Source organism: Sarcophilus harrisii, chromosome 1, assembly GCF_902635505.1.
Source record: "Sarcophilus harrisii chromosome 1, mSarHar1.11, whole genome shotgun sequence".
Lineage (NCBI taxonomy): Eukaryota > Metazoa > Chordata > Mammalia > Dasyuromorphia > Dasyuridae > Sarcophilus > Sarcophilus harrisii.
In genome coordinates this window covers 267,930,960-268,219,317 of record NC_045426.1, presented here as the reverse complement: position 1 = coordinate 268,219,317, position 288,358 = coordinate 267,930,960, and the positions used below count along the sequence as shown (strand labels likewise).

Genomic DNA, 288,358 nt, shown 5'->3' with positions numbered 1-288,358 from the left:
GAGGTTTTAAGATAAAAAAGAATAATATATTCTCTCCCTCTCCTCTCCCTCTCCCTCTCCCTCTTTCTCTCTTCCTACCTCTCTTTCCCTCTCTCCCTCTCTCTGTCTCTGTCTCTTTGTCTCTCTGTCTGTGTGTCTCTCTGTTTCTCTCCTGTCTGTCTCTCTCTCCTCCTCTGTCTTTCTCTCTTTTCCTCCCTCTCTCTTTCCTTTCCTTTCCTCCCCCCGCCTCTCCTCTCTGTCTTGCTGTCTCTTTCCTCTCTCTCTGTCTCTCTCTCTCCTTTCGCTCTTCTTTTTCCTGTCTCTGTCTCTGTCCCTCTCCCTCTTTCTCTTCCTCCCTCCCTTCTTCCTTCCTTTCCTCCCTTCCTTCCTCTCTTTCTTTCCCTCCCTCCCTCCTTCCTTCTCTCTGTCTCTCTCCTGTCTCTCTCTCTCTCCTCCTCTGTCTTTCTCTCTTTTTCTTCCTCTCTCTTTCTTTCCTTCTCTTCCTCTCTCCCTTCCTCTCCCTCCCTCTCCCCCCTCTCTCTCTGTCTGTCTCTGTCTCTCTGTCTCTTTCCTCTCTCTCTGTCTCTCTCTTTCTTTCTCCTATCTCTATCTCTTCTTTTTCCTGTCTCTGTCTCTCTTTCTCTCTTCTTTCAAGTTTTCTAATTATAGATTGTCAAGACAGTATAATTACTTCCACTCTTCACTCCACTTTGACAACTAGAGAGATGACCTAAGAGAGCCCAGGGCTGGATAAATGTTGTGGAAAGCTGTTCTGAAGACAAAATCTATCCCAGTGTTTGCCTTTGTGTGGCATCTGTGTATGTCCTTTCCTGACCCCAATTTCATTCTACTGAAACTGGGTTTTGGTCAGTCCTTTGAGTATATAGCACAAAGCAAGGAAGAGGTGAGCATGACAGATTCTGACACCTGCTTATGCCAGGGAAAGAAATAGGACAGGGCATTTTGCTGCCGGCACTTTCTTTCCAAGGCCCAATCTTAACACTGACCTCCTTAATGAGTTTTCCCTGCAGACTCTCCTGTCCCTTCTCTACCTCTATCTCTACTCTCTCAGAGGGTCAGCAAACAGCGTCCTTGGACTAGTGAAAAACGAACAAACAAATAAATCTATCTGGGGCTGGAGAAAAGTTGGAGGGTGGAGGAGAGCAGGTCAGCCCCTGAGGATCCATATTCAAATGGCCGGTGGAGGGGAAAAAATCACTGCAGAGGCAATTACATCAAAAAATTTAATATTAGCTTTCTATTACATTTTTTTAATTTAATTGCCTCTGTGGTGATTTTGTGTGTGTGACTATGGATTAATCACTTAATCTTCACTTACCCTTAGTTTCTTTATTTGTAAAACTGGGATAATAACTATCAGCCTCACACAGAGTTGTTTTGAGGACTGAATGATGACAAGAATAAAACTACTCTGGAAAGTTAACTGGAAAGTACTTCATGAATATTAAGCATTATTGCTAAGGTTTCTTATTTTGGTCTGTCTTAAAATTGAAGAGAACTTATAAATGTGATAAAAGAGGAGTGTTGGATTTGGGGGTCCTCAGATCTAGGTTCAGACCACAAGTTGCTACTTACTAGCTCTACCTGGTTTCTGAGTAACTAAGTGGCACATTGGATAGAGTGCTGGGCTTGGAATCAGGAAGACTCATCTCTTTGATTTCAAATCTAGCCTCAGACACTTATGACTGTGGGGAAGTCACTTCACTTGCCTCAGTTTCCTCATCTGTAAAAAAGATCTTGGGAAGGAAATAGCAATCCATTCCAGTATCTGCCAAGACATAACTGGTCCATAGACTTCCAAGGGATTTTGTGGATAGATTTCATGAGGCCTATGAACTTGGATGGGAAGGAAAAAACCACAACTAAATCTTTATTTCAATATAGTTGATTTTTTTTTTGTATCTAATTTCATGCACTTAATTTCAAGAAGGTTCGTCCATGGCTTTACCATATTGACAAAGGAATTCAGGACACAAAATGGGTTAGGAAATAGTGTTCTAAGCAGGTCCCCTGGAATCACCATTCCCTCATTTATAAAAGGGAGGAGAGGGGAGATTAATGTCAAAGCATTTTATGCATATTAACTCACTTATTCTTCACAAGAAACCTGCAGTGAAGGGTTTGTCAATATTATATAAATTGACAAGGAAGTTGAGGATAAGAATCAAGTCATAGTCAAGCAACCTATAACTGGTCCAACTGTTTTCCCCAGTTAGAAAGTGAAAAAATAAAGATATCCCAAACTTTTCTTGCAGAGGAATCTGGGAGAGAAGTGTAACTTACCCTTCCTTAATGCCGGTTTTCCATCCTAAATCATTGTGCTTGGGAGGTGGGAACCAAAGTGATGGAGTAAAGGCAGGGACTCAACTAAACTATTCCCCAAAGTCCCCCAAACAGTTTAAAATAATGACTCACAAATCGTTGCCTTTTGCTTCCCAAAACAATTCTTTTGTATATAAAATGCTAATAATAATCTCTATTCTTCCTTCTTCACTGGATTCTTAAGAAGATCAAACCAAAAACATAAAAGAACTTTAGGGTTTTATTTATTTAATAAATAAGGGTTTTTTTTTTTTAATTCAGATCTCAATTTTTTGAGATTCCCAGCATTCCCATATACAAAGGAGATCAAAAAAAAGGATATTATACATGGAACCATAGATCCATGTTTTTTTTTTTTTTAATTTACACGTTTTTTTTTTTTAATTATATAACATTCACATGTTAGTTCTAAAGTTGTCCTGCTTGTCTGTGTCTCGAGACCTACTGCTCCATTCTGGGCACTTTTATAAATGCTTCATTAATGTTCTTATTCTTTTTTTTTTTTAACTAACATCATGTTTCCTCTTTTCACTAATTTTGTTCCAATCCACCTTCCCCTCAAAATGTAGAAACCTCCTTTGTAACCAATGAGCATAGTGAAGCCAAAAAAATCTACATATTGATAATGGCAAAAAAAAAAAAAAAAATTAGGTTTCATTCTTCCTTCTGGTTCACCAAAATCTCTGTCAAGATGTGAGAGGTGTATTTCATGATCAGTTTTTTAAATTCTTGCATTAGAGTTCATAAATCTTGAAAAGTCCTTTTGATGCGGGAAAGATTCCAATCTTTGATTCCCAAACCCCCCTCCCCCCCCCAGTTAATGTAAATTACCCTTTGACTCACAAATCCTGGTCCCTTTGAATTCCAATAGAAGATTCGGACCTGTCCCAGTCCCCACCCAGATCTGAGCTAACTTTGGGGCTACACCCAAAAGCCCCTTGAGCTAAGTCTCCTACTACAAATGGGCCACGCTGGGAACCCCTCTTTGCAGAGATTCCAAACATGCCAGCCATGTGAGGACCCTCTGTCCACTGGACCCTCTGTCCAGTGCCCTCCTTATCTCTACCTTCACCAACTGATAAGGTTATGGTACCTTGCTGTTTCCAGTCTGGTTATGTGTAATCACTATATCCTAAATACTTGAGCAAATAAGTATTTAGTCTGGTCATCTATTGGTTACCAGATATTGTGTCTGGACATTCAAGTTCTTTTTAAGGTTTTTAACTAATGAGAGGCCACATCTTGTAGCAGTCCTTGTGGACCAGTCTTTCTATCTCAGACTGTTCTAACTTTTCTTTGTTAGATTTGTTTTTATTTCTAGAATTGGTCAAATTGCAGATATATTGACTTGCTTCTGGGACTTAGATCAAACCTTTGTTTGTCAGCTCGCCACACTACAGATCCATCCCCCTCGCGGACCAAGCATCGTCCCTATTCAGCTTGGAAGAAGCAAATGACAGCCATCACCCACTTTTCCTGATGTAATTTGGACTGATGGGGGGGGAGTGGGAAAGTGGTTGACTTGTCAAAATTTTCACTGTATTACTGTGCTGTGTTTAAGACTTGGAATGGAAATTGGTAAACTTGTATAACTATTGCTGTTATGTTTGAGGGACTTTTAGTCTGTTATGTATATGCGTATGTGGGATGGTCATTTGATAATTCCTTTCCAAAAAAAAAAAGGGGGGGGAGGAGAAGAAATGGGAAATTGGGAAAACTAGTACATTGCTAGTTCAGATTTAATTGGAAGTTGGGAAAACTGGTATCTTGCTAGTTCAGATTTAATTGGAAGTCCTTTACTCCTTGCTTAAATTTACTAGACTACGATTTGCTGGTTGTGCTTTCACTTGGAAACCCCTTATTCTGTTGGAATTGCCCTGGCAGACTCAGTTTTGGGGATTATTTTTTAGAAACATCCAGAAATTGGATATCTGTCTTGGAACTGGCAGTCTCTCTGAGCTGTTTCTCCACTCCTGTTACCCCAGGTCCTTAATTAGTATTTCAGCGTACTTAAAAGGACCTTGTTGATATCAAGGCCTCTAAAAAGTTTGGGGCTTGCCTGCCTTGGTCTAACTGCATAATCTGCTCAGAAATCTGTATTCTAGTGGCAGCCCTGTTTGTTCCTCTGGGTGGGACAGGTGGGGCTACTCCAAGCTTTTCCCTTCTCTCCTGGAGCCGGCTGCCCCTCTGAATAGGCAACACAACTGCCTTGAGCGGCTGCTCTTCATAAGCAGAGGCCGAGTCATACACAAATGACCACAGCTGTCCATATGCTCCCCAACTGCAGAGGATCTGACAATTGATTGTCAGAAATAATTGAATTAAGGAACTTTGTATTGCTGCTTAATTCTGGGGTTATCAGGGAGAGACTTGCCCTTGCATTGGTCTAGCTTTATTTTGATTTACTTCATTTAGGGTTGTTCAAATTATAGTGCTAAGGCCTTCTAGAGGAAGGTAATTCAAAGATTTGAATAGTTCCAAGAGAAAAAGGAGGGAATGTAATGCCAAAGGTCACTTTTAATGGGGTGACCAGTTCCTCCATTTGTCCTATTTCGTATTCTGCCTTAAGGTTGTGACCGTTCCCTTTTAATGGTTGAGATAAAGGTGTTATAGACATTCCTTAATATCATTAGAATATCAGTAACCTCCATCTACGAGGCTATCCCCACCTAGATCTCTGCATTATGTCATTGTTCTTATTATTCCATAAAAGGCTTGCTGTCCCCATACTCTGGGCTAGACGCTTTGAGATGATACTCTTGTCTAGCCCTGGGATCCATTGGTCCCAGCATTTCTCTCCATTCAACAAACTATTGAATTGGTCTCTAATCTCTGTCTTGCTCAGTTTCTTTTGACATTACATAAACTCAATAATAAACCTCTTTTATCAATCTAGCTCTCAGGCTAATAAATGCTTTTATTGGGGACTCGTGCCGCTACTAGACCTCATTTACCACTGTATCCTTGCGCCGAATCCAAGGGGGTTGCAGGGGAGCTCTGTTTGACTCCCTGTACCCCAAACCTGCCACTAGACCTTAACTAAATCCTAATTTCATTTAGGTACCCCAAATCTATACCTCAACATTCGATCTACACCTCAACACTTTTTCCTTTATATTACTATAGTCATTGTTTAATTTTTTCCTTCTATGTCTGCTTCCTTCTGTATCAGTTCATGCAATTCCTCCTTGGAATGGTAAAGGCTGGAAGCACTTCATAACTGAATGTACAATGTAAGAAATAGGATGCTGGCTGTGATGATGACTGATGATAATGACATTGATATTGATTATGATGACAACAATTATGGTAGCAAGAATAATGATGATAATTATCAACTATCAAGCTTAAGAATCTAGTGTTCTTATTGGAGATACAAATATAAAAATGAAATAGTTGTCACAGGAATTTACATTTTATTAAGGGAATAAAATAAGTTATAGGTTAAGTAAATGCAAGATATATATCAAAGCATTGTTGGTGGAGTTGTGAACGAATCCAACCATTTTGGAGAGTAGTTTGGAACTATGCTCAAAAAGTTATCAAACTGTGCATACCCTTTGATCCAGCAGTGTTACTACTGGGGCTTATATCCCAAAGAGATACTAAAGAAGGTAAAAGGACCTGTATGTGCACGAATGTTTGTGGCAGCCCTCTTTGTAGTGGCTAGAAACTGGAAACTGAGTGGATGCCCATTAGTTGGAGAATGGCTGAATAAATTGTGGTATATGAATATTATGGAATATTACTTTTCTGTAAGAAATGACCAACAGGATGATTTCAGAAAGGCCTGGAGAGACTTACACGAACTGATGCTGAGTGAAATGAGCAGGACCAGGAGATCATTATATACTTCAACAACAATACTATATGATGACCAGTTCTGATGGACCTGGCCATCCTCAGCAATGAGATCAACCAAATCATTTCCAATGGAGCAGTAATGAACTGAACCAGCTATGCCCAGAAAAAGAACTCTGGGAGATGACTAAAAACCATTACATTGAATTCCCAAATCCCTATATTTATGCCCACCTGCATTTTTGATTTCCTTCACAAGCTAATTGTACAATATTTCAGAGTCTGATTCTTTTTGTACAGCAAAATAACGTTTTGGTCATGTATACTTATTGTGTATCTAATTTATATTTTAATATATTTAACATCTACTGGTCATCCTACCATCTGGGGGAGGGGGTGGGGGGTAAGAGGTGAAAAATTGGAACAAGAGGTTTGGCAATTGTTAATGCTGTAAAGTTACCCATGCATATAACCTGTAAATAAAAGGCTATTAAATTAAAAAAAAAAAAAAAAAAAAGAGATATGTCAAAACAAAATAAAACATTATGATGGGATCTGGGGGTGTAGGGTAGCTATTGAAAGAATTGGGGAAACCCTTTTGGCTCCTGAGCTAAACTTTAGAGGGTTCTCCTCTAAGAGTTCCATTATCTTTGTTATGATAAATTGGGTCATCTTTTGTCTCAATTCTTCCTTAGCCCAAAGTCATTGAACTGGGTAGACTGAACCCTGGAAAAGACCTTAATTTAAAAAGGCCAAGGTTACCCATTGATCTTGGGCCATTGCCAGTCTTCTTGATCTTTGTCTTGCCACTGGACTTTTTCAATGACTCGGGAGGAGAGAATGAGGCTAACCCAGTTTCACTTAAATTCAATTTACATTCAAGATAAGACATCACCTTTGAGATGTCATTGGTTCTCTTCAAGAATGAAGGACAAACAATAACCACAAGAGGAGGAGATAATCTATGTCAGTATTCTCCCTCTCAGGACCCTATTCAACTCTACCTTTCAATTCCATTGTATCAGGACTTTTCAGGATGATTACATAGAACTCTTCTTTCATGGATCCAACTAACTAGACTTCTTGCTGTTCCTTGTATAAAATATTCTATCTCTTAGTTCCATACTTTCTATAGGCTCTCTTCTATATTGTGAATACTCTTTAGATAGCAATGAGTGAGCAATTCTGACTAGGGAAGAAAATTTTGGTATAGGTTGCACTTTTTGACTCAGAATCACAGATGATAATTTGCCAGTTAGATAATCCTGGGCAAATCACTTTTCCTCTCTCAGCCTCACTTTCCTCATTTATATAAAAGAATGGGTTAGAACTGATTGGTCTTTAAGGACTTTTCCAGCTATACATATATGATCGTTCTCCAGATGATTCCTTGCCATTTTATAGCCTTATTTTGTTTTTTCAAATAAATTTCCCTTTTGGGAAAAGTAGTCATTAACCAACTAACATGAATGTTAGAACAACTGGCAGTAGTCATTCTTATTTTAATTTAACAAATGATTTTTTTTTTTTGAAACAAGGTAGACCAACAGAGTTTCACTAGTGAGATTCAAGTTTCCCAGGATCAGATCCCTTAGATAAACTGACCACTGAGATTCTAAGACCAGCAGAGATGAAATAATCCATTCTGAACTGAACAAGGGCCTAGAAGCCAGTGAAAAGACATGCATAGTAAAGCCATTGATGGTATAGACTGGCCCAGCCATTCTGGAAAGCAGTTTGGAATAATGCTAAGAAAGTGAAAACTTCCATATACCTTTGATTCAGATTTCCTATTTCTAGATCTATACCACAAGAAGTGATAAAAGTAAAGGTCCCACATATACCAGAAAAATTATGCAACCTATTTTTTGGTAAATAAAATAGATTTCCCCAAAAGGGAATGACAAAACAAATTATAGTGCGTGAATGTAATAGAATTAGACTGTGCCTTAAGAAACAATGAATATAAAAAACCACTAAGAAGCATGAGAAGACATATGAATTGATGCAAAGTGAAGTAAACAGAAAGGAGAAGATGGAACTACATAATAACTGCAGCAATGTCAATTGAAAGAACAATCACAGCAACAAAAATGAAACTAAGTATTATTAAATTACAATGATCTAAGATTGTCTTGGAAGACAAGATGAGAATATGCTTATCTCCCTTTTTATTTTTATTTTTTGCAGAAGGACTATAGGGATGAAACGTTGCATATACTGTCTGTCAGACTCTGATGCTGTCCTGTTTAGATTATTGGACTACATTTTTTTCTCCTTTTTTTCATTCCTTGTTATAAAAGATCGGGAAGCAGAGGAATAGGAAGGGATATGTGTGGAACTGCATGTTTGTTTCGTCTTTCTATTAAGTCTTAAGGGGCAGAGCAGGTATGAGGCTGAGAAATCAAAGACAGGACAGACTTTAGGGAATCATTCAGGGAAGTAGGAGCAGAAACTGGGGTCAGAGAGACAAAGTGGGCCATATTGAAAAATGTGGGCTGAGAATCACAAGAAAAATGTGAATTGCTCCCAGGAGTTTTAGGAGTGTCACCCTGATGCAATGACATTTATAAAACACTTTACTTTGTATATTAAACCTCATAATGATCTTTAAAGGGAAATACTACAGGTTTTATCCCTATTTTACAAAATGGGAAACTAAAGTTAAGAGACAAGAAACTAAAGAGTGATAGGTCAGTGATTAAAACTCCTTCCCTCTTCTGATTTTCCAGGATTTCCATTGATATCACTCAGCTTTGGAACTCCCACTCCTTCAAGCTGAGTTGCTTGTAAGAGACTAGCTGTGGAAGACTAATCTAGTTGAGAGAAAAGTCTATTGCATTAAATTTCAGTTGCATTTATTTTCAAGTCCACATAGTAAATTAAATTAGACTATTTCACAAGTGGAACTTTAGAGAGTTCCTCAGGTCATGGGCTTCAGAGAATCAATGAGAAGATAAGACAGTTTGACTTAATGGATGGAGATCTGGCATTTAAGTCAGGAAGGTCTGAGTTCAAATCAGACCTTTGAAACAAAAGGACAATATTTGGCAGGGATAGATATATACCTTCCTGAAGCCTGAGAGGAAAGATCTAGAGAATGAGCAAATTACTTGACTCTCAGTACCCATTATAAGTCTCTAAGACTAGGACTTCTAGAATAGTTGACAATTTTCATTGATAAAAGGAATTTCCTTTTTAATAGAAAGAATAGGGCAGCTAGGTAGTGACATAGTGCACAGAGTGCCAGAGTTGGAGTATTGAAGCCTCAAATTCCTAAATTCAAATCTGACCTCAGATACTTTATCAGCTGTATGACCCCTGGGCAAGTCACTTCACTCTGTTTGCCTCAGTTTCCTCATCTGTAAAATGAGCTGGAGAAGGAAATGGCAAACCACTCCATTATCTTTGCCAAGAAAACCCTGAATGGAATCATGAAGAGTCAGAAAGAACTAGAAAAGCAACTGACAACAGCAACGATAAAGAAAGAGTAGTGGTTCTGTCTCTTCATTCCCCTTCATCTGTTCTAGGATAAATTCATCACTAGAAATTTCATCAACATGGAAATTGGAGTTTTGGTACTTTCTCCTCCTCAATTACTCCTTTTTGCCTCTTCCTAAGACTAGAAGACTTGAGCAAAAAAAAAAAAAAAAAAAAAGCCTCCCTTCTGGCTAAGAATTTCCAACCATCTCTTCATTTCTCCCAGCTAATAAGATTAGTTTTGACTCCATAAAGATCATGGGCTTCAATTCCAGTCCCTGTCACATACTGGCCTGGAGCTTTGTTTTGGTGTCTATTCCTTAGGGGAATGAGCTGTCTTTTTCTTACTTGTATCCCAGAGTTAACTCAAGGCCTGGCACATAGTTGTTGTTGCTGTTCAATCATTTTTTCAGTCAGTCCAGTTCTTTGTGATCCTTTTTGGGGGATTTTCTTGGCAAAAATGTTAGAGTATTTGCCACTCCCCAGTTCATTATATGTATTTTTCCATTTTAAAATTTTTATTTTCTCTAGTTACATGTAAAACAACATATTTCCATACAAATCATATTGGAAGAGAAAAATCAGAACAAAAGGGAGAAAAAGGAAAAAAGTGAACATAACATGTGTTGATTTTTATTTAGTCTCCATAGTTCTCTCTCTGGATGTAGATGGGATTTTCATTGAACCTCTGAGAAGAACCAAGTATGTCATAGTTAATCATAACACATTCTTGCTATTATTGTGTACAACATATTCCTGGCTCTACTTATTTTGCTCAGCATCAGTTCATGTAAATTTTTTCAGGCCTTTCTAAAATCAGCCTGCTCATTATTTTCTATAGAATAATATTCCATTACTTTCATATACCATAACATATTCAGTTATCAATTGCCCAGTTGATAGACATCTACTCATTTTCCAATTTTTTGCCACCATAAAAAGATCCAATTCATTTTATAGATGAGAAAACTGAGGCAAATGGGTTAACTGACTTACTCAGGATCACACAGCTTGTTAATTGAGGCCAGATTTAAAGTCAAGATTCCCTGATTCCATCTAGCGGCCCCAAATAGCCATACACTGTAAGCACTTGATAATTGTTTATTGATTAATAGAAGATCTGGGTTCAAATCCTAACTCTCCCACTTAATTTTTATGTTAACTCAAGCAAATGTGAATCAATACTTTGTATTTTCATCTTTGAGAGAGAGAGAGAGACAGGGAGAGACAGAAATAGAGACAGACACAAAAATAGAGACAAAGAGATAGAGAGACAGAAACAGAAAGAGAGAGACACATACAGAGAGAGAAAGACAGAGATAGAGAGACAGATAGACAGACAGAGATTTCCTAATCCCACATGCTCCTTGGAAAAAGACTATCATCTGATCAATTCTGATGGACCTGGTAATCTTCAACAATGAGATGAACAAATCAGTTCCAATAGAACCGTAATGAATTGAACCAACTACACCCAGGGAAAGAACTCTGGGAGATGACTAAGAACCACTACATAGAATTCTCAATCCCTCTATTTTGTCTGACTGCATTTTTTATTTCCTTTACAGGCTAATTGTACACTATTTCACAGTCCAATTCTTTTTGTACAGCAAAATAACTGTTTGGACATGTATATTTATTTTGTATTTAATTTATACTTTAACATATTTAACATGTATTGGTCAACCTGCCATCTGAGGGAGGGGGTGGGGGGAAGGAGAGGAAAAATTAGAACAAAAGGTTTGACAATTGTCAATGCTGTAAAATTACCCATGCATATAACTTGTAAATAAAAAGCTATAATAAAAAAGAGAAAAAGAAAAAGACTATCATCTACTTAGAAAGCAAAATCAATGAATTACTCAGAGTAGGTCCAACAAAAAGATTGGTTTTCCATCAACTCCCTTCCCAGTCGGTTTACCCTACACTACAGAGTGAAACTATGAATATGGTGCCATGGGAAAGATAGATTTCATCAGAATATCAGGATGTTGCTCTTATAGCAAACCCAAGGTCAATTATTTTGGGTAAGGGTTTTCTGTTGTTTAATCATTTTCAGTGGTAGCCACTGGTAGCTATGGACCCATCTGGGGTTTTCTTGGCCGAGATACCGGAGTAGTTTGCCATTTTCTTCTCCAACTCATTTTGCAAAGTTGAAACTGAGGCAAACAGGGTGAAGTGACTTGCTCAGAGTCACACAGCTAGCAAGTGTCTGAACCCAGATTTGAACTCAGGAAAATGTCTTCCTGATTCCAGGCCTGGCACCATCTACTGAACCCTAGTTCCCTTTGGGTAAGGTTAACAGGGTATTATTTAAGTTACTTCTGTGTTTTTGTATCAGTTCATGGGTTCCAGAGTGATCCATTGTGGTTTTTAAAAAATATTTTTTAAATGACATGAATGCTCTTACATACCTGGTGTCTCTATTACAATTTAAGTGTAAAATCAGGAACAGGAGACTTTTTCTAAACCCCATTAGGGGAAACCAAGACATGAATTATACTATGACATTTTCCTGTTTCAACTCCAGGCAGCAATAATTAGACAAAAAGAGAAAATTATGCTATTAGGGTCAACCTTCAGGAGCAAATAGTCTGGAAATCCTGAGTCTTTGGGAGGGCCTAAGTCACAGATTTCATATATTTGATTGATTGATTGCCAGTTTTTTGTAGTTTAAGATAATAAGATCACAGTTCTATAGCTGGAAGGCACCTCAAAAGCCAATACCCTTATCCAATCCCCAATACTATAACCTAATATTTTAATTTTACAGATGGAAAAACAGAAGCTCAGAGAGGAGAAAGTGACAGAATAAATGTGTTGTCCTGAAGGTCCCTTCTAGCTCTCAGATTCAGTGCTTCAGCTAGAGGTCTTGAAAATGGCTTGTCCATGAGTAGTTTATAAACTACTTCTAAAATCTTTTCTCTGCTATTAATTTGCCAAGAAAACCTTTTCTTCATAAGTTGTTTCAAGGTGACTTTAAGTCCAGCTCTAATTGTCATAAGTTCTGATTTATGAATATATTTTCATATAAAAAATATGATATATTTTCCAGTCGAGGCAATCAGATGAAGATAATGATGATGGTGATGGTGATGATGATCTTAATGATGATGATGGTGATAAGGATGTTGATGATGATGATGATATTGATAAAAATAATAATGAAGACAATCTTGACACAGAGTTAAAAGACGTGTGAAATGTGGCAGCATTTGAGTAAAGAGTTCATCATGAACAATTAGCACTCAATACTAAAGCTCTGTCAGGTAGTGTGATGTTGGTAAGTAAGGCTTAGTAAATTCTTGAATAGTTAAGTGATGCAGTAGATAGCTAGAACAGTGGGAAAGGCTCATCTTCTTGAGTTCAAATCTGTCCTCAAATATTTACTAGCTGTGTGATCCTGAGCAATAAACCCTGTTTGCCTCAGGATTATGAGTGGGATAAGGAAATGGCAAACCAATCCAGTATTTTTGCCAAGAAAACCCCAAATGGGGTCATGAAGAATCAGACACAACTAAACAATAACAAAAAGTAAATGTTGACTCAATGGGACTGATCTTTGTATCAACTGGATTAGAAACTAACTCTTATCTTTGGGAAGGTTTATAAAAGACTTTCTTTGTGAAAGGATTTTTATTTACAAGAATGTATGGATTGCTATTCCTGACCAACTCTTCTTTCTTTCATTGGTAATGGAAGCATGATACCTAGAGGGGAAATCAGCATGTTGTAGAGACTGTATTTGCTGTTTCTATGATGCCCCAATTGACTTAAACTCTAAATTTTGAATGTTCTAGCATGAAAGCAAAAATGCAAACTTGCATAAAGATTGTAAGGAAAAGTGTTTTAGAAGCTGTCTTTGTCATAAATATTCATCCATCAAAATTTCTTTTCATATCTCACTCAGAGCTTTGAAGCCCAGGAAATGGCTGCCCATAAATTCCTCTGTCAACATATTTCTTCACTTTCTGACACTGTGTTATGTCAATTCAGCCTCATGGTTTCCCACCAACACAATCTTACCCTTTGCTTTACCATCCTGCAGGTCTGTAGTCCATCTTGCTTCTAACTATGATTACTAGTGAGCCCCTGTTTAGGTTCACATTATTTTGAGTCCAGAGGCTATATTAAACCCAGGAGATGAAAGTGTCACAAGCAAGCAAAGAGATTCATAGTGCCTCTGGGAAATAGTATTTAGATGGGAACAAGGTCAGAGTTCACCCATTTCTGTATGGAAAGTATAGCAAAGCTAGGACTCTGTTCAAATATTGAGGGGAATTAATTCAAAATGGAAAATTGAAAATCCAAGGAAAGAAGAATTGAACCTTTTTCTTATTTTATTCTGAACTTAAGCACACACAAAAAAATTTCCATATAGAGAGAACATAAACAGGATTCTATATGAAATGATGCATCATCATTTCAAACAACTTGCTTTTAAAAAAAAAAAAAAGGTACCCAGTATTTTCAAAGAATTATTTTCAGAGAGTTTTTGTACCCCCCTTTCCCATTATTCCAATTTTTTTTTTCTTTTTTGAGGCATTCTTAACCTCATTAGCCTTTTGTACTTCCTTTTGCATCACTCTCATTTCTCTTCCCAATTTTTCCTCTATCTCTCTTAATTGACTTTCAAGATCTCTTTTGAGTTCTTCCATAATATCTTTCTTAGAGGCTTTGGATGTAAAGAAAAGGTATATAATAAATGTACGTATCACTTTCAAAACTGTCCTGCTTGTCTGTGCTTCTGTTTGGATTATTCATTTTTTTAAAATGTTTCAAGTCCTCTTTTTTTGTATATTAACTTCCCCTTCCCCAACATGTTTTTACAATTAAAAACTGAAAAAAGAAAAAAAAACCTGAACAAATACTTGTAGTCAAACAAAAATGAACATACACAGTGACTGTCCAAAAATGCCTGCTTCTTTTTGCACCTTGAATCTATCACCTCTAAAAAATTATTTATTCTTAAAAGCAAGAACAAAATCTTTGAGTACTATAAAAAAGTAGAGCGAGCATTCTTAATTCTGCTTATGGACATCAGGTTGCATAATTTTCTACTCACCTATAACTTTATTATACTCATTTTATCTATTCATCAGACAAGCCACTTTTTAAGTAATGGGTAATGGCTCTTTATTAAAATGTCCTTTCAGTGACAAATGCATTAGGTTTTTATGATCTTTCACATATCTGCTTTCAAAATGGCAGTACCGACTCCACATTACTTTAGTAGACAAAGGTTACAAAGTGAGGCAATGAGAAATAAATTCAAAGGCCTTGCTGAAACTTTCCTTGGAGAGGAGACATATATGACTTTTTCTTACATGGTCCCGACAAAATTTTGGTTGACCTGATGAATTCTGTCATTTTCACATTTGTAGAATTTTAGCCAAAATTTTCCATCCAAGGAAGCAGCCAGATGGCTCTCATTGAGCACCAACACCAAGAATTCCCAACTGCCCTGTCCTTCAGCACAGCACAGTATATTGAATGTTATTTTTGGAAACTAGTCTCTCGGTGAAGCCAAAAGATCCAGGACAAAAGTGTTACCTGGAGTTACTTCGATAGGTGACATTTTGGAGGGAAGGGAAGAATTGAGGGCTAGGAATATTTGAATTTATGCAGATTACCTGGGAGGGAAGAGAAAGGAAAATATTACAATGGACTAAACAGTAAAGGGGAGGGAGCAGAAGGAGAAGATAATTGCAAATCTGGTAAAAACTTATAATAATTATTCTTTCCTAACTGAATTTTTCTGTACACACAGTCATCCTTTACTTATTATAAGGATTATGAAGTGAGGGGTGCATGCCTATGATTTCAGCAATTTATGGAACTTTGGGTTTGGAAACTTACTGGACTAATGGGTATGAGAGACTCATCAATTGCTTATAATCTTTAGTGAGTTTCCTCGGAGTGCTAAAATGCAGAAATGATTTGCCATTTTATAAAGCTGATATATATATATATGTTAAAAAAAGAAAGAAAGAAAGAAAGAAAAGTCAGAAACAAGAACTTGAACTCAAGTCCTAAATACAAAGAAAATTCTATCTTCTATTCCTGCATATTAGAATTATCTAAAATTATCCTTGATTCTATTATCTATTTTTTTGCTTCAGTGTAGGATGATCTCTTTAAAACAAACCAGAAACATTCTCAGCATGTTAAAACACTTAGCAGTTTCTAGGGACTGCTCAGAGCCTCCAAATTTCCTCACCTCTTCACTACCACCCCAATTCCCTCAAATCCATTCACAGAAAATGCTATTTAACTCCATAGACTGTTGGACACACGACTGCATGCCCTCTATAATGGAGAAAGAGCTAGTTTTGGTGTCAACAGACAAATTCAAGTCCTTACTCTCTTATGTTAGACAAGTCACTCAATCTCTCTGGATCTACAGTTGAGTTTCCTCAATTGTAAAATCAAAAAGTTATATTAGATGGTCTCTAAGATCTCTTCATCTCTAAGTCTATGATTTATAAAGTTGTTCTTGATATTTACCTATTTGGAGGATAGAAGGACTGATGTGTTTATTCCAAATATGAGTAGATAAAATATTTGTTTCAACTTGACCATTCCACTTTTCATATTGCCTATTTATTGATCCCACTATTTTTGAAGGAGTTGACTGAATTTAATTTGGCACACTACAAAAAGGATATAAAAATGTACCTTAATCTTGATTTATGTTTCATGCCACCATCTTGAAATAAAATGATGGCCATTGTTTCAAATAAGCATATTCATTGCAGTTTTTTCAAGGATTTAGAAGCAATTTGATATCTGAGTGGCAGCTGCACAAATTTGTAACTGTACTATGTGAAAACTATGATCTCATTAAAGACTAGTTAAATTCTCAAAGAGGCTTAGATGATACACCCTTGCTCAACAACTTCCAGACTTTGCCCCAGTCTTTTGGGATAAAGTCCAAATTTCTTATCTTGCCATTTAAGACCATCACCTCACCGCCCCAACAGCCCATAATTTAACTATATCCTACTATACAACTTTATTTGCCACTGCTCCCCAGTATCTGAGCTCTATTTCAGCCAGTCTGGTCCCTTAACTGAGCTTTCTTAACCTCCCTTCCACCAAACGCACCATGATCATTTCCCTGTTCAAATTTTTTTGCATCTGCTTAATCCAATGCAAGGCTCAAATCAAATCCCATCTCCTCTTTCCAATAATCAATCCAATTTTCAATCTTCATGCATTCTTAAAGACATTATTATCAGCACCATTCATTTTGGCACCTAAAACTCATGCTTTTTGGCATGATTCCTGGAAGGTTTCATGTGTAGCTTTCTCAACTTATCAACTAGATTATAAATCAAGGACCATGTCTTTTAGTTCTGCAGAAAAAAGAGGTAGAGATGGAGGATCCCCAGATAAATAGGAAACTCCTGGCTTTATCAACCAGAAGAGATAAGCCTAATAAGAAAGGAGCCAAAGAATTCTTTACCAAAAAAAAACAAAAACAAAACAAGTAGTTTTGAAAGCACGTTTGATTGATATGTGCTGACAGGAGAGTATTCATTTTCCCATAATGTCAAGAGCCCCAAGGTACCTGTATATGAAAGAAAAGGAGCAGGGGTCACTGGTAAAAAATAATAATAATAATAGAAGTGGACAGAGTAGCTTTCAGAAGGTGACTGGCAGTGAAGGTCAGCCGACTGAAGCAGCAGAGACCATGGCTGAAAGATAAATAACTCAGAGATACCCAAGAGAGGTCAGGGACTACAGGACACATGACTCCAGTGGCAGCATTGAACAGGAGGCATTTTAATCTGATTGGAATTCAAGAGTTTTTTAGGTTATTTTTGGGATCTGTGGACATCATCTGATACCTCTGGCAATGATGAGTTAGTGACTTATCCAGGCTCACACAACTAGTATGTTTTAGAGGCTAGATTTAAATTCATATCTTCCTAATTCTAAGATCAATTCTCTAATCATTATGCCCATCTTGCTCTCTGCTTGCAGGAAAATAGAGCTAAAAACAAGCCAGACTCCCAAAGAAACTTCTGAATAAAAGCAAATGAGCCATAAAAAAGTATTAATAATTGAGAAGTCTTTAAGGTTGAACCCAGGGCCATGTAACTCCCAAATTTCAGAACTAGAGGAATGAGTATCACATCTCTTTTATTCTTATAGAATGCACACCATGTTGCACCACTCAAAAATGCTCAATAAAAACTTAAGGAATAATAACTCATTGCTTTTTCTTTCTCATGGTTTTTTTCTCTATTTTGATTTTTCTTGCATAATATAAAAATATGGAAATATGTTTAAAAGGAGTGAACATGTTTAACTTATATCAGATTGCTTGATATCATAGGGAAAGAGGAGGTAAGGGGGAGTGAAAAAAAGTTGGAACACAGTCTTACAAAAACGAATGTTGAAACCTATCTTCATACTTGTGGGAAAAATGAAATAATATTTTAAAAATCTAAGGAGTTATAACAGATTATTTCTTTAAAAGGTCAAGAAAATTTTAGTTCTAGATCTAAGATTTTATGATCTTATAAACTCACTAAATGTTGTATGTAGGTATATAGAAACATGAGTTCCCTTCCACCCACAGAATGTGAATTCTCCCTCTTACTCTACTAACATTTTTTTACTCTTCTTGTGGCAATTAGTATATTCTGTCTTGTTCAACACTTATTTTTGTTTTGGTCTTATTGACCCTCTTAGATTTAAAGTTTCCTAAGGGCAAGGATTGTGTCATTTGGCTTTGACATCTACTTACAAGGACTAGTCCAGTGTAATCCCCATAGAAGGTACTCATGAATTGAACTGAGCTGAATTAGATGGATTTCCTTTCTTTCAGTAGATACTCAAAAAAAGATTGACTTGAATTAACTTGGAAGAAACAGGTGGAGAAAGTGCAGAAAATGCCATTGATTCTGAATACTTAACCCAGCCCTGTCTGTCATCCCAGTGGTTCCTTTTAATGAATGCTGTCCAGTGGGATCCAATACTGAAAGGCCAAAGCTTTTCATTCATTTGAGAACCAAACTCCATTTGACTTTCAAGTGAATTTCCACATTCAGTGAAAGATAAAAGGTTTAAAAGAAAAGGACAGAGGTGATTATCTTCTCATCTCTAGAAGAGACAGTCCTGGAACTTTTGAAAATAACACAAGTTCCTTAAAAGAGGACCTTTTTCGACTTCAACAACAGTTTAATGCATCCTTCCTTTGGGGTGAATTTCTTCTTTTTCCTCCCCAGCATCTCTACATCCAAAGTAAGCTTGACAATTCTCAAAAAACTGATGAGTTGTCTCATTCCTTGTTTAAAAGTCTCATATTTCTTTCATTTCAAAAATAAAAATCTTCCACCGGCCTCACATCTCTAACTCTACATTCTCAGCATGTGATAGAGGCCCTTTATAATTTATCAAAAAGGCCACATATAATGAGATCAGTTTTTACTATACAGTTGGATCTTGCTGCTATAGCCTTGAGGAAGGAAAACACGCCAGAGAAACTGAAAGACTTCTAGATATTGTCATAGTTTCCAACTTGATGAATCGTGTTGTTAAAAGCAGTGAATCATACGTGTGTGATATGTCAGAGGCTCAGTGTATTCATCACCGCCGCCGCCACCACTCCCACCCTCAAAAGAGTATTTTTGGTTTTAAGCAGAGCTAAGGCACAACTCTGAACCTGCTGCTAAGGGCTCAAAGTTGTAACTAATGTTCTCAAACTCACGGAGATACGTGCTGCTGCTGGCCTCCCCCAGAATCTGCCAGGAAATGTGTTATTTTGTCCTTTCCTATTCTGTAAGTAGGGCAGAACTGGGTTGGATTTAAGCATCAGCCTGGACCTCAAGCAATAAAAATTATAACCTTTCTCTGGTGGGCCATGCACTTATTTCGGGGAGGAGATAAAAGAAATATAAGAAATGGTCCTGGCTTTGCCTTAATCCAGGATACGCTGGAACCAATTCAAACCAACTAGAGGACTAATTATAAAATTTTCAGTATGAGGATTTACACCTCTGAAATGGGAAAACACTACAAATAAAGGCTGGATGTTTTGTTTTATTGACTGTCTAGACTTAAGAAAGTGGTAGAGAAAATGTTAATGAAGCAGACTAAATTTTAAAATGTAACTTGTAAGCTACATTATTTTTAAAGAACCAGTTGTTAAATTTTTACTAGCATATCCTTTCTTACAATCCACATTCTATCTCAACCCCCCTTGTTAATATATCTTTTCAAAAGCAGAACTATAAAGGACCCCAAAAAACCCTGAACTCCTGTCCCAGTTTCCTTATCACTGTGCTCTAACTCCTGACTTCTTTAACCGTTTTGTGACATCATGTGAGATGTCATAACTGAATGTGGGAATCATGAAATTATGATTTATCATCAGTGAACGTTTGACTTGTATACATATATTATGTGCATTTACTCTCTTCCCCTGTAAGGAAGAAGTCCATCTGGCTATTGTTGGGTTGTTATTGTTTGTCTTTCATTCTTGAAAAGGACTTTGACATTGGGGAAGTTTTGCCATGACATGCAAGGGGCGGCTGGGCAAGGTCACCTGCCCCACTTTCCCCTTCAGAGCTATCAGGGTCCGGTGGCCAGACATAGATCAGGACAACTGGAGATGGCCCTAGATGCTGTGGGAGACCTTGGTCTTTTTAAGCTAAGGTCTCTGGTTGACTGAAGCTGCACCCATTCAGTGATTAAGATTAGGTAGCAACTGAGGCAAAGAATCTCCTTTTTCACCTAATCCAAAAAAATCTAAATAAATAAGTAAATGAATGAATGAATCTGGGAGGGGAAAACCCTCAGGGTTTCTGGTCAAAGCAGAAATGACTGCTATTTACATTCAGTTCATTTTGTGGTGTCCCCCCCACCCCCGTGGACTTTTCCACACTTCTCTCCCTTAAAAAGAAGCTTGTGGAATCCATCAAGGCCAAGCCAACATCACTGGCTTGATGCTTTCAAGCCTGGAGTTTTCTAGAATTTATGCTGGTTCCCAATGTCTTCAATGGAACTCCTCAGCATTTCTGGCATGAAAGGTAGGCTAATCCTGCTGGGCTCCCTCAGAAGCCACAAACCTCTGACCTGATGCTCTGGCAACAACCTGACACCTAAATCCAAAATTCCCTGGCCTCTCACTTCCTGGTTTCTAATTTCCTAAGGCCTCTGGTCCTAGACCAGAATGGGAATCAAATCAAATCAATCAAATAAAAATGAGGTTAGAGACCATGCAGAGGATAGAGAAGTACTCAGATGCTACCTCCTGACCTCCTTGATTTGTCCCCAGAACCTAGTCCAGTAGAAGCTTAATCAATGTTTGTTAAATTAAATTATTACTCATAGTTCTTTAGCTCTTTAAGATTTACATTCCTTCAAAACAATTCTGTCATGTAAATATTATTATCATCATTTTACATATCTAAGGCTCAGAGAGAGCTTAAGTAAGTTGCCTTTGATCAAAATATAAAAGGGATATTCAAACTCAGGTCTCTTCCTCCAGTTACAATATTTTTTCTACTATATCATGCAACCTGTCAGTATTCCCTACTGTGACTAATGAAGTTTTAAACAAATAATAATAATTATTAGCACCTATAAAGCACTGCTTTATAAAAAAAAGCACTTCATTGATATCTGCTTTGATCTTTACAATCACCTGTGAAATACCTATTTTACGGATGAAGAAACTGAGACTGAGAGGAGTTAAGGGACTTACTTAGGGTCACACTGCTAATAATCATCTGAGGTAGTATTCAGACTCAGGTTTTGTTTTTGTTTTTAATTTACCCAATATATTACTTGGACTTTAATAGAAGTGAACTGAACAGAACTGAATAAATTACCTTTAGTATACAAAGTCTCCAGCTTCCTTACTCCCCCAAACACACCTTAAAACCAAGCAAATAAAAGAGAGAAGAGGAATGAGGAGAGATGAAGACAGGAAGAAAAGCAGAGACAGAGAGACTAAGACTAAGAGAGAAAGAGAAACAGATGCAGAGAAATATATAGAGGCAAAAGGGTGAGGAAGAAATGATAGAGAGATGAGAAATAGATAATAGATGGATAGATAGATAGAATAATCATTTATTGTTTGCTACTCATCAGGCACTGTGCTAACTGCTGGAGATACAAATGCAAGAAAACCATATGGTTTTTATTCTTTAGATAGCTTACATTCCAATGTGGAAGAAAATATATAAAGCAAAGGCTGAGGGGGAAGTCAATATGAAAGTGGAACAAGCTGAAGAATAAGCTGAGAGGTTCGTTAAGAAGAAGAGATAAAGGAAGATAAGAAAAAAAACAGAAGAGAAGGAATTGGGGAGAACATATTTCATGTCCTTTTGTCTAAAAGGTCAGTTTTGGACATGAAGCGTATGTGATGCCAGTGGGATATCCCCTAATAAACATTTCCTGAAGGGCCAGGGCCTGTTCTACTTTGCTTTTGCCTGCCCATCTCTTCACACAGAGCTTGGAACAAAGTAAATGCTTAATAATTGTTTGTAGAATTGAATAGTATTAGTAACAATAACAATTTTTTCAATCAGTCCTGCAATTTGATTGGCATAGAAGAACTTTCAGTGAGAAAAGTGTTTTTACCAATGCATATATGAAACTCTGAAGCTTCTATTCTTAAAAATTAGCCTGAGGTACTGAGAAGGTATGTGATTTGTAGTCAATTATACATCAATTATACAGCCAGCATATGTCGGAGACAATATTTTAATGCAGGGCTTCCTAATTCCAAGGCCAGATCAATATCTTCTAGGCCACACTCTGTGATTATCATTTTTATTGTTATTTGCATTTTTGCAGCCTTTTTGGTTACAAAGGTCAATATCTTTATATCAGGGTTTTTTAAAGATTTGCTAAACTATACCTCTAGCATACATATTAAAAAACTCAATGATTATATTAATGATAATGATAATAGTGAATATTGAATAATTATTATTGTTACTAATTAATAACTATTGCTATTAATAATTTTATACTCTTTACTTTTATAAATTCCTTTATATTCATTGTGTCAACCTATAAAGTAGGTTGTTTCAGAATTATCATATGGATAATTTTTGGTTCACATATCTAACTTTTCATGACCCCCATTTGGAGTTTTTTGGGGGGGTAAAGATAAGAAGTGCTTTGCCATTTCCTTCTCCAGTTCTTTTCACAGATGAGGAATCAAGGGCAAATAGGGTTAAGTGACTTGCCTTAGAGTCACATAACCAGTAAGTATCTGAGGTTATATTTGAACTCAGGAAAGTAAATCTTCCTCATTCCAGGCCTGGCATTTTTATCCACCGCACCACTTAATATAGAGGAGTATGAATATATGTTTTACCCTTAAAGTGAAATTTCTTTGAGAAAAATTTCTTTGAGCACTTCTTAAAGTACAGTTCAAGTATCCCTGGGGGGTCCTGAAATCCCTTCAGAGGTTTGTGAGGTCAAAACCATTTTCATAAAAAAAATAAGATTTGTCTATTAAATTATCTCTCCCTAAAGACTACATGTCTATGTAAGGCCAAATTATCTTTATATAATTCAACTAAAACAACATATCATTACAGATTGAATTCAGAAGATAAGACAATCTAGTTGTTTTCTAATAAGCCAAATATTAAAGAGAATTTGCAAAAATTGTTTAAACAATGGCATTCTCACTTATTTTTTTAATTTGGAAAATAAAGTGATTTTTTCATTAAAAAAAACCTTTTGTTAACACAGAGTGAATTTAATATTGTTATTTGAATGAATAAAAAGGTTTTATATTTGCTTTAATTTCTGATTCAGTAAATGTCAATAGATATAATCCACATAACAAAAGTTTTTTAGGGTCCTGTTAAGGACCACGCCTAAGTGTGAAAGAGCAGTATGATTCTCCAAAAACCCCCTGTGAGTCACAGCTGTGAATCATAACATACTTGAAGGAATTGCAAAGCAGCCTTTACTGCCACAGATGTTGCTTGTGAATTGGGAATGAAATAAATCAGAGGCAGGAGGGAAGAAAACAGAGGTCAGAGAATGCAACTGCCTCTCAGTCTCCTTGTATTGTTATCATCCTCTCACATCTATTTTGCTGGTCAGAATTAGATCCCCAGCAGCCACTAGCAGGTTGTGCACTGAGTGCTTTATAATTTTCAAGTGTATAAAGCAATCTAGAGACTAAAAAATTTGAGAATGCTGTATAGGAGAAAAAATTGACTAAGTCAGGAGATCTGAGTTCCAATCCTGTTTCTACAATTAACTCACTGAATGATTTTGGGCAGGCCTCTTTTCTTTGGACTTCAGTTTTCTTATCTAGAAATTAAGAAGTAGACTCTGAGATTCCTATAACTTTCATAATATGAAACATTCTATGGATTTTCCCAAGGTCACATAGCTAATAACCAGTAAAGTTAAAATTTTGGATTTATAATTCCAAATGCAATATTTATGTTTAATCTGAATAAGTGTTTAAGTGTGATGATTTTTTTTAAAAAATTGATTTGGAAACACTCTATTCTGGTAAAAAAAAAATTCTCCTGAATATCTAATGTTAATATTAAGAGAGAGAATAGAGAATATGGTACATTAAATAAAAAATTGGCCCCAGCAAGGAACTGGAAATTGACTATCAATTGAAAATGGCTGAATAAGTTATGTTATATGTTATAGTATACGTATACTCTATAATATATTGTATTGTTTTATAAGAAATGATGAGCAGGCTGATTTCAGAAAAACCTGGAAATTCTTACATGAATTGATGCTGAGTGAAATGAGCAGAACCAAGAGAATATTGTAAACAGTGATAACAAGATTAGATTATATGATGATCAATGTAATGGATGTGAAAAAAAAATGTAATGGATGTGAAAAAAAATGTAATGGATGTGGTTCTTTTCAACAATGAGTTGATTCAAGACAATTCCAATAGATTTGGAATAGAAAATGCCATCTGCATCCAGAAAGAGAACTATAGAGGCTATATGTGGACATAAGCATATTATTTTCACCTTTTTGTGTGTGTTGTTTGTTTATTGTTTTTTTCTTTCTCCTGGTTTTTCACCCTTTTGATCTGATTTTTCTTGCACAGCATGATGAATATGAAAATTTGCTTAGAAGAATTACACACATTTAACCTATTTGACTTATTCATTGTCTTGGAAGGGATGGGAATAGAGAGAGAAAAATTTAGAACACAATGTTTTGCAAATGTGAATGTTGAAAACTATCTTTGCATGTATTTAAAAAAATAAAATACTATTAAAAATAATTTAAAAAATTAAAAAATAGTTGTGGATAGAAAGACAGGACTTTTCAATATCCAGACACTCTCTAAGACCCTACAAAACAGGTATTCAGATGCATTGGTAAAAGGGAGGCTTCCTCTTCCACTGAAATTACAGAACCTGTTTTTAGAAAATAAAAATCTTATTAAGCTTTTTTCCTTTAAACTACTCCAGTAGGATATGCATGAGCTATTGTGAACAAGAACACACACAGGGTCTGAAGTCAGAGTATTGCTTTCCCCCCTTTTTTTTCTTTTCATTGCTTTACCTTATTTCAATGAAATACAGTTAAACCTACTTGAGTTTAAAACTTGGGAAATGTGTATAAGCTATGTCATTCACTTCTATGAGAAATTTTGACTGCAGCTTTGGAGGTCATTGAGGCATTCTTATATGATTACATGAATATGCTTGTGTGTGTGTGTGTGTGTGTGTGTGTGTGTGTGTTTGTATGGCACTCTACATCTAAGTCATCAGGAAGCCAAAAAAATACTTAGGGGACATTCTAATCTTTGATCTTGCTAGGTAGACAAAAGGTTAATCTATTCACAGAAAGTTCTCAAAATTAAAAAAAAAAAATCTCAGAAAATGTCTGGTTCAACATATACCTGAACTGTAATTCTTTCATTTCTACATTAGGTGATTATCCAACCTTTGATGAAAGATATATGGTGAAAGGCAAGGGTATGCTTTGAAGTGTTTAACAATCCAGCTCCCTGGAGGGAGAGGGAGAAAGGTACACAGACATGTTTAAATATTTTAGAGAAACATGGATAGATGTGTACAAAATAATGGAGAGTGAAAGAAACAGAATCAAAGAACACTGTATACAGTTAACAACAACATTGTTTTAAGAGTAACTTTGAGAGAATAAGTCATTTTGGCTATCATCAATACCCAAATTAATTACAAATTCCTATGAAGGAAGCTATCTGTAACAAAAAAAAAAAAAAAAAAAAAACTGAAAAAGAAAAAGAACTGTAAAATAGAAGTATGTACATGATAATTTCATAGACATATTTGTATCTATGGTAGCCATCTCTATGCTAGCCATCTCCTAACTTGAATGTGAATCAGATTTAAGTGAGGCAGGGCTATACAAAATCATCAGCCTCATTCTCTCTTCCTGAGTCAACAAAGTTCAGTGTCAGGACAAAAGTCAAGACTATTGGATGATCCAAGAGACAGTGGATGATCGTGGCACTTAAAATATCTGATCAAGCACCCTATAGCATCAGCTCCAAACACCTTTACGTACATTGGAACGAATTGTTCTTATCTGCTCATTTCACCAGGGGAAATCTTTAAATATTTGGGATAAGCAACCCCTTAGCTCATCAAGTTACCCTCAACCTGGTTCAGGTCATCAAACCAGGGTTGCATATGCTACAGCTTCTTGGAGCCACAGGTGAGAGAGTTGAGTGAATCAGGTGGATGGTCAAGATGTATGAGCAAGCTCTCATACTAGAGGTACTAGTTTTCTGAATACCCTATACACTCCATATCTAAAAGTAAGATATGAATGACTGCTAATTGCTTAAATATCGATATATTTTTGTAATACTTAAAAATTTTCAATAGCAGAAAAGTTTTAATTTAAAGGAATGAATAAGGTGACATATAGACATAGACATTTTAGGAGGAAGAAAACGGTATCACTCACAATGACTAAGTTAAGTACTTATTTATAATGTCAGTCATTGTGAGTGATGTAAGAATAATGAGACCCCAGAGTATCAAACTTGACTTGGAGTTTATTGAGTTCACTAGCAAGGGAGCCCCACCTACATGGGCAAAGATTCCCCAAAGCGTATTTACTGTTAGAATACAAAGGAGAAGGAAAGCTTCAGGCAAAAGGAGATTGGGAGAGGAATATTACATGAGCTGGTTGATTAGATAAGATACCTTGAGTTGATTGGCTAAGCTGATTCCTGGCTGGGAATTTTTGAAGTTTAAAGGGCATCTTGTGGAGGAATTATTGGGATAGGAAATCTGGCAAGTATGTTCTTCATTGGTGGAGCTAAAGCTTAATACAAAATGGAGAGGTTGTGCTCAGTTCACCAAGATAGAAGGAGTTGCTCAGTTTGCTCAGTTTGCAATCCATACCAAACTAGAATAGCACCATTTCTAAAGCCCTGGAAATGCAGTAGAGGAAGTTTTACTGGGGGAAATAGAAATGGTCCATGGAGTGGTGCTATATAGTGGGAGATGAAAGATGAAATAAGGGATAGGTAGGTATCATGTCTAGACCACAAATGACAAAAGAACATGGAAGTAAGTTAGGTCACCAGAACCAGGATCTTTTGCTGCCATATTAAAAAAAGATCTATGCCTCAAATCCCTTAATACCACCAAGAGAAAATCAAACATACCTGGAATAGCAACAATGAACTAAGAATGAGAAATGGCAATGAATCACAAAGTTATTGATTGCTGCTTTTTTAGATGGATGCTCTTTTACACAGATCAGATTGGTTCAAAAGTTAAAGCAACAGATGCTCATCATAGAGTTCCTAGTTGGTCTCTTGATAAAAATGAAAGGTCAGCATGGAAAGGAACAGATTTGGGGCAGATCTTACAATACACACAAAAAGGAATGTCAAAACTCCACCCATAGTTTAGAGGGTTATGCTATTGATTAGGTGGACAATAAGACTTGGAGAGAATCCTCTTGGAATGAGAGAAGTCATCAATACAAGGGAATAGATTGCTATCTGAGATCTAGCTAGAGTTCATAGTCAAAGAAGGAGATAGGAAGAGAAATACATAGCCATGATTTAATGTTGGGGAAGGCAAACTGAGTAGCCAAGGACTTCTGCTAAGGAAAGCTTGTCAAACCCAGAGAAGAGCCAGGGTAACATGAAAAAGCTGTTTTCAAGTCTTTGAAGAGCTGTCATATGAAAGAAGGATCAGACTTGTTTGGCCTCAGAGTTCAAAATCAGGAGTAATAAGTATAAGTTACAAAGAGACAAATTTAGGACAGATATCAGGGGAAAAAACTTCTAGTAAGAAAAAAAATTTGTGGAATTTCTAGTTGTGCAAAAGTGAAATAGGCTATATGGAGAGGTAGTGAATTGCCCTTCCTTGAGAGGTTTGTATGCAGATGCTGGGTGGCCACTTGGTGGGTGTGTTGTATGAGGAATTCTTTTGAGTATAGGTTGTACTAGATGGTAGCTTAAGTTCTTTCCATCCCAGATTCTATGATTCTATGATCCTATAAATTATAGGATGGTGATAATATACACACAGAGAGTGGGAGATAATCTACACACAAACAAATAAAAGGAGAACTCCATACAAATTATTCTGGAAAAGTGAGAGGAGGCAGAGAATATTTTTACCTGAAGTGAGAGTGGAGAATACATATTGATTCAAAAGATTTATTAACTCACTGACTTGGAAAAAAAATCAAGAGCTTCCTTTGAACTCTTCAATAGTGGATGAGTAAGTTAGTGAATGCACATTAGCTTTGTTGAGAGAGAAAGTGAAAGAAATGGGCCAGACTCAGGGAATATCTCAGGTCATACCACTCTGCAAAATGGGGGGGGTGGGGGTAGGGTTGAAATAGAATCTCAAAAACAGGGAGGGAATACTAATTTTTTGAGTGTATGTCTTAGAGCTGTAATTGTGTATATGAAGATATAAATGAGGAAAAAAGTGTTCATTTCCCCCATCACACACCCCAAAAATAAACAAACAAATGGAAGTACTTCTAAGGAGTTTATAGTGATGGGTTTCAGGGTCATCTCAAAATTAATTCAAAGATACCAAAAAATCTAGAATGTTATATGATTTCTGTGACATTATGGCTGCACTATCATAAAATATAGGTTGAAAAGGCCATTAACCTTGAGATTTGTTTCTTTTTTCTTTTTTTGAAGAGGAATGGAGGGAGGAGAAGGTTTGGGATTTTTTTCTTTCTTTTTTTTTTTTGAAGAGGAATGGAGGGAAAAGTAACTTCAGAGAACCTAAGAGGGAATAAAACCATTGTTCCTTGTTTCAATGAAATATCAAGTTGACCTTTTTTATGCTAGCATTCTATTTCTCCCTGCCATTTAATGTTGGCAGCCAGCCCAAGCAAACACAGTAAGAAGAAATAAGCAGAGAGAGTTGTACCCTTGCTCTGAAAGAACTTATGCTTAGTACATACTCGTTTCATAGCTTACACTACCGCAAAGGCTCTGGCGTCTTCCAGTGTCACAGGAGACGCTGTTGCCTTGGATGAGCATTGCTTGCAGTCCTGTGCTAGCTAGCTCCATCTGTTAATAGTTTCCCTAATTGAAATAGGTTAGGAAACAATGTATTCCTCTTCAAGGTAACCTTTTATAAATGTGTACATATGAGCCTCCAGCTTTCCAAGTCTCATGAACACTCATTGGCTGCTGCGGGAATGAAGGCAACAGCCTGCCTGCTGACTGAATGTGTAAATAAACATGTTCCCTCATCTTTCCACTGTGGAGGTAGGAAATTCGAGGGAGGTTCCTCGGCCTTGCTTTTTTGAAAGTGAGGGGGCTGTCTAAAAGGCAAACTGGAAAAGGATCTAGAAATAAATGAGAGCATTGCTGAGTGTCCCTTCCCTTCTGAAAAAGACCTCCACGTATGTAGGAAGGTGAAGTTTGGGCGTGTATGTGTGTGGTTATTCCTGTAAAGCAGTGATGAAATTAATTTGATCATCAGGTTCTAAAAGCAAATATGTTTAAGGAGGAATATTATTAGGTACTCAGAGTAGAGGGCAATTGTGAAACTTCTAGACGTCTCTGTTTGGAGCCTCCACTTCATCACTAGACACTAATTCCTTAACACTTTTCAATCTGGCTTCCATCCTTACTTCTCTATGGATATAGATTTCATCATTCACCTCTTTACAGTTAGGTAGCTAGGTGGTCCAAAGGATGGAATACAAGGCCTGAAATCAAGGAAATATAAGTTCAAATCGGTTCTATTATATTTAACAGTTTTGTGACCCTGAACAAGTCTTTTACTTCAGTTTCCTCATCTGTAAAATGGGAATAATAATAACAGCACCTACCTCCCAGGGTTGTTGTGAAGATAAAATGAGATAATAATCATAAAGTGTTTGGCACAGGGTAAATGTATGTAAAATTCAGCTATTATTATTGCTAAATGTTCTGTGGGCACCTCCACTCAATTATATCAGAAAATTAACTCTTCATTTCCCCTCAAAAATCTATCCCTAAGCATTTCCAATAGATTTGGGATGAAAAATGTCAATCATATCCAGAAAGAAAATTATAGTTACTGAATATGAATCAAAAGATAGTATATTCATTTTTTTTATTTGTTTGCTCTTTCTCATGTTTTTTTCCCCCTTTTGGTCTGATTTTTCTTGTACTATATGACAAAATTGGAAATGTTTAAAAGGACTGCACATGTTTAACCTATATCACATTACTTGCTGTCTTGGAAAAAGGGGAGGTAAGAGGGAGGGAGAAAATCTGGAATATAATTTTACAAAAATTAATGTTGAAAACTATCCTTACATGTATTTGGAAATAAAATACTACTGAAGAGGTGTTTGTTTTTTGTTTTTTTTTTTTAACTCTTCCTTAACTCTTAATTTCTTTGTTTCTGTTGGTAACACCACCTCCAATAATCTGGGCTCATAAACTCAAAGTTATCTTTGTTTCCTTCCTGTGGAACCAATCAATCACCAACTTTTTGGAGTATATTTGCACAAGAACGAGTTTTTTCTGTCTTCATTTTTCTTGACTTAACTGAAAGTTCTAGATCTCGGGATTACCCCATCCTTCTTTATTTTTACCAGAAGGTTGCCCTCCAGACTTTTCGGTTATGTCTCAGTAACATCTTCTATCCTAAAAGATTACTTCAGACCTGGAAGTCACATCTTGGAAATGCCTTCTACCCTGAAACCCCTCCCTCTGATTAAATGATAATATATCCTAGAATCCTTTTTTAAGAAGGGGGTTTACACTATCTCTTCATTTCCCTTTATGTTGCACTCTTTAAGACTTCATCAAACCCCTATGTCAGCTACCTTCTTGGGTTTAACCTTAGCCCCTTCTCATCATTCTTTATGTGTTGTCCTCTCTATTAGATCATAAAGTCCTAGAGAGAAAATTTCTTTTGTCCTTGTATTGTATTCCCAGTGCCAGGCAAAGTACCCTAGCACATACTGAGGACTTTTTCTTAAATGATATTATTTTTAAGCTTCCTTTTTGGACTTTAAATGGTTTAGGAGTAAGCTTGGGCAATGGAATATATCTGATAAGTCTAACATTAAAACGCCAAACCATGAAATCATTTTTCCCTCAAACTTCGATCAGCACCCCAAATGGCAGGATGACCAGTAGAGTAAAGTAAAATACCAATTAATAATTAGTATTTTGCTGAATATCCATCTATTCCTGCTACAAAAAATCACTTTATTAATTCTTAAGTATTGTTTTAATCAAATTTTCAAACCGAACATTAATGGCTGGAGCTTAAGTAAGGTTCTATATTACAGGAATGGACTTACTACGAAGTAAAACTGGTTTCTTCTCAAATCCATTAGAAATGATGGTTGATCAGCTTTTTATACTTGATGGCTCTGTCCTGGATTATAATTAGTTATCTTGTTAGTACTCAGGTTGTCTCCAGCCTTGACCATTCAGGGAGGTATTCTAAATTTACTAAACTCCAGGCTTTTGATTAATTATCTTAAATCAATTTAAGAAACAAGAAAATATTATAATTATCATATACAAACTTATCAAATATTCCAATTTCAGAATCAGAACATTACAGTTTACAAAGCATACAATAGTTGTAAATATTTACAAAATCATCATACAGGTCCTTTCTAAAGGCATAATTGGTAACCAGTAGTAGAAACTGGATCAGGCGGAGAATTGATTCAAATTCTGAACGTTCAAACTACTTCGAACACCCAGTGATAGTAACTTAACCCACCACAATCAAGACAGACTTCACACACACCTACACACACACATACACACAAGAATTGTTCTGTTTTATATTATCTGCAGGTGAGCTCACAATGTACCTGTCTACTAATTTATTTTAAATTTCTTGAATGACTTGGAGCATTTAAATATAATAGGAGAATGTTGAAAAGTCTTACTAGATTGTTTTATGATTTGACATTTTTCAATTGGAGAATGGCTTGATTTTTTTATAAATTAGAGTTAATTCTCTATATATTTTGGAAATGAGGCCTTTATCAGAACCTTTGACTGTAAAAATATTTTCCCAGTTTATTGCTTCCTTCTAATCTTGTCTGCATTAGTTTTGTTTGTACAAAAACTTTTCAGTTTGGTATAATCGAAATTTTCTATTTTGTGATCAGTAATGATCTCTAGTTCTGCTTTTGTCATAAAAACCTTCCTCTTCCACAGGTCTGAGAGGTAAACTATCCTATGTTCCTCTAATTTATTAATTATTTCATTCTTTATGCCTAGGTCATGAACCCATTTTGACCTTATCTTGGTGTACGTGCTAAGTATGGATCAATGCCTAGTTTCTGCCATATTAGTTTCCAATTTTCCCAGCAATTTTTATCAAACAGTAAGTTCTTATCCCAAAAGCTGGGATCTTTGGGTTTGTCAAAGACTAGGTTGCTATATTTGTTGACTGTTTTATCCCTTGAACCTAATCTATTCCACTGATCAACTAATCTATTCCTTAGCCAATACCAAATAGTTTTGGTAACTGCTGCTCTATAGTATAGTTTTAGATCTGGTACAGCTAAGCCACCATCATTTGATTTTTTTTCATTAATTCCCTTGAAATTCTTGACCTTTTGTTTTTCCATATGAACTTTGTTGTTATTTTTTCTAGGTCATTAAAATAGTTTTTTGGGAGTCTGATTGGTATAGCGCTAAATAAATAGATTAGTTTAGGTAATATTGTCATCTTTATTATATTTGCTCGCCCTATCCAAGAGCATTTAATATTTTTCCAATTGGTTAGATCAGACTTAATTTGTGTGAAAAGTGGTCTGTAATTTTGCTCATAAATTCTTAAATGATATTAAAGCTCCCTTGAGGACTTAAATGGTTTAGGGGAGTAAGGCTTGGGCAACTGACATATAGTCCTGATAGTCTAAGCATTAAAAAAAGCCAGAGCATAAAGAAATCATTGGCTACTCCCTCAAACTTCTGATCAGCAACCAGCATGACCATCGAAGAGGCAGAGGAAGTACACCCAATTGAATCAATGTTGTATTCTTGCTGAATATCCTTTCCCTGTCACTGCTAAATAAATATTCCTTTTTTCAATTCTTAAGTGTATTGTTTTATTCAATTTTCAAACCTGAACAGTTAATCTAGCCTAAGTAAGGTCTGACCTATATTACATTGGGAATGGACTCTACCTACTACCCAGTAAAACTGGTTTTTCTTTTCTCAAATTTCTTATATGGGGTTGTCTAGGCTTTTTATATACTTATCTTACTTTCCCTTGTATTATAATTGTTGGGTACTTGTCTGTACTCCAGGGTTGTACTGAAGCCAGCTTTGACCAGTTCAGGAGAGGTGATTGCTAAATTTACAAATCAAGACTTGATTGATTGTTTTGTTTAACATCTAGATTTAAGAAAACAATGAAGAAAATGTTAATAATGCATATTAAACTTTAAAATATACCATGTTTTTCCAGAATGAGAACTTAGAATTGACAAAAGGAATGTTTATTTGTAAATATTTAACAATAAGTGCATCATTACAGCTTTTTAGGAGAAAGGCACTAAGGTGGTGCAGTGGCTAGAATACTGACTCTGGACTCAGGAGAATCTGAGTTCAAATCTAACCTCAGCTATGTGACCCCAGGCAAGTAACTTAATCCTGATTGCCTCCAGACAGAGACAGACACACACACACACACACACACATACACACACACACACAGAAGTATGTGTTGAATTTATATTTGTATCTCTAAAGCTCCACAATGTACCTTTCACATAATTAATATTTAGTAAAAATTTCTTGAATTGGACTGAATTAAAAATATAATAGGAGAATGGCTGAATAAGTTATAGTATATGAATGTTATGGGATATTATTGTTCTATAAGAAACAATCAGCACGATGATTTCAGAAAGGCCTGGAGATATTTACATAAATTGATACTAAGTGAAATGAGCAGAATCAGGAGATCATTGTACACTACGACAAGAAGATTATATGATGATCAATTCTGATGGACATAGCTCTTTTCAACAGCTAACAGATTCAGGCCAGTTCTAATGGTCTTGTGGTAGAGAGAGCCATCCACACCCAGAGAGAGGATTGTGAGGATTGTGAGGATTAAGTGTGGATTACAACATAGTATTTTTATTTTTTTTGTTGCTGTTTGCTTGCATTTTGTTTTCTTTCTCATTTTTTCCCTTTTTGATCTGATTTTCTTGTGCAGCATGATAATTGTGGAATTATCTATAGAAGAACTGCACATATTTAACATATATTGGATTACTTGCCTTCTAGGGGAGGGGGTGGGAGAAGAGAGGGATAAAACAATGGAATACAAGGTTTGGCAAGGTTGAATGTTGAAAACTCTCTATGCATGTGTTTTGAAAATAAAAAGCTTAAAAAAGGAAAAGAAAACAGCAAATAGAAAAAAAATATATATATATAGGAATAGGTATAGACTTTGAGGAGGTGGTAAAATCTCTAATCTGGTGGAAGTAACTAGGATAGGAACACCCACAAAAAAAAGATATTTAATTTTCAACATCTGTTTTCCCCCTGCTAGTTCCATATATAAGTGAGTGACAATTGACCTCTGTCTAGGACTAGCAAGGGATGTGGATAGAGAATGGACTCAAGACTTTTATTCTTCAAGGAAATTGACAAGGAATTCCTGAGTAAGAAACTTTCTTTGATCTCACAGATTTATAGTTGTAGAGCAGCAGTTCTCAAAGTGTGGTCCAAGAACTTCTGGGGATCTCCATGATCCTTCAAGAAAGCTGCAAGATCAAAATGATTTTCATAATAATGCCAAAATTATTTAATATTTAAATCTAGTAAATATCAGTAGATACCACTCATATATAATGACAAAAGCTTTTTGAAGAACTCGTTAACTTTTTTTAAAAAGAGTAATATTATTTAGCATGTATAGGACTATCTGCCATCTAGGGGAGAGGAGGTAGAGGGAAGGAGGGCAAAAGTAGCAACAGAAGTTTTTGCAAGGGTGAATGTTGAAAAATTACCTATGCATATGTTTTGTCAATAAAAAGCTATAATAAAAAAGAGTAATAAATGCCAGCTAATAATAAGGGAAAAAAGAGTAATATTGTCTTAAGATCAAGACTAGAAATAGAACAGCCCTTGGACTAAAAAGTTTGAGAATCAAAGCATGTATGTGTCTAAGATGTTCCTGCCTCCTACTTAAGAGCTCCCTTCCTTACACTGTCCCGCCTTTCTAGAATCTGAATACATATACAAATACTCAAATGAATCTTTTATCTCAAAGATGCACAACTCATCTCTTCCTTCCCATCTCGTGCCACTCTTGTTCATGTCCTCCAATACAGGCTCTATCTAATATATTGGGGGCCTTCCTCGATTCTTCCTGATATCAGCTGGTCCTTGGAGCACATGGGGCATACACTAATCATTCCTTTCTCCCTCTTTTTCCTGCTGGAGTTCTTTATTGCTTATAGGGTTAAAATCTATTTACACATTTCCAAATACCGTATGAATATTGGAGAACCAAGATCACTTTTTTTTTGGTAATTCTTGATTATTGCCGTCTTTAGCTCTTCTTAGTAATAGCATGACATGGCTTCAGCCGTCACCATCTCAAAGGCTGTGGGTGGAGGGGGAAGAGGCATCTTGAATCATTCAAGAACTGATCACTGCCAGGGAATTGCTCATCTTCTGTGCCTCAGGAAAATTCTTTTTTCAAAATACATTTCACTAGTCAGCTCCCTCTTTAGATGGTCTCTTTTATCTGCAAGATTTTAATGCTACTCCCTCATCTTCCTGATGCTTTGAAAAGCATGTGAATCCATTCCTGGTAAAAAGAAGAAATTCTTCCTGCTGCACTCACTCCCCCACACTATCCCCTGTGTCTGACCCCCATAGGCTATAGAACACCAATATTGTCCATGGGACTTTCTTGGCAAAGATATTGGAGTGTTTTTCCATTTCCTTCTCCAGTAAATTAAGGCAAACAAAGGTAAAGGATCAAACAGCTAGTAAGTATCTGAGCCAAATTTGAACTCAGTTCTTCCTGACACTAGGGCTCTATCCACTCAGTCACCTATCTGCCTCATCACCCCACACAAACATAATAGGTAGCATTATATTGCCCCTTATGCTTTACATAGTGCTTCAAAAATATATATGATTCTCACTCTGCTAGGAGCTACTATATTATTACCCCCATTTTTATAGATGAAGAAATTGAGGCAAACAGATTACAGAAATTGCCCAGAATCAAACAGCTAGCAAATATCTGTGGCCAGATTAAAACTCAGTTCTTTCAAACTCCAGCTCAACACTCTGTCCATTATATAACTTGGCTGCCTTAATATATAAGAGAGCAGAGTGAGCTGTCAACAAATCTATGAATTCCATTTTCTTTCCTTATTACCTTCCTGTTCTTGTCTTCTCTCCCCCTCCCATCCCATTAATGTGGTAGAGTGGAAAAAGTACCTGTTTTGCAATCAGAAGATATGAGGTCAAATCCTGATTCTACCAATTACTAAATGAGTGAGCTTGGACAGGTCAGTTCTCTCTAGGCTTCAGCTTTCTCAACGGTAAAATGAAAGGATTGGACTTAATGATCATCAAGGTCCCTTCCAGCTATTATTCTAATATGTTAGCTACCTTTTCCTCTCCCTACCCCATTTAGTTCTCATCTACCCACTGCCTGCATAAAAGAAATGAGCTAATTTATATTGGCTATAGGTAACATTTTTCCAAAGAATCCTTACAACAGCTATACCATATAAGTATAGCCAATATTATTATCCTCATTTTCAGATGAGAAAACAGAATTTCACACATATTTTGTCACCCCTAAATCACACAGATATGAAAGCATAGCATTTCCTGACTCATAGATCAGGGCTTTCTTCATTACTTTCCACTATTGCGGTAAAGGGGTGGGAGATGGGGAGATATTAATGGTAGATAGATCAGAAGGTAGAGGTAGAAGGATCAGGAATCAGAAAGATTTGGAATCAAATCATTCCTTAAACATTTACTACCAGTATCACTCTGGGCAAATCACTTGGTCTATCTGAATCTCAGTTTTTTCATTTTATAAAATAAGAGGGAAAGGAGCAATTGTATTCAGTGGCCTCTAAAGTTCATTCTGGCAATGAATCTATAATGATATGATATCTCTCCTAAGGGAAGAAAATGATCTAAGAATCTCATTAGTACCAAGGACTGAAAATATTTTGCCTATCAGAGATATTTCCATTTTGAGTGAGGATCTCAAGGAAGTGGCTTGTTTAATCCAAGAAAGTTAATTTAGAGTGGTACAAATTCACATGCTGTTGTGTTCAGGATTGTAGACTTATTTCTGGGTAAGGGATACTTCTGCTCTTTGAAGAGTTATCAGCTTAAGAACATGACTGATATGTAGAATTATTGTAAGTAGCATGACTAGTACTGCTCACCAAATCAGATAATAAAGCCTAAATAGTTGTCCTGGGGTCTCCATACTTCTATTAATCAGACTGATTCCCTTTCTTTCCTCCAAGCATGACTACCCAAAAAAACTCTTACCAGGCCAATTCCTGGATTCGGCTGTCTCATTCATGTTTCTAAAGAGGCACAGTGAATAGAGTGCCAGGTCTAGAGTTAGAAACCTGACTTCAAATGCACCTCGGACAATTACTAGCTATGTGATCCTGAACAAGTCACTTCACCCTGTGTGCCTCAGTTTCCTCATCTGTAAAATGAGCTGAAGAAGGAAATGGCAAACCACTCTTCAGTATCTTTGCCAGGAAAACCCCAAATGGAGTCATGAAAAGTCATACATGACTGAAACACCTGAACAACATATACATAAATATTTGAGAAGAGAAAAAGCATTGATATCTAAGGAGATTGGGATAAGTTTCCCACCAGTTGAGCCTTGAAAGAAAGCTAGGGATTATAAAAGGCTGAGGTGAAGAAAGAATGCATTCCAGAAATAAAGGGCAATTTATGCAAAAAAAAATTGGAGGCAGAAGATGGAATTCAAGTTCTGGGGTCCAGCAAGACCAACTCTATCATAAAGTATATGTTAGGAGAGTAATATGAAAAAAGCCTAGAAGCATTGGCTAAAGCCAGATGGCAAAAGTCTTTAAATGTCAAGCAGAGGGTTTTATTTTTTTATCCCAGAGTCAGAAAAGCCACTGATGGGCTCAGTCAAGTTACAGCAGCTTCTGGAGGTGGAGATAAGGAGATAAAGACCGAGCAGAGGGAAACATGGTTATATAGAGAGTGTAAAGGGTGACCTCTGGGCAACGACCCTATTTTCCTTTCCACTCTTTGCTTCCAATGAACAAAGACTTTTGGCATTTCACCACTGAAAGATTGCCAGTCCCTGGACTTCATATAATGCTGGCCCTGCAGGAGAGCCTCAGAGTTCATGACTCCATCGGTCTCCAGCCAAAGCACACAGGTGGTGCTGAGCCGCGGAGGGTCCAAAGCAAGCTTTCACTTTGGCTGTTGAAACAAGGAGCTCTTTAATTTCCCATCAGGATATCACACTTTCCTGATGGGTGAGTCTTGGCTCAAAGTGTCCAGTGTAGCTTTAACTACAGGAGAGGACTGTTTACTTGACTTGGGAAGGGCAGGAAGAAAAAGGTTGACAGGAAAAACAAAAAGAAGCTTAAAACCATAGCTACTGACCCTCCTCCTGACTAATACGGGCTGGAGAATTCAAGAGGGCTACATCAGAGAGTCCTATCCTTTGTTGGAAATAAGGCCCTTGAGGGAGTAGAGGGTTAGGAAGGGAGAAAAATTTGGAACACAAAGTTTTGCAAAGGTGAATATTGAAAACTGTGCATATATTTGGAAAAATAAAGGGCTATTAAAAAGAAAATGTAGAAAATGAAGACCCTTCTTTAACAGCCAAAATGTCATAGATCCTCACATAATAGGAGTTATACTATATTAATAGGAGGATTATACTATCTCTGTTGATTGAGAAAATACCCACTGACAGAAAGCTACTATAAATTCTGTAATTTTGTTTTTAAGTGAATTTGCATTTTACTAATAACCACATCTGCATACATTTGAAAAAAGTTTTACATATATGTGTGAGACATATAATTTATGCAGTCTGCAAAAGCCATGCTTATTTTTATTTATTATCCTGAGTCACACTGCATATTTTATTGAAGCTAAATAGATAAAAATGACAGTGCTCAGTGCATACATGGACTTTAAGACCATTTGAATCACCTCTCAGGGGTCGTCCAGCTCATAAGTTGGCAACAATAGTGCTATAGCAAGTAATGCCAGTTGCTAATCAGAGTTGTAACTAAGGCAAGGCACATAGGGCTTTGTCCTGGGCATTAAAAGTTATAGGATATAAAAATTTTAAATAAAGGTTTGGGGACTCTACCATTTTAAAATGTATTACATTTTATTTTGACAGAACTTACACTTGTTCAACAGTGTAGATGTAACTGAGTTTAGCACCTAGTTAGCAAGAATAATTAGTTAAAATAGGAAACTAAGATATGGTATGATTTTTCTTACCCCATCACTGAATTTCAGATAAGCTCTTCTACTTGCCAGTCTGACTACAAGATTCCTTGCAAAATATAGCAGCCTTGTGATATCCTAGTCTCTTTCTTGTCCTTCATGGAGTAATAAACTGAGGTCTCAGCCCATAGGAGTTCTCTCATTCCCACCATCCCTAGCTAAATTTGTCTCAATTATTTCTTGTATAATTTTCATATTATTTACTACAAAGTTGATTTGAGGATAGGCCTATGCTACTTGTCCTGAGCACCAGAATTTCTAGTTATAGTTCTGTTATTAAGGAAGTAAAACTAGCAAACTTCATCCAAAGTCAATAGAAGTTTCATCAAAAGTCAAATTAGGAACCAATACTGAATGAAACAAGCAGAACCAGGAATACATTGTACACAGTAACATTGTGTAACAATCAACCATGAAAGACTTGGTTCTTCTCAATGGTTCAGTGAACCAAAGCAATCCCAATAAACTTTAAACAGAAAACACCATCTGCATCCAGAAAGAAAACAATTGGGATTGAATGTAAATCAACATATGATATGTTCACTTTTTTTTTCTTTTTTTCCCCTTCTGTCATGGTTTTCCCCTTTGTTTTTATTTTTCTCTCTCAACAGGATTCATAAAGAAATATGTATTTAAAAAGTTAGTATACATGTAAAAAAATAAAATAAAATACATATGTGTGGGAAAAAATCACTTAAGTTTCATCCCTATGACAGTTGGTCAGTTAGTCGCACTCTCTTCGTACCATATTTTTGAACCTAATTAGCTCTCTCTCTCTCTTTCAGACTTGTGCTCACTGTTTGCATGGGAGATGGGTTGAGAAAAGGAGGGTACTTGAAATGAATCATCTCTATATACTAAAAACAAACAAACAAACAAAAAAAAAAACCCTTCAAAACTCTTATCTTTTACATTAAGGAAAGAAGGAAGCCTAGATAGAAGTCTGGCTCTATTACTAATCATAATCATTGACTTGAAGCAAATACTTAACTTTTCTACCTTCAAGTTTTTTCCAATCTGTTAATGTTCCAGAAGCTAGTGTTCCTGCCTCTCTTCAGGTTGCTGCAGAAATAAATCCAATTCATTCCTTTCAAATGAATATTTATCCAGTGCTTCCTGCATACCAGAAGCTATGTTGGGTTTTGAGGACACTGAGGGAAAAAAGTATGAAATTCTAGACAAAGTGTTCCAGAACGGTTAAAAGAAGTGAAGATGTTTCTCCTAGGAAAGAGAAGACACATTAGCTGTCTTTGTCTTTACAGAATTGTCACATGGAAGAGAGATTATACTTTCTCTGCTCCACTCTAGAGGCAGAACCAAGTACAACAGGTGGACAACATGACAGCATCAAACACTTGAAAGGTACTGAATTTAGCATCAAAAGACTTGGGTTCAAATCCTCATTCTACTGCATTTAACCTCTCTGTGACAAAGTTTCTTCATTGTCTAGAGGTTTTTTGTTTTGTTTTTTGTTTGTTTGTTTGTTTCTTATTTATTTATTTTTAAAGAATAGCTTTTTTATTTTCAAAATACACGCAAAGGTAGTTTTCAATATTCACCCTTGCAAAACCTTATGTTCCAAATTTTTTCTCCCTCCTTTCCCCCACTCCCTCTCCTAGACAGCAAGTAATCTAATATAGGTTAAAGTTGTACATAAACTTTATATGAGTTTCCAAAATTATCATGCTGAATAAGAAAAATCAGATCAAAAAGGGAAAAAAATGAGAAAGAAAATAAAAAGCAAGCAAACAACAAAAAAAGGTGAAAATACTATGCTGTGATCCACATTCAGTTCCCATCGTCCTCTTTCTGGATGCAGGTGGCTCTCTCCATCACAACTCTATTGGAACTGGCCTGAATCTCCTCACAGTTGGAAAGAGTCATGTCCATCAAAAGTGATTAAAGTATAATCTTATTGTTGCTGTGAACAATGTTTAGAGGCTTTTTCTAACTCTAAATTTATGATAATTAATCATAGAAGAGCAGATTTCAGAACTATGTAAAGGAAGAAATAGTTGACAATTTAAATTGTCTAAAAATAAAGTTAATTATTTTGAAAAATAAAAATAATAAAAATTTAAAAAAGCAGGTCTTCATTCAGAGAGTGGATGACTATTGGGAATACTGGAGAAGGGGGCTCTTATTCAGAATTAGACTGGGGGAGTTTGCCTTTGAGGTAACTTGCAACTTTAATCTTTGGTGGAATTTTAAGAGGAAGTGATCATAGCATGTTCACAGGGCATTGAACTTGAAATCAGGAAGATCTGAGTTTGTATCCTGCCGCTGACACTTTCTAGTTGTGTAACTCTGGGCGAGTCATTTAAAATTTCTGTGCCTCAATTTTCTCATTTGTAAAATGAAAAGAATGGACTTCATGGTTTCTAAGGTCTATATCTATGATCCTATTGATCCTGTAGAGATTTCTGGAGAAGGTACCTGAAGTGAGCTCTTTAAAAAGTAATAGATATGATAGGACTTTGAACAGCTAAAAGCCCTGTACCCAGGTAAGAAGTTATTCACTGAAAGATAACAAGAGGCAAGAGCCTCCTGAGCCCAGAGTAGAGGGAGGGAGAGGACTAGGCCAGAGAAGGACATTTTGTTTGTTTTGTTTGTTGAGTCCAAAGGGAATCAGAGCATTTGAGACTGCTTGGCAGCTGTCCAAGAGCCTGAGGTTCTTAAAGAAAATGCATTCTGAATGTTAGCCTTCAAGCTGGCCTGTCCATAATGTGAGAGAAAGGAGAAGCTGTCAGGAATCTGACTCACTGATTCACTGTGGAATATCCTGGACCCCAAGCTCAGAGGCCAGCAGGTTAACTCTTGATGGGAATCACAGAACCATAGAATGTCAAAAGGAGCCCAGAGATGATCTAATTCCAATTTCTCCTTTTGCAAATGAGGAAACTGAGACCCTAAGAAGGGAAGTCATATATTTAAGGTCACACATTGTATTAACAGCAGTCAGTATTCAAACAAGATTTCCTGTCTCCTAATCCTCTGTTCTTTCCACTAATTTACTCCTCCTGTTTTGATGCTTAAATCATGGATTATGGATTCATCTGACAGCTTGGCCACATTGATGTAAACTGGTATAAGCTAGTAAAAATATTTGCAAAGATGGTGATATTTTTTCAACCCTGTTTTGAAGGGCAGTGTAAATAGAGGTGAAACAAGAAATTTCCATGTCATGAATGACCTTTAAAATTTATACCCAGGGTTGACCCTTAAGAGAGTTGTGCTGTTTGTCTACTATTAACCTCCAGTCTCTCTTTTCTGTTACCCTCTTTCCCCCCTCCCATCTGCACATGCTTTCTCCACTATCTCAGTCATCCATTGCTTTTAAACTGACCCAATGATTACCCGCTTGATGTGCTAAGCCAAATATCCTATTATCTTTTTCTCTTCTTTCCTTTCAAAAGCTGAACTCTGTGTCCCTTTGCATAAGATGCAAACTGATTTATACTAAACTGTCAGTGATTGAACAGAGAATAGTTTAACCCAGAGGAATACATTTCAGATAGCCATACTGCAAACACCTGGGGAGATATTTGGGAGACAGAAAGACCCGTCCCTAAATTCCACTCTTGGCAGCCACCTATTCTAGCTACAAAGTAGATCCCAAACTCTGCAGCTTCATGCCCTGAATACCTCGTATCTGTTTTATATATACTTGCATAATAACATCTCTACAGCCAGATCAAATATAAGCTCCTAGGGCTGGTGATTTTGAATCACTAGTGCCAATTTATATTGGCTTGTGCCAGTAAATCTTCCCTCACTACCTTTGCCTCCTCTTCCCAGAAATGAAACACAGGGTGAGTAAAAACATTGCTCCCATCACTTCAGAAATCAGGATAACTACCTGAGCACAGAAATCATTCCTAAAGTTCAGAAGACACAACCCTTTTCTTGACAAGATGGGGCATGGCTAAGAAAAACACGGAGCTTCCTGAGATTTTATCCTGTTATGACCACAGTAACAGTGCCTGCTTGTTTGTGCCACAAGATACTTTTTTTATCCTAGAAGAATCACTTTCAACAATCCTTTCCCTTGCCCACTCCTGCCCCCTCCAGCTCTTATTTCTAATTGCCACAGCATTTCTTTCATTTGGTTTTTCCTGGAGTCCAATTTTTCTATAATGATAAAGATTATGGATTATTTGTAAGAAGCTTTTTCATGAACTGAGGGGAGGGGGGAATATCATTAATGAGATGCAGAAAGAGCTGTAGGACTTTTTGAACAAAAGAACTCATTGAATAAGCAATGGACATTATCTGCATCTATTTTTAAAGATCTGCTGTTCTTAGAGAAGGAAAAAAAATCAGGTAGGAAAATCTTCTGAAGGTCATTAAACACTGATGGAAAAAAATGTGAAGTTAGCCTTTAGAACAAGGTGCAAAGTTTTATAGCCCTGGGTCCTGCTGGTACCAATTCAGATGTCATAGACATTTAGCATTTATCAATTCTATGTGTCACTCCGTTCTCCCAGGGTGCCTTTAATAGAAAGGGTCTCCCTACTGAGACCCCAGTTTTCCTCTTCCTGACTTGATTAGTAAAGGCAAGGATCTGATTTAATAATAGATTCATACCTTATTATTACCAAAGTTAAGATCCTTTTCAGTAAACTCCAACTGATGTCCCTTTGGTGAGTAATTATAGACTTTCATATTTCATTAACTCTGTCTCACCTTTACCCTAGCCTAGGGAGCTGTTCTACCATAATTTCTATTGCCCTGCCAGTGGACAGCTTCCATAAAGAAGGGCAAGGAGGAGAGAATGAAGCAGAGGTTTTGATGAGGTATAGAATTTTCCCCATAATCACCGTCCATTTAATAATGGCTTGCTAGTTCCTTATTTTCAGGCTCCAAAAGCAATAGATCTGTTAATGACATATTCAAAGTTAGCCATAATATGTGTTCTGAGGTTATAGTTGTTCTATCTACTTAAAGGAATTATAGAAAGAGCACTAGACTCCATTCTTTCATCCATAAAATGGGGATATAATAATAATAATAGCATTTTTATAGCACTTTAAATTTAGTAAAGTGATTTACATGTTATTCAAATGCGGAAGACAAGTATTATTATCCTCATTTTATAAATGTGGAAACTAAAGCAGATATAAGTTGTGATGCTACAATTAACTAAGAATTTGAAGCAAAGTTCAAAAAATAGTAGATAAAAGAGCCAACCTTCTGATCACAAAAATGTGGGGTCAAATATTGCCTCTGATACCTACTTGCTTGATAACTCTAAGCAAATCACTTAATCTCTCAGTGCCCCAGGACTCTGGGGCTATAAACTACAGAATGTTTGTTGGTCTGCTTTGCTATAGGGGGTCCCCCTTAGTTGAAATTTAAATACTCAGTGAATTTTTAAAATTAATTTAAATTGAATTCCCAGTGAAATTTAAGAATAAATGCCTGCTACAAAGTATTATTGCATAATACATTGTGGATTTGAAAGTGCTATACTTTCTTCCTATCTCTGAGTGTAGAGAGCATGATAGAGTGAGAACATTGGATTTAGAGTAAGGACATTTTACTAAGCTGGAGTCCCAGTTCTGACACTTATTAGTTATGTGATTCTGGATAAGTAACTTAACCTCTCTGAGACTGACTCAGGTTTTTTGTTTCCAGTCATGTCTGACTCTATGTGACACCATTTAAAGTTCTCTTGGCAAAGAGAAAATTGTAATGATTTGCTATTTCCTTCTCCAGCTCATTTTACAAATGAGGAAATTGAGGCAATCAGGGTTAAGTGACTTGCCCAGGGTCACACAACTAGTAAGTGTGGTTACATTTGAGCTCAAGATAAGTCTTTCTGACTTCAGGCCTTGCCCTTTATCCACTACATCAACTAAATGACCCTCATTTAGTTTGCTGGTCTATAAAATGGGATTATTGAAGCAAAACAATCCATAATTTTTTTTTTCTGCAGCTTCCTAGAGTACAAAGAGATTAAGTAATTTGCCTAGAGCCATAAAGCAAGTATGTGTGGGAGACAAAACTCAAACCCTACCTTGATGCTCCCCAGAATGACTTCTCTATCTATCACACTACACATTGCCTAGAAAAATAATCTTATTTTAGCACAGAAGCAATGAGATAGCACCGTGGATAGAGAGTTGGAATTAGAGCCAGGAATACTTGACTTTAAATCCAGACTCGGATTCTTACATAAATCTATTTATCCTACCTGTGCCATATATATGATCATTCACAGTACAGCAGCAGGAGCACCACATTGTAAGAGGACCAAGGTTTAAATCTCAGTTTCCACATACAAGCTAACCCTAAACCTGACCCTGTCTGTTGTCTCCATAGGCAGATAATGGTGCAGCTTAAAACACTTTTTAAGCAGTAAAGGTGCAGAGGGTATTGAAAGGAGAAGAGGAGAGAAGATCGAAAGTTGTTATGGTGCTAGAGCCAAAAGCTGGGGGGAAAAAAACCATCTGGAAGTTCAGCCCTTGAGTAACTTGTTTTCTGAGGTATAAACAGTGTTTCTAGGAAAATGTACTTCAGCTTATAGACCTGTACTTCCACAAAACCTTTCTCTAATGTTGATCATGACTTGGAGGTGATCCTGAGTTCTCACCAGTTATACCAGAAAGGTGTAAACTGTCATAGACTTTAGCATATTGGGAAGGTTTTGAATGTGACTCCTATATAGATTGAGCGTCTTTCCTAAGAACTAATCTGAATAAATATAGAGAGGCACATCACCAGTAGGTTGGCCATCTAGAAACATATTTTTTTCTGGCCTTGGCAAACCATAAAACAATGAAAAATAAAAATTGCCTTCAGTCCTGTATGGTCTCATCCTACTTCTACAGTAATGGAAGTAGAGAGATGGGAAAGGGCAAAATGGATATTAAGAATGACATAGTTTTTAGACAATCATCAAACTTTGATCATTGCTACTCTGAATGAATGTCCACTAATCAACAAACATACTTAATACTTAATTTTTAATTAATTAATGACATTAATTAAGAATTAATTCTTAATGATAAGAAGGGAATGAATCATATCAATCTTGACATTTTTGCTATGAATGAAACCAGAAAGGGAGGAGGGGGAGGAAAGTGAGCAAACAATAAAAACAAAACAACAGACAAAGAATCTTACCATAGAAAATTACTATGGTGACAGGGAAGATCAAAATACCGACTCAGAAAAAGACAAAAAAATCAAAATTGTGACCATGGGCAAGTCATTTAACCCCAATAGCCTCAGCAAAAAAAAAAAATAAATAAAAAAATAAAAAAAAATAGGTCAAATGGAAAAAGATGCAAAAGTTCACTGAAGAAAATAACTACTTAGAAATTAGAATTGGGCAAGCAGAAGCTAATGACTCCATGAGACATCAAGAAAAAAAAAAAAAATCCAGAACATAGAAATAAATATGAAATAACTCATGGGGAAAATAAATGAACAACTGGCCAGAAAATAGAGATGATTTAAGAATTACTATACTTGGGATAGCTAGGTAGCACAGTGGGTAGAGCACCAGCCATGAAATCAGGAGGACCCGAGTTCAAATCTGGTCTCAGACACTTAACACTTCCTAGCTATGTGACCCTGGGCAAGTCACTTAGCCCCGATTGCCACAGGAGAAAAAAAAGAATTACTGTACTTCCTGAAAGCCATGATCAAAAAAAAAAAAAAATCCTAAACATCATCTTTCTAGAAGTTATCAAGGAAAATTGCCCTGATATCCTAGAACCAGAGGGTTCTACCCCTGGGTAAAACCAGAGGGTTCTACCCCTGGGTAAAACCAGAGGGTTTTACCAGAGGGTAAAATAAAATTTGAAAGAGTCCACTGATCATATCCCAAAATGAAAACTCCCAGTAATATTGTGATCAAATTCCAAAGCTCCAAGATCAAGAAGAAAATATTACAAACAACCAGAAAGAAATAATTCAAATTTGGGGGAGCCACAATCAGAATCACACAAGAACTAGCAGCTTCTACATTAAAGGATTGGAAGCCTTGGAATATGCTATTCCAGAAAGCAAAGAAGCTAGTATTTGGAATCAAGACTCATTCACTCAACAAAGCTGAGCATAATCTTTCAGGGACAAATGAATATTTAATAAAATAGAGGACTTTCAAACATTCCTGATGAAAAAAGCAGAACTGAACAAAGAATGTTACTTTCAAATACAACAATCAACAAAAGCTTTAAAAAAAGGTAAGCAGGAAAGACAAATTGTAAAGTTAAACAGTTTACATTCCTACATAGGAAGATGATACTTGTAATTCCCAAGAACTTTTTCATTATTAGGATAATTAGGAAAATATGTAAACCAAATGCATGGGGGTGAGTTGATTATGATGGAATGATATCCTAAAAATAAGATTAAAGGGTGAGAAAGAGGGATGTACTAGGAGAAGAGAAAAGGGAGAGGTAGAATGAAGTAAATTACCTCACATAAAAGAGGTACAAAGGACTTCTTATAGTGAAGGAGAAGATGGGATGGTAGTAGGCAATGCTTGCTTGGACCTTAATTAGTCATTAGAAGTGGTTCAAGGACAGAATAATACACATTCTCAGTTGAATATAAAAATCTATTTTACCTTTTAAGGAAGTAAGAGGCAAAAGGAATTAAGAGAAGGGGAGAGGTGACAGGAGGGAAAGCAGATTGGGTGAGAGGGTAGTCAGAAGCAAGGCACTTTTGAGGAGAGATAGTATGAAAGAAGAAAAAGAGAAGAATAAATGGGGGGAAAGAGATGAAGGGAAATGTACAATAATAATAAAAGTAAAAAATAACTTATAGCAAGTTATCTCTGGTAAAGACCTCATTTCTCAGCTATATAAAGAACTAAGCCAAATTTAGTAGATTCCAAGTCATTCTCCCTATTGATTAATGGTCAAAGGATATAAACAGGCAGTTTTCTGAAGAAGAAATCAAAGCTATCTACAATCTTATGAAAAAAAAATTATCTAAATCACCATTGATTAGAAAAATGCAAATTAAAACAACTGAGATATCATGTCACTGACTATCATATTGACTAATATGACAGAAAAGGAAACTAACAAATATAGGAGAGGATATGGGAAAATAAACTGTTGGTGGAAAACCAAAGCAGCCAAGATTAGAAGGGAAGCAGAAAACTTGGGGAAAAAACTCTTACAGCCAGTGTTTTAATAAAGGTTTCATTTCTAAAATATATAAAGAACTGAGTCAAATTTATAAGAATACATGTCATTCCCCAATTGATAAATGGTCAAAGGATATGAATAGACAATTTTCAGATGAAGAAATTGAAGCTATATATAGTCATATGAAAAAGTGCTCTAAATTAAAGAAATGCAAATTAAAACAATTCTGAAATACGACCTCACACCTATTAGGCTGACTGAGATGATAGGAAAAGAAAATGATGAATGTTGGAGGGGATGTGGGAAAACTGAGACACTGATACATTATTGGTTGGGCTATGAACTGATCCAACCATTCTGGAGAGCAATTTGGATTGATGCCCAAAGGGCTATAAAATGTGCATACTCTTTGATCCAGCAGTATCAAAAGATATCCCAAAATGATCATAAAAGAGGGGAAAGGACCCACATTTGCAAAAATATTTATAGCAGCTCTTTTTGTGGTGGCAAAGAACTGGAAATTGAATAGATGTTCAAAAATTGGGGAATGGCTGAATAAGTTATGGTATATGAATGTAATGGAATATTATTGTTGTATAAGAAATTATTAGCAGGCTAATTTCAGAGAAGTCTGAATTTACATGAACTAATGCTGAGTAAAATGAGTAGAATTAGGAGAATATTGTATACAGTAACAGTAAGATTATGTGATAATCAACTACGATAGACTTAACTTTGCTCAGAACTCTGGGAGGAAGCCCACAAGCCAAGAGAGATTCATTGCATCTTCCACCTTGGTGCTGGCTGGAGGCTGAAGGACAAACCTTTGGATTTGGAGACATGTGGAGGGAGCTCTTGGAACCAAGCAGAGAGATAGGCCTCTAAGAAAACTAACCGGGCTATTTTGGAGGAAGCAATAAAATATCTGAACTTTTAACACCTGGCTGCATTTGGGTGATTATTTACTTTTAACTGAAACTAAGGCTGCCTCCAGAAAACTTCCCCAAGAAACCTGCATCCAGAAAGAACCATTATATTTTAAAGAATAAAAACACCAACATGTTGGCGCCCTAAACGTGGGGCTGACAGACCCCTCAGTGGATTTCAGTGGAAAAGCCTCCAATCCTGATTTCAGTGGAAAAGCCTCTGATCCTGAATCCAATGGAAAAGTCTCCTCAATTCAGAAATTAGGGTGAGTTCAACAAAGAAATTTTGTTAAAAGAGTTAAAGTAGGATTTTCAGACCAGATGATAAGGAGAAATCCTCAAAACAATTCCAATAGATGTGGGATGGTAAATGTGATCTGCATCTAGAGAAAGAATTGTGGAACTGAATACAAATCAAAGCAGACTATTTTCACCTTTTTTTCATTTGCTGCTTCTTTCTTGTGATTTTTTTCCCCTTTGCTCTGATTTTTCTTTCACAACATGACTAATATAGAAATATTATTTAAATAAATAATTATACATGTTAAAAATAACTGCTTAATAAAATACATTATATCTCAAAAAATAAAAAAAGTAAACTGTTGGTGGAATTGTGAACTGATCCAACCATTTTGGAGAGTAATTTGGAATTATGACCAAAAGATGAAACTATGAAATTATCTGCTCTTCGACCTAGCAATATCACTCCTAGTTCTATATCCCAAAGAGATTTTTTTTTAATGAAATGAACCTATATATATATGTATATATATATATATATGTATATATATATATATATATATATTTCTAGTGCTTCATTTTGTAATGATAAAATATTAAAAATTGAAGGAATGCACATCAATTGGGGAATAGCTAAACAAGTTATAGTATATGATTATGATGGAATATATTGTACTATAAGAAATGATAAGCAGGATACTTTTTTAAAAATCTGGAAAGACTTAAAGTGATGCAAATGAAGTCAGCAGAACCAGAAGAACATTTATACTATAATAGCAGTATTGTATGATGATCAACTATGAATGACTTAACTATATTCATCAACATAATGATCTAAGCTGATTCCTAAGGACTTATGATGAAAAATGTTATCCTCTGCTGGAGAAAGGGCTGATGGAGTCTGAATACAAATAGAAGCAAACTTTATTTTACTTTCCATATTTTTCTCATTTGTTTTTATTTTGGTTTTTGGTCTATGTTTTCTTTTACAATGTGACTAATATGAACATATGTTTTGCATGACTATGTTTCTACATTTGTAAAATGGAAAAAGAATAATAACATTTTTGTGAGGTCTAAATGAGATATTTGTAAAGTCCTTAACAGTATCTAACACAGAGATTTAAAAAAAAATTAAAATTTGTATTTTATTCATTTAATATTTTTCCCAGTTACATTCAAAACAAATTATTTTACATGTGTTTTTTAAGATTTTTGAGTTCTCGGTTTTCTCCCTTATCCCCATTCACAATTAAGAAACCATACGTGGCACATAGATATTAATAAATATTTATTTCCTTATTATTCAGATGCCTCCATACTTGGAAGTGACCCTAAGTCCTCAAAGGCTATGTCTGGCTCTGTCAGGTCCTACCAAGGAAATTTTTGAGTACAGAGACAGCATGGAGTAGAACAGTGATTTTAATTTACGTAGAAGAACCCTAGCTGGTGCATATTGAGTTAGTTTTTAAATGGAATATTATCTAAATTTTTTTTTATTTTGTTAAATGTTTTCCAATTATATTTTTATCTGGTTTGGGCCGTTCTCAGGAGTGTTGCCTCATGGCTGTGTGTTAGACACAATAGGTGTAGGGCCACCTGTCCCTAGACTCAGGAAGACCTGCTTTTGAATCTTGCCTCAAACACTTTCTAGTTGTATGATCCTGAGTAAGTCATTTAATCCCTCTGAGCCTCATTATCACCATCTCTAAAATAGAGGTGCTCATCACATCCACTTCCCACAGGGTTAGTGTGAGAACCAAATGAGATAATGGGTGTGGAGTGCTTTGTAAACCATAAAGCAATATGTAAATGTGAACTATTCCTATTATAAGGGCAGTAACTTATTGCAGGGCTATTGTCCAGGGACCAGCCCAGCTGAATTCAAAGAGGAAACTTGTTAGGAAAAGTCAGGTGATGAACTGCCCCCACATACTCTAGGAACTTATTTACTATAATGCCAGAGGTTATAATCTGAACAGGTTAAAGAGAAAACCAACATTTATGAAATACTGAAAATATTAAGAGATTATTGTTTTCCTTAATGATAATCCCATAGACACATTATTTACCCTTCCTTTCTTTCTCTTTTCTCTCTTCTTTCCTTTTTCTTCCTTTCTACTTTTCCTTCTTCCTTCCTTTTCCCTTCCTTCCTTCCATTCATCCTTCCTTCTTTTTTCTTTCTTTTTCTTTTTTCTTCTTTTTTCTTTCTACTTTTCCTCTTTCCTTCCTTCCTCTTTTTTTTCTCCCTCTTCTTTCTTTTCTCTTCCTTTCTACCTTTCTTCCTTCCTTCTTTCCTTTTTCCTTCCATCCTTTTTTCCTTCTTCCTTCCTTTCTTCTTTCTTTTCTTGTCAAAAGAAATGAATTAAAATTCTCATCCTTTCTCTTCTCACCTTGAAGATATTCCCAGTAGAGTCACTTCTATTAATCTTTCTTCATATCAACTATTTTTGCTGATAGCAAGTTATGGGTTGTTTTTTTTTTTAAATTTATTTATAAAAATGCAAACAACACTTTTTAAAATTTGTTTCATTACTTTGAAATTTTCCCTAGGAGGTTTCCCATCAAATTCCATCAGAAGTGGATGTTATTTTTTAAACTCCTTGCTCTGGTTCTCTTCTGACTCCACATGTTTCATTCAGGCTAAGATCATGAAATCCATATGGCCCAGCCACTCATTCATCCAATCATTTTCATCAGAACTCTCAACTTTTACAAGTTTCCCATCCATCCACCAAGACTCTTTGAAAGTGAAGCTGAACTACTGGACTTATACCCCAAAGACATACTAAAGAAGGGAAAGGGACCTGTATGTGCCAAAATGTTTGTGGCAGCCGTTTGTAGTGGCCAAACCTGGAAAATGAATGGATGCCCATCAATTGGAAAATGGTTGGGTAAATTGTGGTATATGAATGTTATGGAAATTATTACTCTGTAAGAAATGACCAGCAGGATGAATACAGAGAGGCTTGGAGAGACTTACATGAACTGATGCTGAGTGAAATGAACAGAACCAGGAGATCATTATATACTTCAACAACAATACTGTATGAGGATGTATTCTGGTGGAAGTGGATTTCTTCAACAAAGAGAAGATCTAACTCAATTTCAATTGATCATTGATGGACAGAAGCAGCTACACCCAAAGAAAGAACACTGGGAAATGAATGTAAACTGTTTGCATATTTGTTTTTCTTCCCGAGTTATTTTTACCTTCTGAATCCAATTCTCCTGTGCAACAAGAGAACTGTTCGGTTCTGCACACATATATTGTATCTAGGATATATTGTGACATATTTAACATATATAGGACTGCTTGGCATCTGGGGGAGGAGATGGAGGAAGGGAGGGGAAAAGTCGGAACAGAAGTGAGTGCAAGGGATAATGTTGTAAAAAATTACCCTGGCATGGGTTCTGTCAATAAAAAATTATAATTATTTAAAAAAAGAAAGAAAGAAAGAAAGAAAGAAAGAAAGAAAGAAAGAAAGAAAGAAAGAAAGAAAGAAAGAAAGAAAGAAAGAGAAAGCTGAATTATTGAAAACAAAATAAAGATGTGCTCAATGTTTTCCAGGATTTGAGTACTTAGATTTTGGAGATTATTTCTCATGAAAATGACTCTCCTGTGCAGAAGCCTTGTGATTTCATTAAAACTTTTGTGCCTTAATTATATGTCTCCCCCTCACACAATCTCCCATCTATTCTGTCCTTCTTATTATTTTTCACCAACAATATCTTATCTCTCATTTCTGTAACTTTGCAAAAGTTCTATGCCTGGTCATCAAGATGACTGGACTTTTTGAATTGTTGAAAGTGGTCAAGAGCAAAAATCTAGAAAAGAAGTATCTCTTCCTCCTTCATCTTCTACTGCTCCCTTCCTTGCATTTCTCTCTATTGCTTTATCAGTCATTAATTCCTGCAATATGGACTTGTTCTTTAAAAGGGTGAGGAGGTTGTTTAACTCTTGACAGATGGAAGTATAGAGGCTTAGCCTAGTAGATAATGGCATTCCAGGTTATTCTCGACCCCCAACTGCCTGCAATGCATCAGAGCCAATACAGACTCTGGTTCATGGAGAATCTTAGATTTAGACTGAGATAGCCTAGTGCTACCACATATTGTCTACATGATCTTGGGCAAACCACTTAACCTCACAACTCTGTTTCCTCATCAGTGAGAGAGATAACTGGATCTCATCACTTTTTATATGAATTTTAACAAGAACTTTCAAATAGAACATTTCCTTTCTAGCTCTGAAACTGTGCTTTTTCAGGTTGGCCCATATATTATCATCTGAGGGATCATTGCAAAAATCACAAAATGGATTTGGATTCAGATGATCTATCTTTTAGAGGCAGCTAATTGACCCAGTGAATAGTGTTGAACCTGAAGCATCAGGAAGATCTGCATCAAATCTGTTCTCAGCTACTTACTAGCAATAGGATCCTGAGCAAGTTTTTCAATCTTTCTCTGCCTCAGTTTTTCTTTCTATAAAATGGGGATAATAATAGCATCCACCTCCCATATTTGTTGAGGCAGCAGTGGATAGAATGATGAGCCTAGAGTCAGGGAGACTCTCATCTCCCTGACTCCAAATCTGGCCTCAGGTACTTACTTAGTTGGTATGACCCTGGACAATTCACTTAACCATTTCTGCTTTAGTTTCCTCAGCTGTAAAATGAACTGAAGAAAATAGCAAACCACTCCAATATCTTTGCCAAGAAATCCCCAAATGGGGTCCCAAACAGTTCAAAATTACTGAAAACACACCCATGGTTGTTGTAAAGATAAGCTCTTATTTGTAAGAGCTTGGCATTTACTTGGCAAATTTTGTACAAAATTTGTAATTTGCTTGGCAAAATTTTAAATATTGCATACATGTTAGTTATTGATATTATTACTTACTACTTGTGTGACCTTGAGTAAGTCACTTTATTATTAATTGTGTGCATATATATGTATGTATATATATATATATATATAATACATACTATATACTTTCTGCATTTTGTATTTTATGTACATGATCTCAGTGGTCATGTTTTCTCATCTGCAGAATTAAGAGGTTGAATAAAATGATCTCTAAAGTTTTCAATACTACATCTTATAAGTCCATAGCTGAGAAGCATTTATCATATAAACTTCTCTCCTTTATGGAGATAATCTGGGCTTTCTGTATCTGCCTATTGGGGAAAAAAGGCATTGGCAAACACAACAAAGTGACTTATGTTTACCACTGTTTTTTAAGAAGTCATTCTCTTCAGAATTGTGTGCTGAGAGCCTATTAGGCTGAGTGAATTATACTGGTCAGACAATGAGTTAGTATTCTTTAGAATATGAGAAAACAAATCAATCTAGACTCACTTCCTGTTCTTTCTGGAAGAAAGAAAAAACAAGATTATCCAGATGCATTCTCTATTAAATTATCTAACTATTGCTTAGAAGAGTAGGTATTTGTAATGACACATCTGGGGGGAAAGGACATTAATAGGCTAGGTTGAGAATTATACAAGTCTTTTGGGAAAATTCAGGCACCCTAGGATACGTATGGGTTATGCAGTGATATTATACTAGTATAAATCACATATAAATATATATATGATGAGGTTTAGACTTGAGAAACCCAAATAAAATTAGGGTTTCTGGTGGTCAGGGAATTAACTAAGATCTAGTGGCAGGTTCGGGGTTCAGGGAATCAAATAGAGGTGTTTGTCTCCCCTGCAACCCCTTGGGAATCAGTGTAAGCATAGGTTCCCTGTAAAGGAATTTACAGACCCAAAAACCTAGATTGATAAAAGACGTTTATTATGGGGATTGGAAGTAAGGTTAAAATATGGTTAAGGAAATAAGTGAGGGTAAAGAGAAGATAGCACTGGAAACAGTATTCCAGGGGGCAGAGGCCATTGGTGTGCCAAGCATAGCACAGCATGCCATGTTTGGAACCTCTGCAAAGAGAGAATTTTAGTTTGGCTCTTTTTATAATGAGAGATTTAGCCAAAGGAGCCTGTGGGTGGAGTCTCAAGTTGGCTCCTCACTGGGTTTCCCTGAGGGCTAGAATTTGCTTGGTGGGGGTTGGGAAACCCAAGCAGATCATCAGCAGATGGCCCAAGTTGTCTCAGGCCCAGTGGGGGCTGGAACAAGCCCAGATCTCCTATTGGAATTCAAAGGGGTGCTTTTGACCAGGATTTGTGAATAAAAGGTGCCAGGCTTCCTGAACTGATAATGCATCAGCCAGGAGGGGCTGGGAGTAATCTGAAAGGAATCACAAATCAATCTGAAAGGAATACCAAATGTAGTTTCTTAAAAGGACCACAACCCACTTCCACACACACCAGTATATAAAACACATGCATAAATTCATCTAGATGCACAAAAACACATACAATATACAAACATAAAAATATACAAAATAAGTTGCCTATAAACACATGTATTTATACACAAAACTATGGTTGGTAAAACTTGTAATTTTAATGGTAATTAAAATAATTGACATTTCCATAGTACTTTTAATTATACAAAACTTTATCATAGTTACAACCTTGTGAAGTAGGTAGCACAAATATTATTGCCTTCACTTATAGATAAGGAAAGTAAGGTACAGAGAACAGTCCCTTATATTTACACTCTATATGCATTTTACATTTTTCAAAATGTTTTCATATATCTAACTTAATTGAATCTTACCACACTTTTCAGATATATATAGCAAGTAATTTTTCCATTTTACTTCTATATATCAATAAATGGATGATTTCATTGATGTGGCTACACCCTCTAATAGTGTAAGTCACAGCTCATCCATGTGATTATGTGATTCTTGTCCCCATCCTTCCAGAAATCCTCCATAGGGGAAGATTTCTTCTACCCTAGTGCTGGGGGACCTTCCACTTGCACTGTGTGAAGACCAATATATCATGGTTTCATGGACTAACCTTCTGTTATCTATTTTTCTGTAATGTGGTTGTTCTACTTCATTTTTCATTATTCTAGCCCAGTCTGTTTCAGTCTGTTTTGATGGTTTGATTTTGGGATTAGAATGAAATGAGACTCATAACATTTCATGAAAAAGAAGTTTACTTAATTGTTGTTTAGTTTTTCAGTTATATCTAACTTTTTGTGACCCTTTTGGGAATTTCTTGGCAAAGATACCGGTGTGGTTTATTATTTCCTTCTCTAGCTCATTTGCAGATGAGGAAACTGAGACAGACAAGATTAAGTGAGCCAGATTTGAAAGAGGAAAATGAGTCTTACTGACTCCAGGCCCAGGACTACGTCCACTGTGTCACCTAATAACATGGAAACAATATTTAACAAGGATACAGCATTGGTTTACATGAATGCAGCTCAATAAGGAGATATTATGGGGAAGACGTGTTTACTTACAGGGCAGAAAAAAATCTTGCAGGCCAATTTTTTGTGCCTTTGGTTTTCAATCTTGGCCAATCAGGAAGTTATTAATTCTAATCTTATTCCCCTGCATTATTTGTCTTGAAGACAGTTTCATTGCTTTCTTTTTTTTAAGGGAAAAACTAGACTATTGGAGATTTTAGAATCTTGATGTACAAAATTAGCTTAGTTTACATGGCAAAAGTTTAATAAATGTCACTTCCCATGTAGATCACGATGATATTTTTATGTGATTTTTACACACAATTTGTCATTAGTGACATGCTCTAGCAAACCTACACCTACCATAGTATGTCTATACCTGTTCTGTGTTTCTCTGTTTGCCTTTGGGTGACCTGAAATTTTGATTTCTCAAAGATTGAGAGACATCACATAATTAGAAACTATATAGCATCACTGAAAATACTATCAATATTATTTAAAATATAAGGCTTTTTTTTTAGGAAGAAGTAGGTGTAATTGAAAGCATGGCATAGTTTCCTATTTCCTTACTCCCATTCCATTCCAGGTCCAGTTCACGCATCATTTTTAGTGCTATTCTAGATGCATCTACCGTTAGATCAGTTCTATGAGTTTTCATGCAATTGCTCAATTGCATTAGAACAATGATCTCTAATTTTTTTATAAGATATTCCTACCTATTAAAATATTTTTGAGCATCAACTCCTATATATATTTATCAATTAAAAAATATTCTATCAATTCTGATGGATGTGGCCCTCTTCAACAATGAGACGAACAAATCAGTTCCAATAGAACTGTAATGAATTGAACCAGCTACACCCAGCAAAAGAACTCAAGGAAATGAGTGTGAACCACTACACAGAATTCCCAATCCCTCTATTTTTGTCCACCTGCATTTTTGATTTCCTTCACAGGTTAATTGTACACTATTTCAAAGTCTGATTCTTCTTGTGCAGCAAAATAACTGTATGGACATGTATGCATAGTTGTATTTAACATATACTTTAATATATTTAACATGTATTGGTCTACCTGTCATCTAGGGTAGGGCATGGGGTGAAGGAGGGGGAAAATTGGAACAAAAGGTTTAGCAACTGTCAATGCTGAAAAATTGCATATATATTGTAAATAAAAAGCTATTAAAAAAAGAAAAAAAAATTCTAATAGATCTTGGATAGCTTTTTTAGCACAATGGATAGAGCACCAGGCCCTGAGTCAGAGAGATTCATCTTCCTGAATTCAAATCCAGTTAATTTGGCAACTGATTGGTATTTAATTGTAGATAGCCAAATAGGTGATTTTTTTTAGATTGTTTAAATTAAAAGATATACAATATAACAATTCAATAATAGGTCATAACAATCAATGACTGTATTAACTTTTTGCCATGAGTTATATTTCTCTTACTAGCTATTAATTCACTTCCCCTTGTTTATCTCAGATTCTTATCTGTAAAATGAAGTGGAGGAGGAAATGGCAAAAAACTCTAGTATATCTGCCAAGAAAACCCCACATGAGGTCACAAACAATAAGATAGAATTGAACTACAGCAACAATATATGATATACTTTGTAAAAATATCCCAAAATAAACATTTAAAATGATGAGCTAAAGAGAAAATCTTTAATTTTTTTTTTATTAATAGCACAAAAACATCAACTCAGAGTGCAAGGTGACTGAATGTTTCCTCATTTTTAAAAATAGCTATGTATGGTTATCAATTAATTATCTAGCTAATTTGGTACTTGAAGATAGCCAAGTAGGCAAATTTCCTCTTTTTTTAGATTTTTTTAATTAAAAGACATACAATACAACAAATAATAAGTCATAACAATCAGTGACTATAATAACTCCTTGCCAGGAGTAATATTTCTCTATGTGTAAATATTCATTGACTATGATACAAAAGCAACAATTAAAAGTAAAGTATCTCTGATTGCACTGCAGCAGGATATTTTCAGTACAAAGCTATTTCTCTTGTTTTACATGTTTCTACCTAGTGTATGGTTTCATACCTTAATTTTCATATTTCATTATTCATATTTCATATTTAGATATTCATATTCATAATATTTCATATTTAGATAACAGTTGTATAATTGTGAGGCCAATTTGACTATATTGTAGAGTATAAAAATTGATCAATTTTACATGAGTTTGTGTTTTTATTATTATTATTATTCTACAGTGTGAAAATGCTTGTTTCATTCCATAAATTAAAAATAAAATAAAAAAATAAAGAAATTGACCAATCAACATTTACTAATCTACATATAATTAGTATATATCACTCCAGACAGTTTGAAAGGCAGATTGTAACTGAGTTGTGAAGGTCTTTAAATGATAGAGAAACTTACCTTTGGTCTTAAAGTCAATAGAAGCCACTGACATTTATTGAGTAGGATGGTAACACAATCAAGTCTGTACTTTAGGAAAATCACTTTGGCAAATCGGTGGCAGAAAAAGTGAAGAGGAAAGAGATTTAAAACAAGAAGATTAAATAGGAGACTATTGCAATGGTACAGATGAGAATGGTGGCTAAGCAAGAGAAGGGAAAGGGACAGATATAAAAAAATATTGTGGAGATAGAAACAAGATTAACATCTGCTAAATTGTAAAGTTACACACTGATGTTGCAAACCTGTTAGACTAGAAGGTTGGTGACACTTTCCAAAGAAATAGAATCATTGAGAAGAGTGGTAGATTTGGGAAGAAAGAAATGCAATGAAATCTGGGATATAAACCACAACCCATCCATTTCTATTCATCCTGAGTGACTGATTCTATCCAACTCAAAAGGAAAAAGGTGGGGTCAATTCCTATCAGGTTCTGCTCTGGAATACAAAAGCTTCCCACTTCTTCCCAAGAGGCTCCTGATATAGACATGAAGTGGAGGAGGGGACAGGAGGCAGGGATTTTTCCAATGGCATTTGCACACTTGACACAGAAGTGATAAAATCGAAGATTTACACAGAAACAAAAGTAGGGAATTCTATGGAATATGGGTGGAAGTTTTGGTGTTTGTTTTAGACTTCAGCTATCAAAGAAAGTTTGGTGCTTCATTGAAGACCTCACTTTGGACACCATCCATCTAGAAAATAGGCATTCTTCATTCATTCAGTTTTTCCTATGGGTATAGTGAGGCTAAACTTTTTTGAATGATGAGAGATTTCACTTAGGAAACTTAATTTGATTGGTAGAATAGAGTGACATCAGTAAAAATAAATATCTGAAGGGCATCATCAATTTCTTTTTAGACCCTGAGCTAATGATTGTCCACACTCAAATGCTTATGGAGACTCTTCTTCACTTCTGTTAAGGGCTCTTTTATGATATTAATATATTGCTTATTGATACACTGGAATACTTATGATGCTAATTCAATATTTATTTAATTATTTTAATATCACTTTTTTATTCATTAGTTAAAATAAGGCAAAGATTGGAAGAGCAGACAGATCTGAATAAGTACGTTCAAAAGATGTCTGTGATGAAAGTAGGATAATTATGAAGGCACTGAGGATTATATACTAAGATGTCTAACAAATACCAAATGAAAGGAAAAACTAATGGACTTTTTAAAATTATTTAAAGAATTTATCAAGCAAATATCAATTACTACCAATCATGTTATAGCTTCCATATGATTAATTCATATATAACATATACTTCTATATATTTAAATATGCTTGTGTTATTTAATTATTTTTAAAGCATATATAATATATACATCTGGCATCCTTAAATAAAATATGATAATGATGCTTAATGATTAGAGTACCTAAAATAAATTATGTTTCTGCTTACAATGGAATATTGTTTCACCATTAAAAATGAATGAAAAGTATAAAGAAATATGGAAGATTTATGAAGGTAAAGTTTTTCTTATTAAGCAGCTTATTGAGAAGTCCAGGAATTTTGAAATCAACGCATTCCTTCCAATGCAAAAGTGAAAAAAGGCAGCTGTCTTTCTTATCCCTGCAGTGCACAAAGTCAGATCTTTTCTGGGAAAAAAAAAAAAAAACAAAAAACACTGATACAATTTTTCACTTATATGACATGGATCTTAGTTTATTCTATCACTAATGAATCAATTACTAGTCATCAAACAAGTACTTTTCAGCTCACTATGTGACTAGAAAGATGTAATCCACCATTAAAAATTACTTATAAAAGCCATCCTGGTTCCTTCTCAGATGTTTGTTTTTTTTTCCTTTGAAATTTAGAATAAGGAATCCAATAACAAAATGACTTTTGTAAGCAATTAAGCAAAACAAAATAAAGACTGTGAATAGTTGTGCAAATGTACACTGTGATTTATCCTTTCATAAAAGAAACAAAGACTAAATGTGAATTAATTTTAATGAGGGATCACCAGTGCTTTCTAGTGCATTTTCCATTAACTTCACTGCTGTCAGATGTTATTATCCTTTACTAAGATGAAGTGAATGTTCATTTCCTTTTGGTTATACTCTTTACTCTGCATCACTTCATAAGTATTTCCATATTTCTATGTGTCCTTCATATGCATAATTCCTTACAGTCTAGTAATATTCCATTATATTAATAAAGAATAATTTATTTCATAATCTGCTAATCATTAAATACTCTGTAATGATGCCTTATGTTTTAATCAATAATTAGTCCAAAAGTATCGATTAAGTTTGTACTATGTATCAGATACTGTGCTAAGCCTGAAAATGGAAAGAAAAGCAAATCGTTCCTACAGTCTAAATGTGTAAATAAGCTTAAGTGTTCAGTGGCTGAAGCAGCTTCTAGGCATTTTTCTTCAATTAATTTTCCATAGAAAATAGTGACAGTCTGTGTCAATGTCTATTCCTTTATCATTTCTTCTCTTGTATGCCTTGTAACCCCAAGTTGCAACTTAGCTATTTTTAATGAAGTAAAATATCTTTTTTTAAATATTAAAATCTTTGGGGTTTACATCATCTTCATTTATAAACATATCTCTCCACTTAACTCAAAGAGACATCCCTCATTAACAAAGAGGAGAAGAGAAGGGGGAAGAAATTCACTCAAATATAACCACCAGTTCTGAAAGCTTATGTAGTATTCCTCTAATCTTTTCAAATGTTTAAATACAGCAAGCCAGCATTGTCTTAATTGCAGGCCATATCTCCTCACCTTTTTTCTTTCTTATAATTTGACATTCATTGATTTTACTCTTTGATTTAACAAATCAGATCTTGTTCATGACCAGTTGATTTGGAATGATCTCCAACACTAATAACTGTTTCCAATATAATCAGCTTTCATTTTTCATAATATATAGATGTGAGACTTCAATGTACAAACCCCGAAGGGTATAACTTTGTAAATCTTTTTATTCTTAATATATTTTACAACTTTTTTCACTGAATATCAAAATAATGACAATTTGGAGGGTCTTAATGAGGTAGCATGACCTAGTAGAACAAACACATGCTTTATAATCACTAGATGTGGGTTTGCATCAAGGCTCTACACGTAGGTGAACCTAGCTAAGATCTCTCTGGAACTCAGGTTTCTATCTATAAAATAAGAGGGAAAGACTGAGAAGAAAGCTGATCTGAAATGTTAACGGCTGGAGGCAACTAGATGGATAGTGGATAGAGCATTGACCCTGAAGTCAGGAGAACCTGAGTTCAAATCCAGCCTTGGACACTTAATACTTCCTCGCTGTGTGACCTTGGGCAAGTCACTTAACCCCAACTGCCTTGCCAAAAATTAAAAAAGAAAAAGAAAAAAAATCAAATGTTAATAGCTGATAGTATAGAGCTTTATGTTTTACAAAAATGCTTTACATATATTATCTCCTTTGATCCTAACAATAGTACTGTTCAGTAAGTAATTCAAATATTATCATCACTCCTTTTTTTATAGATGAAGAAACTGATAACTCAGGAAGTATAAGTGACTGGTCACCCAGGTGGAATGTGGCAGAGGCAGGATTCAAATCCAGATTTCCCCAACCTCAACTCCAGTCTTCTTTCTAACATTTGACCTTGCTTCTCTAAGATATTGTCTGGCTCTGAAACTATGATCCTTTGACCTATACTCCTATGAATAGTTCATTTTTCAATCGTGTCTAACTCTTCATGGCCATTTGAGGTTTTCTGGGCAAAGATACTAAAGTGGTTTTCCATTTCCTTCTCCATCTTATTTTTGCAGATGAGGAAACTGAGGCAAACAGTTTAAGTGACTTGTCTAGGGTCACAGAGCTTACATCTGAAGCCAGGTTTAAATTCACAAAGACGAGTCTTCCTGACTCCAGACCCAGCACTCTATCCACTGTGCCACCTAGCTGCTCAAATTAACAAAACCCTTCTTTATCCCCTGAAACAGATCTTAGCACTTAAACTACAAATGATATCATTGATGTCATTTTTTTTTTTATGCTTATACTTATAAGCCCCTTAAGGGAAGATGACCAAGTATCTCATGAAAAAAAAAAGTGCCTTTGGAAACCCAGTGAAAACAAAAGGGAGTGAGTTATCCTATTTAGCTTTATGTCTTCTGATTTTTGTTTGTAGTGGAAATGTTCATATTGACCCGATTTAGTTCCTTTAGATGTATGTCTACTGGATAAAGATAGCACACTTGGAATATCAGAGGTTAGAGCAATGTTTAGAGATAGTCTAAAAATTATGTGATTTTTTTTTAATCAACCTTTGCTTTCTTTTCTGCTCCTTTTCTGCACAGAACAGAACCATGGGACGTTTTTTGTATTTTTCTTTTTGCAGTGGCCAAAGAATCCATCCCCTAATAGGAATGAGCCTGCTTGTACTTGGCTAGACTTATCTTCGGAGAGCAGGCAAGGTCTAGGGCCAGGACCACATTTGCAGCCTATATCTGACATAGGAGAACCTGCCAGAGCTTGAAAAAGCCACTGAAGCCCCAGGATCATTTTCCCACTAAAACAAGGCAAGAGAATGGAATTTTTGTGGAAGTTCTATTTAAAAGTGGAATAAAATAGAGCACAGAGAGATTAATGTTAGCATGATATGCTGAAAAGCACAATGATCTTGGAGTCAGCAGACTTGAACTTTCATCTCAGAGCTGCTACATCCTGACTATGTGACCCTGACTATGTGAACCTGTTTTCCCTTAGTTTCCTTATCTACAAAATAAGAATGATAACAGCACCTACCTCCTAGGGGTGCTGTAAGGAGGAACTGAAATAATAATTATAAAGCTTTTAGCACAGTCCCTAGCATATTGTCAATTCTATTAAAATGTTAACTATCATCATCATCTTCCTCACCACCAATGTTATCATATTTTGGGGAATCTAATTGTTGAAGAGAGAAAGCAAAATGAAATATATGCAAATGTTATTTCTTTTATTGTGTGATATTATATATTAATATATGATCGTGTGCATTATTAGGAGGAATTGTGGCAGACACAAAGCTAGGACCTCAAAGGCTAAGTGTTTCTTAGTAAAAACTATCACTATGCTACTGTATATTGCCATTTCAAAAGAGACTACTCAGCAGAAAAAAAGAAGGGACATAAGAGAGACACGGCATCATAAAACTCCAGCGAGGTGATTTCTTAGCCTTGGTGATGTGCCTTCTGCGGGCTTCAGCTTCCTAACTGCATAGGGAGCCTAAGGTTGTAGACTCACAGTGTGGGAGCCGGAAGGGATAACGATGTTTGCTGTAAGCACCAGGTTGCTATGTGTCCAGACAGTAAAGCGGGGAGATCTCCTGTTGACAAAATATCGCATGTCCTTCTGGGAGAAGGCGGAAAGGAAAACCTACAAATCACCAGAGGTGACCTTGCTAGCTCAGGCAGGAGCACGGATCAGATCGGATGCACAGAGATGCTGCAAGGGCACAGGACCATTTCTAGGAAAGGGGAGCCATCTGCTGGGTCGGCAATAAATTACAGGGACCATGTTGCAGAAGGACCATACGATTAACTAGAGCCTGAGTTTCAGCTTCTGCCTATTACATCACTTGACGCTGTGAGAGTATCTATTATTATTACTGTCCTTATTAAGAGTAGAAGGTTTGAGCCTAGAACCTTAGAGGCGGCAGTCAGAGGAACAGAAATCAATCCTCCCTCTGGTAAGAGAGGAAATTAAGGAAGGTTCCTATTTTTTTTTTTCATTCTTTGTTTCTCAGGCTTTGCAACTTAACTATCTTTTAATGAAACAAAATATCTTTTTTTAATTATTAAAATATTTGGGGTTTATATCATCTTCATTTATCAACATACCTCTCCACTCAACTCGGAGACATCCCTCATTAACAAAGGGGAGAAGAGAAGGGGGAAGCAATTCAACCAAATATCCGCCAATTCTGAAAGCTTATATGGTATTCCTCCAAGCTTTTCAAATAAGGGGTGGAGTTAAATTTTTCTCATCTTTTCCCTGAGATATCCCATCCTTGTTCATAATCTTGGACTCAAAAGATATAAACACATTTTTAGCATAATTCTAAATTACGTTCTAGATAGGTTGTCATTTTAAAGCTCCAACAATAATAAATTTAGTATGCTCAGGGTCTAATTAACTTTATGATCAATCTGGAACAAGTGTACTGCTCTTCGCATAGCCTGTTCAACCTGATTATTTTCATTTTGTGCTATCTTTACTAACTTGTTAAATGTAACCTCAGGGTTTCTTATTATTAACAATTTAGATCAATATTGTCTATGGTCGGCAATAACTAGGAACAATTTACTCATGTACTTTGATCACTTATCCACTGGGGAATGCCTATCTAGATTTTTACTTTTGTAGTTTGCTTAATATAGCCCAAACCTTCACTTTTAGAGCTCTCTGCAAATAATTGGCCCAAGTTTTCGGTATTCTCTTTAGAGAATTTCCCTTTAAAGAATCCTACTGAAATTGGTTCTTAGTGGTAGGAAATAGTCCTTCACTTTTTTCTCGTTGGAGTTTAGCAGTTAAATTTATGCCACAGAGCATCTTCAGAGCCTAACTACACTTCCATAGGTCCATTGGGCAGACTATTAAGACTTCTAAAGATATCTGGAAAGTACAGTTTTGTTCCACTCCTTTCTCTCTCACCTTCCATGGGGAAAAAAATGTACGTGTTATTCTCATGGGCTATGAAGCCTGCATCTAAGTGGCTTCTGGGTTAATAATATCCTGATGACAGAAACCATATTAAACACCATGATCATTTGTAGATTTTAAAAAATGTTAGTGCCATTTGTCAGATATTTGTAATCATTTCACACTTTGAAACTGGTCAGTTGGTGGAAGCAGAGGAAATTTCCCATTTCTATTTAAAACTGATTTTGGTTCTTCTAATGAAGATTCTGAACCTGTGGGTAGCAAGAGTTAGAAAATCTAGATTCTATCTCAGCTCTAACACTTAGTAGCTTACACTGATTACACTAGTAACAGTTCCTTAATTTTTCTGGATTTGTTTATTCCTCTAAAATGAGAGTATTGAATGCCTTTGTAAGTTAGATGGCACAGTGGTTAGAGTACCAGACCTGCAGTCAGGAAAGCTCATCTTCCCGAATTCAAATTTGGCCTCAGACACTTACTACTGTGTGACCCTGGACAAATATTTAACCCTATCTACTTTAGTTCTGTATCTGTAAAATGAGGGAGAGAAGGAAATGGCAAATCACTACAGTATCTTTTCCAAGAAATGAGGTCACAAAGAGTTGGACAGTATTGAACAATAACAGCATTGCCACAAAAGAGATTCATTACTTTATATGATTTTATCAGGGGTTACTTTTACAATTTATAATTGTCCTACACCAATGAGACCCATAATACTCCCAAGTGTATGTCTGGGAGACAGATGGGAACTACATTAAAATATAATTGAGAAATATTTTACAAAATAAATAAAAATATAATTGTAATCCCAGTCCTAAAGCCCAAAGATGAGACTGTCTCCTTATTGGTCAATGTCTTGAATGTGTGGAAGGGGAGGAGGAAAGAGTTGGCAAGAAATAGAGAGCTTCAGTCTTTTTGTTTTTCAAGAGTTATTCAAGTTTTCATTGTGCTAAGTTATTCTGGGTGGCTTCCCAATTTTGAGAGGGAAGATGGAGGTCAGCCCCACTTCAGACTGCTGAAAGAAAAGACTCTAGGAAGACATCAGTGAAACCTGAAGTCTCCATCATGTCTCTTCCCCCAGCTTGCTACACTAGTGACTTTGGGCAGTTTCCTCTTTGGCGAGATCTGGTACTCTCTTTTGATTGATCTGAGTTACCTCATTCATAATGGGAGAGCTCCTTCACTCTGTATTGTATGGTATATATTCTCTTATGTTCTAGATGAATTGAGTCATTTTAAAGCTCCAACCATAATAAATTTAATGTGCTCAGGGTCTAATCAATTTTATGATCACGTTCTCTGATTTCTATTTTGCTATTTGAATAAATGGGTTTTTTTTTCACTATTTACTATGTGTATTCATTATGGAATTAGTATTTGGTGGGAAAGGGGTCAAATCTTGGATAGAGACCATGGAGAAAAGTAGTATTGAATCTGAAGCATCCCCTAGACAAATAATATCTAAAGGGACAGGTAGATATAATCCTAGACCCATATTCTTTCTCTCTAAGGAGTGCAAAGTGATGGTCTCTGATCCCTACCTTGTGCTTATCCTCCTGGAAACAAAGTCTGTTTGGAGAAAGATGGGGAGAGGAACTAGAGATGTCTATTCTACGTTCCTTTAATCTACACAAAGAAATTCTTATGCCACGTGTGGAGGACAGCCCTTGCTACACATGAAGGTCTCATTATACAATAAAACATAGATAATTTTAATATGTAGTTTTTTAAGTCAACATAAGCCTGTAGGGATCCTTATGTATAATTTAGTGATCCCCATTTCTTTTTGAGTTTAACAACATTGCCCTGCACCACAGTGGATTCTTTAACAAGTTATTGTTACAGAAAAAAAAAATGATCATTGCTGAGATCATTCAGCTCTCTTATGATAAGATTTAGCTATGCTTTTGTGCAAATAAGAGACCCTTACTGGGCCTGAATTCACCACAGTGAATCCTATCAAAACATGTATTCTCTCAATATGACAGCATTCAAGAATCTAGGATCTTCACACCACAGTTCAATTTTGGGGTTGTGGCTGGTCCTTAATTTTCCAAGAGGACCAATAACAACACAAGGGTGATAGCTTGACTTGCCCATGACTTGAAATGGCCAAGAGTTGCACAAAGTCATCAGCTTCACTTTCTCTTCCAGAGTGATCAAAGTCAAGTGGCAAGACAAAAGTCAAAATGATTGGGGATAGTCTGGGATGCACTGGATGACCGAGGTATCTCCATATCTGACCAAGCTCTAAGCACTCCATAGCATCTGCTTCATGGTCATTCCACCGAGAAAAGTCTTTATATACTTGGAGTAAACATCCCTTAAGTCATCAAAGGGTTTGAAGTCAATCAGTTACCCTCATCCGGGGTTAGCCAAGGCTGTTTCACTGATATGTGGCTACTGTTCATGCTATAGTTTATTTTTAAAATATGAATGGTGCCCTGCACAAAGAAATACATAGGGGATAAGACAAATAAGGTGAGCTCAAGTAACAGTAATCCAATTGGGCTGGAATGTGGAGCACATAAAAGGGTATCCTGTGAAAGAAGACTAAAAAGATAGGTTGGGACCAGAAAGTCTTAAGTGAAAGCAAAAGGAATTTTTTATCTTATCCTTTCCAGAAATAGGGAGCCATACCAATTTTTTTGAGCAGGGGAATAACATAATGTATTCATTGGAGTTTTTTTTTTCTTACAACTACATGAAGACTGCCAAAGAAAGAACCTGAATATAGAAAGATAATACAGAAACCTTCTTCAATAGTTCTAGCTTGAACCAGAATGGTGACCTCTTCACCCAACTTTTTAGGGGATGTTCTCTATCTACTCTCAATAGTAGGTAGTAGAAAACAGTATTTCAGAATGCTCCCATACTTTCATTTTTGCTAACTGGGAATCATAAGTTTTGAGGGATTTGTGGACCTTGTAGACCTTGGAGAAGGTAATAAATGATCAAATTGAAGTTGGTTGAATGAAGAATGCATGAAGGTTGTAAATTCAAATGCCACATTTGCCACTTAAAATTCCTGTGACTTTAGGTAAGCCAGAACCTACCTGGATCTTTGTTTTCCCACTTGTAAAATGAAGGTCTGGATGACATATAAGGTCCTTTCTTGCTTTATATTTATGATGCTTTGATCCTTGAACCAGTGAAATTAGATGCAAGCTGGATTTCACAGAAATGCTTTTATTATTCTCATAACTTCAAGAATTAAACACCATATTTCTTAAATCTGCTCCCTCCAAGACATTTTTCCCCAGTGAGGCAGACATTTAATAGCTGGTCAAGTCACTTAGCCTCTGTTTGCCTCAGTTTCCCTATGTGAAAAATAGGGATAATAGTAGCACTTACCTCCAAGGTTGTACTCAAAATAAAATGAGATAATATTTGTAAAGCACTTTATACCTTAAAGTGTTATATATATATATATATATATATATATATATATATATATATATATACTAGCTATTATTACTGTGGAATCATAAGAAAGGCATTTTATCTTCTCAATTCTTCAGGTAATTCTAAGACTAAATTGCTAATATGCATAAGTAATTTTAGGGAATTTTAGGAGTCTCCCATGACCATGAATTCACAGGTTAAGATTAAAAAAAAAAAAAAAAGCCATAACAAAAAAAAAATCTACTTCAAATGCCTGACAATCCATGACTGCCTAAGACCTTGTCAATTATCAAAGGTATTAACAATAGCTTTTAAACCCTAAAACTGTCTCTATACCAATAAAGTAAGTTGAACGGCTAAGACAAGGTTTGATAGAAATAGGGATAAGAACTAGAAGTCTGATTTCATGTATATGGGAAACTCCCAGATGAAGTAACCCAATCCATCAATGTAAGGTGACACCTTTTCTGGAACATATAATCTTGGACAACTTCTCTCATTCCTCCCACCACAAGTCTTTTGGAGAAGTGAGGACCCAACTTTTTAAAATGTATTGTTTGATTTTGATGATTTTTTTTAATAAGAGATAACCGTTTGTCAAAGGGCTATCAAACTGCACATACCCTTTGATCCAGCAGTGTTTCTACTGGGCCTATATCCCAACAAAAGCATTAAAAAGGGGAAAGGATCCACATGTACAAAAATGTTTATGCAGCTCTTGTTGTAGTGGCAAGGAACTGGAAACCAAGTGGATCCATCAGTTGGAGAATGGCTGAATAAGTTATGGTATATGAATGTTGTGGAATATTATTGTTCTGTAAAAACCAATCAGCAGGATAATTTCAGAGAGGCCTGGAGAGATTTAAATGAACTGCTAAGTGAAATGAGCAGAATCAGGAGATCATTGGACAAGACAATAGCAATATTATGTGATGATCAATTCTGATGGACATAGCACTCTTCAACAATGAGATGATTCAGGCCAGTTCCAGTGATCTTGTGATGAAGAGAGCCATCCACACCCAGAGAAAGGACAGTGGGGACTCAGTGTGAATCACAACATAGTATTTTCACTCTTTTTGTTGTTGTTTGCTTGCATTTTGTTTTTTCTCATTTTTTTTCCTTTTTGATTTGATTTTTCTTGTGCAGCATGATAATTGTGGAAATACGTATAGAAGAATTGTACATGTTTAGTATATATTGGATTACTTACCATCTAAGGGAGAGGATGGGGGAAGGAAGGGGAAAAAATTCGGACACAAGGTTTTGCAAGGGTGAATGCTGAAAATGATCTGTACATAAGTTTTGAAAAATAAAAAGCTTTAATAATTAAAAAAAGGAAAAAAAGAGATAACCCTTTGGTAGGAGAGAAGGGAAAGACACACAAAGAAGGGAAACCTAGGTAATTACAAATATTCCATATTTCTAAAAAAATTTTCTAGTCTTAAAGAGTTTCCTAGGACAATTCCCAATGCATCAGATGTGAGAATTGCTTGCTATTTTTAGGGAGAAAAAGAAAAGATTTTTATAGTAGATTATTTATAATGACTAAATCTAGTGGGTAACTTCTCAACTAGCAAAAATAATAATAATGAAAATAATAGCTAAAATTTACATAATACTTTAAGGTTTGCAAAGCACTTCATAAAAAAGAAAGGAGGTAAGCATTTGTTAAGCATCTACTATGTGCCAGACAATGCGCTAAGAGCTTTACAAATATTATCTCAGTTTACCCTAAGAGGTAAGTGCTATTATTATTTCCATTTTACAGATTTAGGAAACTGAGGCAAGAGTGGTCAAGTGGCTTGCCCAGAGTCACATAGTTATTAAGTATTTGAGGCTAGATTTGAACTCAGATCTTCCTAACTCCAGACCCTAGGTTTCTATCTACTGTGCCACTAATAACTTTTGCCGAAATATTCAGTGAAATTAATTGTATACTTCCACTCAGAGAGCAGAACCTGATTCACAACCTTTGAATAATAATGAGTAAATGTAAAAGCAAGGCACAAGATTAGGGGGGAAAAAAGCATGTTTTATACACCTAGCTATACTCAGATTCTATGAGTTTATTTTGGCAGTAGTACCAGTATTTCTTAATAATGAACCGCGTGACAGTATTAACGCCACTTTGCCGACGTCTGGTAGGATGCAATTATAACAGCAATATCTCCCAGTAATGTCTCCCAGTCCCTCATCTCATTCTCCCAACATTTGGCTTGCTTGGCTGCTCCAATGACTTATGTACTTGTACCGTGATCAGAAGCAGCACTTAATTGCTTTCTCCTTGTGGCTTTGAATCAGTGAATGCACCACCCTGCTGTACATTCCTTTTCCAGATCACTGACCTGCAAAGAAAAAAGAACAGGGTCTCCTGCCAACACATTTCATTTTACTAGACTCAGGACTCTATCCTAAGCCATTTTCACTTCCCTTTGTCTGAAAAAGGGAAGGCATGTCTGTCATGCCTTCTTCCACAACTCTGAGTCACTGAGGCAAATGGTAAAGGTGTAGATTTTTCTGAAGGAGGGATTGTTTCCATCTGGATTTTGGCTTTTGCAGTATTGAAAGGCATTTTGTTCAGAATGAAATTCAAGATGGCCAAAGTCACAGCTGGGAGAGCAGCACAAATGGCTCTGATTTTCCACCTCCAGGGACCTGTGACCTAGACCTTGGCTCTCATTTTCTAGGAAACAGCATCCCTAACCCCCCCAACTCCCGTGAATGGGAGAGCTTAAGTAAAGAAGGTACTAAAACTTGTTTGCTGCTACTAATTCTTTCTGAACAATGCAGATAGATATCTCTGGCATGGCAGGAAATTTTCTGGAAATAGGTTAGTTCAGAAGCAACATGATGCAAGGCAGGGAGCATTGAGAAGGAGAAGTCAGGTGAGTGAGCCTCTTATGCGATGGTAAAGTCTGACTTCTTTCCATTTAATTCTAATACAAACCAGGATTAGATTAGCCACTAATATGCCTTCTAAGGCAATTATATGAGAAGCAGCTTGGCAAGATGAATAGAGAGCTGCTCTTGATGCAGGAACATCCAGTTTCAAGTCTCACGTCCGAAGTGACCCACAGCAAGTCACTTAATTTCTCACTGCTCAAGGTAGTTCTCTGAGATTGTAAATTACAGAGAAGGTGCTGACCTGAATGGGTAGAAGGAGTTTTCTCTTCTGGGAATTCCCTGTACCCGTGACCATGGGTTCATATTTGCCCCTCAAGAATCTACAAGTGAACTGCCACAGGGGGAACACATTAGAAGAAGGTGCATTGTTTTTTAAATAGTCTTATTCTTTAGCTTTTTTTTTTTTTTAACAGTCAGTAATAAGTCAGTCCCTGGTGAATAAATTCCAAACAAATTAGATAGGTAAACATGCACCTAGAGAGCCCCAGAGACAAAAGGTCCAGCACATCTTGAAACTGTGGCACACCCATCTGAGAGAATATCAAAAATTCAAGGCAATCAGACATATTTTCAGTTCCTATGGCATAGGACAATAAAGGATAGTTCTAGGTTACTGGACTGCATCAAGTTTTTTGATTTCAGATTGCTCTGCAAAAATAAACCAGCAGACGCTCTGAACTCTATCCAAGGCTTGAAGTCGGCAGACGCTTAAAACTTAAATGTTCCAGCTAGGTTTATTGTTCACACTGAATAGCTTTTGACTGGTTTATAGAAAGGATGCAGCAGCCAGTAAGACTCACTGATGGTCTTCTGATGACGTGAAGATGGGCAAAGGAAGCACATGCTCATACAGCATCTTTCAGGCTTTGGACCAGATGGGCTCTTGTCAGACATAGGGGAGAAGTCGAAATCGGCCACCTACGTGGATAAACCATAAAAAGTCAATATAACAGCCCAACTCTCCCAGGCCAATCTCTTCTCTCTTTCCTTCTATCCCCACACTCAGCAAACCAACTAATTTTGCCAGATTAGTTGCATTCATTTGTGATTTAGCCAACCAGAAGACTAGCTGGGAAATAAAGAACAAATGGAAGGATCTCTGACACTTGTTAGGAACAGAAAACATAACCAGTTATCTGGGGGGGAGGAAAAGGGGGAGGGAACCAAACACTAGTTATCCAGAAAACTTCCAATTATCCAGAGATGGATTAATTATTCAGTCTTCATGCATAGACTTATAGCATAAATGTCAAAATTGGAAGGGACTTGAGAAACCCCATCCTTGATCAGGAGCACTCTCTACAACATTCCTGAAAAGTTCTCATCCAGTTTCTGTTCAAATTCAACAAACATTTGTTAAACATCTACTAGGCCTGGGTATACCGAAATAAATACAAAATAGACCATCTTTGCAGAGTTTACATTCGACTGAAATATCTTTGCTAATAAAGAACTCACTACCTCTGATGTAGGGGTTCTTAACCTGAAGTTCACAAATGTATTTGTTTTTCAATATTTGATAATATTTTTCAATGTCATTAATTTCCTTGGTAATCCTGTGCCTTTATTTGGTGCCTTTATAAACATTATTGTGAGAGCAGTAATTAATTGAACCAGCTACACCCAGTGAAAGAACTCTGGGAGATAACTATGAACCATTACATAGAATTCCCAATCCCTCTATTTTTTTCCGCCTGCATTTTTGATTTCCTTCACAGGCTAATAGTACACTATTTCAAAGTCTGATTCTTTTTGTACAGCAAAATAACTGTTTGGACATGTATACTTATATTGTATTTAATTTATACTTTAACATATTTAACATGTATTGGTCAACCTGCCATCTGGGGGAGGGGATGGGGGGAAGGAGGGGAAAAATTGGAACAAAAGATTTGACAATTGTCAATGCTGTAAAATTACCCAGGCATATAACTTGTAAATAAAAAGCTATAATAAAGAATAAATAAATAAACATTACATGGCAAAAAAACCAAAACAAAACAAAACAAAAACCATTATTGTGAGAAGGGAGCCATAGACTTCACCAGTCTGCCAAAGGGGTTCACAAAAATTTTAAGAACCCCAATCTAGAAGCAATTCATTCCTTTTTTTTAAACAATTGTGATTATTAGAAAATGTTTTCTGCTTAGCAATACAGTGATGCAAGACAATTTCAATAGACTTGAAATGGAAAATGCCATCTGCATCCAAAGAAAGAACTATGGAGACTAAATGTGGGATAGAAACATCTTGTTTTCACCTTTGTTTGTTTGTTTCTCATGGCTTTTCCCTTTTGTTTTGATTTTTCTTTCACAACATGACAAAAATGGTAATATGGTTAAAATTCTCATACACATATAAACCATATCAGATTGCTTTCTTTCTGTCTTAGGGAGGAAGAAGGGAGAAGAAGATCTTGCAAAAATAAATGTTGAAAACTATCTTTGCATGTATTTGGAAAAAAATAAAATCCTATGAAGGGGGAAAGAAAATCCCAAATATGCCCATAAATAACTTAGTAGTAGTCTTCTCAGAAAAAGCAGAATAATTCTAATCCCTCTTGTAAATGGAATCTTTCAAATATTTTTAGACTGTTTTCCTTTCCTTTTATCCCTGCCCACCATCTTTCCTTCTCCTGGTTAAACATTCCCATTCCAATCAACTAATCTTTGTAAATAATGGCTTTAAGTCCCGTCATAATCAGGGTTGCCTTCCTTCACTCATGTTTCAATTGTTTATTTAGAGTTCTTTCTAATATGTGGGACCTGTAAACTCTAGTGATAGTTTGGACAAGACAGAGTAAAAGAATGGGACTTGAATGTCCTCTGGGAATTTTCCTTGTTTACTTTGAGTCTTCCTTTTATGGTCTTTTGTTTTGTCCCTTAGCTTCTACATCAATAAGAAAGGAAGAAGAAGGAAACTAAAAGAAACCAGTTTGGTTGTTTTCTAATAGCTCTCACTGAATGCCAAGAATTGTCTAAAATGAGGACTTTAGTCTATGAATTTCATTTATTCATATTGAATGACTGAATTTACTTCCTTTCATTTTCCAGGAGAAATGAATAGTATTTCCCCTATCCTGTCAAAAATTATCTATAAATATGGAAATATGTTTAGAAGACTTTACAGGTTTAACCTATATTGGATTACTTGCTGTCTAGGGGATGGGGGGAGAAGAGGAGAGAGAAAGAAAAATTTGGAATGCCAGGTTTTGCAAGGGTGAATGTTGAAAACTTTTTTTGCATGTATTTTGCATGAAAAATAAAAAGCTATTTTTTAAAAAAGGAATCTACAAATACAAGAAGATTCTCCTTTGACTAAAATTCTGAAATGGAAAGTTCTTTTTTATGTGTTCTGTGATTATATTTAGTACAAAGCAGTGCTGTCAAGAGAAATGGTGAGCACTAAACTATATGTAAGGATCCCTGTGGGCTGCATGTTAACTTAGAAAACTATACAAGCTTGCATATTTTTATTAATATGTAAAGGCATTAAAATCAGATAGCAACATTAATTAAATCTGGTCCTAGCCATACTTAGGAGTGTTGTGGACTTTGTGTTTGACATCTCTGGTATTGAGAACTCTGGGGAAGTTCCTATCAATGCAAGTTGGGACCTGTTCTACAACTTCTGGTCATGAAGAGAGCATTGGAAAGTTAAATCCTTTAGTATAAGTCAGAGTATAAAGTCAAATAGTATGTGTCAAAGGCAGGACCTAAAATCCTTCTCTTTCTGTCTCTGAGACCAGGTCTCTGCCCATCTCATGCTTCCTTTTTTTAAAATGAGAATTAGAACTCTAAAAAAGGATCTTTGAAATATATAGATGTGTCTAGGGACAGATCATATATGAAGCACAAGCAACAACTGTCCTCCTCCCTGTTTTCTCTTTCTTCCACTTCAGCAGGTACTGCAGTTCCACCTCCAGACTTGCAGACTTATTCTAGCCACGTCTGAGAACTGGTTCCTAGTTATATCAGGAGGTACAAAAAAGTGACCAGGATGGCCGAATCAAAGGCTTGACTTAGCATCAAGGGCTTTCTTGCTACTATTGACTTGGGTCTATTGCCAGAATCCCATGGTTCTGATTCCTATTACCTAGACTGTTTGCCTGGCTTCTGAACCTATTATGTCTCCTACCATTATATAGCCATCTAATCCCTCAGCCTGCCTAGTGATCTGGACTTCAGATCTAGTGTTTGATCTGACTCCTGCCCTGACTTTGGCTAGCCAATATGGTTTTAAAGAGAGATTCTTTTTCTGACCTTCAATGCTTGAATATTCTTCACATTGATCACCTAGCTTCAGATACCCAGGTTCCTCTTCAATCACCAGGCCATTCCCTAGAGCTGATTTACTCCTATATTTATTCCTAACCCTGCGTTCTGTTCTTTTGATCCTCATCTTTGTATTTACAATCTGCTGCCACTTATAAAGGAGGCAGGGACAAACTATGGTAACTATTTGGAAGTCACTAAGCTAAAAATTTTAAATTATTTGCAAACCCCAAATAGAAATAGTTTTCTAGTTGACCTTGATAAGGTAGCTAACAACTGGGAAAACCTCTTGCCCTTTTATATATTGGCTACTGCCCTGTTACCTGTCTCCCCTCTACCACTTGACCCCCCCCCCAAAGGAAACCTTATAAATGATAATAAGGATCACCCAATACCTCTACCAAGTCCTTCTGCTGAGTGCTATTCCGGTAGGTCACATATATGATGAAATTCAACATTCCTGAGATGAGTAAGACACAGGGCAAAACAAAGATTGCTGGGTGGATCCCTGGGGAAAGATAACACAGCAAATTTGTTGAAAATGAGGTTCAGATATTGACTTGCAAACATAGCTCAGGATGAGGAATAAACAGTAAACTTATTTTCTACCTTGTTTATGTGCTAAACTCATATTAGTATTTTTATTTTCATAAAAATGCATAACCTTCATTTTATGTAACACCAATAAATGGAACTCTGGATTTAATAAAAGATTACTTGGGGGGGGAGAGCTGATTACTCACTTTAGTACAAGACTCACAGTGGGATTCTCAAGCTCATCTATTATAGAGATATGACTCCACCCCCACTTTATGTAACACCAACAAATGAAAATCCAGTTTTAATAAAAGATTATGGAGGGATGATTATTCACTTTAATAAAGAATTCACAGTGGAATTCATAAGCTCATCCATTAAAGAGATTTGATTTATAATAGTTCTTCACACCAGGAACTTGAACCAAACTAAGAACAGGAATTAGCTAAACCAAATGAAATACACACACACACACACACACACACACACACACACACATTTTTCATGAAATGGCTAAATCAAATCTGTGTTTATTTTTATTTTATTTTGAGACTAAGTCACTCAAGCAGGAAGTAGAGTGGCCACTCACAAGCCTGATCTAACTGCTAATTAGCACCCAATCTTTAATTTCTACTTCTTTTCTGATCTGGTCCAATTTGTCCCTTCTTAAGCAGCCTGGTTGCCCCCTGCTCTGATGGGCTCACCATATTGGTGTCAGATTAAGTGCTGATCCTGATTTGCTTAGCTCCCTGAAACTTAGAATTCCCAAACTCAAGCAATTCGACTGCCCCAGTCTCCCCATAGCAAAGATGTGCCACATGTTTAGGCTGTTAAGAAGCATGTTATAATACATATTTTGAATTAAAACAGAATCTATGTTTCCTACAACCCATTGACCTAGAGTAAAATCAGACTATCAATGTATTCTATGAGCAAACCTGATCCAAACCAATATTTTATTTGGCTCAAATTCAAGACTTGTACCTAGTTTTTCACAAATGTAACTATTGTATTGTCTGACAAAGTGAAGTATACTGGTTTAATCATGCAAAGTGGATTCTGGTGTTTAAAGAACACATCCCAGTCTGCTTAGGTTATTTCTCCCTTGGGTACACCTTAGTATACAGCACAAGAAGGAAAATCTAGTCATCTGTGGTGGGAGCTTTATAACCCAAGTTCTACATTAATCCAGTGAATTATTCAGAATCATTTAAAAGGCCCAAAGGAGATATCACTAGGGAATGAGCCCAGGGAATGAATGATCTGAACTAGATTTCTAAACTATTATAAGTTCGCCAGATGCTTCCTTTATCTTTGGTTTTTTTTTTTATATATAGTTATTTTTATATAGTTTTATATAGTTATTATATAGAAAACAAAATGCAAACAATAAAAAGAGTTAGAATGTCATGTTGTGGTCCACATTCAGTTCCCATAATCCTTTCTCTGGTTATAAATGGCTCTCTTCATCACAAGATCATTGGCATCAAATATCTCATTATTGGAAAGAGTCATGTCTATCAGAATCAATAATTGTATAATATTGATGTTACAGTGTACAGTAATCTCCTGGTTCTGCTCACTTCACTTAGCATCAGTTCATGTAAGTCTCTCCAGGCCTCTCTGTATTTATCCTGCTGGTGATTTCTTATAGAATAATAATATTCCATAATGTTCATATGCCACAATTTATTCAGCCATTCTCCAACTGATGGGCATCCATTCAGTTTCCAGTTTCTGGCCACTACAAAGAGGGCTGCCACAAACATTTTTGCACACATAGTTCCCTTTCCCTCCTTTAAGATCTCTTTGGGATACAGAGTCAATAGAAACACTGCTGGGTCAAAGGGTATGCACAGTGTGATAACTTTTTGAGCATAGTTCCCTATTGCTCTCCAGAATGGCTGGATCCGTTCACAGTTCCACCAACATTATATCAGTGTCCCAGTTTTCCCACATCCCCTTCAACATTTGTAATTATCTTTTCCTGTCATCTTAGCCCATCTGACAGGTATGTAGTGATATCTTAGAGTAGTCTTAATTTGCATATCTCTGATCAATAGTGGTTTAGAATACCTTTTCATATGATAAGAAATGGTTTTAATTTCTTCATCTGAAAATTGTCTATTCATATCCTTTGGCCATTTATCAACTGGAGAATGGCTTGAATTTTTTATAATTTGAGTTAATTCTCTGTATATTTTAGAAATTATCTCTTCATCAGAATCTTAAATGTAAAAACATTTTCCCAATTTATTGCTTCCCTTCTAGATCTTGTCTGCATTAGTTTTGTTTTTACAAAAACTTTTTAGCTTAATATAATCAAAATTATCTATTTGGTGTTCAATTATGAGTTCCAGTTTTTCTTTGCACACAAATTTCTTCCTTCTCCACACATCTGAGAGGTAAACAATTTTATGTTCTTCTAATTTGCTTATAATATCACTCTTTATGTCTAAATCATGAACCCATTTTGACCTTATTTTGGTATGTGGTATTAGGTGTGAGTCAATGCCTAGTTTCTTCCATACTAATTTCCAATTTTCCCAGCAGTTTTTGTCAAATAGTGAATCTTATCCCAAAAGCTGGGGTCTTTGGGTTTGTCAAACACTAGATTGCTATAGTTAGTGACTATTTTGTCCTGTAATCATAACCTGTTCCACTGATTCTGTTTTTTAGCCAGTACCAAATGGTTTTGATGACTGCTGCTTTATAATATAGTTTTAGGTCTGGCAAAGCTAGGTTATCTTCATTAGCATTTTTTTCCATTAATTCCCTTGAAATTCTTGACCTTTCTTGACCTTTCTTCTTCCAGATGAACTTTGTTATTATTTTTTCTAGGTCTGTAAAATAATTTCTTGGGAGTTTGATTGGTATGCCACTAAATAAGTAGATTAATTTAGGTAGTGCTGTCATTTTTATTATATTCACTCAGCCTACACAGGAGCACTTGATATTTTTCCACTTACTTAGATCTGACTTTATTTGTGTGGAAAGTGTTTCATAGTTTTGCTCATATAGTTCCTGATTTTCCCTTGGCAGATAAATTCCCAAATATTTTATACTATCGACAGTTATTTTGAATGGACTTCCTTTATCTTTGCCTGGAAAGTCTTACCTGACATAAGATGGTAGCATGTTACATAATAAAATGGCAATGACATTCAATTTAAGGAAGGTATATGATTTTAAGTGGGTAGCTAAGTAGCTCAGGGATAGAGTGCTGGTCCTGAAGTCAAAAGGAATTATCTTTGTGAATTTAAATCTGCTTCAGCATTTGTTTGAAAGCATTATTTAAAGTCTTTTGGAGAGGTTTTGGGGTGAGCTTAGGAGAAGCCCTGTCTTTTCTCCACCATCTTGGCTCTACTTTTCCTTCCCTCCCACCACAGGTCAATTCTGGCATGTGTGTGTGATCCTGGGCAAGTCACTTAACTCTGTTTGCCTAAGTTCTTTAAATGAGCTAGAAAAAGGAATCTCTACCAAAAAAAAAAAAAAATAAGGTCGTAGAGAATTAGGCATGACTAAAATACAACTTAACAACAACAATAAATAAGCTAAGGGCATGCTAGAGCCAGCTCATACCAAAGAGCTAATTGTTAAATTTTCAGTGGCAGCATCTACACCTCAGAAATAAAAAAGTACTATAAATCAAGACTTGATTTCTTGTTTTGTTGATTGTCTTGACTTTAGAAAGTGATGGAGAAAATATTAATAATACAGATTAAATGTAAATGTTTAGCATTTTTTTTTACCAGCATCCCCTTAAATACAGTTGACCTTGAGTGGTCAGATAACGATCTCTACAATCTATAGAGAAAAGAGTGGTTTATAATCCCAATCAATCTGGGAAGATACTCTGCAGGGAAAGGAAGGAGGAGACCATCTAATTTAGAATAAGTACTGATGCATAGGTAAGCAATGAAAGGAGGATTTCATAAATGTTTAACAACAATTTGGGGGGGGGGACAGGGAAGGGTAGACACACAAAACTTTTAAATTTACTCTGCATTATTAACATTTGATCCATCACTTTTTAAAGTCTAGTTGATCAGCATACAATAAAATCAAGCCCTGATTTGTGGCATTTGTCAGTTTCCAACGTGTAAATGCTCACATTGAAAATTTAATGTCTCATCTAGTTTGTTAGAACAAGCTCCAGAGTACCCCTGAATTCATTTCCATGTAAATGAGGAAATTAGCTGAAAAACATAAATAAGGGACTTAGGTCATGAGTCATGAATATATTAATAAAAGTATTCTTAGTATGACATTCACTTAAAAGCACTTCTACATACATTAATTCATTTGAACCTCACAATAGTTCTCGTTTTGTTACAATTATTCAATCAATTTTTGGCCATGTCAGACTCTTCAGGTCCTCATTTAGGGTTTTCTTGATAAAGATACTAAAATAGCTTACCATTTTCTTCTCCAACTCACTTTACAGATGAGGAAACTGAGGCAAACACTGTTAAGTGACTAGCATAGGGTCATACAGCTACTAAGTGCCTGAGTAAATAAATAGGATAAACTGAGTGAAAACTTCTAAGAATGTGACTTTGAACTATGCCCTAATTGTGACTTGAGACTTTGCAATAACGTGTTGATCTATAGCTAAAAGCTGCAAGTGTTCAATTATCTTAGATAAACAAACATTTCCCTCCTGTCTCCCCCAAAAAACAAGCATCTTTTCATTAGCACTTAAGTACCTAATATGGTAAAGTATGTTTCTGAGAGTCCATATTTAGCCTCTGGGTAAATTAGAACTTGCCAGCCAGTGGGAGAAAAGGTCAGAAGCAGGGGGGCTTCTTTGTTAGGGTCTATATAATCCTGTGTGTACAGCCTGTCCTGTGTACCCCTTTACTGAAGTTGCCCTTTCCTGCCAGATTCTAATAAATCCTTTTTTATGCTTTTTACCTTGAGAATCTCTGGTTTTAATCTGGCTAAATTATGCTGTCCCATACACTGAGGAAGGATTTAAACTTAGGAAAAACCTTCCTGATACCTACTACCAACACCTAGTTACGCTAGTAGGTAGACTTTATTATTATCACCATTTTAATAGATAAGGAAACTGAAACTGAGAGGAGCTTAGTGACTTATCCAGAATTTCTCCCTTAATAAGTATCTGAAATAAGATTGAACTCAGGCTTTTCTGGCTTCAGGTTAAACACTCTATCCATTGCACACCTAGTTGCCTGTTGAGCTAAAAGATATGAGGCAGTATTGGAACCCAGCTTTCCTTAAGCCCAGCACTAATTCCACCACACTGCTGAATTTTACTTCTACTGTTTATTTTTGTTGGGTATTTACTTCTATTTATTCTATTGTATGTAATCTTTCACTTTGATCCTCCCCACTACAAGATCCTTTCCCTTTGTTTGGCCACAACCTGACAGAGGGTGAGATATCCCATTCTTGGCCCCTCCATTTCAAATGTAATATCCTCCACATTCTCTCCTCTCAGGGCCTCCTTTCCCCGCTACACCTGCCAGAGGCAAAAAACAAAACATAACAACAACAGAAACCCATTGTTTATTCCTCACTTTATATATATTGTCAGGCCTCTTACTCTCAGTCTTTTACCCTTTTCCTTTCCTCCCTTCTTCAGACTCCTAAAAGAGAGTTTCACTCTTCCTTCAATGCATAATATGCCCTAGTATTGACATATTTTCACAAAAGCCCCATTTATATTTTCCAGAACTCCCAGGCTCTGTGGAACAGTTAAGAAAGCTGTAATTTTGTCAAAGAATGATTTGGCAGAATGAGCACTGGATTGTGAATCACAGAAATTGATTCTGGTCCCAGCTCTGCGACTTACTAACTCTATAACCTTTTGTCACTTAATGCCCCTCTGCTTTGATTTCCTCCTCTGCTAAATGAGTAGGTTGGACCAAATGGCCTCTGAGCATCCTTCTAGATTGAAATCTGTGGTCCTTTGGTTTAGTCCAATCACTTTGTTTTATACACAGTTTAACTGAGATATAAAGTGACTTGCCCAAATAAAGGTTTTTCTGTTATTCTTACTCAAAAGGTTAACCTTACAGGAAGTAGAATAGGAAATCATAGATCTTCTATAATAGAAAATGAATTCTTTATCCCTCCCTCTTATAGTATATGAAAATTATTCTTAAGCATAATTATTAGATTATGCATTCAATTACCAATTTATTCATTGATGCACAATGGTATTCTAATTAAAGATGGAAGCTGTCTGGTAAAATGTAAAACCTCCTGGATAATATATTATCTGTCTCACTATCCATTTCTCTATACATCCATCTAGACTAACAATAACAAAACCTCATTATTAGGTCCAAGAAACTTGTTACTACCTAGATGAGTGACCTTGGACTAGTCAAGTCCTACAGGTTTTAGTAGCTTTCTTGTTTCTAAAATTATATGGTTGGACTAGATGATCTCTAAAAGCTAAAAATTCTGCATATGATTTTTCAAATTGCTCTGGGATTTGAATACTTTTAACATTCCAAGAGCTCCTCATTAAACTGCAGCTGTGCTCAGAGCATAACAGCTATTATCTATCTGCCAACACTTTAGCTGAATCCATATGATGCCTGAGGGCAAGTTTCCATGGGGAGAAAACCCCTAAAAGTGTAAGATAAGGAGGAAAAAAAGGTGACTGGACACCCAGGACAAATTTCACCTCCTTCTCTTTTTTGATTTGAGTCCAATCACTTACCAGTAGCCCGCACTTTAATAAGGTGATAGTGATGCAGATGGTTGATGCCATTCTGGACTCGAAGACTGAAACAGTATTCTCCTGGATCCTTGAAGGTGTGGTTCAAGTTGTAGGAGGTGCCATTTACCACCACCAGGTGGCATTCATTCCCTTCTAGTTGGATACAGTCTGGCTTGATGAGCCAGCATAAAGTCAGTGGAAAACTGAAAAAAGACAAAAATGAGAAGGAAAAAAAAAGACAAATAGCTTTTAAGGAATGACTTTTAATATACAATCACATTGGGAAATGGCTGAACAAGTTGTGGTATATGATTGTGATGGAATACTATTGTGCTGTAAGAAATGATAAGTTCAATGATCTTTAGAAAAACATGGAAAGATTCCAACAAAATAATAAAGAGTAAGATGAACAGAATCAAGAGAATGATGTATACAGTGACAGCAATAATATTTTAAGAATAACTTAGAGTGAATAAATCATTCTATTATAAAAATCTAAATTAATTATAAAGGATATATGAAGAGAGATGCTGTCTTCCAAAGAAAGAACTAATAGAAATATATAGAAAATAATTTTACATATATGTGTGTGTATATCTAAATGTGTTATGTGTGTATAGATGTATTTGTGCCTAATGATAGCCATCTCTAAGATGAGAGGGAGGGAAGAAAAAAAAGAAATTTATATGATAATTTTGTTGAATATTGAAAAGAATAGCAAGTTGTGTATAGCAGTTTTATGTACATCTTTTTTATTGGGCTATGTTATAGAGAGCTTGTTTTATTCCATAAATTAAAAATAAAATAAATATAAATATATAGAATCACAGCCACACAGAATTGGAAGGGAATCTCAGAGCAGAGATTATCCAGTCTAATACATAACTGAACAGGTATATCCTTTCTTGTATAGGGTCTACAAGAAAATTGGAAAATGGTCATGAGAGAAGACTAGAACTAAACTAAAAAACAAGAACAACAAAAACTTATACATCACCTAGTCCAAGATTGTTGAAGGGCTTTTTTTTTTTAGGGGGGGGGGCAAGGAGGGCAGGTCATTTTGTTTTGTTTGTTTTGGATTTGGGGAGTGTCTGGGATTTTTTTTGTTTTCTGTGGAGGGTGAGGTTTGCTTTGTTTTTGTCATAGATTAAGGAATGCCTGCTTGAAATGTCTGAGAAAAAAAATAATTGTTAAATTTTCAGTGTGAGCATTTACACTTTGGAAATCGATAGATGTTACAAATCAGGCTTTGATTTATTGTTTTACTGGTTGTCTCTAGAAAGAGAAGAGAAAATACTAATGCAGATTAAATTTAAAAGGCTATAATAGGTACAGTTTCTCCCAGGAAGATAGCTATTTTACATTTAACAACACACACCTGCATGGATCTGAGGAAAAACCTATGGACCTCCCTTTGGAGAATATTGATTTTAAATGCACAAAATAAAATTTTTAGAATTATAAAGAAAACCAATGACATTGACTCCTTTTGCGTAAAGGTATTATACTGGCTTCCTTTATAGTTGACTATAATTGTATTTTATTTAATAGTTAGCAAAATATTTTTCTGTGTACTTCATATTACATGATCCTGATCTAGTCCAACCCTTTGATTTTCTACAGTACAAATTGAATCTAGCATGTGGCAGAATTTGGACTAGGATCCTTTATTAAGCTTACTTTTATTAGGCTAGTGCTTGTCAAGCCTTTGTGCAATTCTTTGAAATTAATTATAAAGGAGAGATGTGACCTGGCAACCTACGTGTATTACCTATGACAGCAAATCGGTTGTCCTTTCAGGGATCTTAAGAAAAATTATAACAACAACAGCAACTAAAAAATTAAAAAGAAAGAAAAAGTGCAAAGTAGGGGAGGCCTATCTTATGGAGCACTCCCATATCTCTTACCACAATTCTTTCTTTATTGGCAGGTGCCTAATTATTGCTTTCTAAGATTTGTAACTTAACATTTTGCCTCTAGAAAGTTATCTCAAAGGGCTAAACCTAAGGATGTGGTAAGTAAGAAAAAAAATTTAGGGGAGCCTTTCTTGACACTTGCATCATTCTTGGAGACAAGTTCTTTCCAAAAATAAGTTTCATATACATTTAACAACAAATGTTTATTTAATGTCACTAGGTGCTATATGTACAAAGAAAGATGAAAATCCCCCTAGTCCCAGACCTCAGGAAGTTTACAATCTGATTAGGCACATAATTTAATTTACATTTGCAAATGTGCACATTAGAAAGTTCAATAATAATGGTATTCTCAAGCGAAAAAAATGATTGTGGGAACTGGCTAGCTGAGAGAGTATCTTGTACATAAGATATTAAATAAAAACTGGTTAAACAAGCACTTCCTTGCAAATTGAGTCTTCAGTTTTGAAAAAAAATCTAAGTGGTTTTTGAAGAGGTTTGGCTCCCCTCGATTCTCGGTTGGGGAGCCAAATGATGAGATTTGGCACAGGGAGTTGTGGGAACCCCTTCTGGCAGCACAGAAATCCCTCGAAAAGGAATTTACGAACCCGAAAAGCTAGACTGGCAAAAAGAAGTTTATTATTGGCATTGGGAAGTCAGCCTTTGCTATGCATGAATAGAAAGACTGAATTCCTTGGTAGCAAGGTCCTGATAGAGGGATATAAAATTTCTAGTGGAGGAATCCTGGCAGAGAGCGTTTCTAGTAGAGAAATCCTGTAGCAGAAAAAGTGAATAAGGTCTTGTTAGGGAAATAAATAAAAATAAAGAGGGAGTAACACTGACAGAGAACATCATTTCAGCGGGCAGGTTTGTAGCTTATGCCAAGGGGAGAGAGAGGTTCCTTGCCATGGTATGGCTTGTTAGGTCCTCTGCAAGAAGTGAGGACCAAGTTGCCTCTTTTTATAATTGAAACCTTGGCTAGAAGCTGGGGGCAGCTCTTGGTCGGGGCTGAGAGCAATTTGAGCTGGAATCAGAATAGAAAATCTTGAAATTGAATGAGTGTCTCTGGGCTAATTTCCAACTCAATAGGGTTAGGAATGGTCCTGGACCCCACCAGTCCCACTTAGATAACAGAATACTTGATTCCCTGGGACAGGTCTCTCAGGGGAGTGCTTAGGCTTTTCCCCCAAAGTCAGAGAGAGAGAGAGAAAGAAGAAGAGTTTCGGGGCTCCCCTCGTCAGTTTTCAGGTGACCCACCAAATTTTCACCAATTCATCTTTCTTTTTTTTTTTTCATGATTCATAATCTTATTTCTTTTTAAACTTCCAATTCATCTCTTTCTTAGCACCCAAAGTTGTAGCTGTGTGGGACAGTAGTGACCCCAAAACAATTAGAGACTGTCAGAGAAAGAAAATGCAAAAAGGGATTTATTATGATCTCCAGAGAAAGGGCAATTCTCATCTGACAAAGTGTTTGTCAGGAAAAGATTGCAAAGCATAAACTGCAAAACACAAGATTAAATAGAACAGAATCCCCCATTCCTTCCTCCAGGGACCTTTTCTCCCATTGTTTGGAGGGTCCAGGCTTTTACTTCAAACAGGAAATCTATCCCAGAAACAAAAAAATAAATTGCCTTTAAAAGAAGTATTTAAATGCTAATTAAGAGTTGGGGCAAACAGGAGGAGAATGTTTATTCAAGACAATCGAACACCTGCAGCTTTTTAAGTATAGCTCACCTTGTTTTTGCAAAAGTCTCAAGTCCTACTTAGGGAACACTTTAAGGCCATATTCTCATGAGAGAATCTTCACTCAGTTCATATCACACAATCCCTCCTCTTCATTTGATTATCCCTTGAAGACCTCTCTCACCATTCTTGATACATTTCCTCAAACATCTTGTTCTCAGCCTCCAGTCCCTCTGGACCTGGTTTGTCCTCTTTCTCTATGGGGTCCATCCTTGTCTAACTGGACTTCCCTCTCCAGGGTGCTCAATCTTTATTCTGTGGAAATCCCAGTCATGTCCCTAAGGTTAAATTTTCCCTATAAAATCTACTTGTGGGATATCCCATGACTGCTGCCTCCCTTTGGATCAGCCCACTACAGCATCCTGTCTTTTCCCTTCTCCATACCACGAGGTATGTCTCCTAACCCCACCATGCTTTCAGACCCCACTTCTCCCTACAGCCAACCAACTCTTTTAGAGTACTAAGTTCTTTTCAGGATTTAGCCTGCCTTTGAAGGGCATACCCCAAACTCATGAGGTTCCCTTTCTATTGGAAATTGTGAATTCTACCAAGAAACTTATAAAAGCCCTTTTCTTGCTAATTGTTCTCTCTCAAATCTATAGCAAATCCAGTGCCTTTGTTGTCTGGTTAGTAATTATTTTGACCATGGCCTGGAGTCTGATAAATCTATTTAGCACACAAACTGGGGTTCTGTAGCCCCAACTCCCATTTGGGGCCATCTATCAGTTTATCCAATTGTGTCCCTAGTAATTAGAGTAGGTAACCTTTCACAAATAAAAATGCCTATCAGCAACAATAAAAATACTAAACTAAACTAAATTAAAACTAAAAACTATTCTCAGCTTCCAGACTGTAGTTTCATCTATAACATCTGGTAAGATCCTTCCACTTTGCTTCTTCTAGGACTTAGGAAGCATCCATTCTCCTGCAAACTGCAAATTCCAAAAGCATTGTCTGGACCAGCAATCCTGGTTTCCTAAAAGCTAAAAAGGGATGAGGACACAACTAGGATATAATTTCTTTAAAATGTATCCTTTGTTACAAAGGAAGATATTTCTTTCTCCTCCCAAACAAAAGTAAACCAAATAGCATCTTCTATGGGGAAAGTCCCAGGTCACTTCTGGGAACACTTCTAATTTATTAAAAATAAAGCAATAGGAAAACATTTGGTCCAAGGCAATTTCAATTTAGTAATTTTTTTCTAAAGAATCTGATTCATTCTTTCTATCTTTCCTGATGAGGGCAGATGCCCAGGTGTATGGAATTGCTACTCAATCTATAATTCCTCCTCATTATTTCTTGTAAAACCTTAGAAGTAAAATATGTTCCATTATCAGAATAGTCTCCACTAATCCATACTTAGCTACAATTTGTTCCAATGTTATTATACTAATCCTTCTTAAAGTGGAAGAGCTCAGGAGAAAGCTTCCACCTATCCCCTATAGCTGTTTCCCTGTTAAGGGATAGGTCAATTCTCTGAGAGGCTCCACAACTGTGGATCATAACATCTGAAGGAGTTGCAGGGCAGCCTTTGCTGACACAGGTGTTCCAGACTGGGAATGAGATAATTTGGAGGCAGAGGGAAGAGGAGAGAGGTCAGACGACACAATGGCCTCTCAGTCAGGTCAGAGAATAGCAATGGCTTCTCAGCCTCCTTGTATCATCCTCTTACAAGAGGAGATCCATTCTGGGTTAGACCTCCAAGCAGCCACTGTAAGGTGGTTCCCATATATTTCAGCAGCTCTCCCGTGTATTCCAACATTTCCCCACTGGTATCATTTCATTAAAACCTGATCTAAATATTTTGGAGCCAGGAAAGGACACTTCCTCAATACTTTCTTATTTATCTTTAGACATATTACACACTTTTCAGATATAATTTGTTCTGCAATTACATGTATCCCTGTATGCCAAATTTTCTTGCTTTTAATTCTTCATTAAAGGGAGAAAGCAAGACAAACATTAAGATTCAGAATATGGGTAATATTTAAATAACTTTGGACCAAATTTCACAATATTTATACCAGATATCCAGCTGGGCTGACAAAATGTTAAAGCATAATTCATACAATTTTTACAAATTGCCCAATATATAATTTAGAAAGCAACATAGTAGCTTAAATATATTTCTTCTAATTAGGAGACACAAACATGTGACCTCTTTAGGGAATTTTTAACTTAAAATCAAATCAAATACAGATTTAAATTTCTAGTAACAATACTTCAATATCAATGCACACCTATTCCTAAAATCTTATACCATATTATGTGCTATAATTTTAGTACACACTAGTTAATCGTAATCTTATATAATTTCAGAATCAGAATTCCAATTTAAACACACACACACAGCCCCAAAATTTAAGGTAGCAAAAAACTGTCCTTTCAAGTCTGTCTACAAGGCGTTAAAGAATTGATGGATTTTAGGACTCTGGGGAAGAAGCCCAGAGAAATTTGGATCCAGATGTCCATTATAGATCTGTGATTCAGTGATTAGCCGACCCTCCATGCCGGAAATGGGAGGGAAGAACATGACAAAGATCTGGGGAGAGGGGGCACTAGTACCACAAACCAAAAAAGAATTCAAGCCAGCCAGGGATACCTCCTTAGCCAGGATAGTCTACAAACCTAAGAAACTTGGAAAATCCCAAAGAAGGGTTTTTTCCCCCCCTTCTGCAGTTTTTTTTTTTTTTTTTTTTTTGTAAGCCTCAAGTTTTGGCCCTTAGAAGGCTTTTAATCATATAAATAAGGTCTAATTAAAAATACAATAGATCAACTCAACTTAGCTGATAGACAGTTCCAAGCAACTTAAAACAGTCTCAAAAACCCCAGAATCTGCTAAAAGTTGCTAAAGTTACAGTTCCATAACTTTAATTATTTCTGCAGGTCCAAATTGGCCAGTTTTAGATCCACAGAAACGTCCAGCTTTTTTCTTTTTGATATGGCAGTTAAAAATATTAAATGGCTCTCTTCAATATTGAGATGATTCAAACCAGTTCCACTCGTGCAGTGACAAAGAGAGCTATCTACACCTAGAGAGAGAACAGAGTGTGGAACACAACATAGCATTCTCACTCTCTCTGTTGTTATTTGATTGCATTTTGTTTTCTTTCTCAGTTTCTTTTTCTTCTAAATCTGATTTTTCTTGCGCAACAAGATAACTGTATAAATATGTATACATATATTGGATCTAACATGTATTTCAACGTGTTTAACATGTATTGGACTACCTGTCACCTAGGAAGAGGGTGGGGGGAAAGAGGGGAAAATTTGCAACAAAAGGTTATGCAAGGGGTCAGTGTTAGAAAAATTACCCATGCATATGCTTTGTAAATAAAAAGCTTCAATTAAAAAAAAATTCCTTATTTCAGAACTAGTCCTTCCTCTCTCTAGTTAAAAGCTATTTGCATAAATCTAATTATGGACAAAACAAGCACATTTAAAATCCCAAATAGCCAGATTTTTTTCCTTTGTAATTCAGCTGACTGTAACACAAAAGACGACAAACAAACACACACACACACACACACACACACACACACACACTGCTATTCTAAATCTATCAAGGTCCTATTCTCAGCCCCTCTTTGGAGTTGAAGCAAGGAGAGGAGTTCTGAAGCCGAAACCTTAGGAGCCGACCAGCCTGGCATTGAAAGCTTTTTTGAATTTACACCCAGCTTTGGGTGATGGACAGTTTCTCTGAGTAATCAGGCACCTGCCCAAACAAATCAACAGTATTCAATCCCTATACATTTTTGGAACTTCATCCCAATTCTTCCTAAAGAGCTATCTTCCTGGGACAGTTTAAAGCCATTTATCTTCTTTTTTCCCAAGGTTCACAGTTTCTTATCTTCTTTAGGGAGTACTCATCTGATGTTACCAAAAGAAAATGGGAGAATACCTACCAACTGGAAATGCCTAGAATTTTCCCAATATCAAAGGGAAATGGGGGCCTTTTATGGACTTTAATGGCCTAAATTCTCCCAATCCCAATCCCAGTCACCAGTTGTTTGGCAGAGAAAAGTCCTCTTACAGATAAAGTTCCCACACCCACGCACAGATTTTTGCTTATCTGGGCTGTACTGCACTTGTAACTGACTGATTTCAAACTTTTCTCAGTTAATTTATCCCCTGGGCTGGATTAATCCTCTATCTTTGCTAGCCTACTTCCATTTTTGCTTTTTCCAAGTGTTTCTCTTCAGTTTACCCAATTAGAGTGGGAGTTCCCAAGTTGAGTCCAAGGACCACTAGAAAACTCTCTGAAAAGCACCTACCCAAGGATTCAGTACAGAAAAGATTCCTCACAAACAAGAAATATCCCAGACGAGCCCCCAAATTGTGTGGGACAGTAGCAGCCACAAAAACAATCAGGAACTTTCAGAATAAGAAAAATCAAAAAAGGGGTTTATTATGATCTCCCAAGAAAAAGCATCTCCCATCTGACAAGATGTTTGTCACTAAAGAAGTACAAAGCAAAACCCAAGATTATATTGACCAGAAGTCCCCCAACTTTGACCTTTTCTCCCATTGTTTGGGGGAGTCCAGATTTTTACTTTAAATCTGGAATCTATCCCAGAAACAAAAGAATAAATTGCCTTTAAAAGAAGTACTTAAATGCTAATTATGAGTAGGTGAAAAACAGGAGAGGAATGTTCCTTCAAAACAATTGAATACCTTCAGCTTTTTAGCTAAAGCTCAACTTGTTATTGCAAAAGTTTCGTCATAATTAAGGAATAGTTTAAGGCCATATTCCCATGAGAGGGTCTTCATTCAGTTCATCCCATACATAGCCTATTAACCCCATAATGTTAAAAGTCTCAAGCAATGCTCTATACAGAAATGGACCACAATAAAAGAAGTTCTCCATGGTGCCTTCTATGCACACTCCAGTTTTTAAGTTATCTTGTCACAGAATTTCAGTGGCAGAATTATCACTTAAGCAACCTATTCCCCAACAGGAATTCCCTCCAAAACATCTTTTCTACAATGAATAGTCATCTAGTTCTTAAGAAGAGATCCTTAAGGATCATTGCATCATGATCTGAAAGGGACTTTAGAGGTCATCTAGTTCAAAGGTATTAAACTCATGGTCTGAGTCCATGTGGAAAACTAAATTAAAATGTAATTAAGAAATGTGTAATAAAATAAATAAAAATACACACAATATGGACAATGTAAATTTGTAATTTCCTAAGTCAATAAGTTGCCAGCAAAGAGTCTTTCTGCTTGACTTTGACAATACTGATCTAGTTCAATTCTTCATTTTTCAGAAGAGGAAAATAAGACTAAAGAGGTTGTAACTTGCACCAGAGGGCATGACAGATACTAAGGAGAAAAACCAAGATTTGAACACAGGTCCTTTGATTTTACATTCAGATTCTCTTTGTCATATCACACTGGAAGACAGATGCCTAGCAAATGCTAAATTCCTTCATTTTTAAGTTTCTGCCATGTATTTTGCTTTATTCCAAATTTTAAGGGTTGTCATATAGAAAATATACATCCTTTTTGGTCTCAGGGACAGAACTAGAAATGATGAGTAAAAGCAAAATAGAGACAAATTTAGTTTTGATAGATTTCCTAAAAACTAGAGTAGAATGAGTTAGTGTGTTGGTTTATTTTATGGGAAATACACAGGGCAAGCACTCACAAAATGGTCAGAAAAAGTGATATAAGGACACCCTCAAGGTTTCTCTTGAGAACTTTAGAATTGCTTGTATGACACTGGCACAGGACCACTCAGCAGGGCATGCCCTTATCAGAGGAGGAACTGTGCTTTATGAGCAAAGCAGAACTGAATTAGCTCAAAAGAAAACCAAGATGTGCAAAGTTAGACAAGCCGCCCTAAATGTTCATAGAGATTATTTGCATCTGACCTGTGGCAGAGCATTCCGAGCTCATATTAGTCTGATCAGCCACTGTAACTCAGACTCACTGAAACTTGACTCTAACATGGTGATATCATTTTGGTCCTCTTCAAGAATGAAGGATAATGATCAATCAATTAATGTACCAATGATGTGCTGGTAAATGTTTAACAACATTCTCTAAAACAACAATAAAAACATGCACTACAAAAACAATAAAGCAAACCAGTAAGCCCAATACACCTTAAAGTTTAATCTGCAAAATTTTCTCCATCACTTTTCTGTGTTTAGACAATCAACAAAACAACTAATCAGGGCAGGTAGGTGGCACAATGAATAGTGCACCAGCCCTAAAGTCAGGAGGACCTGAGTCTGGCTTCAGACACTTAACACTTTCTAGCTGTGTGACCCTGGGCAAGTCATGTAACCCCAATTGCTTGGGCAAAAAACAAACAAACAAAACTAATCAACCCTTGATTTGCTTGTTTTCTGATTTCCAAGATAAAAATGTTCACATTAAAAATTTAACAATTGGCACTTCTAGTTTGAGTTGGTTCCAGGAGAGCCCTGCCTTCTGTAGAGATCTTCAAGCTGATGCTGGTGACTACTTCTTAATATGGAGTTTCCTTTTTAAGTATTGATTGGGAGTATCTGTTATTGTAATTATGTGGGATAAAGAAAAATTAGATTGAGATTAGAAAACAGAAGCTGCTCTGTATGCACTTAACAGTGTAGTCGAAGAGACAACACAGACACACACACAATAAATAAAAACCTAAACTAAGTCTATCTTAAGACAAAATTATCTGGCATATGTAAGCAGAAAGCTAATATTAATAATAACTCCATTTTCTATAGTACTTTATAGCATTTCTCAAAGAGCTACAATATACTTTTCTCACAACTCTTCTGTGAGATAGATACTACAAATATTATTCCCTGTTTTACAGATTAGGAGATTTAACTCCAGAGATGCTGTAATGGCTTGTCCAATGTCACTTAATTACTTCAAACAAATCATCTTTCCACTATATCAGGAAAGGTATGATCAGAGTGGGATGAGGTTAATTAGAAGAAGTTGGGCTGTAAGACAGATGACAGGTTAATAGGTAGATAAGATAGGCAGATAGGCAAACAGACAGATAGATGATAGATCATTTATTAAATGTTTACTATGTGCCAGACAGTGTAAAAGAAAATCCTTCTGATGAGACTTCATCTCACCCCCCCCCCCCAAATCTTGATTGCTCACTTAGACTCTACTCAGAGTTAAAAATAAACATTTTCAAAAAATTTTTAAATAAAAATTAAAAAAAAAAAATTGCAGATAGTAGCCACAAACAACTATTCTCTTTCCTCTAAAGACAATTTCTAGGTACAACCTATAAAGGGGACAACAGGTGGATAAGAGAAGGGAATACATATGCAGGCACTTTGATGAGATGACATTTTCAAATACAACTAGATCAATGAGATTAGTAGTCCAGAATCCCTAGCTATCAAGCCACTTCCTACAAGAATCAAACTTGGGGGTTATGAACCTTTTTGTTTGTTTAATATTGTTGTGCCACAGTTCTCTTTTAATGTCCTGACCCAGTTTCCCTAATTGCCCTATTTAGTTACTCTGCCTAGGGTTATAACTTTTCCCTCTTAATGTTTGATGGGATAAAGGTCTTTATCCATTTTAGACATCATTAGAATATCAGGAGCCTCTCCAGTACCTCCCATTATGTCATCCTAGGTGGCTCTCCCATTAGGTCATCCCCATCCAGGCACCTCTCCCATTGTTCTTGTTATCCCATAAAAGAATCTTGTATCTGACATTGGCTGCTGGATTCTTTGAGACAATAGTCTCATTCAGCCCTGGGACCAGACCATGGATCCATTTGGTCCCAGTAAATCTCTCCATTAAATTAATTATTAAATTGTTCTCTAATCTCTATCTTGCTCAGTTTCTCTGGCATTACAATATGTTTATAATTATTGCAATATTATTGGTTTCCTTTGTAATTATATGTATTTTATTTTATGGACTAAAAAGTCAGTCTGAGGAAGGAATCATAGGTTTTTACCAGTCTGCCAAAGGAGACCATGACCCAAAAAAAGGATAAAAACCACCTCTAAAGACAGTTAATTTCTGAAAGAAAAACTGTCCTCAAATGGTCATAGGATCATAATTTAAAACTAAATGTGATCTTAGAGGTCATCTATCCTTTCATTTTACAGATAAGAAAACTGAGATCCAGGGAAATGAAATGATTTGTCTAAGGTCATGTAAATAAGAAGTGCCAGAAGACTGATGATCAATAGGCATTTGTTAAGCTCCTACCATACACCAGACATAAAGCTTAAGTACTGAGTCATCTGACTCCAAACCAGGGGTCTTTTCCACTGTACCCTCTCCTGAGTGACAAAGAAGGTTGATAATCAGAAATCCAGATCAAAGTTAAATCCCTATATGAACAAAAAGATTACACCTTCTACCCCTGCTAGGTAGCTTACAAATATGATATTTTGATTACCTTGAAACAGAGAGAGGAAGGTAAGAGAAGGAAGAGAGGAGAAAGAGGACCATCTTTTGAACCAATCAATATTATAGCCAGCAAAAACTAATCTTACTTTCATTAACCCCAATTAGAACAGGGTCTCTGGGACTGAGGAGCACCTACTGCAGAGCCTGGGACATAATAGGTATGTAATAAAGGCTTTTTGATTGATTGGTTAATGATTGATCAAGAGGTTTTCTCTTCTACATGGCTCTAGAGATTCCAGATATAGGTGCTCTTGCTGGAACTGAGAGGAAGAAAAAACAGGGTGAAAAAACAAAGATCTTATTAAAAATCTGTTAGAAAACAGTAGCATTCTTATTTCTTACCTCCCAGTGACATGCAGAGAGAAGGTCACACTTTGCATCACTTGTGTCTCATTCAGTCCAAAAACTTGGACACTTCTAATAGCATCTGAAACATAAAATTTAACAATTTATTACAAACAAGTAGATTATATTAGCCACAGTTGACCATGTTGTAAGGTGAACTGAAAAAACAAAAATCTTAATCTGATCCATTAGGATTGACCTGAGGGGCAGGGCAGCCTGAAAAATAGATTTATAATCTGAAATTGTACTGACATACAATGACCCTAAAAGTTTCCTAGTTTACACAGACTATTCAGAGATAGGATAAAATAGAATGAAAGGCTTAATCAGTGTTGGATAAGTTGTAAAAAGATAATCACACTAATGAATTGTTGATGGAGTTTTTGTTTTTTTTTTAATAACTTTTATTGACAGAACCCATGCCAGGGTAATTTTTTACATTATCCCTTGCACTCACTTCTGTCCCGATTTTTCCCCTCCCTCCCTCCACCCCCTCCCCCAGATGGCAAGCAGTCCTATATATGTTAAATTGGTTACAGTATATCCTAGATACAATATATGTGTGCAGAACCGAACAGTTCTCTTGCTGCTCAGGGAGAATTGGATTCAGAAGGTAAAAATAACCCGGGAAGAAAAACAAAAACACAAACAGTGTACATTCATTTCCCAGTGTTCTTTCTTTGGGTGTAGCTGCTTCTGTCCATCCTTGATCAATTGAAACTAAGATCTTCTCTTTGTTGAAGAAATCCACTTCCATCAGAATACATCCTCATACAGTGTTGATGAAGTTGTGAACTGGTATTACTATATTCTGAAAACCAATTTGAAATTCTTAAAGTAACTAAACTTTGCATATGTTTTGAGTCAATGATACTATTACTAAGAATATAATCCCAGGAAAGTCAAAACTATATTAATAATAATAAATGTGATGTGATATAATAACATTGTAATATAATAAAATAGATAACATTTATATTGTACTTTAAGGTCTGAAAAGCACTTTATCAATATCTCATTTTATCCTCCCAATAACCTTGGGAGATAGTTATGTATGTATGTATGTATGTATGTGTGTTTTATTATTCCCATTTTACAGATAAGGAAACTGAAAAAGAAGCTGGATTTGTAGAATTTTGCACATCAAAGCTATCCTTTGTTTATAACCTTTGTTTTTTCATTTCATTGCTGCATTGGTTCTTGTAACAAATATACTTTGGTTTTTTTTATTTCTGATTTGTTTTATTTTTGCTTGGTTTCATTGTCTAGTTTTCCTAACCAAGTGCAATGTAGTTAAGCTATCCAGCCCTGCAAGTGAGTAATTGCTTCTAGCAGCAATACTTCCTCTAGATGCTATTTCTGTGTTCTTTGTTTTCAGAAAGGACCAACGACATCACTGGTAATTTATGATGTGTACATAGATTGAATTTAAATGAGGCAGAGATGCTCAAGACCTCAGGATTCCTCTCTTCCTGAGTCACTGAAGTTGAATAACAGGACAAAAGTCAAGGTGATTGGCAATAGCCCCGGATGCAAAAGATGCCCTTGATGTCTTTGATGTCTGACCAAGCTCTAAGCCTTTCACAATATCTGCCTCAGTTGTCTTCATAGCTGTTGGAACAAATTGTTCTCACCTGCCCATTCTGCTGGGAAGTTCTTCCCATCTCCCTAACTCACTGCCAAATATCAGTCCTATTGGTTATCTTCCACCTGCCAAAAGTTTCCCAGGGTATGGCTGGGCACATACTACAGTTTCTTAGCGCCACAACCGAAAGCTGGGTGAAAGTGGACACCAAACGTGGCTGAGCAGTCCTGAAAAGGGCCTGGCAAATCCTTATACCAAAGGTGTTTGTCCTCCCTGAACTTCCCCTGCACCCTTATTTCTATGTCCCTTTGTAACCAATATAGGAACTTTTCCTCCTTATCTTAGCAGTGAGAGGGAACCAATGGAGTTTAATTAGCAGGACAATAACATAATCAGACCTGGGCTTTAAGAATTTCATTTTTGAGGACTGCTTGCCATCTGGGGGAGGGGGTGGAGAGAGAGAGGGGAAAAGTCACAACAGAAGTGAGTGCAAGAGATAATGTTGTAAAAAATTACCCTGGCATGGGTTCTATCAATAAAAAGTTATAATTATTTTTAAAAAATTTTCAACCCTTAGTGTAACCTTAAATAAATATTTATTGTCAAGACAACAACAACAACAAAATTTCGTTTTTGCAACTATGTTGAGGATGGGTTGGAGATGTTCAAGCAGAGAATCCAATTGGAAGACATCGAGTCTGAGCCAAAGGCTAAGATCCTATACTAAGATGGTGGGTTCATCCACATGCAACCTACCCTACTTGTCTAAGATTATACAGTGACTCTCAGAACAGTTGGGGTTTAAACCTAATCCTAATTTCTAGGCCAAGGTTCTTTCCACTAAAAACAAGTTTAATTCAGTGTCTGATTTGTACTGTGTATTCTGTGAATGTGCTAGTCCTGTTTCTGCCAATAATTCATTGCACAATACTATTTTTATCATTGTATGATAATCCCTACTTGACAAAAAGGATAAAAAAATTCCATTTTTGTTCACTGGTTGATCATATATGCTTATTTTTCTATGTACCCAACAACTGACTTGGTCAGATACATTTAGGAATAGGAATGGAAGGTCAATAGATTATCAATTTAGCAAATGTCATCTAATCCAGATGTGTATGGTTAGCAAACTTTATCAACCACAAGGACACTGTGATTAGTAAAGGAGGTAACAGTCCAGTTATCTTCACCCCAAACCTCCTCTTCCTTCTCAATTCTTGTGACTGCCCAGCAACCACAAGGAGAGGGACCAGGGAGATCTGGGCTCTCACTTGGAGTACCAGCCCACTGTAGCCCAAACCACTGTCATCATTGTGTTTCTGAAGACTAATACTTCAATGTCTGTGAGTATTCAACTGTCTGATGCATGATCCTTTGAAGGACTTATGTATCTTCATATCCTTTCACTCACAAATAATCTTCAGAGTGGAAGCTAGAGGAGGTTGTTGGAAAAGGGGTTCTTGCATGGCCTCTCAGAGCTCTTAAATGATATTTGACACAAAGTTCACCAGGCATTACCTAAGTGCAGCCTTATATACCTTCAACTCACTTGGTTTGATTAATGCAGATGTCAACTTGCATGAAAAGAGCAATGTCAAATATTCATGTAGCTATCTAAGCATTGCAAAGCACTTTATGTGATTTTTTTTTTCCTGTCGGAAAAGGATACTGGGTCTTCTCACTCAGGCTGAAGGTACAACAGTCACTGTTTTGTCATTTTCATCTGTGCTCACCTCTTAAGGCCATTTCTTTTTCCAACTCAGTTTACAGATAAGAAAACCGAGGCAAATTGGATTAAACAACTTACCCAGGAGTCACACAGCTGTTAAGTATCTGTAGATAAACTGAACTCAGATCTTTCTAATTAATTCCAGATTCAGTGCTCTAACCACTGTAGCACCTGGCTATCCATTCATGGATTTAATCCCAATACTGATCATCATGGAAGCTTTAACAACTCTTCTTATTTTCTGACATGGGTTAGTTTGTCCCTCTTTAAGCAACCTGGTCCAAGTGGCTCATCAGAAAATTGTAATTTGGAATGTAAAATAGAAGGGCCCCTATTAACTGGTTATTTAACCAATTAAGCCAGATAATATAAGTGATTAAAAAATGGAAATGAAAATGATGAGGTCCTGAATAGTGGGTATGGTGGGCAGAGAGAAACTGAAGTATTGATAAAAATGTTCCCTGAGGCCAGCAGGAAGATTTGATAATCACAGTCCCACCCTCTGTGGAGGTAATCCAATCAGACATCTGAGGTCCTTTTCAGCTCTAAATCTCCTATGATCTGAAAGCTGTACTGCCTTAGTCTTAAGTGGAGCAAGATTTCTGATTCACAGTCTATTAAAGAGTTAGAAAGTCAGAAAAAAAAGTGTTGTCTTTTTCTTTTTTTCTTTCTCTCTAGCAATCACCTTAGTTAATATTCTCTTTTCATTTTTCTCTCTCTCTTTTAGAAACCACCTTTTCCAAAACCTTCAATTTTACAGAAGAGAAAAAAAAATTCCAGGATTGGTATCAGGACAGAGGCTAAAATTTAAGATTCTACACTACAAGTCTGGTTATTTTAGTCTTGTTAAAATGTGGCTTTCTGAATTATGGTGATTGATGCCCCGAATCTTCTAATTCAGCATAAGCAAATGAAAAGTAAATTTCAAATTTTACTATGAATCCAAGCTCAATAGCTCCAAGGTAGGAAGCATAACAGCTTACTCCAAAAAGTATGTATTCAGAACAAATTGTGTGGACTTATGCCCTCCAATGGTTGAGTGAGAGGGGCAGGACGAACACAAATAACATATTACATTTCCCACCTTGATGTTTTTGTGAGGTAATCCCCCGAATTTGGAATGCTCTGTTTTTCTCATCTCTGTAGCTTCCTTCAAATCTCTAGCTTCCTTCAAAGTTCAGCTCAAATGTTGCTTCCTACTTGAGGAAGTCCTCATTCCTCAGTTCTTAATGTTCTCTCCAAACTCCTTATAACTTTCATGAAATGATCCTACTTCCTTTCTCTGGAGTGACCCAGAACAAGTTCCTTAGTTTCAAGAATAAATCCAATAAGTGTCATTCTCAATCCCGAGTGGAATTGCATTCTGAATACATATCTAGGAAAACTTATTCTTGGCCACTCAGTCAATAGGCATTTAAGTACCATGTTTCAGACACTGTTAAACTGTGAGGATTTGAAGAAAAGCAAAAGATTTTCTTTGACCGGGAAAGCTCACAATCTAATGGGGGAGTCAACATGCAAACAAAAATGTATGAACGAGATGGATAAACATCAAACTCAATACTTTTAAGTGAATAAAATAATTGACAAAGGATGATACCCTGTAGGACAAAATGTAGACTCATTTAAACTTATCAATGAATTACATAATCTAGGTAAGAAGGACTTATTAAACAAATACTACTATGGGAATGGATAGGTAAGGGATGTCATAATGCAGAGTGCTAATCCTAGAATTAGAAGACTCAGTTTCCTGAGTTCAAATCCAGCCTCAGACACGTATTAGCTGTGCCACCCTGGGCAAAATGCTTAACTCTATTTGTCTCAATTTCCTCATCTATAAAATCAAACAGGCTAAGGAATTGGCAAATTATTCCAATATTCTTGCCAAGAAAACCCCAAATGGGATACAAAGATTTGGGCATGATTAAAACAACTGAACAATAACAACAAATATTCTTTTATAGGATAATGAAATATCTCAGTTTAAAAAAATGACAATTTGGCTTATTTCGTAGACATTAACAGTTTCCTAGAAAGGGGAAAGAAAAAAGGAGATTAGAAAGGAGGAAGAGACATTTCAAATTTGCTTATGATTTGGATTTAATAGAGGTACAGTTATACAAAGTCATTTTACAGATGAGGAAACTGAGGCAAGAGACTTAAGTGACTTGCTCGAGATCACACAGGAAGTGTCCAAGGCTGGATTTGAATTCAAGTTTACCAAATTACAGACCTTGCATTCTATTCACTACACCACCTATCAGACTGTACTTTAAATTTATCTTTACACAAACTTTGAAATAGCTCTCCCCCCCCCCAAAAAAAAAAAATAATGTGTCAGCTTGTAGTGGACTTGGAAGAGATTATAGGATAGGAAGTGGAAATACCAAGTATAGACAGCTTTCTAATGGAGCTTAATCCTTGGAGTCAGTCAATCAATATATATTTATTAAGTGCCTACTATGTATTAGGCAAAAGAATCCCTGCCCTCAAAGGAACAACAATCTAATTGAAAGGATCACACAAATATGTATATATACATACATATGATATATATATATATATATATATATACATATGTATATATATATATAAGATCAAATGAGATTTTGCTTTTTCAAGGAAGGGGAAGATATGGGTATGTTTGTATGTCTAAAGGAAGGAACTAGAGGACTGGAGAGAATAGAGAGAGTCAGAGAGAGACAGAGAATGATAGTAGAGATAATTTTCTGAGAAGACAAGAGGTAATATATGATCAAGGGTGTGTGTAAAGGTAATGAGAAGAGACCTCTTCATTTGAGACTGATTTGTCTGGTGCTGTATTATCATGTATGTAAATTCAATATAGCTTTCTTATAACTGGTATTAGACTGGAATCGTAGACTATCTGTATGCCATTTCAATAGCTAGTCAATTCATTTATTATCTTTCCCCTTAATCTAGCTATCCTCCAGATAACTATTTCTCTCAATGATGCCATCATTCTATCACCCACCCAGTCTCACAACCTTAAAGTCATTTGTGTTTCTTCCCATCTCTTCTACCATCTATCTATATCTAATCAGTCACCAAATTTTTGTAAATTCTACATATCTTTCACATATTTCCTCTTCTTTTCATTTCTCTTCTACTATTTCCATCTTTATTTCTTTCTCTCTCAGTTGGTATACCTACTCTTATTCATGCTGAAGGAAATCCCTTTCAGGGGAATGGAGTTATGAGCAGTGACTAATAATAATGATTATTATAAATAATTATTATGTTTATATATTATTATTATAAATAATGATTCTTATAAAACCCCTTGATATAGGTGCTATTATTATCCTCATATGCTTTCTAAATTCCAAGTACATGGAGAGGATAATTGAGGATAAGAATACCTTCTGTTCCAACTTTTCCCCTACTCCTTACCCCTAGATGGCAGGTAGTCCAATACATGTTTATGATATACATTTGAGAGAAAATTTTTTATACCAGTTATGTCATCACATTAAATGCCCTTTTATAAAAACTAAATCTGACTGGCATCAATTGATAATAATGGGAGAAAATGCATTAATTGGGGCTCATGAACCATAACATTAGAAAATACTTCCATATCTTCCTAGAATTAATACCAGAGTCCCGAGGAAACAGTAGCTGAATGGCATGTGGACCACTATCTGTTCCCTAAAATCTATATATAGTCACATTTATATGCGTTGACATAAACTTCTCTTATACTCCTGAAACATATACCCTCTTCACTTCTGCCTAAGAATCCTTGTTTTCCTCCTATAGAAGCACATCTTCATCTATTCCTTTAGTTGTGTTATTTCGTTCCCACATTTCCCTACAGCACTTTCCCTTTCTTTGTTCAGCTCCTCCCCTAATTTACTCTACTATAGTAAAGATCTATAAATCTGTTGTATTTTGTCTCTCGGAGTAAAGACATTAAGCTTTTTATAGCTCTTTTTAAAAAGCATTAATCCTCTCACAGATACCTACAAATTTTCCAAGAGGTGTCTTCCACGTTTGTTTGTTTTTACTATTAAGAAATGATCAGTCTGTCTTTCTTTAGAACTGGGGCAGAGAACCTTTTTTCCTGCTAAGGACCATTTAGATATTTAGGACATTTTTAGGGGCCATACAAAATTATCAACTTATAGAACTTAAGCTGTGGGAAGTTGTTCTACTTAGTTTTCAATTCATCTGATTTCTCCAGCCAGAGATTCCCCCATCCCTGTTTTAGAGTCTCAGCTATTGATGCAAACCCTAACTAAATTAGCTTACTCCCAGGAATTGCTAAAACTTAACTCATCCCATTCCTTTATCTCAAAGATGAGAGGTCTCAATGCTGTGTCATCCAAACTCTCAATCAGCTCATTCTCTCTGAAACGGCCTTGATTAGCATATCTTCAGACAATTCGGAGACTTGATCTGCCAAGTGTCCTCCTAGATCCCGTCCTGGCACAGTCCTGCTTTCTCCTGTTACTCCCCAGATCCTGCCTCCGCTCCCCTGAGACTTTACAAATTGTGAATCCACCAAATTAAGGCGCTCATTCGTTTATGGCTGTGTTGTATTTGCTTGACCCCTGTGAAGCTATTCACATAATCAATAGCAAAATTGTGTAACCAGTGAAGGATGCCTATGACATGATTTTTGTGTGTGTGTCAATTGAACTATCATGTTCTCCCAAATTATTTTATCACTCCTGGTATCTTTTTTTGCTATTTTATAATGATGTCAAAACATGTATGGCATCTATCACAGAAGCGGAACAAAGGAAATGCATGGTCACCCCAATATTCTCCCTTTTTTGGTCCTACTTTTCAACTTCAGCGGGGTGTCCCAGAAAACCCAGATATTTTGAAACACACTTGTGATCAAATAGCACTGGGTAGCTTTTTGACAGGAACTAAAGTTGGGGGATGCAGGGACAAAGTCCTTTTCTGAGGACTTTGCATGTAATTTATGTGCCTCACTTCTTTACAAGACCAGTGGTTACAGCCGCTGAGGATAGGATACTTTGCTTTTAGGGGTGCTTGTGCTCCCCAATATAAGAAAAAGACTGATTCCATTTAAAACGTGCCCTTTTTCTCTTCCCTGTGTCCCTCCATCTAGAATTTAAAACATGCCCCTTTCTTTTTATGTTATCTGTGTTCCTGAGTTTGTCCGTTTTCTTTCTCTGGGTCGACTTTCTGTTTGTGTTTTGTGCTAACCTACATTTTCTTGGAAAGTTACAATAAAAAATATTTGAGCTCCAGCCTTCTGCAAAAGAGGCTTGTGGGATGTGTTGCCCAATTCAAACTCCCCCAGCTTGATCATTTCAAGCCTAAATTTTATGCGGCTTGTACCCCAACATTTTTGATGGAAATCCCCAGCATTTCTGGAGCCTCTTCAATGTGAACGTAGGCTCCCTCGGTTCCCACCCTGATTTTGGACAGCAATAACGAAAATTTCCGTTTGGGGGCACCAAGCTCCTGGCTCTGAGCTTCTGCACACTGCCCCACAACTTCTCTCCAGACTGGGACTCCCTGCGTACCCGTCCTCTCTACGGGACTCTACCTGTATAAAGGGTGTGGCTTAAGGAAGCTCCACCACTGCCCTTAGCCAGTGCTACCTAGTAGTGGTCCCTGGCACTCAGCCCCACACCTATCAGCTAGTTCCCTCTAGCCTAGCTTAAAGGAGATCAGAGTGCTGCTACCAGGAGCCATCCAGAAAATCAACCAACCTGTCTTTCTCAACTCCCAGGCATTATCTTGTGTGTTCCCTGAAAACAGAAAAACATTTCATTGCTACTTTAAAGAACTTTTGAGACTCAGAAAATAGGTTGAAAAATAGTCAGATAGTTTTGAAACAAAAAATTTGGCACATTAACATCTTTTCTGATTCACAAAAGAAGAAAGAATTTCTTCCTAAAAGGTAACTTTAAATTGATATGCATTTAATTTGGAAATCTGACTCTAAACTGTATGAGGTTCCTTAACTTTGAAATCACTTTTAATTGGTCTGTGCTAAAATTGTGAACTCAATTGATTTTTTATGGGAATAAGACTTTAGAAATATGTGTGCATTAATTTATGGATAATTTGTAATGTTGAAATATTATTATTAGAAATTATAAATCTGTATTTTATTTGACTTTAAGTCAAAATCTGGATTTTAAATAAAGTTCTCTATGGTAAATTACTCAACCTTACAAGACCACAAGTTTGTATCTCCTTTATTTAAATGTAATTTATTTAAACTGTTAGGTTTCTTTCTTTCTTTTCTTTTTCTTTTCTTTTCTTTTCTTTTTTTTTTTTTTGCTGAGGCAATTGAGGTTAAGTGACTCGCCAGGTGTGTGACCACAGCCAGGAAGTGTTAAGCTGCCCCAGCTGATATGTTTTTTCCTAAATAATTTATAAAATTGTATGAGCTATGTGATAGAATTTTGTCAGCCTTGAGAAACACAAGCTCTATAATAGGAAGTTTTGTGAAGTTATACCCAAATTATTTAGCTATCAACCTATGTTCTGAATTTTAAGTATTGTTTTGTTTGCTCCCTAAAACAAAGAAATGTATTTAAAGGGACAGAAAGGAAAATCCAAAGCTACAATTAAGACAATTTGGATATCTGTTATGGGCCAGAACTCTTGTACTTTAAACAAGGATCCTTAGAAGGTGCTACCTCAGTGGAATTAATCAGACAATGGTTATCTAGTTTAGCATGGTGCTTAATAGTCTCTAGTTCAGTACATGTACTTAGTACTTAATATAGTTCTACAAGATTCACACCTATGATGATGCAATTATAAGAGAGTATATAACAGCCAGCAAGGAGACTCAGAGACAGATTCATTCCATTTCCCACCTTTGTAGTGGTTGGAGGCTGAAGCACAAGCCCTGGGACTCAGAGATTTATTCAGTCTTCTTTAGCCTTGTGATGGCTGGCCTGTCCTTCTGCACTTCCCCTACCACGGAGACCAAAGCTGATCTGAAAGGCTCTCCAGAAAGCTAGCCTGGGCCCCAGGCAAGGAAACTAGATTGTGAAGGACATAATAAAGGATTTGGACTTTAACACCTGGCTATTCTCCTGGTGATTACTGAAACGAAGGCTGCTCCAGAGACCTCAAGAAAACCACCAAGAACATTACAGATATCATTTCTGAAAATTCTTGATAGGATTTTAGGAAGTTACCTGAAACTGGTGACTGAAAACTATACTAGTTATTTACATAATTTCTTGGTTTTATTTTTAAATCACTTCATCTTGGGATCTGAGGACATAACCCATCCTTCCCCCTTACTTGCTTTGAAGGGACATAATGACTGTATTCAGCAGATTGTTTTTGTTGTTGTTCTTTCAGGTAGCTAGTACTCTTACACTTAAGTTTTTCTTAACAGCTACTTCAGGGGCAGTCACTTAACCTCTGTCTGTTTTCTTTTTTTCTCTCTTTTCTTTTCTTTTTTTTTTTTTTTTTGGAGGCAATTGGGATTAAGTGACTTGTCCAGGGTCACCCAGCTAGGATGTGTTAAGTGTCTGAGACCAGATTTGAACTCAGGTTCTCCTGACTTCAGGGCAAGTGCTCTACTCACTGAGCCACCTAGCTGCCCCTGCCTCAGTTTTCTTAACAGTAAAACAGGGATGATAATAGCATCTAGCTTCCAAAGTTATTTAGGAGCAGGACTTCTTAAACTTTTTCCACTCACAACTCCTTTTTGCCCAAGAAATTTTTACTCAAACCCAAGTATATAAATCAAACATTTATTGATAATAAATAATTTCATGACTCCCCACATTCAGTTACAATACCTTATATAGGTTTCTGTTTTAGAGTTTTGTTTTAGAGGATCAAATTAGATAATATGTACAAAACACCTAGCATAGTGCCTGGCACATAGTAGGTACTTAATACTTGTTCTCTACTTTCTAATCACTGGACTTGGGTCTCTCTGTGAGAGACTTTCTAATAGTTTACGGTGTTTATTCTATATACCTCCTGATGTTAGTCTCCAGAAGTTAGACTACATCTGGTAATAACATACCTAAGGTATTCTTTCAACAAACTACTGGGACTTAAGAGCTCAAGGTCTCCCAGAAACTAGAAGCAAAGCTCTATAGCTGATGATTCAAAGGGGCCATGCTTGGCAGTAGCTGTTAGAGGTCTGACAGAGATAGCAGATTTAAGAGCACAGCAGGTGGAGGATGCAATATATCCAGTAGACCAATGTCTAATAGGGACAGCAAATCCAGAAAGGTCAATGAGACTAGAGAAGAACAGGAACGGTTTGACAGTATGACAAGAAGATAATTGCAAGCCTGCAGAATTACACGTGTAAGCTGAGCATCAAAGATATATCCTACCTAGTTACATGTATTCCCCTATCCTTCTCCCATAGATAAAATAGATGTAGTTGTGAAAGATGTTCTAGGTTTAAGGGAGAGATATCGTTTTGCTACTTATTGTTCCATTTCATTAAATATTTTTGCTTTGAGCTAATTTATTCCTGTGGCTAATTTTTAATAAAAGTAAATACATCAAAGGGGAAAGATGAGTTAGGGTTTTGAGTGTTACATGGAGCCACAGAGAATCTGGATCAGCTTTGTCTTGGGGATTTGATCTGTGATCTGCATATACAGACAGGCTGAAGACAAAGTTTAAAAGGCTTTAAGTGAAAAAAGAGGGAGTTAACATTATTATACTTCCCAAATCTCTCCAGAGGACATGGATACATTATGCTCAAAGTTCTTTCCGTAGTATTCCAAATTATATCCCCAAGGACTACAAGATTTATTTGTTCTTGCAGATAGATTACAAAGATCTACCATTTTACAAACATATTTTGTATACTAGCCAGGTGAATATCCTCCATTTGATTCAACAAGCAGATATTAATCACAGCCTATGTGCCAAGTATTGTACTAGGCTCTTAGGAGAGATAAAGATAAAAATTAAATAGTTTTTGTTCTTAAGGACTTTATATGCTATAGGGCAAAAACAAAACCAAAAACATACACACATAAATATATAAGGAAAGATAGCATATATGTTTTAATATAAATATATTTAAATATAACATGATAATATATATATATAATACCCAAATAATTTAAATATACATATTTATTTGGTATATGTATTGCCTTGGGGATAAGAAAGAAGACTAACAATATTGAGGAGTGGTCAGGAAAAGCCTTTTATAGGAGGTGATACTTCTACTAAGCTTTGAAAGGAACTAGGGATTTCAAAAGATGGAAAGGGATAGCATTCCAGGCAGGGGATAAACCTTAGCAAGGGCTATGAGAGACAATATCGTGCCCAAGGAACAAGTAGGACAGTTCAGCTTATATATATAAGGGGAAAATAATATGAAATCTATATATATAGATAAATTGGAGATAAATTGTAAAAGACTTTCAGTACTTTAAAAAAAAAAAAAAAAAAAAAAAAGGAGTTTTATTTGATCCTAGAGGTAATGAACTTAGCTTCTTGGACAGGAATGGGCCTGGGGCACAGATTGCAGTTTAGGAATATCAACTTGGAAGCTATGTGGAGAATGATTAGAGAAGGGAGAAGTTGGAGAAGAGCCTAATTATTGCTATATCCAAATGATACAATAAAGATGGTTGTGATATAACACGGTATACTAGAAGCCTATCCAAAATAAGCAGAGCCATGGACTAAATTAAAGTTTAGTTCAGATTCTTTATATTATATTATATTATATTTATACCTGACTGTCTGTGTCTTGTTTCTCCATCCAAGTTTGGTGAGATAGAACTCTGGGAAAGTGTTGGAATCCTAGTGTCAACTCAACTTGAAACAAGGTAAAAACTCAAGGGTGATGTCAGAATCCTAGTGTTAACTCAGTGCTTATTGGTTCACACCTTAGAGAGAATCCTTACAAGGTGATAAGTTGCTAATACTGATGGAAACAATGCTTGTGTTCATACCTTTAGAGAGCTCATAAGTATCTAAGTACTCAATGGAGTTCACATGTTCAGGGCTAGTATGAGATCTGAATTCACACCTCCCTTAGGGCCAGAGAGCACTCTAGGAGATAACCCAGAATCCCTCTCCCTCCAGAAGGCAGAGTTAACCTTTGGGAGATCACATATATAGAGGGAGCTCTTGGAGCTTGAGGGAGTTTCTTCTTGTGGGACTTAGGAGACAGGACACTCTGGAAGAAAGCCTACAAGCCCTATCTTCGAGGCTTCGAGATTCATCGAGATTCATATCGAGATTCATCATATCTTCTACCTTGGTGCTGGCTGGAGGCTGAAGAAATCAGAGGCACCAGCTACTACAAGTGGTATACGAGCAACGTTGACTCCTACAGATTTAGTGCCCCGTCTGCCTCAACCACCTCAGAATCCTACAAATATTCAAAATTTTCAACTACTTCCAGACTTTGGCACAGATGCAGGCACAGGCCCATGCTCAGTCCCAGCCTCAGAATACCATGGCACCACGCCCTGCAACTACCACAAGTGCCCCTCCTGTTCAGATATTAACTGTGCAGGCTCCTGGAACGCCAATTATTGCATGGCAAGGGACACCAACTACCATAATTAAGCAAGTGTCTCAGGCACAGATAACGGTACAGCCAACTACAACATTACAGCGTTCTCCTGTAGTCCAGCCTCAGATTGTTTTGGGTAGTTCTCCACAGACAGCTGCATTAGGAACAACCTCTGCTGTACAGCCTGCAACTCCTCAAAGGACTGTACAAGGAACCACAGCAACTTCTGCTGCCGCCACAGAAACTATGGAAAATGTGAAGAAATGTAAGAATTTTCTATCTACATTAATAAAACTGGCTTCATCTGGTAAACAGTCTACAGAGACAGCAGCAAATATCAAAGAACTAGTACAGAACTTGCTGGATGGGAAAATTGAAGCAGAAAATTTTACCAGTAGGTTATATCGAGAACTTAATTCTTCACCTCAACCTTACCTCGTGCCTTTCCTTAAGAGGAGTTTACCTGCCTTGAGACAATTAACACCAGATTCGGCAGCTTTTATCCAGCAAAGTCAGCAACAACAGCCCACTACACAAGCAACAACTGCCCTGACAGCAGTGGTGTTGAGCAGCTCCGTTCAGCGCACAGCAGGGAAGACTGCTGCTACCGTCATTTTCTACCTTGGTGCTGGATGGAGGCTGAAGAAAGCAGAGGCAGAAGCCAAGGACAAAGCTGCAAGATCTCTTGGAGCTCAAGCAGAGAGATAGGTCTCTGAACTAACTGGGCTAATTTAGAAGGAGAAATAAATATTTTCATTTTTACCAACTGGCTGCAATTTTGGAGTAATTATTTATTTCAACTGAAACTAAGGCTGCCTCCAGAAAACCTTCACAGGAAAGAAATCAGAAAATGAGTTCTAAATACAGCTTTGTCATGGGACTTTATCTAAGTGATTCCATTTAGCTTTAGCTAGGTCCCTTCTTGTGTGGCTTTATGGATTTTCTTGGTTAAGATAAGAACTGGCTAGTCCTTGGGAAAAGGTGGAACAAACAGGGATAGAATTCAGATGTTAACAAAAAGGAAGTTGGAGTTGTAACAAGTAATTAACGTGATGACCAGCTGTTTAAAGGAGTGAGTGACTTAGAAATGAGAAAGCATGTGGGAAAATCTTTAACCACTGTGACAAATTTCTCAGCTGGGAGGAGGTCCAGCAAGAGTGATATATCCTGGAGTCAGTGAGAAGGGCAATGTGGCAATTGCCTTCCATAATTGGGTTGGTAAGCATGGTGACTTCACCCTTAGGGGCTAACTGGGTCATCTCTCTTCATAGATCACAGTGGTCTGAGAAACCAGAAAGCAGATAGTACATAATTTGTCCTGCTATCTAAAGTAAAATTCAAATTAAAAAAAATACTGTGTTACTGTAGCCTAAGAGAGGTGGTCATTTTAGGTTAGAGTAAGTGATAGCCAAAGTATGAAATATAAAGAACAACAAAAATTCCCCAAATTTCTTTTTTAGACAACTTTCCACAGTCACTGTAATTCCCACTGTGCCAAATTCCTCTAAGAAGATCGCTGGAGTGGGGACCCAAGCAGCTTATGTTGGGGAGACCTCCAGGAGGCCTGAAATCATCATGATCTTTGATATTTGGTGGTTGCACAGGTAAACAAGGAAACCAAGATAAGGTTGGAGTCCTTCTGGCATGTCTGAAATCATTATGTTTTCTGGTCCCTGTTAAGGGCAGTTCAGGACTTCAGCAGAGGACGAGCCAACTTCTGGTGGAAGAATACAAGACAGAACTGAGGTAAGTATCTGGGTTAGGCCATCAGAAGTCAGAGGCAGAAAACAGGGCGGTAGAAGGTGGACCTAACATCTTGTCCCAGGAGGGAAATCAGGATCAATTCAAAATGACAGCAGCATGCAGATTGCAGAGTGGATAGGATCAGGCAGGGCCTGCCCACTCTATCTAAGAGTGTGGGAGGGAAGTACCTGGCAGTGTAATTCCAGAATAGAATAAAGAAAACTTTAAATGAGAGAGGATTCTGAGAAGATAGCAAAGTAGGTCAGAAAATTCTAAACTCTCCAAATGTTCTGCACAAACAAGACAAAATTGTACCTCCAGGTAGAATGATTAAAAAAAAAAAAATTGGGACATTCTTCTTGGACAGGTCAGAAGAAAGATATCAGAATGGTGAAATGTAAACACCTCCAGGCTAGTTTCACTGAAATAACCAGGGAGCCCTGGGGTTAGCTGGGTTGAGATGGAGCCTCCACCCAGTCATAGGAATTTTTACATCCCAGATTGTACGGAAAATCAGGCAACTGAGTTGGATAAGATTGAAAGAACTTTTGCTGATAAGAAATGCCAGGACCAGCTCTGCTGCCAAAATGTGGCCCTGGCCAAGAAAGAACCAGCAGAGACTGTCCAAGTGAATGCAGAAGCAATGGCTATAGGAGTTTAATGAAAGATGGAGTTCTCAGTTTGGAGTTCCAGACCAGAGGGGAAAAGTGAAAGAGAACCTGGAGCTAGAGGCATCATAGCCCATACCTTAGTACTAGAAGTGATTATAACAATCTCCTACAAAAAGAACAGGCAAAGACCAAAGAACCCAGCTATAGGAAAAGGGAAGATTGGGATTCATCTTCAGAGGAGGATATTGAAATAAACAAAGCTTCTCCTACACCAAAGAGTAACATCACATGTTCACCTGTCCAGAAAGAATTCATATAAGAACTCAAAAAAGACTTGAAAAGTCAAATGAAAGCGACTGAGGAAAAACTAAAATAAATAAATAAAAACAATCTAAGAAAAACAAGATTTTGTAAAGAAAAATCAATCAACTAGAAAAGGAGATCCAGAATCTTAAAGAAAAGAAAGATTACTTGAAAACTATAATTGGGCAAGGGAAAACCAGTGAAGTTATAAAAGACCAAGAAATAAAATGAAATATTAAAAAATGAAAAAAAAATAGAAGAGAATGTGAGCCATCTCACAAGAAAAATAATTGATCTGGAGAACAGATCAAAAAATATAAGAATAATTGGACTACTAAAAGTTATGCCCCCACCTCAAAAAAAAAAAAAGAATCTTGATATAATAATATAAGAAATAAGCAAACTGTCCCGATGGGTTAGAACAAATGGGAAAGTAGAAACAGAAAAAAAAAAATCCACTGATCATCATCTGAAAGATCCTATAAAGAAAACCTACAGGACCATCATAACTAAATTCCAAAAACCACAGCTCAAGGAGAAAATATTACAAATGACAAGAAAAAAAAAATCAAATATGATGAAGCCAAGTAGCTACATTAAAAGACTTCAAGTCTTGGAATGCTATATCAAAGACCAAAAGAACTAGAATCATGGCTGAAAATATAATACCCAGCACAGTTAAGCATAATCCTGAATAATAATTAAAAAAAAAAAAAAAGACATTCCATGAATTGTCAGACTTTCAGAATTTTTGTTTCAAAAAGACTTGAACTTAATAGAAAATTTGACATAATAAAGGGGAAAAAAGAATAAAGCAAAAAATGCACAGGATCAAAAGAAAATCTATAAGAAAACAAAAATGGAGAGTTATAAATAAAATCTGTGGCATTTATTAATACACTTTTTTGAAATGGAAATTTGTTGTCATATTTTGAATCCTTTATTAATATTTTGCTGTACACAGGACAATTTTTTTTCTTTTTTCTATTTTTGTATTTTAAGCTTTAAATAAGTAAATACATTTTAAAATAAATTAACATGAAGAAAAAAGGGGAGGGGGAGAAGATAGCTAAGTTGCACAGTGGATAGAGTATCAGCCCTCAAATCAGAGCATCTGTTCAAATCCATCCTCAGAAACTTGTAAATTGTATGTCTATTCTCTTCCATTGCTCAACCTTTCTAGATCTTAACCAGTACCAGATAGTTTTAATATTGACTGCCCTATGATGTAGATCTGGTACTACTAAGCCTCCTTCCTTTACAATTTTTTTTTCATTATTTCCTTTGACATTCTTGACTTTTCATTCTTCCAAATGAATGCTGTCATTTTTTTTTTTTTTTTCTAATTCAGTAAAATACTTTTTGGCAAATTAGTTGGGATGGCATTAAATATCTATATTAATTTGGATAAAATTGTCCTTTTTAATATATTGGCCTTGCCTACCCATGATTAATTAATATTTCTCCAATTTAAATCTGATAATTTGTATAAAAAGTTTTTTAAAAATAATTTTGTTTATATACTTACTGAGTTTGTTTTGGCAGATGCACTCTCAGGTATTTTATATAATCTAAAATTGTTTTAAATGGGGTATCTTTTACTATCTCTTCATGTAGAGTTTTTTTTTGGGGGGGGAGGGATATATAGGAATGGTGATGATGTATGTGGATTTATTTTATATATTGCTACTTTGCTAAAAATATTAATTGTTTCAACTAACTTTTTAGTTGAATCTTTGGGATTTTATTTTAATATCATCTGCAGAAAGAGATGATTTTATTCATCATTCTTTATTCTGATTCTTTCTATTTCTTTTTCTTTTATCACTATTGATAGGATTTCCAATACAATATTAAATATTACTGATGACAGTGGGTATCAGTGTTTCATATCTGATCTTTTGGGAAAGCTTCCAGTTTATCTCCATTTTAAACAATGCTTGGTGATGGTTTTGGATAAATGCTTTTCTAAAAAAATCAATTTAAGCAAAAATCTATTTATACCAATACTTTCAAGTGTTTTTAATATAAATGAGTAGTGAATTTTATCAAAAGATTTTTCTGCATCTGTTGATATAATCATGGTTTAAATTTTTTTTTATTCTTGATATAGTCAGTAACTGTAGAGGGCTGAAACTATTGAATTCAATGCACTGAGGTCAGGACTGCTGAGTGCTTGAAGCTAACTTCTAATTGGACAATCTCTATGGACATATGCTTGGAAAATGGTCCTTTCCACTATCCATACTGGCTCAATGATTGGTGTATAGAGGATTGTAGAAGGGACGACGGGGGTGGAGAAAAGCCAGCCAGGGACACGAGGAGGGAGAGAGGAGAAGGCGGTTGTGGAGATGCTGCTTCCGTCCTGTTCAATCCTGAGTCTAAGACCAAGAATAAAGATTGAGGACTTTTGCTTAGGCTGACTCTGGATGATTCTGGGGTGTCCTGGATACTAGCGTGGTCATTACAAGTAATGTTTATAGTTTTTATTATGTTAAGCCATCCTTGAATTCCTAGTATAAATCCCATTTAATCATAATGTATAACCTTTGTAATATATTGTTGAATTCTTTTAGGTAGTATTTTATTTAGGATGTTTGCATCCATATTTATTCATGAAATTTGTTGATAATTTTTTTTCTTTGTTTTTAATTCTTCTTGGTTTAGGTATCAATAGCATATTTGTTTCATAATAAGACTTTGATAGGATGCCTTTTTTAATCTATTATGCTAAATAATTTTTTTTAAAATATTGGAATTGGTTGATTTTTAAATTTTTGGTAGAATTCATTTGTAAATCCATCTGGTTCTGGTGCTTTTATCTTAAGAAGCTATTTCTTTTTATAAAAGCTATTTCTTTTTTATAAAAAATCTTTTTATATTTAGTTATTCTAATTTCTCTTCTGCTAATCTAGGCAATTTATTTTTTTATAGTAATAGCTTTTTATTTTTCAAAATACATGCAAAGATAGTTTTCAACATTCACCCTTGCAAAACCTTGTGTGCCAAATTTTTCTACCTCTCTCTCCTCCTCTCCCCTTCCCTAGATAGCAATAATCCAATACAGGTTAAACATGTGCAATTCTTCTAAACATATTTCCATATTTATCATGTTGCCCAAGAAAAATCAGATCAAAAGGGGGAAATACGAGAAAAGAAAAAAAAGCAAACAAACAACAACAAAATGAAAATACTATGCTGTGACTCACATTCAGCCTCTGGATACAGATGGCTTTCTCCATCTCAAGTCCATTGGAACTGGCCTAAATCACTTCAATGTTGAAAAGAGTCCATTACAGTTGATTGTTATGGGCCAGAAACAAGGATTCTTACAAGGTGCTAACTCAGTGGAACTGATAAAACAATGGTAATCTAGTTTAGCATGGTGATTAATAGTTCTCTAGTTGAGTACATGTACTTAGTATTTAAGTATCCATCACACCTATGATGATGTAACTAAAAATAGAGCATATAAAGCTGGGACACACCCAGCCAGAGGCATTCCATCTTTATCAGCCTTGTGGTGGCTTTCCTAGGGGTCAAGAGGCTCGGAGATAGACTCAGGGAAGACAAGAGTACTGGAGGCAGGAGTTCTCCTAGCCAAGGAGAGATATTCATTCCACCTTTATCAGCCTCCTGGTGGCTGGCCTGTCCTCCTGCTCCCTCCACTGAGACCAAAGCCTGCCTGAAGGGCCTCAAGAAAGCTAATAATTTCTTATAATTGTTTTAATTTCATCTTGGCTGGTGATATATTCACCCTCTTCATATCTGATACTAGTGATATGGTTTTCTTCTTTCTTTAAAAAAATCAAATTAACCAATTGTTTATGTATTTTATTTGTTTTCACCCATTTTATTTATCTATTTATATCAATCTGTCAATATCAAACATTTTTACTCTCAGTTTTTATTAAACTCACCTTTAATTTTTAACTTAATGTTTAACTGGGGATTTTAAATTTGTTCTTTTTTCTATTTTTTTTAATTTGTATGCTAATTTATTAATCTGCATTTTGTGTACTTTATTAAGGAAGCATTTAGGGATACATTTTCCTCTAATCTCTACTTTTTCTGAATCCCAGAGGTGCTGATACATTGTCTCATTATTGTCATTCTCTTTAATGAAAGTATTGATTGTTTCTATGACTTGTTCTTTCACCCACTTATTTAAAATAGACTGTTTAATCTCTAATTAAGTTTTTATCTGTTTCTGTAGTCCTTTAATAAATATAATTTTAATTGCATTCTGATCTGAAAAGAATACTTTTAATATTTCTGCTTTTAACTATAACATTTTAATGTACTAATATATGGTCAGTTTTGTAAAGGTAATATGAAGTGCTAAAAAAAATGTATCTCCTTCTAGTCTCTCCAGATATTTGTCATATCTAATGTATCTAAAATTCGATTAGTTTCCTTAACTTCTTTCTTTTTCCATTTTGTTTTTAGTTAAATTTATCTTGTTCTGAGAGAGGAAAATTAAAGTCCCCTTCTATTATAGTACTACTATTTATCTTCACCTGTTATTCACGTAACTCTTCTTTTAAAGATTTAGATGCTATAGTTGCATATTGTTTCAGTACCGATATTGCTTCATTGTCTATGGTACCTTTTATCAAAATGTAAATAACTTGTTTATTTCCCTTTCCTAAATCTATTTTAGTCATAACTTTGTCTGAGATCACAAAGCATTTTTTAAAATTTATTTATTTAAAAAATAATTTAAGAAATGCAAAACAAAATAAAACAAAACAAAACAGAACATTGTCATGTGTCCAATAGAACATCAAGGAGGATTCAAAATATATAACAATGAATTATCAGTTTAAGAAAAGATATATAATAGTAAAAGAAATTATATACATGAGTGTCCATTTTATTTCCTTGTAGGTTGTTCTTTTGTTCTCTGCCACGCACTTGTTTTTACTTTATTCTTTTTTTACCCTTTCAGTAACTCCCCCAAAAAGGTTATAGTTACACAAGGATATATTTATATTTACATATATAGATATATACATGCATGCACACACACACACACGTTTCCTATCTTTGCTAACTCTTCTTCTGCACCTCATTGTATAATATGCTGTGATCCACATTCAGTCTCCATAGTTCTCTCTCTAGGTGCTGATGGCTCTCTTCATCACAAGTCTATTGGAAAGGCCTTGATTCACCTCGCTGTTAAAAAGAGCCATGCGCATAAGAATTGATTATCACATAATCTTATTGTTGCTGTGTATAATGATCTCCTGATTCTGCTCACTTCATTTAGCATCAGTTCATGTAAGTCTCTCCAGGCCTCTCTGAGATCATTCTGCTGATCATTTCTTACAGAACAATAATATTCCATAACATTCATATACCATAACTTATTCAGCCATTCTCCAGTTGATGGGCATCCACTCAGTTTCCAGTTTCTTGCTGCCACAAACATTTTTGCACATGTGGGTCTCTCTCCCGTCTTTAAAATTTCTTGGGGATATAAGCCCAATAGAAACACTGCTGGGTCAAAGGGTATGCACAGTTTGATAGACTTTTGGGCATAGTTCCAAATTGCTTTCCAGAATTGTTATGGGCCAGGCCTCTGAACTTGAAATAAGGATGCTTACAAGGTTCTAAGTAAGTGGAATTGATGAGACAATGGTTATCTGGTTTAGCATGGTTCAGTATGACTGATTTAATCTTACAACAAACAATAGTTTGATTTAATCTTACAACAAATAAAGATTGAGACAGATTCATTCCATTTTCCACCTTTGTGGTGGATGGAGGCTGAAGCACAAACCCTTGGACTCGGAGAGATTCATTCACTTCCATTAGCACTGTGGCTGGCCTGGCCTCCGTAGTTTCTCCACTGAAACCAAGACTCGGGAAAGTCTCTAAGAAAGCTGCCCAGTCCCAGACAAGGAGACAATAAAAGATTTGGACTTTAACACCTGGTTGTTCTTGTGGTGATTACTGAACTGAAAAGAAGGCTGCTCCCAGAGACCCCAGGAAAATCGAATCAAAGAACACTACACAGAATGATTGGATTATTAGTTCACAACCTCATCAACAATGTATTATCCCATATCCCTTCCAACATTTATCATTATCTTTTCCTGTAATCTTAGCCAATCTGAGAGGTGTGAAAAGGTACCTCAGGGTTGTTTTAATTTGCATTTCACTAATTAGTAGGGATTTAGATCATTTTTTCATATCTCATGTGATTTTAAAATTCTTTTTTGAGTTCTATAAATTCTCCCTGCCTAGAGAGGGGCATTAGTCCTTCTGTCTTCACTTTATCTCTTTCCTCAAACTAAGAGTCCCAAACTAAGAGTCGCACCCTTCTGCAAGTGTCCATGGCCAACAGTGTCCTTGCCCCACTGTTTCTGAGTTTACCAGGTGCTGGTTCCTTCTCATCCAGGTCTGTCTCTACAGCACAGCTGGGCTTGGTGTTCCTAATCAGCCAAGGTTCTCTCGGGGTTTTCGGGCTCAGACCCCCAGATCCACATAGTCTGGGAGGTGAAAGTTTCTGAGGTTCCTGCTGAGACTCCAGCCAAACCCAGTTAGCCTCAGTTATCCCTAACTTGGTGTTCCCCAGAACTGTCTGGAGGTGTTTGCACTTCACACAGGTTAATCCCCAGCCTGGGGACTTTCTTTAGATCTTCTTGGGTTATACAGAAGAATATCTGTTCTGTACCAAATCTTGATTTTTCACCAGTCTATGTTCAGTCTAAGGTGCAAAATTGTTCTTCTGTTTGTGGGGGAAATCTGGAGAGCTTAAAATTTAGTTGACCATCTTCCCAAAAATCCTTCTGAGTATATGACTATACTATATATGACTAAAGATCACTTTGACTTCTGAAAACTGCCTGTTTATATCCTTTGATCATTAATGAATTGGGGGAATGGCTCTTATTTCTGTAAATTTAATTCAGATTTTATTTTATCCTCTGGTTCTAGAATATCATAGCAGGTTTTTTTTGGTTTTTTTTTTTTTTGATAATTTCTTTTAATATGATGTCTAGCCTCTTTTTTCCCCTGTAAAAGTAAGTCTGAAATAATTAGTATTTTTTTTCTTCTAAGTTTATGTTTTGATCTTCCCCTCTATGTAGTAACTTTTTATGGTTATGTCTTTTTTATTTGTTTTGTTTTCTCATTTTCCAGGCCTCTTTCTTTACTTTGAATTTTATGTTAGAGCTGGGCTGTGCCCCCAGTATTTGGGTAGGCACAGTGTCCAGTTTCAGGTTTTTTCATGCTGCTGTTTTCAGAACTAGTTCTGAAGGTTTTGGTGTCTATAAGGTTGTGTAATCTGAGGAAGGTGTGACACACTGCTTTCCTGGTCTATGCTCTAGTCTTTACCCAGGAAGGGCTCCTGCCCCTCTATGGTCACAAGCTCTAGCATCCCTTTTGACCCTGGAACTGGGACCAAAACCTTCTCCCTTCTAGCCTATCACAAGCACTCCTCTCCATCTTGAATTGTGATCCAGGACCGTTGATTGGCAAGAGTTGCCAATCAGTGATAGTGACCCTTTGCTAGCAAATATCTCTTTCTGACCAGTTGTCTGAGCCTCTTACCAACTCTAGGGTAAGAGCTCCTAAAACTGTTGCTACTGTTATCATGACCGTCTCTAAAACGGTCACTGCTGGTGTTACTGCCATGCTTCAGACCTGTGCCCCCTTCAGTATTATGGATATTTCCTTTAGACTGCCAAAATTTTCTTAGGTTGGAAAAATATCTCCTGATCTTTTGTTGGCTTTGCTTCTTTAAAATGAGAGCTAAGGAGTTAATAAAAGCTGTTTGGAGGAGAATGTTGGAAGAATTCAGCTGGATCCTATACTGTATTTTATGTCTTTACTCTTTCCACTTAGATGCTTATTTTCCCATTATTTCTTGTAAGTAGACAATGTTTTATTCATTGTCTTTGTATTCTTATGCCTATCACAATGCCTGGCATATGAAGGCACTTCATAATGCTTTCTGATGATTCTCTCTCTACCCTCATACTCTGTGACATAAGTACACACAATTCATTAATTTTCTCAATTTTATGGTCTATATATCTTTTCTACTTCAGGTACCCATAGGAATAGTTACATCTCAGATTTTAATATAACTCATAATTGTGCCAAATCCCAAATCTTAGTTCTCTCTTTCAACTACCTTCATTTTTGCATTCCTTCTTTAGGACTTTGGAATTCTATTTTGCTTACTAGAGCTACTTAAGTTTTTTATTATCTAACTCCAATTTGACCTTCATTTTTTTTGTCAGTTTCTTTTAAAAAACTGTTCCCTTAGATAATACAAATTTAACTAATATTGGATTACTTGCTATCTAGGGGACACAGGAGGAGGAAGGGAGGAAGAAAAATTTGGAACACAAGGTTTTGCAAAAGTGAATGTTGAAAAATATCTTTACATGTATTTGGAAAAATAAAATACTATTTAAGAAAATAAAAATAAAAAATCCTTTTGTCCTCATTCCAACACCAGAATTTGTTGCATAATTCCCTAAAAATCTTTTTAAAAGTTTTAAAAATTCATTTTAAACTTAAATACATAAAGGCAAAAAAAGAACATTTCCATGTATCAACACAACATAAAAAGAAGATTCAATATAAAACTATGAATTTCCATTTCACATTGTTTACTTATAATAACTATGTAGTAAATGCTAAACATCATTTTCAAAACTACTCTGTTTTTCTGTGCCTCTTTCTAAATTTTCTATTGTTCTCTATTGTGTATTTTTTTTCCTCCTCCCCACTCTGCCCATTAGATACGTGTGTGTGTGTGTGTAAAACCATAGTATAGGGACAAAAATCTATCTTAACCTGCAGGAAAATAGGGAATGGAATATGGAAAGTGAGACTGGGGAGAGAAGTGTGTGATAAAAGAAAGGGTATGTTGGGGGAGGAATAAAAGGAGGAGAGAATAAATGGGAGAGAGAAATACAATTAGCGATAGTAAAAAGAATTTTCAAGCAAGTTTTTCTGGGGAACTGAGTCAAATTTATCCAAAAAAAAAAGTCATACTCCAATTGATAAATGATCAAAAGATACGATCTATGGCCAAAGGATTATAAATTCAATCATAAATTTGATCTAACAATATCATTACTAGCATGAATACCAAAAAGGATTTTTTTTAAAAGGAAAAAAAAACCCTACTTTACAAATATCTATATAGATTAGAAGAGGAAAAAAAAAACACACTATACATGTTTCTTAGTTACCAATTCTTTCTTTGGAGGTGGAAAGCATCTTTTCATAGGTACTTTATAATTGATTTGAGGAATTATAACATTCAGAATGACTTAGTCATTTAAAGTTATTCTTAGATAATATTGTTATAATTTAATACTTCCTATTATTCTATTTCTTAGCCAGGACCAGATAGTTTGGATAATTAATGTCTTATGATATATTTTAGGATCTTGTATTGCTAAACTGCATTCCTTTACATTCTCTCCCCCTGCCCCAATTCCTCTGATATTCTTGACCTTTTGTTCTTCCAAATTAATTTTGTAATTTTTTTCTAGTCCAGTAAAGTAATTTTTTTGGTAATTTAATTGAGATGACTTTAAATAAACATTATAATTTAGGTCATATGGTCATTTTTATTATATTGTCTCTGTCTATCCATAAATAATATTTCTCCAATTATTTAAATCTGATTTTATTTATATAAAAGATATTTTACAATTATGTTCATGTTTGCTTTGATAGATATACTATCAGATATTTTATACAGTTTGCCTTTATTTTAAATGGTATATTTCTTACTATCTATCTCTTCTTGCAGGGTTTTGGTTTTTTTTTTGTTTTGTTTTGTTTTTGGTGACATATAAAATAGCTGGCGATTTACATGGGTTTTATTTTATAACCAATGACTTTGCTAAGATACTTTTAAAAATTACTTTTTAGTTGAATCTTTAGGATTTTCCAAGTATTTTTTCAGTCATATCATCTATAAAAAGATAGTTTTATTACCTCATTGACCATGCTGATTCCTTCAATTTCTTTTTCTTTTCTTATTACCATTGCTAGCGTTTCTGATACAATACTGAATAATATTGGTCACAATGGGCATTCTTGTTTTACTCTTGATTTTTCTGATAAGACTTCTAGCTTATGCCTGCTACAAATAATGCTTGTTGCTAACTTTAGGTAGATGCTCCTTATCATGTTCAGGAAAAATCCATTTTAACTATGTTTCTGCATATTTTAAAAATAAGGAGTATTGTATTTTGTAAAAAAAAAAAAATTTCAACCTATTGATATAATCGTGATTTTGTTACTAAGTCTTATTGATCAATTAAGCTAATATTTTCCTTAGGTCAAACCATCCCTGTATTCCTCGTATAAATCCCACTTGATCACAATGTAAAATCTTTGTAATATGTTGTTGTAAACCCCCAAAAGTCTAAAACACAATTTCAGGCATACTTTTAGATTCTAGTTTTTTGCCAACAGTCTACATGTTATTTTGAATATTGATACCCCATGGTTCATCTCAAAATCAACATGTACAAAATAAAATTTCCTATCTTCCCTTCTAAACTCATCTTTCCTCCAAATTTCCTTTTTGCTAAAAAGGGCACCTTCCATTCTTCAGCCAGTTTTGCTCTTTGAAACTCATCTTGATTTCTTTCTTTCTTTCATTCTTCATATACAAATATTTGACATCTCTTGTCAGTTCTACCTCCTGTAACATATTTCATTCTCTTCTCTGCACTCCCTCTGCCACATTTCCTCATTTTCTCATTACCTCTCTCCCGACTATTTTATTCAACACCCTTTTCTTTTTCTAGTATTTCCTTTCTTCCAATCTATTCTCCATTCTGCTATTAAATCAATATTGCTCAGAGGTCTTTGTCATATTTCTGCTCAAAAATCAAGGGTTTCCTATTTTCTTTTGAGTAAAATAATAATAGTTGGAATCAACATAATGCTGTAAAGTTTGTAAAGTCCTTTTGTCCTCATTTGATCTTCACAGTAGTACTGGAATAGCACATGCTATTATGATTTCTCTTTTATAGATTAGGAAGCTGAGATATAGCTAGCAAATGCCGGAACCCTTCCATTCTCCCTTTTTTAAACTCCGGACTCTTTACTCTAGATCCATTGTTTCATTATGTCATTGGTGACAGAAATACAAACTCCTTAGCTTGACAATTATGATGCCTTTGTGTGTGTGTGTGTGTGTGTGTGTGTGGTAAGTGACTTGCTCAGAGTCACATAGCTAGGAAACTGTTAACTGTCTGAGGCTGGATTTTAATCCAGGTCTTCCTGACTCCAAAGCTGGTGCTCTGACCACTGTACCATCTAGCTGCCCCTAAGCAATTAAAGGCCTCCAAAATACAGCCCCCATCTATCTTTCCAGATTTATTTCATATGATTTCCCTTCATGAATTTTACTAAACTGTCCTGACAACTTAACTTTTAACTGAGCTTTTTTCTCTGTCTGCATAGATTATGCCTCATGCCTAGAATAAACTTGTTCACTCTTCTCACTTTCTAGAACCCTAACTCCTTTTAAAGATTAGTTCCACTATGCCCAAAGGACTATCAAACTGTGCATACCCTTTGATCCAGCAGTATTACTACTGGGCTTATATCCCAAAAGAGATCTTAAAGAAGGGAAAGGGAACCACATGTGCAAAAATGTTTGTGGCAGCCCTTTTGTAGTGACAAGAAATTGAAATCTGAGTGGATGCCCATCAATTGGAGAATGGCTGAATAAATTGTGGTATATGAATGTTGGTATATGAATGAAATATTATTGTTCTGTAAGAAATAATCAATAGGATGATTTCAGAAAGGCCTGGAGAGACTTACATAAACTGATGCTGAGTGAAATGAGCAGAACCAGGAGGTCATTGTATACGGCAACAAGACTATATGATGATCAATTTTGATGGATATGGTTCTCTTCAACAATAAGATAATTGAGGCCAATTCCAAAGATCTTGTGATGGAGAGAGCCATCTACACCCAGAAAGAAGATTATGGGAACTGAGTATGGATCACAACATAGTATTTTCACTCTTTTTGTTGTTTGCTTGTATTTCATTTTCTTTCTCATTTTTTTAAATTTGATTTTTCTTGTGTAGCAAGATAATTGTATAATTATGTAAGCGTATATTGGATTTAACATATTTTTTTTTTAACCATGTTTAACACATATTGCCATCCAGGGGAGAGGGGAGGATTGAAACACAAGGTTTTCCAAGGGTTAATATTGAAAAATTACCCATGCATATATTATGAAAATTAAAAAGCTTTAATAAAAAATTAATCAATTTTTTTTAAAAAGAAAAAAGATTAATTCCATTCTCCTGTCAGAAACCTTTTCTGATCCACTTAATGCACTTTTCCTTTAGAAATTATTTTGTGTTTATTTATCTATACAAATGTTATATGTCCAAATGGAGGTTTATGGGAAGTTTAATGGAAATGGTATTCCCATTACCTAGCATAGTGCTTGACAGAGAGTAAATGCTCAGCAAAGAATTGAATTAAACTAGAAATTCTTTGTCAAAATATACAACTCCTTAGCTTGACAATTATGATGCCTTTGTGTGTGTGTGTGTGTGTGTGTGTGTGTGTGTGTGCATGTGGTAAATGACTTGCTCAGAGTCTGTTATCTGGGAGCAGTCATATCTTAAGATATGAGTGACCATCAACACCTGTAATTAGATATTAGGTTATTTAGTTAGATAAACCAACAAAGAAAGCAGCATTCTTAAAAAGTTGGAAACAAAACAAAAGAGTTTTTATTGAGATGAAGGAGATGAAGGAATTAAGGAAATTAGTAGGCTACAACTCATACTCATGTAATTAACCTTTTTAGTTTTTCAGGTTCAAAAAAAAGAGGGAAAAAAAAGAGGGCCCAGAGAGTGACTTTCCTAAGGTTATAATACTTGTTAGTCACAGAGCTAAGACTAAGATTCCTGACCCCAAAAGTCAGTATTCTTTGCATTCCTTTCCTTTGCACAGTTACTCAAAATAGGGTGGTTTTGCATGATGCTGGGAGCAAAATCTGATAAGCAGGGACAAAAGTGTATTTTTACTAAGATGTACCTTTCCAAAGTTATTTCCAATTTGCTTGCTTGTATACCCATAAATATCTTGATCATTTGTAAAGTGACATAGTCTATCAGCACCACCATCAACCACCAAAGGAAATCCTGAGGACAACAGAACTTGTTCTGGGCCTCTGAAGGCTGAATATTATGCCAAGAAGGCCCTCAGTATCCTCTAAGGAAAATTCCATTCCTGCAAGAGGCTTGCTTCAACTGGCCAAAATTAGACCAGTAATTGCTGGCCCAGACTATATGCAATGGACTACTTCAATTGCCTCTTAAATGATCTTTCTGCACATGTGCAAATTCTTCAGGTCATAAATATGCTGGCAAGTGATCACAAGGAGATACAAAGGTCATTCTGGATTGTTTTTTTCCTTCTCTCTTTTGAAATTCAATTCAAGAAAGTAGTTCCTAAATCGATTCCCCGCCTCCACCCTCCTTTTCTACTCTATAGTTTGTTTTTTTTTAAGAAACTAAGGCAAAGAGCACAGCCCCCCCCCAAAAAAAGGATGCTTTCCCCCGAGTATAGATTGAGCCATCTACCTGCTTGCAGAAAACTGCTTTATAATTAGAATTGAGTATAAGAATGAAAGAAAGCAAAGCAAGCTAAGAGACAATCCTGTGGGAAAGCAGTATGTGATTGAAAGTTATGGAGAAGATTCCATTTTGGGGGAAACATTCTCTGATACTAAACAACATGAAGTCACCTTCAGCCAAAGCCAAAATTAGGATGAGGTCAAGAATCTTGTCCAAAATCACAGAGATAGCAAGTAGTAGAGTAAGGATTTTAATTTCTGCACTCTGATTTCTAATCTAGCAATTTCCCATGTTTTAATGAATCTCCATTCATATTTATTGAGATGTTTTAGTTAATAGTTTTGGGAGGAACATGAAACTAGAGGAATACATAACAGAATACAGAACTAGAATTGCTACATTTTCTTATTTCCATCATCACATAACAGTAAACCCCCCAAAGCCACAGTGGGAAAAGTGGTGTTCTTTTTCATAAAAATATACCATAATATTACTATCTGATAGTAATAGTTCTGATAGCTCCCAATTACATAGCACTTCACATTTCATTGAGCATTTTCTATATAAAATTTAATTTGATAATGAAGCACAGCATTGTGGGTAGAGAGCCAACCTTAGGATCAGGAAAACCTGAGTCATAATCTCTGACAGAGTAGCTGTGTGTGATTGAGCAAGTCACAATTTCTTAACACTAATTTGAAATCAGGAAATTCTGAGTTCAGGTCTTAGCCTCTGACACATACTAGATGCATATGCCTGGAAAAGTCACTTAACTTCTTAGTGTTTGGGGTAATTTTCTTAACTTAAACAACTGCATACCTGCTTTAGAAGAATTTTACTATAGCAATGACATCAAAGATCCAGGATAGGAAAAAAAACAAAACAAAAACTAATCTGATTACAAACAAAACCTAAGCCAGTGTAATAGGTAATGCAGGTATACATATCCCCATTTTACAAATATGGAAAAAGAAGTTCCCAGAGATAAAGGGACCTTCCCAGCATCAATTTAGTGCCAACGCTAGAATCAATCAAACCTACCATGTTCCTGGCCTATGGGTTAGACATTGTGCTCAGCCTTGGAGATACAAAGACAAAAAGGATACAATCACTTCTATGAAGGAGTTTACAGACTAGCCCAATGGGAGAGCACATGCATATATACAGATCTGTAGAGAATAGCTCTTCTAACTCCCACCCTCCCACTCTTTGCCTTAGTGTGGAAAGTAGAAGAATCTAATTACAGAAAGTAAAAGTGTAAAGTAACCCTAAAATCAACCAATTGTTAAGCATTTATTAATTGCCTACTATATGCCAGGCACTATGCTAATCACTAAGATAAAAAAAAAAAGAGGCAAAAGACAGTCTCTGCCCTCAAAGAGTTTACAATCTAAATAAGGAGGTGTTGATTGTACAAATTTGGCAGAGTGATTGCTTTATGAAGTTCCAACAAGCTTCTTAAGGGCATAAGGGACCAGCTCCCCCACAAATACAAACATACATACATACATATATGTATAAATAAATACATATATATGTATATAAAGTTGATTTTTAAGAAGACACTAGTAAACTGGGGAAAATCAGGAAAATATTTCATATAAAAAGTAGTGATTGATTTTCTGATGAAATATTTTGGGTTTTTTGGTAGACTCCAAACCAAATCACTATTAATAATTTTATTTCTTTTTTTTTTTTTTTTTTTTTTAATTTAATAGCCTTTTATTTACAGGATATATGCATGGGTAACTTTACAGTATTAACAATTGCCAAACCTCTTGTTCCAATTTTTCACCTCTTACCCCCCCCCCCCTCCCCTAGTTGGCAGGATGACCAGTAGATGTTAAATATATTAAAATATAAATTAGATACACAATAAGTATACATGACCAAAACGAATAACTTTATTTCTAAGAGAAAATAGGCATTCCAAGTTGAAAATACTCCATTTACAAACTTTAAAAATATAACTTTCTAAATTGGGAGTTATTTATAATTTTTGAGAAACATCTGATAAGAAAAAAAATTCCATTTCTGTATGAATTACCAAGTGAAATGAACTCAGACTTCTCAGGGAGATAAGGTTCTAGACTTTGGGCCTCAAAAGAAGCTTTCTTTTAGGGATATGTGCCTTATTTTACAGGTTTTCAAAAATTTAGATCAAGACCCTTAATTTCTTTTATTTCTCTTCTTTTCTTTCCTTCTTCTTCTTCTTCTTTTTTTTTTTTTTTTTTTTTTTTGGGGGGGGGGCTGAGGAAATTGGGTCTAAGTGATTTGCCCAGGGTCACACAGCTAGGAAGTGTTAAGTATCTGAGGCCAGATTTGAACTCAGGTCTTCTGGACTTCAGGGCTGGTGCTTTATTCACTACAACTAGCTACCTCAAGACTTAATTTCTTTAAGAAGAAAAAAAAAAGCTAAAGATCTGAGGACTTTAATTAATTTAAATTTATATATATATATATATATAATGCACATATATATGTTATGTATGTATATATACAAAATGCATATATGTATATATATGAAGTTATAAATATACAATATGTGTGTGTGTGTATGTGTGTGTTATGTAAATATGTTGTTCAGCTGTATGACTCTATGGGGTTTCTAGGCAAAGATACTAGAGGGGTTTGCCATTTCTTTCTCCAGCTCATTTTACAGATGAGGAAATTGAGGTAAGCAGGCTTATGTAACTTGCCCAAGGTTACACAGCTAGTAAATGTCTAAGTCCTGATTTGAACTCAGAAAGGTGAGTCTGGCATTCTACCCACTGTGCCACCTAAGTATTATTTAGCCATACCTTGTAAGGCACTCTGTGGGTTTCCTAATGTCTCTTCTCTCCTCTCTCTCTCTCTCTCTCTCTTTTTTTTGAGTCTCAGTTTCCCCATCTGAAATTGAGATTTTACTTCCATTAGGAGTGTTATTGGGTTGATGCCAAGAAAGTACTTTGCAAATCATAAAGAATTATGTACATTAGATGAAGAGAAACTAAATAGCATAGTAGATAGCTAAATTCAAGTTATGTATATAAAGGTTCAAATTCATTCTTTGACACATATTAGCAGTTTGACTACTATGTTTTGGCAATTTTAGAGCAATAAATAACCCCTCAGTGCTCCAGGATACCCTCAAAGACTATAAATAACCAGAGCAATTGCTGAATAGCACTGGTAGAAGGAATTTCTCATTTGGAATTTTCTACACCAGTGACATCACAGGTCTCACCAAAACAAACAAACAAATAAATAAATAAAGCATCATAGAAGTGTGAACTCTTAGCTTTGGATTTGAGACTTGGAGGCTCAAGTCTGAGTTTTGACTGTGAATTTGATCCTATGACTTTGGGTACAAAGAATAGGCTGCCTCAAGAGGTGGTAGATTTTCCCTGACTGTAGTTCTTCTTTCCCTTTAATTTCTGTTTACAGTACAAAATGTGGTTTAAAAAGAAGTGTTCTATTTGTGGGAGAAAAGAAAAAAATTATGGCACTGATAAATTTTGTTTAAAAATTTCATGATCTATGGAGACTGGCAGACAGGGGTCATCTAGAGCTGACCTAAGACTCTGGGAAATCAAGTTATAATAGCTCAGGGAACCGTTTATTACAAGGTGCCAAACATGGAACATAAGAGTGGGAAGATATACTTTTCTCAAGCTATCAATGATCTGAGGGTAATCTTAGTGCTGGCCTGACTATAATGAACCTAGAATTCTAATCATGAGTGTGGTTAAGATTTGAAAACAAAATGGATCCATTTTGGTAATTTTTCTTTCAGTTTGGGCTGTCTATGGTAATAGACATTCAATTATTAAGGACCCAGATCAGAAGAGTATTGTTCTTGAATATCTAATTTATGAAGGCTAGTTCCAAGGAAGGAAAAGTAGCTCCATACCAAGTAGTAATCGATACTGGACTAATTAATCAATTAACAAACATTTATTAAGCACCTACTCTGTGCCAGGTTCTATGTCAAGTAAAGCATTAGGAATACAAACACAAAATGGCGTAGTTGCTGCCCTCAAGAAACTTTCATTCTACTGGGGGCAAGGCATAATAAACAATAAAAATAGTAATCATTGTAAAGTATTTAACAGTGCCCAGCACAAAGTAAATATATAAAAAACTATATGTAAATATATGTAACTATAAGTGTTAATTATCATCATTACAATTATTATGCTCACATATAAGTAAGTGTAGGACATGTACAATTATGGGATGGAAAATAGGAAAAGCCTCTTGAAGCACTTGAGCTGATCTTTGAAGGAAACCAGGGATTCTCAAGAGGCATGGGTGAGAGAAGAAGAACACTGCAATCATAAGAAACAGGCAAGATGACCAGAAATGGCCAAGGGGCATAAGATGATCAAAGATCTCTGAAATAGACAATCCTACCCACAAAGGACTTGCCCTTTGCCATAAATTCCCCAAACAGTAACAAGGGAGCGGGAATGGAGATGGGAGCAAAGGTGCAAGTATTCTAACTCTTGATTAGGACCTCACAAAATGCACAGAGCTCTTTTACTGTGATTTTTGTGAAACTTCTGAAAAATGAGAAAAACCAAAATAGCACTCCCTCATTTCCAGTCCTTCGCTGAGTGGGGCTACAATAGTCTTCCCAACAGAGGGAGCATATTTCCAGAAGGTTTGTTCAGTTTACTAACCTCCCTTCCAAGCTGTCCGAGTCCTGGGGATCGCCCGCCCCGCTTTTCCCTTAATATTCATCAAAGGGCATCTAGCTTATTAAAGAAAGAAGAGAAGGAAGAGGGGGATGGGAAGAGAAGGGAAGATAAAGAATGCAGAATGAAGATAGTTCTGGACTCCTGAGAGGGAAGGGAATGTGTCAAACGCTCAGAAATAACCATAAATAATGACATGACCTCCCAATCACACTCCGAGAGGGGTTGAGGGGCATCAGTGTCACGAAGGAGACTGTGGGCATTTAAACGCCCACAACATTTCCTGCCCAGCGATCCAGAAGAATGACACACATTTTAACCGGCACAACTCTGTGGACTTCACGGAGGTAGGAACCAAACTTACCTGCTGATGTTCTGGCTTCCGACACAAGAAGGAAGCTAGCAACCATAAGGATTCTGCTCAAGGTGACCAGCGCTGCTACAGCCATCTGCATTCCGTACTGTGGTCAGCTGCAGGACCTGACAGTGCAAACCTGCCTCCTCTGCTGCCCTTTCAGCTCGGAGAGCCAAGCTTGATCACCTCCTCCTCCTCCTCCTCCTCCTGCTGCTGCTGCTGCTGCTTCTGTTGCTGCTTCTGTTACTGCTGCTGCTGCTGCTGCTGCTGCTGCTGCTGCCACCTATAGCCCACCTGAGGGCACTAAATGCTTCCAGCTCTCCACCAGCATTCCACTTGTCCTACTTTAGTGGGAATCTCCCCTCCTCCACCAGCCTTTTCTAATTGCGGGTAAAAGGAAGAGGGAGGGATGATCTAAAGATTAGAAATCTCGGCAAGTCGTCACTTCTGAGGATTTAAAGTTGGGAGGGACCTTAGAGGTTGTCTAATTTAAGGAGTTCTTAACCTGAGATCCGCAGACTGAACTTCGATGGGGAAAATGACATCATTTTCATTTTTAATAATCTCTAATCGAAATTTAGCTTTTCCTTTCATTATGAATGTAGGCAACAAATCACAGTTGTATTGGCCGTTCTTGTGACTGCCTGTACCAAAATCACATTTATTTTCACATCACATAGTTGCCCCGGCTATTGCAAAATATGGACTATACCTATCACTACTTAGAAATTACTATAGTTATTAGAACTACTGCTAGATTAAGCATGATTGAAGTTTTCCTGTTTATATTTTAATATAATTGGTTCCCTTTGTAATCCAGAGTTAGGAAGACCTGAGTTCAGTTTTGACCTCAAATGTTAGTTGTGTGATCCTGGGCAAGTCATTCTCTGTGCTTGGGTTTCTTTACCTATAAAATGAGTCGTTGTGAGAATCAAATAATGTAAAATACTTAGCACAATGTATGATACGTAGTAAGTACTATAAAAGTATTAGCTACTATTATTATTTTATTTTATGCATTTAAACCATGTCTGATAAACTATACCAGATTGCCAAAAGGCTCTATGACTACTGCTAGACTGAACTTGATTGAACTCTATCTGTATTGAAATATAATTTGATTTCATTTGTAATTCTACGTATTATAAACACTTTAAAATTTTTTGAGAAGGGATCCATCAGTTTCACCAAATTGCCAAAGGGGTTGAAGACATTTGAAAAACACACACACACACACAAACCCATGGCAGCTAGATGGTGCAGTCGATAAAGCACAGGTCTGAAGTCAGGAGGACCTCAGTTCCAATTCATGATCTAGTTCAATTACTTTATATTAAGAAAGAAAAATGAAGGTCAGAGAAGTAGTTATTTGACCAATGTCACAAAGATAGGGAAAGGTAACAGTAGGTAGAAAGAATAAAATTATTTTTAAAATCTCAAAAAGTACCATGCTGATAATTCAGAAAGAAGCAGGGAGGGAGGGAGGGAGAGAGGCGGGGGAGAGAGAGAGAGAAGAGAGAGAAGAGAGAGAAGAGAAGAGAAGAGAGGAGAGAGAGAAGAGAAGAGAAGAGAAGAGAAGAGAAGAGAAGAGAAGAGAAGAGAAGAGAAGAGAAGAGAAGAGAAGAGAAGAGAAGAGAAGAGAAAAGAGAGAGACAGAGACAGAGAGACAGGGACAGAGAGATAGAGAGAGAGAGACAGACAGACAGACAGACAGATCAGTTCATAATGATTAGTATTGATCTTTATACTCTGAGAAAGGTGGCATGAGTTGCTGTAATCACACAGTTATTAGTCAAAGTCACGATTTGACTACATCTTCCTGTCTCTGCCATTGTTCTGATTCAAGATTCTACATTACTTTGTATATGTAATTCACTCATTACATAGTCATAAAATAAAAACTAACATGCCTCTAAATTGCTAGACCAGTTAGGTTTTGGTTAAGTTTTCTGGTTAACCATATTAAGGAAGGTAGTCAATGTTCTTGAATCCTTTTTGAAAAACCTAAAATGGAAGGAAACAAGCATTTATTAAGCACCTGTATGTGCGAGGAACTATGATAATATTATTTTATTTGATCCTCACAGCAACTTGGGAGGTAGGTGCTATTATTATTCCTATTTTATAATTGAGGAAACAGTCAAAAAGATTATGTGACTTGCTATTCAATGCCTAAGACTAGATTTGAGCTGAAGTCATTGCAAGGACTTTAGTGTTGAGAAAGACTGAATGGCAAAAGGAAAAGAGGGTGGCAGAGGGTAAAATGGATAGTGTCATGGAAACAACGAACATGAACCTGGACAGATTCTGAGAGATAGTAGAAAATAAAATGACTTGTCAAGCAATGGTCCGTGGAGCCATGAAGAGTCAGACATGACTAACAACAAAATTTCCTGAATCCAGGTCCAGTACTATCTCCACCAAATCATATAGCAGACATATGAGAAGACACATATGAACTAAGGAGCGAACAAAGGAGAACCAGGAAAACAATGTACCTAATGGCTGCAACAATGTAAACAGAATGAACAACAAAAATAAATTCAACAACATATAATACCCTATATTAGCTCAGGAGAACTGAGAAACTACCTCTCTTCAATTAAGAAGTGGTGGCCATAAATATCTCTACAAGATAGTAGAGTTGATTAGTTTGGTTGAACTGCTTTTAAAACATTTTAAAAAACATTTTAAAACCTTATATTCTGAGGTTCAGGGAAATTCCTCTTCCAGAATCAGGTTCAGTTATGGGGAAACCTGATCCCAAACCTTGATCTCTGACTCACCCCACCCCATAGATCTGTGGAAAATCTTTTAAACAAAGCTTAGCTATGGTTCAAGGAACTATTAGGGTCCTTTCTAGATAGGGTACTCGATGCAAAAAGTAGTAAAAATTAAGAAAAAAGAATCAGAGGAATCAGATGATGATCTGTTTTTTTTTTTTTAACTTTCTCTTGTAATATAGCAAATAAATAGCTGAACTCTAAATATATATATATATATATATATATATATATATATATATTCCCAATTATATGTAAAGATACATCTCAACATTTTTTTCTTTTTCTTTTTTTAAATTAAAGCTTTTTAATTTTCAAAAGATATGCATAGATAATTTTTCAAAATTAACCCTTGCAAAATCTAGTGCTACAATTTTCCCCTTCCTTTCCCCCCTCCTATGTAGCAAGTAATCCAATACACGTTAAACATGGCAAAAATATATTTAACATTTATTTTTAAAAATTGCATTCCAAATTTTCTCCCTTTCTCAATTCCCCCACCCTAAGAATGTAAACAATTTGATATAGGTTATATATGTTCAATTATTTGTAGAACATGATTCCATATAAGTCATGTTGTAAAAGAAGAAACAGAATAAAAGGGAAAAAAATGTGAGAAAAAAAGTATGTGTTAATCTGCACTTAGATTTCATCAGTTCTTTCTCTAGCTTTGGATAGCATTTTTCATCACGAATACTTTGGAATTTTCTTGGAGCACTGTATTGCTGAGAATAGCTATGACATTTCCAATCGATCATCATAAAGCATTGCTATTACTGTGTACAATATTTTCCTGGTTTTGCTCACTTCCTTTTGTATCTGTTCTTGCAAGTCTTTCCATGTTTTCCTGAAATCAGCAAACATCATTTCTTATAGTATGAAACTATTACATAACAATCATATATCACAATTTGTTGAAACATTCCCCATTTTATGGATATCTCCTTAATTGTTAAATCTTTGCCACCATAAAAAGAACTATAAATATTTTTGAATACATTGATCCTCCACTTGTTCCCCAAAACCCTTTTAATAAATCTCTTTGGGATATAGAATTAATTGTTGTGGTGATGTGCACAATTTAGTTGCTCTTTGGATCTAGTTCCAAATTGCTCTTCAGAATGACTGATTCACTTCACAACTTCAACAATGCATTAGTGTCCTAAACCTTTTTAATACAATCAGATTATCTAATTTACATCTCATAATCCTTTTTGTCTCTTGTTTGATCATACTTTTTTCTCTATAGATCTGACAGATCTATCCCTTGTTCTCCTAATTTGCTTATATTATCCTTTATGTCTAATTCATATACCCATTTTGACCTTATCTTGGTTATGTTTTTCCAGTTGCTTAATTATGACTTTATTTGTGTGATAAGTGTTTTGTAATTATGTTCATATATTTCGTGGGTTTGTCTTGGCAGGTAGACTTTCAAATATCTTATATTGCCTTATTTTAAGTGGAATTTCTCCTTTTAACACTTGCTATTAAGTTTTGTGGGTAATATATAGAAATGCTGAAAATTTATATGGGTTTATTTTCTATTCTACAACTTTGCTGAAGTCACTAATTATTTCAATTAGTTCATTAATTGATTCTCTCTGGGATTTTCTAATGTACCATCATATCATTTGCAAGGAGTGATATTGTTTCCTTAGTGACTATTCTAATGCCTTTGATTTCTTTTTCTTTTGTTATTGCCATAGCTAACATTTCTAGTACAATATTGTATTATAATGGTGATAATGGGAATCCTTATTTCATGCTTCATCTTATTGAAAATTCTTCTAGCTCATCTCCATTACACATAATGCTTACTGTTGATTTTAGATAGATACCACTTATTATTTTAAGGAATGCTCCATTTATTCCTATGTTCTCTGGTGTTTTTTAATAGGAAGGAGTGTTGTATTTTGTCAAAAGCTTTTTTTACATACATTGAGATAATCATATGGTTTCTGCTAGTTTTGTTATTGACATGGTCAATTGTGCTGATAGTTTTCCTAATATTGAACCATTCTGCATTCCTGGTATAAACCTTACTTGGTCATAGTATATGATTCTTGTGATATATTGTTGTAATCTCCTTGCTAGTATTTTATTTAATAATTTACATCAATATTCATAAGGGAAATTGATCTCTATATTTTTTTTCTTCATTTTTGCTCTTCCTGGTTTAGGTGTCAGTGCTATATTTCTGTCAGAAAAGGAATTTGATAGGAATTTTTCTTTGCCATTTCCCCAGTTTACGTAGCATTGGAATTAATTGTTCTTTAAATATGTGATAGAATTCACTTGTCAATCTATTTGGTCCTGGGAATTTTTTCTTAGAAAGTTCATTGATGATTTATTCAATTTATTTTTCCTAATTCAATTTCTTTTTTCTTAAATATTCCATTTCCTCTTCTCTTATTCTGATCAATTTATATTTTTGTAAATATTCTTCTATTTTGCTTAGATTTTCAAATTTTTTAGCACACAATTGGGGATTTCTAGGCTTAAATCAACCTAATTATTGTAAAGGGTGTCAGAATAGACTTGATAAAAAATCCTTAAATAATTTAGTTTTGGGTTGATTTTTAAATACTTTTGCAATTTCAAAATGCAATGGAAACAAATTAAGATGTATGTATATTTGGGGCAGCTAGGTAGTGCTGTAGATTAAGCACCAACTGTGAAGTAAGGAGGAATTGAGTTCAAATCAGACCTCAGACACTTAACATTGTCCTAGTTGTGTGACCCTGGGCAAGTCACTTAACTCCGATTGCCTCAGCAAAAAAAAAAAAAAAATACACACACGTCTAAAATTGGGAAAAGAGGCAATTTGACATTTGGTTGGATTTCTTAACCCAAATCCTCTCCTGGACCACTGTCTTTTCATGGGGGAATGATTTGTGTAACTCAATGAAACTATGAACTATGCTGTGCTGGGTTACCAAGATGGACAGGTCATAGTGAAAATTTCTGACAAAATGTAATTCACTGGAGGAGGAAACGGCAAACCACTCCAATATCTTTGCCAAGAAAACCCCATGGACAATAGATTAACCTCTTTGGTTGAAAGGTATCTAATATGCTACTAGGGAAGAATAGATGATAACTACAAGCAGCTCCAGTACTAATGAAGTATTTGAGCCAAAGCTGAAAGGAAATTTAGCCGTGGATGTGTCTGGTGATGAAATGAAAATCTGATTTTTAGATCAATATTGCAAAGAAACCTGGAATATGAGATCTATGAACCAAGATAAGTGGTGATAAAAAAGGAGAAGAAAGATTAAATATCAACATCTTGAGTGTTAGTGAACTTAAATTGATGGGAATGAGTGAATTTAATTCAAATGATCACTACATATAATATTGGAGGCAAGAATTTGATTGAAGAAATAGAGGAAATTTTATTGTAAATAAAAGGATGAAAAAAGTAGTATTTGAAATATAACCTCAAAAATAACTGAATGCTATTTGTTTGAATCCAAGGCAAACCATTCAACACCACAGCAATACAATAGTGATGCCGGAGAGGTCAATGTTGATCAGTTCTATGACGGTCTATAATATCATCTGGAAATAATACACCAAAAAAGATGTCACATTCTTCACAAGGGATTTGGAATAAAAGATAATTGGAGAACAGACACTAATAAAGAGTTTTGTTAAAATAATTCATTGGTCATAACAAACACCTTTTTTTTTTTTTTTTTTTTAACAAAAGGTGACTTTACACATGAACGGCAATGTCAAAATCAAATTCATTATGTACTTTGTAGCCAAAGATGGAAAAGCTCTAACCAGTCAGTTAAAATTACATAGGGAACTGACTCTGGACCAAATTATGAGTTTCTTATTGCAAAATTCAGACAAATTCAAGAAAGCAGGGAAAACCATTAGATAGTATAGGTATAACCTAATATGAATATGAATATGAAGTGAAAGTGATGAACAGAATTAGATCTGGTAGATAGACTGCACGAAGAATTATGGACAAAGTTTCTCAGACTTGTACAAAAAGCAGCAACAAAAATATCCCAAAGTAAAAGGCAGAACAAGAAAGCAAAATGACTGTCTGATGAAGTTTACAAATATCTGAGGGAAAAAAGGAAGGCAAAAACTAAAGCAGAAAGGAAAAAATACACCAAACTGAAAACAAAATTCTAATGAATAGCAAGGAGAAATAGTTTTCTTTTAAATGAGCAAAGCAAAGAAATATATATATATATATATATATATAACAATAGAATGTAAGACAGGAGATCTCTTCAAGAAAATTCAAGATATCAAAGGAAAGTTTTATGCAAAAAATGGGCATGATTTGTAATTTCATATACCTATATACCTGGAGTCCTATAAAAGTTTCTTGGGTGAAAAGGAGTCACAAGTGGAAAAAGTTTAAGAAGTCCTGGACTATATTACACTTTGACTCTGTAGATCACAATAAAATGTGGTAAGGTCTCAAAGTGATGGGAGTACTAGATCACCTTACTTTCTTCTGAGGAACCTGTATGCAATCCAAGAAACAAGAGTTAGAGCCTAACATGGAATAATTGATTGGTTTAAGATTGGAAAAGGAAAATGACAAAGCTTCATATTGCCACTTTATTTATTTAACTTATATGTAGAATACATTATACAAAATGCCAGACTGGGAGAATTAAAAACTGAAATTAAGATTACCCAGAGAAATATCAATTATCTCTGATATGCAGATCATACCACTCTGATGGCAGAAAGTAAATAAGAAGTCTCTTGATGAAGGTGAAAGAGGAGAGTGTAAAAGTTTCCTTGAAACTTAACATCAAAAAAACCAAGATGATGGCAACTGATTCCATCATTTCCTGGCAAATGGAAGGAAAAAAAATGGAAGTGGTTTGAAATATGATATTTTTGGGCTTAAGAGTACTGCAGACAAAGCCATGTCTGTAGGCATGAAAATAAGACATATTTGGATAGGGAAGTCACTCTATACATAGTAAACCCCCACGTGCCCTCACACTCCCCCAGGTTCTTAAGGGTGACTTATACCCACAATCCACAGGAAGTCTAGTATTTTGTCATGGCACCATGCTACTGCTCTTGCTGGTCTCCACTGGATTTATAGTTTTTACCTGACACTGCTCTATGGATTCTCTACCTCAATTCTTATCTGATCTTAATCACTGAATAGGTGCTGCTTCAGTCAGATTCAGGACCTATTAAAGAACTTTAAAAAAGCCAAAATCTCCTACTGTATCCAGTGCCATCTCCAAGTCATCCTGATCTACATTTTGTCATTGGATCCAGATGATTCTGGAAGAAAAAGTGAGGCTAACTTTGAAGGCTGCTCTTATTTAAATTCAACTCATACATGTCATGGGGCATCACTTCCCTAATTTCATGATTCTCTTTGAGAATGAAGGACAAACAGCCTTTGTGAGTAGAGTGGGAACTCAATCAGAATGGGTTGAGCAATATAGTTTTCTTTCTTTCTTTCTTCTCTCTCTCTCTGTCCCTCTCTCTCTCTCTCTCCTCTTCCTCTCTCTCCCTTTCTCCTTCCCTCCCTCCCTGCCTCTTTCCTTCCTCTCTTCTTCCCTTCCTTCCTTTTTTTAAAAAATAAATTTTCAATAGTATTTTATTTTTCCAAGTACGGGTAAAGAAAATTTTCAACATTCATTTTTGTAAGACTTTGTGTTCCAAATTTTTGTCCCTCCCTGACCTCCCCTCTCCCCAAGACAATAAGTAATTTGATATAGGCTAAATATGTGCAATTGTTTTAAATATATTTCCATATTTGTCAATTGTGCAAGAAAAATCAGACCAAAAGGTGAAAAAAACCATGAAAAATTAAAAAAAAAAACCTCTCCTCCCTCCTTCCCCTTTCTTCCTTCCCTCCTCATTTGGCCTCTCATTGGTTAGCCAATAGTAGGTCCCACCCCAAGCCAAGCCCCAATTAGTCTTTGTTGAGTCCTGATTGAGTCTTGATGAACATAAATAGCAATTGTTTTTGTTTTAGCCACAAACTCAGAGGATCTTACCCTCCCAGATTGATTTTTTTTTTTTAGATAAGAGAGGCCATTCTGTCTCATTTCTTACCTAGCTTTAATCATTGATTGGGCCTTGCCTCAGTCAAACTGAGACCTATTTTAAGACCTTAGTTTAAAAAGGCCATGCTCTCACAATGCATCCAGGGCCATCTCTAGTGTCCTGATCTATATTTTGCTACTGGGCCCAGATGGTTTGGCTCAGCCCCCCCCCCCCCCCCCCCCCCCCCCCCCCCCCCCCCCCCCCCCCCCCCCCCCCCCCCCCCCCCCCCCCCTTAAATCCAATTCACTTGCATATCATGGCATTACCTCCCTGATGTCATGGTCCTCTTTCAGAACGAAGGACAAATAAGAATGACAAACTTGGAAAGCATACTAAAAAGTGGAGACATCATGTTGCCAAGAGAAACTTGTATAGTCAAAGCTCTACAGAAAAATGTAGATGGGAAAGAGCTGGACCAAAAGGAAAACTGAGCGCCGTGGAACAAAATCTTTAGAATTGTGGTAATGCAGAAGAAGACTGATTTTGGGAAAGATTGAAGGCAAAAAGAAGGGAAGGACAGAGGATAAGATGGATAGAGTCCTGGAAATAATGAACGTGGTCAGACCTGGGGAGACAGTGGAGCATAGAAGGAATAGGTATGCTATGGTCGATAAGTTTACTGAGAGCCAGACAGTATTTAAAAGCAATTAACTTAATACAATGTTAATAGATGTTTCATGCTTCCCACGTTTCCCTGACTTTGCAACAAGGAGTCTTCAGCCCCTTGCACATGCTTTGGGTTTTATTACCATCTCTTCCTACAAGGAGCCAGGAAGATTTAGAAGATAAAGTGAAATCTACACCTAATTAAATATTAGCTCAGTTTTGTTCTTGAAGGGGAAACAAACAGCTAACCAGATACTTAGTACTTGTGTGCAGGACACAATTGCTAGAATATTGCAATGATTACTTTTAGTCTGGATTCTACAGTCCTGCGTGCTTAGTACTTTAGAGGGATGGGGGAAAGCTACATTTAAACTTTTAGATCTAACCCTTTCACTCCTTCAGCGAGAGGTCTCCTGAGGGTAATTTCCCCCTCAGCTTCGGGCCAGGCCGCACCCCAGTACCCCGTAAGTGACACCTGACTGGTGCTGCGGCTGGGCATCAATTTTTTGATTGGCTGCCTGGCGAGCGGAGAGCAGCCCAGGGATAGAGCCTGTCGCTTTAAGCGGGGGCGGGGACTCCGCAGGGCGGCAGCTTTGCTCCGGGAGCCATGGGCCTCGCTGCAGGAAGAGCAGCCGCCTCTCAGGGTGCGTGAGCTAACATTCCACCCGAATCTTCCCCTGCGGGGTTGCGGGGGGAGGGAGTGCGCTCCCTGGGGCGGGGGAGGGGGGCTTTCTGCCGCCGCCGGGGTTCCTGAGCGCGTGCGCAGGCGAGGCTGTCCGGAGCCCGGGTGCACGGGAGCCAGGAGGCCTTTCTAGCCCCGGACGTACTTGAGGGTGATGCTGGAGCAGAAGAGTCCTGGGGCACCGCACGAGAGCCCCTTTCCTCTCTTCCTTACCCACTTTCGGCCGAGACCGGGCTAGGGCTTTCATTCCGAAGCTTCCTACTACTATATTTACTGCTAGGTAGGGTAAGGGGGAGAGTGGAACGAGGGAAGGCCGAGGCGTCTTTTGGAATTGACCCTCAGCGGGCACCGTAGCACCGGCCCGGGCAACGGCGATTCTTCCAGTACTGCAACAAAGCAGAGCACCGGAGGAGCGTTTGGGGTTGGGGTTAGGGCCGGGAAGAAGTGACACCCCGCTTCCCCACCTCCAACAGTGTGGAAGGGGCCGGTGTGTGTGTGTGTGTGTATGTGGTATATCTGATTTCAGTTCTCGCCTCCCGGCGTGAAACTGATCTCTTAACCTGCGGTCTAGAGAGAGAGAGAGCGAGAGCGAGAAGGTTAGCGACGGCAGCGCCACCACTCGGCGCGGAGGCGGTTTCGCTGGCGAGTTAGGACAGGGAGGGGGGGGGAGGAGTAGGGGGGGGTGTCTAGGCGAGGGGCTTCCTTGGGGCCTGGGAAGTGTGTTGGAGGATATTGGGAGGTTTTCCGGGAGGGGATTGGTTGGGGGGAGGGGAGAGGAGGGCAGTGTTACCCGGAAGTGGGTACCCGTAGACCTGCCTCCCGATCCCTCCCTTCTCTTAGAATTCGCCTGATTCCCCCTCCCCTAGTCTGGGAGGCGAAGTGGGGAAGGGCAGAAAGAGTAGTCTATAGGAAGAAGAGGAGCGAAACCCACATCTCATTCTCGGCTTGACCCGCCTTATTTATTAAGATTGCAAGCCCTGGGGATACATCCCTACCTTGGAGCCTTTGATATCACCTCGCTTTGGGGGGAGCTTTTAAAAGTAACTTTGCTGTGCTCAAGGCTTGGAGTTGTCCCCAATATGTCTGAGTGCCTTTTGGGGTTACGAAGGAGGATGGGTCAGGAACCTCTCTTCACTTTTCTCTGTACTTGTACATGGATCCTGAATGAAAAGAAGAGAGGGACCTGAAGATTAACTAATTTTTGTGAATGAGTTTTGTAGCTTAAAAAAAAATGCTTTTCTAAAGTTTTGCCCTTCATTTAAAGTTTAAGTATCGATATTGAAGAAAAGAGCTGCATATGTTTAAAAGGTAGCACAAAAAGCGAATTTAGATTAAAAAAGTTTAAAAAATTAATGGATTCATGTATCAGAGTTTATGTGCAGAATTTTCTGATATAAATAATAAGCATGTTCAGAATGGAGTTTTATCTCGCTTATAGGACTGAGATCTGTACCTTTTTGTAAAAATAGGTTGGTCTTGATTCCACTCTTCTAAGAAACACTAACTCAAAAGAAAAATGGCATTTGTTGCAACACCCGGGGCTACAGTGGTTGATCAAACCACTCTGATGAAAAAATATCTTCAGTTTGTGGCTGCTCTTACAGATGTAAATACACGTAAGTTGATTCTTTCCTTTCTCTTTGCCATTTCAGGAAATATAATAACTTACTTGCTTTATTATTAAAATGATGTGCTCAGTGATATACAGTGACATTTAAGCTCACTTTATATTTCCTTTCGACTTTTTGTAGGGAAGCAAAATGATGAATATTATTGGTTGGAGCCCTTAAAAGGCAAATGTTTGTGTCTGTATATGAATGTATGTGCGCGCACTTGTGCTTGGATGTATGATTGACTGTGAATGGTGATAGGGACTTAGTTATATGCCTTTTTATAGAGGGCCATGATATTCAAACTGATAAGATCTGATTGCTTCTCTTTCCTAGTAAATCTAGTAGTTGTAGAATTTTTAAAAAGTCAGCAACGAGTATTTTTCACTTTTTACAGCGGATGAAACAAAACTGAAAATGATGCAAGAAGTTAGTGAAAATTTTGAGGTATGTTTTAAAACTTCAAATTGGGCCAGTATCAAAGTTCTCTTTAGTATTCCTTTTAAGTTTATTTAGAAGTATTTATTTTCAGGACCATACCATCATTCCATTCATCCCTGGTCCCAATATTGGAATTATCCATGCCTCTTGTCCTCATTCCCTATATCCACTTTTTTGTCAAGTTACTTTTATAATGTTTTACATCTTTTCCCTTTTCTCCATTCATATACTGCCTTTAGTTGTATTCATTAATTTTTGCCTAGACTACTGTAGTAGCCTCCTAATTGATCTCCTTGCTGTCAGTCCCCTGCTCTCCAATGCTTCATCCACACTGCCAAATTTATATTTCTAAAATTTGACCATGTCATCTTTCTACTCAAAAGTCTTGGGTGGCTCTCATTTATCTCTAGGATATTTAAAGAAATTCTCAGTTTTGAATTTAAAGCTTTCCTCAGTATGACTTATGTACTTTTCTATTCTTGGTTTATGTTACTCTTTTTCGTATATTCTGTGTGCCAACAAAACTGGCCTACTAATTGTTCTCTATAACTGAAATTTCATCTCTTGATTTTGAGCAATGCACTTCTGTCTCTTTAGAATTTCTAGTTTCCTTCAAAGTCCCCCGTAGGTGTCACTTTCCATACAAAGCTTCTTCCTGTTCTCTTTTTTTGAAATTAATTTTGAAACATAATTGGTATTTCTCCACAATAATTGATAATAGCAGTATCAGCATTCATGATAGCTTCATTTAAATAGTGTTTTAAGATTTCAAAGATCTCATTTTATCCTCGAAACAGTTTTGGGTGGTAAATCTTGTTATTATCCCCATTTTATAGGTGGTAAAAATGAGACAGAGAATTTAAGTGATTTGACTAGAGCCACAAACTAGCAATTTTCCTGCAAAATTTGATCTCAAGTCTTTCTGAGCCTAGGTCTAGCAACTTACCTTTGCTACCTAGCTTCTTTTAAGTATTTATATACCTATGTATATACTGTTGTGGAATATAATCTTGAATTTGAGTTTGTTTTCCTTTTGTTGTATTTTTAGTGTTTATCATAGTGCTTGACATGTAGTAGATGCTTCATAATTGTTGAGTTGTAATGAATGTAGATTTTATTTTACTTTTTATAACGTGATATGTTGTTTTCAAATAGAAATGGAAAAAAATTATGATTTTCTGATTGTCTTAAGTTCTTGCTTAGGATCTATACTCTAAAATCATCTTTTTACTTATTGTTCCCATTAATATATTGAAGGGCTGTAATGTGGTACATTGGAAAGAGTGCTGTAATGGAGCACCTGAGCTTGAGAAAATCTTATATTCTTTTTTGTATCTCACTTTATTCATCTGTAAAATTAGGGATTGTACCAGATATTTTTATTTGCAGCTCTAAATCTTGAATTCTATGATGCTCTCATTTTTAAATGAGTTAGATTATTTTATTTTAAATAGATATTACCATTAGGATTCTTTTTAAAGCCTCTTATGTTTATAATACTGCCCTTTTGCAATTGGTTTCTGCTTATGTTTCAATGATTATTTCTATTTTGTATGGGAATGGAGAAAATCCTAGATTAGAGTTTTGTAAATCAGCAAGAATTCTTAGTAGCTTGTTAGCTTCAGTTGACCTGGAAAACCCTCATGATACTTATTCATAATTTTTATAAATATAGTTAGAAATTTATGTTTCTAGATTTTAGCTATTTCTATTTTTTCCTCCCAAATTACTTTTCAGAATCCATCTTCATGCTACTCTTCTCTGGAACTCTGTCTCCCTACTGATATTTTCTTCTATTGCCTTCAGTGTCTGATGATTGACCCTTCTCTTGGCTTTAGCCAGTTTACTCAGGCTCTTAATCCTATTCTCCCTTGTCTTCTGCAGGAGCTTGTACTTCATTTTTTTCCTTCACTTTTTCTCATCTGTCTCTCTTCCTTTTTGTTCCTTCCCTGTTGCCTACAAATGCAACCATTTCTTTTATTCATCCTGAAAACTTTTGCTTGACTGCTATGTTAAGTTTTTGGCCTCTATCTCTTCTGTTTCACAACCAAACTACTACTAAGATTTGTCTACATTCATTGCCTCCATTTCCCTTTTCTTCATTACACTTTGACTTGGGGCTTCATCATTTAACTGATGTTGAAAAGTTACTAGTAATGTTAACTGTTAATGTCACTTAGTCATTCAATAAGCAATCTAGTGGCCTTTATTCAGTTTTTGAGCCTGATACAGTTTTTTCTGCCTGATACAGTTTTTGAGACTGCTGAGCATTCTTTCCTTCCTTGACTTCTTGAATGCTGTTATCTTTTGATTCTTTGCTGGATCTTCAATTCTCTGTTTTCTGGTCATTATTCTTATCTGGTACAGTGGATCATTCGGAATGTAATAGATAGCCGTTGTACTATAATGCACTTTACTCGGGTAAAAACAATTTAGGAAGTTAAAAACAAATCAAAATCACAGGTACGAAAGTGAAAAGCTGTATGGGAGGTGGGATCTCAAGCATTCCCTCCCCAAATCCTTTTTTGATTTTGATTTTCTTTTTGCCCAAAGGTCAGCTGGGGCCAATATTGGTTCACTTGGGAACAAAGTTAACTGACATAAATTCAACACTGTACCACAGATTCCTTGCTTGCAACAGCCCTTCTGATGCTGTAGGAATATGGGGGTTTAACTCAAATCTTTCCACTTCTACCAGTCTCCTGCCTCGTAGTATGCCTAAGCACTTGAGGGTATCCATTCATGGCTCTGTATTGCCTGTATCTTCATTTCTCTACACTATCTCCCTTGGGGATCTCAGTAGCATTCTTGGGTTCAATTATTGTCCCTGTGCAGACCCCCAAACATTTATGTAGCTTTTCTCTGTCTCCTGAATGTCAGTCCTAATTGTATTCTATTTCTTTATTATTTCCCAGCCATATCAAATTCACCTTGTCCATAAATACTGATAACTATTCAAAACTAATCCTTCATCACACATTCCCATTTTTGATGTCATCTCTAATCCTTTCAGTTACTCAGTTTTATATAATCTTGGTTTTTGATTATTTTCTCTTGTTTCTAATATGTAATCATTTACTGTCTTGTTGATTCTGCCTCCAAAATGTTGTTTTCATCCTTCTCTCTAATCGTATTGCAGTCATCCCAATTCAGAGCCTTAATTTCATCTGGACTGTTGCAGAACTCTCCAAAGTATTCTCGTTGTCTTTAGTTTCTCTGCTCTATTGCAGCCATATAGCCATCAAACTGATGTGATCTGATCATGTAACAATCTTCTATTCTTCAAAGAGAAATCTTTAATGACTTCTTATCACCTCTAGATAAGGATAAAATGTAAATAAACTCCTAATAGAGCACTTCATAATATGGCTTTCACCTACTCTTCTATATTATTTTCTTTACTAGTACTTTCTATATTACTATATATATATTGTTTACACTACTTCCTTTTGCACTTCCTAGTCATATCAGCTTGCTAGATAGCTATTCCCTGTACCCGATATTCCAGCCTTCATATGAGTGGGCTTCAAATTTTATCCCTACCTTCTTGTAGTGGAATCCCAAAATTCTTTCAAAGCCCAGATCAGATGTCTTGTATATAAGTTATAATAAATAATTGGTCCTCAGTTAATAACATTCTTCTTCTTGGCATTGTTATATTACCTAGTATTTTCTTATTCATGTACATGCTGTATTATCCTCAGAATAATTAATAATAATAATAACAGAATTTAAGCTCCTTGAGGTCAGTGCCTAGCATAATACATAAGTAGTTAACAAATATTTGTTAAAGTTTCTAATTTGTGGCTGAAGTGTCAAATAGATAAATGTTTGTTATAGCAAGAAGTCTGGAATTTTGCAAAATAATACTGTTGAATTATCCAAGACCCATAATAACAGGTTTTTAAGCAGGTTCATGAAAATAACTTTACAAAAGAATCAAGAAGTTAGAAAGACTTAGTGAAGGGTTTATTTTTTAGAACAATGGTTTCTTGATCTCAACAAGGTGGCCGCATCAATTCAGTAGTATAAATTTTGTTCTGTATGCTTTCTTATCTTGGTGGTTTGTCCATATTATCCCATAAACTTCTGGATCTCTTAATTAACCATTCCAGTACTTATGTGTCTGCCTATTATCTTTGCTTTTAGTCCCTGGCCTATTTATCACTTCTTCCTTCAGAAAATGTGATATAATAGATGTTCTGTACAATAGTAATCTCCACTCCTAGAAGAAAGAACACATTGTCATGAAGTTAAAGCAGGAAAGGATTTTTTTGTATGAGATCATTGTTTTAAAATTTGGATGGGTTATAATTTTTTAATTATAGCTTTTTATTTATAAGACATAGGCATAGGTAATCTTTCAGCATTGACAGTTGCAAATCTTTTTGTTCCAACTTTTTCCCTCCTTCCCCCCATCCCCTTCCCCAGATGGCAGGTTGACCAATACATGTTAATATGTTAAAGTATAAGTTAAATACAATATATGTGTATATGTCCAAACAGTTAATTTGCTCTATAAAAAGAGTCGGACTTTGAAATATAGTGTACAATTAGCCTGTGAAGGAAATAAAAAATGCAGGCAGACAAAAATAGAGGGATTGGGAATTCTATGTAGTGGTTCATAGTCATCTCCCAGAGTTCTTTCCCTGAGTGTAGCTGGTTCAGTTCATTACTGCTCTATTGGAACTGATTTGGTTCATCTTCATTGTTGAAGAGGGCCACGTGGATAGGGTATAATTTAGAAAGAAGAACTCAAATTTTAGTATGTTTGAAGTTAACTGAATTAACTTTTGATTATCATTTTATTGTATTTAAAATTGTTTTGTCACCTCTATATAAATTATTTCTTTAATCACAAATCAGTGCTTAATTCCTTAGTTTTTCTTTGTCATCTCTTGGATCTCATACTCAAGTCTTATGAACTCATTCTCTTCTTTCCCCCAATCCTAAACTTGCATACTCCTCCCAAATTTTTTTTATTAATGGCACTATTCTTCTTTAGGTCACCCAAGTTCCTAAACCTCAGAGGAGTCTCTGATTCTTCCATTTCCTTCATTTTCCCATGTCTAATCAGGGGCTAAATCCATTTAATTCTACTGTAATCTTAATTCCCTGTAGGTTCCACAACATGCCTGCCCTTTCCCTTCTTTGCTATTCATAGTACCATCATCTCTAATTCAAATCCTTACTTCCTCTTGTACAGACTGTTGTAGTAGTTGAATGAATGCCTCCATTCTAATAATTTCCTTACCTTCAGGCTCTCCAATCCATTATCCATGTGGATCATAGTACTTGGATGGGACTGAAGCATCGCTTGCTTAAAAACTTTAATGGTTCCCTATTACCTAGAGCATGAAATATAGACTCCTTAGCCAGCGTTTTAAGATCATCCCACAATCTTGTTCTAAACTTTCTAATATTGTTAGGGCCTTATTCCAGTTTTATTAACCTCTCCCTACATTTTCTTAGCGTTTTCCTCTCCACTCATTTACTTTTATCATATTATGTCTGTTATGTTTATTTGTCTATGTGTTTTAGTCTCCTTTTCTCTTCTTATTTCCTTCCTTCCCCAAGGAGATACTTGAGTCAGGGAGTGTCATTTTTCATATTTGTATCTATAGTGTCTAGTACAATGCCTTCAGTACTGTAGTTTGATAAATATGTGTTTTAGTTGTTATTCAAGCTATTTTAAGCAGATTAGATGTTTAGAATTGCTTCGGAAAATAGCTTATAAATTAGTTACACTATGTAATAGCATAAAGTAACATATAAATGATTATTTCTGTAAATTTTAAAATAGAAATAACTGTTAAAAATGTATTTTTTTTTTTTGAAAATAGAATGTAACATCATCCCCTCAGTATTCTACATTCCTAGAGCATATAATTCCTCGATTTCTTACATTTCTACAAGATGGAGAAGTTCAGTTTCTGCAAGAGAAACCAGCACAGGTAATTTCTTTAAAATATCAGTTATCCTACTAAAAAAGAAAGAAAGAACTCATTTCTTAAAAAGACTACACAAATAGAAAGTTCATGATATAGCTTAAAAATCAGTGAGAATTTTTTGTTGAAGATAACAACATTACTATACTTGATAGAATTTTCTTATATAATTTGCCCATGTGCTTTGGTGAATGCATGTTGTCTTCTTTTTTTCCTCTCTCCCTTTTTCTCTCTCTCTCTTTTTTTTTTCATTTTAATTATTCACTAAATTATTATTGTGACTTTACCTAGATTATCAATGGCAATTTAAATTGGTTGGTTGTACTTTTAATCTCTCCTCTATGCATTGCCTAGGCATTGTTGCCAGATTCATCTTCATGCGCAGTTTTGATCAAATAATTGCCCTTTTTAGATATCATTTGTGGTTTTCCTTTGCCTGCCTGAAAAAAACCCAAGTTCCTTAGCTTGGGATTCAAAATCTTCCACATTTTGGCTCCAGCCCAGTTTTCAGGCTTGTTATCATGCTTTTCTCCTTTACTTCAGCCACACTGGGACTATTAGCCATTCCCCAAACCTTAGTATTTCTTACTTCCATGGCTTTGCTCATGCTGTTCCCATGCCATAAAAGACTCATTTTCTTGTTTTAAAATGCAGATGCCAAAGATGTTTCCATTTACTAACAAAAACCTGTCAGCAATCTTGAAATTAACTCAAATCCATAAAACATTTTTCTATTGACCCTGGACCATTTCTTGTAGGGAAACTAACCCATTTGCCTGTTTTCTTTCTTTGAGATTAGCAATCTATCATGCTGTATTAGTGAAACAAGTGAAACAAAGTAGAGACAGAGTAGCTAAGAGGGGCAGTGGGAGCTCTTCCTTCTTGCCTCTGCTGGTCTGGGATCTCTGGTATTTCAGGACCTCTTCAGGAACAGGCTGCCCATCTATAAAACTGGGTTTTATGCTAGAAAGAATAAAGTGAATAGTTTGTACTAAAAAAAAAAAAGTGCCCTTTCCTGCTCCACTAAGTTTTGAGATAGAAGTGATCACTTTTAGTTGTTAACACTAGACCAATGTAGTGCCTTGCATATAGTAGCTACTCTGTCAATGTTCTTTGAATAGGTTGATAAATGACTGGTCATTGATTAAAGATATACACTTAGGTTATTTCAAGTATGAATCATCACATAGTAAAAATTTTATTTATTGAAACAGTTCAAGTACTGTGCTCTGGATGAAAACAATTATATTGATATACTTTTAAATTTTGGGATGCCCCAAACTTTTGATCTTAGATGGCTTTGAAAGCATGAAATTTATAGTTCCTGAAATGCCTCAACACTGAATACATTCTTATTCTTTCAATATTAATATAATTTTTTGTGCCTCTGATCAGTTATTTGAAGGATTGGGAACAGGAGGAGGAAGTGTGTCAGATGCTAAATGTAGACATCATCTCTACTCTTCTACTTCCCTGTCCAATTATTCTAAATCAAGAATTACAAATTCATGATCCTAGAATATCAGTGAGACATTGATTTAGAAATTGAGGTCCAAACCAGAGAAGTATCATGCTCATAGATGCTCAGTGGGAGCTGAGACAAAAAGCCAAAATTCTTTGCCTCCTTGTGTAATAGTTTTTTTGTTTTTTTTTTTTTTTTACTCTACCACACTTTCCATATTTTGTCCTGTTTGAACTGCTGATGGGTTGTGAAATTTTACTTAGTGAAAAAATTTTTTAGTAAAGAGAAATTGTAGCTTTGTTAATTTATTTTTAGAGATTAAAGAATAGAAATACTTCAGGTGGGGATTTTATAATTCATGTCTTTAGATTCTATAGAAAATGATTCATAAATCCTGCTATAATCACATCCATTTTAAAGAAATAAGACTGACAGGTGTAAATATATAGATTTTGCCACAATGGGTCTTCCAGAATAGCTGTTTCTTCAGGGAATGTGAGGTTTCACTCTTAATTATTATCAAAAAATTTTTTCCAAGTGTTCATTTTTTTCCCTTTCTCTCTAGCAATTGCGGAAACTAGTTCTTGAGATAATTCATAGAATACCAACAAATGAACATCTTCGTCCTCATACCAAAAATGTTTTGTCTGTGATGTTTCGATTCTTGGAGGTAACTGCGTGAAAAAGAATTCTGTTTGCTTAATCATGTTTAATAAAGACTTTAAGATTTTCTTCTTTTTAAAGAAGGGAGAGATGAGTGTAATTGATATGGGAAGTTAAGATCTATATAATCTTTTAGGAAAAAAATATAACTGACAGGAATACTGAAAGAACTTTCAAAAACTTCCAAGATCTTATTTCTTTAGTCTGTAGAACTTTATGGTTATAATGGCTTACTTTGAAGAAATGATGATTGAGAAACAGAGGATATGCACTTTCTCCTTTGATTTTCATTTTTATCTGTCATTTAGAGTAACTCTATTTACTAGCTTTTGTAAAACATTGTGTTCTATAGTCTTGAATTGTTTCACATGGAATTTAAATTTAATTTTGTGGGTACCATTTTCAGGATCTTTTCCATTGAGTTTTAAAAAGTGTTGGCTTTTCTTAAGTCTTAGTCTCTGAATTTTTTTTTTCAGTTAAAAGTTAATATATTTACTCTGACAATATATGATTAGTCTTTATTTGAATCAGGGCAACCACTCAATGCTCTGGACTTTATAAGTCTTGTTCTATCAATTAAACATTTTTTGGTTAAGTCAGATGTTTTTGGAATGGAATTGTTGGTAAATAGTTTTTATAGTCTCTAGATTTGAAATGGAGTAAAACTTATGTAAAGTAAATTTCATTTTAAAAACCTTTTATTTTTAGACTGAAAATGAAGAAAATGTGCTTATTTGTCTAAGGATAATTATTGAGTTGCACAAACAGTTCCGTCCAACAATCACACAAGAAGTAAGTTTTTATTTTGTGAGTATTTGTGGGTTAATTTCAATGTGCTCTGATTTGGGTAATCTCATATATATGTTTTCCTGCTTATTTGAGAGAAATGTTTCTTTTAAGTGAAAATTTTGTAAATATAGGGTAGAAAATTTCAGTGGATTTTTGGCAGAGGATTTGTTTTGAGCATTGTGTGAAATAACTTAATAAATTCTAATATATTAGTTTTAGAACAGTTAAATTAATGAAACTACAGAGAGGTATTTTTTAAAATTATTAAATGTGTCAATTTACATTACATATTAAAAATCTTTTTATTATGAATGCTTTTAGATTCATCATTTTTTGGACTTTGTGAAACAGATATACAAGGAGCTTCCAAAAGTAGTGGTATGTGTAGAATTCATATTTTTACATAGTTTTGGGAGGGGAGGAAGCATTGCTGCATGGTTTATCACAGTCTTGGTATTCTTGTTAAAGCACCTACAAGTTCTAAATTATGTCATTTACGAAGTCTTTCATAGTGTGTTATAGTTACTCTTAAACTTGTTATATTTAGTTTGAAATACAAATTAGATTGCTCTCATTCCTTAATGGATTAAAAATTGACTTTTATTTTTTTCCCTCTTATTCTCTTCTTTAACTTGTCTTGATATTACTTAACCTCTTCCCATCCATTATTCCCTTTCTGTCTTTCCCCACCTTTTGCTTTCCCCTTTGCCCATCTCTTCCCCTTTATTTCTTTATAGATTTTGGAGGGTAGTAGATAATTCATGATATATAGGTATTGTTTCCTATTTAACCCATTCCCTATGTGGGTAGATTTTCCAAGAACTATAAGCCATTCTCTAACTCTGAGTAGGTGCACTGGAATCAGACAGTGGAGCACTTAAGGTTAATTACTGCTTGGATAATACTCTATTAGCATATGCTAGGAAAATGACCCTTCCCACTATTCTGTGCTGGCTTGATCTTTTGGTGTATGCAGAGAATTTTGGGAAGGATTAGGGGGTGGAGAAAGACAAGCCAGAGTCACTTTGGTGGTAGATAAGGAGAAGGGAGGTCTTGGAGATCCTGTGTCCATCCAATTCACTTCTACTCCTAAAAACCAAGAATAAAGACCAAGGACTTTTGCTTATCCTGACTCTGGCTGATTCTAAGGTATCCAGGGTGCTAACTTGTTCTTCACACTCCTCCTCCCTCTAATGATTTTGTATATATTCTTCCTTTGCACCTCATTTGTATAACATTACAATTTTTACTTTAACTCTGCCTCAGTCTTTCTTTTCAGCTACCTTATTGCAGATGTCAATCTTAAACATATGGTATACATTTCCAAATAAAAAGCATAAACAATTTGTTCATGTTGTTCCTTGAAATTGATCTTTGATATTGGCTCTTACATATTAAATTTTCTATAGAATTTGGGTTTGGGTGATAAAAAATCCTGAAAATCTGCAAGTTAAATGAATGTTCTTTTTTTTTTTTTTTTTCCCTCATTTGATATTATGGATAATTTTGCAGGATATGATTTTTTTGGCCACAGGCCTAGGTTTTTTTTTTTTTTTTTTTTTTTATTGCTGGTATATATGATTCTAGGACCTGTGGTCTTTTACTGGGGCTGCTAATAAGTCCTATAAAATTCTAATTGTAGCTGCTGCATATCTGAATTTTTTTTTTCTTGCAACATTTTCTCTTTGATCTGGGGATTTCAAAATTTGGCAATAATATTCCGATGTGTTTTCCACAAAGGATCTCTTTGAGGTGGTGATTGGTAGTGGATTTTTTCTGTCTACTTTTCTCTCATGTTCTATCACTCCAGGACAATTTTTTTTGGGATTATTGTATCAAGGTTCTGTTTTGGTCATAGCTTTCAGGTAGTTCAATTATTCTTAAATTTTCTTTTCTTGATCTGTTCTCCATACCTGTTGTTTTTCTTGTAAGATGTTTCACATTATGTTCTATATCTTCATTCTTTATATTCTCTCTTGTTATTTTTTGGTCTCTTATGCCTTCACTGATTTCCCCTTGCCCAATTCTAATTTTCAAAGAGTTATTTTTATGTTTAAGACTCTGTATCTCCTTTTCTAGTTGGTTAACTTTTTTTTCCCCACATAATATTGTTTTTCTTGGACTTTTTTTCCTATTCTCCTTTTAAAATAAAAATCTTTTACTATAGTTACCACTTAAGGCCTATTTTGATAAAGAGAGTGGAAATATTTGGTAGTACCATATTTTGGATGCCTCTAACCATAGGGTAAATTTTTTGGGTTCTAACAAAATGTAAAACTGCTACTATAATCTTGGATTCTTTTTATGCAGATAGTTTACATTGTAGTTTATTATTAACTAGGAAATATTCAGGAAGTTTACATGGCTTTGTATTCTGTCTTTATATTCTCAATTATCTTATGACCTAAGATCTCATTTATAGAGCAAAATGTAATATAGTCCAATTTGGGCTACCATTCTTTATTGTAGAGAATTCAAAAATATCACACTTATTTAATCCATAAGCATTCTTGTAATAAGTAACTTAAAAATATGTAGATTTTGATTATTTTTCAGCAGTTGCTTTGCTGTGCTTATACACATTTTTTGGCATAGAATTTTAGAAGTATTGAGGAATGAAATCTTGTTTTGATTTAGATAAATGAGAAATGATTTCTCTTCCATCTCTAGAATCGTTATTTTGAAAATCCCCAAGTGATCCCAGATAACACAGTTCCTTCCCCAGAAATGGTTGGTATGATCACAACACTTGCTGTGAAAGTAAATCCTGAACGTGATGACAGCGAGACAAGAACAGTAAGTTCCCCCTTCTTCACTCCCCCCTTTTTGGTTTATATGTATTTGAAGAGGAAAACTGGATTTCTGCACAGTCCTCACTAGCCCAACCCAAAGCAGTACCTATTATTACCGATACTTTTATTCACTTTGAAATGAAAGTCATTCATGAAAAGAAATGAAAAATAAATTGTGTAATAGTATATAGATCATCAAGTGTGTTGCAGTTTTATCCATAAACCTAAAATGATATATTCTATTCCTTACTTATATCACTGGAAAAATTGGGCAAAATCTTTTAATTCCTTTTGAAGATAAAGTAGGCAGCTAAAAGTTGTACTTTGAAATTCTTTGAATAAACTTACTATGTGAATTTAGATTTCTGGCTGGATTTATTATGTTACTTTTTTTTTTATTCATCCTTTTTAAAGAAAATTTTAGATATTAAGACTTTATATATTAAGAATTTTTCTAGGGGATTGAAATCATTCTATAAATATCCTCAAGCTTTCTCTTTTTAAACTAATTGTCTGCTTTGAAAATATCAATAAGTTTTGAAAATACAGAATGATTGTTAGGTGCACTTTGCATTTTAATAATAGTTCACAATCCTTTTAACAAAAAGTAGTTAATAATTGACTGCTTCTGGGTAATTATCACTACATCTGTTTTTATTTTTTATTTTTTTACTTCAAAATAATAACCTTAATTCCACATGGTTTTTTCTCTCGTAGCATTCTATAATTCCTAGAGGATCTCTTTCCTTGAAAGTGTTGGCTGAGTTGCCCATAATTGTTGTTTTAATGTATCAGGTATGTTTATTGAATATTGGGGTGTGTGTTGCATATTGTGGTTTTAATTTCAGTAATTAAAATTGTATCTATCTTAGGAAAACAGTATTTAGTGACATGCAATTGTAGAATTTTATAGCAGGAAAGTACCTTAGGGACCATCTAAACTTTTTGTGGGGAAGCAGATTTGTTTTGGATTTGGGAGAAAGATCCAAAATATGAATCAAAGATAGAATGGGATGAGGGAGGAGAATAAGGTGAAGGAAAGAGAGAGAGAAGACAGAGAGTGGTGGGAAAGGGAGGAGTGAGTGTGTGTGGGTGTGGGTGTGTGAAAGAGAGAGAGAGAGAGTAGTAAATGAGTTTGGGGGACTTGGTGGTTGGGAAAGGTTGCTTGAGGGTAAAAAGCAGAGTCCTGGGAAAGAGCAGGGAGGATAACGGGAAATCAGACTTAGGATGTAACCTAAATTAGTCTCACTTTGAACATATAGAAGAGACTACAAAGAAGTATTCTTTGTTCAAGATTGTTCAAGTTGTTAAGCACATCTCCTACGGGTACTTCCTTCTAGCAAAAAGTACTGGTTGCTAGTTACTCTCCTTTACTTATATGATTAAGTGAAGTATTAGGTGCCATGAAGAAAAGAAACACTATATTGACCTGGTATTTGTGTTAAAGTAACAGAGCTAGTGTCATATAGCCATCTTATGGTAGAAGCAATATCTATTCTATGAGTTAAAATAATTTTTCTTTTCTTTTTATTTTTTTGATCTAATTCTCTTTATTTTTAAACATTCATATTTTAAAATTTCAAGTTCCAAATTCTTTCTTCCTCCAGATCTTCACCCATTGAGAAGGCAAACATATAACATCAATTATGCAAAGTTTCAATATCTTTTAAGAAAAAAAAAAAAACTATCCTTTACATGACTTCATATAGTTTTTTCTTAAAAGGTATAAAAATTCTGCCTAAGACTCAGTTGACCTAGTGGGGTAAGGCTTAGGCCCAGTCTTTTGGTGACCCGAGTACAAAAGCCATCCCATGAGTGGAGAAGTGGTGTGGCACTCAGCTGAATCTGTGCTTTGTCCTTATTAAACATCTTTTCTATTCTTTCCACATATGTTTTGTTAACTCTTAGATATGGATTGTGAGTATATCATTTTATTCCATTTCAGAACCTGAAGCCCCAGCCAATCCTAACTTAGGCCTAATGTACAACCTACATGTTATATTTTGAACTTTCTGAGATGTTCTAATTTGAGAGTGTGTGATTTTGTTATGTGTGATCTAAATGACATTAAAAAATGAGAAACTTGCTTGTCTAACATTTGTTTGTTGTTTTTAGCTGTACAAACTGAACATTCACAATGTGGTTGCTGAATTTGTGCCATTGATAATGAATACTATTATAATTCAGGTATCTGCCCAAGCCAGGTGAGATTTGTTTAGAATAATGAAATATTTGAATTTGCATTGATAACTAAGAATAATATTATACTCTTGCATTTTGCCATTAAATAATAATATGAAAAACTTGAGACAAGTTTGTGAAGAAGTTTGCTAAACATAAATTTTAAAATCTTTTAAAACTATTTTGTTATAATGGTAATTTCTTGATTTCAAATTTATGGAAAAAAGCATATTATGTAGCCAGAGTTCTTGTGAACTTAAAATTTTGTTAAATGTATCCCATGAACAAACCATCATTATTGATGATAGTAGTCAAAGGATTAAATCAGATTGTTTGACTTTGTCAGTCACCTCTAAAGGCTTTCTCAGTCCATTTTGTTGATTGTAGTGTGTTGGTTTCAATACTACTTCATTTGTAGAAAAGGAATCCAAGGTTAAATATAGGATTCATAATGAAATTTCTGTTCACTAAAATGAAGTATAATGTAGTGTGTAAATTTAAGTTTCTGCTGATTTATTTGTTTCTTTGTGAAAATTAAACATGTTTTTGAGTATAATAGCCTTCAGTCTTTTTTTATATAATTCTAAATTCACTTAAGTTAAAGGTCCAATACAGTAAATCCAATTTGATTTTATTCCAGGCAACATAAACTATATAATAAGGAATTGTATGCTGATTTCATTGCTGCTCAAATTAAAACATTGTCGTTTTTAGCTTATATTATAAGAATTTATCAGGTAAGTTTAAATATTTTAGTTTTAAAGTATTATGAAATTTGGAATAAAGTAAGGAAAGAATAGAATTACTTTCAGGTTTAACTATTTAGAACTGTGTTTTGAAATTGTATGTCAAAAATATGTGGGAGACTTAGACAGCTATGGTAATCTTTTGTTTATGTGTTGTAGTGGAAAAGTTTGTATTAGAAAATGAAACATGATAAACAAGTTTTAACTGATCCTCATGGATAGGTATTCTTCATCTTACTAATTTTTAAAAAAGTAATTACTGATGTAATCTCTCTTTTTTTTTTTTTTTATTTAATAGCCTTTAATTTACAGGATATATACATGGGTAACTTTACAGCATTAACAATTGCCAAACCTCTTGTTCCAATTTTTCACCTCTTACCCCCCCCCACCCCCTCCCCTAAATGGCAGGATGACCAGTAGATGTTAAATATATTAAAATATAACTTAGATACACAATAAGTATACATGACCAAAACATTATTTTGCTGTACAAAAAGAATCAGACTCTGAATTATTGTACAATTAGCTTGTGAAGGAAATCAAAGATGCAGGTGTGCATAAATATAGGGACTGGGAATTCAATGTAATGGTTTTTAGTTGATGTAATCTCTTAATTCACTAATAGGTTTATGGGGAAAAGAGGACAATGAGTTACTTTATCTCCCATTTTTCAAAAAGACAAATCTCAATTAAATGAAAAAATCAAAACTCAAAATTTTTTGGGAACTATTCTGATTTTTAACCCATTCCATAAAAAATTTAATTTTTTAATTCATGTCTGGTAGGATCTTTTAAAAATTAAGTGTACTTTTGGGGAAACATTATTGTACTACATAATTGAATTTTCATTTGTAATTTGTTGATTTTAAAATTGTTGAAATAAAATTTACTTAGGAAATTAGACAAAATAAGTTAATCAGAGCACTTCTAAATTAAATCTTTGATAATTTCATCATTTTCTAGTTCAAATCATTTTTGTTTCTAAGTCACAGAATTACTCTTAAGCAAAGATTAAAATCTATTGAATCTCTAGAATCCCTGCTCTCAGGGTTGCAGAATTTCATTAGGACTTAACAAACCACTACTTAAACTTAATTTTTGAAGCTAGTAAAGAGCCAGTATTTAACAAGTCTGATATGAGATTGTATGTATATAGTTAGTTTACTGAATTGCTTTGAACTAAATATAAAGAGCATTTTGAATAGGTCTTTTACCTATTATCATTTCACAGAGGTATAATTACATGTTGTTCCTAATTTCTTGTTTTTGCAGGATTTAGTGGCAAAATATTCTCAGCAAATGGTAAAAGGAATGTTACAGTTATTATCAAATTGCCCAGCAGAAACTGCACATCTTAGAAAGGAGCTTCTCATTGCCGCCAAACATATTCTTACTACAGATTTAAGGAGCCGTACGTATATTTTCTTTCAGTTTATATGTATTTCAGATATAAAATAACTATTTTAACAGCACTAGTTTATTATATTAGATCTTTAGCTTGCTGGAGAAAACACAAAACTTGTTAAAAATTTGGGCATTGTAGTATGTAGACTAGTGCAGGGTCATTGTTGATGGATAAATTCAGTGGCTAGAAGAGATGAGGAGATAATACTGATTTTTCCTGTAAGCTATTTTACTCGTGGGGTATAGTCGGAAAAGCTTTCCTATGATTTTGGGTTACTTCTTCCAAGGCAAGGTCACATGATCACTGTCTTCAGGTGAATTTAGTTGTGGAAATCAGAATTATGGTTTCCTTTTGGGATTATCAAAACTTTACATGTTTTTATTTTCTGGACTATTTACTATGCCATACTACCTGCCACTAAGATACTATTTCTGTTCTTTCTCATAATCTCATAACTGATAAATGAATTATTTAGAACTTTTTCATCATTTTCTAAATTGCCTAGGTTTGGATCTCAGAAGTTAACCTTTGATTCTTTTTTCTTTTTCACTTCTCATATCTAACAAATTGCTAAATCCTGTTTATTCTACCACCGTATCATCTGTTCCATTCTTTTCACTTACATTGCCAATCAGCCAAGTTCACTTCTTCATCATCAATTTACCTAGATTATTGAAATGGCCTCATGATTGGGTCTTGTCTAATTTAGCTGTTCTCTAAACTATTGTAACTGGAAAAAAAAAAAAAAACTGGTGCAACTAAAGCACTCTGCTCCTTTTGAAGAGGAGCTTTCTGTTAATTCTAGGTTAAAATAAAACTGCTTCAGCCTATCATTTAAGGCTTTCCACAAGTTGGCTCTAGTTTCCACATTTATTTTATATTACTTTCCTCTACATATATGTCTCTCTTGTCAAGTCTTTAGCTCTCTCAAATTTAATAGATTATTTCCTGTCTTTGTGCATTTGTAAAAATTGTACCTTGCCTGATAATGCTCATTGTACAATATTTAATTAGTCTTAATTTCTTCCAGGTCCCTCATTGAACTTCCTTAACTATTAATTATTTAGTACTTGTTCTTTTGATTGTCATATATGAGCTCTTTGCTTCTGTTCTTACTTCTTGAACTAGAGAACTCCTTGAGATTAGGGACTATATTTTTGCCTTTTTTTTCTATTCTCACTTCTTGGCACAGTGTCTGGCACATGATAGGCATTTAATAAATGCTTATTGAGTGACTGGTTGTTTCACTAAAATTAGATGATAGATTATTCTCTTGTCCTTCTTAAGTACTGCTATTTGTACCACTTGTTGGTCACTTAGAGTTTTGTTTCATAATTGCTTAGGACAGTGAACTAACTTCACACATGCTTACAATAGCTTGGATGACCTTATATCAAGTTATTTTTACTTTTGCATTTCAAAATAAATTTGCATTTGCTTACTAGTTTGTCTGATTTTTAAAGCATTTGCTGATAACCCAAATTGTATTTTTAATAGCATACAGTTTTAGTAGTACAACTTCTCTAAGCAAATTAGCATTTTTATAGAATGAAACTGTGTGTGTTGTTTTTCTTTTCTTTCCTCTTTTAAATGCAGATTATGTAATTGACAATTAAGTTAAATACTGTTTATGTAACTTGTAATTGGTTTTGTTGGTAATCAGTGCAATAAATATTTATGTCCTAGAATTCATTCCATGTATGGACAAACTGTTTGATGAATCTATATTAATTGGTTCTGGATACACTGCTCGAGAGACTCTGAGGTATGAACTAATTGCATGGTATCTAGTTGGATATTTGCCCATGATAATGGTTTGTGATATTTCTTTTTTGTAGTATTTAACAATTTTGGAACTTGCAAATTAAATTTGCCTGTATCTTAAAATCACTATTAGATTTAGAAATGCAGGAATTTTAAAAAAGGATGTTGTTACTTTAATCAATTGATATGTATCTAGACATAGAAGTAACGCAAAAAATGAGAGGTTTTTTTTGTTAATATAAATCGTAGAAGAACACTTGAAAAATATCTTTTGGTTATTAGTTTTTTGTTTTGTTTTACTATTTTTATTAAGCCGTGTTCAAAATTTATGCTTGGTTTAATTTTCATGTATGCAATTTGCAAACAAATTGTTACTTTTGGAATTCTCATAGCTTCTAGTAATGAAGTGTGAGGGAAGAGTTTTTAGTTTGAAGAACTTTTTGACCATCTGCTGAAAGAGTTTAGAAGAATTTGAATTTGCAAAATATTCTTTCATTGGAGAACAAAGTGAAAGTTATTTTGTAGCTTGGGGCATTATGGCAATATGCAAAGTCTTTTTAGAACTTAATCGCCTGAATATTATGGGAATGTATAACAGAATAGGAAAATGTTAATTGACATGTACTGTTTCTACTTTTTGGCTACAAACTGGGCATATGCATGATGAAGCTCAGTAATTGTTTTTACTTACGTTAATTATATATTTCTAGTGTCCATTGGAGTGTTGTGGTTGAACAAAAACTTATAAAACTAGTTTGGAAAAACACCAAAACACCACCAGCTTTAAAAAAGGCAATTTTAAAATTATTAAACACAAAATGGAAAGCATTGTAAAATAAATTCTAGGTTTGATCTCTGGTGCATTGGCCTTCCTGTGAGTTCTCTTTCTGGGGTAAAATGATAGCAGAAATTGATTATGGAATTTATAAATATCAATATAAGGCACACCAGAAAAGAGACCTAAAAACCAATGAATTTTTTTCCCCTTTTAGGCCACTTGCATACAGCACACTGGCAGACTTGGTGCATCACGTCCGTCAGCATTTACCTCTCAATGACCTCTCCCTTGCAGTCCAGCTATTTGCCAAGAATATTGATGATGAGTCATTGCCCAGCAGCATCCAGACTATGTCTTGCAAGCTTTTGTTAAACTTAGTAGATTGCATCCGTTCAAAAAGTGAGCAAGAAAATGGAAATGGGAGAGATATTCTAATGAGAATGTTAGAGGTATGGATTTTTTATAAGAAGTTAAATGAAAGAAGTATCTTTTTTTAAATTTTTTTATTTTAATAGCTTTTTATTTACAAGTTATATGCATGGGTAATTTTTCAGCATTGACAATTGCCAAACCTTTTGTTCCAATTTTTCTCTCCTTCCCCCCACCCCCTCCTTTAGATGACAGGATGGCCAATACATGTTAAATATGTTAGAATATAAATTAAATACAAAATAAGTATACATGTGCAAACCATTATTTTGCTGTACAAAAAGAATCGGACTCTGAAATATTGTACAGTTAGCCTGTGAAGGAAATAAAAAATGCAGATGGGCAAAAATATAAAGAAGTATCTTTTAATAAGGGCTCCCAAATCTTTCAGATGTTGGATTCTAAATGATCTCTCTACTGGCCAGTATTTCAAGGAACAAATTACTAAGTTTACCTTGTGGGATACTTGTAGGTATATTGTAAATATTTAGGTAAATATAATATTTTGGTATTTAAAAATGAATAGATTTAAAAAACAGTTGGTTTATATATCAAATGCATGTTACTTCTTTTGAAGAGATTCAAAATAATCTCTTGTTAGGTTTTGAAATTTTTTTGCTTTCTACTAGACTAATTTGATTTGAAAAGTAACTTTTGTTATATTCAAGATAAGTTCTTTTGAAACTATCATATTAATTTCCTCCCTTTTCAGGTTTTTGTTCTGAAATTTCATACTATTGCTCGATATCAGTTGTCTGCAATTTTTAAAAAGTGTAAACCTCAGTCAGAACTTGGAGCAGCTGAAGCAGCTTTGCCTGGGGTACCTACGGGTCCCACAGCACCTGCTCCTGCACCTTCACCAGCCCCTACCACACCTGTAGCTCCAGCACCAGTGCCTGTTTTTGAGAAACAAGGAGAAAAGGATAAAGAAGATAAGCAAACATTCCAAGTTACAGATTGTCGGAGTTTGGTAAAAACTTTGGTTTGTGGAGTCAAGACAATTACATGGGGAATAACTTCATGTAAAGCACCTGGTGGTAATTCTACACTTTAATTAAATTATAGATATAATAGAGTATTTGTCTAAATAAGACCTTAAATTTTTTTTGTGGTTTTTAATTTGGCATGTAATCTTTTTTCCAGAAGCTCAGTTCATTCCCAACAAACAATTACAACCCAAAGAGACACAGATTTACATAAAACTTGTGAAGTATGCCATGCAGGCTTTAGATATTTATCAGGTGAGTAACATGATGATAAATTAATCTGTTATGAATGGTAACATCACATAGAATTATACATTTTTACATTTTATAAACTGCGCTTAACATATATTTCAGCATTATAGAATTGCACTTATTGAAATCTCTTCATGAAAATCTTATTTTTCTTAAGTGAAAGTAACTTTACATTTTAATCTTTTTCTAGTGAATAAATTAGTAAAATTATAGTCTTTCATAAATTTTTTTATTTTCCTTACAGTGAGAGTTTAAACTACAGGATTGAGATTTGGTTTTTAGGATTTTTTTTTAATTGGAAGTGCTTCTGGTAAATACAACCATGATCAGGGTTTTTTATATAATTTTATTTTCAGTTATAAATATTTTCATTCTCAAGTGAGTAAATCTCATGTATTTCTTTCCTGTTCTAGGTCCAGATAGCAGGAAATGGACAGACTTATATTCGAGTAGCAAACTGTCAGACAGTTAGAATGAAAGAAGAGAAAGAAGTGTTGGAACATTTTGCAGGGGTCTTCACAATGATGAATCCTTTAACATTTAAAGAAATTTTTCAAACTACAGTCCCTTATATGGTGGAAAGAATCTCAAAAAATTATGCTCTTCAGGTATAAACTAATTTTCATGTATCCTCCCAGATATAAATACTATATGTATTTAAGAAATTTGGAAATTAGTTTTAAAATATTTGAAGATTCCTTCAAAGGGCAGAGTTCAAGAAATTATTTTTAAGGCATATACAATTTAGAAAATAATGTACCTTAAAAGCAACAGAGAAATTTGAGTTAATGTCTTTTGTTGAATAGATGTTGAATATATAGATGTTGAATGATTTTTTGGGAGGAGGAGTTAAACTTACATAAATACCTGAAACCATTGCTTTTAATGTTGTAGAAATACTTGATTCTTTTTGCAAATAGTTCATTTTTCCTTTTTGAAAGAGAATTAGTTCTTTTGAGCCCCAATATGGCATTGATTTATTTAAGCTAATTACCTTGTCTTACAATTTCTTTTGGAAAGGAATTATTTTTATCATTTGAATTTCTTGTATTTACAGATTGTTGCCAATTCTTTCCTGGCAAATCCCACTACCTCTGCTCTGTTTGCTACAATTCTTGTGGAGTATCTCCTTGATCGACTGCCAGAAATGGGCTCTAATGTAGAACTCTCCAATCTGTATCTCAAGCTGTTCAAGTTGGTATTTGGTTCAGTTTCTCTCTTTGCAGCTGAAAATGAACAAATGCTGAAGGTAAAGCTTAGCTTGGCTTAAGTGGCACTTGAATACACAGTTGATTATTAAAGTATTTCACTTCTGGAAAATTTCTTGAAGCTGCTGTTTTAACATTTGAAAAGAACTCCTTTGTTATTAAATGTCCTTGTATAATAAGAATCTGGCATATAAAATCTTAAATGTTACTACTGTTTTTGATCCAGATCCTTGATTTCATCAATGTGAAGATTGTTGTGATTGAAACTTTTTCTACCATATAAATTGGCAATTCACCTGTAATTTTTAGTCTTACAGAGTTGTTTGGGGAGGGCTTGAGAAATTTAGTAATTTGTTTATGGTCACACAGAATGTTAGATGCAGGACTTGAATTTTGTGACCACAAAGCTGGTAGCCTTTTCTTTACTGTGCCATGATGTCGCATAATATCTTACTCACTTTCAAGTTCAGATCTTATAAGATCTTGTAAGAATTGAAATGGAAAAAATTTGAAGGCTTAATATTCAAATCTGTACCTATGCTAAGTGACCAGTTTTTCTGCTTTTGGAGGATTTGGAGGAGACATAATAAAAGCATTTTCAAAATATATTTTTCTTCCTTTGTGGCAAAATATATATCTCCTCTTAAGGTCAAATACTATTATCTACTCTATTCAAAGAAAAACATTTTCTCATAGGGAAACTTGTGGCCTAAAAGAGAAATAAAGCTCTTTATTATTCAAAGAATGATAACTCAGGTGTATGCAGAAATCATCAAAATAATTTTATTTTTAGTGAAGTGTTCAAAGATTAACAGCTTTAGTACTTCTGATTTTTGTAACAAGACCATAAACAAATAAAAGGCAAATAAGATATGTGTGAAAACCCTTTGAGACTTTTACTGTCTTGCATATAATAGGCATTTCATTGATTGTAGAGAATGTATATGTGTGTGTATATGTATATATCTGTAAATGTATAAATCTGTATAAATCTGTAAATATATACATATACACACTCATGTAAGATAATTTTAAATGTCAGAAAAAAATGAAGACTCAAGACTCTCATGATTTTAATTTCTTTGAAAGGGGAAAAAACACATGTAAATATTGATTGAAAAATATCACTAATCATGATTATTTTGGGTTTTATGTTGACTGAATTTGAGGTAAAATATATATATTTGGAATAATACTATAGTTATTTTTTGTAAATTGGAAATAAATTTAGGTATACTTCAGATAATGAAAGTAGCTACCTTCTATCCTGACATGCTCCCCTTCTCACCCTTGTTTCCTTACATTGCTGTGGTGTATTTGGAACAAATCTTAAAAAAATTAACTTTTGTTTTTAATTGGATTACATGGAACCTTTGTGTCTGGGTGATATTGATAACGAAGATAAAGATACTGCCATTGGTTGACCTTTCTCTTTATTGTCTGTTTATTAACCTTTTCCTCAAATTTCTTAGCCTCACTTGCACAAGATCGTGAACAGTTCTATGGAACTTGCACAAACAGCCAAGGAGCCCTACAACTATTTCCTGCTTCTTCGAGCTTTATTTCGTTCCATCGGTGGGGGAAGCCATGATCTTCTCTATCAGGAATTCTTGCCTCTCTTACCAAACTTGTTGCAAGGTCAGAATAGCTATTTTGCTTCTTTTTTACTCTAGTTTCATTCCCAACACATTTCTTTTTTCTGGTAGTACAGTGGATAGAGAATAGGCCTAGAAGCCAGGAATACCTGGTCCCTTCTCCATCCCATGCAATTTTCAGTGACGTTGCAGAGATGTTGACCTCTGTTGGTTTTAAGGAATTTGAGTTTATAGAGAAGATATTATTCTGTATGGCTTCTCACATTAGGATATCAGTATACCAATGAAATTACAGAGCAATTTCCTGTCTCTTTTGGCAACTACTCATTTCTGTAACTCATAAATCCTTAAAGTTGTAGAAGATTCCATTTAATAGTTTAAAGGCATACAAGGCTGTAAAATGAGGCTGTTGAAATAAGTTGTGGCTATATAGAAACTGATGATGGGGAGGAGAAGGGTTCTGATTTCCCCATTGAGGTATTGCTTGCATTTTTGAGCCATAGATTTTTATAGATTTGTTATAGATTTTCTCTCTATAATCTATATTTCTATAGATTTTCTATAACTTTTTTCTATAGATTTTAACACCAAGCCAGAGAAAACATAGTCAAGATGGTAAGGGAGAATCAAAATGAGAAATAAAGAAAATAAGTTACTTTGTATTTGTACTTGAGTGTTATTTATTAGCTGATAAATTGAAAATCCTTTGTGCAAATGTTTAATTGGGTTTATATATCGGAAGTTTTTGTATGCTTATGATTTGCACTATATGAACTAATTGTATTTTTAAAAAGTTATTTTCTTATCTTTCCTAATTTGTTTTAAGCTTCTTATTATGTCCTCTTTCTTTTGTTTCTCCTCACCTTATTTCAAAAGAGCCTCAAATACTGTATTTTTCACACTAAACATGTAGGAAGTATTTATTAACTGTATATATGAGAAATCCACTTGGCCAACTATCCAGTAGACAGATAAGGTACTGCCTAAAACAATCCTCCTGCCACCTATCCAGTAGATAGATAAGATACTGCCTAAAACGATCCTCCTCTTATTTGTGTCTTCAGTTGTTCTACTACTATTGTAAACTCTTTGTTTTAGTGAGCCCAGTTTTCTTATATCAATTCCTTACTTCTTCACACTATATATTTTAAGGACTTAACTATGGCTGAATGTTAATGAATTGTAGAGAAACCTATTTGCCCTAGTATGTAGAAAGTGCTGAATCTGAAATTAAGACCTAAGTTTAAATCAGTGCAAATTAAATTCAGATCTACATTCCAAGTTATATGACCAAATCACAACTCCCTTCATTTCCTCATCTATAAAATAAGAATGTTACTACTCAAGATTGTTGTGAAGATGATATGAGACTACATTTGTAAATTGTTTTGAAAATCTTGAAGCGCCATATAAATTCTTGCTATTATTTTTCACCAAATATTTAAGATCAATTTTACCTTGAAAATTTCCCCTCTTTCTAGGGCTTAATATGTTACAAAGTGGCCTTCACAAGCAACACATGAAAGATTTATTTGTGGAACTGTGTCTTACTGTACCAGTTCGACTGAGCTCTCTTCTACCATATCTACCGATGTTAATGGATCCCTTAGTATCTGCTCTTAATGGATCTCAAACATTGGTTAGCCAAGGCCTTCGGACTCTTGAATTATGTGTAGATAATCTCCAGCCGGACTTTCTTTATGATCACATTCAGCCAGTGCGGGCTGAACTAATGCAGGTAACATGACGTTCTTGTATTATTTTCATTTTGAAACTTAAATTTTTAGTTATGCTGGCAAACCATTATATTAGCTTCTGTCATGAGTAGCTGGGATTTTCAGCTTACTTTTTTGAATTTCTGTGGTACATGAAGGAATTGGAAGATATTGCTATAAGGTATATTCTTAATGTTATGCATATTTTACAAATTGTTTTCATGTATATTATGTATTGTAATATAGGCCAGCAATTGAAAATCATATGGAAATTGGTTAAATTGTCCTATTTTTTTTCTTACAATACCAAAAGGATAGCTATAAAGTCAACTCTTTATTTTAACTCTGAAGCTTCAGAAAGTCCAGAAGACTTGCACATATAAATAACACTGATTACTTATTTGAAGAAGTGGAAAATAGAGTTAATAACTTTTCCATGGTGGAAGAATAGTGGAAGAGAGTGAAGAATGAAGAGGCAGCTTGATATTGTGGAAATTGATCAGAAGTTAGAGATCTAGTTTAAATATAGGCCCTGATACCTACTAAGCCTTTTGATCTCGGGCACTTAAACTTTTTGAGTCTCAGTTTCTTCAACAGTAAATTAACTATGATACCACCTATATTACAAGACTTAAGAGTTTTTTTCTGTAATCTCTGATGTTAATGTAAATATGAATTGTTGTTAATAACAATAAAAATAATGAACAGCAATATTTCAGAAGACATTTCCTTGTGACAGACTGAGACTGAGTCAGATTGTGACAAACACAGACGGTGAAGGGGACAATAAAGACTTTGGACTCTATTCCTGACCATTCCTGTAGTGTCTATCCTGCCTGAGACCAAGACCCATCCAGAGGACCTCCAAAAGCTAGCCCGGACATTACATTTCCTCACTTTTCTTATTAACTAAAATTTCAAATTCCTAGTATTTAAAATTAAAACAACTTCCTGCCTTTGGTTATTGATCTATATTTTCTAATTAGATCAATAACCAAAGGCAGGAAGTTGTTTTAAGTTGTTTTAGGGTAAGAGCTCTTGGAATCTTCCATGAACCTCTTTATGGAGAAAAGTAATACATTCAGTCTAAGACCATAAGTATAGACCAGTAATTGAGAAGGAAACAAATTGATTTAAAAAATTTGATTTTAAAAATACAATGATCTTTGACTATTTCTCAGTTTTTTCCCCAAGCCTTATTAAATTTGTGGAAAATTTTGTGGAGTAGATTGATTGGAACATATTTTTAAAGATTTATGATATTGTGATAAAATTTGAAAACTTAATGTGTTTAAAAATGTTTCTTTGATTTTAGGCTTTGTGGCGTACTTTAAGGAATCCTGCAGATAGCATTTCTCATGTGGCCTACCGAGTACTTGGTAAATTTGGTGGAAGTAACAGGAAAATGTTAAAGGAATCTCAGAAACTTCAGTATGTTGTAACAGAAATTCAGGGACCTAGTATCACAGTAGAGTTTTCAGATTGTAAGGCATCCATTCAACTTCCAATGGAAAAGGTAAAGTTGAATGTTTTGTTGTTATTTAACTAGGTTCCTCAGTTTTCTTAAAATTAAAAGCTTTAGAACCTCAAATGTTTCATGGCTGTACATTAAGAAGCCAACCATCACGAGGTAAGGATGAAGTGAGGCCTATAGCTAAAAATCTACCAAACTACTGTTTAATTTTTAAAAAAAACAACAAAATTTTATGAATGTCTTGTTTTTAACTCACTTTTATTTCTTATACAATCCCTCAAACCCTTCCAAAAAGTTATCCTTTATAATATGTATTTAACAAAAATGAAAAAGTTCAGCAAAACTAATTAACATGTCAAAAAATTATATTTGCTACACATTATTATAAACAATATTCACTTCCATGGCTTTTATGTAGATATTCCCAGCTCTGTAAAAAAGTAGGAGAGAGAGGCTTTCTGAAATTTGATCTTTGGGGTCGTTTAGTCATTATAATTTCATAGCTTTTTTTTTGTTGCTGTTCTTTCCACTTACATTGTTATAGTGCTTTTATATAATTTTGCTTATGTTGTTCATGCTTCTGTTTTAATCATATTTAGGGGTTCTTACAGTATATTCTCACGTTGATGTTCTTAATTCTTCCTTATTTTCTTGTTTGCCCATCATGTTGGTTGTTCTCAGCACTATGGAATATATTTATCAAAATCTGTCACTAATTCTCATTCTTGAAATGGTTTTAAAAAAATCATTTAAAAAAAAAATAAATTTGTGCCGGAAAACACTTTAAAATAATAAACATTACAAATTCAAACATTGATAAGGAATATGTTCCCAAAGTTAGGAATAATAGCTTTAATAAATTGCTGATATTGCTAATTTAGCAAAATGTTCAGAAATCCCAAATTCACAATGTGCTTTGATGTAATTCCCCCTTTATTATAATTAAACTTTAAATTAGTCTCTTAATAATAATTTAAACTATTCAATGATTATTGTTGATCAAATAATAATCAATCTATTTTGAAACTTATGTTAAAATGTTTAAAGAATTCCACATTATTTGTTTTACTTTTTTATAGATATAATTAATAGGTTAAAAACATCTATGTTATAGTTCATAGGTGTTAGAAAAACAATTTTTTAAAAAATTGGAAATATAACAAAACTTTAAGAAATTCATCTTTTACTTCTTAATAAGAAAAATTCTGCTTCACTGGTTGGAAAAAAGCTTATTTGTTTTTTTCACTGGAACTTTGATAGGTTGAGAGTATATGAGTATATGAAAAATTCTTTTTTCCAAAGAGGAAAATACTCATTTCTTTGTAATGCAATCTTCAAAGGACATTTGAATTGCATAATCTCATTAACTATTTGGGCACAAATAATTGAATTTCATTTTATAATCAATTGAATGATAAAATACTTTCACATATATTTTCCTTCTCTTTAGAATTTTTTTTTACAGATTTCATGTGATTCTGCTTTATTGTTATGAAGTGAGCTTGGTTCTCCTAGGTGAATGTTGTTAAACTTTTAGATATTGTAAAGCTTTTAGTAAAATGATCTTCAATATTATGTATACACATATGTACATATGTCAGAAGCCTTTTGTTTTTTAAATTGTAGGCAATTGAAACTGCTTTGGACTGCTTGAAAAGTGCAAACACAGAACCATACTATCGGAGGCAAGCATGGGAAGTAATAAAATGCTTCTTGGTGGCCATGATGAATTTGGATGATAATAAACATGCCTTATATCAGCTTCTTGCACATCCAAAGTATGTTTGTAATTTCAGGTTATCAAGTGGAGTGATTTATACACACACATATACACACACATCTATACATATCTATGTCTATGGATATATCTATCTATTTTCTTTAGAAATTAGTGGTAAAGAAGACATCTTGGGGTTATTTCCTAATCCCGTAATGAGCAAAACTTCAATTTACAAAATGACCTTTTTTACCTACTAACACATGAAGGTATTAGTCAATCTGTATGACAACAAGAAATCAAAGATAACACTAACATTTCAGGTTTAGGTGACATGTAAATGATGCCATGAACAAATTGTCTTCTGCTTATGTATTTTTTTACACAATGGCTGGCTGGAGTCATTTATTATTTAATTGGAAAAAAAGCTTAATATGAGCTATAAGTGCGATTCTCAAATTAATGTTAATTATAGACTCTAGGAATAATTATGTGAAGCATCCTGAACAATGGGATTCTGTTGCACTCACATTGGAGCATATATTGCTTTCATTTTGAAATTTTAAAATGAAAGGATGTGGTATGTTGGAACCTTGCTCAACCATGCCTTCAGGGTCCATAACTATAGAACTGTATTATGGGTGAGAGTACATTATGGTATAAAATGATTTCTTTGATAACTGGATCCTTCTGTGTGAGATCTAAGAACTCACTTTACAGATAAGAATTTTTTACAATGAGATCCATTCTATGTTGTTGTTTGATAAATCACACATATACCTTTTATTTATAATAGAAATAGTTCTTGATTTTCAAATAATTTGATTTCATTATCATGTTTTATTTGATTTTCTTAAAATCATGGAGAAACTTTTTTTTAGCTGGTGGTAGAATTGTTTATTTTTATCTTCTGAATAATGCATTTCTTCTCATAGTAATTAGAAACACGATTTCTGTAGTAGCAGTATATAACAACTGAAGCTTAAGAAGGCACTTTTAGTATTGATAGAAATTTTTTATATTATGCCTGTAGGGTGGAATAAGGGATGAAAAAGGGCTTAATGATGGGTATAATTTCCAAATAGGAAGAGGAAAGAAACCTCACAGAAAAATGTATGTCATTTTTATATTAAAATCACTGATTTTTTTTTTATACTATGGTGAAAATTTTTCATTATAAAAAGAGTATTTCAGGTATTATAATCAGAAAATAAGGCAGGGCTTTTTTTGTTGTGATTTTCTTATTACTGTAGTATGAAAAATTTTTAATTTAGTTTGTAACAAATGTGCATATTGGCTCTTTTTTGAGCATTGAGTTCATTATGATCTGATGTTTGAAGTTTGATTTGTTTAATAACGTAGAACTCACATTAAAAAACAAATGTCTTTTAAAATAGAAAATAATTATAAAATATTGAAAATGCCACTGTGGCTTTCTATTTTGTTGGCTGCATATGTTTGTATATGAAATATGTTTGTCCTCTCTTGAACTATTGAGTAAATATTCATGGTGAAATTGAACCATCTATCCTGTTTGAGACCAGGATTTGCTGAAATTAAAGTGGAGTAAATGAGCTGAGTCATCGTTACCTGAAAAAGAATTAAGGTAGATCAGGTTGTAAGTGAAACCTGCAGTGGTCACAGTTTAACCACCAGCACCATTGTCCAGGGTTATGATAATAGATATAATTTTGTCTTTTAGCTTTACAGAGAAGTCCATACCCAGTGTAATTATTTCACATCGATACAAAGCACAAGATACTCCAGCCCGTAAAACTTTTGAACAGGCATTGACTGGAGCATTCATGTCTGCTGTCATTAAGGATCTTCGACCTAGCGCTCTACCTTTTGTAGCCAGCTTAATTCGTCATTATACTATGGTAGCAGTAGCCCAACAGTGTGGTAAGTGCAGTATGTTACACTTGAATTTACTGTAAATAATGTTATTGAGTTTTTTTGAAAGTTGTTTTAGGCTACTATTCTTAATCTGCAGCTATATAATAATTGGCACTTTAATAATATTTAAACAATCAGATAATCAGATAATAATTATTAACAAAATAAATAAAAATACAGTACTCTGGTTTCTAAGTTAGTATGTGATCTGTAGGGATCCGTTTGTACCTTTTTGTGGTCCCATTTCTATTTGAGTTTGACACACTAGCAGAGTCAGTAAAGAGCTGGCCTAGGAGTAAGGAAAACATGAATTCCACTCCTGATTCTGACACGTATTGACTGTTTAACAAGCTCCTGGCAACTTTTTAATCCATTTGATTGCAAAGAAAGTGATAGAGGAGGAAATGCTTGCTTAGGAGTTGTCTATTCTGAAGAAATCAGAGGTCTGGTCAGAAAACCCCATTCTTAGTACTGCCTTGGCACTATGCTGAGTACATTGAAGGCACTTGATACTCGGTGTTTTTAGTGCATGTGTAGTAGGTGTTAGTGTCCATAACTGAATATGTTCTCTTATGATAGTGGCATGTGTGTGTGTGTGTGTGAGACAAAAAAGACTCAAACATAGAAATTAGTTGCTTTTACAATATGACTCTTAAAATTTTTATAGCTACTATTTTTATTGGTCACTTAAGAATTATTATTAAAAATTTAACTTAGCTTTGATTTGAGATGAGAGTGGCATGCTATATAATGAAAAACACTTAAAAGACTATACCACGTGGTTTGTATGTAATTTTTGTTATACAGTTTAAAGGAATTAGACTTCATTGTACCAATCCTGAATTTTTATGACTGTAACTTGAAGATTGTACAGTTTTCAGGATCATGACTTAGATGAATTAAAGGGATGTAGTAGTGTGATACAGTGATGTTGGGCTTGTAGTTAACAAGACTTAATTTCTGATCCCTCTCTTTAATTCTTGATGGCTATGTGACTGAACAAAATCACTTAACTTTGCCATGTCTCAACTTCTTCATGTGAAATTTAAAAATGTCTCTAGGATTTTTTTTTTCCCTCAGAAACTCTAGTGACATTAAAAATGTGGAAAGTGCTATGTACATATCTGTTATTATTATAAAAGCCATAAAATTCTATTGGATTTTATTTTTGGTCATTTTGATTTAAAAAAAAAAATCCGTCATTTATCTCTTCATCTCCTTACAATCTCACTTTAGGTCCTTTTTTGCTGCAGTGCTACCAGGTGGGAAGTCAACCCAGTACAGCCATGTTTCACAGTGAAGAAAATGGGTCAAAGGGAATGGATCCTTTGGTGCTTATTGATGCGATAGCCATTTGTATGGCATATGAGGAGAAAGAACTTTGTAAAATAGGGGAGGTAGCTCTAGCTGTTATATTTGATGTAGCAAGTATCATCCTGGGCTCAAAAGAAAGAGTAAGTATACTGTTTATTTGTGAAATTTACTGTACTTCTGGTCTCTGTATTTGTAAAGACGTTAAATATTTTATATTTGGCCAATTCACACAGAGTTTTTATTTATGATATTTTCTCCCCTTTTTAGGCTTGTCAACTTCCACTCTTTTCTTACATTGTGGAACGTTTGTGTGCTTGCTGTTATGAACAAGCTTGGTATGCAAAACTAGGGGGTGTGGTGTCTATTAAATTCCTCATGGAACGACTGCCTCTCATCTGGGTCCTCCAGAACCAACAGACTTTCCTTAAAGCACTTCTTTTTGTGATGATGGACTTGACTGGAGAGGTATTTAATGTATGGATGATTTCAACTTGTGCTTTTGATTTTTATATAGTAACTGAGTACTGTATAGTGTTAGCGTACTATTCAGATAATTCAGTTGTTTTGATTAAGAGATTTTCTTTTTTAGTTTTAATAGTCAACTTTTTGCAGCTTTTACAGTTGTTGTTATATGATTGTCAAGGTATTTTAAAAAATCAATAGTACAATTGTTTTCTCCCAAAATTGAATATGCTGTTTTGAGAACAGTGTTCTTGACCATTTATGAATAAAATAAGAGCAGAAAATTTACTCTGTGTGTTGTTAGTAAATTTTAGTTGAATAGATATAGGTGCTTAGATAAAATTTGCATCTTATTTGCCAAGCACCCTTACCTATATGTTTCCTGGTCCAAAGTTTTCAAGTAAAAGGCAGTGTAGATAAGAATGTAGTTATTAGTAAATAAAGGAATGTGAAGGCCACTGGATTTAAACTTAATAGAATTTGTAAAGACTTAATATTTATATAATACTGGGCTCAAGGGAATGGATAAGAATATGAGAATAGAGTCCTGTCAAATCAAATCTACCAACCTTTATTAAGACCCTGCTTACATAGTAAGCACTGGGAATATAAAGTAAAAGTAAGGAGTTTGCATGAGTTACTGCCATTATCATTTTTTTTTTTTAATTCCTCAGCTCCTCACATTTTTATTTCCATTCAGTGTCATCTACCTATTAGGATCCTCATATCTTAGACCTTACTATAACTTGAAGCTGTTCCACTTCTACTACATTGTCTTGGAAATTCTCTCTCTTGTCCTTTTGCTTTCTCATTCCCTTTCTTCTCTCTTATCTTGTCTTTTTCCTTAATCGGAGCCTTTTATTCCTTCCCTTCCCCCTTCTCCCCTCCCCCCCAACACATACACTACTTTGCCTTTGTAGTTAGCAAATTGGATATTGGCCTTTGCTCTACTTTCAGTCTTTTGTTTCCTTGATACCTTGATTAGTTCCTGCACTGCTAAAGCTAAACTGTAACCTTGTGTAACTTTTGCTCTCTCCTTGAGCATTCCTCTTCTGGAGCAGCTAGCTGCTGCTAGACAAAGTCATGAAACTTTGATTCCTGGTAACCTCAACTCTACCCTCAGCTTTGCCTGTTTATTTAAATCTCACGTATGCCTTACCACACTCAATATTATGACTGGCCCTTATCTTGTCTCTCACCTGTTATAATGATTCCCAACTGGTCTTCTTGTTTCTTACAGTTGATACTCCTCTTTTCCATAGTTTGTTCAGCCATTGTCTAGTTGATAAACCTCCCTTTGTATTTAATTTTGTGTATTTTTGTATATTTAGTACTTAGCATTGTGTCTCATATATAGAAAGCACATGTGTTTTACAAGTTTGATTTAAATTGAATTATAAGAGAGTGGTTAATAAGCTAGCATGTAGACAAAACAAATGAAGTTCAGGAATACAAGTGTTTAGAAAATATAGCCTCAGAAAAATGATGAGATTATATTTTCTAAACACATGCTGTACTGAACCACACAATTTATATAGACTTATGAACCCCTCATAACAGGATCCCATTCCAGAGAATTTTGTTATTGGAGTTGTGAAGTAGTTTTATTCACCAAATTAGTATTGGAGCATGGTTCTCAATGATAGCAATTTTTAGCAAATGATAGCAATGATAGCAAAGATTTTGGTATTGCATAGATAAGTGCAAAAGCAAATTTTAACTGGTTTTGTATTTAGTAGAATTGGTTGTTTTTTGTTTTTTTTTTTTTGTAAGATATGACTGTATTAACTCTTTTAAGTCAAAATATCTCTGATTCAAATTTGTTCATGGATTCTTAGGTTTCCAATGGAGCAGTTGCTATGGCAAAGACAACCTTGGAGCAGCTATTGATAAGATGTGCAACTCCTTTGAAAGATGAGGAAAAATCTGAAGAGATTCTATCAGCTCAAGAAAAGTCTTTTCATCATGTAACACATGATTTAGTTCGAGAAGTCACCTCTCCAAATTCTACTGTAAGGAAACAAGCTATGCATTCACTTCAGGTGCTGGCCCAGGTTACTGGAAAAAGTGTGACTGTGATTATGGAACCTCATAAAGAGGTAAGATTTTTTTCATTGAAAACAGGACAACATGCATAAAATTTTTCTAAGTTATTTTTCTTTAATTGTGAAATGTAGTAATTTGAAATACTATTTTTGATCGTATAATTTCATGTAAATTTCTTAGTAGCATTGCTATCTTTCCATTTCTTAGTCTAGGTAACTGCCAAGTAGAAAAGATTTCTGGGATGACATAAGTTGGTAAATTTGAGGCTTCAAAGTAAGAGAAATACCATGATTGGAAGACCAGAATTCAAAGTAGACTAGGAAAGACAAGAAAAATAAAGTAAAGGAAATGTTTTTTTTAAAAAGCTGTGGAAAGTATATTTACTTAAATTAAGAGTTTAAAGGAAGGGGAGAAAAGATGTTCAAATACATATATAGATAGGCAGGGAAAAAGATCAAAAGAAGAAGCATAAAGAGAAAATTTACAGTTTAAAATTTGTAAATTGACTATGTTGGAGGCACATGCTGAATTTGTAGTATTAATCATCTGGTATTCTTTAGGTTTGGTGAAAAATATATTCTAATAAAAACTTTTAGATTTTCATTTCATTCAAAATTTAATCATTTGAAACCTAGGAATTTATTTCTTTTAAAGTGTTAATTTGCTATTTATACTTTCTCCTTTGCATTTTTTTGTAGGTCCTTCAAGATATGGTTCCACCTAAAAAACATTTACTTAGACATCAACCTGCAAATGCCCAGATTGGCCTGATGGAAGGAAATACATTTTGTACAACTTTACAGCCCAGACTATTTACAATGGATCTTAATGTGGTAGAACACAAGGTTTTCTATACAGAGGTATAGAACTTTTGCTATTTCATGGTGTGCTTGAAGTTGTGTTTCTTTTTCTTAAACTGGTGTGTGGTAATGGAGTAAACAGCAGTAGTTAAGTTTAAAGAGTTTGTCTAGATATGATACTTTGAATATTGGCAAGGGACCATGTTTCTGATTGTGTGGCAGACCTGGAAAAGTATTTTTTATATACCTACGTATTGTGGCATTTAAGAGTATTTTAAGATATAGACTATATCACCAAGGAGCTTATCATCTTGAAGAGACAAGACATTCATAAAAAACCACAGACTGATACAAAACATGAATAAGATTGAAACCATAGAAGTTTCAAGAAGGTTGCAATCACTTAGGTCAGTTTACACACCAGAATTGTCAGAGATAATAGAAGAATGAATGAATTTAAGTAGGCAGGAAGGAATTGAGAGGCCTGTCCTTTGAAGGGAGAATGATATGAGCAAAAATGATGTATATTTCTGGTTAAGTTTACTTCATTGTCAGAGTAAACTGCTTGTTGAGGCTTTAATCTTAGAACAAAGAAGCATAGTAATATTTTGATATCTTGATTTGATATCTGGAATTTGTGTTTGATTTTACTGAAAATAATTGCTTTTTCATTGAACTGATGACTGATTTATCATTGTTCTTGAAGTATAATATCAGAATACTAGTTTATGTAGTTGTTTGCAAGGTTATTATAAAAGTCTTAGCCTCACCAATATAAATTAATTTTATCTTTGTTTTTCAGCTATTGAATTTGTGTGAGGCTGAAGATGTTGCTTTAATGAAGCTACCATGTTACAAAAGTCTCCCATCACTTGTACCTTTACGAATTGCAGCATTAAGTAAGTAACAAATAGAAAACAAGTTGTTCAGTGATATGACTCTTTTTGGCCTTGTTATTCATCTGATGAAATTTCTCATTTTAAAGTTTGAAATGATCTCTTAATTGCCAAATCTAATAGCCTTTTCTCAATCCTTGTCCTTCTTGACTTCTCTGTAGCCTTTGATATTGTGTTCCTCTCTTCCTTGAAATACTTTTTCCCTAATTCTCTTTCTTTGTCTCCATTGTTAAATATTTATTTGGGTTACACCTGCTAATAACCGTGTTCTCTCATAGTTCTTTCCTGGTCCTTCTTCTCTTTTTGTGCTATAACGCTTGATGATTTCATTAGAATCCATGGATTCAATTATCACCTCTGTGCTGATGATTCTTATAGCTACTTATCTAGCCTTAACCTCTACTGCACTTGCAGGTTCCCTTCACTAATCTCAATTTAACTCTCCATTGGACACCTTGAACTGGATGTCCCATTGGCTCTGTGTGTGTGTGTGTGTCTGTCTGTCTCTCTCTATATATACATTAAATCCAATATATGCATACATATTTATTTAGTTATCATGCCCCACAAGAAAAGTCAAACCAGTTAAAAAAAAAGAAAAAGAAAATGCAAGCAAACAATAACAAAAAGAGTGAAAATGCTATGTTGTGGTCCACATTCAGTTCCCACAATTGTCTCTCTGGGTGTAGATGGCTCTTTTCATCACTGAACAATTGGAACTGGTTTGCATCATCTCATTGTTGAAGAGCCATGTTCATCAGAATTGACCATCCTATATAGTCTTGTTGTTGCCAGGTATAATGATCTCCTGGTTCTGCTCAGTTCATATAAGTCTCTCCAAGCCTTCTTGAAATCATCCTGCTGGTCATTTCTTATAGAACAATTATATTCCATAACATTCATGTACCACAGTTTACGCAGCCCTTCCCCAACTGAGGGGCCTCCACTTAGTTTCCAGTTTCATGCCACTACAAAAAGGCATACTCACCTTATATTAAGTGTGCTTCCTCCCTGACTCCCCCTTCCTAACTTCCTTGTAACTGTTAAGGACACCACTATTCTCCCAGTCACTTATGTTCAAAATCTAGGTGTGATCTTTAACTGTTAATGTTCTTTTGCCCTGTTGACCCTCCCATATCTAACAGGTTGCTAAGTCTTGTCAGTCTTGTCTTTGTCATATCTTGTTGTCATCCCTTTTATATACCCCCTTCTTACCTGTCACACTGCTACCATCTGTTGCAGACCCTCATCCCCTCATGCTTGGAATTTTTTCTCCCTTTATAATATCTTATTTGTTTTGTTCTTCTTTCTATTCAATTCAGACACAGCCCTGGATATGTGTAATCTCTTAACTGGTCTCTCTGCCCCATTTATCCATGTCCTCTTTTAAACAGTCACCAAAGTAATGTTCCTAAAACAAAGATCTAATCATCTTCAGTTTTCTCTATCCAGGTGCTTCTAATTACTACTAGAATCAGATGTGAACTACTTTGTTGGGCATTTAAAGCCCTACTTAACCTTCTTTTTCTATCTTGATACCTAGCATTTATTTTTGTTCACTCACTCTGTAGTCTAGTCAGACTATTCTTTCTGACACTTCACTCCCTTTCTCCTCTTTCTGCCTTTGTCTAGACTGGTTCCCTCTCTCTGGAATGCACTTTCCCCTCATTTATTCCTCTTGGAATCCTAGATTTCTTTCAAGATAGACACTTCAAAGGAAACCTTCGTCATGAGATCTTTTCTCATTCTTTGTAGTAACTAGTGCCTGCTTTTAGTAATTTTTTTTAACAAGAAAAAAATCTTGTATTAATTAAATACAAAAATAATTGTATTAAGAATAAGAACTATTTCATTTTTTTTTCTCTCAGCATTTCATACATAGATGTTTAATATAGGATTATTGATTGTTTCCAAGCTACTAAGTAGGCCACTTCATTCTGTGATTATTTGTTGGATTAGGGGGATGTACCTGGCTACTGGCATCAGATTGTGATGAAGTGAATAAAGATACCTTGGCCTGAGGTTTCTTGAGACTGTTGTCTTGGACTCTGTTCTAGATAATACAGTAAATGGGAAAATATGAATTTCTATGTTTGTCAAAGGCAGAAGCCATTGATTAGTTTTAGCTAATTTAAAATTTTAGTATGATGGATGAACCTTTAGACAAGAAAATCATTGACCTACTTTCATAGGTTAACAATAAAAATTGTACTGATTACATATTTTTCTTCCCTGTCTTAAGATGCTCTTGCTGCCTGCAATTACCTTCCTCAATCCAGGGAGAAAATCATTGCTGCACTTTTCAAAGCATTAAACTCAACAAATAATGAGCTTCAGGAGGCAGGGGAGGCATGCATGAGAAAGGTTAGTGACATTTAAAAAGTATTGTTTTAAATCCTTCTTCCAATATGTCTTGGTGAACTCTGCTTTTTTTAATGTGAACGCTGAATATAGCAAAGTTACTTGCTTTTTTAATCTTAAAAATATTACTGCAATTGTTGTATTGACTTTTAGCCACTGCTTTCTCCTGCATAATTAAAAATCTAGTTATTTTTTAGAGTTTTCTTAGGTATAATGGTATAATCTGTTCTTGAAATCAAATTTAGGTGTCTTATTTTTTAAGAGATTACAGTTGGAAATATGTAAAAGCAATTTATCTGAAATAGTTCTAAAATTCTTTAATAGAGTAATTAATTTTTTTACTATATATTATGTATTACATTATTAAATTAAATCCAGTGTAGCTTCTATAATGATTTAAACCACATTTGTCATTCAAATACCTGTATTTTTTATTTCTCTTATGTCTATATGTTTTGTTTTCTTAAAGTTTTTGGAAGGTGCTACAATAGAAGTTGACCAGATCCACACACATATGAGGCCTTTATTGATGATGCTAGGGGATTATCGGAGCTTGACATTGAATGTAGTAAATCGTCTTACTTCTGTCACTAGGCTCTTCCCAAATTCCTTTAATGATAAATTTTGTGATCAGATGATGGTAAGTCAAATATTTTTAAAAATATCTTAGAATTATTTTTTTTAATTTGATGTGGGAAAAATCAGATTCTATTAATCTTAGGAGATTTTGGTATTGTTGATGAATAAACATATGAATTAAAGTTTTCTATTTTATCATTTTAAATGACTTCACCAGAAAAATCAAAGCTTTCTGCTTCTTGATGTTTTGCTCGAGTTCCATTTATAGATGAGTGTGTCTAGGTATAGACACACACACATATATGTGCATATGTAAAATGGTATATTATTTCCATGACTTGTTTGTTTAACCTAGCTTTCCTATCTCTGACCTAAAGGTTACATGCTGAATAGTTTAGATTAGTTGTGTTTTAAATGCTTTTGTTCATTATGTGCATACAGGAGTGGTGTCAATAACATCTGATTTTCTCAGTATTGACTTGAACTGAGCTATCTCATTTTTAGATATTTATTACATATGATTTGCTTTTGAGATCAAGATTCAGGTCTTCGTTATTTTCCTTAAAATTATTTTTATTCTGAACTTGACACATAAAAATGAACATTGTATGTGAAACTCAATTTTGGTTTCATGCTGTCTTGTTAAAAAATAAATTCATCTTTTGTGACTGTCCTTGTTTCTTTCTGAACTTCTTTCAGTACTACTCTGCATTAATAAATAAAGTTTCGATGGCTTGCCTCCTTTTTTCTTATTTTGAGATACCATTTTTATCTGCCCAGTTAAAAATAGTGGAGAAAAAACCAAAATCTTATAGCAAATAGGCATAGTTAAGCAAAACAAATCACACATGGCCACATTTCAGCAGTGTCTTCTGTACCTTGAATTCCATTGCCTGTCAGGAGGGGCATATAACATGATTCCTCATTGATCTTGCAATGCTTAATTCGTGTTGTCATTATTTTGCTTTTGCTCACTTCACTCTTGGATTCCCTGAAATCTTTTTTTTTTGGGGGGGGGGTCCTTTTCTACAATGTAGTAACATTTTTTTATATTTTTACAACATTATTTGTTCAACAATTTCCCAATTGACAGGCATTACTTTAGTTTGTGATTATTTACTTTTTTTTCCTTTTAATTCCCCCTCCCTCACTTTGATATTAGGAACTTTGTTTTCAAATGTTTCTTTCTTGCTCTTAACCTCCTTTTCTGAAGTCATCTTCTCTGTATTCCTTGGTATTTCTTTGTTGAGTCTGATGAATTTCTACATCAACTGCACATGTGAGTGTTTGAATATGTGTGACTATATTCAACCTTTTTCAATAGGTTCATCCAATTCAGAAAAAAAGTTCATCTGATGCTTACTTCTCCTTGGTCTTTCATGTTTATTGCATACTCTTTGTACACATCACATTTGTGAGAAATAAAATAATACAGTATACTCACTTTTTAATTTTACTTTTCTTTCTCATCTTCAAAACAGAACCAATCTAGTTTTCTGTCTTATTTCTCTCAATAACTTTTGAAAACATTAAAGTTTTGAATAGAAACTCATTTCTTTTCTCTTTTAGATTGTTAGCTCTTTTTCATAAAGCTCTTTTTCTGATCAGATTATCTTTCTAGATTTCTCTTAATTCTTGTGTTTTCATTTTGTTGTTATTCAGGTTTATATTCTTTTAAATCATGATTTTCAGAGAAGCTAATGTTTCTTAAATTATTTCTCAATCTGTTTACCAAGTCAAGTATTTTTGATATTTTGATTTTGTTTTAGTAAATTTTGCTGCCTAGAAGTCTTTGATTTCTCTTTGTTCTGATTTTCAAGGAATCCTTTATTTGGATAAATTGTTTTTCTTTCACCTCTTTTCTCCATAACTTTTATTTCATTTTCACAATCTCTTCCTTCATCTCTACTTAGGTATTCCTGTGGGAAGGAAGATTCTTTTTATCTTTTGAGACTCTGCTTTTATTTATGTAATTTCTAGATTGAATTTTTTGGTATTGCTGAATCTCTTTATCATTCTTTAAGTGATATATATTTTGTTGATACTTAGCTTTTCTGTCTAAGTTTTTGCACAGAAACCTTATACCAAGACGAGAGTCTGGTTTCTTCTGTGCTTTTGGGTGGGATAGTTGCTTTTGCTTGGTCCTGTGTGGATCACCATGGTCATCTGTACAGACTTCCTTCTCCTGTGGTTAAACTAGATCTGCATGACTCTCTTTGGCTTTTAAGGACACAGTGCTTAACGATGTTGGAACTGAACTCATGGATCCTGTGTGTCTGTATTAGAAAGTTGTCAGGTCTTCCCTTCTGGTAGCTTCAGGTAGCTTACTATTAGTTTTCCAATCCCTATCATGAACTTCTAGCTGACTTTTTGTGTAGTTTTCTACACTTAATATAGTTTTTGATTGGATATCTTGTTCATTATTTGGTCTATTGTTATTTTTATTGCAGGAATAGTTTTGCCAGAAGTCTTTAGCATTATTTTTTAAGGGATAAGATGTTTAACTATTTGTGGAGGAGGGAGTAGTATGTTAGTAACTAATTTACATTTTTTCTTAATTTTTTTTCAAATCTGAACTATTTGTAATATGATTTGAAATATGATGTCATTGAGTAATTTTTTTAGATATTGTCTAAGGAAAATGAAGTTGCTCACTAGACTTTGACAATATGGATCTTTGAAACATGACATTCATAATATGGGAACCATACCTTCTGCCTTTTGATTTATTTTGTCCTTTATATTTTACCTGATTTAAATTACATGAAGTTAGATATGTACATATTTATGTCTTAGATGAAAATACATTTCTCTTAAGGATTTAAAGATAGTAACTTAATTGTTACATGAGGCAGTGTGTGCAGTTGTGGGTCTCAATAAAAGAGTAATTCTAAAATTAATTTTTTTTAATGTATTTACAATAGCAACACCTACGCAAGTGGATGGAAGTGGTTGTTATCACTCACAAGGGTGGACAGAGGAGTGATGGAAATGTAAGTGACTTGTTCATTTTGAGGGGGGTGGAAGTAACTTTGGTTAACATTTAATCTCTGTTTTTGCTAAAATACTAGGTAGTAGCTTCTTTGTGCAATATATTTTATGTAGATAATTGACAATGAATTACTAACTAGTCTTATATTAATAATTTGACTGGCATTGATGTACTTGGACGAGGCAAGCTCTGAGGAGCCTTGTAGCTCCAGAATTTTGATTCTAGTGCTTTTTTTCTTGTTTAAATTATGTTCATTTTGATAATAAAAGTGCTCAATAAATGTTTATATTTAGCATTATATAGTAAAGTTTACTAAAAGATTTTAGTATTTAATAAAAAGAATGAGAGAAGTATTTTCCCCTTGATATTAATATACAAATTCTCTAAAATGGACATGCTTCACAGTACATATATGTCCCTTTTCCCTCTCTTCAGTTTGATATTATGCTGAATTATTTTTTGGAGTGGGGGGAATGTTGAGTGATACTTTGGGTTATATTCATTCTTATTGATTTGTTCATAGTATTTGAGTTTGATTCACTAATACTGTTTTTTTCCCCCATAATTTGATGTTTTTCTACTACTTAGAATCTAACATTATTTACTTACATTAAGATTTGAAACAAGTTGGTTTTTAGCAGGTAATCACTAACTGTTATGGATGGGTTATAATGTGAATGTGTATTGTCCTGTATGGGTTGTGGTTCTTTTAGGTTTCTGTAAAGTCTAATTGGATTTTACAGCAATCTATTATATAGGGATTTCTGTATAGAAATTCAGGAGCCTAATCAAAATAGTTTCCTGTCATGTTGTACCTAAGTGTTAGATGCTTCATTTCATTCCAAACTATGAATTTTCTTGCTTTATTGTGCTTTGTTTCAACCATTCTGTGTCATTGTTTATTTATGTGAATAAAATTTCCTGTTTTTTAAAAGAATTTTGAACAAAATTAAGCCAGCATTTTAACCTTAGAAGAAATTTTACTTTGAATATTTGCTATTAATTAAAAATAGTCAAAATAAAATAGCAAGTCCCATGTTGGACTCAGTAAAGTACATTAAAGAAAATTTATGCTCTAGTGGATGGAGGAACAAAATGCCTTCTGTATTTCTCTGACTTGCAAGTTAATTTGTAAGTCAATTTTTCCATTTGTCTTAATAGCAAGGCATTGTACTCTGCAAAGCACTTAGGCAAATCCATGAGAGATGTTTTATATAACTTGCAGAATGAGTCTTCCCCAAAGGACAAAATCCCTCAGTCTTTTAGTAAATTCTTCTTTCTCTTTTTTCAAGGAAGTGTACTTGAATTCAGAGGTGAGCAGTGCTCCAAAAGAAGTACTTTTTATTAGTAATTTAGTAATAAGTAATACCCAAAGTGCATAGGCAGCTTCAGAGGGGATCTAGCAACTCACTTAGAAAATTCAGAGAATCTGAAGTTGAAAGATGAGAGTTATTTTTTCATTGGAATCTAATAGCTATCTAGCCTTTGTTTAAGAAGGCTACCCTCTTCATCTAATCTAGAGTTTATGCTGCATTTGAATCTAAGCACTGACTTCTTGTTATGTGTGTTATGCAGCTGTTGGAATTGTTGGGATTATAAAATGGTTTATATAGCTTGTTTATGCTTATACAGGACTGGGAGATTTTTGCTTTATCAAAAAATTAACTGTAGTTATATATTTTTTTAAATTACAAAGATAGAAAACCTATCTGAATCTTCTTGGTTATTTAGTTGTTAATGTGAAGGAGAGGTTATTAAACTTTGTCCGTTGTATCTATTTCAAAAATTTTTAATAATTGATTGCAATTCCTTTTTATTTCTTAATAATAATTTAGTACATGATAACACATACTAATCCATTATTTTATTGGACCATTTACTGTATACAGTCATATTTTGGGGGAAATGTGATCATTTTCTCAATATATATCAATTAGTCACTGTTGAGGTTCTCCTTAGTGTGTAAACCCTAATAGATACCCAGTGAATGGGGACTAAATTTACTTTCCCTCATATGACTGAAGTGTTTCTCCTTTTGGTGGGAAAACTATTTAAATGCTTGAACCTGTTTATGCTAATGCTAAATAAAACAATTCTTTTTGCCAAAATGCATGCAATAAATTTGTTCATATAGTTTCTTAGTTTATAACTTCTCAAATCCCTATTCTTCATTTTGGTTGGGGATGGGTACTTTCTCATAAAAGATCTATGTAGTTTATAAGGGATAGAGGTGTGTTCTGTTCAATGTCTGGCTATTCCTCTGTTTCAAGTGCTATCTGAATATTGTCTTTTCATTGTCTTGTTCACTCATTAGTTCTTATTGTGCACGAGTGTGTGGGAAGTTATGTGTAAATAACATAAGTAGAAAAAAAAAAAGATGATTTTCCTCCCCATCCTCAGGAGAGCATTTCAGAGTGCGGGAGATGTTCGTTGTCTCCATTCTGTCAGTTTGAGGTGAGAAAATAACCTATTAAGTCAGTTTATGACTTTGCAATCTGAAGAATAGTATCTACTTTTCTTTTTTCTTTTTCTTTTACTTTTTTGTTGCATTTTTTCATGCTGTAATTTTTGTTTTGGTTCAGCCTGCCATGGAAGGGGTAGAGGTGAGAATATCAGTGAAGGCAACAGGAGGTTGTTTGTTGTTGTTGTATTTGGTTTTTTGCTGTGACTTGTTAGCTGTATTGTTGTTATGTAATGGGCAGAGTGCATTGTGCCTTTGAGTGCAGTGAACTGTCATTTGTTTGTCTGTGGCAGAGTTGTATTAGTAACAATGCTGTGAATTGTTAAGGATGCTAAGCATGTTTTATGTTAGGAAGTTTGAAAGAGATTTTAAAGAATTATAGTTTTTTCTTTTACTTTTTGCAATATTTCAATACTACTTTTTAAAGGATTCATTCTGTTTGGATTTTTATCATTACAAAAGTTGTATGAAAAATCATTCTTAACAGTTCATTGAGGGCAAAATTCAATACATAGCATATTTGTGCATGCTTCAAAAAGTTTTCTTTTTTTTGAGATCAAATTATGGGTTTCCTTTCAAACCATTAAGACTCCACATCTATTGACTGGAAAATGAGGCTTATTTCATTAAAATGAACACCACATTATTTCAGTATGGATACACTGTGATGCTTTGGGCTTAGTTTTATAACCTCTGAACTTCAATTTTTCTCATCTGTAAAAAGCATGGGGATAATACCTGCTGAACCTATCTCACAGTGTTGTTGTCAGACTTAATTAAAAGAATGGTTGTGAAAGTTCTTTAAAAAATGTACAAAAGAAATCATTTGAAGTTACATAATTTTAGGATATATTTTATGGTTTAGGAAGTACATTATTATTCATCAAATGATCTGAGAATCCTATAGAAGAAGGTTTGGGAGTGTTTTGTTTTTAAGATATAAGTGGTGTGGAGACAGTTAAATATTTTCTAATTTCCTATGCTATTCTCCATTTGTCTATTCAAATAAGAAAACTCATGAATATAAATTAGGAACCCCCCCTTCTCTTTTTATTATTGTTTTTGATCTCCATCTCACTTGCCCTGTGAAGGATTGTGGGAATCAGTGTAACCTCTAGGCAATCTTTCATGACTTCAGTATTTTTTGACATTTTAGTCCTGACTCATTTACAATTTTTGTTCTAACACTTTGTTTTTTAAAAAATTCATCTAAAACATCAACAGCAACACTGTGAGAAGTAAAAGTTTTGCCACCAAAAACAGTCACCCAATAAGGGAGAATCCCTTATATCTATACTGGAATCATGCTCATTATATAATTCCAATTCATAGCACCAATATCACAATGTGTTCAGAGGCCTGCTTTAATTGTTAGTAGAACTGAGAAATCTTAAGACAGTGATAAATCACTTAAAATTTGGTACTTCAGTTCAGCTCAACTATTGAATGCCTAATGTTAGAGTGAGTTTTGGAGCATCAGTGTATCTTGGAATCCCTTTGTTCAAGGATTTTAAACTTCTGTTGGGAAGAGAAAACTTAGACACATGAAACAATTAAAGAACAATATTTTCATTGAGCATTAAAATATATTCTTGGGCAGCTAGCTGACGCAGTGGATAGAACACCAGCCCTGAAATCAGGAGGACCCGAGTTCAAATCTGGTCTTAGACACTTAACACTTCCTAGCTGTGTGACCCTGGGCAAGTCACTCAACACCAATTGCCTCAGCAAAAACAAACAAATAAATAAATAAATAAAATATATTCTGAAAAATTTGGAAACAAAACTACATAAGAAATCATTTCCTATTGATTTCCATTATATATATTAGAGAGAACCCTGAATTAGGAGTTAAGAAGTTGGGTTCTAGCCTGGCTTTGCCTTGAGCCAATTAGATGTCACTTCGGCAAATCACTTAATCTCTCAGGAGTCTGGTTTTCTTTAATTAGTTGAATTCGTTTGACTCTGAAGTCCCTTTTAGTTATAAACAATTTATGAAAACCAACAAAATAAAATAACAGAAGTTGAAAAGTATTCAGTTTATTAATTTCCCTCTCCCTTAATCAATAAAAATGAGAAGCCAGAGTGAAAATAAACTTCTTTAAGTCCATAGTTAGTTCTGAAATAGGTAGGTTGTTGCTTTTTACACGTTAACTACTTGCTTTGATTGGCTAGCCATGCTAATGTAGCCTGTTGTAGGGTCTGCCGCAATGTTTACATATTTAGCTAGCAAGCATTCATTGAACTCTGATTTTCATTCTGTTGTTCTTTATTAGGAAATGAAGATTTGTTCAGCAATTATAAACCTTTTTCATCTGATCCCAGCTGCTCCACAAACCTTGGTCAAACCTCTGCTAGAGGTTGTAATGAAAACAGAGCGGGCTATGTTGATAGAGGTAAAAGCATGATTAAATTTGGTGTATTGTTACATTTATTATTTATGTATATTTTAAATTTGCCTGAGTAATCAGGTACTTTTTTCAGTATCAAAATTGATTTTTTGAAAGTTAATGATTTTTATACAGTTTAAAATAATTAACTAAATGAAGATATTCGTAGTGATATGTTTCTTAAATCTTTTTTAGGCTGGCAGTCCGTTCAGAGAGCCTTTGATAAAGTTTTTGACAAGACATCCTTCTCAAACTGTTGAGTTATTCATGATGGAAGCTACATTAAATGATCCTCAGTGGAGCAGGATGTTTATGGTAATTATCACAAGAGAAAAGTCAGATTTTCTTTGAAACATATTCTATTATTCTCTGGGAATTCAGAATTATTGTTTAGTGATTGCAGGATCTCCACTGCAAAGGCTTCGTGTGTGAATAGTGTTAGGATTTTAATTCTCTTTTTGTATTCCAGTCCTTTCTTTTCACATGACAGCCTGATGCTTTCACCAAATACTTTCTCACCAAATATACCAATTCCTATTTTACTTGTTCATTTTTCTCATATTTCAGCAGTGCCTTTTTATACTAGACTTCAACCTGACATCTTTTAATACAAATGTTCTGCTATTTGTTTCATGTATATTTAATATCATCTTCTTTTGTGCATAAAGTCTTGATTAATTACTTCCTCTGTTGAGTTTAATCTTAGCTGTTTTTGCTCTGTCCCCTACCTTACCCATAGGTAGTTGTAGATTCTCTCAGTCGCTTTCAGTCTTTGATGTGGCTAAAGTAATTTGGAAACTCTGGATTGTTTGACTTTATGTTGCAAAGTCAAAACTAGAAGTGAACTTGTGAGTCTTGATGTGAAATTTTTTGGGGTATCTCGTTTAATTTAAAGCAACTTTAGACAGTTTAAGATATTTTATATTTTGTTTAGAGTTTCTTAAAACACAAAGATGCCAAACCTCTTCGAGATGTCCTTGCAGCCAATCCAAACCGATTTATTGCCTTATTATTACCTGGTGGTACACAAGCAGCTGTGCGCCCTGGCTCTCCTAGCACAAGCACTCTGAAACTTGATCTTCAATTTCAGGCTATTAAGGTAATTCCTTTGACAGAGAGCATTTAAAATCTCAAATCTGCTCATCTAGGACATGTTGGTTTTGTCAGTATTACTGCATTTTTTTTTTCCTTGACAGATCATAAGCATTATAGTTAAGAATGATGAATCCTGGTTGGCAAATCAACACTCTTTAGTGAGCCAGTTGAGACGTGTATGGATCAGTGAAACTTTTCAAGAAAGACATCGCAAAGAAAATATGGCTGCAACAAACTGGAAGGAGCCTAAACTACTGGCTTACTGTTTACTGAATTACTGCAAGTAGGTGTAATCTGTTTTAGGTAGAATAACTTGTTTTATCTGAGCATATTCACTTAGAACAAAGAAGATAATTATTTAGTAATTGAAATTCAGACTTGTTAGTGGAGGTTTAGCTTCGTCTGATATAGAGGAAAAACTTCAAATAGTAACCGATTATGTTCACATTTAAACTCCTTACTTTGGTAGACCCTGGATTTGGATATCTGAATTGTTCAAAAGATAATGCTTTTGGGAAATTAGCAGCCTATATATTTGATTAGAAAATTTTCCATAAGGAGCTTACTTCCTTACCTTGATTTTTCAGAAGAAATTATGGAGATATAGAGTTGCTTTTCCAGCTGCTTCGAGCCTTCACTGGCCGTTTTCTCTGCAACATGACATTCTTAAAGGAATACATGGAAGAGGAAATCCCCAAAAATTATAGTATTTCTCAAAAGCGTGCCTTATTCTTTCGCTTTGTGGATTTCAATGACCCAAATTTTGGAGATGAGCTCAAAGCCAAGGTAAAGTTACAGAAAACTGTATTTCAATTGATATTAAAATAAGAGATTGAGCTATTTCTGGGGGGGAAATGCCATTGTTGAGAAAAATCTGACTCAGCAATAAAATTTTGTCTCCTTTTTGGATTTTTTTTTTTTTGAGATGAGAAGAGCAAAACCAGATAGTCATCATTTCTTTTCTTTGGCTTTTTATGTTTCTTTCCATTTGTTTTAACTCAAAAATTGGAAAAATGAGATGTTTTTCTTGTTTAATTAAATGGTTTGCAATTTTATAATACCCTTTGGGCAAGCTAATTGGTAATCATAGTAGATAAAATAATATGATGATTTTTCTTTATTTTCCTCTTCTTTGATAGGTTCTACAACATATCCTGAATCCTGCTTTCTTGTATAGTTTTGAGAAAGCTGAAGGAGAACAGCTTTTGGGACCACCTAATCCAGAAGGAGATAATCCAGAAAGCATTACCAGTGTTTTCATTACCAAGGTGGTAATTTTCTTAATGAATTGTTGTCATATGTATGAGGGCTGTTAAAAATGCATTTTTTAAAAACATTATTGCAAGCATAGTTTTGTTTTAAAATACTGATGTAGCAACATTTTAGATTTTACATTTTTATTGTATTAGACAGTTTTATGTTTTATGCAGATACTTATTATTCAGTATCTTGACAGTAGTGAAAGACACTTGGTTCACTCATTCTGGTCAATCCAGAAAGAAAAGATTTTGATAGTTAACTAATACTATGTAGCTGAGCTTTGAAATCCTTATTACTTTAGTTAATTTTGTTCAATTCCTTTCTCTAAAAGAAGAGTGAGCAGCAAAGCCTCTAGTGTCCTGTTTATGTCCTGACAGAATTTGCCAAATTCTTAATCTGTATTACTGAATTCCCAGTACAGTCGGCTTTCTTGGTCAGAAAGAAAGAAACATTGTTTTGGGCTATAATTTTATTGAATTAAAAAAAAAAGAAAAGAAAAGAAAGAAAAAGGGTATTAAGGGCAGCTTGGTGGCGCAGTAGATAGAGCATCAGCCCTGAAGTCAAAAGGACCTGAGTTCAAATCTGGTCTCACCCACTTAACACTTCCTATCTGAGAGACCCTGCACAAATCACTTGACCCCCCAATTGCCTTAGCCAAAAAAAAAAAAAAAAAAGAGAGAAAGAAAGAAAAAGATATTTCTGTCATGGAGTGGCTATCTTATATTCTTTTACCAGGGTATTTCTGTATTAAATTTTATTTTGAGTTCAAAATATTTTCCAGAATGATTTCTGACTACAGTTAAGTAAATGTAAGCACAAAGTGAAGATCAGTTATGCTGGTCAGTTTTTTAAAATATAGTTTAATTTGTCTTTTGGCTTATACTGAGCAGTTTTGTCTTTGATTCTGAAACAAATACTTGGTAACTAATTTGTACAAATTTACATTTCCTATCTCTGTTTGGACAGGTATGAGTGTTTAACACTTTAAAAAAGTTAAAAGAAAATAGTTTTATTCTACTAAGGAAAAAATAACGATGTATCAAGTTTCCTATTTTTCAACTTTATAATATGTGCTTTAGGTTTAAATTTATTAATACAGCATATTTTGAAGAAAAGTCTACATAAATATACAAATAATTATATTTCCCTTTCCTTTCTGTGGCTAGGTGCTTGACCCAGAGAAACAGACTGACATGTTGGATTCCCTCAGGATTTACCTTTTACAGTTTGCCACACTTCTTGTGGAACATGCGCCGCATCATATCCATGACAATAACAAAAACCGGAATAGCAAATTGCGTCGATTGATGACTTTTGCTTGGCCCTGTCTGCTATCTAAGGCGTGTGTAGACCCTGCATGTAAATACAGTGGTCACTTACTCCTGGCGCACATCATTGCTAAATTTGCCATACACAAAAAAATTGTCCTCCAGGTACCTTAAGATGTTTTTCCCTCCTCCTTATGGTTAGTTTAAGTCCCTTCTCTGAAGTGTATTTTCTTTATATTTTACTGTTTTGTTGACTATCTTATTTAACATTAGTGCTCTCTTCTTTTCTGGAGCACAAGTCCTATTTCATTTATTGTTTTTTCCTTTAATTGGAATTAACTCAGAATAAGAGCTGTTAGTCTAGAGTTCATGAACTTCTAAAAAAAATTTTGATAATTTGATTTCAGTATGACTAGTTTTCATTATAGATGTGTTTTAGTTTATACATTTAAAATGTTCTTCAGAAAAGGAGTCTATCTTTTGATTTTTTTCATAATGCCATAAGCAAAAATTAAACCCATCCCCCCTACTTTTGAGTATGATGCCATTGAGACCTTGGCATAAAGTTGATCCATGAGATAGATTTATTTTCTATTACAGTCAAAAATTGGATTCAGAACACATCTTGTAAAAACATAACACTTGTTAACATAGGGACTGTAGTTAAGGAATATTGATGGTTCAACTCCAAACCCATCCTTTCTACTGGTGAAATATGAGTATCAGTGTTAAAATCTTTTTATATGTACTTCAGAACATAATTCACTGATCGCACGAGTCATTAAAAACATTTTAAAAATTGGTCTCTATAGATGTGAAGAGTATTTTCCCCAAATTTAAATGAGTATGTGAAACTTTTTTTTCCCAAGGTCAATTTCGTTTTAGTCCTAATTTAATATTGTTGCTATTTAAAAAAAAAAAATTTATGGCTTAACAAGAATCTCCTATGTTAGGTTTTTCATAGTTTGCTAAAAGCTCATGCAATGGAGGCTCGTGCAATTGTCAGACAAGCAATGGCTATTTTGACTCCAGCAGTCCCTGCTCGAATGGAAGATGGACATCAAATGCTGACTCATTGGACTAGAAAAATCATAGTAGAGGAAGGTCATACAGTTCCCCAGCTAGTGCACATTTTGCATTTAATAGTGCAGCATTTTAAGGTATGTAATTTGGTTTTCTACATTGTGATGTCAGTTTTGGACTGTCTTTTCCTTTTGGGTAATAGCATTATGGTCATTTTCCTTTTAGTAAAGTTAGCACCATATAAATGATAGATTTATGAATGTTTTGGTTCCCCCTCTCAATGGGACATTAAACTAATTAAGGGTGCCTTAGATCCTTTTTTATATTTTTCTTTTTGCCCAGAATCAAAATATATATGTAGTAAGATAATGAGTAAATACTCTATTCAGTAGTTTCTATTTGGCCTTAAAATGCAGGATTTTATGGTTTTTCAAATAGAACTCAAATCAAAATGGTGAATGCTTTTTGATGTTTCCTTTTTGTAGATCTATGCAAACTCCTGAAAGGAATGTTATATTCCTTCCACTTTAATTTTAAGAGGAATTATATTGATAATAATCATTTATTCTAGTGTTTATTTTACACACAGACACACAGACACACACACACACACACACTTGCTCAAGGCTTTGTTAAATATTTCATTCTTTGAATCTTGATCACTGTTAAAGTTTATTCCCAAAGATAGTTGAATTGAGGGGAATTACTTGTCTAAAGATATTTTAGTTTCTGATCCTTTTTGATATTGGAGTAAAAAAAAGTACATCCCAGTTTAATGGGTATCACCATAAATCTCTTTAGAACATACTCAATTCCCTGGTAGCATGGAACATGAAAAATATTTAAAAAAAAAAAAAAAGGCCTCCCTCTTTGTGAAGAATATTCCCCAAATTTAAATGAATATTTAAAACAGATTTTTTTTTTTTTAAAAGAAGCTTTTACTTGTATCCTAATTCAGTCATTTAGGACTGATTTTATATTAAATAAATACAGAAAGAAGATTCTTGTGTAAGTCAGTGTAAAATTCTCTTTAAAGAGTCAAATGGTTGGTTGCTATGTTCTGTAAAGTTTGGGATTAAATGTGTTTTTATTAACATTGGAAACTTTCCATAGGTTTATTACCCAGTGAGGCACCATTTGGTACAGCATATGGTGAGTGCCATGCAGAGATTAGGCTTCACTCCCAGTGTTACCATAGAACAAAGAAAATTGGCCGTGGATCTGGCAGAAGTTGTCATTAAGTGGGAATTACAAAGGATTAAGGATCAGCAGGTAGGAATTATAATAATTTTCTATTCCTTTTTGCTTTTTTTTTTTTTTAAATACTTATCCTTAGAAATCATAAATTTTAATTTTGTCTCTTATTTTAGCCGGATTCTGATATGGATCCAAATTCAAGTGGAGAAGGTGCCAGTTGTGCCTCATCTGCTATTAAAAGAGGACTGTCAGTTGATTCTGGCCAAGAGGTGAAGCGATTTAGGACTACCACTGGAGCAATGAGTGCAGTAAGAAATTGTCTTCTGTAACTCCTAATGGGCACCATCAACTCTTGCTTAAGTTTTTCCTTTATTGGTGCTATCCCTTCTTGTGAGAATCATGTTCTTCACAGACATCAGTGCACAAAATTAGACCCATGTTTATTTCTTTTGGGACTTTTTTGGGGGCATTTAATTAAAAATAATGCTCTTTCCTCCATTTCTACTAAAGTTGAAGCTATCTTGGTTTATTTAACATTCTCATAAAGTATTGTGATAGTTCTCTGAATGATATTTTTAGGTACTTTGTATAGTTGTAATGAAAAAAATTCCTTTGGAATTTAGAATATATTATATTTGGGATAAATTTTATTTATAATATTTGTTGTATAATTTTAGTCTTTATATACACATGAATACATATATACATATACATGTGTGCATGTATATAGTGTGGCAGAAAAATGGGACAGAATTAGATTGAATAAAGATTCTTGTTTCTGACCCCTTCCTCTTATTTAGCTTAATGTTTCTTTATGAATTCTAACAGAATGCTACCTTTGACTAGATTGGGGGAATGTTAGAGTTTACATTGAGAAGAATCCAAAGATTGAAGTATACCTTTATGTAGTTTTTTAATAATTATATAATATGATTTAAATTTTGTTCCCTATTTATTTTTAGGTTTTTGGAAGGAGTCAGTCATTGCCTGGGGCTGATGCTTTACTTGCTAAGCCTATTGATAAGCAACATACAGATACAGTGGTGAACTTTTTGATTAGAATTGCTTGTCAGGTATGATTGTAAAATTTTGACATTAATCCTTCGAGACAAATGTTATTTAGTATTCTCCCATTTGTAGTATATGTGTATATACATATGCATAGATAGAATAATAATGTTAAACTAAAATTTTTAGTTTAATAGATCTAGTTTTGAAAGCTACTTTCTAGACATTAAAAACATCTATCAAAATTTTTTTTAGAGAATTTATTTGATATTTGGGATATATTTGTATGTATTTTTGCAATGTAAATAAATATTTAAAGGTCTTTGGTTACATGTAACAGAATTAGTTTCATAGTAATGAAAAGTCAATAGCCTAAATTGGAATATGTTGGAAATAGAATAAAAATCTATTATAATTTTTTAGTATTAATAATTAAATATATTGTATATATTTAATTAAAGTTTCATTATTTTGAATTTTTAGGTTAATGACAACTCCAATACTGCGGGATCTCCTGGAGAGTTGTTATCACGACGTTGTGTTAATCTCCTAAAGACTGCTTTACGACCAGATATGTGGCCAAAATCAGAACTCAAACTACAATGGTTTGATAAGCTTCTGATGACTGTGGTAGGTTCACAAGTCATTTAAGACAAATGAAGGAATCTTAACACAAACATTTATTATGCTCTACAATTTTATTTCTAAAATGAGGGCTTTGGCACTTCCAGCTATTGTAAATAACTGTAAAAAAAGATAATTCTGATTTGCAATTGCCAAACTTGTGACTCTTTCTGCTCTTCATGAAGTTTAGAAGTGGCAGATTAATGGTACTAAGTTCTCTTCTGCCAGAAGATCATGAGAGAGCGCTATCACTAAGCAAAAAATTTTAGAAAACCTTTCCTATTTATTACTTGCTAATAGTAATTATGTAGAAACTTTGAGAACTGAGATATTCTCTCACATTTTACAAATATACTTTTTAACATAAGACATTATTTGACTGGGCTAAAGTTTTAATTAATGTAGTAACTAACACTAAAAAAATAAATCAACCTTTAATTGATATAGTACCTTTAAAAAAAATGAACCTTAAAAAAAATGAACCTCAATTTTTATATAGACATTTTAATGGCTGATATAGAATTATGAACTTGTCCTTGGTGATCATCCTTTGGTGTATCATCAGATCAAAAGCAGAAGTCACTGTAACATATCTCTGAGGCATTCAGTTGTTCAATTTCCCAAACTTATGACCCTAGATGTTTTTTCTGCCAAAGTGATGCTGTAAATTTTATCCATTTTTTTTTTTTTAACCATCATTTTTGTTCTATATTTTGATGGTATTTGAAGGTTTTCTGTATTTAAGTTATAAAATCTATTGTGGCAGCTTGATGTCATGCTTGAGCTTAAACCACTGACTTTTTTGAATGGCTACAAAATTTCGTTATCTCATATACCTGTAAGTCTGCAGCACATAATTTGTTTTGAGTTTGGTTCTATAGACCTATATGTTATTTCCTTTTTGACTTCTCTGAGGATTTCTTTCCTCCTGTTTTGTTTGAAAGCCTTTATGTTAGTTGATGCATCTCTTTTCCTGGGGAAGGTAGCTACTACATACCTGGTAAATATATTCATAACTAAAGCTCATCAGACTGATTTCAGAAAAAGCCTGGGAAGACTCATATGAACTAATTAAAAGTTAAGTGAACAGAGCCAAAAGATCATTGTGCATAAGAACAGCAATATTATATGATCATCATTTGTATGATGATTAATAGTAGAATTATTCAGCTTTTTTCAGGAAGATAGTTATATGATAATCCTAATGCTACCCATCTTCTGAGAAATAACAGATGAATGCAGGTCAAATCTTACTTTTTAAAATTTTATTTTTCTTTGGGGTTTTTCTTTTTTCTTTTCTTTTTTTTTATGGGTCTTTGTTCTCTTTTGCATAATGACCAATATATAACATGTTTTGCATAACTATGTAATCTACATCAAAATGCTTGCCTTTTTAAGGAAGGGAAAAGGAAGGAGGGAATTCCTAATTCAGAAATTAAAGAAAACTAGTGTTATACAAGTCATTTCCCAATTGATAAATGGTTAAAGGGTATATGAACAGACAATTTTCAGACGATGAAATTAAACCATCTAAAGTCTTATGAAAAAAATGCTATAAATCACTATTGATTAGAGAAATGCAAATTAAAATAACTCTGAGGTAGCACCTCACACCTCTCAGATTGGTTAAGATGACAGGAAAAGATAATGATAAATATTGGAGACGTGGGGAAACTGGGACTTTGATACATTGTTGGTGGAGTTGTGAAATGATCCACCCATCCTAGAGAACAGTTTGGAACTATACCCAAAAGGCTGTCAAATTGTGCATATCCTGTGATCCAGCAGTGCCATTACTGGGTCTGTATCCCAATGAAGTCATAAAGAAGGGAAAAAGACTCACATATGCAAACATGTAGCAGCTGTTTTTATGGTAGCAAAGAATTAGAAAGTGAGTAGCTGCCCATCAATTGGGGAATGGCTGAAGAAGTCATGGTATATGAGGATAATGGAATATTATTGCTCTGTAAAAAATGATGAATAAGCTTAGAAAGGCTTGGAAAGATTTACATGAACTAATACTGAGTGAAACAAGCAAAATCAGGAATATATTGTACACAATAACAGCAAGAATATGTGATGGTCATCTATGAAAGACTTGATTCTTTGTGGTTCAGTGATCCAAAGCAATCCCAATAGATTTTGGACAGAAAATGCCATCTGCATCCAGAAAAAGTACTATGCAGACTCAGTGTAAATCAACACATACTATGTTAACTTTTCTTTCTGTTTTTTAATCTCTCCCATGGTTTTTCCCTTTTGTTCTGATTTTTCTCTTCCAACGTGATTCATAAAGCAATGCGTATTAAAAATACAAAAGATTAAAAAAAGAAAACTAAAGTTAAAAATTATTTTTATATTTAATTAAAAATTTTAAAAAATTGTTATATATTAAACTTCATTATCATGGTATCTGTCACTTTTCTATAGCCACAATTATCTCATTTGAGAACATGTTTTTGTGACTAAATGCATTGTTGTCATATTAAAGCTTTGCTTGAGGCTACTTTTCTGTAGTCTTGTTTTAATACAACATTTTTCTTTCAAGTTTGTTCATTTTTTTTTCTCCTTTTTTAGGAACAACCTAACCAAGCTAACTTTGCAAATATTTGCACTGGTTTGGAAGTCTTAAGTTTCCTGCTAACTGTCCTTCAGTCTCCAGCAATTCTCAGTAGCTTTAAACCTTTGCAGCGAGGGGTAGCTGCTTGTATGACATGTGGAAACACCAAAGTTTTGCGAGCAGTTCATAGCCTCCTCTCACGCCTAATGAGCATTTTCCCCACAGAACCAAGTATGATCATTTTCTTCAATGTTTTTCTTTTATCACCACATCAATTAAAGTGATTAAGTAAAAGGGGAAGGGAGGCATGCTTTTCCAATATGCTAATCTTCCGTTTTATGTCTTTTGTATTTTATTGTTCCATTTTAGTTTGTCCTTTCCACCCTTATAAGAAAAGTTGAAATAAGTAATCATGTGGAATACATCATTATCTTTAGACATAAAAACTTAATAACGTATGGCAGTCATTGCTTTGGCTTAAGAAATGTCTGCTATAAATTTAATGTCTTCTGCAATTATTTTTTTTTTTTGCATTAGAAGTGCAATTATTCATTCATTGAACATTACTGTTTTACTAAGATGTGAAAGGGAAATTTAAGTGTAAAAAGTATTCTATCTAATGTTGTACAGTTAATTAACAAGAATGAGTTCTGATGTGTTATTGAATACATTTATTTAGAACATAGTGTAATGGGAAAATCAGTGAGATCAGGATAACTCATTTGGTTGAATAATGTAGAAACATATGAGGATAGTTGGGATGCAGTGGTAGAAATTACTTAATCTACAAAAAAAAAAAAAAAAAAGTTGTTCCAAAAGGGTCTTGTTGCTCATTCTCAATAATTTCATTCACGGTCATGAATGCATTTATTATTGGTAAATTCAGATATGTTTATGTAAATACAGATATGTGTAGTGGGATTTTAAACTTATTTCAGGTACTTCAAGTGTGGCTTCAAAATATGAAGAACTTGAATGCTTGTATGCAGCAGTGGGGAAAGTTATTTATGAAGGTCTTACTAATTATGAAAAGGCTACAAATGCAAATCCTTCCCAACTCTTTGGTGAGTATTCTTTATTTTCGTCAGCTGTAATATATTTGTTCATCTGTTAGGTTCAATGTCATTAAACTTGAATTCTCAATAAGAAAAATGAGGCATGATTTTTTTTTTTCTAAGTCTAGAAAAACATGCAAATTTTGTTGTGATTTATACTGTTTACATGGTGGCAGTGGCTATTCACAATGATTTCAAGACACTGGGAAAAACCCCTGAAATTCCTTCTAAATCAACAAAGACAAACTGAATTTAACTTTAATTTGGTCTAGTTTTAATGTCAACTTATTTTATTATCTTGAGAGGTAGCATAATATAGTAGCAAGATTATTAGATAGAATCAGGAGAAGCCTGGTTCATGTCCTTCCTCTGATTTTTCATTAGTTATGGTCATGAGCTACCTTAACTTCTGAGTTTCAGTTAACCTCAATTGTAAAATGGTGCTGATAGGATGATTGTGAAAGCTCAGTTGAAATAATTATGAAAAATTCTTTGTAAACCTTATTAAGTACTTAGGTTTGTTTTTTTTTTAAATGAGAGGCAGCATGGTAGAATGACTGGCTGGCATTTATTAATCACTTACTGTATAATAAACATTGGGGATACAAATAGAAAAGCAAGAAATGTAAATTTCAAAGGATTCCCATTTTTATAGAGGAAGACTGTCTTTAGGAGCTTTCAGTGGCAAGTTAGATGGCAAAGCCCAGAGTCTTTAGAGTATAGCAGCAAAGCAATTAGTACTGTGCCTTCAGCGGCATTTCCATTGATAAAATCATATCTGTTTTTTTGATGTTGAACCATTTAATAGTGCCAAGGACTTCAGTAACAAGAACTTTTCTGGGTTGTCAGTATTGTGGCTGTTACAGGTTGCACTTCCACAAAGCTGGCTTTCCTGGATAATTGTGTGAGGGTGGACATCTGGTAGTCTGGTTAGCATTACCTAAACTTCTTGAGCTTTATCTATCCATTAACCATGATTGGTGTTGGTGGTTGGAATGTTTGTGCCCTTTTTCTGTGATGGTTTCTCTTCTTGTTAAAGGCTTAGGGCCCAGATTGGAAGGAGGTCCTGGTGTTTCAGGAAGAGGAATACTGTGATTCTCTGGGTTCTGGGCTTTTTTCCCCTCATTAAGGATTGGAAGGGTGGGGTGATAAGGATCATAGAGATAATTTGACTGGCCAGATACATTGCTAGTTAATTTGTTGCAGCTTAAAAGACTAGACGAGCAGGGTTCAAGTTTTCTCTGATGCATATTGACAGTGTGGAAATCACTTATCCTTTTAGGGCCAGAATTTCTCTGTTATCTCTGCATCTTTGGGGAGAATGTCATACCATGAGTTTGTTGCACAGGAAAAATCATTAGATGTGGACCAAAAATGATCAATATTCAAGAAATTATAGGAGCAACAGCAACTGGAAATTTCTTGAAAATTGGCAGTAAATATATGCCAACACTTTTAATCATGTCACCCTAATTTGCCTCCATTTATCTCAAATGGTTAGAAAGTGGTTTAAAATTTACTTGTATCCCATTAGCAAATGTACTATTTCTAAAAAACTGAGTAGTAAATTACTGTTATAGCAAGAAAGAATAATTAATAATTGTTTCAGTTTTGTTTTTATTCCCTATCCTAGTTTAAAGCATTCTTCTGTAATTGCAAAAGTGAATATTAGAAAATTAGAAATTAGAATATTAGAAAACTAGAATTCTGATATTAGAAGTATTAGGAATTATTAAAAATTCAGTAAAAAATACAATTAAGTTCATGGTATAAATATTACCTGAGAATTTTCACAAGGCTGTAAAAACAAGTAAAAGCGTTTTTCTTTTTAAAATGTGTTTTTTTTTTTCCTAATTTTATTACTTGTTGGCAAACACTGGCATGTGAATTATAAGTTACATGAAAAATAACATATCAGCTGAGAAGTTCTGGTGTTCTGGTAGGTTTGCCATTAATTAACTCTGAATTTGGGTAAATCATATATATACTGTAAGGTTCTGTTATTGTCCTAGCCATAGATTTCATTGTTAAGCCTGAGGTAAGATAATGTACCTTGATTAACATTAGATAAAGAAATAAAAAAATAAATTATTATTTATTAGAAGATCAGAAAAGCTAGATATAAATCTAGGACTTACAGGATTAAAGGGAACAAAGCATAGAATGTCTTTTGGAGGCTTATGATGGTCTGGCTCTTAACCTGAGCTACACATGGAAAGATTAAAAAGTATTCTGAGAGATCAGGCCAGGAAGAAGTACCAGTTCCATGGATGCATGATGAATACATGGAGGCAAGAGAGAAAATTCCTAATTCAGTCAACTAGTTCTGGTTAGCTAGGATTTGTCATTTATGCATGGGGAAATTGTGAAATAAGGCTGGAAAAATAGGTGGAGATTTCACACAGCTAACCTCTGCATAGTTTGCACATGGTACAACTAAAGGCGTTAGAGAGTTCAATATGATTTTTGAGCTGGATAGCTATGTAATCAACCTGTGCTTTTGGGAGGATTATTTCAGTAGCTGTAGGAGAGAAGATTGTAAAAAAGAGAAGAGCTGGAAAAGTAGTTTGAGAAATTTAGTGAGAATTAATGTAGGTTTGAGTTAAAGTGACTGAAAGAAAGAAGGGCAAAGAAGAGAATTATGGAGATCAAATTGACAAGATTTGACACCCGTTTGGTTCCATATGTGACAACAGGAAAAATTAAAGGTAATATCAGAGTTAAGGACCAGATGACTGGGAGAATGGTAACCTGAACAGTCTGGAAGCAGGAGAGAGTTTAGGCTGGACATTTGGTTAATAAATATCTAGTGATTAGATCTCCAAGAGTCCTAATTCACTCTTAGAACCAACTGCAATGCTTCATTCCCAAAAGCCAGAAGATGAGACCTTTTTATCTCCATTTACATCCCTTTTGGCCACATATCCAAGCCATTTTGTCATTTGCCTGACAGCACCCATTTTTGCCCCTTTCTCCTTTTCTACCCAAGTACCTAAGGAGGTTAATTGATTTAACCTTGAAACTTTCACCCTGGTGGTGAGAGAGAGTATAAACTCATCTACTCCACTTTATCTAACCAGCTCTCAGCAGACCGTTCTTTTTCCATTTATCATTCATTCAGGGTGTCTTGGCGTCAGTGTTTGAGGCATTCTGCCCTCCACTCGAACACCCTCTCCAGTCATTTGCTTCTTCGCTTGGATACAGTGATCAGTCAGTGTTACCATTGTTTGTTTCTGGAATGGGTTTTTTAGTTGACTGATCCTTGGATCAGTTTACTATCCCTGTTATTCCCCAGTTAAAATTCCTTTCCCTGGCCACCTCTTCAAAGGACATCACTTATGTGTTGTCTACTCCTTTTAGAATGTCAGCTTCTTGAGATTAGGGATTGTCTCCTTTCTTGTATTTGGATCCCTACTGCTTAGTGTAGTACTTGGTATATAGTAAAAACTTAATTATAATTCATAAAGTTTTAAATCTAGTGAAATCCCAAGCCATTGAAGCATGTTTATCTCCATCAGGTAAGTTTCTTAAGTTTTCATGACATTTGCCATGACAAAAGGCCTTGTAGTATTTCATTTCTATTTGGAAATTTCTGTAGTTCTGGAACAGTTCTGCTTTTTAGTATATCAGAATGTTTATTCAGAATTAATCCTTCCCTTAATGGGGACATGTTTTATGGCCTGATTAAGATGCCCACCTCTTACAAGCTCAGTTGAATTTTTTTTGACAACTGTTTGACAAGATCTTGAATGAGAGTTTCATTTATTTTATCAATAAAAATTAATCCATTTCCAGTCTTTGCTGCTACAGTTTTTGTATTGTCTGCGTAGAGACATTGAGTGATACAGTAGGTAAAATATTTGACCTACTATGTCAGGAAAACCTGTGTTTAAATCCAGCTTCAATCACTTACCAGCTCTGCAATTCTGGACAACTCACTTAACCTCTGTCTGTCTCAGTTTCCTTTACTGTAAAATGGGGATAATACTGGTATCCACATTCCAAGGTTGTTATGAGGATCAAATGAAATAATATTTGTTTGGTGTTTAGTATAGTGTCTTGTACAAAGTAAGCACTTAATAAATACTTTCCCTTTCCTCTTCCCATAGTACTTATTTTTTCACTATGGTGACCAAAATATAATTACCTTAAGTTGCTGATGAAGCATAATGGTAATCATATTCCTTAACATAGGCAATAATTTTAATATGGTTTCACTCTGTGACAGCATTGATCTTTGGTATGTGTTTTTCTTCTGACACTAGACTGGCAGAGAATATCTAATCTTTACCAGTTAAAACTCAATTGGGCTGGTATACTTTTGCTTTTAATTAGTTCTGCCTATTCTGCCTATTGAGCGCTTGATTTTTAGCGTACATAGTTTAATTGCTCTCTTTTGTTGTGTTTTTAATTCTGTAATTTTTAAAGAGTTGATGTAGCTCCAAGGAGATGTGTAATAGTTGTAGTTTTAAGGAACACGTTTCAGTGACTGTTGAGATGTCACAATGGCTATTAATGAGGGACCGTGAAACATTTCAAGTATCATTCAAACCCACAAAGAAACAAATTCAGTAAACTAGTGCAAAAAGTATAGTTGAAAACAAACACAAAGAAATGACAAACAGCCTGATTGATCTTAGAAATAAAGCAAAAACCTTCAAAAGGACCTGGTAGTTGAAGAGATTGTTATTGATTCTTTTTTTTTGACAAAGGCTTCTTAAAGTGGAAAAGATAGTGTGATACTATTGAGAAAAACAACTGCTACCTATGAAGAAAAACGTTTGACAAAGAAATAAGAAAGCATTTTGTAAGCATCATGTCTATATGGTAGATACTGTGCTAAGTGATTTACAGATATTCTCTTGTGGTCCTCACAACCATCCTGGGATGAAGGTGCTCTTATTATTCCTTTCTTCGCCCCCCCCCGCCCCCCCCATTTTATAGTTATGGAAACCAAGCCCAGTAAAGAAATCCAGTTTGAACTCAGATCTTCTGACACCAGGATCAGCAATCTAACAGATACCTACCTCTCAGAGATATCTAGCATTTTTATAACATTTTAAAGTTTACAAAGCACTTTACAATTGTTATTTCATTTTTATCCTTATGACACTCTTAGGAGACAGGTACTATTATCCTCATTTTAAAGATAAAAGGACAGAGTAAGTGATGAAACAGATTAAAAATATAAAATGACACTTTGTGTCATTTTTTGCTTTTGTTGCTACTCTATTGCCAATAGTGCTGATTTACATAATTTTTTATTAAACTATATATGCATTAACTTAATCGATGATATAATTTTTTGTTAGTGATTAATAAACTGATAAAACTATTGGAGAAAGAGAACCATATCCATTTTGATGTTCTTACTGGAAGCAAGACTAGATAACAATTTGAAGTTGAATTGATTATTGTTTACAAGGCACTATGCTGAATGTACACAAAAGGAAATAGTCCTGTCTTCAGGGAGTCTATATTCTACTACAAGAGAACTTGGGCATAAATAAGTAAATCTGAAGTAATTTCAGAAGGATCTAAGAGTTTGTGAGAATGGCTGCAGCCATAGCTTTTGGAGCCATCTAGGCAAAATTTTTGATTAAACTCATGAGATCTGGTGAAATCACTTTGAGCATGTAGAGAATAAAGTAGAGGACTAAATAAGAGTCTTGACTGGCATCTGCTTTTAGTGGTTGGTGAGAGGAAGATGGTTCACCCAGGGACAGGGTCACAAAAACCTATGGAAGAAAATGTGTAGAGCAGCTACAGGTTTAATTTGGTGACCCTTAGTGTCCATGGATTCTCCTTAGAGTAGTGAATTTGGTTTGGAAGGTTTTTTTTTTAAATTGAGTTCTCAAAGGTAACATAATCTGATGGAACATTTCATCATCTCTTATAGTATTTGGTATGAGTATACGCTCATAAGGACCCTGTAGCTTATGTGCCAATATGTTTTGCAGAGGATGAAGTGGAAGAAGTTGTCTTAAGAATTTCTAGTGTATTATCTTCATAGCATTCCTTCCTTCCTTCCTTTCTTCCTTCCTCCCTCCTACCCTCCCTCCCTCCTTCCTTCCCTCCCTTTTTATTTGAGGCTAATCATTTCATAGCATTTATTTTGGGCCAAAGTTGGGGAGATGGGGAAAAAAATCCAATGTAACATGTAAAATGAAGGGTTTAACATGGTGACCATTTAAAGCTCTCACTTCGTTCTGAATCTTATGATCTTATGTTGTTTGGAGTCAAATATTGAATGAGCTTAAAGGCATTAGGTTGTTCAGAAGTTTTAACACATGTACATTGTGAATACTTGTAAAAAGAATTGAAAGAGATGATTATTGAATGATACTACAAACATTAGAGCTGATTACATTTTGCTATGCTGGAAATTATTTGTTATCAAAGGTACAAGTGCTAGATATAACACAATTTTAGTTACTCAGAAATTGATTTTCAAAGTATTTCAGAAGGAAAAGATTTAAAAAAAGGGGTGGGGCATTACAGATAATACTTTTTCTAAAATAAAGTTGTGGTGTTCTCTTCTTTTTCTAAAATATGATCGTTCTCTGGGAGCAGGTTTCTCGGGGGAGGTTCTGGAGGCATCCTTAGTTTCAGTTCAGAGTAATAATCACCTCAAATGCAGCCAGCTATTAAAGTAGTTCTTTATTGTCTCTTCCAAAATAGCCCAGTTAGCTTTCTTTGGTTCCGAGAGCTCTCATTGCTAGTCTTTTGCCTCTGCCAGTTTCTGCCTCTACCTCAACTCCGACTCCTGGCTTCTCAATCCCCTCAACTGACTGACTTTTGGCTTTCAATCTCTTCAACTCTCTCTGAATTCTGGTTCTCCTTTCCAAATGACTCCTGGCTCTCAATATCTCCAACTCACTCCTCCCTGAGACTGAGAGCTTCTTATATATGATCTCTTAAAGGTGTGAACCCAAAGATTGACTCCTCCTCTGAGAGTGGGATAGTGGGAGGTGTAAACTTTGTGAATCTCCCGACTTGTGAACTCTAATGTATGAGTTCTAATGTGTAAACTTTCTTAAAGGTGTGAGCTCTAATGTGTGAACCAATTACATAAGCATTGTTTCTATCAACTCTAGTGAGTTAAGACCTTGTTTCAAGTTCTGGCTCATAACGTAAAGTGATTGAAAAAGTTATTAATTATTGACCCATACATTTCCTTTATCATTTTTATAAAATCTTTAAATTGTCTCTCCATATACAATTGAAGGTATCCTTGATGAGAGTATGAAAAAGGAACAGGTAGGCATTTACAGATGATTTTCTAATCATATAGGTGATGGAGAGTACCAGAAAATTTGAGCTTTTTTTTTTTTTAAAGCATTTGACTTAGTATACCCAAATGAGTTCTTGTCAAGTAAGGTGATTGTTATGCTATGACCACAGAGTTAGCATTATTCGTAATTTGCCTGAACTATCAACTAGGGAATCATAAAACAGGACAGTGTAGACTTGTAGTATTTTCTGGGGTCATGATGGCATGGAATGTACAAATAAGTAGAAAATGGATTCTCTCTGGATGAAGAGGTATTTCAAAGACTCTTATTCACTGAAGACATAGTATTAATTTGTTGAGCTTTGAAATGCTACAAAACTTCTTTAGTTGAAAAGATTGACCTAGAGATTAACAAGGAATTGTCATACTGATAAAAAAAAAATGTTGCACAGATTATGACAGGCAATTAGAAGTTGTCCATTGAGTTGTCCATCAATACATATAACCTTGGTCAAAAGCAATAGTTTCATAATAAGCTGAGTACAGAAATAAATTGCAATAGAATGAATCCAGGTTACTTTGCCACATCCATCTTTTTTAATACTGATAATCTGGTAGTACATGCTAAAAGGGTATATGGTCTCAGAGGTTGAGGGGAGAGTAAGAAAAATTAGGATTAAGAGTTGACTATTGGATTTGGCAGTTATGAAATCATTGCTGAGTTTCAGTGGTTACATTGAAAAGCCAGATATCGTCAAAGAGTTCAGGAATATGTAAGAAGAAAGGAAGTGGAGTGATTATAGACAGTTTTTTTCTAGGGATTTGTCTTTGAAAGAAAAGAGAGATAGAGGATAGTTTTAGGGATTAATAAGGCCAAATGATAGGTTTTGAGCAGATAGAGGATACCTAGATAGCAGGGAATGAACCACATAGATAGAAAGGAAATGATTAAAAAGGCAGGATATTTTTGAGGAGGGGAGAAAGTAGGATCAACATTACATGTGAAAGGGGGGGAGAGTGGTGAATGTTGGGTGATTTTATGATTAGGGTAGGGAAGACTAGGGAAACACATGGGGAATATATTCTTTTCTCAATAAATTCTTAGTGATTGGGTAGAAAGTTTTAGGTGAGGGGATTGAGTGAAGAGAAAGTTTGAAGTATCTACCTGCTATGAGGATTATAATAGAGAATAATAATAGTTTCATTTCTGCCCATCTGCTTCTGTGTTCTCAGATTCCTCTCAAATGGTTTAGCAACTCATAGTATATTTATACCACAATATCTAATCTATTATTCCGTCGGTGAAAACTGATATTTCAGGGAATATCTCTTGATAATGATGTTGTATGTATTAGTATATTAGGAAAATCTCATAACATTTTGGATACTTGAAATTTTATTCAACTTATAAAGCTTTTTTTAGTATGGAGCACCTGGAGGAGGTACAGATACTTAATGTATAATCTCTGTCTTTAGAGATCTGATATAATTGGAAAAGAAAGTAGTGATTACTATATATCTTGAAAAATAATAAAATAAGTAGAATTTTTTATAGTAGTCATATTACTTATTTTGTATCTTTTTCTCAAAATGGTGACATTTTATGGTGTTTTTTAGGTACCTTGATGATCTTAAAGTCTGCTTGCAGTAATAATCCAAGCTACATAGATAGATTGATTTCAGTTTTCATGCGTTCTTTACAGAAGATGGTTAGAGAACATTTAAATCCACAGGCGGCATCAGGAACTGCAGAAGCTAACACAGGTATTAATCTTTTTAATAGTATCATAGTGAAAATGAAAATGTTGTGTTAGTGGCCCCTCAATAATAATTGATTTTATAAATTTGCATTGATTATTAAAGATTATTACATATCAAGCACTGAGATCCAAATATCTAACAAAAAGCACAATTTAAGTTATATCAAAGTCAGGTTTTTCATATATAATCATTGGAGAATTAAAAGATTAGGGAAATTATATAGAAATAAAGATTATAAGATATCTATTTGTGTCTCAAGAAAATTCACCACTTGGTAGTATGTGTAGTCAAAAATACCTTAATCTTTTGAAGTAAAATATATGAAACTATTTCTAAAATGTCATTTTCAGTAATGGAAAGAAATATCAGCCACAGACATTTAAATAGATTTTATTTATGTGTTCACATGTGTGGTTTGTGCAAAGAGGACCAGTTGTGGCTGAAATTTCATTGCAGCCGGGGAGAGGAGGACAGTGGGAAGATTAGTTATTGTGGAGGTAGTGGGCCTGAGTTCAGATCCTCATTTGGTTATTTACATGTGATTTTTGGGCAGGTCACCTTTCTGTAATTGTTTGTTCCTCTATAAAATGGAGGGCTCAAAATAGATGAGCTCCTAAGGTACTGTGCTCTTGAGCTTTTTAAGCTCAAGGTACTTTTTAAGGTACTTAGGTCTTTTGATCCTTATTTTAAATACAACTGGTGGAAGCCCTTGAGTACTTTGTCTTTCGGGATCTATATTGTGTGGCTTCCAACTTCATTGCATAAGATGAATCTTTTCTCTACCTCTCTACCCCCTTTTGTTAATCATATTCGTTTCTCCAATATAGACTTCACCTCATATCTCCACTAATCTTCTAATAGCTGTGTACCCCTTATTCAACTCTTGTAAAGTGTTGGAAGAAGGGGGGGGGAGGAGGAGGAGGAGGAAGAAAGTTATAAACCATTTTGAAGAAGTGAAAATTTTAATAGATTTCTTCCAGTTTTAAATGTAGCCACTTTTAAGGGGATGGAGGGAAATATTTGTTTTGAGCATATTTCCCTGTTAAGATAACTAGTTATGTATAATCATAGAACTATAATCTCTTATAATCTGTTTCTGTATATTAGCAGGGACAAGTGAACTGGTTATGTTGAGTTTAGATCTTGTGAAAACTCGTCTTGCTGTAATGAGCATGGAGATGAGAAAAAATTTTATTCAGGCCATTCTAACATCACTAATTGAAAAATCAACTGATGCCAAAATTCTTCGTGCTGTGGTTAAAACAGTAGAAGAATGGGTTAAAAATAATTCTCCTATGGCAGCCAATCAGGTAAGTTGTTAAAACAAAATGGCGATTTTGATATTAACTTTGTGTTCTATTCATATAAAATTGCTTTCTGTGAATGCAAATGAACTAAGTTGCTAGATTTTTATAATCTTTCCATAGACATCTTTAATATAGAATAATTCTTTTTCTGCTAAAAATTGATAGTAAGTTTTATTAATGCTTTTTGCTTTTGCATCAATCTTTTCACGATATCTTATTCCCAACCTACTCCCCATGCCCTTGAGTAATTTATTTTAACTACTACTATGAGGACAACGAAAACCAGTCAATTAAGATTAATGATAGTGACTATAATATAACATGACTATACTTCTAATCACCTACCTCTCTACTGAAAGAAGGAAGATTTTCTCAGCTCTTATCCTGAGTCAAGATTGAAAGTTATTATTATGTGTTAAGTTTCACATTATCTGTTTTTTATAGAGGAGTCAAAATTTGTCCATTTGAAAGAAGGACCTTAGTTTGTCTAAATCTTATTGCTCACCTCAATGTAATATTTTTTGTGTTCTTATTGGTAAAAGGTTAGCTACCATATAATAGAAGCAGCTCCTGAAATTTCAATAAAGGCCTTGCATAGGAAAGAAATTTTTTTTCTTTAAAATGACTTTGGTCATTGTCTATTCTAAATATAAAGCTGAATGATTTAGTTGGGTGCTGACATATCTGTTTATTTAAAAAACAAACAAACATTTCATTAAGTCATTTCTTTTTTTTTTTTTTATTAAAGCTTTTTATTTTCAAAACATATGGATGGATAATTTTTCAACACTGGTTTTTGCAAAACCTTGTGTTGTAATTTTTTCTCCTTCCTTCCCCCAGATGGCAAGTAGTCCAGTATATGTTAAACATGGTTAAAAATATCTTAAATCCAATATATGCATACATATTTATACAATTATCTTGCTGCACAAGAAAAATCACATTAAAAGGGGAAAAAAATGAGAAAATAAAATGCAAGCAAATAACAAAAAGAGTGAAAATGCTATGTTGTGGACTACACTCAGTTCCCACAGGCCTCTCTGGGTGTAGACTGCTCTCTTCATCACTAAACAATTGGAAGTGATCTGAATCACGTCATTGTTGAAGAGAGCCATGTCCATCTGAATTGATCATTGTATAATCTTGTTGTCATGTACAATGATCTCCTGGTTCTGCTCCATTAAGTCATTTCTAAATAGCTTTTAGACTGATTTAAGACATCTTTCTAAAGTTCATGTTCATGTGCATGTGTGTGTATGTGTGTGCGTGCACAAGCATGTAATTAAGATACATCCTACAGCAAAGTGAACATAGCACATAGGAAATTTTAAGCATCCATGTTTGAAAACCGTTGTTAAAAGGATCTTCTTAAGTCTTTCCTTTTAGAAAGATGGTCTAGCTCCATTGTTCTTAACAGAACTCTAATAGCTTATTAAAAAGGGTGTATGAAATATTTTGGGGTATGTTGTTTTTCAAATTTAGAAAATTAATTCTCTTTTTAAAAATTCGCAGACACCTACACTTCGTGAGAAGTCCATTTTGTTGGTGAAAATGATGACTTACATTGAAAAACGTTTTCCAGAAGACCTTGAATTAAATGCTCAATTCTTAGACCTTGTTAACTACGTCTATAGGTAATTACATCAGTTAATCAAATATTGTAACTATTTGATTTCTATCCATTCATCTTCTAGCAATGAAAAGATTTAAAAGAATGCTTTTAAGTACCCAATCAAATAACTTATAGTAGGAATATTAAGGAAGAAGCTATCCAACTGCCACATGAGCCATTTAAGTGAACTTTGTGATTATTTGCATTTGAGAGTTAGGTTTTTGCTGCTGATTTGCTTATTGGCCAAAGAACAAAAGAAATTCTAATAAAATAGATACTGAAATAATGAAATCCTAATGAAATAAATTTTGCCTTCCTTATGTTTCCTTTTATTATAGAGATGAAAATCTTTCTGGAAGTGAGCTCACTGCTAAACTAGAACCTGCCTTCCTTTCTGGCTTACGTTGTGCTCAGCCACTCATCCGAGCAAAGTTTTTTGAAGTCTTTGACAATTCCATGAAGCGTCGTGTTTATGAACGTTTGCTTTATGTGACTTGTTCTCAGAACTGGGAAGCTATGGGGAATCACTTTTGGATCAAGCAATGCATTGAGGTAGGATCAAGTTCGGTTCACTATATGAACTTGGGGATTATTAAGCATCTTGCAACTGACTCTGTGCTCTAAAATTGTAAGAATTTGTGCTGTGTAATAGTGCTAGAATTTCAGGTGCTGCAATATACTTTGTTTTTTATTATAGCTTTTTATTTACAAGATATATGAATGGGTAATTTTTCAGCATTGACAATTGCAAAACTTTTTATTCCAATTTTTCCCCTCCTTCCCCCTACTCCTTCCCCAAGCTGGCAGGTTAACCAATACATGTTAAATATGTTAGAGTATAAGTTAAATACAATATATGTATACATGTCCATACAGTTACTTTGCTGTACAAGAAGAATCGGACTTTGAAATAATGTACTATTAACCCATGAAGGAAATCAAAAATGCGGGCAGACAAAAATACAGGGATTGGGAATTCTATGTAGTGGTTCACATTCCCAGAGTTCTTTACCTGGGTGTAGCTGGTTCAATTCATTACTGCGTTATTGGAACTGATTTGGTTCATCTCATTGTTGAAGAGGACCACATCAATCAGAATACATCCTCATACAGTATTGTTGTTGAAGTATATAATGATCTCCTGGTCCTGCTTATTTCACTCAGCATCAGTTCGTGTAAGTCTCTCCAGGCCTTTCTGAAATCATCCTGTTGGTCATTTCTTACATAATAATAATATTCCATAACATTCATATACCACAATTTATTCAGCCATTCTCCAATTGATGGGCATCCACTCAGTTTCCAGTTTCTGGCCATTACAAAGAGGGCTGCCACAAACATTCTGCTGCAATAGACTTTAAAAGTGGTTCGAAAAAACTATTTTTAACTTTGGTATTACTGTGGCATACTTGAAATATAGCCTTACAACCATATTTAAATGTGGACATCATAAAGGAAATTTCAAACCAAATTTTATTTCCAAGTATTTTGAATGCAGATAGTACAATGAGGTGTTTTTGGTGCATTGAAGCCTTAAAAATGCCAACTCAAATTGCCTTCCTCTAGCAGAAACAAATTAGAGAAGAAAAACATCTCTGCTGTGTATACTTTCCATGATTTAATCCAGTATGGCTATGGTAAATGAAATAGGTATCTTAGAAGAATTTTAGCACCAGATGATAAACCACTATAGTTATTTTTTGAATACTTTTCAGAAACTATTATAAGATAAAGAGGTTTGTCAAATGTATTTTTTAAATTGCTACTTTCAGATAACATAAAGCTTTGCTTCTAAATTGTGATTCTTTTAGAATCACATAACTTTCTTCATTATATAGCCAAAACTTTCACACTTGAGTGTGAAAAGTATTTTTTAAAAAATTATTTCAGTGCTGGGAATTTGAACAATATCACATTCAGTTCTTAAATGCTCAAAGTATCACAGAACTAATATATTTAATGTATATTTAATGCCATGATCTTATCAACTTTATGGATCTTCCCTTTTAAACTCTTAAAAAGCTATTGAGCAAAGAAATCTATATTAAAATCTATTTGAATTGATTCAATTTCTGGTGTTTGAGTTTAGCATAAGGATAGAGTAGGAGTTTCAGTAGATGTTAAGTAAATTCTCTTTAAATCTTATTAACAAGGGTAGGTTCCTTTATGTTCCTATTAAGATTATGATTTACTTGTTAATTTGGGATAGAAAAATATTCTGTCAATTTTGGTCAGTAATTTTACCCCTTGAACAACTTAAATAATTTATCTTTGCCTCAATTTCTCACTTTAAAAATTACTGAAGCTATGAGGAAAGTTAATTTCTACTTGTGTCCATATCCGTATTGAGTAATAATAAGATATAAGTATAAGATAAGTAAAAAATTTTTTTAAGACAAGTAAATTTTAAATAAGTATTTAACCTGGTAAAAGACAGTAGAAAGTCAGTACTGCTGGTAATGTCTCATTAACACAGAAGTCGCTAGTGTGGCAGTATATCATTATAGTGTCTGATTGAATAGATTTTTTTTTTTCTCCCATTTCCTTTCCAGTACTACACTTTTATTATAAAACTACTATGTACAGAGGTTTTGGGTGCTAAGGGAGATAAAGAATATTGCTAAGACATGGTCCCTTTCTAGAGTTTTCATTCTGGAAGGGGGATAAGATGCCAGTACACATAATAGCAAAATACTTTATTAGAAAAGAAATGAGATTGGAGAAGGAAGTCATGAATAGCAAGAATTGGGAAAACTTCTTGTAGGTGACATTTGAGTTGAGCCTTCAAGGATGGGTAGAACAGGGAGCAAGAGGGAAAATCTTTCAGGTACAGTAAAAATGAGAGCAGAGGCCCAGAGGGAAGGGCAGCCCAGGACACATTTGGAGAGCATAAGCGGCTGTGTGCTTCAGTGGTTAGAGTGCTGGACTTGTAGTCCAGAAGATCGGAGTTCATAGCCTAGTCAATAGCTGTGGGACTTGGGGCAAGTCACTTAGCCTCTGTTTTATTTCAGTTTTTACTGTAAATTGCAGGATAATAATAACATCAACTCCTTGGAATTAAATGAGGACTAAATGACTTAGTAGTTGTAAAGTGCATAGTATAGTGCTTACTACATAGTAGATACTTAATAAATGCTTGCTCTTTTGATAAATGTTTTTCTCTGACTAGAACACATAAATGTATGTGTAGGGGGCAATAGGCTAGCTAGAAAGATAAAATGGTACCATAATATGCTGTATGGACCAAATGGTTTGAAATTTGACTAATGATAAAATGATAGGTAAAACAATCCAACTCAGTTTCATTTGACAATATTAAACATTTATTTATTATCTGCAAATTCCATTTAAAATGATGTGTTTTGTTTTCTTCTCGATAAAAACTTTTTTTTTTTTTTAAGCTCCTGTTGGCAGTATGTGAAAGAAACACTACAATTGGTACAAGTTGTCAAGGAGCTATGCTCCCATCAATTACTAATGTTATCAATCTGGCTGATAGTCATGATCGAGCAGCATTTGCCATGGTAACACATGTCAAACAAGAACCCCGAGAAAGAGAGAACAGTGAATCCAAAGAAGAGGTAAGAGTAATTTTATAAATCCATTTTTGGAAGAGACTGAAATGCTTTTTTTTCCCCAAAAGAAAACTTTAGCAGCCATATAATTTTTAGGTCAGAGATGCATGTTTCATCCCTGAATGATAGTTAAGTTTTATTTTTTTCCCTCAGTTTCTGAACATTTTGCTTTTGAATTTGACTTTGAGGTCTTTGACACCATTTCAATTTTTTTTTTTGTTGTTTTTAGTTTGTTTTTTTATTTATTAACAAATTGAATGTAGACTAGCAGACTCAGTCATGAAGACCTGAATTTTGATCCTGCTTCAATTTAGCTTTCTCATTTGTGAAAATGGGGATGATAATGGCATCAATTTCACAGGATTGTTGTGAAGATCAAATGATATAATATATAAAGTATTTTGCAAATCTTAAAAGACTATATAAATTAGAACACAATAAAATTATCATTATTGTTATCAAATTTTGCCAACTTTTTGGTTTTCTTTTTGAATGAGAAATATTTTACCAAAATAATGGATTGCTATGAGGCTTTTGATAACCTATATGAGGCAGCACTAACTTCATTGAAATTTAACCAGATACATATGTGTATTGAGATCTTTCCAATATAGATTTAGACTCGTAAAGACTACTTAATTTTTTTGTTTTTAGAAAACAATCTAGTGCTGAGTATTGATTACTTTATAGATTTTGTCTTTTTCCTATAAAAGGAACACTTTTATTACTGACATGTGAATCAGTCTTTTCCCTAAATTACATCTAGGCCATTTGCAAGAGAAGTAAGAATATTCAAAAAATTTTTCCTTTGTTTGTTTTAATAATTCCCATGTATAAAATAGATTTTAAGTAGTACTTTAAGAATCCTGTATTTCTGTAAGATAAAAAAAGTGCTTCCAACTTAGATTTGTAACTAATGAACAATATTAGAGTTGAGATAATAATGCAAATAAAGGGGATTTTGGAGGCAGGGGGCACAGAATTACTTTTTGGAAATTTCAACTTTTTATGACATCTAGAAAGTTTTGGATAGCCAGGATGATTTTTTTTTTTTCACTTTAGAAATAAGTTGAATATTATATTATGCCAGGCTTATTTTTGAATTTCTAAAGCAACCAAACAAATTTCTTATATAGTGAAATTTAAAGAATATTATTCTGACTTCTAATTGGCTTGATTTTTATCTGCTTTAGTTTCCCAGTTTATTTTTTTGATTTTGATGATTTGTTTTAAATATTTTAGTGTTTTTAGCTGGATTCAAAAAAAGTTAAATTGTCTAAAAAACAAGAAATACATTTTTATGGCACCAAATGATACTTAATGAAATTATGATTACAAACTTTTGAGTACCAAGTCTTTAGAAGTTGCTATTCAAAAGTAATGTCTACCAGATTTAATCTAACTAATTTAAAATTTTATTTGATTTAGGATGTGGAGATAGATATTGAATTGGCTCCTGGAGATCAGACTAGCACACCTAAAACCAAAGAACTTTCGGAAAAAGACATTGGTAATCAATTGCACATGTTGACCAACAGACATGATAAATTCCTTGACTCTCTTCGGGAAGTTAAGGTTTGTTTATTGAAATAGTGACTTCTTATCTGAAAAGCGTATAAAATTCTAAAATAATATCCCATTGTAAAACTGATCTTTCTTTCATTTCACATTTCACTTGCTTAATTCACTTTTGCTGTCCTGGAAAACTCTCCAAGTAATCATCTTATTTAAATATTGTAGAAGTTAGTTATATTGTCTGTTTGATGGGAGGAGAGGACAGACTCTCAAAAGACAGGTTAACTATATTATTTCCTCATTCCTGTTGCAGGTAATTTGAAAAATAGTCTAATAATGAGGTACATATACTATTTTTAAGTATGAGAAAAAATGGTAAAAGATGGGATAGATCAGTATACTACAGTTTTTTAATAGCTTTTTCAGTATAAGTTTTGATCTGATGACATTCTAACTGAAGAGAGGCATTTGTTTGCATGTAAGAGAAAAGAATGTGGGGCAGCTAGGTGGCGGAGTGGATAGAGCACCAACCTTGAAGTCAGGAGGACCTGTGTTCAAATCTGGTCTCAGATACTTAACGCTTCCTAGTTGTGTGATCCTTAGCAAGTCACTTAACCCCAATTGTCTCAGCAAAAAAAATGAAAAAATGTGTGTTCATGTCTGTAAATGCATTTCTATTACTTATGCTATTTTCATATAAAATAAGGGAAATTTTAATTATAGAATTTCAGAATTGGAAGGAACCTTAAAAACCATCTAATTGAACCTCAGATCAAATGTAAAATCTACTGTTTGGTATTTAAAACTCATGAGAACTTGACCTCTTCATTTCTTACTTATACTTTCCTCCTCTCTAGACACTCCTAAGATCCAGGTATTCTGAAATTCTTGACAATTCCTCAAACATAACATTCCTATCTTTCCTCTTAGTTTTCCTCACTTCCTTCAAAAATCACATAAAAGTCCATGTTTTCTCAGTTTCTCTTCTACCCCTAATTAGCAATTAGTCATTGCTAATGACTCCCTTTTCAGATTATCATAATCTATTCTTTCATCATCTGTTATTTACCTTATTTACATACTCTCCCCTATTAGAATAACAGTTCTTAACCATGAGTTTTTTTTTGTTTGTTTTGTTTTTCTTTTTGTTTTTGCTAAAGCAATTGGGGTTAAATGACTTGCCCAGGATCACACAGCTAGAAGTGTTAAGTATCTGAGACCAGATTTGAACTTAGGTCCTCCTGACTTCATGGTTAGTGCTCTATTCACTGCGCCACTTAGCTGCCCAGTCGTGAGCTTTAAAAAAAAAAAATTCTGGTTAATTGTATTTTAGTTTAATTAGTTTCTTTGTAATCTTATGTATTTTATGCATTTAAAAGCATTTTTCCAAAAAGGGGTGCATAGACTGCCCAAAAGGTCCACTATCTTTTTCAGGGTAATAATTGTTTTTGCCTGTGTCGAGGGGTGCATGTCTCCACACATGTATGTATATCTGCCACTTATAAATGTTTGTGGATTGATACCATGTAACTTTTTTTAAAATCAGTATTATCAGCAGGATACAAAATACATTAGAAAAATTTTTTTCTTTCTATTTTCCAAATTTTTTTTTTTTATATTTTTCAGCATAATATTTACTGCAGTAAATGAAATAGGTTTTGTGGGATTTTTGTGGTCAAATATGTTCATTACTTTGTGGTTAATTTGGTGATGAGCCTTCTTTCTTATGTTAGCTAAATTTGACTGACAAATGACAGACATAGCCTTTCATTTTAGAGTTAGACTTGACAGCATTTAAGTTCTTCCAACATTGCTTTTGAGTCAGAAGTGAAATAGGAGAGAACATATGATAAAACATTTAAAATGAGTTTAAAAGAAATTGTTTTTAAAAATATACATGTGCTATGTGTATATTAAAGGGTATGATAGATACATTAATATGTATTAAAACTTATTTAAACTTACTAGTAATGGAAGAAAGATTTCTGTATTGGAATCATTTTATATAAATTAAGTCAAATTGATTTTGTTCAGTTTCATATTATATTCACTGTTGGAAACATGATAATTTCATTAAATTTTGTAGATTAAAAATACATTTTGAGACAGATGGTGTTTTAATAGCGTAAGAGTTTGTTGTATTCACTAGTCTACATAATATAAACCGTTGACCAACTGAGCTGAATGTTGTTGTTCTTTTTTCCATCTGTAGACTGGTGCATTGCTCAGTGCCTTTGTTCAGCTGTGTCATATTTCTACAACATTAGCAGAAAAGACCTGGATCCAGCTTTTTGCAAGATTGTGGAAAATTCTCTCAGATCGACAACAACATGTGAGGTTTTTAAAGAAAATACTTTGAAACTTAATATTTGTATTTCCAAATGATGTAACTTTAATTCTTGTTGTTTTAAATTTTTATTTTCTTCAATATTCATATTTTTATTATCCCTTAAAGAAAAGGAATCTTGGTAGATTTTTATTTTAAAAACAAAGCGAGCCAATAGATCTTGGCAGTGGAGCACAAATGACTGAAAATATTACTGGGTTTTGTGAAAGAAGAGATATTGGCATTATGTTGATTTTGAGAGAAGGTTTGTAAATGTTTTTATTTCAGGCTCTTGCAGGTGAAATAAGCCCATTCTTGTGCAGTGGTAGTCACCAAGTTCAAAGGGATTGCCAGCCAAGTGCTCTAAACTGTTTTGTGGAAGCTATGTCACAGTGTGTCCCTCCAATTCCTATCAGACCCTGTGTGCTGAAATACTTGGGAAAAACCCATAACCTCTGGTTCCGTTCTACATTAATGCTAGAGCATCAGGCTTTTGAAAAAGGTCTGAGTCTTCAAATTAAACCCAAACAGACAACTGAATTTTATGAACAGGAGAGTATAACTCCACCTCAACAAGTAAGTAACCTCCTTTTTTCATTAGATATTTTTAGTTTAAACAAACTAAATTTCTAAAATTGATTTAATTTTAAATTGTCTTGAAATTGCACTATTTAAAAAAATATTTTCACCAAAACACATAGCCCTTTAGCTATATTGATTAGTTGATTTGTTTTCAGGAAATTTTAGACTCCCTTGCTGAACTTTATTCTCTGTTACAAGAGGAAGATATGTGGGCAGGTTTATGGCAAAAACGCTGTAAATTTCCTGAGACAGCAACAGCTATAGCATATGAGCAGCATGGATTCTTTGAGCAGGTAACCACTGTTTAACAGAATTAATATTTTGTAGCTGATAGTAGGAGATGTATGTGCATAAGATAATTATTTTAAAAGTAAGAGAACATGTAAATTTTGGGATTGAAAAGGACCCTTTTAATGGAATTTTCATGTTAGAAGAGCACCACATTATAGAATGAATTCTTTTAAAGTATAATGCTCTTTTCTGTGATCAGTCACTGATCTAGAAATAATTTTATCTGAAATTCTTACTTGTATTGAACCATAAGAAATTCTAGTAGGAATAATTTTGATTTTATTTTTACTTGCATATTTGTATTTATTTACCTAAGATTTGAGTTCAAAACTATTATAATATGTTCCAGACGAGTAGTTTTATGCTCAGGCACATAACATTTATCAAGCTCTTACTCTATGCCAGGAACTTGCTAATTACTAGGAATAGAAAGAAAGACAAACACAAAATAATAATAGTCCCTACTCCTAAGAGTTCAGAGTTTAATAGAGGACTCAACATACATATATGACAAGGTACAAACTAGATATACACTGAATAAATTGGGATATGATCTCAAAGAGAAATCACTAAATAAGGATTAAGGAAAATTAGGAAAGACTGTGCTGAAAGGGACGTTAGCTGAGACTTGAGGGTAGTTAGGAAGCCTAGATGAACGATTGTGTTTCAGAAAAGGGCCAGTCATGAAAGTACTTAGAGTCAGGGAGTGTTTTGTCTAAGGAATAGCAAGGAGGCCATTGGATCACAGAATTTATGGCAGGAAAGGGGGATGAGTAAGATGCAGGTTGGAAAAGAAGGGTAGTAAGTAGGGGCTAGATTATGAAGGGCTTCTAAAGCTTAACAAATGATTTTGTATTTGGTCCTAGAGGTGAGAGAGTCACTGGAGTCTTGAATACAGTGGTAAGATGGTCAAAACTTATATTTTAGGTAGATCAGTGTGACAGCTGAGAAGCTGATGTATTGTAGTGAGAAGAGAGACTGGAGACAGGGAGCCCCATCTAGTCTATTGCAGTAGTTTAGGTGTGAGATGATAAGAAGCTGTACCAGGATAGTGGCAGAGGCAGAGTAGAAAAGTGGGGATTTTTGAGAGATCTTACAATGGTTGAATTGACAGGAATTGATAACAATTGGATATTGGGGGGTGAGAGTGAATAGTTGAGAATCATATTCAATTTGTGAGCCTGGATAATAGAGTGACTGGTGGTATATTCAGCAATAATATTGAAATTCAGAGCAAAGAGGAAGAAAGGGGAATTTTGGAGGAAAGACACTTCATTTCTGGATATGATTTAATTTAAGATGTTTACAGGGAAAAACTTTTAAAAAAGCAGTTGGAGATATGAGATTGGATAACAAAGGAGACACTAAGGCTGGACAAGTTGATCTGAAAGCTGGCTCCTTAAGAGAGAGTTGACACCGTAGAAGCTGATGAAATCACCTTGAAATAATATTGAGGAGATGGAGGGTAGATGAAGGACAGAGTCTTGGGGGACCCCCACTTTTAGCAGTGATGGGGATGGCAATGAAGATGAAGATCCAGCAAAGAATGCTGGATAGGTAGGAAGAGAACCAGGAGAGGTCAGTATCAAGAAAATTTCTTCCAGAAGTGCTCAAGATTCTCCAATATAACAATGCAAGGAATTTAATTAGAAAATATTGTCCTCTATCATTGAAATATAATAGAGAACTTTACTAATTTATCTTTGTTTTCCCTTGTGTTCCAGTGGAAAGTTAGATACTCTCTTGTTCTTTCCCTCTCCATACTTCTATTCTCTTGGAGATTTTCTATGAAAAGTGATTTGAAAAGAGAGGCCGTACATTAATAAGAAAGGAAAAGGAAAGTCAGGTTTTTGGTACTCCAGAATAACTGAGTTAACTTTTAAGTTAAAAAGTCTTAAGTCTTTTTAATCTTATTCAGATCTTTGAAATTAGGTCACATACTAAAACTAATAGGAATTCTTTTTGTCTTTCTTTTCTTTCTTTTTCCTTTTTTAGGCACAAGAATCATATGAAAAAGCAATGGAAAAGGCCAAAAAAGAACATGAGAGGAATAATGCATCTCCTGCTATCTTCCCAGAATATCAGCTTTGGGAAGATCACTGGATTCGGTAAATCTCTGAGTTTGGTGTCATTCAACAATTTCATTCCTTAAAAGTATTAGTTCTTATCAGTCAATTTGTTGAGCTCTTACTCTGTGGCAGGGTTTGTGATAAGTATTAAACATAAGAAAAAGCCAAAATTCCAATAGACTTGTGATAGAAAGTGCCATGTGCATACAGAGAGAGAGAACTATGGAGACTGAATGTTAGTCAAAGCATAATTTTGTAGTTGTTTGCTTGTTTTTTTTTTCTTTTGTATTTTTTCTTTTGATCTTATTTTTCTTGCACAGCATGACAAATAAGGAATGTTTAGAAGAATTGCATATGTTTAACTTACATCAGATTGTTGTCTTGGGGAGCAGGGGAGAGAGAGAAATTTAGAACACAAGGTTTTGCAAAGGTGAATGTTGAAAACTATCTTGGCTTGTTGGAAAAATAAAATACTAATAAAAAAGAAAAGAAAGAAAAAGCCCCAAAAGGCTTTGTCCTCAAGGAGTTTTTTGTTCTTATAGAGGAGATGACATATATAGATAGATATGTAAATGACATAGACAATATAACTGAAAAGTAGCCATAGGAAGCTAGAGGGCCTGCAAAAAGCCTTTTTAGAAAGTGGCATTTGAGGTGAGTCTTGAAGGAAACTAGGGATTCTAAGAAGAGGAGGGAAAAAAGCATTTCAGACTTGGAAGGCAGTCAGTACAAGGTTCTAGAAAATGAGTTTCTTGTGAGAAATGATGAAAAGATGTAGCTATAATGTAAAATATGTAGAGGAGTGATTTGTATGACAATGGGAAATAGAGGAAAAAACATGTTTTGAAGTGCTATATTTGGCAAATGGAAGAGTTAATTTTTGATCTTAAAAATAAGGAGCTTATTGATACTTTTTTTTTTTTTTTTTTTGGCCAATTGTGAGGAAGGATGACTTTTGAGTTTAGTGAAGGATAGTTGAAATTTGGATTAATAGCTAGTGCATATAGTATGGTCTAATGGGGATTTTTAAGAATGGGGAAGAATTTGGTATGTTTGAAGACAGCAAAGAAGGAAGTAGAAATTGAACATTAGTGAAAATATAGAGGTTATAATAGGTACAGTCTGCTGTACAGTTTGGCTTTCTGTCAGCTGTGACAGATTATTGACAAAAGGAAGTTTGTTAATTATGGAGGGGAAAATGCTGAGGTTTCAGTAGAAAAGGCAGACAGGTATGTCTGGAGGGTAGCACTCTAGTGTTAGGGTTGAGGTGAATGGGAATGAGGAAGCAGGTGGTTGAATTCAAGAATGTAGGTGGTTGCCCTTCAGTAGCCAGGGTTAAGAATAAATAGATTGGATAGAGTAAGAAGATATTGGAATAGTCTTTTTCTTGTGGGGGAATGAGTCCAGGAAAAGTATCAGTGGATGGGAAGAAGGCAAGGGATTGGTAAATTCTGCTCAATCTGTAGGCAGGTCCTGGGAGGTACAAGCAGGAAAAATTGAAAATGAAAATTTTAAAATTCTAAGCTAGACTGGCTAATCCTTGAAATAGACTATAAAAGGAGAAACTCCCTAAATCTAGTCTAATGACCTTTTGGATAATTGGGAGAATCTTTCTTTGAATATTTGCGTTTTAGACAACTTAAAGTTTGTTCATAACTTTTCATGGTATTCATGATACATCAGGTTATCATCAGGATATCTCATATTTTGTGGGAATTACATTCATTTTCAAAAAGAGAAAAATGTATTTCTGGTTTGTAGGTACTTAACTGTAATAAGGAAAGTCTATTTGTTTTTTGTAGTATTTTCCTCTATCACTTCTTTTTGCTACTGTCACCCTTCTTCTTCCACCCACCCACTCGCCCCCAGCTTTGGAAAGTGTATGAAATAATTTAAAATATTTTTTTCTTAATATTGAGTTGGTTTGTAAAATTAATAGAACCATTTAATTTTTTTTTTTTTTAAATTTTTATAGCTGCTCTAAAGAGTTGAATCAGTGGGAAGCTTTGACAGAATATGGCCAGTCAAAAGGGCATATAAATCCTTATCTTGTGCTGGAGTGTGCTTGGAGAGTATCCAACTGGACAGCAATGAAGGAAGCATTGGTTCAGGTGAGATGTCCTTCTTCTTGCTTCCTTTTGCCTCTTTAGAACAAGGGTGGGAAATTTTATTTTCTGCCAAGGGCCATTTGGATATTTATATCATTTGTGGGCCATACAAAATTATCAACTTAAAAACTCAGGCAATGGGAGGTTGTTTTACTTATCGTTTTCAGCCACTGTTCTGTGCAAATGCCTTGGTGAGGTTACACCAAATGATTTTGTGGGCTTTATATGGTCCATGGGCTGCACATTCCTTATAACTATCTTAGAAAGTGAAAGGTCTGATCCTGCAGAGATCAACTAAGAAAGAACTATATTATAGTTCTCTCATTTCTTTCTTTCTTTTTTTTTTTTTTTTAAAGATGAGAATGCAGCTGACATCATCTCTCAGGGTTTTTTATAAGGCATCTGGTAAAATTTTTTGAGTTGTCATTGTGAACAAGATGGCAAGTTGTAGATTAGATGATAATCAGTATAGATACTATAATCATAATTGATTTACTGACTGAAATGTCAGTGATTGTCAGTCATAATCATCTATCCTCTCCAATCTTCAATGTCTCATGACTCCTAATTTTCCTTTTACAAGTAAATCAGTTCTGAGGTGGGATGAGGGTGAGGGTAAAGGGGAAGACTCGGTAGATCCTACAGTTTTCCTCCCTTCTTCCTTCCCTCTCTTCCTCCTTTCCTGCCACATTTTTTAATATTAGTTTTTTATTTTAGAAATATATGCAAAGTTAGTTTCCAACAGTCACCTTTATAAAACCTTATGTTCCAAATTTTTTCCCACTTTTTCTCTCAACCCTCTTCCCTTGACAGCATGTAATCCAATGTAGGTTTTAAAACCTGTGCAATTCTTCTAAAATATATTTCCACATTTATCATGCTGCAGAAGAAAAATTGGATCAAAAGAAAAAAAAAATGAGAGGGGAAAAAAAGCAAATAAAAAAGGTGAAAATATGTTGTGATCCACATTCAAATCCCCACAATCCTCTCTCTGGATGAAGATGGCTCTCTTCATCACAAGTCTATTGAAAATGGCCTGAATCATCTCATTGTTGAAGAGAGTCATGTCTACCAAAATTGATCATCATATAATCTTGTTATTGCTATGTATAATGATCTCCTGGTTCTGCTCACTTCACTTAGCATCAGTTCATGTAAGTCTCTCCAGGCCTCTCTGAAATTATCCTGCTGATCATTTCTTATAGAACAATAATATCCCATAACATTCATATACCCTAATTTATTCAGCCATTCTTCAACTGATGGTCATCCATTCAGTTTTTAGGTCTTTGCCACTATAAAAAGGGCTGCTACAAACATTTTTGCACAGACCCTGCCATTTTCTTAACTATTATCTTGTATCTCTTCTCCTTTTCTCATCTATATCCCTAGAAAAAGCTATTTACTTTTGTTGCCTCTGCTTCCTTTCTTTGCTCTCAGTTCTTGGTCTTTGCAATCTGATTTCAAATCTTCATTATTCATTTGATGTTCCTCTCTCTGTGGTTGTCAAGAACCAGGGATCTTTTCTCAATACTTATCGTTCTTGACTTTTCTGCAGCATTTGACACTGCATACATTCTGTTCTGGATACCCTGCTGTCTTCTGGACATTCCTCCCTGTTGGCTCTCTCTTAGGCTCAATTGAGGATCATCAACAATAATCTGTGGTTGTTGCCCAAAGCTCTATTTTGGGCTGGTTCTCCTTTCTCCTGTTCCCCCCTTTTTAAGTACTTACTCTTGATGACCTTATCATCTCTCCTTGGTTTTAATTATCTCTATGCAAGTAGCTCACAGTTATTTATTCTTCAAGCTCTAGTCCTGTATTCTCAACTATTTGTTGAATGTTTAAGACTGAATGTACCAGAAGTATGTCAGACTCGAGATGTTCAAAATAGAACCTTCTATCTATCTATCTATCTCTCTGTCCATCCATCCATCCATCCCCTCACCTTCACTTACCACTCTGATACCTGCTTCACTTCTGAACTTGCCTAATACTTTTGGGGGGTACCCCCCACATTTGCAATCTTGGTGTCATCCTTGACTTCTCCTTTGTTCGTTCACCCCATCTAACAAATCATTTGCCAAATACTGTTTTTTCATCTCTTTTGCTTTACTTCTCTGTTAATGTACTCCCAGGCCTTTATCACTTCTTATCTGGATTATTGTGGTAATCTTCTGCGGCAGGTCTTTCCTCACTGTAATACATGTTCCTTTTAGTTGTCAAATTGTATATGTCTGACCAAGTCATTTTCTTCCTCTCTGAACTCCAGTTTCTTCTAAGTTTAGGGTCAGATTTAAACTGGGCATTTAAAACTTTTCACATCTGCTTTTGCCATCTTCTTTCACATTATTCCCTTTATGTACCTTGGTCCACTTGTGCTAGTCTAATTTTCTCACCCAGAACTCTTAACTTTCTCAGTTTCCTTACTTATAAATGATGGGATTGTGATCTCTCAAAATGTGATCTCTCCTTATTGGAAGACATTGCCTCTGAGAAGCTTTGATTTTCTTCAGAACTCAGTTCAAGCACCACTTTCTACTTGAAGACTTTTTCCCTCCCTTCAACTGCTAGTACCTTCTTCTCAAAATTACTCAAAAATTCTTATTTTGTGTATTGATATTGAGGTCTTCATTTCCTCTTACTTGCTTTTTATGTGGACTAGGATATTTTCTGCTTGTTTCTTTGGATATTTAATGCTTGCTTATTTGCCAGACTTTTTATTTTGTAGTACCTAACAAAAATAAAAGCCTAATAGTTCTGATTTTGTTACCTAGTTCTCTCTTGATCTTCTACCAAACAACACTTTAAAAAATGTGGATGAATCACATTTGTGGATGGTTGTTAGTTATGTGTGTGAGGGAGAGTGACAGAATTAAGATCCAGGATAATTAAAGGATTCAAAACTATTCCATATGAGAAATGTTTGAAGGAATTGGGGACAAATAGAGAAGACTTAATTGGATCAGAACTACATTGTAATATGCAATTATTTGAAGGTATGTCATTTGGAAGGGGAATTAGTCTTATTCTGCTTGATCTTAGAAAGTAGAACTTGATAGTGGGTGGAAAATAGGGAGAGGTTGAGTTCAGTTCAACTTAATGAAAATCTTATCTACACCTAAAGCTGTCCCAAAAGGAAAGAAACTGTTAGGAGGTTGTGAGTTTTTTCAAACGGACATTAGGTAATAATCATTTGTCAGAGATGTTATAACCAGAGTTTCGTGGTTTAATGGGGGCTTGTACTAGATGTTTTCTTAGATCCCTTTATGACTTATTCTGCAAGCTATTATATTATTCCTCTGTCCATTACTAATGAGATCAACAAAAGCCCAAAATGTCTCTCTGGAATACTATGTAAATTTAGAACATAACAGCATTCTGATTGTCAAAATTAAATGCGACTTTTAAGAAGAAGGGATTATTAAAAAAAAAAAAAAAAAAAAAAAAAAAAAAAAAAAAAAAAAAAAAAAAAAAGAAGGGATTATTCTCCCATCTAATTGATTGTCTTTAATCCTTTCCAAAGAATTAAAATTGTAAGTTAGCTGATAATTACCTAGCTAAAATCCTGGACTATGGAAAATGTGAGAAAAAAGAGGTTTATCGTTCTTTTAACTTTTATATGTGGAAAAAGTTAAAAGAGCAGATTTCTTTTTAGTAGATTTTGACACAAAAAATTCTGCAACTTCAAAGTAAAAGTGAATCTGAGTTGCATTAAATGTAGTTCTTTTCAGGAGAATAGATTATGTAGAAAAAGAATGATTATGGGATAAAGTTAATGAGGACTGCAATGGAAACATATTTAATCTTCATTACCTAGTTGTTTTCACAAAGCAATAATTCTGTATTTTATTGGACACTAGGACAAATTTAGGGGTTAAAATTGTAGTTTTTTTCTTTGCCTCTTGGTGGCAGCATGAATGTAGTAGATCAACAGGAGGCCAGAAGCATAAAGGTGTTAACTTTTGATTAAAATACTAGCACCAGGACAGCCTCCTAACACACAGTCACTAATTTGATTTCACTGGTGTCTCACAAAGAAAAATTTTTTATAAAAAGTGTTCAAGTTTTATGGTGGCAAAATATGACTTAACAGTTTGGGATAAAGGATGTAATTAAAAGAAATGTGTACATTAATTTTAAAAAGCCAATTTATTATAAACACTCAAAGGATGCCATCATTTATCTTCTATGTTGGTTTTGCACATGAATTGTGGAAAAGGGTAAGAAACACATGATTATGCATTGAGTTAACATTTTATTTATCCTGCATAAAGAGTGATTCCAGAGACTTTACTGAACTTATTAGTCATACCAATAGACATCAACTTTAGGCCTGAGCTTTTCACAGCAAAGTTTGTTTAGTCAAAAAACTAAAATGTATGGTGTTCACACCAAGACTCCAAACTTTTAGAAGAACTAAGCAGTGAAACACTGGACTGAGCACACAATCACAGAACAACCTCTTTGTTCTCTTAATTTCATAATAATGAATGATGAGTGAGTTGACATACTAAAGCTGTTGATATCTTTCATCAGGAATATTTATACAGAGAAAGAGGGTGGAAAAAAATCCTGCTACCTATCAGGCAGGTAAATGTTAATGATGATTTATATATTCTTTTCCATAATGTTAATTCATGTGTTTGGGTTGTTGTGCCATCTTTGGAGGGTTTTGATTCTTAAATCATGCCAAAGTAATTGCTATTTTATAGATTACATTTATTTTTAGTATGTTATATATTTCCAGTTTAAATCACTTAACAGCTCACTTAACTTTATATAACTGAAGAAACAGTTTGGGGTTTGGAGATATTTACGAAGAAGGATGTACATCTATCATCTATCTTCTAGTTTTGCAAAGGAATAAACTTTGGTTAACTTTACATGAAAATTGTTAATTCTTTGATTTCTTTATTTGTGAGCAACCCTTATAAACCTCAAGAGACAAAATTATATTCTTCAGATAACTTCCATCTGATGGCACATCAGTTAGTATAAAAGGGTGCTTTTTTTTTTCCCCCTTAACTTTCCCAAGTTACATATAAAAACAATTTTTTTTTTCTGGTTGTACATGTACCTTCATATTTTTTCTTTACACATTTCCTTATGAATCATGTTGAGAGAAAAATAAGAACAAAAGAGAAAAACCAAGAGAGAAACAAAAATCAGAAGAAAAAGGGGAAAAAAGTGGACATAGCATGTGTTGATTTACATTCAGTCTCCATACTTCTCTCTCTGGAGGTAGATGGTGTTTTCCATCCAGAGATTATTAGATTTCCTTGGATCACTGAATGGCTGGGAAGAACCAAGTTTTTCATACTAAATCATTGTACATTCTTGCTGTTATTGTGTATAATGTATTTTTGATTCTGCTTGTTTTGCTCAGCATCAGTTTGTGTAAATCCGTTTGCCTACACAAATGCAATCATTGATTTTATATTGAGTTAAAACTGACAAAAGGAAGAAGATATATACATAATATACATAGTTTGAAAAATTGCAGGTGCTAATGCTTTGGATGGGGTGGTGTCAGGTTCTAGGATAGTAAAAAATTGAGGAGTTATCACTTCCTATTTCCAGAATTTCCTTATTCATCAAGACTTTTCTCAAATGTCCTTTAATATTTTATAGAGGGAAGTAAAGAAAACATATGATTGTTTTCATCTTTTTTATTCTATTGACTCTTAATTAACCACTGTCATTATATATAAAGGAAATGCCATGATATATATATATATATATATATATATATATATATATATATATATAATGAGTCCATTATTCTGTCAGTTACACTATCATAATGAGTTTGATTATACTTATTCCTAACTCTAGTAATTGCTACTGCTATTCGCAGTTAATGATAGATTTTTTTTCCTGATTTGGATAGATTGTTTTGATTTGATTCCTGTTTTAAAGCTGTGTATCCAGATTTAAAATAATTTATCTTCTTCATTCGATATTTTTGAACTTATAAGGCAATTGTTATCCACTAGAGGAGAGTAATTGTTTTAAACTTGTTTATTTTCTAAGTTGGAGCTATAAAAATAGTTTTGATAGACATCTAGAATGTAATAAGAACCTCTCTATCATAGTCAGTTGCCTTTTAATTCTCTGTCAGAGTCCCTCCAGAGAATTTTTTAAACTTCTTTCCCCTTTCTCCCTTTCAGTTGAGAACTGTGCTTTATCCTTTCCTGATAGTGAGCTTCATTCATAGTGAGCTCCTTTTTTCTACATATCAAATCTTGGTATCATCTCCTTATTCTCCCTTCTTTCATTCTAATCTCTGATAAAGAGATGACCCATCTCTTCAAAGCCCAATCCTTTCTAATAGACCCTTTGATTTCATTCCCTGTCTTTTTCATCAAATTATTCCTTAGAATCATCCCCCTTGTCTCACCCCCTACTCTGTATTCACTTTCTCTTTTTCTTCCTGTTGCTTACAAACATTCTCAAGTCTTCCTTCCCCATGTGTTGGATTATACCCACCCATTCCTTCAAACTGTTATTTTATATTTCCCTGGTTTTACATACTTCTGAAAATTAATGTATGGCTTAATAGAAGACAGCTGGATTCTATATGCTTCTGCATTCAGTCTTTTTCATTGTTTTAATTGAAATAGTTATGAAAAAAAAACTTACCCCTATCAGATATATAATTGGAAAAGAGAAAAGCATTTTAACAGGAAAGTAAAATATTATTTAGGAAAATAAGTTTGATTTCAGAGTTTACCCTCTCCTCCCTCAAAAAAAGTCAGATCATAGGGCTCCTCTGTACTTTTAAGAGCCATTGCTTTAAAGCAGTTGAGTTGGATTTTATAAAGTATGGGTTACCATTCAGTAGATGGAAAGAAGGAAATATAGATATTTAAGGCATAAACAACAGTATGAGAAAAAGATGCAGAAGCATGTTCAGTAAAGAAAGCATAATATATGTGTTGAGAACTAATATGTCAAGGCAGAGAAAGTACAGTCACACCAGAGCACAGAAAGCCTTGAAGACCAAGCCCCAACTTGATAATTGCTTGGATAGGAAGAGAAAAACGTTGGATATAAAAGTTAAAAAGTGTCAGACAGTTGACATGAGGTTCTAGTGAGTGGTACTGCTGACAAAAAGGAAGTCAGAAGGAGGCTTGGGTTTAGCAGTTTTTAAATGTAAGTTGTTAGTGATGGTTCTAGGCAGAGATGGAAGGAGGGAGGAATGTGCCAGAAACTGTGTTAAGTGTTTGAGGTCACACTTGAACTCAGGTCTTCCTGACTCTTGGTCCGGCACTTTTTTTTTTTTTTAATTTAATAGCCTTTTATTTACAGGATATATACATGGGTAACTTTACAGCATTAACAATTGCCAAACCTCTTGTTCCAATTTTTCACCTCTTACCCCCCCCCCACCCCCTCCCCCAGATGGCAGGATGACCAGTAGATGTTAAATACATTAAAATATAACTTAGATACACAATAAGTATACATGACCAAACTGTTATTTTGCTGTACAAAAAGAATCAGACTCTGAAATATTGTACAATTAGCTTGTGAAGGAAATCAAAAATGCAGGTGGGCATAAATATAGGGATTAGAATTCAATGTAATGGTTTTAGTCATCTCCAGAGTTCTTTTTCTGGGCATAGCTAGTTCAGTTCATTTCTGCTCCATTAGAAATGATTTGGTTGATCTCGTTGCTGAGGATGGCCTGGTCCATCAGAACTGGTCATCATATAGTATTGTTGTTGAAGTATATAATGAACTCCTGGCCCTGTTCATTTCACTCAGCATCAGTTCGTGTAAGTCTCTCCAGGCCTTTCTGAAATTATTGGTCCGGCACTTTGTATACCTTGTTGCTAGGCACCGGAGTTGTGGAGCTTAAGAAAAGATGGATAGAAATCTAGGTTTGGTATTCATAGCTAGCTTCTCATCCGCCTTCCCTGCCATGACCCCTCCTCCCCCCTCCTCTGTCTTGGTCATTTGCCAAGAGCTCTTACTTCTCCCTTCCAATTTCACATTCTTCTGATTTCTTCCTTTACTATCTCCTCTTTTACTTAGTGAGTAAAAGGAAGAGGTGCTTTTACTTGCCAGAGCCAGATTCTCTTCATGGACTGCTGATTCATCCCATCTTTTTTGTCTCCATATTATTCTACTACCTAATCTTCAAACTCTCCCTCTCTTCTAACACCATCCCTTTTGCCTAAACACAACCAAGGTTCCCATTCTTTAAAAAAAAAAAATAAAGTCCTAATGAGATCCCATCATACCAGTTACTGCCCTGTATCTCTGTCTTCTAAGTAAAACTTATTGATAAAGAAATCTACAATTGCTGCTTCCGTTTTTTTTCTCTTCTCACCTCACTTTTTAAAAACCTGTTATCAGACTCTGACCTCATCATTACTGGAACTTTTCATCCCAAAATTACAAATGATGATAAATCAGTTGACAGGCATTTATTCATTTATTAATTTCCTAAATAATTATTTATTATTTAATTATTATATATTATATTTAAATAATTATATACATTATATAATAAAATTAATTATTTTTTATTAAACACTTACTGTGTGCCAGCACAGTTTTTCAGTGCCTGCTGCATGCAGACCCCATGGTAAGAATTGGGGAGACACATAAAATAGACCCTGTCCTCAAGGAGCTCACATTCTAATGGGAGATAGCATGCAAAAAGTATGTACAGACAAGCTACAAAGAGGATAAATGGAAAATAATCAGAAGAGGGAAGGTCCTGGAATTAAGAGAGATTAAGAAAGGCTTCCTGTAGAAAGAATGATTTTAGCTAGAACTTGAAATCATGAGGAAGAAATGAAAGAGATTCTAGACCTGGGGGATTGACTGGAGCTGAGAATTGGAGGTGTTTTTTTTTTTTTTTTTTTTTTTTTTTTAAGAATCAGCAAGAAGGCTCATGCCACTGGATCAGAGAGAAAATGGGGCAAGGGGGAAGCATGAGCTGAGCTCAAGTGTAAAATAATGGAAAGTTTTGTGACTTGGGAAGTCATATAAAAAGGGCTTTGAACACAGAGAATTTTATTTGATCCTCTAGGTAACAAGGAACTGCTGGAGTTGTGACTTTTTTAGGGTTACAGAGCTTGTGTTTTAGGCAGGATTTGAGTTCACATCTTTTTAACTCTAAGCCCTGCCCACCATCCACTAGTTTCCCCATTGATTTCTTAATTGCCAAATCTAATAGCTTCTTCTTAATACTTATCTCTTGATGTTTCTGTTTGCCACTTTTTTGCTTTATCCTGTCTGGGCTTTTGTGATTAGTTTTTTTTTTGTTGTTGTTACTGTTGTTCTCCTACCAGATATCACATCCATTAAGTGTGAATGTTCTCTAGGACTCTTTACTAAGACCTCTTTTCTATATAATCTCTGACTTAGTGATCTCAACTACTTTATGTGGTTCAATTATTTTAATGTAGATGATTATGTAGCTTCAGGTCTCTTCCTGGTTTTGCATCATCCTCTGCCTGTTGGATGTTTAGAATTGGATATTCTATTTACATTTCAAATCTATCTGAAACAGGATTTATTATTTCCTTTATTTCCCACCCTCCCAAAAAAATTCTAACCCTCTTCTGAATTATTTACAAAGCTATTTTTTTAATTAATGAAAATCCTCACTTTCATCCCCCTCATCTGCCTGGGGAGAAAGAAAAAATCCTCAGAAGAAATTATATATAGTTAGGCAAAAAACATTCCTGAATTGACCGTGTCCCCCAAATTCTCTCAATCTGTGCAAATCCCTTATTTCTCTGTCAAGAATTTGGATAGTATGTTTTATCATCTGCAAATGTATACTTTTTTTTTTTTTTGCATCTTGAATCCATTATCTTGTCAAAAGGTAGATAGCTTTTTTCATAATGAATTGTCTAGAATCATGTGTGATCATTGCTGCATTAGAGTTCATTAAGTTTCTCAAAGTTACTTGTCTTTATAAATACTGTTTTATAAATTGTTAAGCATAAGGCATTTTTCTTATTTCATTTTGAAGATGACCATCAAAATATGAAGATCTCTATAATAGGGCTGTTTTTGACTGGTTTAATGACTACCTTTACCATTTCTTGTGCCATATAGAGGCCATTTAATTTTAAGAAGATATTCTTTTGGTACTTATTATATGCTGTAATTATATTTAGAAGCACCATAAGGTTACTATCCAAAACACTTATAAAATAATTAGTTGATGGGCAGAGAGTTGAATAATGAGACTAGGTCCTGAACTTTGGCCTGAATTCAGGCAGATAAATGACAGTATAGAGAAAAGATCATTAGTAAAGTTAGAGAAGAAGAGAAACCATCTGGGAATAAGTCTAAACCTAGGACAATTCTTTTTAATTTTCTCTGTCATATCCTTTTACATATTGTTATATTTATGTATGTGTAATTAAATTTGGCCCATAGCAGAGTTAAGACCTAAAAAGAAAACTTTACCTTTCCTTTCATTGCAGTGACATCGATCAATTTAAAGAGTGGTTAGATTGTAGAATTTTTCTCTTTTATCTGTAAGGCTTTAGAAATTCCAGGAAATAAAACCTCTTCATTTTTTTTAGAAAAAAATTTTTTTTCCAATTATTTGTAAAAAAAAAAAAAAAAAAAAAAAAAAAAAAGCAAATTTTAACACTGATTTTTAAAAATTTTAATTTCCAAAGTTTCTTTCTTCCTCTTTACCCCTATCTTGAGAAGGCAAGCAATTTGATATTGATATATGTGAAGTTATGCAGAATACATTTACATATTAGTCATGTTGTGAAAGAAAACACAACATCCTTCCCCCCCCCCAAAAAAAACCCCCCAAAAACCTAGACCCAAGAAAAATAAAACAAAGTATGCTTTAATCTTTATTCAGACTCCACTAGTTCTTTTTTTAGGAGGTGAGTGACATTTTTCATTAAAAGTTCTTTGAAATTATCATTTACAGTTGATTCTTCACAGTATTGCTGTACTGTGTACACTTTTCTCTTGGTTCTGCTTATTTGACTTTGTATTAGTTCATGTGAGTCCAGGTTTTTCTGAAATGATCATTTCTTATAGTATAATAGTACAATTATATATAATAATGTATATATAACATATAACAAAATAATATAATTATATATAATAATATTCTATTACCATTGTATACCACAGCTTGTTCAACCATTCTACTACTGATGGAACATCCCCTCTAATCTCCAATTCTTTGTCACCACAAAAAGAGCTGTTATAAATATTTTTGAACAATTAAAAAAAATCTCTGGGCTACAGACCTAGTAGTTATATTTCTGGGTCACATTTTTAATAGCTTTTAGGACATAATTCCAAATTGCTCTTCGGAATGGGTTGGATCAGTGTATATCTCCCCCAACAGTACATTACTGCTCTTATTTTTCCATATCTTCTCCAACATGTCATTTTCCTTTTCTGTCATATTAACCTAATAGGTATGAGATGCTATGTCAGAGTTGTTTTAATTTCATTTCTCTAATAAGTAATGGTTTAGAGCATTTTTTCATGATTATAGATTTGATTTCTTCTGAAATCTGATCGTTATTTCCTTTGACTATTTATTAAGTAGGGAATGACTCATATTCTTATAACTTTGACACACTTCTCTATATATTTGAGAAATGAAGTCTTTATCAGAGAAATTTGTTGTAAAGTTTTTTTCCCAAAAAACTTTCCCTAAAGATTGATAAAATATGAAACCATTATTATAATTTATTTATTGTAATTTAAAATATTAAATATTACCAGTAACCATGGCCTGGTTAAGACACTTTTCAGTGATTTCTCTTTCCCCTTTAATCTTAATTCCTTGAATAATAAAAGTACATGGGGCTATGGAAGCTTTGCCCTCAATTAAAATTAGAGGAATTGATAAACTTATTTCAATGTTTCTGGAGTATGTTGTTCTAGTTAGTAAGTGGATCATCAGGTACTTTATGCAACAGTTTACTATATATCCAACTCTAGGGGGAACAAAAGGCCAAAGCAGTTCCCTTTCTCAAGCAGCTTGTGTTCTAATGTAGAAGATTCTAGACTGTTAAAGACACGTTATTTTTAACAAGTTCTATTATTTTAAATGACATCAGTCACATTAAGTCACCGTAACAGTAGAAAAACCAGCCTTTGACCATTGGAACTTGTGACCTAAGAAGTGCTCTTGCAATACACATGCTGAATGGTGTTTGGACTGTTATGATTGAGCTATAAAACAATTTAATGTAAAGCACAAAATGGCTTTGTAGGAAGGGACTCTTAGCATGACTTCTTGGTTGGAATTATCTGACCCTTCTTTATAGGATTATAAAAGAACAAAAAGAGAACAGCTAAAGTGGGAGTTTACCAGGTACTGGTTTTTATTGTTATAATGATTTTTTTAAACACCAAAGCAAAGTGATTTTCATTAGTTGCATGTGCAATAGTTGATTGTTTTTAAAAAATGACATTTCCTCTTTACACATAGAATTGTTATTACCTGGTGGCACTAATATTTTTGAGAAATGGAATTCTTTCTTTTCCTTGATATTTTTTATGCAGCTTTTTTTTTTTTTTTTTTAAAGTGGATAATATAATTTTCAGTTTTCTCTATGGTAATTTGAAGAAAGATATCTTTATTCTTCCATTAGGTGGAACTTAGTTGCCCAAAAGAGATGGCATGGAAAGTCAATATGTATCGAGGATACTTAGCTATTTGCCACCCTGAAGAACAGCAGCTTAACTTCATTGAGCGTCTTGTGGAGATGGCTAGTAGTCTGGCCATTCGAGAATGGCGAAGACTTCCTCATGTGGTTTCTCATGTTCACACTCCCCTTCTTCAGGTAAGATGAAGGAAAAAAAAACACCTTTTAATATTTGAACACTCAAGAGTTTTGAAGTCTTTTTTTTTTTTTTTTTTTTAATTAAAGAAAGGTGGAGGTAGGCAGTGTCTGTTGTGGTATCACCGTTTATGGTGCTTACTATTACTGGTTAGTCTTATTTTTATACAGTGTTGTCATAACTTTGAATAACATTTTGAGTAGTTAGTTGTTTCCTTGCTGTAACAATCTCATTCCTGTCCTATATTTTATAACTACATTTTCATTAATGTATATATCAAAAAGCATATGAAATTAGACCAAATTGAATTTTTCCTTTAATTTTTTTTTTTTGAGCTCTGCTTGGTGGTGGGGGGGGGGGGGGGGATTAACATTGCCCTTTCTTTATTGTTCAGATGATAAAATGTTGGAGAGTGTGCATTTCAGTTTGCTAAGTATTTGACCTGAGGCAGGCTTATAAACAATTGCAACAATACTAGGCAAGTTTTTGTATACTTGAGAGAGTGGGGTTTAGTGAAGAGAGGGCTGGAGCCATGAAAACCTAATTAAGAACTGGTCTCAGGCAATTCCTAGTTGTATCACCTTGGGCAAGTCACTTTATCTGTTTGATTCACTTTCTTAATTGTAAAATGGAGACTTATCTCCTAAGGTAATTGTGAGAATAAAGTGAATTAATATCCCCTCCCTCTCTCCCTCCTTCCCAACTTGCCCAGAGTCACACAGCTAGGAAGTGTTAAGTGCCTGAGCTTAGATTTGAATTCAGGTCCTCCTGACTTCAGGGCTGGTGCATTAGCCACTGTGCCACCTAGCTGCCCCAAGTGAATTGATATTTATAAACACATAGCACAGTTCCTGACTCACAGATGTACTCTCTAAATGGTTATTCCTTTCCCATTATTTCCCTGTGAAGCCTATGTATCATTTACTTGGAGGGGGATGGTGGGGAGGGAGGAATGTTTTGAGATTCAATAAAAGAAAAGCAATAAGGATACATTTTGTATTTTACTGGATTTATAGAGATCAGAGAAACAGATTATCACAAACTTCTCTCTATAATCTCACACAATTGACCACTCATTGCCCTCAATGCTTAATATATGAGAGATTATTAAGAGAAACTTTGCTCACTTTTATAAATTTAGAACAAGGTCATTCTTACTTCCTGTTTATATTCCCTATCTAGTAGTACTTTTTCTCTAACATTATGTGACAAAAGGAAATTGGTAGGGAGCCCTTTTCTGATCTAATTGATCCCAATTTCTGTTATCCCCTTTGATTTCAAGGCCCTTTCAACAATCATCATAGAATTATCTCCTAAGCTTAAAACATAAAACTTGAAGTTTTACACTTCTAGATTTGGGAATAGACATGGTTCATCTATGTAGTCTTTCCTTTAGATAATAAATCACTTTGAGGATTCTGCTTGGTGTTGTCTGTATATTGAGTGTTGTGCACCAAGAGAAGCCTCTGGAGAACTTCACCATGCACAGGGAACATATTGGAAACTTGAATTTTTTGATAGCTCTTCCCTATCACAGCAGTGAATATCTTTGGCAAGAATATAACTCCTATTTTCATACCTCTCCTGTTTCTTATTAGAAAATTGTTGAACAGAGTTAATTCTATTAATGTCTCTTTTGAAGAATTTTGCATGATTTTGAAATATGAAAAGTACATATTACCTTGTTGAAAAAGAGCTTGTAAGGTAAGAGTTTTGCACTATCAGATTAAATCTTTTTTTTCCTTCATAATCAAGTCATAAGCACAGTGGGATCTTTTATTCTTTGTATCTTTTCATTCATTTGTGAGATTAAAGATGTGATCCATTAGTAAATATTTCTTGGGCCTTCCCCTGCTTGTTCTCTACTAAGAAACTCATTGAAGATTCTTTAATTCACGAAGATTCTTTCATTCGTGTTTAAATAACTTTATAAAGATTTTGCGTGTATGAGAAGTACAGGCATCTAGTTTGGTAGTTACTGATGTTATTTTTGTCACATTTTTTTAGTTATTAGTAGGGTCTTTTTCTTTGTGCTGATGGTATTTTCCCCTTCTTCAGCTACCTTTGTATATCAATCCCTCAATGCCCTTAATGGAACTCTACTATGGACAATCCTTGGTCCAGTCCAGTTATTTTTCTTATTTTTGTTTCCCCTTTCTATCTCCCTTATAATCTCATCTGCAATTGTAAAGTTGTCCAAGTATAGTAGTTCTGTTCAATCCTTGATGCAAAAAAAAAAAAGGTTTATTTTAATCATTTTGTAAGCCTTCCATTTTTTGGACTTTAACTCTCTTTGCAATGACATTGCTTAATGTCATAGGTATGAGTATGTACATAACTATGAGTTGATTCTGTTACTTATCACCCTTCATTATCAGTGAGATGTAAATGAATTTCTAATCCAAGGTAGTTTTTGGAAGTTTTTTCTGCTTGGTACCTTTGTCTGATGTTTGCTGAACAATGTGTTTTCTGGACTCTTTTTGGATCTTTAATGTGGCAGTTACTTTATGTCAGTTAAATTTCTATATAAAATTGTAATTGGTTTTATTGTCATTTCTGTTGTCCGTTTCCCATTTTGAAGGCCAGTTAATTGTTTAAATAATTTAGGATTAAGGTATTTCATTTGTATGCTGCTTTTTTTCGTGCCCTCTCTTATTTTTTCTTCTTGCTTTTTACTGATTCTGACCTTAGCTTTGATAAGCTGATAGTCAATTATCTATATGCAGTTAGACTAAGTTTTTAATCAGTAAAAATTCTTTGCCATGTCATGTCTTGGGTTTTTACAATGTTTTGGGGGGGTTTATAATGTCAAACAAGTGTTGATTCTTATAAGATGAAATTTAGGGTATTAAAGCATAATGATCATATATAATCCTTATCAATTTTTTTTTTTTTTTGGTGGACGCAATTGGGGTTAAGTGACTTGCTCAGGGTCACACAGCCAGGAAGTGTTAAGTGTCTGAGGTCAAATTTGAACTCAGGTCCTCCTGACTTCAGGGCTAGTGCTATTCACTGCGCCACCTAGCTGCCCTATATTTATATATAATCAAAAGACTGACCCTTTTTCTGAATTGTGCTTTCTGATATATTTCTCTTCATCCTTTCCTTTTTTTACCTTTACACCAAAGTCACCAAGTATATGAGTACATGTTGAAGCAGTTTTGGAGGATTTTGAAGGATTCACAAATTGGATGTAGAATTTTCCTACCCCTTCTTTCTCAGCAACTATATATGAACAGAAGAATAACTTTTTGAAGTAATTATTACTAAAACTCTAATAAATAATGGCAAAATATCCCATGAAACAATGGTTTTATATAGATGATAAAATCCATCTTCTCATCTTTCTTTGGCTTACCAAGAGGCCTTCATAGTATGAATTTCTATATTGATATGATTTATGTCCTCTAGCTATTTATCATGGATTACTGGATAAAGAACATTTCAAATACTAAAAGTCAAAATAAAGTTTTAGTTGTTTTTTCCCTTCACCCAACCATTCTGACACCATTTCTAGAAAAGCAGCAGGGAACTGTATTGGACTATGAGCCATTTTTCATTTTCTTTGTTTCATGGGTTGTCATGGACAAAAAATTGATTTTCAAATGGCCACTACCCAGGTGATGAGCTTCTCTCTTAGCTAAGTTGCTTAAGCCATGCTAAAAAGCCTTTCAGTCATGGTAGAAACTTCCAGAGCTTATACTGCACTTGCCACAGTCTTCAAGAACTCACGTTCAGCTTTGTACAGTAGTAAGTCCTTTCACAAAGGATTTTGTGAAGATAATGAATGTTGACTGCCAAAATTACAACATGTACTTGGGTGGACACCTTGCCTGGCACAGGCAGTACAAATGATGAGTCCAAGCTGGCCCCGGAATTAAACAAGAAGAGGAAAGTAGCTTAGATTGCCTTAGGGAAATTACAAAGCATCCATAAAGGTTCCAAACTTCTAATCAAAGCATAAGCTTTTCTCTCTAAAATCAAGTATCAGCTAGTATTGTTATATGACAGCAAGATAATAAAAGGACTGTAACATTAAAGCATCTCAAGGAGAACAGGAGTAAAAAATTCCTTAAGGAATTATCTTCTAGGAACAGAAGATGGAGTAACCATTATTGGGGTGGGTACTCTCAGGGCTTCACTTATTCCTTGTGATATCAGAAGAAAGCAAAGAAATCCATTCGTCTATTGAGAGCAGACCTGCACCCCTTGTAATAAACTTCTATGAAAATGAACAGATATATGTGAATTTGGTAGGATTGGAGAAAACTTCTAAATAAATTAGATGCCTTATTCACTTGAAGAATAAAAATACAATAATAATGGTTTCTCCATTTCTCCAAGAATTATTATTTTGTAATAGCTTATTGTTGAAACATTTGTTTTCCATAGTTTTATGAATATCCTGACAACCAATTGGTAACCAAATAGAAAATGTCAAATACTAACCTTTATCCTAGTTTTGAGTCCTTACTATCTCTCACCTGGGCTCTAATTGAAGTATTTCTTTGTGGTTTTTGCTTTATCTAATCCATATTCTACATTGCTACCAAGTTGATTTTTTTTTTGAAGCACAGATCTGACCAGGCCCTCTCCTCACAAATTGTTGATGGGTTGCTGTTGTTTCTAGAATAAAACACAGAAATTTAACCCTAGCATGAAATGCATGTGAGCTAATTGAACATTTGTTTGTTTTAAAAAACATTGCTGCATTGTTATATATGGATGTATTATGCATCTCTGTACTATATCAAAGATTTCTAGATCTCCTCTGAGATTCTGTAAAACTCCCAGCAGGCAGAACCAGATTAAAGTGTAATTGGTAAGAGATTAGCTAAATTAAAAAAAATTATATATATATATGATGCAATATTGTATTAAGTTGTGGTTTCCTAAGTCAATAATGTGTCCTTCAAGGATAGGTGTCTATTTGGACATTAATTAATGGAAATTAAGTAGATGGTAAAGAAACTTCACTTTAAAAATCAAGTTCAGTTTCATGTTTAGATCAGTGAAGAGAAGAGGTCAGTGAGTTGTGATTGTAATAACTAAATTACTAAAATACCCTGAATGTTTTGAGGAAAGTAATTGATGAACGTGGATTTACTGATGGATCAATATATTTAATATCCAGATGAAATAGGCTTATTCTGGTAAAAAGATGCCTTGTAAAACATATTGATTTCTAAGAAAACTTAGATTTAAAGAGTGTAAAGATCATCCTAATACTTTCATTGGGAGGAAATGCACAAGAGGAATTTAAAATAAATGCTTATCAGTCTTGAAATCCTTACATACAACTATCAGTTGCTTTTACTTCTTTGACAGTTAAATAAGAAAGCATGAATGACGAAAGTCATTTCCAAAGACTGAAGTAATTTCAGGCTAGCTGTTGAAAAATATCACAAGGACGAAATTACCACTTTTTTTTGTTGTTGTTTTTTTTTTTTTTAACAAGAGGAATCATTTATTCTGTTCTCTTTATTTTAAAGAGAAAAAAAATTGGCTAGAGTCACCAGAGGAGTTCAGGTTGTACATTAAGTAAACATTAACCAAAGAAGTTATAGTTCACCAAAAAAAAAAAAATATTTCCATGCAAACTTCCATTTTTAATTGAATACTAAGATAACTACTGTAAAATTTTGTTTCTATGCTTTCTGAATTTTTGAAATTTTTTTTTCAGATTTGGATGCTATTATGTAAACAATTGCATATATTTTTCTGCAAATGTTCTCTTTTCTATCCATTGGATGGCATCTTCTATTTATCATTTTCAATTGATGGAAATGTACCTTTTTTTCCAACACTCCCTCTCTCATTGAGAAAACAAGAAAAATTAATACTTTTTAAACTATATATTGGCTTTCCAAAAAATTCTATCTCAGCCTGCACTCTGATTTTATCACCTATTAGAAGTTGGGCAGTTTAACTCTTGCTTCATTAATTTCAACAATCCTGGTTGAATCTGTACTTAAGCTCTGTTTTTTTTTTTTTTTTTTAAGCTTTGCTTGTAGTTGATTTGAGATAATCTTCTAGATTTACATCCTTGAGTATATACCTGCTACCACAATAGCTTTTTAGAGTGAGATTTTGTTGTTTACTCATTCTTCTAGCCTACTTCTTAATTTCCAACTTTATTATGTCCAGTTGCTCCCCACTTCCATAGGAAATGTCTCGGCTGAGTTTATGTTCTCTAGGATGCTGTAGCTGCTTTCTCTAGGTGATAAGCATTACATTATTCCAGAATTTCATAGACAACTCAGACTGCCGACCCATAGTTTTTAGTGCTTTCAGAGCAGTCTGATTGCTGTCTTCGTGGCGTGAGTTCTAATTATTGACCTGAGTGTGGGTCTGAGTTACATATCTGTAGGTTTGTCCCTTGTTGGAGTTCCAGTACACTGGACTCACCCACTATCAGCCATATGAAAAGATCTGCTGGTTCTGAGTATCAAAATCCAGGGTTCCCCCTTTGGTTTGGGATTCTTTTATCTTGTTTATTTTGCTTCAGGCCACATACTGGAGGCTGAGCTAACATCCTTCTGTACTTTTGCTTTTCACCAAACTATGTCTCAGTTGCTAATGTGGATTCTAGAATAGTTGATGAGGAATGGGTTTTGGTGATTCATCTCTGACCAATCTTTGAGATATTAGACATTAGAGGGCATGGAAAAGGGTTTTGAATTAGTGACTTATCTTTTTTTTTTTTTTTTTTAATTATAGTAACTTTTTATTGACAGAACCCATGCCAGGGTAACAAAATTACCACTTTTAAAGTATTACTGATAATGGCCCCAGGTCAGCCATTTATAATTAGTTCACTGTGTAAGAATGTGATTGCAAATTTGCCATAATTTGGATAAAACTTTCATATATAAATATAAATATATATAAATATATATATATCTTTTGATCGATCTATCTATGTATCCATCATTCTATCTCCAGTCTAAAAATGACACAAGTCCTGAAAGATAAAAATGAGAACTTAGTAGCAAATTTGTATTTTGGTAATTCCATTTAATGTTAGGAATGTGCATTAAATATAAATGATAGAATAGGATAAAAGTTAAGCTGTTGATGAGCAATACTTTGTCTAATGACTCCCATATTAATTTTTGTTACTTTGGTTCAAGAAATTTAATTATGTTAAATGTGGACTTATTTTGATGAAAACTTTTTTCTCTGAAAATAGCTATAACAGATATGTTATTTTAATTATAAATGAAGTCATCAACTTAGTTTATTAATCCTCCACACTGGGAGTTAGAATTCAACAAAAATAATTTTTCCCCCTAGTCTTTCTTCTCATAAGTTAGGGTCTCTTACCTTAGGTATTTGTGGATTTTGGAATTTGTCCTGTGACAACAAATAACTTTTTTTTTTCTTGGTAGATTACTGAAAATCTCAAATGTGTTCATTTAAAATGGATTCCTTTTTCCTAAAATAAATAGATAAACAAACATACATGTACATATGTGTATATATATTTAAGTGAATTTTTTACTCCCATATATGTTCTCTGCTTTGTAGCTTTTTGAAAAAATACGGATATGTTACATGTCAGTAAGATACATAATAATAAAAATTTAACTTCTCATTGGGGGTATTGTAAAAATACAAGTGATTACTCATCTTAATATCTAAATATTTATTATTATATTATATGTATAAAAAATAAGGGCAGTGGATCTGTAATTTCATTGGTTTGGTGGACTTCCCTAATGAGGAAACTCCCATTACTTAATGCATATTGAAGCTTCTCTTCAACTTGATTGTCTTAGAGAGATGCCTAGTTGCAAAAGTTACAAACCCTCTGTTATAAAACTATCCAGGCAGTATTCCTGAGAGTAGCCAAACCAGATTAAAGTATAATTGGGAGATGTTTAACAACAACAACAACAAAAACAACTTACAGTAAAACAATGGTAATGTTTATTTGTGTTTTTTTTTAAGTTAATAAGTGACATATAGAGCTTGAGTTTGATACCACTTGCCTAGGACACTGATAGATTAAGTGATTTGCTCAGATGTGTGGTAAACTCCTAAATCTTTAATCTTTTTATTTCAAGTTCTCTACTACAAGATTTCTCATTTTCCAAAACCTTTTTGTTTCTTGCTATTAGTAATAGCATTATTCTACTTATAAAGACTTGTAAAACATCAGCCCTATTTTCTATCTTCTTGACCTCTTCTTTTCTTCATCTCTAATTAATCTCCATTTTTCTGTAATGGGCTGAGGTTTGAGTTGATGCACTGAGGTCCCAAGTACATGAGGCTAAATAGTAATTGGGCTATACTCTATTAATATACATGATTGGATAAAGAATGGCCCCCGCCCACTCTCTGTGCAAGTCCTGATGTGTTGTATATAAGAAATGATGATTTTGGTGGGTGGAGGCAGAGAGACAGGAAGAGAGGTTGGGAGAGATTGCTGCCTGGGTTCTACTCTGATAGCTGCTGGTCTTGTGGCTGCTGGTCTAGCTAGCTTCTTCACTCAGCTGCACACATTGCTATTGCCTATTCCCTTCCATCTCTGATCTTTCTTCACTGAGAATAAAGACTGACGATTTTCCCCTAACCTGAATTCCTGACTCCGGCTGATTTTAAAATACGCGGTCTTCACAGTTTTCCTTCTCTGGAATATCTTATCAAATGTCTTTCTCCTTTTCCATTGCCAATGGCATTGACCTTTCTAGTTCAGGCTACTCTTCTCTTCTCCAGAGCATAGACTATATCAGAATCATCACTAGTCATCTAAGTGATTAGGATAGTGTATTGTTAATGGTTAATGGTAATGTAATGTCAATAATTATAAAATCATTAATTCACATGTTATTAAATAAATAACATGTGAATTAATGATTTTATAATTATATCTGCACCTTCCTGCTCTATAGATACTAACTTTTTGACATATCTCAAGTCTCCTTGCTCCATTCTAGAAGTACTTCTATAAGATAAGTATGCTGACTTTATTGAGAGAGAAAAGTAATTACCTTATATGAATCTTTGCAAGTCAGATGACATCTTTATGCCTCAGCCCTGAATGTTTTTTAAGGTTCATAGAGAGAAAAATTACTTGCTTTTCTTGAGTTATCTTGAATTTAAATCTGTTTTCTGGCACTTGTTAGTTGTGTACCTGAACAAGTCATGTAATTTCTCGATCTCATTTCTCTCATTTATAAAATGGGAGGGATAAAGATACTCCCTTCTTCATAGGATAATTGCAAGGAGACTGCTTTGTACATGTTACAGTGTTTATGTCAATGTTATGTTGTTATTGAGGTGTGTATGTTTAATTAGAGATAGTTGGTTAAATAATTTAATCAGAATCACTTGGCTAGTTTTATTCTTTGAAAATAACTTATCTATTAGTAATTAGTATTTCTTTTATTTAGGCAGCTCAGCAAATCATTGAACTTCAGGAAGCTGCACAAATAAATGCTGGTTTACAGCCAACTAACTTGGGAAGGAACAACAGCCTCCACGATATGAAGACTGTAGTAAAAACTTGGAGGAATAGGTTACCTATTGTATCAGATGATTTATCTCACTGGAGCAGCATTTTCATGTGGAGACAACATCATTACCAGGGTAAACCTACCTGGTCCGGCATGCATTCATCATGTAATTTTCCAGACAACCCACTGTTTTTGTTGTTGTTGTTATGTGGGGGGAGGTACGGGGAGGGATGGTGTTTTCCACTTTTTGTTACTAGAATGGAGTCAAAGGTCACCAACTTGGCAAATGGTGAGGACTATGTGGGATCCTCAGAACTTTTTTCAGAAATCCGAGTCACTGAGAAGAACTAGAACAGCTATGCTCTCACCTTGTCCCCTTTTCTGTTCTCCCTCCTTTCTCCACTCTTGAGGTCCAGAGCCTGATAGTGGGCTTATATGGTCAAGGTTTACAAGGCAACCTTCATGATGTAATTAGCTAAGGTGATGGTGTTGAGTGTAATGTGTAAGTATATTTATTTTTTAATGAAAAAAATATAAGTATGATACACAACAAAAGTAGCTTGGGTTCATCACAAATCTCCCATTTTCATAAGCCATATGTTCATTTTATATTTTTAACAAACCTTATTATGACAATTTTTTTCTATCTCAGTTTAACTTATACTAATAATTTGTTTCTTTGCTTTCTAGCTATTGTAACTGCCTATGAAAATAGTTCACAGCATGATCCCAGTTCCAATAATGCCATGCTTGGGGTTCATGCATCAGCTTCAGCCATCATCCAGTATGGAAAAATTGCTCGGAAACAAGGACTGGTTAATGTAGCTCTGGATATATTAAGCCGTATTCATACTATTCCTACTGTTCCTATTGTGGATTGTTTTCAGAAAATTCGACAGCAAGTCAAATGCTATCTCCAGTTGGCTGGAGTCATGGGCAAAAATGAATGTATGCAGGTATAGTGTTAATGGGATGTGTTTCTTTTGACCTTAATTGTCCACTCATGGAATAAACAAAGTAGTAAGAAATTTAAGAATTATAATTAAAATGTCATGTACAAGAAAAAGTCATGAAAGAGAGAGAGAATAGTGCACTTATAGTAGAGGGAGATAATTCTAAGAAGAAAGGCAAAAAAACAAGTAGTCATTTAGTTAAAAGAATTAGGATTTTGAATTTAATTAATTTGATGAAGGGGGGAATATTAGGTTGAGTAAATAAAACTGAACTAAAAAATGATTAAGTTTCTGAGAGTAAAGTTGTCGATTGATGACTGAGTTAAAATTTTTTACTGTTAAATAAATTGGCAGCCAGATTGAGGCAATATCACTTTATTATTGTATTCTGGTAAAAGGAGAAGGCTCTCAAAGAGGTCATTGATTCCATTGATCTTTTATGTTGTCTGTTACATTATTGACCTGGCAATTCATTTTTTAGTACTTTTCCCACACACCCACACATTTTCTCTTAACAGGGCCTTGAAGTCATTGAATCCACAAACTTGAAGTATTTCACAAAGGAGATGACGGCTGAATTTTATGCTTTAAAGGGAATGTTCTTGGCACAGATTAACAAGTATGTATATTACACAAATGAATTGTCTCCATATAAGCCAGGAGTAACAGCAATAATACATAAAAATGTTTAAGCAGGGATGTCATTCAGGAGGTACAGTCAGTACCAAGTCCAAGTTCAAGCAAAAAATTGCTTTTCCTCCACAATGTGTCAGATACAGTACCTCATAGCAAGATATAGTAGCTTTCATCAGGAGATTGATAAAGTCAGTTTGGTATGTTGTTGGGTTTTTTGTTTTTTGGTTTTTTTTGGCTGAGGCAGTTGAACTTAAGTGACTTGCCCAGGGTCACACAGTTAGGAAGTGTTAAGTGTCTGGGGTCAGATTTGAACCAAGGTCCTCCTGACTTCAGGAGTAGTGCTCTATCCACTGCACCACCTAGCTGCCCCAGGTATATATTGTTTAAATAAGTTTTTGCTCAGTTTAAGAAAATTATTTTGTGTGTGTGTATGTGTGTATATATATATATATATATATATATATATGTAAATATATATATGTATATATACATACACACATATATTATGTGTGTGTATATATGTGTGTGATGTGTGTGTGTGTGTATATATATGTATATAAACATTCTTTTTTGGTCATAATTGAATATATTTACATATGGGAAATATACTAACATTATGATAACCACAGAATTTCAGGACCTTTGGGATCATTTTATTCAGCCTTCTCATTTTCCAGTTGAGGAACCTGAGGCCCTTAAGAAGTCAAATAATTTTTCCCAATCCCATGAATCTGATTAGTGCCCAAACCAGAACAAAACCCCAGTTTTTAAATATAGAGTCATGAAGAAGCTGAAATGTTTGATCCATGTAGATCCATAAGTTATACTGGCTAGAAGTTGTACTCTTTATCATGGGTGAGCTAAACTGTTTAGAAAAAGAAATAGAATAATTATATGTGAATAACACTAACTGAAAATTATCTTACGCTTCTTATACGATCCTGGAAAATACTGTCACTAATTTATAGTTCTACCCTAGTGCCTTATCATGCCATAGAGATGACCTTTGGTCCTTTTATTTCTCTCATATCCTTCCAAGTTTATTGATATTATTTTATCATATTAATGTTTTTAAAATTAATTACTGCCTTTTTTTTATCATTGTTATTTGTTATTATACCCTCCCCCATCAAAATCTATTTAAAATTTTTTTTTTAAATCTCTTCCCTTTAATCCTCATTCTCAGTCCCTTTTACTCTGTCATCTATATATCATAGCCCCCAAATGACTACCTTGGAGACCAGTAGTGATCTCTTTATTAAATACAGTCACCCTTTTCTAAAGACATTCTTTTTTTAACCTCTATAGTATTTGACATTGTTGACTATCTTTTCCTCTCTGGAAGGATGTTCTCTTCTCCTTCAATTCTTTAATATTACTTTGCTGTTTCAGAATATCCTCCTTTGTACTATCATCATTCATATTCCTTTCTCTTTGTATTTGTATGTCCTAAATTTTAAAACTTAGGAATTATCCTTCACTCTTCATTTTTTCACTATTTATACCCCAGTTGCCAAATCGTGTTAAAATCAATTCTTCATATGTCTCACATTTGTCCTCTATTCTTTCCTCATATGATAAGTACTCTAGTTCAGAATTTCATCATGTGTTCCATGGACTAATTCAATAACTTTCTCTCTCTGCCTCTAGACTTTGTACTCTAATGCATCATTTATACCACTGCCAAAGATTTGCAGTTGGTAGTACTCATATTTGCTGTAGCAACCTAAATTTTCTTTTGCACCCAATTATATTATTTATTTCAAATTATTTTGAATGGAATTTCTTTACTTCTTTCTTCTGAATTTTTTTCCCAGCTTTATATAGAAAGGTTGATTTCTTTTATACCCTACTTTATAGAAACAGTTGTTGCAATGAATTTTTTTATTCAATCTTAGGATAGGGTAATACAGTAATGTCTTAGTATTTTATCTGTGAATGGAAAATTTTTCCTTCTTTTTTGTCTCTTTATTTCTAATTTTTTTTATTGTCTTGCTGTTTCAGTTAGAACTTCTAGTATAATATCAAATACTAATGTGCTGCTTTTTCGTTTATTTTTTTATGGTTAGTTTTTTTTTTGCTGAGGCAGTTGGGATTAAGTGACTTGCTTAGGGTCACATAGCTAGGAAGTGTTAAGTGTCTAAGACCACTGTCTTCCTGATTTCAGGCATGGTGCGCTATCCACTGTGCCACTTAGCTGTCCTGGTTATTTTTATTTTAATTTTATTTTTCCAATGGTACTTTATTTTCCCAACTACATGAAAAGATTGTTTTCAGTGTTCATCTTTGCAAAACCTTGTATTCCTAATTTTTCTTCCCTTCCTTCATCTCCCTTTCTGAAACAGCAAGAAATTTGATATGGATCAAACGTGTAATTCTTCTTTCCAAATTCATCATGATGCTTAATTAGTACTTAAAGAGAAAGTAATGTGCTGTGGTCAGCTTGATTTTTATCAAACTAGTTCTTTTATTTTTAAACTATTGGCAAATAACCTGACCTCTTTGGTCCCCAGTCTTCTCTATAAAAGGGAAATGATAATTTGTATATCATTTACCTTAAAAGTTGCAAATAAAGCACTATAAATAACTGGTGTACTATATAAACATGAGCTGCTGTTATTATTGTTAAAAGATTGTGCTAAGATTGTTGTATTTTGGCAATCTGAATCTTCCATAAAAGTCATGCTATCACTGTGGTTAGTTGTGTCTTTTGTCATTGAAGGGCTATCAGTGAAGTCACTTGTTACTAGAAGGTTGACCATTAGACAGTTTTCAGAAGATAATAGGATCACACAGTGGTGACAAATACTGTTGTTAGAAATGGAAAATAGTGGTCAAGTGAGTCATTTATCAGGCTGCTCCCATAGTAATCTGTGCCAGAGCATCCTAACCAAGGACATAGAAAGCTACTGGGAAATATAAAAAGGCTGTATAATACAGAGGCTAATTAGCTTTTTAATAAGCTATTTGACAGGCAAGGTTATTTGCATTTGTACCATGTTTTCCATAATGCTAGTCATTTTAATTTCTGCATTACCGCTGATCATAATTACACAGCTTTGTGGTCTCCTATTGAACCAGTATTCATAGTTCTTTTTCTTTTAAGCCCTAAATAATTCTTACAACTTAAGTCTATTGGATTTGTTTTTTAAATATGCTGAATTTTCTCTTCATTTATGATTTTTTAAAAAAAATTTACACAAAAGGAAAATGTTTTTCAAAGCACTGTTAATCTAAGCAGATTTCTTGAAAGTGTTGATTTCTTTTCTTAATTCTATGATAGAAATATGAAAAGAATACACCTGTTACTAGTAGTGATGAATTTTTATAAATTTTTTAGTGAATAAGTGTAGTTAGCTGCAGTGGTATTGGTGTGAGATTTTAACTTTTTTGTTAATATTGGCATTAGTTTATACCCTTGATGTTTTTTCGACCTCCACTCTTTATATCTCTACAGTCAAATATCTTTTGTAGATGCCCTTAACTCAGTCTAGTAATGAGATTCAGGGATAGCATAAATGAGTGACAAGTCTCTATGTGGTCTATTTTAACTCACTTCTGCCTTCTACTGACAGCCCACAATCTCCTCTGAATCAAAATATGATTCAGAGTTCCACTTGATAGAAGTATTAAAAAGTGATGAGGAGCTAAAAACAAAGACTAGATTTTGGTTAATTCACAAACTAATTCACAAAACCCCTGAATGATAGAACTAGCACTGTTGTGTCTGAAAAACTTTTTTGAGAAATATTTATTTCTGATTTTATTTTGCAAGTGATATTATCTAGTAATTTAAATCGACATTCTTTCCCTTCTCTATTTTTCATTAATAATTTATGCCCCCCTTTTGAAAAATGAATAGAACTGAACAGAAAATCAAAATGAACAAAACTGAAATTGACTCCTTTTACATAAAGGTAGCACAATGAGTAGAAGAGTGCTATATCTCGGAGTCAAGAAGAATTGAGTTCAAATTTGGCCTCAGACACTTGTTTAGATGTGTGATATTGTGCAAATCATTCTGTTTCAATTTCCTCATCTGTAAATGGAGATGATATCTTATCTCTGAGGGTTATTTTGAGCATCAAATGAGTTATTTGTAAAATACTTTATAATTATACTTAAAGCTATATGAAATGCTACTGATTACTATTTTAACATAATCGGCTACTCCATCCCCTTCATTATGTAAATCCTAAATTGGTTCAGTGGCTTGTCCTAGGTTACATACATAGTTTGTAGCAGAGCTGAGATTTGTACCATCTGGCTCCAAATCCACTGTACTTTTCCCAAAACTAAATGGCATTGCATCCTTCTTTCTAGTGACTGAAAACATAAGAAATAAACACAGATAATAGAAACATTCTTCTCAGAAAAAGAGAGTGAGAGAGAATGTTACAATACATATAAAACCACCTGGATATTTTTGATGAGTATATATATCATTAATTGTTAGAACTTTGTGTACTCAGACTGTGGAAGGAAAAGAGGTTTTGGCATTTAAAAATTGATCTTTTTATTTCTACTTTTCACTATTATGAGAGGAATAAGTGAGTCAATCTCACCAAAGTGAGATTAGGCTTTGGAAATGGCCTGGGAAGGGGGAGAAGCCTTAGAACTAATGGGACTAAAGCAGACTAGGGAATGAAATTAGTAAATAGAATAAGACGGGGGCATGAATTTTATGCCTTTGTCCAAAATGAACAGGATAATCTGGGGATCCTAAGAAGGCAGTAACATAATTTATTACCTTTAAAACTAATGATTAACTTCTAATTACAAGAAGTATGTTTAGAAACTCAGTTCTCTAGTGTCATTTGGCTATTAGCAAATGTATCGCCATAATGAATAGCTCTCAAAAGAATTTCGAACAAGTCTGTTTACAGTTATCAATTATTATTTTCTTCAGTACTTTAAGAATCTGATTTTACCTGTGTGGTACACAGATACAAACTAAAACCACTACATGTTCTGTTTTATGAGTTGATGTGACCAGACAATTTACCTGGTGACTGGAAGTGGTGATAAACCTCTCTAAATTCAGCTAGACAGATTCTGTGATAATAGAGACTGGGCTTGGAGTAGTTTCATCTCCATAGGTACTACCAGAAACTGGGTTTTGCTGTTATAGCCTTCTGGGATGTAGACCAGGTCCATTTCATAATGAGGCAGTGGTAGGATAAGTGAAGAAAGAATTTTGGAGGTATATACAGGAAGGTCACAGATACTTTTAAGTTGGAACTTCTTTGCCTTTTGAGTATTACATACTTACCTGATCATATTGTCATATTTTTACAAGTGTTTGCATTTTAAAAGGTGTATCATGTAGCCGTTTTTTTTTGTCTTGAAACAAAATTTGTCTTACACAGTTAATTAGCCATAGGTAGTTGAAAACTGTACATGTTTTAGTTGAAACTGACATTTAGTCTCTGTGATTGCTATCCAGTTATGTACTCCTGTGCATCCAGTAGATGGAGCACAAAACACTGAATTTCCCCAGTCATTTCTATAATTCAGAATTGTTATATGATCTACCAGTGCTGATATTGTCTTTGATTTTTTTTTTTTTTTTAACATGGCAAAGCATAAGGAAATATTTAGAATCTGGTGACTTAAATTTGGTTTTAGTTTCCTTAGTTTCCCTTTTAGAAGATTATTTAAAAGAAGAATTTTTAAACAATAAGGTTTCTATAGAAAAGTGCTATGGTTAAATTATGTTTGCTCAAAATTATATTGGCCTTTTTGGGAAGAAAGTATGTTTTACAAAATTAAAATTACAACATTTTAGTTTTGAATAGAAGTATTTTTAATAGACATTTCATTTTCTATGAAATTTAAAAGAAAAACTTGAAAATTAATTCTTTTCACCTTTATAAATACACTATTTTATTATAATCTTAATACTGTTTTAGAGTGATTTCAGTTCCATCAGTTATGTTGGAATGTTTTATCTCTTACTCTAGGTGCAATCTATTTGGGTATATTTCTCATAGTGAAAAGGTTCAGCTTTCCTTGGGAACCATAAAAAAACAACAGCTAACTGGCTTCAGTCCTCTTATTTTACAAAGAAATTGAGACTGATTTATCCCAGTTCATTTCTCTTTCCTGCTTCTCAATGGATATACTTAGTCATTAAAATGATAAATTTAGATTCTGGAATTATATCTAAACTGTTAGTTAAAAGGAATAGTTCCCCTGTCTTTTGGACATGTTCTATTTTGAGTTTTATGGAGTTTTCCTTGCTTGTAAATCTCTCTAACTTTTAAAATATTTGAATTCATATTTTAATCTTTTGTATTCTGATAGGTCTGAGGAGGCAAACAAAGCTTTTTCAGCAGCTGTGCAAATGCATGATGTGTTGGTGAAGGCCTGGGCAATGTGGGGTGATTACCTGGAAAATATATTTGTGAAGGAGCGGCAGCTTCACCTTGGTGTATCTGCCATCACTTGCTATTTGCATGCATGTCGACATCAGAATGAGAGCAAATCAAGAAAATACTTAGCCAAGGTAATCCTGGAAAGTACATACTTGTTGGTTAGTTGATTGAGCCTTTTATCATTGCAGAAGAATTTCTCTGAGTCCATAAATACAACTGGAGGTTGAATTTAATTCTACCAATTTAATAATTATTTAGTAATAATTCTACCAATCTGTGTTATTTGATCATATTAACATTTTAGATGTATAAATCAATATTATAAGCTCCATTAGGATAGGAATCATGCTAGTATATCTGTATATCTCAAGTATCTTCCGAGAAAGAAATAATTAAAATATGTAATTGCTTCTTACATAAGAATAATCTCAGAATCAGATCGTCTTTGCTGTTCTCGGTGTTGACTTGTATTTTTTCTTAGAACTTGATTTTAAGCGAAGTAGTTATTATCGCTAGATAATTGCTAGATAACTAACTAGCTCTTGTGAAGGGTCAGAATCTTAGATTTGGAATGAACCTGAAAAGTCGTTTTAGATTTATGCTCTTAAATTTCTAGAATTATGGCTCTTTATTTACTTTTGTACTTCAAGCATCTGTGATTCAAATTACAAATATCCCTTTGACCACCAGTGATTGTAATAGCCAATTTTATGACAAAAAACTCTGAGCTGTCCTTTTATTAATAAGCCAGTCATATCCTCAGAGAGTAGACATCAACTATCACTGGGTTTATATTCAAAATCTTTACGGATTGTATCACTCCTTCTTTAAGAATTTTCCCCCAGCAATGAGTGTTAATAGTCTGATTTTTATCTAATGATCATCATCATAATAATTATCAAATGAGTTTGACCTCTCATAATTTTAGATCATGCCAAATAGTTTTGATTTCTGCTTTATAATATAATTAGTTATAGAAGTGTTTTTCTTCTATTCAATTTTTTTTTTTCATTATTTCTCTTGAGTTTCTTGATCTTTCATTCTTTCAAATGAATTTCAAATTGTTTTTTTCCCCCTTAGTTTTATGAAACATTCTCTTGGTAGTTTGATGTAGTTCTAAATTTGTGATTTAAGTAATATGTTCATTTTTGTTATGTTGACATAGCCAATAAACAATGGATATTCTTCCAATTATTCATCTTTTTTTTTTGTATCTTTAAAAAAATGTTATGACATTACATTTATATATTAAGAACTTAACATACTTTTACTCGCTTTCAGTTTTATTTTAATTAATATCTAGGAATCAAGGCTTGATTCCTTGATTGGCTTGAGATTTCTTTGGTATAGAGAATTTCTAGGTGAGGAAGTTCTATCAGTGCAAGTATTCTTTGAAGCAGTTTTAGACAGTTATCTAGATCAAGAAATGAAATGACTTTCCAGGTCATACAGCCACTATGCGGCAAGGAGAGAATTTGAATTCAAGTCTTTCGGTTTCAAAGCTTTTTGATCATTACTGAATGGTACTTCTCATATTTTAGCCAATAGAAATTGTTTGCTGTGTGAATTCATCCTGGCAACTTTCCTTGACTTATAACAACAATAATACTTATAATAACATGATTTATTATTATTAATGTGATTATTGACAGCTTTATGGTCTTTAAGGTTTGCAAAGTATTTCTTCATACTATTTATCTTGAGTTGAATTGTTAAATGGGCTTCTTTACCAACTTTGGGCATAAAAGGTCCTGAGATTCCTTAGTTAGAACTAATTGTTGTAAGCTGGATTGTTGCTTGTCAGCCAGTAGTAATCTTTAGAAGTCAGAGTAACTTTAATCTTTTGCTTAAAATTTCTTTAATTTATTAAAATGCTTAGAAACATTCCTTAAGCAAATATACCCTTTTCAGTGGTAGTTAATTATCTTCTGTTATGATTAATGAATTTTTAGAAAGTATCTTCATGCTCTCTCAATAGAAATGTACTCCACGTAGATCCAATTTTATCTGCAGTCATTCCTGTTGCAAATAGTCTGAGACACAATGCTAGGTATAATGAGAAAAATAAAAGCATGGCATGATTTAATCCACTTCTGTTTTAGATTAGTATATTTGGCATTAGTGGCACATAGATATACATATAAACACATGTACACACATATATTTATACATTCATATACATACAATTAATTTGGATCTTTGAAGCCTTTGAATCTTGGTATAGGAATCTTTTCAGTAGTATAAATATATGTACATGAATGTCTTTTTCTTGTTTAGTCATTTCACTCATGTCTGACTCTTCGTGACCCCATTTGGTGATTTCTTGGCAAGGATATTGGAGTGAGTTTACATTTCCTTCTCCCGCTCATTTTACTGATGAGGAAACTGAGGCAGACAGTGTTAAGTGACTTGTTCAAAAATCAGACAAATGGTGTTTCGGGTCAAATTTGAATTCATGTCCTCCTGACTCCAAGGCAGATATTCTAAAGCACTGTGCCATCCACTTGTTCCAATAAGTTAACTTTAAATGAAGTTTTTTTTATTTTTATTTTTTAACATTTTTTGGTTTGATATTTCTTTTCAGAATCATTGATTATTCTCTAATGTAACTGATCAGGTCAATTAAGATCTAATCATAAAATTTTATACCATCTACTATTGATACCATATGTAATTGATGAAAACCTTTGGGATCTTTATGCTGAAAGTTGATTTCTATAAGTTACCTAAAAGATAACCATCTAAAAATAGTTTTATTTCCCCAAAATTTAGCAATAAAATTTTATATTTGCATTTTCTCTTTCAAGTTACCCAGTGATAAGCCTTGTGAAAATGTTTCTTTTTTCACTGCTATTTGGTAAAATCAGCTTATCATTTGGTCTTAGATAAATGATTAAAAATTATCTTTATGGTATTTTCTAATTAGAAAAATTTTCTTAAATTTGTATTTACATGGAGGCAGCTGATGGTACAATGGATAGAATACTGACCTGGAATCAGGAAGACCTGAATTCAAATATGGCCTCAGCTGCTTATTAGCTCTGTGACCTTTTGCACACGGCACTTAAACTCTGCTTCAGTTTCCATATTTTTAAACTGAAGGTGATAATAGTAGGGTTATGAGGATTAAATATAAAGTGCTTGCTTAGCACATTGCTTGTATTGTCTGGCATGTAATAGGCACTATATAAAATCCCATCTGCCCCCTATTTCTTGGTGATCACAGTAAACGAGATATATATTTAAATTTTGAAAACTTTTGTCTTTTCTTTAGGTATTATGGCTCTTGAGTTTTGATGATGACAAAAATACGCTGGCAGATGCAGTAGATAAATACTGTATTGGAGTGCCTCCCATACAGTGGTTGGCTTGGATTCCACAGCTATTAACTTGTTTAGTTGGTTCTGAAGGCAAGCTTCTTTTGAACCTCATAAGTCAGGTATGTTGAATTAACCCGTTTTTATTGATTGATTTCTTAAATTTTTTATATTGTAAGCAAGTTTTTTGTTCCTTATATTAAAACATTTAATTTCAACTCAATAGTTTTATAAAATATATTTATAATAACTGTCTGATAATTTTAATATGAACTTTGATAATAGCTAATGGAATCTTTATAACTTTGGTACTGTAATCTCTTTGATTTGAGCAACTTGTATATACATTGCATAATAAAATATAAAATGAAATAAAAATATGACATACCATTAAAAACATTGTGAGGATCACCTTAAAGTATAATTCTTTCATAATCTGCCAGATATTTATTTTTTAATCTAACTTTCACAAATGTTCTTATGTTTTGTGATTGCCCAAGAATTAATTATTTAATTTAATTAATGAAGTACAGATTTATTGCTTGGTTTTAATGCTTTGCTTAAAGCATGTCTTTTGGGATACAAATCAATACTAAAGGCCTATCATCTGGTTTTGGGGTTTGACGGAAGCGATGAAATTTAGTTAGGGGGGTTTAGTGGTAAAAAAAACTATTGTAAATTATTATAAATATTGTTTGTCTTTGTTTATCGCCTAACACGCACATACACACATATACACACACGCACACACACATGCACACACACATACACACGCATGTGTATTTAATATTTAATATTCTTCAACAGTGAACAAATCTGATGTAGTTTAATAAGCCCTTATCTTACAACTGAGTTAGCTGCATTATTTCCCTTGTGTAATGAATGACTAAGTTACATGATAATGTCTACTCAGCCTTTTTAAAGGAACCATAAAACCTCACTTTGGTAAAAATGGTATCTTTTTACCTGAAGTGGCTGGTTTTTTTTTTTTTCTCCCAGCTTCAGTATTGCAATTATGTTGAATAAGGTTACTCTCTAATGAGTTCAGTTCTTAGGCAGTGTTGGGTTCACAGGGAATTGTGGCCTAATTTAAAGACTAACTGGTATCATTATACCTCTTTTTCTTCGATTATGTGCATGAAAAAGATCTTTGTGCTGATTAGGTACTCTTACATTTTGCTGTTTTCAGATTTATTAGGCAATATGATAGCAAGACTCCTCATTAATAGTCCCTTGATAGAATGTGTAGAAATGTACCATTTTAGCTTAGTTTAGACTTTTTTGTGGAGGGGAGGACATAACTAAACTAGAATGCTTTAATTTTTTTTTTTTTTTTGATGAAACAGGAGTTTAATATGACTCATACAATAGAATCACTATCGAAGTACATACTTGGTTGATTATACTTGTGTGTACTTAATGCTTAATTAGCCATTCATTTGTAGAATGTGGTAAATAAGTTTCTTTTCTTTATTTAAGTCTGGTTATCAGTAACAGAATGAATGATATTCCCTCAATTTTTTTAATAGGTTGGAAGAGTATATCCTCAAGCTGTCTATTTTCCTATAAGGACTCTATATTTGACATTGAAAATTGAGCAGCGAGAACGTTACAAAAGTGGTGAGTTTTTTGTTTTTAATGGGAAAACATTGGCAAGAAATGAGAAGTATGAAAAGATGTGAAAGAAGTATCAAATGTTCTTTAGTCTTTCTATCTACTAAACTTGGCACTTGATTTTATCTTTCTCTTAATTCTGTAATTTTTCCCTTTTATTAAGATTGTGAGCCTCCTTGAGGGCAGAGACTGTTATTTGCCTTTCTTTGTGTGCCCACAACTGTCTCTGCATATAGGAACTTAATAAATACCTTTTGCTTTAAATTGACCTGAAAAGTGCATAAAGAAAACTTCTCATTACTCAGAATTAAAATTTTGTTTAATTTAATGTTACACAGGCTTGATTTGTGTGTTGATAATATTAAAATAAATGTCATTAGCTAGAAAAATGTCTTCTGAAGTTTGTTCTCAGTTTTGGTGAATATGGCCAATCGGAAACGTTGATCATTTGTAGTAGTAATGTAATGTGGTAAATCATATTGCCAAAGTAGACTCTATCCACTGGTAACTATGGTAGTACATAAAGCAGATGATAAATGTTAAATATATGTTTCTATTTCAGGAAAATTATAAATGGAGAATCCTTATAAATATTATTATTTACAAAGACTAAAGTAAAGTAATTTTTAAGACTTGCTATTTTTATGTTTTAAGATCAAAGATAGATCTGGAAAAACAAGCACTGTGGGCTCACTATTTCTAGAATTATTCAAGTTTTATCTTTTTTATACAATGGTTACTTACCTAGAGCTTTCTTAGATACTGTATGTATTTCAGTCTTGTTTATAGATTATTTTTAGGTTCTTGGGGAATTAATTGAAAGTGATATATCATGATCTGTATGCAGCATAAAATAAGAATAATGTCATCCTCCCTTCCACTTGCTATTTCTGTCAGTCAGCAGCTTACATGGTGCCATTCTACTGCCTCATTTTACTTGATCATCACAGCCACATTGTGAGGGAGGAAGGGCATAGCCTGCCTCTGAGGGAACTTGTGCTCAGAAGATCCACTTGCTGGGTTACAGACAAGGAGGCTGAGTTTGAAAGTAGAGGAATCAAGTCCAGATTCTGACTTTGCCACTTGGTACCTGTGTGACCTCAGACAAGTTGGAGTACTCACTCATTTGCAAAATGGGATGATTGGTCTGGATGGATTCCTAAAGTATCTTCCAGCTCTGAACCTGTGATTCTGCAGCCCTGGGAGTATGGTTATTCTCCTGACTCTTAGCCTAGTGATCTTCACATCACACCATTTTGGTGGCTTGATAATTCCTCTAGAGAATTTTAAAAACGGAGTCTAGCTTTCACATCAGTGGAACATCACATTGAGTTTTATAATTTACGTGGGTTTTTTGTGTATTCTCAGATTCTGGACAGCAGCAACCAAGTTCAGTAGGCAATCAGTCCCATTCTGCATCAGATCCTGGACCAATTCGAGCCACAGCCCCAATGTGGCGCTGCAGCAGAATTATGCACATGCAGAGGGAATTGCATCCAACTCTTCTGTCTTCTCTGGAAGGCATTGTTGATCAGATGGTCTGGTTCAGAGAAAATTGGCACGAAGAGGTATTTTGAAATTAGATATATTGATGTGTAACTTGCGTGTATATTACTTGATGTCTACTCTATAGAATTAATTGGTTGTTTTATGAATTATGGTTCCATATAATAAAAATGGATTTTGTAAATGGCTTTTTATACTGGCACACTTTTATTAAGAATCCTAGAAAAATAATTTTCAGCTTTTGAGAAATCTTCTTTGAAAGGTTTGATGGTTATTTCTGTGAGCTAAATTGCTTCTTATTTGGAACTAATGAGTTAATAAAGTAGCTAATGAGTTAATAGAATGTAAGCTTCCCAAGGGGCAAAGACTGCTTGGTGTTGTTTAATTAGAAGTGAAAGTCTATGCAATTAGTTTTTCCTAGTCTTCCTTTATCTTCATGCTTTATCTTTGAAATCTGTGTGTTTCTTATTTGTATATAGTTATTTTCATGTTGTATCTTCCCATTAGACTGAGTTTCTTGAGAACAAAGAATGTTTTTTTTTCCTTTTTGTCCAGCCTAACATAGTGCCTGACTCATAATAGGTACTTAATAAATGCTATTTGATAGGCTGCTTTAAAACCCCCAATGCCAGCCAAAGTGTTTTGCATATAATAAGTGTTTAATAAATATTTACTGAATTAAAATTAAGTACTCTCAAGTAGATACATTAATGGAAGACTGGAAGACATGTTTCATAGATAATCTCAGATACACACACACACACACACACACACACACACACACATCTTGTGTTCTCTAATTTCTGGCTGCTAGTTTTACATTCATAATTTATATTAATCCAATATTAACACTTATTTTTATTTTTAAATTTTTTTTAACCATTTATCAGATGGGTAGTGGAAGGAAAGTTACTGCAAGTGTATGCTGAACAGTAAAAAGAAAACCAGTTGAAGAAAGGTTGTTATTTTTTGTAGTTAATCTATTGAATTGGTGACATAGTTCTGCCAGCTTAGTGTAAATAATAAACTCCCTGAAGTGGCTGAATTATTTGACTTTGTACCACATATTTAGTTGGGGTGGGACCAATTGCCATATTTTATTATATCATAACTTTTGAATAGTATGAATTCGAATACTTCTTAGATTACCAAGAGTTTTTTAGACTATATTCTAGATTTCTAAGTTTAATTAATAATTCTAGATTTAATAACAAGTTGTATTTCCATATTGTGTTAATTTATATAAATTCAGGGCCAGGTATTGATGTTCTCTATATAAATGTTTGTTGATTGAAAGAGCTCCTTATTATAATATGTCTTTCTTCTTTTTTCCTTTAGGTTCTCAGACAGCTTCAGCAGGGCCTGGCAAAATGTTATTCAGTAGCTTTTGAGAAAAGTGGAGCAGTTTCAGATGCCAAAATCACACCGCACACTCTTAATTTTGTAAAGAAGTTGGTCAGCACCTTTGGAGTTGGCTTGGAAAATGTGTCTAATGTCTCTACCATGTTTTCCAGTGCTGCCTCTGAGTCTTTGGCTAGACGAGCACAAGCAACAGCACAGGATCCTGTTTTTCAGAAATTGAAAGGACAGTTCACAACAGGTGAGTACACAAATGTCCACATTCACATTTTTCTATTTCCTTTGGGAAAAGGAAAAAAGAAAATAAGGCATAAAGATAAGTAGGTCAAATCTTAAACACTAACTTATGATTTATAATGTAATATAATATAACAAATAATATAAAGTTGTAAACTGAATAAGATATGGAAAAGAGTGATTATGTGATTGTTTTCCCCTCCAATTATCACTTTTACTCATTCTTGGACTCTTGAGTTAATTTATTTTTTCTTTCCCCTAGTTAAAAAAGCTTATTTTGTGTATCTAGTTGTGTCTTTACATTATTTCAGACTTCTGGTCCTTGCTTAAATGAATCCCAGAATAGATTGCCATTTAAATGACTTCTAGTTAGTTTCCAAATTTATTGGATGTTGTAAAGATTATTCTTCCAGCCTCTGGCCCTTGGTTTGTTCATTTCAGCAGTTAGGAATATTTCATTGATACATCCTGGCATGTATGACTTTTGCAAAAACTGGTCATAGCTATGATCCTCAAATCTTACATTTTTCTCTTGTCCTACCATAAACACTGAGAGCTATTATGATTATATTTAATGAAATAGTAAACAAGGAAATAGTAAAATTTGTTGTGCTTCCTGATCACTTTGATTTATTTTGCTGAGGCAGTTGGGGTTAAGTGACTTGCCCAGGGTCACTTTCTGATTACTTTTAAAACTATAGGGAATTAGAAAACAGTAAATATCTATGTGAATTGATACCGCATTTTAAATAAAACAACCCTGCTATATTCAAAGTGCTGTGAATAATAATTCAAGGATAAAGTCAGGCCTCTGTTGATAATAAAAGTCTCAATAACAAAATCCAAAAATTGATATAATTAATTAATAATAATTTTAAAGTCCTGCTGTCTAGAAACTAATGTTCTATTAGACAACAGATGTGTATGTAGGATAATACATATCACGCACCTTATAGTTTTACATACACATATTTTGTATGTGTATAATGCAAGGTAATTTAAGTAGGAAGAAACTTGCAATTGAAGGAGAATTAGGAAAGTTTTCTTGTAGAAAGTTGCATTTGAGCTAAGCTTTGAATGAAACTAAAGATTCAAAGAAGCAAAGGTAAAGGGAGGACATTCCAGATTTCAGGGTAGGTTGGATGTTGTCTTTTGTTCTTGAAGAGGACTAAATTGATTTCGCTATGTTAGAATCAAGTTGCAGTGTGTCCAATTGTGACTGATCAGAGCAATATAAGCTTGGAGTACTTTGTCACCGGTCAGATACATATGGTCCCTATCAACACTGGGGTGAACCCGTAACTGCCCATCTCACATTTGGTGGGGGGGGGAGGAGGAGGGAGCTATATCTCAGTTCTGCTTTGCTCATAAAGCCCAGTACCTTCTCTGGGGAGGGCACTCTATGCTGGGTGGTCTGTTCTAATGTCTCCTACACCATGCAATCAATTCTAAAGTTCTCAGAGACTTGAGGATATCTTTGTACCACTTTTCTGATCATGTTGTGAGTGCCTGCCCACTGTAAAGTTCTCCATAAAGTAGTGTTTTTGGCAAGTCTTTGCAAAGGCACAGAGACAGAAGATGGAATATTATGTATGAGGAGCAGCGAGCAGACCTGTTTTGCTAAGCCAGAGTGCACAAAGGGGAGTAATGTATAATAAGACCAGAAAGTTTTGGAACCAGATTATGAAGTACTTGACATGTCAGACAAAAGATTTTGTATTTAACTCTGGAGGAAATAGGATCTGTTGCAATTTATTCAGTCAGGCATTGGCATGCAGCTCTGTAGAGAATAGGTTGGGGAAGTCACTTGTGGCAAGAAGATTAAGCGGCTGTTTATTGTAGGCTCTCTAGGAGAGAGATGATAAAAGTGAATTTTTGTGGAGGCCTTGTAAATAAAATGATGAGCAGGCAAGGCCTGGCATCTTAGGGAATGCCTGATGCAAGAGATCTAGGATGACTCTGCAGCTAAAACCTGGGTACCCAGAAGGAGAGTGATGCCATCTGGAAATAAGGGCATAGGGTATTTTTATTGATAACTCATTTTCCTTTGTATACAGAGATTCTTTTCCATAATTCATCTTTTAAACCATATGATTTTGACTACCACTTTTTGGAATCCTAAACTCATCTATGTCAGTATTGCAATTTATATGGCTTTTGCTACTGGGTAATTGAGATTCATATTACTTGCAAATGGAAACATTTATAGATGTTATAGTTTTAATTATGAAATATAAGTAATGAAAGTTTTCAAATGGAGAATTAGAACAGTGTGTGTGTGGGGAAATCATCAAATGATACTGAATTGATTTTTGTACTCAAGTATTGTTTCTCTACCTAAGGGGCAAGGTATGGGGAATTAGAAAGATGAACATGATTATGAACAATGGTCTTGTGAAGGCAGCAGAAAATGAACTGTTATTTTAGTACCAGTCTCCTCATTGTTTGCCTGTTCTCTTTTTTCCTTCTAGTATCTTTGATGAAAAGGAGACTACATCTGAACAGATCTAGTGAATATCTTTATAGCAATCATACCTTAGGAACAAAGTGAAGAATTGTTCTTTTGGTAAAAAGTTCTGATGATTTTGTGAGATCCTTCTTCATTGCAAGTCTCAATAAAAGCCAGATAAAGAACTATTTAAAGTATCATTTCAAAGTTGATTCTAAGAAAGAATTAATTTTAATGTTTTTTTTCAATCCAACCAGTTCAAATAACTACAGTTGGTTTCTATTTTAATAAAATATTAGAAACATAGTAGTGTTCCTCTTTCTTTAATAAACACTAGAGGAACACATACACCAACTAAACTGTGACTAATAATAGCAAGTATAATTTTAAGAGTTATATTTTAATATCTTAGATATGAATCTAATTTTTTGTCATTTAAATATACTAGAAGATTTATTTAGTAAACTACTCCAAAACTAACTTCCCTATTATTGCCTTAGTCATTTAAGCTCATGATAGAGGTGTCATCCTCAGCTCCTCCTTCACACTCTCATTCCCCCCACTGTCCATTTTGTTGCCAAGTTTTATTGATTCTGCCTTCAAAACATCTGTCATATACTTTCTTCTCTAGATATTGCCACCATTTTAGTATGGACTCTCCTCATCTCACACCCCATATACTTATTTTAATAGCCTTTTAATTGATTTCCCTACCTCAGTTCTCTTTCTTCTCCAGTCACTCTTCCCTTCAGCTAAGCCAGTCTTGCTGTGTAAAAATGTGTATTCCATTCTACTTTGAGTCCATCACTGACTCATCTGTCATAGCCTTATTCATCATTAGGGTTCTGCAACATGATTGTTGTAGTGTTCTGATTCTGCACACTTCACTCTGCAGCATTTTCTATCTTCCCGGGTTTATCTGAAACCATCCATTTCATCATTTCAAGGTACAATAGTGTTCCATTACATTCACATAATATGATTTATTCTGCTGTTTCCCAGTTGGTACCACCTTAATTTCTAGTTCATTACTGCTACAAAAGAACAGATATAAAATCTTTTTATACATATGAGTTTGTTTCCTATTTCTTTTGATCTCTGTGGTATAAGTGTAGTAGTGTTATCTCTATGTCAAAGAGCATGCATGCAGAGTTTATTAACTTTTGAGGCATAGTTAGTTTCTAGAATGGTTGGACCAGTTCATACCTCTATTAGCAGTGCATTTATGTGTTTGTTTTTCTGCAGTCCCTTTAGCTTTTACCATTTTCCTTTTTGTCCATTTTAGCAATATGAGAAGTTGTCTTTACTTTGCATTTCTCTAATTATTAGTGGATTTTTTTTCATATGGCTGGATATCTTGGATTTCTCATGAAACAATTTCTTTATATTCATTGATCATTTGCCAAGTAGGCAATTATTTTTAGTCTTGTAAATTTGAATCAGTTCCTTGTAATCTTGAAAATAATAAGATCTTTGTCAGAAAAATTCACTGCAGAATTTTTTTATAAATTAAATGTTACATTCATCCTGTACTCTTTTGTCTAAACTTAATTTTTTTCTTTCTCATTGAAGAAAATCTACCTTTTCCTTCTTTTTTCATTTTCTCCTTGCTCAGAAAGAAAAAGAAAAACCCTAAAGTGTGAGAGGTGACTAAGAAGACTTATCTAATCTTAGCTACAGGATCTGTCCCTGGTTAAATAGGATAAAAATTCTGGGCCTATCAAAACCCTTAAGTCTGGTTTCCACAGCTCTACTTTCTAATTGTGTTTGAAGTGAATTCTCTACACATCATCATATATCACCATAGGACTCCATTCTAGAGCCAAATGTAATAGAGTCTGTTCTAGTGTTTTTTATTAAAATGTTAGCTAAATAACACTCACCTTACTGCTTTTTTTTCCCATGAGAGACAGTTTTGGTTCTTATTAGAATCAGATTCTTGATGTGAGATATTTTGTAATGGGCTTTTATTGTGTAATTTAAAAATTATAACTTATAAAAATTATAAAATGTACAGTGCATATAAGAATTTTATAAAGTGTGAGCATGACTAGAGGCCAGAACTGGTTTTTGTGCTAGGCCTCTTTGAGGAAACAAAAAACATTCAGTTTTAGCAGTTTTTAAAGAAAGGCAGGGTTAAACAAATGGACCTGTATGTATATGGGGGGAGTAAAGGAGAAGGGGATGGATTGTACCCTCATTCCCTTATCTTGTAAGTGTACTTCATTCCTACTTTTGTCAGTACATTTAATCTCAATCCACATTCATTTATGTTTGATGAGAAGCTATACTATCATTTCCCCCCTGACCTAAATGAAAGACTTGTATATTTTGTTAATTTAAATCATAATGGCTTAATTGTTTTTTAAAACAATATAGTATATGTTAGATTTCACATTGTGATAAAGTTAGTTTTATAACTCTTGATAGATGACTTTCTTTATATCATTAAAAAAATTTGCCTGTCTCCTGGTAGATAAAGAGCAGAGATACAAAAACAGGTCAATATGTATGCCATGGCTTATGCATGCTAAATAGGAAGTCCATTGTTGCATTATTTTATGGATGAATCTCTATGATCTTTCAAATATTTTATGACATTTTGATGCTATTTATATTACTCTCACTCCATTATAAATAAGAGATCTTGAGTTCTGAGCCTTAGACTGCCATCAGTAGATAATTTGCATTCATTTTCATGTTCTATTTTAAAAGGTTTTATTGTAAACTCAATAACCATCAACAAAAATAGGTTTAAAAAAAGAGAAATCTTAACCCAGGTCTCTTCAACATAGCAAAACCAAGTTAACTTTTTAAAAAAGCAAAGGAAAAAAATTGTTTTCTACTACTCTAACCTCCTTTTTGATCTTCACCAAACCTATCACTACTTCTTCTTTTCCCCTTTTCCTCCTCCTTCCTTCCTTCCTTCCTTCCTTCCTTCCTTCCTTCCTTCCTTCCTTCCTTCCTTCCTTCCTTCCTTCCTTCCTTCCTTCCTTCCCTCCTTCCTTCCTTCCCTCCTTTCCTCCTTCCCTCCTTCCCTCCTTCCCTCCCTCCTTCCCTCCCTCCTTCCCTCCTTCCCTACCCTACCTTACCCTACCCTACCTTACCCTACCCTACCCTACCCACCTATTAGGGTTAAATGACTTGCGCAGGGTCATACAGCTAAGAAGTGTTAAGTGTCTGAAAGCAGATTTGAACTTAGATCCTCCTGACTTTAGGGCTTGTGCTCTATTCACTGCATCACCTAGTTGGCCCTTTTTCCTTCTTTTCTATAGTTCTTTTAATTTTGTTCAGTATTTCATATATCTTTATTTCCTTTTACAGCCCTGTTATATTCCATTGCATTCATATGCCTTTTCCGTCATTCTCTCATTACTAAACAGAGCTTGTTTGCAATTTTTTACCTTTTTAGTTCAAGCTGCAATAGCTGTATTTTATAGATAGGCATCCTTTTTTTTTTTTTTTTTTCATCGTTTTATGATGTTTTAGGTATAGTCTTTAGCAATTTAGTCATTAGGTTCAAAAATTTGTGTTGATTGTTTTGGTATTTTCTAGAATGCTATCAATCAGCAGTCCCAGGAACAGCATATTAGAATGTGTTAAACCCCAGTTTTACCAATATATCCTTTTTTTAAAAAAAATTACCACTACAAATTTTGCCCTTTTTGTGATATAGTTGGTATCTTCAAGTTGCTTTATAATTTGCATTTTTTTAGACTATTGAGGAGCTTCCATATAATCATTTTCTATTGTTATTTATAGTACATATTTTTTCTTTCGTAAATTGCCTGTTCAGGTCCTTTTGATCGTTGTTCCATTGTTCACTTTGTTATCAGTCTTATATTCTCCTGTTACTTATAGATCTTGTATATAGATCTTTCATTTGAGAGGGTTGGGGAGAGAATACTTGTGATTCATCAGTGTTAGGAAGCCCAAGAGTTTAGAAATACCTTTTATCAGTGCAGAACATTAACCTGAATGTAATTTAAAATTTCAGAGTTTAATTGCCAGGAATACCAAAAAGTTAATGGACTTGCTTATGGTGATGAAGCTAATGTGTGTGAAAACTAGATTTAAAATCAGTTCTTTTCTCCTGTGTCTGACCTCTATCCATTAAGGTATATATGGTTCTCTGTCTTTAAGAAGTATTGCAAATATTTTTACCTTTTCTTTTTCTTTTAATTTTAGAGATATTCTTTTTCCATTTTACAGTTGAGCAAATGGAGGCAAACAGGTTAAGTAACTTGTGCTGGGCCACACATTTAATTAAATGTAGTCGGACTCAGGTCTTGATCCCTACATGCAGTACTTTATAACACAGTGCCACCTATTCGCCTCTAACATGTTTAGCCCTTCTCTAGCATGTGAATACCTCCCAAGTTTTCCAGTTTGCTACCACAAAAATAGCTGCTACAGATATTTTTTATATATACAATTCTTTTCTGTTTTTGATTTGGGGAGGTATATACCTAATAATGATATATTGGATCAATAATATGCATATTTTGATAACTTTTTGTGCATAGTTCTAGTTTGCTTTCCATGATGGCAGGATAAATCCACAGCTCTATCAATTTTGGTTTTGGTACATTTGTTTTCTCACAACCCTTCAAGCATTTAAAATTTTCCTTTTATGTAACTTTTTACAATCTGTTAGCCATGAGATGATACCTCAGAGTAGTTTTAATTTTCATTTCTCCAATTATTAGTGATTTAGAATATTTTTCATATAGCTCTTGATAACTTTGTTTTTTCTTTCTGAAAACTGCCTGTTCATATCCTTTGACCATTTATCTGTTGAGGAATGTCTCTTACTAGAATCTATTTCCTATCTATTTAGAAATGAGACCTTTTCTCTGAGAAACTTACTGAAAGATTTCCCCTAATTTTTCACTTCTCTTCTATGGCATTTTATCTACACTGTTTTTGTGCAAAATATTTTAAATTTTTAGTCATCAAATTGTTCATTTTTAACTCCCTTGAACCTTTGTCTGATCTTATTGGATCATGAACTCCTTCCCCAAATCAAAATATGATGGGTTAATTTCTTCCATGATCTTCCAGTTTCTTTATGATCTTAATTTATGTCTAAATTATATCATATATTTGGTGTTTTGCAGTAATAGGCCCTCTTTCCTACTGTTTCCTTTTTATAATTCTTGGTATTAAATAGTATGTCTATTTTTCTATATGAATTTTGTTATAATTTTCTGGGGTTGAAGTCTTGCCTTTGACATAATAGAAGACTTGTGAATCTGTAACCATGGGCAAAAAAAAAAAAAAAAAAGTGGACAGCTTTCTTAAAGGTAGTTATTACAGAGAATGTGCTGCTCTGAATCAGTAGGGGAAGTTTTTACTTGGAAGCTCCTTGTATCAATAAGCACATGTCTCTTTCTCCCACTCCCCAGTCTCCAAGTCTATGGAAATACCTATAGGTTTTTAACTTGGTATATTTATTAAGCTTTTAAGTTGGTTTGAGAAATAGTGAGTTTACGATATTCACTCTGTGAAAAAGTGATATCCTTTGATTTATTTCAGTTCTTGCATTTGAAATATTTTTAAAGTTTTCTTTTTTTAGATTTACTGTGTGTCTTGATAGATTAATGCCCAGATTGATGCAGTTTTGTCATTATTGAGAATGATGTCATTTTTTTTTTTTTTATATCAGTCTTTCTTGATTCTTGGTGAGCAAATGCAAGTGCTTTTTGTCGGTTTTATATCCTATTTTATAGAGTTGCTGGAACCATTTATTGTTATTTATTGTCTTGTATTTTCTAGGTCTACAGTTGTCATTTACAAATAGAAGTATTTTAACTTCTCTGTCGATTTGCCTTATTCTTGATAAGATTTATTAAGTCAGTCAATGAGCATTTATTACATACCTAATATGTATTATAAAACTATTAAATACAAGTTATGAGTGTAGCCACTCCATTTAGACATTTTTTATATAGGCATTCTTAGGTTTATCCATTGCTTGTATTAATTTATAGTTTGAAACGTGTCTTCATAGTATACAAATAAGTGTTGTCTTAAACTATCATTTTTCTATTTTATTTTAAATATTAAATTTACAACTTTTTTTTTTTTTGTTAAGAAAGATTTAAATATTTTTTTTCAGGAGGCTGGCCATTGCTCTGTCACTTGACGATTGTATAATGTTGTATTAATACTTTGATTCCTCTGGCTTTCACCTTTTCTTGATTTTTTTTAAATGGCAGAGGGTTACTTTAGATGATCTCTAAGGTCTCTCTCAATTTGACATTTCTGTAATCCTAAGACCTTTTAGGTAGTGACTTACTAATTCCTTCCTTTTAGAAACAAGCACTAGCTTCATTCTTTCATAGAAAATTTAAAATGTTTTTATGTCATTTATTTTTGAAGATTTTGACTTCAGTGTTCCAGGATCAATGAAGCTTCACAATCTAATCTCCAAATTGAAAAAATGGATCAAAATACTGGAGGCTAAAACCAAGCAGCTTCCCAAGTTCTTTCTCATAGAAGAAAAGTGTCGTTTTCTAAGTAATTTCTCTGCACAAACTGCTGAAGTAGAAATCCCTGGAGAGTTCTTAATGCCAAAGCCAACACATTATTATATCAAAATTGCAAGGTAAGGCTAGGTTGAAAATTACTGAGATGGGTCTTCATTTTCATATGTTGCATCTGATTTTAAATGTGATAATGATTTTGAAGAGTCTTTACTAATCCACTGTTATCTACTAAATTCACTTTTCTCCCTTTCCATTTACTCAAGATATTTTGATTATCTTATTAATCCTGCCTTTCATTTTCCATTCCTCCCTGTACTTTTTCTGTATTGAACTGTTTTGGGAGTGTTGGGAAGAATGTGGAAGAAGAAAAATGTTCTGGCTCCCTATCCCATTCTGTCATTGTAGCTAAAATGAAGGCTATAATCTCAAGCAGGCTTTATTTCTTATTAGCAGGATTTAACCACAGCCCATACTCTACTCTCTCTTAATTGCTTTCTAACCAGGAAATTCTATCTTTGGAAACTTATACTGAGGTTAAGAGACAGATCTCATGATTCTCTTTCAACCTGATCTAAAGTAGGCCATTCCTCACTCAGATACAATTGTTGCCACAGCTGAACCTCTTCAGTTTGGGATTAATCAGAGAATACCTAGTCATTGGCATTGTTAACTGTCCTAAAATAATCCTGCTTTTTTACTTGATCTTTTTATTGCTAATGCTGTGGCAGCTTATTAGTGGACAACTTTTCTCAATGGTAGTTAGGTTGAACTGGAAGAAGTCAAAAATGGTTTACTGCTGGAGATCTTTTTTTCTACCAAGATTACCTAATCAAGAACCAGAGAATCTTTCATACTTCTTAATCCTATACTTTTCTCTCCTATCCCATTAGTTTTTATCCTTAGACCTCAAAATTTATTGACTTTTTCATCATGTAGAAGCTCTAAATCCTGTTTTGTCTTCAGTGAAGAAGAAATAAAAACCAGAATAGGGAAGTTCATATGCATTTCATTTCTTTTCCTTTGGTAGATTTATGCCCCGGGTAGAGATAGTACAGAAGCACAACACTGCTGCCAGAAGACTCTATATTCGTGGGCATAATGGGAAGATTTACCCCTACCTGGTCATGAATGACGCTTGTTTGACAGAGTCTCGAAGAGAAGAGCGGGTTTTACAACTTCTTCGCCTTTTGAATCCCTGTTTAGAGAAGAGAAAAGAAACCACAAAAAGGCACTTGTTTTTCACAGGTATTGAGTTAAAGGAGTCCCAAAATAACTTATTACTTATGCTTGTTTTTGTGAGTTTTATGATAGCAATTGTAATTTATCTGAAGGGGGAGCAGGGGAAAGAGTACTCAGATGAATGCCACCTACTTAAGTAAAGTGGAGTAACTTTTTCTTCCAAAAAATATTTCCTTAAAATAGACTTGTATATTTAGTGAAACTGTTCAAATCTTGAAAATGTTGATTAAATTGTACTTTTACTGCTCTATCTTAACTCTCTGATTCAATTACATTTATAAAATGAAGGCATTAGATGATTTCTAGGACTCTGCACTATATATTTTTTTATTTTTAAAGAGATTTATTATTTACAAAATAACTGAAATGACTACTTTATCATTATGACATTAAATATTATGAATTGCCATTTCTGCTTCATGGAATTTAGGCTTGGTTTCCTGGGGTGAAATTCAAAACCAAGCCTGGAAGAAGCATGTAAAAGAAAATTTGATTTGGGCAAGAGTGATCATGATAAGGCTCTGATAATAGACTTATCTACTCTGACAATAAAGCTAGCTAAGAACAGAGTTTTCCAGCAATAAATTACCACTAGATGGTGATACATAGATAGATAGTTTACTGGCTAAATAGATAGATAGATTGATTATGTATAATTACATTATGTATATTATAATAGCTACAGCAAGCCATGAAACAGACAAAAAACCCAGAAAATTATTCTCAATCTTTTATGGCTCTCTTTTGCCTTTACAATAATGGTAGCTAGGTTTGGGGAATGAGGGCCGAAAGCATCTGTCTATATACATTTATTTCTGGTAAGTACTCTGAATTTGAGCTCCCTCTCCAAAAACCAACCGATTGACATGTTGGAGCCACTGAATCTTTTTTTTTTTTTTTTTTTTTTAGCAACTGAATCTTGACAGTATTGGCATTCATCCTATAAATTCAGTCAGGAAGAATGGATATTGCAGTAAAATGGAAAGGTGGCTCACAAGGACAGGGGGGTTTACCCAGACTGGATTTTGTTTATACTCTAAATAGAAATTAGGCTTCCCAGGATCCCATTGGGTCTCACTCAAATTAGAAGAATGTGCTTTAGGAACAAATCTCATCAAGTGGAAGAAGTTTCAAAAAGAAGAGAGGAAAAAAAAACAAATGGAAAAAGAATAGAGCCTTTTCTCCCTAATCACTTGGTAGATCCTCTCAAATGATCCTACTGTTGTGGATCTGTTTACTGTTGTGTGCTGTTTTTTTTTTTTTTTTTAATCTGGATATGAACTATTTCTTGAAAAAAACTTATGCCAACCTCCTAGACATAATGGTTAAAAAATTTGAGAGGCCTTTATGGATGGAAAAATAGTTATTAGCCACATCCAGATTTCAACAAGTCATAAAGTTCATTGAGGAGCATTACTATATATATATGTGAACCTGTTTTTCTTCCAAATACTGAAATTAAAGCCATCTTTTCCCTAGTCTTATCTTAAAATTTGACTAGCCTCCTACAATTAGAAATTGGCACTGTTCAGAATAAGAAATTACTTGAAAATAGACTTGGAGATCAAAAGTAATTTTCAGCTTTCTCTAATTGAAAATTTAACCATAATAATTAGTGATAAATATTTATGGAACATAACTTTTAAACATTTATAAGATGTTGATAAAAGTGGACAGTATAATACTTTATAGTTAAGAAAATAATTAATGTAAATATATAATAAATCTAGAATTAACCTGTTCATTTTCTGTTTGGAAGCATTTGTCAATAGCACCAAATTCAAGGGCCCAAGCTATCTTTCAGAGTATTTTTGAAATTTTTAAGGTCTGTATTAGGACAGCCACAAAAAAGTCACTGGAGAAATCTTAATCAGATCAGTATGTGTTAATTGCAGTGTCTTAACTAACTTAAGTGTGTCTTAGTTCATTTGGATCTATACTGACATAATTGCATATCAGACTTAACACAGGGATAAGCATAAAAACAGGCTAGGTCTAAACCAAAGGGGAAAAAAGCAGGCTTGACAATAGTTGCTGATTTTCCAGAATACTAGTAGCTATTTCTGTAATTACTCTAACTTGGTATTACAACATATATGCTGAACTTAAATTTGTGTTCTTCTCTTTGTGAGATTTCCTTCCCTGTTGTTTTATTAATTATAGAAGTCAATAAACATTGCATGTGCAGAGTATTATCATCCTTAGTTCCATTGAAGCAAAAGATGGCTAAACTGAGAATAACGGGACTCACTCATTTCATTAAAAATATTTCTTCACTGCTGTAAATTACATTTTTTACTTAATAAATCAATTCCCCAAGTATTAGAATTTAAATTGGAAAAAAACATGGATAATTACTAATATATTTAGATGAATGATCATATACTGTAAATCATAGACTCTTAGAAGTGATGGGCCCTTAGTGATCCTTCTTATAGAGAAGAACTTCTCCCAGCTCATACTGTTGGTTAGTGGTAGAAACTGAAATTGGAGACCAGCTCTTTTATTTCCAGTGTCATGCTCTTTTCCAGTCCCCTAAGTTCTTTAGTTGATGTAAATAAGATTAACTACCAGGAGAAAATTAAGAATGTATTTAGTTCAGGGAAATCAAATCAGATTACCCTCAGAAGAATTTCAGCTTATTTTGAAACTAAAGCAAATACAGAATTTAAATTGTTTTGTACTGTAGGAAATCAGCACATTATCTAGATATATTGCATTTAGAGCCATTTTCCAAACTTAAATGGAAACAATCTTCTTCCGTAAAGATTGTTATTATTTTTTTCCCCTTCATCAGGATTTGTAGCATTTTTTTGTGTGTATATGGTAATTATGACTCATTGGATTTTTTTCCCAATTTATTTTAAGAACAACAGTCTTTCATTTTCAAAAACTTTGTTTTTTTCTTCCCTTAGGATGAAGTAGATATTAAAGATATTACAAATACATACTCCTATGTTTTTTAATTGTGGTCTGAAAATAAATTATTCTTTTGGGGGTATGTGAGACCACTTAAAAAAACACAAATATTAACATAATGATGAAAATCTGGGCTTGGGACCATATCTCATTCCAAGATATTTTGAATCTTTCTATAAAGATTACTACTCCTTTTAATATGTATCTAGTCATAAGATCCACGTCCTGCATATTAATGAAGTTTCTCTTCTATTGACTTTCTTCCTTTTTATCACTAGTTCCTCGAGTTGTGGCAGTCTCTCCACAGATGCGTCTTGTTGAAGACAATCCCTCTTCCCTTTCTCTTGTCGAGATATACAAACAACGTTGTGCCAAGAAGGGCATTGAGCATGATAACCCTATTTCTCGTTATTACGACAGATTGGCAACTGTGCAGGCACGGGGGACTCAAGCCAGTCATCAGGTATTGAAGCTGTGATTAATTGTACTCACACTCATTTCTTGAGGATTCAGTGTGCTACTTCTGCACTTTCTGTGCCATATTTAATGTGCTGATTGCAAGTGTGTTTTTTTTTTTTTTTAACATTAAATATAGCTACTTTTCTTTAAGGGGCAAGCTCTAAAATTTGAGGTAAGTTTATTGGATTATTAATTGTTGGAATTTAAGACTGCTGATGTTGGTGAGATTACTTTTGAATTGTAATCACATTAGCCTGATTATAAACCTGAAAGACCCAAATTTGTTTTTAGAAATTATATTATTGAACTTGTGGAATTTCACTTCTCTCTCCACAGCCAGTAGGGTCTTGTCTTATAGTTGAAAGCATTTGAAATGCCCCTTTCCTTTACTGGATACAGTGTGGATAGGTGTTCCTTAATAAGAATTCCTTACTCTTGTCAAATCTACAAACTTGTGCTTCCTATCTGCTTATGATGCCCCCTTTTTGCTTTCTTTATGAGTCCTGATAATTTTAAGAAATAATCTTGAGTTGGATCATACTGATCTTTAGCTTTCTTACTTCTCCTTTAACCCCATGCTTTTTACCTCTAGTAGTTTGAGTTACTGGTATTTTATGATCTTTGAAGAGCTTGTGTTGACTTTTCATCCTCCTCTGTCTTTGGGCTTTTTTCTTTAATTGCTGCGGTCCTACCTTGTTATCAGAAAGTTATATCTCTGAAATAATCAGCAAATGATAATTTGCAAGGCTTTTTTTTTTTTTTTTTTTTTTTTTGTATAGTAAACATGTATCCAAAGCAGAGAACTAGAAGGAGATTATCTGGTCCCTTGTCTTCAGTTTTGTGAAGAGGGTTTAAACTGTTGAAAATGGATGGTTCTATTTTAATTCCTGAGTTTTGTCACCTCATCACTTCTAACAGTCACTGCCTTATCATGGGAATGACAAAGGAGACTTTGAGCTTTGAAAGCTTATTTTCAAAATGTTCATCCCACATTTCACCTGGCTTGTGGCCCTGATTTGAGATGCTCAGAGTAGAGCTTTGGGTGTTTGGTACTTTTCATGATTACTCTAGTCTTTGATAAAGTAGAAACTAGGAATTTTATGAAAAAATAAATATTTATAGTTAGACACCACACATTTTGTCAACTTACTTAAATGGCAAACCATTAAAGATATAAGACATCTGTTGTTAATGTTTTCCGTAGCTAAGGATGAAGAGGAGAGTGGGAATAATGAAGGTGGAGTTTAAATATTAGCTTTTACCATTGTGTTGTAACTGTTAACTAATGGTTTTTTGTTGTTCTCATGTGTTGTTCTCTTTAGTTGTGGTGATCCTATATTAGTAGTTAAAAGCTACTAATCTCTATTTTCTCTATTTCTGCTTCCTTCCCATTTTATAGATAAATAAACAAAGAATGATTGTTCCAAGATCACAGAGTGAGACATGTAGCATGATTCCTGATTACTTAATATCTGTGTTCACATGGTATTGCAGTAGATGCTACAGTCTATAGAAATAACTTTCTTTGGTCTCAATTCTTTAGGAACTGAAATTGGTCTATTAGGAAGTAGCAAATTTGGCAAATTTATTTCATTAGAGTAATTTCATGGAAACTATATCTGGTCATTGATAGTATATAATCATGGGTTTATAAAGAATCTGCTAGTTCTCTGAATCATGTGTTTTTGTTCAGTGAAAAACTATATTTGATATGTTCTATCAGCATCTTATTTCGCTTTATTCCAGTTGAATAAAAGCAGCATGAGTTTTTATTTTCTGAATTCGTGGTAGATCTAAAGTTTTTGTAGTATTAAAATATAAGATGAAGTGTTATATAACATTTACTTCTGTTTTGTGAAGGGATCCTTTAGGTTATGAAATTTGTCTTTAACAGTCTTGCAATTGAAGTAGTGTCATTGCTATGTAGCTTTTCCTACAAAGAGAAATTCTGACTTTGTTCTTATTTCCAATTAATTAGTTTGGTATGTGTTGAAATAACTGAGTATCATTGTAGCTTTCAGATGTTTCCTCAGTTACCTGGGAAGAACTGTAGCACACATTCTGCAATTAGTGTTTTCACCAAAGCACTCAAACTCTTCTAATGCTTATAGAAAAAGAAACTGAATAATTTTATGTATGTCAGTGTTCAATGTGATAACTTGGAATTTATACTCATTTGTTCATGGAAATCACATTCAGTGTGTTAAGAAACAGAGAGTTACAATATAAGGATTTTTCTTTTGAAGATATAATATTTAAGTAATCTCTTAGTGAATCAGATAAAGAATAAGAGAAATGTAGCCTGCCAGAACATCCTTAAAGCTGGAAAGAGCATTAATAACTTCCTGTTTTTCTTAGAGAAAATTGACTGATATGTCTGCTGTTCTATGATCTCCAGGCATTTGTAGTACTGCTTTTCTCTGGTACTACCTGCCTGGAGACAGTGGATCATCATGGAGACAATAATGGATCTTAAACAATAAAAATATAATTTCTAAAACATTCTTATTTAACTCTTTTGGAAGAGGATTTCCAATTGAATTTAAGAAGAATAAAAAAGATTATTAACTCATGAGTTTTAGATTGTTATTTATAAATTGATCCAAAATACTGTGGATTTTATATCATTTCCTTTAATTTAGGTTCTTCGTGATATTCTCAAGGAAGTTCAAAGTAACATGGTGCCTAGAAGCATGCTAAGAGAATGGGCTTTGCACACATTTCCCAATGCCACTGATTACTGGACCTTTCGAAAGATGTTCACAATCCAGCTAGCGCTAATTGGTTTTGCAGAATTTGTATTTCATTTGAATAGACTCAATCCAGAGATGTTACAGATTGCACAGGTAATTAGATGCAAATGAAACTTAAGCTAATGCTGTGTTTAAGAAATGATTCTTCTAAAAATTTTAATAAAATGATCTTATTCTGAAATTTAGGACACTGGCAAACTTAACGTTGCCTATTTTCGATTTGATATTAATGATGCTACTGGAGATCTGGATGCTAATCGTCCTGTGCCATTCCGCCTCACACCTAATATTTCAGAATTCTTGACCACAATTGGGGTCTCTGGTCCATTAACTGCTTCTATGATTGCTGTGGCTCGGTGTTTTGCACAACCAAACTTTAAGGTAAGTAACATTGTGGATATTATAATTTTTTAAAACGGTGTTGCTTAAGGGAAACTTCTGAAGTGTATGTCTTACAGCCTGAAGCTAACATTTGAATAAAAGACAATATAGAATTTAAGTTTTTTTAAAGTTTTTTTTTAAAGTTAGCTTTTTTTAAATTAATTTTTAAATTAATTTTTTAAAGTTAGCTTTTATTTTTCAGTAGAGATTTTTACGTAGAAAAGGAATTCTTTTATGGAATATATGCATATATATTCCCTATATAAAGAGAGAAAGGGAGAGGGAAGGAGAGAGAAAAATATATATGTCAAGTATATATATGAGCATAGAGTCTCAATTTACCAACCTAGAACTTTGACTTTTCTCAGCTTTCCCTATCTCATGGTACCATTCTTCATATATGTGTGTTTGTGTGTGTGTGCGTGTATACATATATATGGAAAATTTTAAGAATTTACCTGATGCAAGAATGTTACTACATTGAGGAATACATTTTAAAAATAGAAACCTAAAAAACTACCCAATAACACTGGATAATTTATCCCTCAGCTATGCTTATTATTCAGTTATGCTCCACTCCCCATTCTAAAAATCTGTCAGATTTGAAAAGGAAATGGTTATAGTATTGAAGTACACTTTACTGCAGGATTTTGTAATAAACATCTAATTAACTTTGGGATGAAGGGGGGTATAAATATTTTCCTATGCTTTAAGGAAACAATAAAATAAAAGGTTAAAAATAAATGTTCTTTTGGCAATCTTCACTTTCAGGTGGATGATTTTTTTCAAAATTTTAATTTCTAAGACTAAAATTAAAAGTTGATTAATGACATAATTTCTGCAAATATCCAGAAAAGACAAAGGTAAAAACATAAAGGAAGGAACCTTGTCAAGCAAGAACATTTATTTCTCTGAGACGGAGAGAGAAAATGGGCAAAAACAGATATTTTGAAGTGGAAAGAGAGGAGTTCTCATTAGAGATTGCCATCTTCTCAGTAAAGTAGGTTTTGATATAATCTACAGAGAGTGAGAAAGTTGGGGGAAGAGATTAGAATGAAGATGGAATTAGATGGCAAGAGTTTGAAGAGTAGAATGGTGCACTGAAAAGAACATTGACTAGTCCAGTCAGAGAGCGAGGCTCAAATCCTGCTTCTGACGCTTACTGTCGAAGTAAATAATTTATTAACCAAATTGAACCTCAGTTTCCTCATCTGTAAAAGGAAGGATTTGGATTTGATGGCCTCTGAAGTCCCTGAGATGGTTTGCACTAGCTTCTGTAGGAAGTAATGATAAGAGAAGTCTCACTATAGCCAAATGAAAGGATTGACTGCCAGGCAGCAGTTAAGTGAGAGATAATCTGGGACTACATATTCAGTTTTTATGTGGATATAGTGTGAAAGATCCAAGGGATGGATGAATGATTCTAAAGTGTTATTGAAACTATAATTTAAATAACTGATATGTATAAATAGGGAATTTCATTCTCTATAATTCAAAACAGCCCAATGAATTGATGGAGTTGGAGAATAGGAATTAGCTTGAGAAACTAGAAAGTCCATGGAGGGTAAAAAACACATTTGTCAGGAATGAAACAATATATATTTTTTTGAAATGGAAAAAGATGTAGAGAAATTTACTCAAAAAAGAATGGATTTAATAGGATAATAGAAGAATAGAGAGGAGTGAAATAAGTTTAGAGTAAGATTAGGGCTAATTTGAAGTATGAAGAATGTTAAGTTACTTTATATTGGAAAACTATTATTGATGAATTAAATGCCAGGTAATGAGCATACAAAGAAAAGCAAAGTAAGTCTTTGCTCCTGGGGAGCTTATATTCTAACTTAAGAGGCCATGTGCAGATGAGGTACATAAGAATCATATAGAGAATATATTTGTGCTGTATATATCATGTAAGATAGGAAAATTGAAGGTATTCTCAGAGGGGTAGGCACCAGCAGCTGGGAGATCAAAAAGAGCTCCTGAAGAAAATGGGACTAAATCTGATTCTTTCAGAAAGCCAGAGAAAGTAAAGGCAAGGGGAGCAGAGGGAGGGCTTTTGAGAAATGGAGGACAGCCAGCCTTTGTAGCCACATCAGAGAGGATTTATATGAAGGGAAGTAAAGTGTAAGAATTTGGGAGAATTAGGAAAGGGCCAAGTTATGAGTGATTTAACCACATTCATCAGGAGTGAAGCAGATGGAAATGTTTACATTTAATCTTGGAGGTAATAGGGAGCCATCCCCTGGAGCTCATTGAAGAGAGGACTGATGTGGTTAAATCAGTTCTTTAACAAAATCACCTTGGGAATTTAATGGGGGGAGGTTTGAAACCCAGAGGCTGAATAAAAGACAATTTCAATTATATTAGGCAAGAGAGAGTGATGCAGGGCTGAAGTAGGGAAACAAGTGAAGAAAAGGATTAAAGGCATATAAAATAGAACTATTAATGTAGTAATGACAGAATTTGGCAACTCCTTGGATAGGTGAGACGAAATTTGCATGCCTTAATGATTGGGAAAGATGCTGCTACTCCTGACAGTAGAGTAACAAGAGAGTTTCAGGGGAGAGATGAGTTGTATTTTGTACAAGCTAAATTTTGATATCCACAGGACATGCAGTGTGAAATATCCAAAAGGTAACTGGTGACATGAAGATATAGCTCAGAAAAGAAATGAGGACTGGGAATCTAGGGTTGCGTAGATGTGGTTATTGAATCCACGGGAGCCAGAGAGATCAAGTCAGTTAATATAAATGGGGGAAAGGGGGAAAGAGGGGAAAGGCCCAAAACAGTCTTGTGGGAGACTACAGTTAGAATTTGCAAAGAAATGATCAAATGGGTAGGAGGAGGACAAGGGGACGTTTATTTAATCTTATGCACACATAATCCTGCAAGTCTAATGAGATAGCTACATTATATAAATATAATGTAGAAGTGCACTTGTTTGTGCCGGTGCTTTTGTTTCTTAAGATAATTGAAAATTCTGCAGTTCACTTTGTGGGGGGCAGCTAGACAATCCTTTAAACAAGATAATAGCTTGTGCTATTGTGGCACTTACAAGTTCACAAAACCCTTTTCTTCAAAAATAACCCTGCAAAGTAAGTAGTGCAAGTATTAATGTTCCCATTTTACAGCTTAGGAAAGTCTGACTTAGAAAGACTGAATGAGAGTAGTAAGTAACAACAGCAGGACCAAAACCCATGTCTTCCAATTTCTAAATCAGTGAGTTTTTCCTCCTTCGACTCCATACTGCTGGGAAAAATAAGTGGCTCTAGAAGAAGAAATTTTTTCTTTCTACTAAGGAGTATTCAGGTTGTGAGTCATCATCCAATGCCAGGGTATAGAGACTGTAAAGAGGACTCTGAATGTCAGCGTGCACTTGGCTGTGATTGAGTCAGAAAGTCACAGTGGGGGGTGGGTTTCTTTCAGCTAAAGACACAATTAGTCAGTGCTCTCTTTCTTCACTATAGGTTGATGGCATTCTGAAAACAGTGCTTCGGGATGAAATTATTGCTTGGCACAAGAAGACACAAGAGGACACCTCCTCTCCGCTCTCTGCAGCGGGGCAGCCTGAGAACATGGATAGCCAGCAGCTGGTTTCCCTGGTGCAGAAAGCTGTGACTGCTATCATGACTCGACTCCATAATCTCGCTCAGTTTGAAGGAGGAGAGAGCAAAGTCAACACCCTTGTCGCAGCTGCAAATAGTCTGGATAATCTGTGCCGCATGGATCCCGCCTGGCATCCCTGGCTGTAATTGGAAATGTCAGCAGCTGTTTGGCTGCTTGCACTATGAGCCATGCATTGTTTTAGGAGGAAAAATGTGAAGAGGTCATTTTAGACTGGCTTACCTGTCGCTAACTTTTAAATTTCTTTCCCTGGTTAGTTTCAAATCATGTTTACAGAAGTCCTGTGGTTTACTGGGTTTCGATTTATTCCCTAAAATAGTCATGTGCAAAAGAAGTGATTTATTATGCAGAGATGGCTTTTAAAACTTTCTCTTAAGAGTTGGGATGGGATGGGAAGGGGAGGGTCAGCAAGTTATACTTAGATGAAATTTAGTTTTAGAGATTTTGCTCTCAATAATGGCTAGACTATTAGAAATGGCAGATCTTACATCTACTGTAAACATTTTAATACCTTTTAAGAAACCAGAATTCTTCACATCTGAATTTCCCTTGTGAAATTGTTTTCTTTCCGTTGTACGAATGTACAGTTTGAACTGTTGATTCAGTACTGTCAAATATTAACCCTTTCAGAACTACCCTCACCACCTTACAGGAACTGTATTGGTTTGTACAGATGTTTGTAACAAGTGTATAGAAAAAACCCTCTTTTGTTAAAGAACCATAAAATTATGAACAAAGTGTGCTGGCTTTTCTCTGAGCACAAGTTTATGTACAGTAAAAGCATAACCGGTTTTGGAAATCTAGCTTAGTGTTTGACATTATGTATAAACAGGGCTTTATAATACTATAGGGAAAATGCCATCCCTTCAGACATTATGTATTTGAATGTAATTGATAGAAAGGATGGTAGAAGTTCTAAAATGAACCTCCTGGTTGTATTGGGTGAATTTTAAGACACTTCTAGACTTCTCTTGTTACAATTGCTTCTAAAAAAGCAATTTTTCTTTTTAACTTAAAAACAAGTTTTAAGTTTACTTGAGTCTTTTATGTTGTTAGCATTTTTATAAATCTGCAGTGTTGAGAATGTTCTATCTAAATTTGTACAGAGTGAATTTTTTCAGAATAAATATTTTGTAAAATGATTTGTGGCATCTACTAAATGTTTAAGATTTAAACTATGGGTTTCATAAGGCAGCAATCACTAAACATTTATTAGCCATCTCCTGTATGTCAGGCACTATGTTAAATGATGGTGATATGAAAAGAGATACAAGACAGTTCCTGTCCTCAGGGAACTCACAATCTAATGGGGAGAAGCAAGAAAATAAATATGTGTGAACAAGATATAGATACATGTACATATAGGATAAATAGGAAATAATTAGAAGGAAGGTACAAGAATTAAGATGGGATTTTGTTGAAATTTAAAGGAATCCAGGAGACAGAAATGAGGAGAGAGAACTTTTTTTTTTTTTTTTTTGGCTGAGGCAATTGGGGTTAAGTGACTTACCCAGGGTCACACAGTCAGGAAGTATTAAGTATCTGAGACCAGATTTGAACTCGGGTCCTCCTGACTTCAAGGCTGGTGCTGTATCCACTACACCAAGTAGCTGCCCTGAAAGAGGGAACATTTCAAATAAGGGATGGGATACAATAAGAGAAAGTTCCCAGAATTGAGAAGTGGAACGTCTTTTTTTGGTGGAACTTTGAGAAACCCAGTGTTGCTGGATCAAGAAGTTTGTGATAAGAGGAATTAAGGGTAAGGGAAAAGAAAACTGGAAGGAGGGAGCAGGAATTTCCTCACTATACTATACTGTCTTTTGCTCCCATTATTTAATCTCTACATTGAAATTTTCTATGGAAGAAGCTGAAACCATTCCCTACTGCCAAATTTGTGCCTGGTATATCACTACCTGGTTGGTAATGGACACTTTACTTTGATATCTTAAAATTGTTGGTTCTATAGGGAGGAAGGATACATTGTTGTTGCAGTTTTTTTCTTAATAAAATTTTTGAGGAGGGAATGACAAAGAACCCCCAAACCTTGTAATATAATATTAAACATTGTAGTATTAGCATTAGTTTGGAAAGACAGCAGCCATGTATTTGAAATTATACATAAGGTAAGATGATGGCATCTAGTTGGTATTAAGTGCCCTAAAATATTAGTGAGTCAAGGATCATTGTTACTTGAGTGTTTTTTGGAGAATGTTTTACCAAGTTGAGTAAAAGTCTTATCAATAAAACACACTTCATTTAAACTTTTAGCAAAGAAGTGGTGGTTAGGCATCTTGAACCAGTTCTGAGTTGATACTGTGTGTGTGTGTGTGTGTGTGTGTATAATTACACACATACATATATACATTTGTACATACACACATATGCAATAATGTATAAAAATGTTTTTACAATGCTATGGCCATTCAGTTTTAGTACATATCTTTATCATATCTTTATTTAGCCAAACTTAAGTCAAAATTATTCTGGTTAGCAGTTAAATTAGTTTCAATGAGTACTTATTATATCTACCATATGGATGGTATGGAAAGATACTAAATTGTAAACAGAGCCAATCTTGAAGCAGGGAGGGTAGGATAGGATTCAGCTTCCACTTATGTCACACAATCATTGGTAACTCCTGGGCAAGCCACTTCAACCTGTGTTCTAGACAGCTTTTATAAGACCATAAGTTGGAGAGAAAGTTCTAATCTGCATTGATAGAAAGGATTTTTCCACCAAGGAGCTCCCTGTACTAATGAAATCAAAGTTCATTTCTTATCCTCTGCATATGTCGTGCTGTGCTAAAAATGGATACAAAAATAAAGAATTAAGCAAACCTAAGCTTTTAAGGAGGCTATATTCTACTGTAGGGGATAGTCTGTGTAACAAATTAGTAAAGACAGAAGGGAAAAAAGATGCAAATTGCTTTAGGAAAATTTGAATTTTGAAAAGGAATTTTTTTTCTTTTTTAATTAGGCAAGGTAGATAGGAATAAAAAACATCATGGTACTTGAACTTAGCTTTGAAGGGAAGGTAAAGATAGGTAGAATTGAATCTTTAAGTAGTAAAAATGCATCGACTTACACAATTTGTAATTATTATTTGTATTTAGTACACTATTAAGTTTACTTGGATATTCAGTTAATCTCTTGATGATAATCATGTTTGGGGAAATGTTCTGTAAGTGATTCATAGGCAGATATTGGAAATGCCAGTCATATTGTCATTAAGACTCTTTGGAGTCTGAGGAATGGGATTTCAGGATTGGCTTTATTCCTAGGTCAATATTAACAAGGAATTCTAAACCTCTGGGTCATGTGACCAATAAGATGGATGACTACTTGTTTTCTCCAAAACTTAGAAATTAATTACATACAAGAAGTAAAGTGAGCAGGTATCTTCACAGTCTTAATGAATTAACTTCATGATTTAAAAGCAGAGAAGGCCAAATTCTAGTCCCTAAACATGTTTCCTCTGTAATCATTCCCCTACTATCTCCCAGACCTTGGTAGAGTGGCACAACAGGACCTGCCAGCTTGTCTGCTGAGATCCACTCAACAGTGTTTTTGATGCCATTGTATTCTCCCCCCGCACATCCCATCCCCTTGCCCTCCCCTCACGGTTTGGTTTATCTCCCACACATCCCTACCAACATATTGCTGCAGTATTACTTAGCCGTAGAAGGAACTAACTCAGGGCTGGAGATAACTGTCTGGGACCCATTCTATCCCCTCAGAAATCATGTGTAGTAGTGATTGAGACTGCTCAAAGGAAAAATCAACAGGGAAGATACTAAAGTGGAAGATTATCAGTGGAACATCTAAATGAATTCAAACATCTTAAAAATTGAGGACAATGCAAATTTAGCCAATAGCCAATAAGGACGAAATCCTAGTGGAGTCTCCCCCCCCCCCCCCGAAAAATAACCCTGAATGCATTATTCAAGAAAAAATAATAATGATGAAAGTAGAAAGTACAGCCTGCCAAGGCAACACAAATCCTAGCAATAAACAAGAAAACCTAAATAATAATTCAGGGGAAAAAAGGAAAAAGTAATTTAAGAAAAAGATAAATATGGTTTTCAGAAATTAACAACAGAGGGACCATTTTACAAGATTTCTCCCTTAAAAATATGCAAGGAGATGAAAAGAATGAACTTAAATAAAAGTGATGACAGAAACTGTCTACAGATGAATCACTGGTTTATGTGAGACTAAACTATAAAAAAGAAAGGGCATAAAAGAGGGAGGAAAGAGAAGACAGAGGGCAATCTGTGATGTATCCTAATCAGATGACTGGTAAACAATAAAGGGAAAAGTCTTAGAATTTAGAGTAGAGCTCTGGGGGAATGATGAAGTGGTAAAGTCTGGGATTGAAATAAGGATAAAAAAGA

At 34.5% G+C, this 288,358-nt stretch overlaps 2 protein-coding genes across 11 annotated transcripts; one reads left to right on the top strand and one right to left on the bottom strand.

Moving 5' to 3' along the window:
- Positions 1-72,986: 72,986 nt before the first annotated feature.
- TMEM130 (transmembrane protein 130) lies at positions 72,987-131,955 on the bottom strand. The gene is given in 5 exon segments (XM_031941649.1): positions 72,987-73,512; positions 77,264-77,376; positions 84,106-84,308; positions 96,509-96,593; positions 131,634-131,955. Coding segments are annotated over 5 exon segments (900 nt in total). The 3' UTR covers positions 72,987-73,335.
- A 9,668-nt stretch (positions 131,956-141,623) lies between these two features.
- Positions 141,624-285,107, top strand: TRRAP (transformation/transcription domain associated protein). 10 transcript variants are annotated; one of them, XM_031941644.1, is made up of 73 exons: positions 141,624-141,717; positions 143,225-143,371; positions 143,763-143,812; positions 149,650-149,760; positions 151,782-151,886; positions 152,588-152,671; positions 152,990-153,046; positions 155,339-155,464; positions 156,178-156,255; positions 157,576-157,664; positions 158,282-158,378; positions 159,663-159,801; positions 161,482-161,560; positions 162,552-162,786; positions 163,479-163,803; positions 163,910-164,007; positions 164,418-164,612; positions 165,062-165,253; positions 166,685-166,850; positions 168,289-168,545; positions 169,838-170,038; positions 171,623-171,774; positions 173,416-173,615; positions 174,846-175,063; positions 175,191-175,388; positions 177,224-177,484; positions 178,130-178,291; positions 179,034-179,130; positions 181,370-181,491; positions 181,958-182,128; positions 184,992-185,060; positions 187,460-187,513; positions 187,642-187,662; positions 189,797-189,916; positions 190,106-190,225; positions 190,845-191,009; positions 191,107-191,288; positions 191,593-191,791; positions 192,145-192,273; positions 193,432-193,698; positions 194,487-194,693; positions 195,670-195,828; positions 195,927-196,061; positions 196,716-196,826; positions 197,245-197,391; positions 199,963-200,176; positions 200,884-201,009; positions 209,852-209,998; positions 211,103-211,305; positions 212,815-212,936; positions 213,253-213,466; positions 216,316-216,495; positions 217,918-218,064; positions 220,217-220,336; positions 220,619-220,906; positions 221,068-221,205; positions 223,199-223,311; positions 225,248-225,383; positions 238,001-238,192; positions 247,589-247,784; positions 248,342-248,607; positions 249,123-249,223; positions 255,547-255,748; positions 258,892-259,056; positions 260,464-260,554; positions 261,917-262,116; positions 263,393-263,654; positions 272,484-272,709; positions 273,618-273,835; positions 277,027-277,211; positions 279,850-280,053; positions 280,147-280,341; positions 283,809-285,107. In XM_031941644.1, exons 2-73 carry the CDS (start codon positions 143,272-143,274, stop codon positions 284,091-284,093), a joined length of 11,586 nt encoding a protein of 3,861 aa, XP_031797504.1. In that variant the 5' UTR covers positions 141,624-141,717; positions 143,225-143,271; the 3' UTR covers positions 284,094-285,107. The 10 variants fall into 10 exon arrangements, with proteins under 10 accessions (XP_031797504.1, XP_031797467.1, XP_031797476.1 ...); XM_031941607.1 differs by having other exon boundaries at positions 175,191-175,397; positions 247,589-247,817; XM_031941616.1 differs by having other exon boundaries at positions 247,589-247,817; positions 283,809-284,093.
- The last annotated feature ends 3,251 nt before the right edge of the window (positions 285,108-288,358 follow it).

What these genes read in the sequence shown, in the direction of transcription:
- TRRAP (XM_031941607.1), top strand. Translation starts at nt 143,272, where the DNA reads ATGGCATTTGTTGCAACACCCGGGGCTACAGTGGTTGATCAAACCACT. An exon ending in TTCAATTTCAGGCTATTAAG is followed by an intron (nt 191,010 to 191,106) that starts GTAATTCCTTTG and finishes TTTCCTTGACAG; the next exon opens with ATCATAAGCATTATAGTTAA. An exon ending in GAGAAAATTGGCACGAAGAG is followed by an intron (nt 262,117 to 263,392) that starts GTATTTTGAAAT and finishes TTTTTCCTTTAG; the next exon opens with GTTCTCAGACAGCTTCAGCA.